The sequence below is a fragment of the Kogia breviceps genome, chromosome 19 (assembly GCF_026419965.1).
Source record: "Kogia breviceps isolate mKogBre1 chromosome 19, mKogBre1 haplotype 1, whole genome shotgun sequence".
In the NCBI taxonomy this organism is placed as follows: domain Eukaryota; kingdom Metazoa; phylum Chordata; class Mammalia; order Artiodactyla; family Physeteridae; genus Kogia; species Kogia breviceps.
Genome location: NC_081328.1, coordinates 33,109,260 through 33,340,153, shown reverse-complemented (window position 1 = coordinate 33,340,153; position 230,894 = coordinate 33,109,260). Strand labels below are relative to the sequence as shown.

At 41.2% G+C, this 230,894-nt stretch overlaps 5 protein-coding genes and 4 pseudogenes across 5 annotated transcripts; 4 read left to right on the top strand and 5 right to left on the bottom strand.

The window, feature by feature from the left end:
- Positions 1-865: 865 nt before the first annotated feature.
- Positions 866-37,894, bottom strand: LOC131746464 (RAD52 motif-containing protein 1-like; annotated as a pseudogene).
- Positions 37,895-44,444: 6,550 nt separating this feature from the next.
- Positions 44,445-106,285, bottom strand: LOC131746463 (leucine-rich repeat-containing protein 37A3-like). Its single transcript, XM_067020462.1, is given in 23 exon segments — positions 44,445-44,489; positions 44,491-44,548; positions 44,658-44,800; positions 44,882-44,936; positions 46,305-46,354; positions 50,832-50,936; positions 51,143-51,237; positions 51,505-51,658; positions 51,661-51,779; positions 53,797-53,915; positions 70,649-70,723; positions 71,270-71,341; positions 84,546-84,626; positions 85,267-85,338; positions 88,824-88,895; positions 96,198-96,269; positions 98,659-99,010; positions 99,013-99,139; positions 99,197-100,149; positions 100,252-100,342; positions 100,591-100,893; positions 101,034-101,725; positions 105,769-106,285. Coding segments are annotated over 23 exon segments (4,422 nt in total).
- Positions 106,286-106,692: 407 nt separating this feature from the next.
- LOC131746462 (RAD52 motif-containing protein 1-like) lies at positions 106,693-116,654 on the bottom strand (annotated as a pseudogene).
- Positions 116,655-117,083: 429 nt separating this feature from the next.
- LOC131746461 (leucine-rich repeat-containing protein 37A2-like) lies at positions 117,084-140,145 on the bottom strand. The gene is given in 12 exon segments (XM_067021543.1): positions 117,084-117,128; positions 117,130-117,187; positions 117,297-117,439; positions 117,521-117,575; positions 118,944-118,993; positions 131,838-131,942; positions 132,351-132,994; positions 132,997-133,153; positions 133,155-133,648; positions 133,651-134,160; positions 136,184-136,302; positions 140,105-140,145. Coding segments are annotated over 12 exon segments (2,421 nt in total).
- A 287-nt stretch (positions 140,146-140,432) lies between these two features.
- On the top strand, positions 140,433-140,651 carry LOC131746172 (SNRPN upstream reading frame protein-like). Its single transcript, XM_059047250.2, has one exon. It carries the CDS (start codon positions 140,433-140,435, stop codon positions 140,649-140,651), a length of 219 nt encoding a protein of 72 aa, XP_058903233.1.
- Positions 140,652-140,862: 211 nt separating this feature from the next.
- LOC131746173 (small nuclear ribonucleoprotein-associated protein N pseudogene) lies at positions 140,863-141,579 on the top strand (annotated as a pseudogene).
- A 4,879-nt stretch (positions 141,580-146,458) lies between these two features.
- LOC131746169 (programmed cell death protein 5 pseudogene) lies at positions 146,459-146,833 on the bottom strand (annotated as a pseudogene).
- A 4,679-nt stretch (positions 146,834-151,512) lies between these two features.
- LOC131746460 (leucine-rich repeat-containing protein 37A3-like) lies at positions 151,513-221,083 on the top strand. Its single transcript, XM_067021542.1, is given in 17 exon segments — positions 151,513-151,553; positions 186,874-186,945; positions 188,651-188,722; positions 189,353-189,430; positions 190,362-190,364; positions 195,577-195,648; positions 196,196-196,270; positions 207,398-207,516; positions 208,904-208,986; positions 208,988-209,329; positions 209,331-209,508; positions 209,511-210,715; positions 211,135-211,239; positions 215,622-215,687; positions 215,966-216,163; positions 219,818-219,986; positions 220,941-221,083. Coding segments are annotated over 17 exon segments (3,021 nt in total).
- A 5,780-nt stretch (positions 221,084-226,863) lies between these two features.
- On the top strand, positions 226,864-228,427 carry LOC131746165 (leucine-rich repeat-containing protein 37A-like). The gene is given in 5 exon segments (XM_067021541.1): positions 226,864-227,002; positions 227,061-227,388; positions 227,390-227,550; positions 227,583-228,216; positions 228,355-228,427. Coding segments are annotated over 5 exon segments (1,335 nt in total).
- Positions 228,428-230,894: the final 2,467 nt, after the last annotated feature.

Genomic DNA, 230,894 nt, shown 5'->3' with positions numbered 1-230,894 from the left:
ATCTCTCCAGCTCTCACCACTCCAGAAATCTTGAGATTTCCCTGAATAAACTTAGCTGTGTTTCTCCCACATGCCTTTGTTCTTGCTGATGCTTCCTCCTTGCCTTTACTTTTTCTGCCTTTCAAACTCTCTAACAAGACTGAGATGGACTTCTATGATAGTACCTATACCCTTTGTTGCATTTTTTAAAAAATAGTCTTTCAACAGAAGATTTGAAGTGGCTTTCCAAAAACACACAGTAAAGAGGGAAAATATAAGTGAATCAGAGCCTGGGAAAATGAATGAGACGGGGGAAATTAGAACCCAAATATGTAGGCCATATGTGGTTACTAAAGTTGAACTGTATTTGTTTTTTCAATTTTTGACCTAAGCAATACTCTCATATATTTTTTGGGAAAAATATATTTTCAAGAAAAAGTGAAAGTGCTCTTTCCTATCCAACGGAACCTCTATTAACAGTTCGATGTATATTTTGCTAGTAGTGTTTTTTTGGGGGGGTTATTGAGTCAATTATATGTTCAGATGCAAGAAAACCTGACAAATACTGGCTTAAATCATAAGGACATTTAATGTTTATGAAGTCTAGAGGTGGCAGGCTGGCTTCAGAATCCATTTGATGGCTCAGCAATGCCCTATCTTTGGTCAGTGTGTCTGTGGTTCTCTTTGCCCGTTTCTCATGGCTGCAAAATAGCTGCTGTACCTGAAGTCTCACATCCTCACACAACCTAAGAGCATTCCAAGCTGGAAGGAAGGGAACAGGGAGAAAATAGTCTCTTCCCTGGCTAGGACTTTTCTTTTTCTTTTTTCCAGTTTTATTGAGAAGTAATTGACATACGTCACTCTATATGTTTAAGGCATACAGCCATGATGGTTTAACTTACATATATTGTGAAATGATCACCACGATAGGTTCCGCTAACATTCATCTCATGTAGTACACTAAAAAGAAAAGAAAAGGAAGAAGAAAAGAATAAAGGAAAATTTTTGTGATGAGAACTCTTGGGATTTACTCTTTTTTTATAAACACAACATGATTATATTTTAATATACAACCAAAATACAAATAACCATAGTAAGTTGATGGCAATAAAATATGGTATTTCATTTGCATTGCATGACAAATTGTTACCATCCTCAGTCATAAATGAGTTCTTAGAAACCAGTAACAAACACATTGATATACCAAGGGAAATGAAAAAACAAAAAACAGAAGAAAATGAAATAACACAAGTGACTAGTAAGGATTAAGCATATATGAAGATGACTGAGCTGAACAATAAGAAAAGCAATTTCTTTGTAATATTACCAAAGATTAAAAATCTAACATTTGTACTGCTTTAGGAAAAAGACCCACATAAACATGGGACAAGATTGATGAGGTCCCATCTATATAGTAGGGGGGAATCTAGTTTGGACTCAAACAATAAATTTTGGATATCCTTAGTCCTTGCAGTTCCAATTCATTGGAATTATTTCAACAAATTAGTTGGATAAATTTACAATTTATATAAAAACCATGTTTACTGCATAGAAAATTTGTAGCTAGTATATAGATCCCCCCAAATGACTTGCATATTAATTTATCAATACACCCAAAGGGATTTGCACAAAATTCCATTAATAGTAGATAACATAGATGGAGGTGGCAGAGAGATTTACTCTCAACATCTTTCCTATATGCGCCACACAGCAGTGTTCTCTGTAGTCATTATGTTGTACATTATGTACAGTACACCCTAGTACTTCTGTATCTTGCAGCTGGAAGTTTGTATCTTTTGCCCACCTTCCTCCAATTCCCTCTCTCCCCCTACCCCCACTTTCTGGTAACCACAGTCTGATCTCTTTTACTGTGCGTTTGGTTATTATTATTTTTAGATTCCCTATATAAGTGAGATCATATAATATTTGTCTTCGTCTGACTTATTTGACTTAGGTCCATGCCTTCAAGGTCCATTTTATTGCAAGTGGTAGGATTTCCTCATTTTTTTATGGTGGAATAACATTCTCTTTTATGTGTATATGTGTGTGTGTGTGTGTGTGTGTGTGTGTGTTTGTGTGTGTGTGTGTATATATATATATATATATGTGTGTGTGTGTGTATAGCACAACTTCTTTATCCATTCACCCATTAGTGGACACGTAGGTTGTTTCCATGTCTTGGCTATTGTAAATAAAGCTGCCATAAACACACAGATATCTTTTTGAGTCAGTGTTTTTGTTACCTTTGGATATGTTCCCAGAAGTGATATTGCTGGATCATACATGATAGTTCTTTTTTTCATTTTTTGAGGCTCCTCCATACTGTTTTCCATAGAGGCAACACCAATTTACATTCCCAGCAACAGTGTACAAGGGTAGCCTTTTCTCCACATCCTCGCCAAGGGCTTTTCTTTTTGATCAAAGGAGAAAGTCTTCGATAGAAGTCTCCCTGCAGACTTTCCCTCATGTTTCCTTGGCAGAATAGGGTCACAGGCCCACCTCTAGACCAATCACTGTCTAAGAGGACCGATTTTTCCATAAAACCAATCATGCTTCATCCCAAGGGCTGGGAGTGGGACCTCTTGCCCCAGATAGCACATTGCTATCTGCCTGTTGCTTGAAAAAATTCTGGGCATTCTGTTTGCAAGGAGGGCGGGGGAGGAGGGAATGCTGTTGAGAGAAAACCAACAGTGCTTGCCGCAGATACATGCATGCATGTTTTAAAATTTTTTTGTTTTATTTTTTTTAACAACAGTGGGCCCAAGTTGCAGTATTCTCCAACTCGCTATTTGCACTTATTTTCACTTACCCAGCCGATATGGCAGTGCATATGGATTTACCTCCTTTGTAACTACTGCATAGTATCTCTGACTGAGGAACATTTGGGTAGTTTTCTGTCTTTTACTATTGTAACTAAACAATGCTGCAATTAACTGTCTTATACAGGCTCTTTGTACACATACGTATTCCTCCAGGGGAGATACCTGGAAATAGAATTGCTAGATAAAGACATTAAATTTTTTTTTTTTTTTTTTTTTTTTTTTTTTTTTGCGGTATGCGGGCCTCTCACTGTTGTGGCCTCTCCCGTTGCGGAGCACAGGCTCCGGACGCGCAGGCTCAGCGGCCATGGCTCACGGGCTCAGTTGCTCCGCGGCATGTGGGATCTTCCCGGACCGGGGCACGAACCCGTGTCTCCTGCATCGGCAGGCGGATTCTCAACCACTGCGCCACCAGGGAAGCCCAAGACATTAAAATTTTTGATTTAAAAGTTTGATAAAAATCGCTCTCCAAAAAGGCTATGCCAATGACATTTCCACTGACGGGCATGAACATTCCCCTTCCCTTCTTTCTCTTTGACAGCTAAACAGTGATAAAGTTTCACCACTGGATATTCTTGTTCATAACCTAATGAGGGAAAATGATACCTATTATTATCGTACTTTGCCTATGCTATCATTCTGATTCCATTAAGAAAAAAACAACAAAGTTCTATGATCCACGTTGTCCATAAGAGAAGTTAATAGTCTTCCTCCTCCCCTCAACCCATCCTTGACATGCATTTGTTAATATATTTCTGTCCTGCTAGTATTTTATTAATCTCTGTATCTCCAGCATCTAGTTCAGTGCTTGCTTCATATATTAGATACGTAATTTTATGAGTTCAAGAAAATCTGACTTGATTACAGAGAGAACAAGGGGTAAATATGGACTGATAATGACTAAAAGCACATTTTCTGCATCTCAAATCAAGATGCAAGAGTTTACTAAGGATTTTTGTGCCACTTTCTGATGTGAGACGCCATCTTGGAGGTATAACATGAATATAGAAATGAAACTTCTGAGGTATTTTGATGGTTTATACAGACAGCAGGTCAGTATACTTGAAATTGGGACTATTTTGGAGGTTAAGTTGTAAAAAAGAGCTTAAGAGAGAATGCTGAAGCATAAGGAGAGATGAACTGCCGATAGCCAGAGGCAAAACTCAAGTCAGTAGTTTTAAAAATAGGTAATGAGTTGAAAATAAACTCTGAAACTTTGAGGCAGCGCCAGCAGTGGGCAAATGCGTTATCTCACAGACAGCTGAGAGGTGACAGAATTCCCTCTTTGTAGGTCCTGGCTCCCTTCAGAAAGCATGCATGGACTTGTGAAAGGAAATCAAATTCTCAGAAGATGAAATACTGTTATTTTAATGGGCCTCTGTTCTCTGTTCTACCTCAGACTCTCACTCCCTATTCCTGTTGCCTTCACCTGAATCTTTAGATCATCCATTCATCTATCCATGCACTGAATATCAGGTGAGCTCCTGTGTACGTCAGGTACTGTGTCGTTCATGCTGGATTCCCAGCAGTCATGGACAGATACAGGCCTTCCTCTCACGAAGGGAAAATCACACATTAGACAGGTAATTGCAAGTTCAACAAGCGTAACTGGAAGGGAAGGGCAGAGTGCTTTGGGTCACGGAGCAGGGAAGCTCGACCTGGTCCGAAGGGTCCTGGAAGGCTCCCTGAGGAAGCCAGGTTTAAATTGAGTTTGGAAGAGTGAGTAGGAGTTAGCCCAGTGCCTCCATGTCACCGCACCCCATTCCTCTCTAAGGCCTTGGCCTCTACTATGCTCTATGGAATTTCTCATCCTATTGGGAAGACTCCCTGTGCACTCTCTGACTGCTTCTCTTTATTTGGAACCCTGGGTTGTCCCTGAAGACCCCGGGTCTCCGGTGGACCTCTCTCTCCTCTTCGATGGATCTGCCCATCCACCTCGTTCCCCCTCTCAGTTTGGGGAGAGAGAATGCTACAGCTTCTCTTTTTTCTTAGACAATGCCCTAATAAAGATATGGAGAGATCATTTTGTCTTATTTCCAACTTTTGGATAACTTTTCTTATCATAACATAAAGCAGTTTAGCACTGGGTCAAGCACAGAGTAAATTCTTGATATATGTCATATTAATGCTATTACTATTTTAAAAAGACTCTGACAATACATTGCCCATAATAAGGACTTCATAAGTAATGAGTCCCTTCTTCCATCCAAGGGCCCCATGGCCCAGGCAGAACAGAGAAGATAGGGCTGTGGGAATCAAGTTTGGTAGGGACCTTAGAGGTCATCTGGTCTTGACAGTGGAATGATTTATCCAAGGGCACACAACTTGTCCATGTTGGAGCTAGACTTAGGATCCAAGTTTTGATACTCCATCCCAAGTTTCCTGACTTGTACTTTAATGCCGTTTCTACTACAGTACCCCATGCTCTTCACTCTCTGTGGGGATGCTCACTGCGGCTAGCTGTCTCTTTTCACCAGAAGACCTTGAGTCTGTGCTCTCAGAAGGCTCCTCTTGTCTCCTCTACAAAAAGCAGACTGTCCTGTGCAACCTTGGAAACTCCCAGGACCTCTCTCTTGTGCAGGGAGCACCTCTGGCTGTCTCACAGGGAAGGGGGTGGGGTAGGAGAGGATACAACACCCCCTCCTGCTATCTCCAAGTCTCTCTTGTCTTGAGGGTTTGAAGGACATATTCCTGAATCTCCCTACATTCTTCAGTCTTCACTTGGAGGTGTCCTTGAAGCATCCCTTCTGCTTTGCTTGGGGAGACATTGCGTTATAGATGGCATTTGGTACCTACTGTGTGTCTTCCTGTTGTACAGTTTTAAGGACACAGGGTCCTTTTAGTTATGTTGTATGTACTCCAGGGGGCAGTACAGCATCACAGTTAAGAGCATAGAACCCAGAGTCAATCTACTTGCTTTAGAATGTCAGCCCTAACTTGGGCAAATTATTTACACTCTCCAAGTCTCAGTTTCTTCACCTGTAAAAGAGGGGCAATAATAGAGGCCACTCCAGAGGCTTGATGGAGAATTAAGAAGTACTGCAGCATATAAAACGTTTGGCCCATTGCCTGGCATATGGCAAGCATTCAGTAGATGCCAGCTGTTATTATTGTCTCATCAGCCCGAGGAGGTAAGCAGGGCAGTTTTCATTAACCCTTTTATGCCCCTGGGAAGACTGAGTTTCAGAAATGTTAAATGACTTGGTCTGAGGTCACAAATCCAGTAAATGACAGTCAGGACCCCAGGTGTCCTGACTCTGAGTCCAGTGCTCCTTCTTTTCTCAGAGTGGCCTCTGGAATGAGTGGTGTTTTCCTTGGAGACTTGCCTGACTTTCACGTCTGTGAATTCTCTCTCCTTCCTGCCGCTCCTCCTCTTACCAAAATTCTGCCTGGTGCTTTCTCCAGAAACCCAAGGGCCAAACTTCTGCCTGTCGCTCAGAGGCTCTGGGATGCAGGTCTCTCTCAGGAGGGACCAGGAAGGGCACTCAGCGGCTGTGAGGCTGGTGGGTTCATCCATGCAATGTGAGCACTGAGCCTTCAGCTGGGTGTTCACCTAGATGCCTACTGAGTAGAATTACTTCGAGTCCCTCCAACTTGAAATAAGACCTATCATATGTTTATGCATTTGAAAACTGCAGAATCATTTAATTCTTTCTTTTTAAAAACACTTGTTAGGGCTTCCCTGGTGGCGCAGTGGTTAAGAATCAGCCCACCAACGCGAGGGACACAGGTTCAAGCCCTGGTCCGGGAAGATCCCACATGCTGCGGAGTAACTAAGCCCGTGCACCACAACTACTGAGCCTGCGCTCTAGAGCCCGCGAGCCACAACTACCAAAGCCAGCATGCCTAGAGCCTGTGCTCCGCAACAAGAGAAGCCACCGCAATTAGAAGCCCATGCACCGCAACAAAGAGTAGCCCCCACTTGCTGCAACTAGAGGAAGCCCGCGCACAGCAACGAAGACCCAACGCAGCCAAAAATAAATAAATAAAATAAATTAAAACAAAAACAACAAAAAAACCCACTTGTTTTTAAAAATTATTTTATTTTATTTATTTTATTTTTATTTTTGGCTGCGTTGGATCTTCGTTGCTGCGTGCAGGCTTTCTCTAGTTGCAGCGTGCGGGCTTTCTCTAGTTGCAGCAAGCAGGGTCTACTCTTCGTTGCAGTGTGCAGGCTTCTCATTGTGGTGGCTTCTCTGTTGGGAGCACGGGCTCTAGGCACACGGGCTTCAGTAGTTGTGGCACACGGTCTCAGTAGTTGTGGCTCACAGCCTCTAGAGCGCAGGCTTAGTAGTTGTGGTGCACGGGCTTAGTTGCTCCGCGGCATGTGGGATCTTCCCTGACTGGGGCTCGAACCCGTGTCCCCTGCATTGGCAGGCAGACTCCCAACCACTGCGCCACCAGGGAAGCCCAGAATCATTTAATTCTCATAACAGGTATTGTAATATGATATTGCTGAAAAGATACTAATGTGTTTTTACACTGTTACTCTTTCTATAAAAGATTATTTCTCATCCAAGGCCTCTGGGCTTCTTGCTTTTATATATCAGCAAGAATATTCCATTTTGTTCAATGAAAGCACTGGGTTTCATTCTTCTTTGATGTCCAACGAATTGTCAGGGTAGATGCTAGTGCTTCCCTATTCTCTTACCTCTGCAATAGTAATTTCTGAAGTGAAAGCTCTTTCACTTGTTGGCTAGGTAACTCTGGGTAGGTTACTAAACCTCTCTGAGCCTTCGTTGCCACATCTGAAATGATAATTATCTGACAGAGATTATAAAGGTTTCAATGAGATGATATGTATAAAGGACTCTTTATATAGCACTCTCCCTGACATTTATGAGGTGCTCGATCAGCCTGAGTTTGTCTTTACCTTGTGTTTCTATAGTTCTTCACACTTATCCATCTGTAGTCACATTTATTATTTCGTTTTCTTCTGACCCTGTGAAGCACATGGGACCAGTATTAATTTGAAATATGGATAGATATGGCTAAATTGCTTTACAAAACCCTTATCAGTTTATACTCCCATCACCCCTGTGTGAAAATCCCAATTTACTATCTTTACTTAAGCATGTCACACATTTTTAATTGAAAAATAAAGCACAGATACCAAAACTCACACATAACAAATCTATGGCTTACCAAATTATTTATTATTAGGCAAACATCACCCAGGTCAAGAAATAGAACTTTGCCATCCACCCCGGGAACCCCTGCACATGGCTTGTCCCTATCCAGTGCCCTCTCTTCCTATAAATAACCACTCTCCTGACTTTTATAGTAATCACATCTTTGCTTTTTTAGTTTTATTATGCAAATGTATGTCCTAAAAGAGTATTGTTTAGTCTTGCCCATTAAAAAAATGTGATATTTCTTTTAAGTCTCTTTTAATCTGTAAATTCTTCCTCCATCCTTTTTTTTTTTTTTTTTTTTTTTTACAATTTCTCTGTTGAAGAATTCAAACCATTTGACTTGTAGAGTTACCCACAGTCTGGGCTTTGCTGATTGCTTTCTCATGGTGCAGTTAGGCATACTCCTCAGTCCTCTATTTCTTATAAATTGGCAGATAGATCAGAGGCTGGATCAGAGCTCAGGGTCAATCTCTTTGGCAAAACTACAGGTGGTTTTAGGCATGAGTATAGAAGGTGAATAATGTCTGGTGGTCTTTTTTTTTTTTTTTTTTTTTTTTTTTTTTTTTTTTTTTTTTTTTTTTTTTTTTTTTTTTTGCGGTATGCGGGCCTCTCACTGCTGTGGCCTCTCCGGTTGCGGAGCACAGGCTCCGGACGCGCAGGCCCGGCGGCCATGGCTCACGGGCTTAGTCGCTCCGCGGCACGTGGGATCCTCCCGGACCAGGGCACGAACCCGTGTCTCCCGCATCGGCAGGCGGATTCTCAACCACTGCGCCACCAGGGAAGCCCTGGTGGTCTTTTTTATGCTTAATTCCGTTAGGGGTTGTAGAATGGTGATATTCTATCATTTCCTTTTATTTATTAGTTGGAATACTTTAATAAAGAGATATCCTCACTTGTTATTTGGTTACTCAGTGGTGCGGTCATATAGGAAAGGTAGGATAAATGCTGGGTTATTTCCCTTTAACTCACTAGTGGTTTTCTTTTTTTTTTTTTAAGTACAGTTTATTTACAATATTGTGTTAGTTTCTGGTAGAGTTGATTTACAATATTGTGTTAGTTTCTGGTGTACAGCAAAGTAAATCGTTATTTTTGCATATTATATTCCATTATAGGTTGTTACAAGATAATGGATATAATTCCCTGTGCTATACAGTATATCCCTGTTGCTTATTTATTTTATATATAGTAGTTTGTATCTGTTAACCCCATTACTCACCAGTTTTCAAGATGATGAGTTGGTTTTCTATCATCCTCTGAGGGTGACCAACCTTTTTATTGTTAATATTAATATCATTACAAATCTATGAATTTAAATGTTTGATGGGTTTTAATCTGCTGCAGTTATTGTCACTGAAGCTCAAGTTCTCCCATCTTTGGCCAGCGGAAGCTTCTTCAGGTTTGTCCCTGAGTCCTTTGACATGACTCTAGTGGTTTTCATACAGCTTCCTCACTATTTAGTATGACAAAATGTTCCATGCTCATCTTGCATATTTCCTGCCCCAGGCCTGGAACAAGCCATTTCTTTGAGATCACTGGTTTCTTTGAATGAGAAATTATGTTTCGAGACTACACACTCTGGTTGCGATGATCAGTCACTATTGAAGTTGGTTATTATTTCCAGACCTGTTCAGTAGACAGAACTGGAGGTGGGGTGGGTAATTTATTGCATGTTGGTAGCACTTGTCTGTCTTTGTTGGATGAGGTCATCCAGAGGACATGACTGCTGGTTGACCCATGAGCTGGACCTGGGCAGTTGGAGGTTCCTCCCTGCCACCCCCTCGCCCCCTTGCCCCATGCTTGGAACGTGCGTTCCGCCTGCCTTCTCCGCACTAGAAGCTGCCTCACGGAAGCAGCCTTGACAGTACGGTGTTGCTGAGACCAGCTGGACTGAATACCGTGACTGAACCCAGCTAAGTCCTCTATATAAACTTTAAGATTCTGGTGGGCAGTGCAGAGATCTCTTTTTGTGGCACCCAAGACAAGTCTTGTAGGTAAGTTCCCTGCTCCTTAAACCTGCCACCTCCCAATCTGGAGGGTCTGCCTCTTTCTTCTATCTCTCCTTGCACTCTGTGGGGGGGCGTGGGGGGAGTTTCAGATTTCACCCAGGGGAACTCCTGAGGTTGCGAAACAACAGTCTTTTACACTTGAAGGTCAGTTTTACTAGATGTAAAGTTTCTGGCTCATACTTTCTTTCCTTGAGTATCTTGAATATGTTACTCTATTTCCTTTTGGCATATAGTGTTGCTGTTGAAAAGTCTGATAATAATTTGAATTTCTTTCATTTATTAAATCATATGCTCATATTTTCTAGATTGTTAAAGGAATTTTTCTTTTTCTTTAAAAACCCAGTAATTTTTCTAGAATGTTTTGCTGCTGGTCATTCTGGGTTAGTATTCTCAGGTTTGGGGTCTACCCTTTCAATATGAAGTTTCAAATCTTTTTTTATTTCAGGAAAGTTCTCTTGAATCATAGTTTTTGGTGCCTGTTCTAGTCCCTTGTTCTGGTTTTTTCTTTAAAGACTCTATTATAATGATCTTCTTTGGCTATCTTCAATATTTGTTGAAGTTTATTCAAGTTTCTCTTATTCAAGTTTCTCTTGAATCCTTTTTATCTCTTCTTCATTTCTCTTTATTTTAATTTTTTCCCTGATTTTCACTTTCTGTTTCTCTTAAGAAACAGGTTGTGCTTATATGATCTTGTGTTTCTTCTAGACCAGTCTTTTTTCAGAAATGATTTTTATCGTTTCTTTGCAGGTCTTTCCTGAATTCTGTCCTCTCACTTCTGACTTTTTCTGATTTATAATGTTCTTTTATGTCTTGTGGTTTAAAAAAATGTGTTTGAGCTTGATTTGAACAGTCACAGTTTTATTTTGTTTTATGGACCTGTCTTTTCAGTGTTTCGTTTCTCCTGCACGTGGGGCCCAGTCCTAGCAGTAAGCTCTGTCTTTACCACAGACCCTTACACTCACGCAGTATTGGAGACAGCTAAACCCTTCCCGTTTTGGGCTGCTGCTTTCCAAGTGGCCCTCCATGTTTCCTAGTGAATACGGGTGGGCTGCTTCAGGGTTCTCCTGTTCTCAGCTGCTGCCCTGTGGCTTCTCTTTACTTCTTCCTACTGGATGCTGATGGTGCTCAGGTCTTGTGGTTGTTGGTGGTTTGTCCTCACTCATTTGTATTTTGGGGTTTATGAGTATACCTTGTCACATTTTGACCATTTTTGTCCTTTTTTTTTTTTTTTTTTGTTTTTTGTTTTTTGTTTTTTGTTTTTTGCAGTACGTGGGCCTCTCACTGTTGTGGCCTCTCCCTTTGCAGAGCACAGGCTCCGGACGCGCAGGCTCAGTGGCCATGGCTCACGGGCCCAGCCGCTCCGTGGCATGTGGGATCTTCCCGGACCGGGGCACGAACCCGTGTTCCCTGCATCGGCAGGCGGACTCTCAACCACTGCGCCACCAGGGAAGCCCCCATTTTTGTCCTTTTTTGGTTTTGTTATCTAGTTGCTCTTTTTTTTTTTTTTTTTTAATTTGGAGGTATGAGAACTTATAATCCCACTGCTGTCATCTTCCCAGAATTTTTTTAATAATAAATTAAAAATTTTTGTGTTACATGCTGAAATTAGGCCTAATATATAAGTATACATAAATAGATATAAAATATATAATATTTAAAATAATTATATACTATATAATAATAAAATATAATATATAATTGTATAATACATGTATATTTGTTCATTTTACCACTATGACTAAATGTAATAGAAAACAATTACCCCAAACCCTCAATACATTAGCTGCTTTGTGTTCTTTCTCTTGTCCGTCGGATTTATTGTTTCATATCATATTTCACTCCGATTTTAAAATATTTGTCAAAGCAATACTGTGCATGGTTGAGAAATCAAGTGGTAGGGAAATGTTTACCAGAAAAAACAGTCTCTTCCTCATCCCTCCTACCCCTCAGCCCTACTTCTTAGAGGCTACAATTTTGAATCCCTTTAGCCCTTTCTTCTGGTTGCTTCTAGTTGCTTCTGTATCTCTAAGTAATATCATGCTACTATTTCATGGTCTATCATCTTTAGACATTTTCTGTTTACTTCCTGCTGTAACAAATAAGGATTTTTGTCTATTGCACCAGTCTCCCCTCCCCTATTCAACCCTCCCAATATGGTAATTTAGTTATTTTCAGTTACATGGTGTTTCCATTATTACGACTAAGTAAATATTATTAACAAGAAAAGGAAGTAATGTACTTTGATTACATTTAATTTATTGTATTGCCTGCCTTTATAGCCATCTCCTCCACCCCCACCGCAAACTGCCATTAGATCAAGGTGTTTGTTTTCTGCAACCCTTTGTTCTGTCCCATCTGGATTCTGAGATTCTGCTTGACTGCTCTCTTGGCTGTTATCCTTCATTTTCTGGTCCTTCATCTTCCATTTTCTTGGGTTAGTTCTTTGTTTTGCTCTGGCACATTCTCAAATAACGTCCTAAAATAAGGTGTATTGGAGACAAATTTCTTAAGAACTTGTGTGTATGAAAATATCAGCTTGAGTCTGAAAATTAACGCCCTTAGAATTCTGAGGCGGGACTTCCCTGGTGGCACAGCATCTGCCTGCCAATGCAGGGGACACGGGTTTGAGACCTGGTCCAGGAAGATCCCACATGCCGCAGAGCAGCTAAGCCTGTGCGCCACAACTACCGAGCCTGTGCTCTAGAGCCCGCGAGCAACAACTACTGAGCCCGCATGCCACAGCTACTGAAGCCCGTGCACCTAGAGCCTGTGCTCTGCAACAAGAGAGGCCACCGCAATGAGAAGCCCATGCACCGCAACAAAGAGTAGCCCATGCTCGCCACAACTAGAGAAAGCCTGTGCACAGCAACGAAGACCCAATGCAGCCAAATATAAAAAAAAAAAGAATTCTGAGGCATTGTCTTTCTGACATACATTGTTACTGTTGAGAAATCTGGTAATACTCTAATTCGATTTACTTTCAAGGTAACTTAAAAAAAACTTTTCCTTTGGAAGCTTTTAGAATCTTTTTTAAAAAAAACTGAAGTATAGTTGATTTCCAATGTTATGTCAGTTTCTGGTGTACAGCAAAGTATTCATATATATATGTGTATATATATACACATATATATACATATATTCTTTTTCAGATATAATCTATTTTTTATTCTCAGTAAAGCAGGACTTTATAGTGATGTGCCTAGATATGTGGCTTTTTACATCCCTTGTTCTGGGTGCTTGGAACTTTCTGTCTGGAAACATTAACTCTGGGAATTATCTTGAACTACTTCATTGATAACTTCATCCCCTCTAGTTTCTGTTCCCTCTTTGCAAAACTCCTAAGTCAATGGTTAGATTTTGGACTTCTTGAGCATTTGCTAGGTTCAGAAATCCTGCTGGTTGCTTGGGATAGTGAGAAATATGAGGTGCTTCCTGCCCTTAAGGGTCTCACTGAAGGCATAAACCTTTGGCGAGGAATTTATGATCAGGAGGACCTTCCTGGAAGAAATACTAATAGGAAGACCCGAACAGCTCAACAGATGCTGTCTCATCGGTTATTTCATTTGATCTTCATAAAAACACTAGGAGTTATTATCTGCATCTTCCTTTTGCTTAGTATCCTTCAGGTAGTAAGGATCAGAGAGGTAAGTTCAGGGTCACAAGCCAGTAAGTGGCAGAGATTTGGATATTGACTCCTAATTCTACAGCTGCATCACCCCTAGTACATTTCAGCTCTTTCTGATGACACCTGTTCAACTTTGGAGTCTGGGCCAGTGGAAATAGATGTCCTTGGCTATTCTTAAGATCTGATCAATCATTTGATATGGGAAGATTTCTGATCCCATTCCTCAAGAAGCAGTAGGTCAGAGCATGTCTCTTTAAAATAACTTCCAGATATTTTCACAGTGGGAAAGGATCAATTTTTAGTGATTCTGAAGTTCCCACTTGGATTCTATTCTCAAGCTCTCAGAAAGCTCACTTCTTCCTGGGCCTTATTGTTAACTTTTCCATCCTTGTTGAGGAGGGATACCTCCCCACCGCCATCCAGCCTGTGGGACACACTGAACTTGAGGGAGGATGCTCTGACCTGTGATTTTTGTGATTGGTAACCAATTACTGCAAACCCTGGGGAGCCTGAGGGAGGTGGGGAGTGGGTGACAGCTCTGCTAAGAAAGATGAGACTAATTTGCTAATTTCTTTGTCCCTTGGTTATTGCATGTGTATGTGATAATTGCAAAAAATATTTACTTTCCCCAGAGTTGCTCAGCTCAGGGTTTGGGGCTGTCTAATTTATTAGTGTTGGTGGTATATGTCACATTTGGCCATTTCAGGTAACGGGAAGAAAAGGAAGAAAAAAAAAAGAAGACAACCAACCTATTGTGGGCTCTTACCAGGTCACTAGTTTTATAGCAACACATGCTTTTTTTTTTTTTTTGTGGTACGCGGGCCTCTCACTGCTGTGGCCTCTCCCATTGCGGAGCACAGGTTCCGGACGCGCAGGCTCAGCGGCCGTGGCTCACGGGCCCAGCCGGTCTGCGGCATGTGGGATCCTCCCGGACCGGGGCACGAACCCGTGTCCCCTGCCTCAGCAGGCAGATTCGCAACCACTGCGCCACCAGGGCAGCCCACAACACATGCTTTGAAAAGAACTTGCATGAGCGAGTTGTCTCACTCTCTAATCCAAGAATGTTTAATTCCTGTGTGATGAAAAATTCTCTGGCCTGACAGGAAAATATCCAGACAGCAGCAGAAGGAGAGGGGGAAGTTCTTTTTCTCTATTTTCCGGCATGGCTCCTTTTGATTTAAGAAAGCCCTCCTGTCCTCAACAGCTCTTTCCTGCTCACAGCCCCATGTAGATCCCAGGTGGAGTGCATTTGCCCCATGCCCTCTTTAAACTTCACCTCTTCTGTGAACCTCCTGGACTCCTGGTTAAATTCTTCTTCACTGTTGCCATTCTATCTTAAACACCCACCTGCCTTATCTTAAGGTATATGTCCTATCATATCATAGGATACCTGTCTGTTTACCTAGCTATTTCTCCCCTGACCATGGGCTTCTTGAGAGATGCTATCTTTTTTTTTTTTAAACTTCTGTACCCCCCCAGCACCCAAACAGTGGTCCTGTGATAAAGAGCATGAGTGTGTCAGTTTTTTGTTTTGTTTTGTTTTGTTTTGGGGGAGAACAGTAATGTGAGAATGTGATAATTATCTACATGATTCAAGATTACCAGAAAGCAGGAATGGAAAGTGTTTAGATTTTTCTCTGAAGTCACCAGTATAAAGATATGTAGATTTTCTTGAGAAGGAATATCTTCCAGGTTTTAGAGAGAAGACTAAGTTTGAGACCTCACTTAGCTGTTTAAGTAACTGGTATCTGAGAGGTTAGATAATATTTCTGAGTTTGGAGTTTTTTTCCCTGTAAAATACCCAACAGGGTCATTATGAGGCCCAAATGGGGTTGTGGTGACCATAAGGCACTCGATCTTGTTACTTCCAGCAAGTCTGCGGGCTCATTTTAAAGCCTCTATCCTCACATTCACCTTCTTTAGATCTGTTTCCTCTGCCCTCTGTTCAAAAGAGCACTGTGGCCAACAGAAGATGTCTTCAGAGGCTGATACATACTGTCCCTTCTCTCTCATCCGGAGGAGAAAGAAATGATGCTTTCCAGTCTCAGAATTTCAGCCCAGTGGCACTCTCCCTGCCAAGCACCCACCCCAATCCGTTCACTCATCCAGTAAATATTTTCTGTTCTCCCCCCCAAAACAAAACCCCAAACTGACACACTCATGCTCTTTGTCACAAGGCTTTTAATTGTAAATTTAGTTTTATATGTAATTTTAATTGTAAGTTGTAAATTTAACAATTTACAATTGTTTTAATTATAGAAGCCTGCCCTGCAGGGATGGTAGAAAGAACTAGCGGGAGAACAGATGTGCGACCTCATGGGGCACGAAGATTCACACCAGGAGAGCCAAATTCAGTCATCAGGTACAGGTACTAGATGAGGGGCTGAGATGGGGCTCTGGGCAATGCATGAGAAGCCGATGGAAGTGGGGACGGAATGGACACTGAGAGCAAGGTCACAAGCCAGCCGAACCCTCCCGTGCCGACCTGCGGGACTGCGAGTGGGGCTGTGGGTCAGTGCCCGAGGAAAGGTCACCTCCACACCAGCTCAAGAGCCTTCGCCCGTTTCATTTACACTGAGTCTAGCGCTGGGCCTGGCATTTCCTAGGACAGAGAGGATGTGGTCAGAGGGTTCAGAGCACGGTCAAGGACGCAGTGATAGTATTCGTATTGGGCCTAATGACTCAGGTGGGGTTTGCGTGAGAGCTTATGGAACCTGGCCTTTGTCTGGCAGGGACACGGGGGAAGTCCGAGGCCAGTGCTCTCTTTGTATCTCTCGAGGCCTTGGGTACAGTGCTGGGCACACAGTGAGTGCTACGTTCACCAGCTATCCAGTTCCCCAGACCCCAGAATCAATCTTGGCACCTCCTTCTTTCACCCTCTGGTCGATGATGTCACTGTAATAGCTCATAACTCTGCCCGTTGTTCTCCCCCTGTAGTCACCACCCTAGTTCAAGGTAACGTCACCTTCCTCCTGGAGTCCTGTGATAGCCCTCCCATCTGCTCTCCTCTTATTCCCTGGAGCGTGCGTGTTCTCCTGCTGCCACTACTTCCAGCCTGTTCTCTACACTGTAGCCAGGGATCCTCTCAAAATGCACATCTGATCTTGTCCCAGAGGTACCCCCACCCCCTGCCCCCTGCCCCCCCATTCTTTTGATCTCATCTCTAACATCACTTTCTTCAACTAGGTCAGGTCCTTTTGTTATTTGCCCTTCAAGCATCATGTACTGTTCCTTCCAAGCCCTTATCATGGTTTTTAATTATACATTTTTTAAATGCATGTGATTAATTTCTTTCTCCTCCACTAGACTTTAAATTACGCAAGGAGAAGGACAGTGTCTATGTTTTGCTCATCTATGATCGTGTTTCCCAAGCAACCAACACAGTCTATGACTAGGTGATTGTTAAATAAATAAATAAATGTATGAATATATTTTAGTGAATGAGGGGATTAACAAATAAATGGGTGGATGATGTGACAGGGAGTCATGACTCAAGGCAGGCTGCTGTGCAGGGATCAAATGGAAAACAGAACAAGACTGAACAGTAGGCTGAGACCTCTTGCCTACTGCAGGAAGATGGAGACTCATTTTTGAAACACTTACTTACAAACATGTTTCATTATTTTCAATACATCCATTTATGCTCCCCTAAATGGATGTAGTGAACTAAAAGTGGGAATCATATAATGTAATCTGACACACAGAAATGAAGCAAATTGGTTTCTATCAAAGCAAAGATAAACTAGACTAGACTAGACTAGACTAGAAATTATAACATTCTTGGATCTTTTAGACCTGAGAGGAGGGGAGAGTGGAGTAGGAACGGCAAACATGTCAAGTGAGCTTGTACAGTCTGACGTGAACTTCCTTCAGCCACTTGGTGCTTGAATGATTTTGGCTTTGGACCAAAGGCACTTGCCTCACTGTGCCGCTCTCTTCAGAAACCACCTCTTCTTCTGCTCGTGCATCTGCAGAGTAAACTGCCTTCAGGGACAGTTCAGTTGACCACACTTGACAGATAAGACCACTGAAGCGAAGTGAGCTTAATCACTTAGCTTCAATCAGAGGCAACAAATACACGCTTTCTCCGTAACCCAAACCCCTCCTTCATCTGGCTCATACGCATCACTCCATGGTGAAAACCACTCTTAGATCTGGCCTGGATTCCATCATTTCTCACCATAGCTGGTGGAGACAAACACTAATCCCCCAACCCCCCTCTGTGTGTCGGTGCCCAAATGACCAGTCTAGCCCCCAGTCCCTGTTTCTCATCTCCTTTGAGCCAGTGCTTTAGGAGCAGGGTGGGGAGGGGTGGGAGAGTGGAGGTGGAGGGCTGCAGGGAGAAGGTCAGAATGTGTTAACGAGTACTGATGGTGTGGTGGAAAGATTCCAGGATTTGGAGTCAGACGGACCTAGGTCCAGATCACAGCTGATATTGTAGCAATTTACTAAACCTTTCTGAGCTTTCGCTTTCTCATCTGTGAAACGAGTTTAATAAGATCTGCCTTTCAGTATTGCTGTAAGCATTGAATATGTAAGCGGCCAGCACAGACTCTGTGCAAACAGTTGGGACCCATCAGGGTTTGCCCTTTTCCTTCTTTCCTTTAGGCAGTAGCATGGTGCAGAGGATGAGTGTGAGTTTTGTAGCTAGACACACCTGGGTGAGATCCTGGCTTGGCCATGGACTAGCTGAGTGGTCCTGCACAGGTAACTTAACCTCTCAGAGCCTCCCTTTCCTTTACTATAAACTGGGGATAGCAGGTGTGGGAGGACCCTCCTCGCAGGTTGATGTTTCCCTAAGGTAATGTATGCACAGTGTCTGATGCAGAGCTGGGAGGAATCCATCACATGCAAATTTCCTCTTCCAGTTTCCCTTGTGCATTGATGGAGTGATTCATGGTATTTGCCCATCTAGGGGTGATTGAGTCTTACAAGACTCTCTCTCTGAACCTCACAAAATGAAAAAGTGAAAAAGTAGTCAAGTGAGTTTGGAGAACCTATATTCTTTTTTTTTTTTTTTTTTTTTTTTTGCGGTATGCGGGCCTCTCTCATTGTTGTGGCCTCTCCCGTTGCGGAGCACACGCTCCGGACGCGCAGGCCCAGCGGCCATGGCTCACGGGCCCAGCCGCTCCGCGGCACGTGGGATCTTCCCGGACTGGGGCACGAACCCGTGTCCCCGGCATCGGCAGGCGGACTCTCAACCACTGCGCCACCAGGGAAGCCCGAGAACCTATATTCTTTTTTTTTTTTTTTTTTTTTTTTTTAAGAACCTATATTCTTTAAGGCAGGACTTCTCAAGGTCTTTAAATTGTTAACAAGCTGTGGGGATTGTTAAGAGGAGGATGTAGGGTGTTGTAGTCCCCAAATTTATTTGGTCTCAGAAATCTATTTTTATGGAGCATCTCTCATGATAAGTGACCAGCAGAATAGATTTTGGAATATTGGAAAGGGGAAGGGTTAGATCTCCTCTCCTTTTCTCCTCCCATCCCCTCCTCTTCTTCTCTCCGTCTCCCCCACCTTCTGAGCACTCAGTTGGAGTGGGGATACGCTTTCAGGAAATGTAATGAGTTTCTTCCTTGTCCTGAGCTCCCTTAGTTATGATCCAAGATCATTAGTTCTGGAGAAATCCTCCTTTCATTCATGTAAACGGGGTTTTGCAAGGCAAATGGAAACCCATAGGCTCTCTCACCTCAGGGACTTCAAATGTGCTGGGCCCTCTCCTTGTAGGGAATAATCACCATCCCCTTCCTCAAGCCAGCTCCTGCTCGCTCATCTTTCAGGGCTCAGCTTAAACATCACATCCTTGGAAAAGCTCTTCCTGACCCTCTGCCCAGGGGGTATCCACATCTTACAGGCTCAGCTACTTACTAGCTGCATGAACTCCTTGGTTCAGTTGTCAAGATAAGATACAGATGTGTTAATGATCTTTATCTTGGTAATCATTTCACAATGTATATGTATATCAAATGATCAAAACTTAAATATATATAATTATATTTGTCAATTATTTATTTATTCCTCAGTAAAGTTGGAAAATTTTTTCTAAATAAGAAAGATCAAGAGATAGCCTATACTAGAGGGAAGCTGCTGCATAACACAGGGAGATCAACTTGATGCTTTGTGACGACCTAGGGGGGTGGGAGGGAGACGCAAGAGGGAGGAGATATGGGATGTATGTATACATATAGCTGATTCACTTTGTTATACAGCTGAAATTAGCACAACAGTGTAAAACAATTATTCTCCAATAAAGATGCGAAAAAATTAAAGAGATAGCCTACACATATCATTTTTGTGTGTACTTGGCATTTGTATTTGAGATCCAAGAAGAGGATATTATTTGGTGTTTGTAGGCTGGGAGTGGTTGACAAACCCAGGTCATAAGAAGTGATCTTACTGTGGGCATAGCGGGGGTCCTCACAGCGTCCTGTGCTGGTGTAGCTCTGTCTCCACGGCAGCCTCTGCCTCTGGCCCACGGCGCAGGGAAAGAACACTGCAACGGCAGTCAGGAGCCCAGGGTTCCAGGATGAATTTTCAATACCCTTTCAAGGCCTGAGGTCTGTGATTATGCAAGCGACTGAACTGTAATACACTGATCTCCTGAGTGATTATTTTCCTACCATCTCCCCACAAACATTACTATAGAGACTGCTGCCAACTTGGCTGTTAATTATGTGATTGGGAGTCAAAACATATAGGTACAGTACAAGCTAACATCCCTGTAGCACCATAAGGCTCATGAATCAAGTGTCAAAGCAGCCTCGTGAGCCCCTGTCTCTGGATGTTGCTGAAACCACAGTCCTATTCATCCCCTTATTCCTTCAATGGATACTGATTGAGTTTGACCTTGAGCCAGGCTCTATCCATGCTGGGTACGGGAGATTCAAAAATGAGCAAGACAGGGTCCTCACCCCCAAGGGCATCATCCTCCATTTCTCTAAACCAGAAACTCCAACCTCTCCCCCACTGCATCTCCAATCCTTAGCCAGATACAACCACACCTCCTGAATCCATCACCTTCCATAACTGCTGCCATTATTCCAGTTCATCCTTGTTGCCTCTTGAGTCAGTGGTCCGGACGCTTCCTTTATAGGTGAAGAAATTTAGGGGGCTCTTTCTCCTTCTCTCCACAGGTCCTTATCTTAGGCTATAGAAGAGGGAACTTTGCTATCATGGCTCTCTTCTCAGGGAAGTGCTACAGGGTAAGCTTATTCCTCTCTCTGCCCCCCCCTTTTTTCTGTCATGCTGCATGGCTTATGGGATCCTAGTTCCCTGACCAGGTATCGAGCCTGGGTCCCGGCAGTGAAAGTGCTGAGTCCTAACCACTGGACTGCCAGGGAATTCCCTGTGCCCTCTTACTTGTTTGTCCTCCTTTAAATCAGAGGACTGTTTTAGTCATGTTTTACTGGTGGGCAGGGCTCCTGGTGTCTCCACTCTTTTTGACCTGTTGGCCCCAGGATTCAAAGAGCTCTGTTCTCACCCCATTCCTGACCATATGGGATGTCTTCATGGTCCTGTGGGTTCTAAGGTCTAAATTTTGGGAGAGCCTCAGTCTAATTTGTGTTTTTCCTTCCAGCTATGTCAGAGGGCTCCTCCGTGCATACCAAAGGACAACTGTACATACATCTAGAACACCACAGGCACTAATATCTATAAATAGTGAGGAAGCAAAAATGAGAGTTCATTAAGTTCTTACTGACTGCTGAAAAGTAAATTAAAAAAATAAACAGAGCTGAACATTTGTGTAAACCTCAATCTTTTTGATGTTTTTCAATTAGCAGAGCCATTTTTCGTGTGAAAAATTAATAGCTGTCATGTGCCACCTGGCTATAGAAACAAGTGACAAATTTGCTTTAATGACCGCTGTCACATCTCTGGATTTAGCTAGGCATGACTAGTAACAGGCCATCTGGGGTGGGAGGAGGCAAAAGAGAGGGCGCTGATCTTCTGGGAATACTGCCTATGTGCCAGACACTGCGCTAGGGTCAGGACTCACACCATCCCTTGAGTTTTCTCCATGGTCCGGTGAAGCTGTTATCCTCATTTTATAGATGAGGTTCAGAGAGGTGAAAGAACTTCCCCAAGGTCACACAATAGATGTGCAGGGAGGTCTGATTCTAGTCTGTGTCTTTTCCACTAAGCCACATTCTGCAGGAGGGGGACAATTTGGCAGGAAGGCAGAAGGTGCCTGGTAAGCTCTGGCAGGCAGCCTGAAGCTGGGGTGGGCCTGGAATGAAGTGATGGCAGTTGAAGTGGGCAAGTTCAGCTGCAGGATCCCTGACATAGGAGATATAGCAGACCTCAGAGATACTGCGGTTTGGTTCCAGACCACTGAAACAAAGGGAATATCACAGTAAAGTGAGTCATATGAATTTTTTATTCCCCAGTGCATAGAAAAGTTATGTTTACATTATACTGTCATCTATTAAGTGTGCAGTAGCGTTATGTCTAAAAAAAACCACTGTAGACATCTTAATTAAAAATACTTTATTGCTGGGAATTCCCTGGTGGTCCAGTGGTTAGGACTCGGTGCTTTCACTGCTGGGGGCCCGGGTTCAGTCCCTGGTCTGGGAACTAAGATACTGCAAGCCACGTGGTACAGGCCAAACAAAACGAAACAAAAACCAAAAAACAAAAACTCTGTTGCTTAAAATGTTAATCATCATATGACAACGCAGGGTTGCCACAAACCCTTCAGTTTATAAAAAACACAGTATGTGTGAAGCACAATAAAGCGAAGTGCAGTAAAACGAGGTATGCCTGTACTTAGGATTCTGTTGGTCTGGAGGTCTTTTTCTGAATAATAGAACCTCTGCCACCAAACAGGGGTTCCTGCCTCTGGGAGAGGGGCAGAAAGAGCAAGGCCGAAGGCAGGGAGGATGTCTTTTGGAGGAGGGACCTGACTTTAACAGGTGTTTGGTACACATTCGGTAAAGACTATCAAGCAGTTTACGAGAACAACACATTAGGGGCAGATGCCAGGGCCAAGGCCCGTCTCTAATGCTGGGGCAACCCTATGAGGGTGGGGTAGCGGCAAGGAAGCCTTGGTTTCCAATTTCCATCTGGAGCTGCATTCAGTCTGCGAGTGAGAGGGCCACAAAGCCTGCACATGGGGGCAGAAGCCCAGGACAACACCCATGACAACAGCTTTCACTGGTGGCAGGACAGGCCCTTTTATACAGAATCTTTAATCCTGAAACCACATCAGGAGAAAGACACTATCTCTTTGCATAGGTGAGGAAGCAGAAGTTCAGAGAAGTGAGGCAACTTGCTTAAGGGCACAGGTGCCAGCTGGCAGAGTAGAGAAGCAAACCCAAAGACCTGTGTGTGTTCCCCTCCCCCTCTCCACATTGCTTCCCTGCCATTCCTACTCAAAACAGATGATTACTTTCTCCATCCGCCATTCTTCCTGCCCCAATGTGCAGAAACAGCAGTGACCTTGGCTCTGGTTTCCTGGGCATTCTAGGCTCTTGTCTGGGCTCTGATTTCCTAGAGTGCCGAGAACATCTTGGCTGTAGGGACAAATCTGCTGCTTGCAGATTTCTTGCAGCCACAAGAAGAGGAGCCCATGGCTCCTCTCAAGAGTTTTGCTGATTGATTTGAACTTGACTTTGAACCTGGTTGTAGATAGAATTAAGTTTTTTCATAGGTCTCTCTTTCCATTTGGTTTCCTCTTCTGTTTCTAATTACTAAGTTCGTAATTATTCCATTTGTTCTTTTGTAGTTTGGGGACTGTTATTTTTTGTTGTTGCTGTTTTTTTTCAGCAACGTGAATATTGTTCTATGTACACCCCATCAGCTTCCTGGAAGCTGCACTCTTCTTCCTGATGTTTCTAGAGAGACAGTTTGTTTCAGTTCTGGTGTTGCTGGCTATTAAAAGTTTATTCTCTTTGTCTCTGTCTCTGCCCATCTCTTCTTACAGCATTCTCAATCTACGAATTAATTCATCCATTGATTAAGCCATTTATCTATCTAACTATCCCTTATTCCTCCATGCATGCCAGGGCTCTGAATTAGGAAAGATTAAGATGCTTGGCTAAGGGATGTAGACTGCTCATGCTTTCCCATAGTCATGGAAACCAAAGAGAGTTAAAACAAAAAGGGAAAATTCAGTTAATCTTAAACCTTGTATAAATTTATAGCTTCTCTTTCTTCCCCTAAAATGTTCTCTCTTCTTGTCTGTGTTGGAGACAGAGAAGAAGGAAAATCAGACTTATGAAAATCAGACTGGGGGTTTTGACCCCACAACTAGACTTCCAATCTAGAGGGCAGATTTATAAGGTCGAAGAAAGGAGGGTGGCAGCCCAAGGATCCTGAGAGGAGGTAGTCAGGGGCAGGAGTCGCTGTGATGGCTGCTGCTCACCACCACTCCTGGTTGCCCACAGGCGACGGCTTGGGAACCATTGCTAGTCCTTGATCAGCTTGTTCCTGGTCTTTCGCGTTGTTACTGGATATTCATTCCTGAGTCCAATAAGCGGTCTTGGAGTGGGAAGTCCCTGGAACCCTCTCCAGGAGCTGATCTGCCTCTCTTCATGGCCCAGCAAGAGAAGGCAGGACAAGATGCTGGTGCCTCAGGATCTGCAGTTTCTCTGCTTCCCGCTGTGCTCCCAGAATATTCTGGCTTGATTTCAAATCCTGACTTCACCACTAATTTACTGTGTTATGTTGAGCAAATTACTTAACCTCTCCACTTAAGCCTTAGTTTCCACATTTGTAAGATGTAGAAATAGTACTAGTGATTACCATGGGCTGGCTAGTGATGCCTGGATTGGCCTGCTCATTCTTCAGTCCTCCGTCCTTTTGGGCTGCCTTCTTGTACTACAGAGCCTGGAAAGGCAAAATCTACATTTTTTGGATGCCCTTGCAGCCAGGGTTAGGGATACAATGAAGGGTCTGCTAATTAAAGACCCTTGTGCGGGATTTGGTAGGCCACGTGAGCAGGAGGCACAGAACTTCTTCCTGGCCCTTCTGCTGATAAGCAAGGGTGCAGGAATGAGAGGCTTTGCAACAGCGCTCCAGTGTTGGTCCCTGCCTCCTGGGGTGAATGGTAGTTATAGGGACAGCAGTGGGGGTCAAGGATCCTTGACTCTGGTTTCTGAGGGCTGGCTCACAGCGATGGGGCTGTGCTGGGGACTCAGTAGTTCTAGTGTCAGCCTCAGGTGACCACCTCCCAGAGTTGGCCAGTCTTATTATTGTGGATAGCAGTCCTGGGCACCTAGATGAGAACCTGCTCTTCCAGCCCTTCCAATGACTTTGCAGCGCCTAATTTCCTTCATGACATCCCTTCCTGCTTAAAAGACCCAGAGTTGTTCCAGTTTATTGTACTGAATCCCGACTGATACAAATACCTCTTGGGTTTGCTCTAAGAACTCAGGGAGGTCACGAGAGGACAAAGCAGCAGGCCCTGACATGAGGTTAGTTTAGTCAGCATTTAATAAACATTATCATCATTGCTGTCACCATTATTCCATTCCAAATGTGTGTCCATCTTGGCCCTTGGGATGCAGCTGAAAATGATAGGCTTCATCCTCCAAAAGATCTTATGATCCAGAGGACTTAAAATGAGATTCATTTTTATGACTGATTTTTAATGATCAATGATAGTTCTTTTAAAATAGTACTCTATTGCTTTCTTCGGAAAAATTAAAAGCTGGTCAACCAACACCACCAGTTCCCTCATTTTAATTGTTTTATACCTATGAGTACCAAAGCCTGGGAATCTCTGTCCGAGATGTCATCCCCAGTCCCCTGACATGAGAGCCTAGTTCTCAGAGACCAGGCCTCATGGCTCTGGGAGCAGACCCTGAGCTTTGTGAGCCAGGAGAGCATAACTCCTTCTGTTACTCACCCTTGACCCAGTGACTGGCAAGACCAGGTCTCAGGGAAGCAGGATGAATGAATGAACAGCGAGGTGCCTTGCCTGACACTGCTTTCCCGGCCCTGCATCTAGGCCAGTATTTTTCAACCATGCCTGGCATTAGAATCATCTGGGAGCTTTAAAAAATTCTGATGCCCAGGATTCCACTCCAGAGGTCATGATTTAATTAGTCTGGGGTGTACTCCTGACCTTTGTATTTTTTAAAGTCTCTTTGATCACCTGTCATTGGCCTTAATAATCACTTCCTGCAGGACTCAATGCTGTAAGAATTAGCTACACGTATGTACAGCTATTAGAATGAATTGCTGAGGTCCCAGTCATTGGCCGAGAGGCAGCAACATCAACCAGTTTAAGTTTAGTCTTCCTTTATTGCCTTTCCCATCCTTGGAGGGGCAGGCATCACAAGGTGTTGGGTGAAGACCCAGTGACCCAATGAGTTCACAGAGGTTCCTCTTTTCCCCCTTTATTTCCAGGATCTGCCTCTTGGGCTTCACTGAAGCTGTCCCCCTGGCACTTGCCAAAGAACTTGGTTCATTTTGACTTGGGAGTGGCGGGAGTGAAATCCTTAGGAAAGACAGCCTCTGTGCAATCCCCCGCTCTTCAGGAACAGGTAGACATGTTGCTATTATTGTTTAAAAATGTTTATTGCTGGAGCCTTTCATGTGTTCCTCATGTAGAGAGAGGAGTTTTGCGCATTTCCATTTTGCTTCAGCAGCAGTCTCGGGTTATGGGAGCTGGCTCCTTCCTGTCCCGGGCAGCTTGGTGGCAGTAGCTGGAATCAACTCCAGTCACTGTAGTCAAGGTTTCACACCTGGGCTGGGGAATCAGAGATGGAAAAGAGCCAGGTCCTGCCTTCCAAGTGTTCACAGCGTAGTCCAACAGGGCAATAATTACAGGGCAGCAAGGGTAACTGCAAACCCAGAAGCATTAACAGGGCAAAGGCAGATGGTGGGGAGAACCGACTCACTCTTTCCAGGCTGAGTAACGCTGGAGTCTTCAACGGAGAATGGACATTTGCCAAGTGGAGAAGGAGGGGAAGGGCATGCCTGACAGAGGGTACAGTATTGGCAAAAGCACAGAGGCAGGTGTGGGGCACACAGAGGGAGGGACAGCAGCAGAAGTCGGAAGAGGCCAGGCTGTGAAGGTCCGCCCAGCCAGGCTCAGGAGCTGGAATTTGGTTCTGGGGGTATGAGAAGCCATGAAGTGTTTTTTAAAAGAATTTTTAAAAAAATTTTATTGAAATATAGTTGATTTACAATGTTGTGTTAGTTGCAGGTGTACAGCAAAGTGATTCAGTTTATATATATATATATTCTTTTGTAGATTCCTTTTAAAAAAATATTATTTGGTTGCACTGGATCTTCGTTGCGGCATGTGGGATCTTTAGTTGCTCATGCGAGCTCTTAGTTGCAGCATGGGGGATCTTCTAGTTCCCTGATCAGGGATTGAACCTGGGCCTCCTGCAATGGGGGTCTTAGCCACTGGACCACCAAGGAAGTCCCTAGATTTTTTTCCATTATAGGTTATTACAAGATATTGAGTATAGTTCCCTGTGCTATACAGTAGGTCCTTGTTGTTTATCTATTTTATATATAGTCGTGTGTTAGTCCCAAACTCCTAATTTATCCCCCCCCTTCCCCTATGGTACCATAAGTTTGTTTTTGAGTCTGTGAGTCTATTTCTGTTTTGCAAATAAGTTCATTTGTATCATTTTTTTAGATTCCAAATATAAGTGATATCATATAATATTTGTCTTTGTCTGACTTACTTCACTTAGTATGATCATCTCTAGGTCCATTCCTGCCAAATGGTATTTCATTCTTTTTTATGGCCCAGTAATATTCTATTGTGTACACATACCACATCTTCTTTATCCATTCATCTGATGATGGACACTTAGGTTGTTTCCATGTCTTGGCTATTGTAAATAGAGTTGCTATGAACATTGGGGTGCATGTATCTTTTTGAATTATGGTTTTCTCCAGATATGTGCCGAAGATTGGGATCACTGGGTCATGTGGTAGGTCTATTTTTAGTTGTCTGAGGACCCTCCATACTGTTCTCCACAGTGGCTGCACCAATTTACATCCCCACCAACAGTGCAGGAGGCTCCTTTTTTGCCATGGAGGGTTTTAAGCAAGGCAATAAATTACTAGGATTTGCCTTGTGGTGGGATTCCAGGCAGGACCAGCATGGCGGAGGGCACAGGTGTGGATTCAGATGGCCCAGAGTCTGGGACTTCCCTGATGGTCCAGTGGTTAAGACTCCTGGCTTCCATTGCAGGGGGAGTGGGTTCAATCCCTGTTTGGGGAAGATCCCAAATGCCTCACAGTGAGGCAAAAAAAAAAAAGTAGGTCAGATGGCCCAGATTTTTTTTTTTTAACATCTTTATTGGAGTATAATTGCTTTACAATGGTATGTTAGTTTCTGCTTTGGCCCAGATTCTTATCCCAGCTGTGCTGCGTGAATGACCAACTGTCCTTGGACTTGTCTCACTTCTTTGACCCTCATTGTCCTATAAAATGGGTATGATGATAAGTTATAATACTGTCCCAAGACTGTCCAGAGGCACAGATAGAGCAGGGGATATAAAGGAAACGTGAGAAATTGTGCTTGAGCAACTGTGCCTATTTTTGATGCTGGGGTACAGGGTTTAGAATCCTTCTAAGTGCCAGAAAGGAAGAGGGGAAATATGAAGGGAGCTGGCTGTACTCAGCATGGCAGCAGATGTGAGGCTTTCCAACCCCCTGTAAAATCTGTGCTTCCCCCCACCCCTCTCTTGCAAGGCTTCTGTCCCCACTGTAGGTGGCTTGTCTGGGATATTTTCCAGGCAGAATCCACTTCTAGGGGACACACTGACTCCTCAGACTAACTGGACATTTCTCCTTCCTTCCCAGAGAGGGATGGACGATAGGCAGTCTGCTCTTGGGAGCTTCCAATGACGTGACTGCTTGCCTGGTGTGAGGGATGTGTAAAAGTGACATGCTTGTGCCCCGAAGAACTTCAGGGCTCCAAGGACGCTCAGGCCAAAATCAAAGGAAGTTAAGAAATATAGCCAGGCTTCTTACTGAGGTCACTGGTTTAGATAGTCACAAATGGGTTAACATTTTGTTTATATATCAATAAAATAAACAAATTAATTTGGGGGAACAAAATTTTATTCCAAAATGCTGGAATAGATTTTCTTCTTAGTTCTTTCTTTCTTTTTTAGTTTTTTCTTAGTTCTTTAAAACAAATAAGGGGGAAAAAAACCCAAAAGAAACAGGAAGAAAAGAATATCTGGCTTTAGGTTAACTCTACTCAAGAATTATTAGCGTATTTTTGCAGAATATTATAATTATCAAAATAATATCTTTTGGGTTGCCAGACATCTGTGATGAACATTTAACATTTAATCCTCACAGTAACCTTATGTGATAGATATATTACCCCATTGTACAAATGAGGAAACTGAAGCACAGAGAAGTTATATAACTTGTCCTAAGTCATCAAGCTAGTAAGAAGCAGAGCTGGAATTTGAACTCAGTTCTGACTCTAAAGCCTGTGTTTAACCTGAATAAAAAAAAAAGGGGGGGCAGTTTAAAACATCTATTACTTTAACCTTAATTTTGAGAGCACTAATTATAAAAATACCTTTTCAAACTTCATTTACCCATCTGGGAAAGCCTCTATGAGAATTATATTTTCTCTTTTTATTTATTTATTTCTCTTTTTATTTATTTTTTCCTTAATCATCTCCCATGATAAATATTTGATTAGCCTATGGTCATGAGACTTTAGAGATTTTTTAAAATATTGCAGGAAAATCAGTAAAAATGATGGAGGAAGGACATCTGAAAATTCATCCCTCCATACAAGCAACAATAACAGTAACAACAACAACAAAACTGGCAAAAATGGTCAGAATCAACTTTTTCTGAACTCTGGAAATTTAACCAACAGGCCTGCAGCAAATTGGAGAGCAATTTATTCAAGGAAAACAAATTAATTACTGTAAGAACAATGAGATCTGTGTTGCTTTAACTTGTCCTTGACCTTTGCTCTCCATGCCAGTGGTAGCCTTGAAAAATAGCCCCCATCCCTGGTACCAGAAGGAGCAGCATGGACTGGGAAGGCAGTCAAAGCCTCATTCCCAAAGAACTGTCATTGTTTGACATGTCTGGTGGTCCCCTGGAAGACCTCACTTGAAAGCCTTGCCTTTGATCTGACTGAGAGCTGTCTAGTGAGAAAAGCCTCTCCTCAGGTGGCATTCCTGGAAAACATTTTCAAGCAAATATTTTAACATGGAGGTTGCATGAGGCAATAGATAACAGTTTGGGGCAAAAAACAGCCCAACCGAAAAGCTTAAAAAGAAAAGCCGAGGAATGAGATGTCCACAGAGACTTTGAAATGTTCCAAAGTATTGCTGGGAAACTGGAAGACCACAAGACATATTCCTGGGAATCTAGGAAAATAACTGCTGGCATTGATAAATGAGTTCAGCAAGGTGGTAGGATATAAGATCAATATTATTACTACACACCAGCAATGAGTAATCCAAAAATGAAATTAAGAAAACAATTCCATGTGTAACAGCATCAAAAGAAATAAAATACTTATGGAAAAATTTAACCAAGTAAGTGCAAGATTCACACTGAAAAGTACAAAACTGTTGAAAGAAATTGAAGAAGATCTAAATAAATATAAAGACATGCTGGATTCATGGACTGAAAGATAATCTTACTAAAATTTCACTACTTCCCAAATCGACCTATGGTTCCATTGCAATTCCTATCAAAATCCAAGCTGACTTCTTTCCAGAAACTGCCAAGCTAATTCTAAAATTCATATGGCAATTCAAGGAAACAGAATAACCAAAACAATGTTGGTAGAGAACAAAGTGGGAGGACTCACACATCCTGGTTTCAAAACTCACTTCAAAGCTACTGCAATCACAGTGTGGTACTGGAATAAAAACAGACATGTAAATCAATGGAACAGAACTGACAGTACGGAAATAAACCCTCATATTTATGGGCTATTGATTTTCAACAAGGGTGCCAAAACAATTCAATGTGGAAAGAACAGTCTTTTCAAATGATGCTGGGACAACTGTACATCCACACACAAAATAATGAAGCTGGACTCCTCCTACACGTCACACCATATATGAAAATTAACTCCAAATGGATCAAATATCCAAATGTAAGAGCTAAGGTTATAAAACTCTTAGAAGAAAACACAGGAGTAAATCTTTATGACCTTGCATTAGACAACAGTTTCTTAGATAGGATACCAGAAGCACAAACAACCAATGGAAAAATAAATGAATGGGATTTTATAAAAATTAAAAAGTGGGGCTTCCCTGGTGGTGCAGTGGTTGAGAGTCCGCCTGCCGATGCAGGGGACGCGGGTTCGTGCCCCGGTCCGGGAAGATCCCACATGCTGCGGAGCTGCTGGACCCGTGAGCCATGGCCACTGAGCCTGCGCTCCGCAATGGGAGAGGCCACAACAGTGAGAGGCCCGCGTACCGCAAAAAAAAAAAAAAAAAAAAATTAAAAAGTTTGTGCTTCAAAGGACACTATCAAGAAAGTGAAAAAACATATAAAATGGGAGAAAATACTACAGGTGGGAAGAATAAGATGCAGTTGGGAGAAGAAAAGTATAGTAGTTGCTGGATGTGACAATCTCAAAATTTTGAACTATTACAAATAAAACAGCCACCATAAATCACCCCAAAGGCAGACCCAAGTTATTTTTCTTTTTAGCGCTTAAGCCTTTCTAAATCTGAGAAGCTGCCAGGATGCTAGTACACAGCAAAAAGCGATGACAACACCCTGAAGTGTGCAAGCTTTTGTGTGTACCTAGCTATCTAAAGGAAACCAGTGCTAGTTGACCGGGGGAGCATTAGGGCGGCTCGGCGACCACAGCTCAATTTGCCTTCCTAGTGTGGCCACACCTCCCTCACTGATAGTCTCAACAATGGGGTAAGTAATTCAATAGGGAAAAGGATTTGATTTTCCTCTTATTCTCTCTTAGTGTTTATGTTCTTGGTATAATATTGATGTATTACCACAGACAAGCCAGCATGTGAATGTGCTCTGTCTGGTTAAGTTATATAGCCTTTCTACATTGTAGAGTCCTTCAGTTTCTGAAATCATGGAGCTTGTATTGTTAGAACCAATGAAGTGACTCAAAGAATTTTTAAAAATAAGCCATCAGTCTGGACCTGCATAGGTGAATGAAGGAGAAACACTTTCAAGTCAGAAAAAAAAGTATACTTAACATTTAGGATTATCAACCACTGCTGGTTTTCCATAATATAGTTCATGCCTGATTTTATCTGAAAGAGATATGATTACTACCACCATTCCAAAAGTGGTACTTTATTAATTAATAAGCTCTTGGCTCATCTTTGAGGTAGATTTCGGACTTAAAATAGACTACCACCTGCTAACTACTTCACCTGATGTTTATCAATAACAAGGAGGCTTCATTCAAGAAAGCTACTGACTTATAATTACCGGAAACCTGGTGATGAATCAAGGTTTTGTGGGGCCTGAACCTCATCTACTTTGGGAAATCCTATCTAATAAAAACTTGCAAAGTTATGAACACAAAAATCGCTAGGACCCCTCTCAAGACCTTGGAAGGGACCTATGCAAGTGAACAGCCCTGAAGCCAATGCTTCATTGAATTCATGATAAATCCACCTCAGCTGGGGCCCTTTTCCAAACTTATTTAATGCAGGCAACTTATAAACACCCCAGTAATACGTCATTATAGGTAGTAAAATGACTTAACTCGAGGGTGGCATCTTCACTTGGTGGCTTGCCCTTGGAAAGAGATGCAATACAGTTTATATCTCACCATGGCAAATGTTTCCTGAAGCAAATTAGCTTTGTCTGTTAGAAAGACTTAGCCCAAAACAAAGACTTACTATACTGTGACAATCTTCTGAAAGTAACTGTGAATGAGTTTTACGAGTACAGTACTAATTTATTTCCAACACCAGATAGTTCTGATTCGTTCACTACCTTTTTCTGTCATTTAAGAGGAACACAAATTCAAAAGGAACAAGTTGGTGCCTCTTCCATTACAAATCTTTTCTAACCTACCACCCATTTTCTAGTTCATCACTCCCCTTCCTCACCTTGTTACCCTGCTGCATAGATGCTAGAATGGCTCTCATATATGTTTTCTCATCAACATCCATCTTTCTCTATCCAGTATGAAAGCTTCTTGGGGACAAATTCCCTGCCCTATGCGTCTTTGTATCCCCAGCACTTAGTACAGTGCTGACACACAGTGGGCATGGCACTCAGTGAATGTTTTTGAATGAATTCATTAATTTTTAAACTGATTGACTGATTCATTTCCACAGTGTATTTTCCTGTGTTGCCCACATAACTGTACTGAAACTCTGATTCTATAAGGAACTCTTGGTGTTATAGGATGTTTAGGAAAGGGGGTGAGTTTAAGATGCTGTATTGATGCTACTAAAACCTCCCGGTGAAGGGACCTCATGAGCCTGCGCTCCGGTGTGCTGGCAAAAGAAAAACTGACCCTTGGTGCTCTCTCGCCAAGGTAGGCATCAGCAAACTAACAAGGGAAACGAAGGAATTCTAAAGCTTAAGGTGCTGTCAGGTATTGCCTAAGATAGAAACCTATATGGTCAGGCAAAAAGTTCTGCCCAGGGCTTTAGTTGCTTAGCAAAAATGATGATGTATCTGAAAAGCTGAGTTTCAGAAAGAAAGGAAAAAAGAGAAATCCCACTCCCTCACCTCACCCCCCACACATACTGGAAAACACACCTTCCTCCAACTTATCCAAAGGTTGCTCAGCCATGCCAACTCCAGGACTCCTGCACTCGTGGGAGGGCAACACCATCTGTAACGCAAAGAAGAACTTCAGGCTTTGCTTCTGTAGTGGTGTCACAATATCTTCATTTTCCCTTTCTTCAAGGTTAGAAAGATCCTGAAGCTGTTAGGATTTTGAATTAAAGGCTAGACTTCAAAATATTCTGTTGTTAGAAATAAAAACTAAACTCCAGCAATCCCAGGTAATAGTTTAGGTATGCTATAGCTTCAAAATCAAGTGAGACTTGCAAATGAATGACTAGATAATGGACTATTTTTAAAAATATATACCATACAAATACTGGAGAGAATTATGGACACCACCATCCAAACCATTGAGATTTTCACTAATTCTCAGTGGCAGGCCAATGCTCAGATACTTCCATGTGGAAGCCTCTCACATCTCCTCCCCATAGCCCTGTTCTATTCTTCTCTCTAAAGTCTACGAGTCCAATGTTGAAAGGAGTCTGGTTAGTCAAAGAAAATCTACAGGGTTTACCTTGATGATCCTTTTTGACCACCCATGGAAACCAAAGTAGTAATTTACCAATTCTTGCATCTGGAGCTGTTTAAGGCAAGTGTATTATGTTGAACAGCCTTATGTCTGGTGCCGAGACGAACCTAAAGATATAAAAGACCTACAAATATCACAACCCTACATAGACACTTATTTTGGATATACCTGAGATTTATCAATACCAATTTCATAGAGTGGTTGTGAATATTTAGTAGGACATTTTAAGCAATGAGTTCACAGTGAGCCCTAAATAAATGTTATTTATTATTTTTAAGTCAGTACTTTTCTGCATCATTTCCAGGGCCCCTGATTAACTGGAAGGTTCCCTGACCTTTGGTGGTGCAAGTGATGTTGAAAGCAACCAAGGAAGCCCAGCAGAAGCCTATCATGGGGCTGGGGGTAAGCAAAGGAAGTGAACGGTTTTAGTCGTCTCATCCTGTAGCTCCTGCTTGAGAATATGACCTGAAGAGGAGACAAGATGGACCTGCCACTGAATTAGAACCTTAATCTGTAGCACCCCTCCCGAAGTTACTAACCCCTGTTAGAAGAGGAAATACGTATACCAGCATAAATGTAAATAAAGCAACCAAAAGAATTAGAGGTTCATCTGCATTAACAAGCTTCTCTGAGAGTGCAAGTATTTCCAGTCTTAACTCTCTAAATAACTTACATATTACTGTGAACTTTTTACATCACTAGTTCTTTCTTAAATGTCTACTTCCACTTTGAACAGGGTGTAGTGTACAGTCATAAAAATTCAAATAATACAAATAAAGTCAAAGCATTGTTAATTCTTTATTGATTTGTTTGTGCATCTTCCTCTGTCACTAGTTTATGAGCTCCTTAAGTGCTTGAAGGAACCATATATTATTCTTTCCTTGTTACCAGAAACAAGCATAGATCTTGGCATATAACAGAGGAGTGATGGTCTGTTGACTGAGTGAATTAATGAGTACATAAGAAAATGAAATTACTTTCTCTAACTGAAGCTGCCTACTGGGAAGGAGAAATGAAGACTAATTTTTAAATGTTGAGTGTCACATGGGAGGCTAGGCCCTGTATGGGGAGTCATAATGGAGCTGTCCTAACAATTAGGAAGCTTCAGAAGGGCTCTGAGCCCCTGGGTAGTAGAGACAGTTGACATCTGGGATAACCTTGCCACAGTTCTTGCTGGCAAACATTTCCCTTCGTGCTGAGAAAAACTCAGATACATTAGGCCTTTCCTTCATTTTATGTTAAGATGTTATTCTCTTTTCTGTATTTATAAAAAATACAAGGGGGCTTCCCTGGTGGCACAGTGGTTGGGAGTCCGCCTGCCGATGCAACGGACGCGGGTTCGTGCCCCGGTCCGGGAGGATCCCACGTGCCGTGGAGCAGCTGGGCCTGTGAGCCATTGCCGATGGGCCTGCGCGTCCGGAGCCTGTGCTCCGCGGTGGGAGGGGCCTCAGCAGTGAGAGGCGCGCGTACTGAAAAAAAAAAAAAAAATACAGGGCAAAAAAGATAAGTATGTATACCTGCCAATGAATAAAAGAACACATAATTGGAACTTCCCTGCTGGTGCAGTGGTTAAGACTCCGTGCTCCCAATGCAGGGGGCCCGGGTTCGATCCCTGGTCATGGAACTAGGTCTCACATGCATGCTGCAACTAAGAGTTTGCACGCCACAGTTAAGGTGCCTGCGAGCCACAACTAAAGGAGCCTGCCTACTGCAACTGGGGAGCCCTTGAGCCGCAACTGGGGAGCTCTTGAGCCGCAAGTAAGGAGCCCGCCTGCTGCAACTAAGACCCGGTACAACCAAATAAATAAATAAATAAAATTGAAAAAGAACGCATAATTAAAGTAGGTAACAATTTCGGGTGGGTGTGGGTAGTAAACTAAGGCTCTGCATGAAATAAAGAAATCTAATACGAATGCCCTTTCCTCTCAACTCTATAGTGACTTGTAGAACATTTTCTTCATTACTCTATCAGTGACGGGCTTTATGCTATGAAAATCTAAGAACCTAAGCTTATGCAATGGTCTTAATGTCCAATATAAGAAAAGAACTCATTACTCACAACTGATACCAAGTAACTGTTTCATAATCTTTCCAGGACCATCTGTAATATCTGAGTGGTTATGTGAAATGGTCGCAGGGTCCGCAAATTAAAGAATGCCTGATACAAAATCATTTCAATCCCAGGGAGTACAGCCAGGATTGAAGAGGGTGTTAAACAGGGTACAGAAGTGGGAGGTAGTGTACATGGAGTCACATCTGAGGAGAGTTCTCAGATTCAATAAAGTTGAAATCAGTGAGTAAAGAAATATGGGTGAGAATAGGCAGCAAGGTCAGTAGGAAGTAGCCAGAGCAAGAAGCCAATCAGAGAAGACACACCAGTATAAAGTGAAAGGTCTGGGAAATGTAAGCCTCACTCACTTATTCAGAGGAATTGAAAAGGTCCTTGAAAAAGGAATGGTGGCTGAATGAAGGCACATCATGAACTGTTAATTCTGGGGAAGTAAAATTGGATGGCATGTTAATATGGAATCAGGTTTCTACAATGCATTAAACAATATTTTAACCATTTTCTGGAATCTGAAGGGAGTTCTGAATAGGCAGTTTCAGAGTGATGATGATGATGAAGCCTCCTTTATGTTACATCTGACAAGTTTGTCAAGCTCGGGACTCCCCTGCTGGCACAGTGGTTAAGAGTCCGCCTGCCAATGCAGGGGACACGGATTCGATTCCTGGTCCGGGAATATCCCACATGCCTCAGAGCAACCAAGCCCGTGTGCCACAACTAGTTCTGAACCTGTGCTCTAGAGCCCGTGAGCCACAACTACTGAAGCCCGCATTCCTAGAACCCGTGCTCCGCAACAATAGAGTTCATCGCGATGAGAAGCCCACGCACCGCAACGAAGAGCAACCCCCGCTCGCCGCAGCTAGAGAAAACCGGCGCGCAGCAACAAGAGCCAACAGAGCCAAAAATAAATAAATAAATAAATTAATTAAATAAATTATCAACCTCATACATTTAAAATCCACATAAAAGTAAATATAAGAAAGACTCTTGTGAAGATTTCTTAAATTAAGGGGCAGCATAAAATGACATGGGGTTTAACATCAGTTAAGTTTGGGTTTGGCCTCTAGTTTCCACATTTACTGTCATGAGCCTTAAGTAAGTCACTTAACCATCCTGAGTTCGAGTTGCTTCATCTAAAAAAAAGAAAGAAAGAACTGGGGAACTGGGGGATCAGTGGAGCAGTGCATCTGAAAGCATTCTGTACACCACAGTGCTGTACAAACGCTGGCTCCCCCCCCCCCCCCCGCCCCGGGATCTTAGTTCCCCGACTAGGGATTGAACTCGGGCCCTCAGCAGTGAAAGTGCAGAGTCCTAACCACTGGACCTCCAGGGAATTCCCGAAGGCCTATTAGTTTTAAATTCAGCACTTCATCCCTGTAGACCGAGGAATTCCACATTTGGACACACCTTCACTGGACGTGTCTGAAAAAGCTGCTTCTAGTCGCATGCCTTTTGGGATCTGTGGGCATCCCTTGCTGAATAAAACTTGATGGCATACAACCCAGGACCGGTCACTGCTGCGTTTGGGAAGGTTCGGACCGAATACAGAAGGCCAAACTGGGAGAAGACTGTGAACAGAGAATGCTGTAGGATGGTCCCATGCTAAGTAAGTGCAGGAAATTTCACGCCCAGGAAACCAAACCGCCCACTCCCTTATATTCCCCCAGCCCTTCGCCACAGGGCAACTGTGATGAGCCTGCAACTAACTCCAAAGACTTCTCATTTCATGAAGAAGGTTCCCTCTGAAATCCTAAGCTTCGAGAAACATTAGGAGGCAATGCCCTCTGTTGAGAACTATCTCTCAAAAATCTATGTGTGCGAGCTGACTGCTCAGGTCGTCTCTAGAACTAAGATTCCTCTCAGCGGAGACCACAGGCACATGAGGTGCTGAAGGGGCGCCCAGTTCCTCCATCCCTCCCTCCGCCCCGGCTCGGCTTACTTGCAAGGCCTCGGTCGTGGGTCCAGAGCTCAGCTCCCACACCAGCAATGTTTTGTCACCCCCGATGGGAACCGTAAAAGGTACAAACTCCACCATCCTACCAAGACCGCGCATGCGCGGCTCGGGGCGCAATGGGACTACGCCTGCGCACGCGCGCTCGCGCTTTTAAAAAACGGGAGCCTGAGGGGTGGAGCCAGCTTGGTGGGAGTGGGACGAGGGCGGTGCTCGGACCTCTCCCTCGCCCCTCCCACTCCGGGCTTGTCTCTGCCTCCAGTTCCTCTTCCGCAACCCCCGCGGCCAGAAGTCTTGGAGTTTAGCGCTTCTATTCAAGTGTATTTTTAGCGTAGAGTTCAAAGTATGTGTTTACAGGACCGAATGCTGCGGACATCTTTATAGCAGCTGGCTTCATCTTCCAACTCCCAGAGACTAGAGTACTAAATAGCGCTAGCTATCCACTGAACTTTAAAAATTTACATTTCCCGACTCTGTGTGAGAAATGCCCAACAAAGATGCAATCCTTCGACTTGAGTGTTTTCATGAGTCCTAAATATGCAAATCAAGGTATAACTCATTAAAGCCATCAATAGTATGAAATTCTTAATAGGCTGATTTCTAGCCCATTTTCCTAAAGTACCCCCAAATCACGGAGCACTTTTCTCCATCCCCACCACGACTTTCTCCACCTCAATATATCAGACCCTTAGCCCCACCCATTACCTACTTCTGAGCTCCTTTACTTCAAAAATTGTTGACTTTGGAGGAATTACTTGGATCTTGATACTGTTTCAAACCAATAACTGTAGATTTATTATCCATATCATTGTCCATTGCATTCACGGTATGCATCTATTTATTCATTGTATCCATTATCTGTGTATGGAAAAGATCCATAATCTTCTCCAGATAGATTATGAACACCTCATGAACAATATTTACAGATTTACCATCCTTTTTCTAGTACCTAGCACACTCATACTCTATTAGATACTCAAATGTACTATGGATTAATCCGTTGTGGAGCACGGGCTCTAAGCAAGCGGGCTTCAGTAGTTGCAGCACGAGGGCTCGGTAGCTGTGGCTTGCAGACTCTAGAGCACAGGCTCAGCAGTTGTGGCACACAGGCTTAGTTGCTCCGCGGCAGGTGGGATCTCCCCGGACCAGGGCTCAAACCCATGTCCCCTACACTGGAAGGTGGATTCTTAACTACTGCGCCACCAGGGAAGTCTGGAAGGCAGATTCTTTATTACTGGACCATCAGGGAAGTCCCAGGATCAGCCTTTTAAAGAAGCATCCCAGAGATGTTTTGAGTGTAGAGGTCCACAGACCATATTTTGAGAAATGATATTTCCCTATGGACACCTTTTCCTCTGTCAGGCCTTTTGAATGGCAGCTATGTTCTCTCCGACGCTGCACTGCCTGCAGTCTACCCAGCTTTCATCCCAGTGAGAACATTCCAGAGACCAACTAAGGATCAACTCCAGGTGTTTCTCCAGTCACCTCTGGGGCTGACTGCATGTCAGCAACAACAAGTACCTCACCTGCTGCCCAACTACAGTGACACCTTCCGGATTTGTGACTCAGCTAGCTCTTCACCATGTTATTCTATGTAGACACCATTTTACAACGCCTTGGACACCCATAAGCCTATAAAAAAATAAAGGAGTAGGGCTCCAGGACTTCTCCAAGTACAGGTGGTGCCTCCTCACCATACCTGTATATGGACGCATGTTGGATATTGTTGGTTGGCTCTTGACACCCATTTCTACCCCCTTCTCTGCAGGAGCTAGAAGCCTGGGAACCATATTTCACAGATCCCCTCGACAGCAGAGTTCTGCCAATAAAATGTACTTGTGTGAAATTTGGAAGGTGGAGAGCTGATGGAAATCATTCTTTCCTCCTCTGCAGCAGACTCCATATTCCCCATCTAGTGTCCACCCTTGGGGCTTTGGGGCTGCAATGACCTCATCAGTGGTTTCCCAAAGTTTCCTGACTTCTGAGTGGCAGCAGCAGTTTTGAGTCTATGGAAGGCAGCTGTGGTGAAGTAACCTGAAGGCTAGAGCTACAATGCCCCCAGCCCCAACTTTCACCACCATTAGTCCCCTCAATGATAAGCACCAACTGTTTGGATATAATCTTTCTTTCTGGTTTTTTTTTTTTTTTTTTTTTTTGCTTGAAATATCTAGAGTGCTTTCAACTTTCTTCTCTATGGTAGCTTTAAAATATGTCCGCAAATTCTTTGACTCTTCTTTTTTCAAAAGGTAGAGTCTAAATCCCCTCCTCTTGAATGTGAGCTGGAATGAGTGACTGACTTCTAACCATGCTATGTGGCAGAAGTGGTGCTATGTGCCTTCTGAGGTCAGGCCATAAGAGGAATAACCTCTGTCTCTCTCTTGGACAGCTCCCTCTGGAGGAAGCCAGCCATCATGTAGTGAGGACATTCAATCAAGTAGCAGGTGGACAGACAGGCCCATGCAGGGAGGAAATGAGGTCTCCCTCTAACAACCAGCACCACCCTGGCAGCCAGGTAAGGGAGTGAACCATCTTGGAAGTGGACCCCTCAGCCTCAGTCCAGCCGTCAGATGACTGCAGCCCTGGCCGATATCTTGAGGACCTCAGGAGAGACCCAGACACAGAACTGCCCAAGATATTCCTAAAGCCTTGACTCAAAAATTGTGAGGAATAAATGTTTATTGTTGTTTTGAGCCACTATTTAGCTGTGCTCTGTTACATACCACCAGATAATCAGTACATTATCTGATTCAGGGGTTGAACCAGACAGACTTGAGACCCTCAATATATTGAACTGGCATATTAATGAATGATGCCCTCTTAACCGTTGGGGACTTCGGTCCTGGGCTCCAAGTGTTTTCCTTTACCACAATACTTCCCATGCCAACAACCCACAGATTTTCCTGGGCACCAAATTCCTCAACGCCCTGCTGTGCAAATATACAGTAGGGTTTTACTGTTCGGGGGGCAACTTATAAGCAGAAGCATAACAGAGTGCACTCAATCCCCCACGCTTTCAGAGAAAGGGATTAGACCAGACTTAGCTGGATTGTGTGTCCCATGACCCGCACGGTTCCCGTAGAGAAGGAGCCAGGCTGGAGTGCCTCACAGTTACATGGATGGTGGGGCAGGAACGTCTATACTACTAACGGTGGCACCTGCTTGGTGACAGAAGTGATCGCAGTAGGAGGCGGAGCCTATTTTTTCCATTGAGCTCGCTGGTACCTGCTGAGCTAGCTGTTTGCTGAGCTACTGAAAGGGGAAAGGAATGAGTGTCCAGGACTATCCAAATTATTTCTCATCACCTGGATTCCCAACACCTCACTGATTTCCATTCCCAGGTTACATTTGGACCTTATCATCATCTGGAATTTGTCATAAAAAATCTTAAAAGTACAATCTTTCATTCTCTGAACATAAGCTCTTGTCCTTTCAGTTCTCACTCATGTGTATCCACTGTACATGCTCTTCAGTTGCATCAAAACCTCTGGTTTGGTGCCCCATTTTCTCCCAGTTCCTACTTGATCTAAACACCCAAGTTGGCCTCTCGGCCTCTCTACTTTTAGGCCACCATCAAAGTACTCTTTATAAAACTCAAGCTTGGTCATGTCTGTTCTCTGTTTAAAACATTTTAGTTTGTGCTGTTTGGTTAAGGCCATGTGCCTTCACCACGCCCTCTGGGATTGGTTCTCTGCTCGCCCGCACAGCCTCACCTACTGACCTTTCCTCCTTGTGCTTCATGCTTGGGAATACCAGACTGCATGCGCTTCAAGCCCACCCAAGGTTTCATGCCTCTTGCCTCTGTACTGTCCTCCGTCTAGAATGCCTTTCCTTCACCTCGTCCTCCCAAGAAACTTCTGTTTGGCTTTCTTCTTCTTCCCTTCCTCTAAGCCATCCCTCACCTTTACTCCTTTCCAGCCAACCAAGAGCTGAACCACTTCTTGGTACACTGCCATTGTCATGTCAACACACTGACTTCTATGTATAATGTCTTTAGGTGTCTGTGCGTCCTCTCAGTCTTAGGGCCCCACAAGAGCAGGGACTCTGTCCTAATCAACTCTTTCCCCAGCACCAGGCACAGTGTCTGGCATATAATCCAGGTCCAGATCAAGTTCTACCTGTTTCCTGGACCCTCCCTAGTTTCCTAACCTTCCCTCCTCTGAATCCTACAATTTTGTTCTCTGTATCATTTTTGCCCTAATCATATATTGTCTCATTTCATTATCTTTTAAAAAGTGGCTCATTTCTCTGACAGATTTCATCGGAATCAGAATTTTCATTCATTGAGTAGCTGTTGGCCTTCTATCTCCTCCCCTTCTACCTCTCAGGTCTCAGTAAGGAGTTGGGCTCTGAGCTAGTTTGTCCATCATAAGATGGTGACAGAAGCAGCCCCAGGAGGCCATGTTTTGTACCACCTGACCCTGGGCACCCCTCCTGCTTCTGGGCCACAGCCAGGGATGAGTCCCTGATCCAAGGAGAGACAGCTCACTCACAGGCTGGCCAGGTGTTCTTTGGCTCTGACTAAAAACTGCCCATTCTAGGTCAAGCTGTGCAAAGCAGAATCTTACTCTTGGGAATATTAATTTAGAAATATGGTAGGGTAGCCTTTGAGACTAATAAAAAATTGTGCAAATCTGAGGTCATATGATACAAAATATATTATCTAAGCCTCATTTATGTACCAACTTTGAACTAATGGAAATATCCCAAAATAGGAACCTGGAGCTACCTGGAATCCTGGTCTACACTTTGGGAAGCCCAGCAGTACAAGGATCTCTACCCCTGGTCTTTTGTCAGCTCCCTGTCTTTGTAACCAACACTCGTATTGAAATCAGACCCCCACTCAATCAGAGTTTGAGTGCGCAGGGGGACCTTCCGCTCTCGTGACCTAATAGTGTAACCAAAGTGCGTAGTACTGTACCTGGTCCATAGCAGGTGCTCAGTAAACAGCAGCTGCCTCCTTCTCCTCATTAGTATCATTATTATCAACTCTTTGGTGGCAAACACAGCTTATGCTTCTCTGCATCCCTGTTGGAGTCTAAGAGTTCTGGGCTCCAGCCTTAACTCACACTTTTGGACGTGGGGCCTTGGGCCCTTGAGCAGGTTACCTACATTCTTGAAACCCTGTTTCCTATCTGTCAAACGAGGATAACAAGATATGCTTCTACTGACTGTTGGGCTAAATAAGACCATAAGATGCCTAACCCAGGGCTTGCCACCAAGCAAGCAAGTGGTACATGTTAGCTGCTGCTGCTTCCTATCGTTAGTAGTATTAGTCATGCGCCTTAAACACAGTAAATACTTGTAGGCTCACTGAAGTCACCGACCAGAGAAAAACCCTTGTTTTTCATTCTCAGTAAGAAACTTTGGGAGGTGACTTGGGCAGGCACTGAGAGAACAGATATCTCTCATGCAGCATCAGCAAGCTAATAAATCAGAAGCACTGATAGACCGTTCACTTTGCTTGGAACCCCACCCAACTGGCAGAACCTGCTGGGCTATCTCCCAGGCCCCTGATCCTCTGGGGGACCGTGTGTTATCACCCCATGGCTTGCACCGTTCTTCACCTCATATTATGAAACCACCAGCACTATCTGTGGTCATTTTGGTAGATTATCAAATCTCGTTCATCCAGAATTTCTTTTACTCATTAATGTATTTAACTCTCACTGACTTAATAAATGTGATTAATGACTTTCTTTGCAGGAGTGGAAGAGCCTTTGCACTTTCCGCAGGAGGCACTGTCATTATATAATCACTTGGAATCATGCAGCCCTGGGCCGGTTCTGGGTGAGGCAGGAGGTGGGTAGGTTTGGTGCTGGGCTGAGCTGGAGGGAGCTGAGCAGCAAACAGCTGACCCACAGCGGGGCCAGGAGAGGCCAGGGCCTGAGGAGGGCCATCTTGGGCAATGGCTGCTCTCACACATTCTTCTTTACCCTGTCTTTCTGGCACCTCCCTGCTAGTTATCCAAGGGTTGGGATATTTTTTAAGGAAAAAAACAACCCCATGGGAATTTTGCACCAGCTTGAAATGGTGGAGAACCCCTACCAAGACAGGGTACACATTGTACATGAGTTTGAGAATTTGGGAGAAAAGTCAGGCCTTGGCTCCACAGTGGAAGAGGCCCAGTCATCCAAATCTTCTGGCAACCCCAATGGCCGTACGAGAGGAGCCAGTAGATGATCCTCTATGGGCAGGAGGTCGAGCATGTTGTAAATAACTGGTACTTGATGAACCAGGAGAGAGAGAGAGCACCAAAATAAATTGTTATTTGATTTAAAGTTCTAGGCCCCTTGAGCATGGTATGTTCTCCATCAGTCCCAGGGACTGATGATACTGGGGAAACAAGGGAGGGAAGCCCCTCTTCATCCTTCTACACACCCTCCTTTGCCCACATTTCCCCTTGTGGAAGTACTGGCTACCATGAGGGACTCTAGTTTCAGCTCTGCTTCTTCTTGCAGGCCCTTGTTATTGGTATATAAATATTCAACTATTTACATTTTAATTCCTTACCACATGGTTAGACTTGGTTATGAATTTATACATTGTAACATGAGAAAAATAAGTATTTAATAAGCAATGCTAAGAAGTCAATATTATAAACAAAATTTGCAGGTGGCCTGAGGCAGAACAGCGCTCACCCTGTGACAGTCTCGTGTGCTGTCTCACTGTCCTCACCCGCACTCTTTTTCAACCCAATATGCATCCCGAAGCTTGTCTGCTGGGGCTTTGATGACTTCCCTGGGGTAAGAAGAATAATGCCAAGGCTTTTACTTTTGAAAGGAACAACTATAACTTTCATTATGTCCTCATTTTAGAAGAGAATTTTAAATTGTCCCCTATCATTTACCCTGCATCCTTAGAGAATATCTCATCCTCATCAGCAGATTCGCTGTCGCGTAACTTTTGTGCCATGTTTTTCCTGCGTGTGGCGTTGAGAGGCCTATACATATCCCTAAGCCAAAGTGGCTGCGTTCTCCTGAAAAAGTCCTCCTAGAACACAGAAAGGGAAATATTAATTCTGCATCTCCCCTGCTTTCTCTGGCCACAGTACTTTATCCTCCTCAAATTTACCTGATTCTCATTTTCCCTTGAGCTTCTCTTATGCAGCAGAAATCGTAAAGAGCCCCTTGAAGGAAAACACACACAGTTAGTGTTACATGTCATTTTTCATCTCCCTCACAATGTGTTATCTCTGGTCTTATTAGGACTAAATGGGTACCTCAGTCCATAATCACAATGAGCAAAATCACCACAGACCAGGGATCTTGAAAATCATTCCATGCAAGCCTTCAAGAAGTTCTCTCTGTCCAAAATGGTCCCCCAGTGTCTCTGGGGAGACCTGTGCATGTGGCTTAGCATGGAGTATAGGCAGGATTTTCAGCCCCATTCACCTTTCTTGCCCCTTGGCCAAGTGCCCTCGTGCAGTGAAAACACTGCACAACGGCGCTGGGCAGAAACACGTTTCTCTCTAGAGGCGCTTCATGCCTGTCCGCTTCGGACTTGGTCACACATGCAGCATTTGCTGGGGGTGTGGGTGTGGGGAGAAGGTGCTTTTATTTTCCTGGCTGCTCTATCCTATAAGTTGAATCACACCAAGTAAACACCTGAACCCAACGAGCAAAGTCATCTGTAGCTCTCTGACTTACACACTGCAGGCTGTCACTGAGGTGTCAGTGAATTGCGAAATCTGTTTAAAGGCCATGACCAGCAGGGAAACACAAAATACTCTTTTTGAATACAAATAGAATAGAAAAAAATCACAGTGCACAATAAGTTTGTTTCAGAAGCTACTTATGTCCATCTAGTATGTGTCTACTGAATTGTGACATAAAACATAGGTCACAGCCCAAGCACAGTGTGATCAGTAGAGAAGTCCTCAGTGGAAAGGGACCATCTTCTTTTTCATAATCACTAGCAGTGTGAACATAGGGCAAGATATTTTCCCTTTCTCTTTCTGCATTTCCTTATTATAAAAGGAAGAGGCAAACTATTGTCTAAATTTTCTCCTGGTTAAAATTCTATAAGGTTTGCATAAAGGGAATAGATAATAGGGGCCTGAAATACACTAGGATGAAAAGGGAAGTTTTTTTGCCACTTTACAGAAAGGACTCATAGGTTCTACCTTTGGTCAGCTTTGAGTGAGGCCAGCCCCTAAATCCCCAACCATGTGACCCTCCCTACCCCAGAGCCTCCTACGAGGCCTCTGGCCTGACCTGATACCTAGGAACAGGCATCAGGCCAGCAGGAACTGGTACAACCAAAACCCTCTCCCCATCCACCCTCTTTCCTTAAAGGACTAGTGAAAGCAGATGAATCTGTGCCAGCCCTGCTCTAACTCAGCTTGGGCTGGGGAGCTAATTCTGCTGATAAATAAATTAGGGTAAACCATTAGGGTAATTATACATTCTTCCTGCCTTTGGTGAGGAAATTGAAATAGATGAGTTCTAAGTTCTCCTCTAGTTGTAAAATTCTGCTTTAAAAGACCAAAATGTACCTTCTGCTTCTTGATTTATCTTCCTCTTTTGCAATTCTATGAGAATAAATCTGTTTTGAAAGAAAACATGATCATGATTATCCATTACAACTATTTCCAAAAGGGAATTATTAATTCCTTTTTACTTTAAATCTTACCTACCCAGTGAGATGATAACTTTTTGAAGAAAAGGAATTCAACCCTGTTTAAGAATTCTTTGACTCTTCCACAGTACCTAACTTAGGGTCTTGCATGCAGCTGGCTATATATTTTATTGACTGTTTTAGATAACGTTCACAGATAATTCCTAATAAAATCTCATAGAAGTAGGAAAAGAAAAGAAAAGTATCTAGCAGAAAGCTAAGTATTGTTTTAAAGTCAAGAACAAGAGTAGGATGCCCATCATTACTGCTACTATTGATCATTGTGAAGGAGGTCTTAATCAGTACGATAAGGAAAACGAAGTATTGGAAAGGAAGAGACAAACATATCAGCACGTGAAATGAAGGACCTAAAAAGACCAAAACAATCAACTGAAACTTTTTTGGAAGTAACATGAGTAAGATGGCTCCATGCAAAATCAAGAGATCAACATATAAGTCTCAATAGCTTTCCCATATAACATAAATAACTGACTAAAAAACAGAAGAAACATCCCATTTACTATATCAATAAAAATGCATAAAGTCCCTCAGAATAAACTTCACCAAAAATTTGTAAGACCTATGTGATGAAAATATTAAAACTTTTCTGAAGGACATTAAGAAGAAGTACTTACATGGCATGAGATACCATCCTCCTAGAATGTTGTAAGAGGTCAATTCTCCTCAAATAAACCTACAAATTCAATGCAATCCATTTATATCCAAAATAATTTTTAAATAAAACCTGGACAGCTGACATTTGGTAGAGAATATATGTAAGAATAGTAATGAAATGTTTGAAAAAGGAGGTCAAAGAGTAGGACCTTGCCCTACTAGATATAAAATATGTTATAGAGCAACTGGAATTAAGCAGTGTGATATTGGTACTGGTACAGGACAAGATAACAGGATCACAGAATAGAGTCCTGATGAAGATAGTATATTAGACCACTGAAGAAAGCATAAAACATTCAGTGAAAGATTTGAAAACAATTAGATTTTCATGTAGGGGGAAAACGTTAGATCCCCTACCTCAACCACACTAAAAAACAAATACAACAAATTCTAGACAGATTATAAAAGTACTTGAAGAAAATATTAGAGATTATTTTCATGTCATGAGGTGACAAAGGCCTGGCTAACAAAACCCACTGCACATGAGCCACGAGGAGAGGACGGGCAGATATGGTGGCAGACTGTCAACACACCTCCTACTCTTCACAGCCCTTGCCCCCTTTTCCCCTGGACTGTTTGTCTCTTCTTGTTGACTTATAAAACTCTTGGGAGTTCCAGGGTGGTGCAGTGGTTAGGGCTTGACGCTTTCACTGCTGTGGCCTGAGGTTCAATCTCTGGTCAGAGAACTAAGATCCCCAAAGCTGCACGGCATAGTCAAACCCTGCCACCCCCAAACAAACAAACAAACAAATAAACAACTCTTTATAGTAAAGCAATACTGGCTTCATTGAATTTCAGTGTTCCGAGTCTTTCCAGTGTTTTTGTCTCTAAGGAGACAAGACAGAAGAGTGGAGGGGGGAGCACGAGCTCTGCCGTCGGGTGAGACTGGCTTCTGCTTTGGGTTTGGCCACTGGGCCTTACATTGACCTCCTTCATCTATGAAGGAGGGATAGTAATATCATCCTCACAGAACTGTGGGCATTAAATCAGACAATATATGGAAAACTCTTCATCGTACACTTGGCATGAATCAGTGCTACGCTGGGGTCACACACTAGATGGTGGAATATATCAAAGGCTCTGCTTGTGGCATCAGGCTCTGAAGGTTCTTTCCCACCATAAGATTATAAAAATATTTCTTTTATTTCCTTCTAATACCTTTATATGGTCTTTTTTCACATTTATGGAAATATGTTTAAGATGACAAATGGGGATATGCTGTGGTTTACCCCCCAAATACTTAGGCAGTTATTCTATCACCATATATTCATTTTATCCACTGATTGGAATATTAAAACATGACATTTCAAAAGTCTTAAGAACACATGGGTCTATTGCTGGACTCTGTGCTACTTCAAATAAATATTCGGTTGCATTATTCCTCACTGTGGAATTGACATAACACCTCATCTCTCTTCCATTGAACCCCATTATTATCTACTATAGGAAGAACACTGCATGGCCCCTGTCCTCAAAAAGCTTATCATATAAGTGGGGAGAGGAAATAATGGTTAGGACTCCTCGCATTCACTGCCGAGGGTACAAGTTCAATCCCTACTTGGGGAAATAATGGTTAGGACTCCTCGCATTCACTGCCGAGGGTACAAGTTCAATCCCTACTTGGGGAACCAAGATTCCACGGGCCAAACAAAACAAAACAAAACAAAACAAAACAAATGCAAGGTTAAACTACATAGAAGTTAAAAAAAATAAAAAGGGAACTTTACAGAAATTCTAGAAAAGCAAAAGGCCATATGCCACCTGGAGATGGAGAGGGTACAGTGTGGGCAACGGCCAATGACTAGCAAGCTGACCCCATGCTAGTCCCCAGCCTCCTCGTTTCAGAAATCATACTCTTCCTCACCAAGAGAGGATTCAGGTCTTCCTGTGGCGGCAGTCTCAGTCTATCAATATCACAGGATGGATCAAAAATCAGAATGCCAAATTATTACTTGACAATGAGAAATACATCTGTTCTACACAGATGGCATCCATGTCTACACACTCAGAGAATTACCTTCTGTGGAGACGGGCCTCCGTGGCATACTAAAGCACAATCACACAATCGAAGGCTACTTGGTGAGAACAGAATTAGAAAAGGAATCAGCTGAATCCAGAATTTAACGGGAAGGCCTGAGGTAGCTGGATGCATCCGTCTCCTCAACACGCACAGCCTGGCTAGTGGGCCTGACTCTTCAGTTAAGCTGCCTAAGGTGCCATCTCTACTCTCGGGCAATGTGAGGCTGGGCACTGCCCATGTTGGTCTCTCCTCACCTTTTCTACGCTTTCACCACTGACCAACCCTCCTGCAGATAGACACATTTCTCTTTAGAAGTTAGTACAGCATGTCAGGTTGTATTCAAGTCTGATAGGCCAGGAAGCCATTGGTCCTCACACATCTCTGCTCAGCTCCATGATGTGCTAACTTGGTGTCTCTCTCTAAGAGGCTGCCTTTGAAAAAACTGCTTACCACTTTTGTGAGTTCTGATGGGAGGGGACTGCTTTGCTATGGCCCCTAAGAAATGGTGACAAACCTCACTGGACTAGGATCAGGAGGGCTGGAGTAATCAGGGAAGGCTTTATGGAGAGATATCTGAACTTGAGTTGGCCTTTGAGAGATTCATAGGACTTCCACAGACAAAGCAAAATAAAGGAATTTTAGATGGGAAAAAGCACAAACAAAAGTAGGAATGGGTATGGTGTAACTAGCATATAGTGAGGAGCTGCTTTGGCTGGAATGGAGGGCTGCCATTACAAGAGAAAAGGTAAATAAAGTAGGTTGGATTGGTAGGGTAGAATCAACATTGTCAGCTCATTATAATCACTCTTTTAATGTTAGCAACTGCCTGTTGGGAAAAGTAATAAACCATTATGGAACTGAACAAAAGGTAAACAGGCTAGCTCCAGGAACAGGCTACTATAAATATGACATACTTTAGAGTAGCCTGCTGCAGGATTGTACTTTCAGTGTTTTAATGGAATCTATCTACACAATTCCTAATACACCGGAGAAGAAAGCTGCTAAGTAAACCTAAGGAATTGATGAGATCACACTTTTATCTTTTAAGCATGTCCTTTTAGCCCTCCCAGGGTGAGTGATAGCTCCATGAGTATGGAGATCCTATATCTCTCATCACTTCAGCCAACAAGTAAAGAAATCAACAGTAGAATGAGAGTGACTGGTGAGTACATCAAATCAGCATAGTGTTTTGAGTTGAAGAAATTTTACTATCATGTCAACTCTGGCCTGCTTATAAACTTAACTTGTCAAAATTGTCCAATGGCTTGTTATCATGGATCCAATTCCATAGAGATCTCCTGGGAGTGGAGTTCCATTAAAAATCCTGTGGGGACTTCCCTGGTGGACCAGTGGTTAAGAATCCGCCTGCCAGTACAGGGGACATGGGTTCAATCCCTAGTCTGGGAAGGTCCCACATGCTGCGGTGCAACTATGTCCGTGCGCCACAACTCCTGAGCCCGCGCGCCTACAGCCCGTACTCCACAACAAGAGAAGCCACTGCAATGAGAAGCCCACGCACCGCAATGAAGACCAAACTCAGCCCCCCCAAAAAAGAAAAAAAAAACAAAAAAATCCTGGGAATATACTTTTCAGTAAAAGAACAAAGTGTATCTCAGTCCTCATGACTAAAGAATCAGGAAGTAGTAGTTGGAAAGGTGGCTTTGATTCTCAGTTTGTGGGTTCTGAATCTGAATTAATTATTGTCCTTACCTCAAGGAGACAGAGAATTGTAACCAAAATCGTCGCCACTACAGTTATATATATTGCCAAGTTGAGTTTATTCTTATAGCCATATCCTGGAACTTCTTTTGTGAGCTAAAAAAATAAATAACAATTTTTTAAAAACAAGGAGATAGAAGGGATGAAAGCTATCTATTCATAAACCTATTCAAAACAATAGCTAACTATTCTTAAACTACTATAAAACCCAATCCTTTTAGGCGAGTAGCTTCCATAAGAACAAGCCAAATTTAAAGTTATGAATGTTATCATTAGCATTTTCTTCTACAACTTATTTATGCTCTGAGGTGCATTTTCTGTATGCCCCTTGGGCCCTTGAGAAACCTGTTCACTCTCAACAGCTTTTCCTCTGTACTCTTAATCTTTGCTAGGCTGTCCTTCTGTGGTTGGGTAGTTTCCAATTTCTTTTGAAAGATGTAGCATTTAAACATGGCACTTAAAAGGTTGGAACGCGTACGCGTGGCAGGTTTTTCTTCCTTTTTAACCTCATCAATTTTTTCTTGAGTTTCTGCATCTAACAAATTTTCAAGAAAATGGAGTTTCCTCAATTTATTTTTGTTAGTTGAATTCTTGCGTACAGGTTTAACAGAAGGGCTCCTTGTATTGTTTTTCAAAAGGCCCAGTGGCATATCTCCATCTCCTGTATTTGAAAAAAGAAGTTGAATGAATGGTAATAATGTTGATTCCACATCTCCTAGATTTCCCTCTGAGATAGAAGGCAGTATGTTATTTAGTGAACTAATGATATTACTGTTTTAATTAAACTCCAGCTGCTCATTAATGAAGACTGACAACTTACAACACTTTTATCTGAGGATGCCCTCTCTGACTCAATAGTCAGCTTGGTGCTCTTGTTCTTCCGGGCTTGTAACACCTTCATCAACGATCCTCCGGCATTCCTTATAGATGTTTCTTCATCTGTCAGAAAAGAAGGGACTGTTTTTGATCATTGAAGACTGACGGGACAGCGTTTTGTCAGTCCACAGCCAAATAAATTAGGAATCAGTCAACGTTTGAGTGCCACTTAGGAGAAAAAGAAACCCACACTTAAGCCTATGACTGGCAACAACAAAATGTGAAAAAGATCTCTCTGGAAAAAGTGACTATCTACTCAGAAACTTCTGTAGCATGAAATATAGTAACTATATTCAGGATTACTCCACTGGTTCCCAGGGGCCATTGCTCAAGAAAAGCCAAGGCTGGAAGACAAATATTCCCCTACTCAGCTGGACTCTCTGCAGATCTACTGTGACTCCTCACATTCATATACCCCATCCTGTCCTGTCTCAGAGGCAGAGGAGTGTGAGGCTTCCTGTCTCTACCTCTTCAGTGTGCTTATGTTCTTGCTGCTATCACAGATGACCACGACAACCACCGCCGCTAACAGATCGTCATCGGGACATGTCCTTCTCCACCCACCCACCAAGTCCCTTGCTCAGTCCCTGCTTCCATATATCCCAGCCCCCATAACAGATGGCTCTATACAGAATAAAACACTATGTCCACCCCGGCTCTTTGCTAAAATTTGGGCACGGATCTCGGGTATAAGTTAAGAGATTTGCAGGATTGTATGCCAATGTGGAATGTTCAGCAAATCAATGGAATAATACTTGAAATCCTAAAATGCAGAAGGGAAAAAAGTAACTTCTGTCAGATGGCTACTTTGCTTTCATTTCATTTTACTTCTAATATTTCCAGTTTTACTTGGGGAACGATCCAAACTTCTGATTGTGTGAAGGTAATGTGTACCATTGTGTTGCTGGGCTTCTCTTCCAAAAGGATTAAAAGTATTTTTGGTGAGGGTCAAAGGAGGAGGGAAGGGTCATGAGAAAGGAGGAGCATGGGCTTGCAGAGAGCCTCAAACTGGGGACAGGAGATCGGGGCACTAGGGTCATAGCACTTAACACCTCTGATCTTGTTTTTCCTCACCTGTAAAAGGAGATTAAAAATGCCTTTTCTGCCCACTTCTGGGGGAGAAGGGAGGAATATAATTAGTAAAAAAGTTGTTTGGGAGGAGTCCCTGGTAGTCTAATGGTTAGGACCCAGCAGTTTCCTTGCTATGACCCGGGTTCAATCCCTGGTTGGGGAACTGAGATCCCAAAAGTTGTGTGTCACGGAAAAAAAAAAAATTGTGTTGAAAAATCAGCAATATTTTCTTTATATAAGTAGCAAAGTGTTATTATTTATGATGTGCTCTATATCACTGAAAGAGACCTGTATTCAAGCTCCCTGAGCATGAAAGCACATTTTGGAAGTCATCAAGTTACTGCCAATAAATCTAATATATAGAAAAATAGTTGAAAGCTCCTGCATGTTTTGTGGATAGAAAAGCTTGAGATTCAGAGCAAGTTCAGAGCTGGAGAGTCTAAGAATAAACTAGCTCTCCCATCCATTAGAAGGGCTAGGTAGCAGCGTCTGGGTATGGAACCAGAAACTTGCAGGCTCCAAATAGGACATATATCAGCATCACTTGTACTCTTCATAAAATTGCAGAAACAAACAAAATAAACAAAAATATATTACACCTGTCATATAAGACAAAGGGTACTTGAGACCTAATGTATATAAAATCAGTTTACAAACTGTGATGCACTATATGAATAAGTTCTCATTTTCAGAGAGCACAGCATAGGACATGAGGTCCTTAATTTTAATTCCCTTGCCCCTTCCATTCCTTTCTCTTGTTCCTTTATGTATTCTGATCAGTTACATTATTAAGGTAACAATGTAGCTGAGTTATTATTAGCTTAATAATGTAACCAAAATTCTGATTTTTAGCAAGGGGGTAGTTCTTAGAAACTTAGGGAGCTGGAACTCTGAATGAATTAATTAAAATAATGCAATTACATCATTAATTTAAAAATCTATCATCATTGATTAAAAATTAAAATTAAAAAATTAAATTAAAATTTATTATCCCATAAGGGAGACTCACCACAATGTGTCGTATGTATCAGGCATTCACTGTCACAACGCAGCTTGACTGTCTTCCAGAAAACCTCAATAGTATTTTTAAATTGGCAGAGGCAGCAGAACATATGGTTAGGTAAAATCCTATAAATGGAAACACAGGAAATTAAATTCATGGTAAAAGAGTTACTTGAGTAGGTAGAAGAGGTAGGCCAAGGCCACCACAGAGCAGTGCAAAAAGGAGTTCTTGGGGCATATGGACTGGAATATTGGATAGGGGCCGGTTGGCCAATTGCTGCTCTTGACTGTTGTAAATAAATATACAGGAGGAGAGAGGTGCCCAACAGAAGGACTGGGATGGCAGTAGGTATGGTATGCCTAGAAAAAAGGGAATAGGGATTAGAATTGGGTGACATTGCTCTGTAGTTTAATTCAGAAGTATCTCCTTCCAACCCAAATGCCTCACTTTGTGTTGAGAGTACACAGGAAGAAGGAAGCCTTCTAAGAAGAGTCTGAATAAGACCGCACCTTCTCGAGTCCCTTTCTGAGTTCCTATTTGTTAGTAGTAATATATCAGAAATTATTCTAGTAACAAAAAAGCATCGTGTGGTTAAACAATAACAGAGATGGCGTTGGCCAAATCTGGACAAAAGGAACATTCCAAAGAATAACATTATCATTATAATAACGTATAACATAGTTATTTTTTAAAAAAGAACATGAGTTCATAATGATACTCAAAATGAAAAGTAACGGAGCTCTTTTTTATAGAATAATGTCAGCTAATAAATGCAAAAGGAATGATAGAATTAAGAAAGTGTCATTTTGCAACTATCAACATAGTAATCAATTCAGACAAGGATTATCATTGATGCACCTTTGGGTGAAGAGTTGTTTGAAAGTAGGATCTTCACTGATCCCAAATTATAACTCCACATATTATTTGTCAATTACCAAGGGGAAAAATAACTTTACAATGGAGAGATATGGAAGATACCACCTTAATCAAGTGATCAAACTTAGCACTGGGCCACATGAAGTGATGAAGTATGAAGAATACATTACCTATATAGTATTCTTCCCCCAAATGTTTACTTTGAATCTAATGAGGAAACAGACAAATCCAGAGTGCGGGGCAATTTATAAGACAAATGGCTTAGACTCTTCAAAAATACCAATGTCATAAAAGACTAAAAAAAAATAGTAGGAAAATATTTTAGATTAAAGGAAACAAAGACATGACGTGCAAGCGTAATCATTAATTGGAACCTGTATCAAAACAAACAGCTTAAAGAATGTTATTGGCTTCTGGCCAAGATAAAGTAACAAGGACCAATTTAACCTCCAACGTGAAACAATGAAAAAGTCAGACAGAACATATGAAACAACAGTTTTCAAGAAAATGGACCTCGGGCGATAAAGTTCAGTGATCCCCAGGAGATGGGAAATCAATGAATTGATCCCTATAATTGCCCTAACTTACTTCTCTGAGAGAGGTTCCAGGTCATGGTACAGGGAAGAGAAGTCCAGGTGGACTCCCTGACTGAGGAAACAGAGATGAGAGTCTGGGAAAACCAAGGTAACTGGAGTTCACAAAGCAGAGTATCAGAGAGAAAAGAAGTGCACAGGCAAAGAACTCTGGAGATATGCAGAGGGATCTCTTGAGAATTCAACAGAGTGTTGGTCAGTACATTTGTGTGAGGAGTTATTTGATGCCAGGAAGATAACCACATGAAAGGATTAATAGTAAGAATAACTGGATATCACACAGGGTTGTAGGAATAGTACCTGTTCCTACAAGTCAGACTGGAAAACCTCATGATACTCAGAAAGGACTTGTCTCAGTAGTTGCAAATAATGAGCTCCAGATGAAATAAAGGCTACTTGGACTCCTACCCAACAAATCTTAAAAGCTAGACCTAAAAGAATAAAATTGCTTTCAGTAACATAATTTCACCCAAAACAAAGCCCAAGCATTTTACAGGAATATAAATATATGTAGCACACAATAAACGAAAACTCACAATATCTGGGATCATATGCAAAATTGCCAAGGATGCAAAGAAGTAGGAAAATATGACCCATACTGAGGAGAAAAGGCAATCAATCAACACTAACCCATAATCTATACATATGTTAGAATTGGCAGAAAAGAACATTTTAAAAGTTATTATACATGAAGAAAAGTTATTATAACTGTATTTTATATGTTAAAAAACACAGACTAAACACTGAGAATGTTAAGTACAGGCACGGAAAATGTAAAACAGACACAAATGGAGCTCTAGAGATTAAAAACAATGTCTAAATGAACAAGACATTGAACGAGGTTAATGGCAGACTAGACACTGCAGAAGAAAGGGTCAGTGAACATTAAGGCATAGTAATAGAAACTATCCAAAATGAAACAAAAAGAGTAACAAAACAAAACAACAACAAAAATGAATAGAGCATCAGTGAGTTGTGCAACAACTTTAAGTGGCCTAATACATGTGTACTTAGAGTCCATGAAGGAGAGGAGAAATACAAAAATTTGATGAAATAATAGCCAAAATTTTTCCTAATTGGTAAATACTATAAGCCCAGAAATTCAAGAAGATCAATGAAATTTAAGCATAAGAAACATGGACAAAACTACACCAAGGCACAAAAAATAAACATATTGCTCAAAACCAGCAATAAAGAGAAAAAGTTAAAAGCAGCCAGAGGAAAAAACTACACACTACCTACAGAGGAACAAAGATAACAATGACAACAGAATTCTTGTTGGAAACAATGTAAACGAGAACTCAGTGGAATAATATCTTTAAAGTAATGATTTGAATTGTATCAAGCTAGAATTCTATACCCAGATCTGTCAGCACAAAAGCAAAATAAAGACTATCTCAGGTATACAAAAGCTGAAAGAATTCATTACTAGTAGCCTTTTACTATAAGAAATGTTAAAAGAAGTATTATTAAGCAGAAGGAAAATGACACCAAATTGAAATATGGATCTATGTAAAAGATTAAGAATATTGGAATTGGGACTTCCCTGGTGGTTCAGTGGTTAAGAATCTGCCTGCCAATGCAGGGGACACGGGTTCGATCCCTGGTACGGGAAGATCCCACATGCCACGGAGCAATTAAACCCGTACGCCACAACTACTGAGCCTGCACTCTAGAACCTGTGGGCCACAACTACTGAAGCCCACGCACCTAGAGCCTGTGCTCTGCAACAAGAGAAGCCATCCAATGAGAAGCCCATGCACCACAATGAAGAGTAGCCCCTGCTCACCCCAACTAGAGAAAGCCCATGTGAAGCAACAAAGACCCAATGTAGCAAAAAAATAAATTAAAAAAATACTTAAAAAATTTGTTGAAGGATTTTAGTCATTCAATATATGTCTCTGACCACAATGGAATTAAATGAGAAATTAACAAATCCAAAAAATCTCCAAATATTTGGAAACTAAACAACACACTTTGGAGTAACTTTGTGGTCAAAGGAGAAATCAAAGGAGAAATCAGAAACTATTTTGAACTCTCTGAAACAGAAAACATAAAATGTCAACATGTGGGATAATGCTAACGCTGTACTCAGCTTCCTCAACTTCCACCTTAAACTGGAAAAATGAGAGCAAATTAATCACAGAGTAAGAGAAGAAAGAACACAATAAAGATCAAAGTAGAAATAAATAAAATGGAAAACAGAAAAATACTATAGATATTAAAAGGATACTAAGAGAATATTATAGAATACTTTATACCAATAAAGTCAAGATGAAATGGATACATTCCTTGAAAGACATGCACTGCTAAAGTTTATTCAAGAATAAAGATATTAAAGACATTGGATGTTCAGTTTAAAACCTTCCAACAAAGAAAGCTGCAAGTCCAGGTGGCTTAACTGATAAATTCTACTAAACATTTAAGGAATAAAATAATGCCAATTCTACACAAACTCTACCAGAAAGTTGAAGAGTAGGGAATACTTCCCAACTTATTTATAAGGCCAACTTTCACCGTATCAAGATTAGACAATGTCATTACAAGAAAACTGTAGACCAATATCTCTCATGAACACAGAGGCAAAAATTCTTAACAAAGTTTTAGCATATCAAATCTAGTAATATGTAAAAAGACAATACATCATGACCAAGTGGGGTTTATCTCAAGAATGAAAGGTTGGTTTAATATTTGAAAATCAATTTACCCAACTTAGTACACTAAAAAAGAAAAATCAGGACATCTCTGGTGGGACAGTGGTTAAGAATCCACTTGCCAGTGCAGGGGACATGGGTTTGAGCCCTGGTCCGGGAAGATCCCACATGCCACGGAGCAACTATGTCCCTGCACCACAACTACTGACCCTGCACTATAGAGCCCGTGAGCCACAACTACTGAGCCCATGTGCCACAACTAGTGAAGCCCGTGCACCTGGAGCCCATGCTCTGCATCAAGAGAAGCCACCTCAATGAGAAGCCTGCATACTGCAATGAAGAGTAATCCCTGCTCTCCACAACTAGAGAAAGCCTGCATGCAGCAATGAAGATCCAATGCAGCCAAAAATAAATAAATTAAGAAAAGAAAAGAAGAGAAAAATCACATAATCATTGCAATAGATGCAGGAAAATAATGAAAAAAATCTAACATCCATTCTTGATTAAAAAAAACAGCTATCAGTAGACTAGGAATGGAAGGAGACTTTCTCAACTTGACAAATGACTTCTACAAAAATCCAAACATCATATTTAATGGTGAAGCACAAAGTACTTTTCTCCAGGATCAGGACAAAGGCAACGATGTCTACTCTCATTACTTCTATTTGACATTGCACTGAAGGTTCTGGTCAGTGCAATAGGGCAACAAAAACAAAAGAGATATTCAGAATGCAAAAGAAGCAAAAGTATCTTAATTTGCAGATAACATGATGATGTAGAAAACCTGATAGAATCTACAAAAATGCTACTGGAACTAATAAAGGAGTTTATCAAGTTTGTAGGGTACAAGATCAACATACAAAAAGATTAACTTATCTCAATGAACAATCAGAGATCAACGTTTTAAAATACTACTTATAATAGAATCAAACATATAAAATACTTAGAATAAATCTGACAAAAGTTGTAAAAGACTTGCACACTGAAAACTGTAAAATATTGCTGGGGGAAATTAAGGAAGACCTAAATAAATGGAGAGATATAATGTATTCATGGATCAGAAGATTCAATATTGTTAAGACATCAATTCTCCCCAAGTTGGTTTATAGATCAAAATCCCAGTAGGCTTTTCTATAGAAATTGACAAGCTAATTCTAAAATTCATACGGAAATACAATTTAGAATAACTAAAACAACTTTGAAAAAGAACAAAGTTGAAGAACTAACAGTAACTGATTTCAAGGCTTATGAAGCTACACTTTCAAGACATTGTGATAGTAGTGTAAAGATAGACAAAAAGATCATAGGAACAGAATAGAAAGTTCAGAAGTAGAGAGATGTGAACAACTGACTTTCAGGTTCAAAGGCATTTAAGTGGAGAAACGATAGTGTTTTCAACAAATGATGCTGGAACAATTGAATATCCAGGTGCATAAAACAAAACAAAACAAAAAGAACTTCCATTCAAACCATATACAGAAATGAACTCAACTTGGTTCAACGATCTAAATGCAAAACATAAAAGTATAAAATTTCTAGAACAAAACAGGTGAAAAATTTTATGACCTTGAGTTTGGCAAGATTTCTTAGATACAACACCAAAAGCATACTCCATAAAAGAAAACAATAGATAAATTAGACACCATCAAAATTAAGAATTTCTGCCCTGCAAAAGACATTCCTAAGAGAATGCAAAGATGAGTCACAGAATGGGAGAAAATATTTAGCAAGTTATCCATTGGATAAAGGACTAATCTCCAGAATATATAAAGAACTCTCAAAACTCCAGAAAAATATAGATAAAAGATTCAAAGATATACAGATGGAAAATAAACATATGAAAAGATGTTTCACATGATTAATCATTAGGGATGCTACAGTGACATACAACTACACACCTATTAAACTATCTAAAATTAAAAATACTGAGCATAGTGTTGGCTGCAATGTGAAGAAGATGCAACTCTTATACACTGCTGGTAGAGATATAAAATGATCGAACCACTATGGACAATAGGTATTTTTTAAAAACTTAGGGCTTCCCTGGTGGCGCAGTGATTGAGAGTCTGCCTGCCAATGCAGGGGATACGGGTTCATGCCCCGGTCCAGGAAGATCCCACATGCTGCAGAGTGGCTGGATCTGTGAGCCATGGCCGCTGAGCCTGAGCGTCCGGAGCCTGTGCTCCACAACAGGAGAGGTCACAACAGTGAGAGGCCCATGTAACCGCAAAAACAAACAAACAAACAAAAACCCTTAAACATCCACTTACCAATGATCCAGCCATTCTACTTGCAGGTATTGACCCTTGAGAAATGGAAGTATACATCCATACAAAGACTTGTACACAAATATTCATAGCAACTTTATCTGTAATAGACAAAGACTGAAACAACTCAAATGTCCATCAATGGTGAATAGATAAATTGTGGTACATCCATATAATGGAATACTATTCAGCAATAAAGAGAAATGAATTACTGATATCTACAACAATATGGATGAAGATTAAAATAATCATGCTGGGGGCTTCCCTGCTGGCGCAGTGGTTGAGAATCCGCCTGCCGATGCAGGAGACACGGGTTCGTGCCCTGGTCCGGGAAGATCCCACATGCCGCGGAGCACCTAAGCCCGTGAGCCATGGCCGCAAGGCCTGCGCGTCCGGAGCCTGTGCTCTGCAACGGGAGAGGCCACAACAGTGAGAGGCCCGCATACCGCAAAAAAAAAAAAAAAAAAAAAAAAAATCATGCGGGGAGAGAGAGAGAGAAGACGGCAGAAGAGTAAGGCACAGAGATCACCTTCCTCCCCACAGATACATCAGAAATACACCTACACGTGGAACTGCTCCTATAGAACACCCACTGAATGCTGGTAGAAGACCTCAGTCCTTCCAAAAGGCAAGAAACTCCCCACGTACCTGGGTAGGGCAAAAGGAAAAAGAATAAACAGAGACAAAAGAATAGGGATGGGACCTGCACTACTGGGAGGGAGCAGTGAAGAAGGAAAGGTTTCCACACACTAGAAGCCCCTTCACGGGCAGAGGCTGAGGGTGGCAAAAGGGGAAGATTCAGAGCCATGGAGGAGAGCGCAGTAACAGGGGTGCGAGGGCAAAGCAGAGAGATTCACGCAGAGGATCGGTGCCAACCAGCACTTACCAGCCCCAAAGACTTGTCTGCTCACCTGCCAGGATGGGCGGGGGCTAGGAGCTGAGACTCAGGCTTCAGTCGAAAGCCGGGAGAGGACTGGGGTTGGCTGCGTGAACACAGCCTGAAGGGGTTAGTGGGGTTAGTGCACCATGGCTAGCTGGGAGGGAGTCTGGGAGAAGTCTGGAGCTGCCGAAGAGGCAAGAGACTTTTACTTGCCTCTTTGTTTCCTGGTGCGAGAGGAGAGGGGATTAAGGGTGTCTCTTAAAGGAGCTCCAGAGATGGGCACAGAGCTGCCGAAGAGACAAGAGACTTTCTCTTGCCTCTTTGTTTCCTGGTGCGAGAGGAGAGGGGATTAAGGGTGCCTCTTAAAGGAGCTCCAGAAACGGCCACGAGCCACGGCTATCAGTGTGGATCCCAGAGACGGGCATGAGACACTAAGGCTGCTGCTGCTGCCACCAAGAAGCCTGTGTGCGAGCACAGGTCACTTTCCACACCTCCCCTCCTGGGAGCCTGTGCAGCCCGCAGCTGCTGGGGTCCCGGGATCAAGGGACGGCTTCCCCAGGAGAGCGCACGGCATGCCTGAGGCTGGTGCAACATCACGCTAGCCTCTGCTGCTGCAGGCTCACCCGGCATCTGTACCCCTCCCTCCCCGTAGCCTGAGTGAGCCAGAGACCCCAAATCAGCTGCTCCTTCAACCCCGTCCTGTCTGAGCGAAGAACCAACGCCCTTGCGCTACGTACACGCAGAGGTGGGGCCAAGTCCAAAGCTGAACCCCAGGAGCTGTGAGAACAAAGAGGAGAGGGGGAGGTCTCTCCCAGCAGCCTCAGAAGCAGTGGATTAAAGCTCCACAATCAACTTGAAGTGCCCTGCATCTGTGGAATACCTGAATAGACAGCGAATCATCCCAGGTTGAGAAGGCGGACTTTGGGAGCAGGATATATTATTTTTTCCCCTTTTTCTCTTTTTGAGAGTGTGTATGTCTGTGCTTCTCTGTGAGATTTTGTCTATCTAGCTTTGCTATCACCATTTGTCATAGGGTTCTTGTCGTCCCTTTTTTTTTTTTACTTTAAAAAATTTTTCTTATAAATAATAATTTTTATCTTAATAAGTTGATTTTATCCTAATTTATTTAATCTTATTTCTTCTTCCTTCCTTCCTTACATTCTTCCTTCCTTTCTCCCTTCCTTCCTTCCATGCTTCCTTCCATCCTTTCTCCTTCCTTCCCTCCTTCTGTTCTTCCTTCCTTCCTTTCCTTTGTATTTTTTCTCCCTTTTATTCTGAGCCATGTGGTTTAAAGGCTCTTGGTACTCCAGCCAGTAGTCACGGCGGTGTCTCTGAGGTGGGAGAACCAACTTCAGGACACTGGTCCACAAGAGACCTCCCAGCTCCATGTAATATCAAACGGTGAAAATCTCCCAGAGATCTCCATCTCAACACCAAGACCCAGCTTCACTCAATGACCAGCAAGCTAGAGTGCTGGACACCCTATGCCCAACAACTAGCAAGACAGGACCACAGCCCCATCCATTAGCAGAGAGGCTGCCTAAAATCATAATAAGGCTACAGACACCCCAAAACACTCCACCAGACGTGGACCTGCCCACCAGAAAGACAAGATCTAGCCTCATCCACCAGAACACAGGCACTAGTCCCCTCAACCAGGAAACCTACTCAACCCACTGAACCAACCTTAGCCACTGGTGACAGACACCAAATACAATGGGAACTACGAATCTGCCAACTGCAAAAAGGAGACCCCAAACACAGTAAGATAAGCAAAATGAAAAGACAGAAAAACACACAGCAGATGAAGGAGCAAGGTAAAAAATGACCAGACCTAAAAAATGAAGAGAAAATAAGCAATCTACCTTAAGAAAGAATTCAGAGTAATGATAGTAAAGATGATCCAAAATTTTGGAAATAAAATAGACAAAATGCAAGAAACATTTAACAAGGACCTAGAAGAAATAAAGAGGAAGCAAGCAATGATGAACAACACAATAAATGAAATTAAAAATACTCTAGATGGGATCAATAGAATAACTGAGGCAGAAGAATGGATAAGTGACCTGGAAGATAATATAGTGGAAATAACTACTGCAGAGCAGAATAAAGAAATAATAATGAAAAGTACTGAGGACAGTCTCAGAGATCTCTGGGACAACATTAAATGCACCAACATTCGAATTATAGGGGTCCCAGAAGAAGAAGAAAAAAAGAAATGTACTGAGAAAATATAGGAAGAAATTATAGTTGAAAACTTCCCTAATATGGGAAAGGAAATAGTTAATCAAGTCCAGGAAGCACAGAGAGTCTCATACAGGATGAATCCAAGGAGAAACACACCAAGACACATATTAATCAAACTATCAAAAATTAAATACAAAGAAAACATATTAAAAGCAGCAAGGGAAAAACAACAAATAACACACAAGGAAATCCCCATAAGGTTAACATCTGATCTTTCAGCAGAAACTCTGTAAGCCAGAAGGGAGTGGCAAGACATATTTAAAGTGATGAAGGAGAAAAACCTACAACCAAGATTACTCTACCCAGCAAGCTCTCACTCAGATTTTATGGAGAAATTAAAACTTTTACAGATAAGCAAAAGCTGAGAGAGTTCAGCACTACCAAATGAGCTTGACAACAAATGCTAAAGGAACTTCTCTAGGCAAGAAACACAAGAGAAGGAAAAGACCTACAAGAAGAAACTCGAAACAATTAAGTAAATGGTAATAGGAACATACATATCGATAATTACCTTAAATGTAGATGGATTAAGTGCTCCCACCAAAAGACCCAGACTGGCTGAATGGATACAAAAACAAGACCAATATATATGCTGTCTACAAGAGACGCACTTCAGACCTAGGGATACATACAGACTGAAAGTGAGGGGATGGAAAAAGGTATTCCATGCAAATGGAAATCAAAGGAAAGCTGGAGTAGCAATTCTCATATGAGACAAGATAGATTTTAAAATAAAGCCTATTACAAGAGACAAAGAAGGACACTACGTAATGATCAAGGTATCAATCCATGAGGAAGATATAAGAATTGTTAATATTTATGCACCCAACATAGGAACACCTCAATACATAAGGCAAATACTAACAGACATAAAATGGGAAATCGGCAGTAACACAATTATAGTAGAGGACTTTGACACCAGACTTTCACCAATGGACAGATGATCCAAAACGACAATAAATAAGGAAACACAAGTTTTAAATGATACATTAAACAGGATGGACTTAATTGATATTTATAGGACATTCCATCCAAAAACAATAGAATACACATTTTTCTCAAGTGATCATAGAATATTCTACAGGATAGATCATATCTTGGGTCACAAATCTAGCCTTGGTAAATTTAACAAAATTAAGATCATATCAAGTATCTGTTCTGACCACAACGCTATGAGGCTAGATATCAGTTACAGGAAAAGATCTGTAAAAAATACAAACACATGGAGGCTAAACAATACACTACTTAATAACGAAGTGATCACTGAGAAATCAGAGGAAATAAAAAAATACGTGGAAAGAAATGACAATGGAGACACGATGACCCCAAAGCTATTGGATGCAGCAAAAGCACTTCCAAGAGGGAAGTTTATAGCAAAATAATCCTACCTTAAGAACAGGAAACAACTCAAATAACCAACCTAACCTTGCACCTAAAACAATTAGAAAAAGAAGAACCAAAACTCCCCAAATTTAGCAAAAGGAAAGAAATCATAAAGATCAGATCAGAAATAAATGAAAAAGAAATGAAGGAAACAATAGCAAAGATCAATAAAACTAAAAGCTGGTTCTTTGAGAAGATAAATAAAATTGATAAACCATTAGCCAGACTCATCAAGAAAAAACGGGAGAAGACTCAAATCAATCGAATTATTAATGAATAAAGAGAAGTAACAACAGGCACTGCAGAAATACAAAAGATTATGAGAGATAACTACAAGAAACTGTATGCCAATAAAATGGACAACCTGGAAGAAATGGACAAGTTCTTAGAAATGCACAAGCTGCCAAGACTGAACCAGGAAGAAATAGAAAATATGAACAGACCAATCACAAGCACTGAAATTGAAACTGTGATTAAAAATCTTCCAAAAAACAAAAGCCCAGGACCAGATGGCTTCACAGGCAAATTCTCTCAAACATTTAGAGAAGAGCTAACACCTATCCTTCTCACAGTCTTCCAAAAGTGCTTCCCTGGTGGCGCAGTGGTTGAGAGCCCACCTGCCAATGCAGGGGACATGGGTTCATGCCCTGGTCTTGGAACATCCCACATGCCACAGAGCGGCTGGGCCCGGGAGACATGGTGGCTGAGCCTGCGTGTCTAGAGTCTGTACTCCACAACAGAAGAGGCCATAGCAGTGAGAGGCCCACATTCCACACACACAAAAAAAGAAAAGATAAACTCTTCCAAAAGATAGCTGAGGGAGGAACACTCCCAAACTCATTCTATGAGGCCACCATCACCCTGATACCAAAACCAGACAATGACATCACAAAGAAAGAAAACTACAAGCCAATATCACTGATGAACATAGATGCAAAAATCCTCAAAAAAAGACTAGCAAACAGAATCCAACAGCACATTAAAAGGATCGTACACCATGATCAAGTGGCCTTTATTCCAGAAATGCAAGTATTCTTCAATATATGCAAATCAATCAACGTGCTGCACCATATCAACAAACAGAAGAAGAAAAACCATATGATCATCTCAATACATGCAGAGAAAGCTTTTGACAAAATTCAACACTTATTTATGATAAAAACCCTGCAGAAAGTAGGCATAGAGTGAACTTTCCTCAACATAATAAAGGTCATATATGACAAACCGACAGCCAACATCATCCTCAATGGTGAAAAACTAAAAACATTTCGACTAAGATCAGGAACAAGACAAGGTTGCCCACTCTCACCACTCTAATTCAACATAGTTTTGGAAGTTCTAGCCACAGTAATCAGAGAAGAAAAAGAAAAGAAAGGAATCCAAATCGGAAAAGAAGAAGTAAAGCTGTCACTGTTTGCAGATGACATGATACTACACATAGAGAATCCTAAAGGTGCTACCAGAAAACTACTAGAGCTAATCAGTGAATTTGGTAAAGTAGCAGGATACAAAATCAACGCACAGAAATCTCTGGCAGTCTTATACACTAATGATGAAATATATGAGAGGGAAATTAAGAAAACACTCCTATTTACCATTGCAACAAAAAGAATAATATATCTAAGAATAAACCTACCTAAGGAATCAAAAGACCTGTATGCAGAAAATTATAAGACACTGATGAAAGAAATTAAAGAGGTTACAAATAGATGGAGAGATATACCATGTTCTTGGATTGGAATAATCAACATTGCGAAAATGACTCTACTACCCAAAACAATCTACAGATTCAATGCAATCCCTATCAAACTAACACTGGCATTTTTTACAGAATTAGAACAAAAAATTTCACAATTTGTATTGAAACACAAAAGACCCCGAATAGCCAAAGCAATCTTGAGAACGAAAAACGGAGCTGGAGGAATCAGGCTCCCTGACTTCAGACTATACTACAAAGCTACAGTAATCAAGACAGTATGGTACTGGCACAAAAACAGAAATATAGATCAATGGAACAGGATAGAAAGCCCACAGATAAACCCACAGACATATGGTCACCTTATCTTTGATAAAGGAGGCAAGAATATACAGTGGAGAAAAGACAGCCCCTTTCAATAAGTGGTGCTGGGAAAACTGGACAGGTACATGTAAAAGTATGAAATTAGAACAGTCCCTAACACCATATACAAAAATAAACTCAAAATGGGTTAAAGACCTACATGTAAGGCCAGACACTATCAAACTCTTAGAGGAAAACATAAGCAGAACACTCCATGACATAAATCTCAGCAAGATCCCTTTTGACCCACCTCCTAGAGAAATGGAAATAAAAACAAAAATAAATAAATGGAACCTAATGAAACTTAAAAGCTTTTGCACAGCAAAGGAAACCATAAACAAGACCAAAAGACAACCCTCAGAATGGGAGAAAATATTTGCAAATGGAGCAACTGACAAAGGATTAATCTCCAAAACTTATAAGCAACTCATGCAGCTCAATAACAAAAAAACAAACAACCCAATCCAAAAATGGGCAGAAGAACTAAGTAGACATTTCTCCAAAGAAGATATACAGATTGCCAACAAACACATGAAACAATGCTCAACATCATTAATCATTAGAGAAATGCAAATCAAAACTACAATGAGATATCATCTCACATTGGTCAGAATGGCCATCATCAAAACATCTAGAAACAATAAATGCTGGAGAGGGTATAGAGAAAAGGGAAAACTCTTGTACTGTTGGTGGGAATGTACATTGATATAGCCACTATGGAGAACAGTATGGAGGTTCCTTAAAAAACTACAAATAGAACTACCATACGACCCAGCAATCCCACTACTGGGCATATACCTTGAGAAAACCATAATTCAAAAAGAGTCATGTACCACAATGTTCATTGCAGCTCTATTTACAATAGCCAGGACATGGAAGCAACCTAAGTGTCCATCAACAGATGAATGGATAAAGAAGATGTGGCACATATATAGAATGGAATATTACTCAGCCATATTAAGAAATGAAACTGAGTTATTTGTAGTAAGGTGGATCAACCTGGCATCTGTCATACAGAGTGAAGTAAGTCAGAAGGAGAAAAATAAATACTGTATGCTAACACATATATATGGAATCTAAGAAAAAAAATGTCATGAATAGACTAGGTGTAGGACGGGAATAAAACACAGACCTACTAGAGCATGGACTTGAGGATATGGGAAGGGGGAAGGGTAAGCTGTGATGAAGTGAGAGTGTGGCATGGACATATATCCACTACCAAACATAGGGTGGATAGCTAGTGAGAAGCAGCCGCATGCAACAGGGAGATCAGCTAGGAGAAATGCACCACCTAGAGGGGTGGGATAGGGAGGGTGGGAGGGAGGGAGACGCAAGAGGGAAGAGATATGGGAACATATGTATATGTATAACTGATTCACTTTGTTGTAAAGCAGAAACTAACACACCATTGTAAAGCAATTATACTCCAATAAAGATGTTAAAAAAATAATAATCATGCTGAGTTAGAAGCCAGTTAGAAAAAACTATACACTGTATGGTTCCATTTACATAAAATTCTAGAAAATGCAAACAGAAAACAGATCAATGGTTGCATGGTGATTGGGAAGGGGAAGGAACGATGGGAAGGAAGAATTACATTAGACATTAAGAAACTTTCTGAGGTGATGGACATTTTGATTTTGGTGAAGTCTCCATGTTGTGTAAGTATGTGTGTGTGTGAACACAGATTATTGTTATGTCAATTATACCTCAAAAAGCTGATAAAAGAAATGATATTATATGAGAGAGACAGTTGGGGAAATTTGAATAGCAACTCTTTATTAGGTAATATTCTTGTGTAGGAATTTAATTTCTTCAATACTGTGTGTTAACATTATTGTAGTTACATAGGGAAATAATTTTTAATATCCAGAGAGGAGGTCATCTAGCTGACAGGAGAGGGATCACAGTTGTGGCAGATGCTGTGGGAGGCTGAGGAAGATGAGGCTAGAGAAGTGACCAATGTGTGACAGCGTGGTGAAGAGAGTCATTTGTCAGCTGACATGACAAAGATGGTTGGAACAGACTGCTAAATGCAGGGTCTTTTCCACATACTAATCTCACGCAATCCCCTCAACTAGCCTGGGCATAACAGAAAGTTTCTATTAGCTTGCCATATTGTAGGGGGGATGGCACAATTTAAGGTGCAGTAAGTTGTGTAATAAACTATCACAATAGGGTCCTACAGAAATAGTTTTTTTTTTTTTTTTTTTTGGTGGTATGCGGGCCTCACTGTTGTGGCCTCTCCCGTTGCGGAGCACAGGCTCTGGACGCACAGGCTCAGCGGCCATGGCTCACGGGCCCAGCCGCTCCGCGGCATGTGGGATCTTCCCGGACCGGGGCACGAACCCGCGTCCCCTGCATCGGCAGGCAGATTCTCAACCACTGCGCCACCAGGGAAGCCCAAATAGTTTTTTAAACTGCAAAAAAAATGAAACTTGACCCTTCCCTCACAAGATGTATGAAAATTTACTCAAAATGAATCATAGACCTAAATGTAACTATACAACTTCTGGAAGAAAACATAGGAGAAAATTTTTGTGATTTTGGGTTAGACAATGGGGTCTCAGATAAAGATTTCTTAGATAAGACCAAAAAAGCACAAACCATCTAAGAAAAATTGCTAAGGGACTTCCCTGGTGGTTAAGACTCCGAGTTCCCAATGCAGGAGGCCTAGGTTCCATCCCTGGTCAGGGAACTAGATCCCACATGCAGGCCGCACCTAAGAGTTCACATGCCACAACTAAGAAGGCCATGAGCCGCAACTAAGGAGCCCATCTGCCGCAACTAAGATGCAGCACAAATTAATTAATTAAAGAAATATGAAAAAAAAGATTGCTAAATTAGAGTTCATCAAAAATTTAAAACATCTAGTCTTCGGAGACACCTTAATAAAATGAAGATAAGTCACAATCTGGGAGAAGATATTTACACCCACACATATCTGAGAGAAAGGACGTTTTCCATTGCTTTTCGTAAAACTCAATATAAATATCCAATTTAAAAATGGATTTGAACAGACACTTCTTTTAAAAAGATATTTGCACATGAATAGACCCTCAACATCATCAGCTATTACAGAAATGCAAAATGTGGCAAAAACCACGAGATGCAACTACACACCTACTAGAAATTCTAAAATTTTTTTTAAAAACAAATATAAGGATCAGGTGAAGATGTGGAGCAACTGCAACTCTCATAGACTGCTAGTGGGAAAGCAAAATGGCACAGGCACTTTAGAAAACAGTTTAGCAGGTTCTTAAAAAGTTAAATATGCACTTAGCATATGATGAAGCAATCCCACCCTTAGGTATTTTAACCCAAAGACATGAAAACATGCTCGCACAAAACATATATTCACACACACATGTGAGTGTTTTCAGAAGTTTTGTTCATAATAGCCAAAAAACGAGAAACAACTCAAATGTTCATCAAATGATGAATGCGTAAACAAACTGTGTATCCACACAACTAGAACACTACTCAGCAATAAAAAGGAATGAACTACTGACAGGTGCCACAAAACAGATGAAACTGCAAAGAGACTGGCTAAGTGAAAGAAGCTAAAAGCAAAAGGCTACATACCATAAGTTATTCTGGAAAAGGCATTATATGGACAAAAATCAGATTGGTGCTTGCCAGGGGCTGGTAGTGGGAGGAGGATGGATTGACTACAAAGGGACATGAGGGGTCTTTTGGGAGCGCAGAAGTTTTCTTTACCTCAAATGTGGTGGTGGCTACAGAACTATACGTTTGTCTAAACACATCACACTGTATATTTAAAAATAGTTAATTTTGTTAAATGAAAATTATACATAAATAAACCTGACTTAAGAAAATAATAAAATAAACCTAAAGAAACAATTGAGTGAGAATAAATGTAAGAAAAATCAACTTACAGTTTTTCCAATTGAAGGGTCATCATGAGGATGCTTTCAATTGTTGTAAGTGACACTTGTGTGGTTCCCATGTCTCTGAAGGAGAAGCCCCAACATGCATGATATAAAACCCAAAGACAAAAATTCTAAACTTAAAAGATACTTAACATGTGATTACTTCACTTCTGGCTTCTTACTTGCCATAGATGATAATTCCAAAGAGCTCTTATTGAAGAAATTTAAATTTGCATCATCAAATTAATGACCTTGGTGCTGAACAGTACAATCATTTTCTATTATGCTAACTTCTCATTTTCAATTACATCTACCTCTTTTGATCACTCTTTTTTTAAAAAAAATAATGTACCCCTCATTCCTTTTTGCTTTCTGGGATAAATAATACTCCTACATGCATCAACATGTTCCATATCTATATGTGTTCCTCAACACTGTTCTCATTCTCTGCTGGCTGTCTTACCCATATGTATTCTTTCCTAATTCTTTTCTTTGCTACTAACTCTTATTTTCAATAACCCCATTAAAATCTAAATTATGACATTTTAGCCAAAGTACTCAATCTTTGACAAAAGTAAAAAGGAGCAGAAATTATCTCATGAGCCATGAAACTGTTGCAATACTTACAAATATTTTAAAGCTGGCAAGTTAAAAAGATAAGAATCTTCAACTGTTGTCAAAGGATTACGACTGAGAATTCTGAAATATGGAATGGAATTAAAATTATCTGCATTTTCAATTACTTCCATGAAAGCTTATATTCATTTTTTTGGTATGGAACTGAAAGGTTAAAAAAATCATTTTCTGTCTTTACCTATAAATCACCCTTAGAATCTGTAAAACACTCTTTCATTGGGAACTACCCAGGTCTCTAGATGATAATGTGGACAAGAGAAAAAAACAAACAAAGAAACAAATAGAAAAAAAGTGGCTAGCAAAGAAAAAATATGCCAAAGAACTTTTCAAGTTAAAAACCCTTGAAGTGACTATGCTGGTAGGAAGCCCTTGCTCTGTAAAAAAGTACTATTTCTAGCATCCTCCATAATTCAAGGTGTTTTTCTTACATCTCTACACATTTTTTAAAATTTCATGATTTAAACTACCCACTTAAAGACAAAAATAGGGCTAATTCCTTGGTTCTGGAGCCAAAGAAGAAGAGATACATCCAAGAGGAACTGGTGAAAGCCATACTCCCATCACATAGTCCCATGTGTATTCTTGTATCATAGCTTTTGTTACTGTGTATGTAATCACCTGTTTACTTGTCAGCCTTGTACATTGTCAGCAACTTGAGAGCAGGCACCACACTTTATTGTCATTATTATTCCTGTGTCTGACATAGTGCCTAATATTTACTATGTATTTAATAAATGTTTGCTGAATAAATAAATAACATTTTGTTTATATATCAATAAAATAAACAAATTAATTTTGGGGAACAAAATTTTATTCCAAAATGCTGGAATAGATTTTCTTTATTTTTTTCCCCTTAATTCTTTAAAACAAATAAGGGGGAGAAAAAACCCCAAAAGAAACAGGAAGAAAGTAAAGAATATCTGACTTTAGGTTAACTCTACTCAAGAATTATTCGCATATTTTTGCACAATACTTTAAAGATAATTATGAAAAGTAATATTTTTGGGGTTGCCATGCATCTGTGATGAAAATTTAACATTTAATCCTCACAGTAACCTTATGTGATAGATATATTACTCCACTGTACAAATGAGGAAACTGAGGCACAGAGAAGTTATATAACTTGTCCTAAGTCATCAAGCTAGTAAGAAGCAGAGCTGGAATTTGAACTCAGTTCTGACTCTAAAGCATGTGTTTAACTTGAATGAAAAAAAAGGTTTTTTTTTAAAAAACATCTGTTACTTTAACCTTAATTTTGAGAGCACTAAATATAGAAATACCTTTTCAAACTTCATCTAACCATCTGGGAAAGCCGCTATGAGAACTGTATTTTCTTCTTATTTATTTATTTGTTTCTCTTTTTATTTATTTTTTCATTAATCATCTCCCATGATAAATATTTAATTAGCCTATGGTCGTTGAGAATTTAGTGATTTTAAGAAATATTGCAGGAAAATCAGTAAAAATGATGGAGGAAGGACATCTGAAAATTCATCCCTCCATACAAGCAACGACAACAATAACAACAACAACAACAAAACTGGCAAAAATGGTCAGAATCAACTTTTTCTGAACTCTGGAAATTTAACCAACAGGCTTGAAGCAAATTGGGGAGCAATTCATTCAAGGAAAACAAATTAATTTCTGTAAAAACAATGAGAGCTGTGTTGCTTTAACTTGTCCTTAACCTTTGCTCTCCATGCCAGTGGTAGCCTTGAAAAATAGCCCACATCCCTGGTACGAGAAGGAGCAGCATGGACTGGGAGGTCCTTCAAAGCCTCATTCCCAAAGAACTGTCATTGTTTGACATGTCTGGTGGTCCCCTGGAAGACCTCACTTGAAAGCCTTACCTTTGACCTGACTGAGAGCTATCTAGTGAGAAAAGCCTCTCTTCAGGTGGCATTTCTGGAATACATTTTCAAGCAAATATTTTAACATGGTGGTTGCATGAGGCAATGGATAACAGTTTGGGGCAAAAAAACAGCCTAACTGAAAAGCTTAAAAAGAAAAGCTGAGGAATAAGATGTCCACAGAGACTTTGAAATGTTCCAAAGTATTCCTGGGAAACTGGAAGACCACAAGACATATTCCTGGGAATCCAGGAAAATAACTGTTAGAATTAATAAATGAGCTCAGCAAGGTTGTAGGATACAAGATCAATATTACTTCCACACACCAGCAATGAGTAATCCAAAAATGAAATTCAGAAAACAATTCCATGTTTAACAGCATCAAAAGAAATAAAATACTTAGGGAAAAATTTAACCAAGTAAGTGCAAGATTCACACTGAAAAGTACAAAACTGTTGAAAGAAATTGAAGAAGATCTAAATAAATATAAAGACATGCTGGATTCATGGACTGAAAGATAATCTTACTAAAATTTCACTACTTCCCAAATCGACCTATGGTTCCATTGCAATTCCTATCAAAATCCAAGCTGACTTCTTTCCAGAAACTGCCAAGCTAATTCTAAAATTCATATGGCAATTCAAGGAAACAGAATAACCAAAACAATGTTGGTAGAGAACAAAGTGGGAGGACTCACACATCCTGGTTTCAAAACTCACTTCAAAGCTACTGCAATCACAGTGTGGTACTGGAATAAAAACAGACATGTAAATCAATGGAACAGAACTGACAGTACGGAAATAAACCCTCATATTTATGGGCTATTGATTTTCAACAAGGGTGCCAAAACAATTCAATGTGGAAAGAACAGTCTTTTCAAATGATGCTGGGAAAACTGTACATCCACACACAAAATAATGAAGCTGGACTCCTACACGTCACACCATATATGAAAATTAACTCCAAATAGATCAAATATCCAAATGTAAGAGCTAAGGCTATACAACTCTTAGAAGAAAACACAGGAGTAAATCTTTATGACCTTGCATTAGACAACAGTTTCTTAGATAGGATACCAGAAACACAAACAACCAATGGAAAAATAAATGAATGGGATTTTATAAAAATTAGAAAGTTTGTGCTTCAAAGGACACTATCAAGAAAGTGAAAAAGCATATAGAATGCAAGAAAATACTACAGGTGGGAAGAATAAGATGGAGTTGGGAGAAGAAAAGTATAGTAGTTGCTAGGTGTGACAGTCTCAAAATTTTGAACTATTACAAATAAAACAGCCACCATAAATCACCCCAAAGGCAGACCCAAGTTTTTTTTTGTTTGTTTTTAATGTTTATACCTTTCAGAATCTGAGGAACTGCCAGGACTGTAGTACATAGCAAAAAGTGACAACAACGCCCTGAAGTGTGTAAGCTTTTGTGTGTACATAGCTATCTAAAGGAAACCAGTGCTAGTTGACTGGGGGAACATTAGGGCGGCTCTGTGACCGCAGCTCAATTTGCCTTCCTAGTGTGGACACACCTACCTCTTTGATATTCTGAACAAAGGGGTAAATAATTCAATAGGGATAAGGCTTTGACTTTCCTCTTATTCTCTCTTAGTGTTTATGTTCTTGGTATAATATTGGTGTATTATCACAGACAAGCCAGCATGTGAATGTGCTCTGTCTGGTTAAGTTATATAGCCTTTCTACATTGTAGAGTCCTTCAGTTTCTGAAATCATGGAGCTTGTATTGTTAGAACCAATGAAGTGACTCAAAGAATTTTTAAAAATAAGCCATCAGTCTGGACCTGCATAGGTGAATGAAGGAGAAACACTTTCAAGTCAGAAAAAAAAGTATACTTAACATTTAGGATTATCAACCACTGCTGGTTTTCCATAATATAGTTCATGCCTGATTTTATCTGAAAGAGATATGATTACTACCACCATTCCAAAAGTGGTACTTTATTAATTAATAAGCTCTTGGCTCATCTTTGAGGTAGATTTCGGACTTAAAATAGACTACCACACTGCTAACTACTTCACCTGATGTTTATCAATAACAAGGAGGCTTCATTCAAGAAAGCTACTGACTTATAATTACCGGAAACCTGGTGATGAATCAAGGTTTTGAATCAAGGGGCCTGAACCTCATCTACTTTGGGAAATCCTATCTAATAAAAACATGCAAAGTTGTGAAAAGAAAATCGCTAGGACCCCTCTCAAGACCTTGGAGGGGACCTATTCAAGGGAGGAGCCCTGAAGCCTAAGCTTCATTGAATTCACGATAAATCCACCTCAGCTGGGGCCCTTTTCCAAACTCATTTAATGGAGGCAACTTACAAACACCCCAGTAATATGTCATTGTAGGTAATAAAAAGACTTAACTCGAGGGTGGCATCTACCCTTGGTGGCTTGGCTTTGGAAAGAGATGCAATACAGTTTATATCTCACCATGGCAAATGTTTCCTGAAGCAAATTAGCTTTGTCTGTTAGAAAGACTTAGCCCAAAACAAAGACTTGCTATACTGTGACAATGTTTTGAAAGTAACTGTGAACGAGTTTTAGGAGTACACTACTAATTTATTTCCAACACCAGATAGTTGATTCTTTCACTACATTTTTCCATCATTTAAGAGGAACAAATTCCAAAGGAACAAGTTGGTGCCTCTTCCATTACAAATCTTTTCTAACCTACCACCCATTTTCTACTTCATCAGCCCCCTCCTTCACCTTGTTACTCTGCTGCATAGATGCTAGAATGGCTCTCATATATGTTTTCCCATCAACATCCATCTTTCTTTTTCCAGTATGAAAGCTTCTTGGGGACAAAGTCCATGCCCTATGCGTCTTTGTATCCCCAGCACTCAGAGTGCTGACACACAGTGGGCATGGCACACAGTGAATGTTTTTGAATGAATTAAATTTTTTTGGAGGTTAGTAGTGTGTCCTTTATTTTCTTTAATATCTTTATTGGAGTATAATTGGTTTACAATGGTGTGTTAGTTTCTGCTTTACAACAAAGTAAATCAGTTATACATAGACATATGTTCCCATATCTCTTCCCTCTTGCATCTGCCTCCCTCACACCCTCCCTATCCCACCCCTCTAGGTGGTCGCAAACCACCTAGCTGATCTCCCCGTGCCATGCAGCTTCTTCCCAATAGCTATCCACCCTAGGTTTAGTAGTGTATATATGTCCATGCCACTCTCTCACTTCGTCACAGCTTACCCTTACCCCTCCCCATATCATCAAGTCCATGCTCCAGTAGGTCTGTGTTTTATTCCCATCCTACCCCTAGTCTCTTCATGACATTTTTTTTCCTTAGATTCCATATATATGTGTTAGCATATGGTATTTATTTTTCTCTTTCTGACTTACTTCATCCTGTATGACAGACTCCAGTTCCATCCACCTCAATACAAATAACTCAATTTCATTTCTTTTTATGGCTGAGTAATATTCCAGTGTGTATATGTGCCACATCTTCTTTATCCATCCATCTGTTGATGGACACTTAGGTTGCTCCCATGTCCTGGCTATGGTAAATAGAGCTGCAATGAACATTTTGGTACATGACTCTTTTTGAATTATGGTTTTCTCAAGGTATATGCCCAGTAGTGGGATTGCAGGGTCGTATGGTAGTTCTATTTGTAGTTTTTAAAGGAAACTCCATACTGTTCTCCATAGTGGCTGTATCAATTTACATTCCCACCAACAGTGCAAGAGTGTTCCCTTTTCTCCACACCCTCTCCAGCATTTATTGTTTCTAGAGTTTTTGATGATGGCCAATCTGACCAGTGTGAGATATCTCATTGTAGTTTTGATTTGCATTTCTCTAATGATTAATGATGTTGAGCATTCTTTCATGTGTTTGTTGGCAATCTGTATATCTTCTTTGGAGAAATGTCTATTTAGGTCTTCTGCCCATTTCTGGATTGGGTTGTTTGTTTTTTTGTTATTGAGCTGCATGAGTTGCTGATAAATTTTGGAGATTGGTGCTTTTTCAGTTGCTTCATTTGCAAGTATTTTCTCCCATTCTGAGGGTTGTCTTTTGGTCTTGTTTATGGTTTCCTTTGCTGTGCAAAAGCTTTTAAGTTTCATTAGGTCCCATTTATTTATTTTTGTTTTTATTTTTATTTCCATTGCTTTAGGAGGTTGGTCAAAAAGCATCTTGCTGTGATTTATGTCATAGAGTGTTCTGCCTATGTTTTCCTCTAAGAGTTTGATAGTGTCTGGCCTTACATGTAGGTCTTTAACCCATTTTGAGTTTATTTTTGTGTATGGTGTTAGGGACTGTTCTAATTTCATACTTTTACATGTACCTGTCCAGTTTTCCCAGCACCACTTATTGAAGGGGCTGTCTTGTCTCCACTGTACATTCTTGCCTCCTTTATCAAAGGTAAGGTGACCATATGTGTGTGGGTTTATCTCTGGGCTTTCTATCCTGTTCCATTGATTTATATTTCTGTTTTTGTGCCAGTACCATACTGTCTTGATTACTGTAGCTATGTAGTATAGTCTGAGGTCAGGGAGCCTGATTCCTCCAGCTCTATTTTTCATTCTCAAGATTGCTTTGGCTATTCGGGGTCTTTTGTGTTTCCATACAAATTGTGAAATTTTTTATTCTAGTTCTTTCAAAAATGCCAGTGTTAGTTTGATAGGGATTGCATTGAATCTGTAGATTGTTTTGGGTAGTAGAGTCATTTTCACAATGTTGATTATTCCAATCCAAGAACATGGTATATCTTTCCATCTATTTGTATCATCTTCAATTTCTTTCATCGGTGTCTTCTAATTTTCTGCATATAGGTTTTTTGAATGCTTAGGTAGGTTTATTCCTAGATATTTTATTCTTTTTGTTGCAATGGTAAATGGGAGTGTTTTCTTAATTTCACTCTCAGATTTTTCATCATTAGTGTATAAGAATGCCAGAGATATCTGTGCATTAATTTTGTATCCTGCTACTTTACCAAATTCATTGATTAGCTCTAGTAGTTTTCTGGTAGCATCTTTAGGATTCTCTATGTATAGTATCATGTCATCTCCAAACAGTGAGAGTTTTACTTCTTCCATTCTGATTTGGATTCCTTTTATTTCTTTTTCTTCTCTGATTGCTGTGGCTAGAACTTCCAAAACTATGTTGAATAAGAGTGGTGAGAGTGCTCAACCTTGTCTTATTTCTGATCTGAGAGGAAATGGTTTCAGTTTTTCATCTTTGAGGACGATGTTTGCTTTGGCTTTCTCATACATATCCTTTATTATGTTGAGGGAAGTTCCCCCATGCCTACTTTCTGCAGGGTTTTTATCATAAATGGGTGTTGAATTTTGTCAAAAGCTTTCTCTGCATGTATTGAGATGATCATATGGTTTTTCTCCTTCTGTTTGTTGATATGGTGTATCACGTTGATTGATTTGCATATAATGAAGAATCCTTGCATTCCTGGAATAAACCCCACTTGATTGTGGTGTATGATCCTTTCAATGTGCTGTTGGATTCTGTTTGCTAGTATTTTGTTGAGGATTTTTTCATCTATATTCATTAGTGATATTAGCCTGCAGTTTTCTTTCTTTGTGACCTCTTTGTCTGGTTTTGGTATCAGGGTGATGGTGGCCTCATAGATTGCGTTTGGGAGTGTTCCTCCCTCTGCTATCTTTTGGAAGATTGTGAGAAGGATAGGTGTTAGCTCTTCTCTAAATGTTTGAGAGAATTTGCCTGTGAAGCCATCTGGTCCTGGGCTTTTGTTTGTTGGAAGATTTTAAATCACAGTTTCTATTTCAGTGCTTGTGATTGGTCTGTTCATATTTTCTATTTCTTCCTGGCTCAGTCTCTGCAGGTTGTGCATTTCTAAGAATTTGTCCATTTCTTCCAGGTTGTCCATTTTATTGGCATACAGTTTCTTGTAGTTATCTCTCATAATCTTTTGTATTTCTGCAGTGCCTGTTGTTACTTCTCTTTATTCATTAATAATTCGATTGATTTGAGTCTTCTCCCGTTTTTTCTTGATGAGTCTGGCTAATGGTTTATCAATTTTATTTATCTTCTCAAAGAACCAGCTTTTAGTTTTATTGATCTTTGCTATTGTTTCCTTCATTTCTTTTTCATTTATTTCTGATCTGATCTTTATGATTTCTTTCCTTTTGCTAAATTTGGGGAGTTTTGGTTCTTCTTTTTCTAATTGTTTTAGGTGCAAGGTTAGGTTGTTTATTTGAGATGTTTCCTGATTCTTAAGGTAGGATTGTATTGCTATAAACTTCCCTCTTAGAACTGCTTTTCCTGCATCCCATAGTTTTTGGGTTGTCGTTTCTCCATTGTCATTTGTTTCTAGGTATTTTTTGATTTCCTCTTTGATTTCTCAGTGATCACTTCGTTATTAAGTAGTGTATTGTTTAGCCTCCATGTGTTTGTATTTTTTACAGATCTTTTCCTGTAACTGATATCTAGCCTCATAGTGTTGTGGTCAGAACAGATACTTGATATGATCTTAATTTTGTTAAATTTACCAAGGCTAGATTTGTGACCCAAGATATGATCTATTCTGGAGAATGTTCCATGAGCACTTGAGAAAAATTTGTATTCTGTTGTTTTGGGGTGGAATGTCCTATCAATATCAATTAAGTCCATCTTGTTTAATGTATCATTTAAAACTTGTGTTTTCATATTTATTTTCATTTTGGATGATCTGTCCATTGGTGAAAGTCTGGTGTCAAAGTCCCCTACTATGATCGTGTTACTGTCGATTTCACCTTTTATGGCTGTTAGGTTTTGCCTTATGTATTGAGGTGTTCCTATGTTGGGTGCATAAATATTAACAATTCTTATATCTTCCTCATGGATTGATCCCTTGATCATTATGTAGTGTTGTTCTTTGTCTCTTGTAATAGTCTTTATTTTAAAATCTATCTTGTCCCATATGAGAATTGCTACTCCAGCTTTCCTTTGATTTCCATTTGCATGGAATATCTTTTTCCATCCCCTCACTTTCAGTCTGTATGTGTCCCTAGGTCTGAAGTGCGTCTCTTGTAGACAGAATATATATGGGTCTTGTTTTTGTATCCATTCAGCCAGTCTGTGTCTTTTGGTGGGAGTATTTAATCCATTTACATTTAAGGTAATTATCAATATGTATGTTCCTATTACCATTTACTTAATTGTTTTGAGTTTGTTCTTGTAGGTCTTTTCCTTCTCTTGTGTGTCTTGCCTAGAGAAGTTCCTTTAGCATTTCTTGTAAAGCTGGCTTGGTAGTGCTGAACTCTCTCAGCTTTTGCTTGTCTGTAAAGGTTTTAATTTCTCCATAAAATCTGAGATCCTTGCTGGGTAGAGTAATCTTGGTTGTAGGTTTTTCTCCTTCATCACTTTAAATATGTCTTGCCACTCCCTTCTGGCTTGCAGAGTTTCTCCTGAAAGATCAGCTGTTTACGTTATGGGGATTCCCTTGTGTGTTATTTGTTGTTTTTCCCTTGCTGCTTTTCATATGCTTTCTTTGTATTTAATTTTTGATAGTTTGATTAATATGTGTCTTGGTGTGTTTCTCCTTGGATTTATCTTGTATGGGACTCTTTGTGCATCTTGGATTTGATTAACTATTTCCTTTCCCATATTAGGGAAGTATTCAACTATAATCTCTTCCAATATTTTCTCAGTCCCTTCCTTTTTCTCTTCTTCTTCTGCGACCCCTATAATTCGAATGTTGGTGCATTTAATGTTGTCCCAGAGGTCTCTGAGACTGTCCTCAGTTCTTTTCATTATTTTTTCTTTATTCTGCTCTGCAGTAGTATTTCCACTATTTTATCTTCCAGGTCACTTATCCATTCTTCTGCCTCAGTTATTCTGCTCTTGATCCCATCTAGAGTATTTTTAATTTCATTTATTGTGTTCTTCATCATTGTTTGCTTCCTCTTTAGTTCTTCTAGGTCCTTTTTAATGTTTCTTGCATTTTGTCTATTGTATTTCCAAGATTTTGGATCATCTTTACTATCATCATTCTGAATTCTGTTTCAGGTAGACTGCCTATTTCCTCTTCATTTGTTAGGTCTGGTGGGTTTTTACCTTGCTCCTTCATCTGCTGTGTGTTTTTCTGTCTTTTCCTTTTCCTTGTCTTACTGTGTTTGGGGTCTCCTTTTTGCAGGCTGCAGGTTCGTAGTTCCCGTTTATTTTGGTGTCTGTCCCCAATGGCTAAGGATGCTTCAGTGGGTTGAGTAGGTTTCCTGGTTGAGGGGACTAGTGCCTGTATTCTGGTGGGTGAGGCTGGATCTTATCTTTCTTGTAGGCAGGTCCACGTCTGGTGGAGGGTTTTGGGGTGTCTGTAGCCTTATTATGATTTTAGGCAGCCTCTCTGCTAATGGATGGGGCCGTGGCCCAGTCTTGCTAGTTGTTGGGCATAGGGTGTCTAGCACTGTAGCTTGCTGGTCGTTGAGTGAAGATGGATCTTGGTGTTGAGATGGACATCTCTGCGAGATTTTCGTCATTTGATATTACATGGAGCTGGGAGGTCTCTTGTGGACCAGTGTCCTGAAGTTGGTTCTCCCACCTCAGAGACACAGCCCTGACACCTGGCTGGAGAAACAAGAGCCTTTAATACACACGGCTCAGAATAAAAGGGAGAAAGAAAGTAAGAAAAGAAGGAAGGAAGGAAGGAAGGAAGGAAGGAAGGAAGGAAGGAAGGAAGGAAGGAAGGAAGGAAGGAAGGAAGGAAGGGAGGGAGGGAGGAAGGAAGAAAGGAAGAAAGGAAGGAAGAAAATAAGAAAGGAGGAAAGAAGGAAGAAAGGAAGCAAGGAAGGAAGCAAGGAAGGAGGGAAGGAAGGAAGGAAGAAAGAAGATAAAATAAAGTAGGATAAAATAAAATTATTAAAATAAAATATAATTATTAAGAAGAAAAAATTTTAAACAGTAAAAAAAGAAAAAAAGAGACTATCAGAACCCTAGGTCAAATGGTGAAAGCAAAGCTATACAGAAAAAAACTCACACAGAAGCACAGACATATACACTCTCAAAAAGAGAAAAAGGGGAAAAAATAATATATCTTGCTCCTAAAGTCCGCCTCCTCAATTTGGGATGATTCGCTGTCTATTCAGGTGTTTCACAGATGCAGGGCACTTCAAGTTGATTGTGGAGCTTTAACCCACTGCTTCTGAGGCTGTTGGGAGAGAACTCCCCCTCTCCTCTTTGTTCACACAGCTCCTGGGGTTCAGCTTTGGACTTGGCTTCGCCTCTGTGCGTAGGTTGCCCGAGGGCGTCAGCTCTTCACTCAGACAGGACGGGGTTAAAGGAGGAGCTGATTCGGGGGCTCTGGTTAACTCAGGCCAGGGGGAGGGGTGGTACGGATGCGGGGTGAGCCTGAGGCGGCACAGGCTGGCGTGACATTGCACCAGCCTCAGGCGTGCCGTGCATTATCCCGTGGAAGTTGTCCCTGGATCCCGGGACCCTGGCAGTGGCGGGCTGCACAGGCTCCCAGGAGGGGAGGTGTGGAGAGTGACCTATGCTCGCACACAGGCTTCCTGGTGGCGGCAGCAGCAGCCTTAGCGTCTCATGCCATCTCTGGTGTCCGCAGTGATAGCCACGGCTTGTGCCCGTTTCTGGAGCTCCTTTAAGCCACACGCTTAATCCCCTCTCCTCGCGCCCCAGGAAGCAAAGAGGGAAGGAAAGGACTCTTGCCTCTTCGGCAGCTCCAGACTTCTCCTGGACTCCCTCCCAGCTAGCCGTGGTGCACTAACCCTACTAACCCCTTCAGGCTGTGTTCACACAGCCAACCCCAGTCCTCTCCCGGCTTCCGGTCCGAACCACAGCTCCCAGCCCCCGCCTGTCCTGGCAGGTGAGCAGACAAGCCTCTCAGGCTGGTGAGTGCTGGTCGGCACCGATCCTCTGCAGGAATCTCTCCGCTTTGCCCTCCGCACCCTGTTACTGCTGTTACCCGCAGTCTCTGCCCATGAAGGGGCTTCTAGTGTGTGGAAATCTTTCCTCTTTCACAGCTCCCTCCCACTGGTTCAGGTCCCGTCCCTATTCCTTTGTCCCTGTTTATTCTTTTTTCTTTTGCCCTACCCAGGTACGTGGGGCGTTTCTTGCCTTTTGGAAAGTCTGAGGTCTTCTGCCAGCGTTCAGTGGGTGTTCTATAGGAGAAGTTCCACGTGTAGATGTATTTCTAATGTATCTGTGGGGAGGAAGGTGATCTCCACGTCTTACTCTTCCGCCATCTTCTCTCTCCTCTCGATTTCATTAATTTTTAAACTGTGATTGATTGATTGATTTCCACAATGTATTTTCCTGTGTTGCCTACACAACTATAGTGAAACTCTTATTCTTATAAGGAACTCTTGGTGTTATCAGATGTTTAGGAAAGGTGGTGAGTTTATGACGTTTTATTGACGCTACTAAAACCTCCTAGTGAAGGGACCTCATGAGCCTACTCTCAGGTGTGCTGGCAAGAGAAAAATTGACCTGTGGTGCTCTCTCCCCAAGGTAGGCATCAGCAGGAATTGCTAATCCAGCTCCAGACACAGCCTCAACACCTTCATTAACCCAAAATGTGTGAACTGTGTGAAACTGGATTTCTGAACCACAAGACAGGAAAGAGAGTCTTTTCCAAAGCCAGGGGTAGAAGAGCTCTTTACCTTGAGTCTAAAATCACCTTCAAGCCTCTGAACTTACCAACTATCATTTCCTTGTGTCATGAGAAATCACAGAATTTTTGAGCTGAAGGGGTGTAAAACCCACACTTCTTATTGAAGAGTAGTCAGCAAAGAAAGTATATTGAATTAGGCTATAGCAATGTATTTTCTTTATATTTTTCACACTACAGCTGAACACAAACAACCTCTTTTTCCATACCTCAAAGATTCCTATTGGCCACAGGTAATTCACTTCAGAGATATCTGCTGTTTGAAAAATAATGTTCTGAGTGGCTGGGGAGAGCCCTGTGGTGGGTGTGCAGGAATTCTTTCTGCTTTACCATTTAAAAGAGCTAATAATGGTTGGGGAAACACCTACACCTTTTGCTCCCTGAAGAATTCCGTGCTAAACTTAGTTCTTTGCAGCTCTGTGTTGCATACATTTTAAGCAGTTAGGAACTTTGCACATGAGCAGGAATAAAAATTCAGAAGTGCAACTTCATGGACCATTGGCATATTGGAGAGGCATCAGTGGGATTCCACGACAATGCTAATTTGTGTGTTTTTGCTTCGTGACTTTTACTGCCCGTGCCAAAGATCAGTACTATGGAAAGCAGAGCGTTTCATATACATGAGTTAAACAAGTCTCTTGTCCTCTTTGTAACTTAGTTTCCTCATTTGAAAAAAAAAAAAATGGCTCTCAAGACATATTTTCCAGAATTCGTACTGGGCTTACTTACACCCACTAACCAATAACTGCATGATGTTTTGACACACAGCTTTTTACATGTGTTCATCTTCTATTTCACTTACAACTTGTGTAAAAACTGCATTCCATGCCAGGCCTGGAACGTTCCAAAGCTCAGTTCTGTGAGTAAATTGCAACCAAGATTTCTACAAAAAAAGACACAGCAAAAAAAGAAGAAAAATATATATTCTTTCAGAACATTTATCCTTTGGCAATAATTCTAACTTGTATATGATGAAACATAACATCATTATCCCCTCCATACACTAAACATACACTAAAGAAATCTCACTGTGGAAGATATTATGATTTATACTTTCATGATTATATATGTGGTACATTAGATACAAAACAGTAAATGCTCATTAAATACTTGTGTTAAGTGATCTTTATTTCTCTAGAAAGGCAGCACTATTGACATTTTGGGCTGGATAATTCTTTGCTGTGGGAGGCTCTCCTGTACACTGTTGGATGTTTAGTAGCATCTCTGGCCTCTGTCCACTAGATGCCAGTAGCATACATAGTTCTGACAAGCAAAAATGCTCCAGACACTACCAAATGTCACTTGTGTGCAAAAACACCCTGGTTGAGAACCATTGCTCTATAGTGATTCACTCTGATCTGTGTAATAATTCTCACACTAATCTTTGCTAGAGACAAAAAGGATTTGCTACAAAATTTTCGTAGTAATTTTAATCATATTTCAAAATGAGTAACAAATTAATTTTATAAAATATTAAGCTTTATAAAAATCCCGAATATAATGAAGTTATATTTGTAACTTACATAAACTGCAAAAAAGGTAGTGGTTCAAATGTACGTTTTTCGATAGACTGTATTTTATTGCAGGATAAATCTCTAGGAAAAGTAAAAGGAAAATATTGCCTCAATTAGCTATGAGATATCTAATTAGTAGGAATAACTAGTAGAAGTTAGAATGATAATAATAAATAAGAAGCTTTGGTCTAAACTCCAAACCTTAGGAATTACTATTTGAACCTTCCAGAGCTCCTAACCCTGCCTTCACCTCTCTTAAGAGTCTCACCTAAAGGATCTTCATCAATTAAATATACAACTATAGATCTTGATAGATTTTGGAGATAACCTTTCCTGAGAGCAGAAGCATTGATTAGATTCCACCTTTTGTGGTCTCATCAAATTCGAGATTATGAGCTCAAAGTTTTTATCTCTATATATCATTATAATTTCTAATATTAAAAGGAATATTCTTATATTTACACACTTCCCAGTATAGTTCTGTTTTTCTAGGCCAATTCATTACCAGAAGAAATAAATGATACCCTTTCACACAACTTGAAAGGAAGTTACTCCTCTCATTAATATGTAACTTTAATTCAGTATTACATTGTCTATCATATTGCCTTTTATTCGAAAATACCTACTCTTGACTACAACTGACTCTCTTATTTCCATTGATTCCAGCTTAGTCTCTCATTTCACCTGGATGGGTATAACTGTCTTCTGACTGCTGTTACCATCTCTACCCTCTCCCTTTCTAAGCCATCTTCCACGCGATCACCAGATTAACTCTCCGGAAGTGGTTCTCAAATACCAGCATCACTTGTGAACTTATTGAAGATACAAATACTCAGCCCTACTCTGGACCTCTTGAATCAGTAACTATGGGGGTGGAGCTTGTGTTTTCACAAGCCCTCCAAGTGGTTGGTTCTGTTGCAGGCTAATGCTTGTCCTAAAGCTCTGCTGTGGTAACATGGTAACTTGGCATGTTATCCTTGGCTTGGCCTCCAAACCCCTAGATGATCTGGCTCTCATCTCCTACTCTTCCCACTGGTACTCTACAGTTACTCAGAGTATTTTTCCTGTGTTTGCCTTTCTTCCAGAAAGGCAAGCTTATTCTTCCCAAGATGTCTGTCATTGATACCCAGTGGCCCTTTGAGGTCCCATTTAAACAGCATTGCTCTAGTAACATCTTCCCTGATCCAATTTGAAGTCTTTTCTCCCCTCTTTTGTGCTCCAATACCAACTGATAGCTCTCATTGCCCATATTCATTTCTTCCTTTAAATATAGCTATTTTTGTAACCCATTTCCTCTGAGCATAAACTCCTTCAAAGTATGGACTAGTTCCTGCTTATGTGCATCATCTATCATGTTTAAAGCCAACGCGTGGACATAAAGCAAATTCAAATATTTATAAAATCAACAAATAGCTGGGTAGTGGATACAAGGAGGAAATGGCTGTTTTAAAAGAAATGTGGTTTTATTACTTCATGGTGCCTTCACAGCACTTTGTCATTATGGTTTGAGATTATTATATGTTTATTTTGCCTGTGAGGTCATGAGTTGCTAAAAGGAATCTTGTCTTACCCATCTTCGTGTTTACAACACTAGGCATAGTGCTTATTAGCATATTCTTTACCGCTTTTTTATTGATTGGAATTTTTTTTAAAGAATGAGAATACTTCTGCTAACAGGAAATAATCAGATTATAAAGCATTTCATAGTAGAAGTAATGAAGGGCCTAGTCCACTGAGCAGTTATCTTATTTGTTTTTCTCCAAATTGTGTTTGTAAGGTTTGGAGCCCAGATGGTAGAGAACAGACTAATATAAAGGTGATTGCCCCTTAAGGCTTAGAAGGTTTGATAATTAAAAGAACTACTTTTAGGGTCATGTGAGGCTCTTTATACCCACTTCCTTTAAGCCTTTTATATTTGCAAGAAGAACCTATTTGCTAAAGAGGATCATTAATTGGCTGAATAAAGACTAATGACATACACAGCTTTGGATGCCATGGACAAAGGACAAAAACTGAGCTTTTATGGCAAAAAACACAGTTATCTCCTTATCCCTAAAGAAAAAGAAATACTAGGCAAGAATTTCCTCTTTCGGGCTTCCCTGGTGGCGCAGTGGTTGAGAGTCTGCCTGCCAATGCAGGGGACGCGGGTTCGTGCCCCGGTCCGGGAAGATCCCACATGCCGCGGAGCGGCTGGGCCCGTGAGCCATGGCCGCTGAGCCTGCGCGTCCGGAGCCTGTGCTCCGCAACGGGAGAGGCCACAAAAGTGAGAGGCCCGCGTACCGCAAAAAAAAAAAAAAAAAAAGAAAAAGAATTTCCTCTTTCATAAAGAAGCGGGAGAGGGAATTCCCTGGCATTCCAGGGGTTAGGACTCAGTGCTTCCACTGCTGGGGACCTGGGTTCAATCCCTGGTAAAGGAACTAAGATCCCGCAAGTCATGTGGCATGGCCCAAACAACAAAACCAACAAACAAAAAAACCAGAAAAAAAGAGGCTGGAGAGATTTTTGTTAGGGGCATTTCTGATATGCTTATTTAGTGTAAACATTTCTAAATATACCACTTAACCATCATCCTAAACATTCTTAATACTGGTATCACAATTCCTGCATTGAAATCCTTAACAACAGTTTGTTCTTTTGGTAACTTAATGTGTTATTGACAACACTGATTTTTTTCTTAAGATTTTTTTTTAATGTGGACCATTTTTAAAGTCTTTATTGAATGTGTTACAATATTGCTTCCTTTTTTTTATGTTTTGGTGTTTTGGTCATGAGGCATGTGGGATCTTAGCTTCCTGACCAGGGATCGAACCTGCACCCCCTGCATTGGAAGGCAAACTCTTAACCACTAGACCACCAGGGAAGTCCCTTGACAATACTATTTACATAATTCATGTGCTTAAATATTTAATATTTAAATGTTAATTTAGTTTAGATTAAATTATCAAAGTTAGGAGTTAATGGCATTCATATTAATGTAAGTGTTCTATATTTTCTTGTCCTATAGGTGACAATTTAAGGTGAACTTTAATTCCTCTTATTTCACTAAACCAACTTTTTCAAATCTTTTCTGTAAAGGCCAGATAAGTAAATATTTTAGTTTTTGCAGGCCACATACAGTCTCTGTCATGTATTTTTCTTCATTTCTTTCTTTTCTCCCTTACAGCCCTTTAAAAATCACTTTTAACTTCTGGGCTGTATAAAACGGACTGTGGGCCAGATTTGATCCATAGCTCATAAATGAAATATAAATACACATGGAGAGTATATAAACACTTATATAACAAGGTTCATATGGGAGTCTATAATTGCTCAGACCTCACTACCACTTTTCCTCTACAACTAAAGTGTATTTTTCTATCTATACCTTGTCTATATAGTTAAAAAATTAAAAATGAATATGAGATATTTAGTGCTAGTGATGGGCTGAGCCCCTACACAGACTTATAAAATTGTAGAATTTTATTGCTAGAAGAAATTGAAGAGATTATCTAACTTGAACCCCTTAATTACTTTATAGATAATCTACTTTATAGATAAGAACTCATAAATAAATATGATTAACTTACAAATATTGGAGAGATAGCAAGCCTTCAAATGAGTCCTTATGTAATTCAGTCAAATAATTTTCACTGAGAATTCTGAAAAATAAAAGGTTAGTACTGGATCAAAATACAAAGGGCTTCCCTGGTGGCACAGTGGTTGAGAGTCCACCTGCTGATGCAGGTGATACAGGTTCGTGACCCGGTCCTGGAAGTTCCCACATGCCGTGGAGCAGCTGGGCCCGTGAGCCATGGCTGCAGAGCCTGCGTGTCCGGAGCCTGTGCTCCGCAAAGTGATTCATATGGGAGGCCCGTGTACTGCAAAAAAATAAAAATAAAAATAACAACTACAACTATGTACTACATAGGACTAACTCCTATATGTGGAAGAAAGCTGGGTAATGGTGCCATCTAAACAAACTAATTCTTTTTTAATTTAATAATTTTGATTTCTGCTGTGTTTTCATTTAAACCTTATTTTCAAGTCCTCCTTTGTGTCTATCTCTCTCCATCACACATGTGTGCACACGCGTGTGCACGCACACACACACACACACACCCCACCCACTCTTCCCACCAAATCATACAGTTAATGCCGACTCTCTAGATCACAAAGTCACTGTTAGAACCCAGCTCTGGGTGGCACCAGCATTACAGAGCTGCCCTTCCCTCCTCTCTTTCCCCAAACCTTATTGGGAAGTCCCACACAGAACTGTATCAGAGCAAATGAAGCCATCTGATTTTTTTCCCCCATTAAAACTTTTTGAAAACTAAAATGTGCATAAAATATACATAACTGTTCAATAATCCAATTGATTATTACTGTTCAACTGTTTAATAATTACAAAACAGACCCCCATGTAACACCACTCACGTCAAGAAAGAATCCTGCCAGCATCCCAGAAGCCCCCCATGTGCCCTTTTCCAATCACAACCCTCTCTCTGACTTCCTAGAGGGAACTGCTATCCTGAGTTTAATAATAATTTCCTTGCTTTTTCAATGTCGTTTGCCTTTTCTCTATCAGCCATAAACAACACAGTTTAGTCTTGCTTCTTCTTGAACTTTATATATGTAGAATCATATTATATGTATTATTTTCCACACTGTTTCTTTCATTCAATATTATTTTGTAAAATTATTCATTTTTGCCTGTAGTATGTAGTGTTGCATGCCCAACTACATGAGGCTTCTGAGTATTTGAAAGTGGCTAATGTGACTAAGGAGTTGAATTTTTAATTTAATTAATTTCAATTTTTTTAAAATTAAAATTTATAAAACTGATACTCAATGTAATTACTGGAAAATGTTTATGTTAGCAATAATTTGCATATGTGATACTACTTTTTTGACTCTAAATTTTATGAAATCTAAATACCAATCAAATATTTGTAATAAAATTTAGCCACCAAATTGTGATTTCAAAGAGTTAGTATGGGAAAAAAATGTAGATTCTCTCATTAATTTTTATTTCGATTACATATAGATATGATAATACTTTGGATATTTTTAAATACTTATTATGAAAAAAACAGAATATCTTATTAATACTGTATATAATGATTATATGTTAAAATGATAATATTTTGGATATAAGCATTAAGTAAAAGATATTAACATTTATTTCATCTGTTTCATTTTACTTTTATTTTTAAGTGGCTACCAGAAAATTTAAGATTACTTATGTGCCTTGCATTATGTTTCTGATGAAGTGTATTATTTCTAAGTATGATTATACCACACTTTATTCATTTAACTGTTGCTCTATACTGAGATTTTTCTAGTTTTTATTTATTAAAAACAATACTACTTTGAACATTCTTGTATTTGTATCCTGATACATATTTGCTTCAGTTTGTCTAGGATGTAATAGGGATACAAAATTGTTTCCTAAGAAGTTGTGCTATTTCAAGTTGGCAGATTGAAACGTGTCAAGTCTCCACCCATTCAACTTCCACCAAAATCCTTAAGAATGATAGAAAAGATATAACTTAAAAGTCACAACCTTAGCTCAATGTGTGGGAGCAGCTCCACAAATGCTCCCCTACCAGAAACGTCCCGGAGCTACCTACAGGGTGATCCGTTGGAATAGTGCAGTAGGAGCAGCCTACAGCACACATCAACCCCACATCTTCCCTCCTTGATCCAGGCAGCAAAAGGTGTCTTCCTCTAGGCAGGAGCAACTGATGTTAGAAAAGGGGAAAGTTCCCAGAAACCTGGAAGAAAGGTATGCACTCCCTGACTAGCCACCAGAAGCCACCTTCCACCTCTGCCTTATTCTCAGGGGAACCCATTGGGAGTAATAAACCCCAATAGCTCATTTCACTTCTCCCCTAAAACTGGGAAACAAACGCAGTAGTATCTCAACGACACAGATGAATTACACTCAGGAATGACCAAACAATGTGAGAAAGCCAACTCCATTAAGGACATAAAACAAAAACAAACATAAAAGCTTATGGCCGGGCTTCCCTGGTGGCGCAGTGGTTGAGAGTCCGCCTGCCAATGCAGGGGACACGGGTTCGTGCCACGGTCTGGGAGGATCCCACATGCCGCGGAGCGGCTGGGCCCGTGAGCCATGGCCGCTGAGCCTGCGCGTCCGGAGCCTGTGCTCCGCAATGGGAGAGGCCACAACAGTGAGAGGTCCGCGTACCGCAAAAAAAAAAAAAAAAAAAAAAAAAAAAAGCTTATGGCCAATGAATCAGAGTTAACAAACCACAAGAAGACCTTAGGACAGCACAATTATTACCCTCAGACAGATGTAAGCAGATAGTGCATCCATCAATCAACTCAAGAAAATACAAAGGAAACATATTAGGAATAATAAAAAAACTCAGTGTATGAGCAGCAGAAATGACAGTTAAAGAATAAATTAGGAAACTGAGAGATCCACCCAATGATGTCTCCAGAATGCAGAATGAAGGGAGCAGGAACGATTCACAGTCAAGCCTGATGCCTGGGTCTGCCCGAGGAATGTTAAGCCCTTTGTTTCTGCTGGTCTCACAATAAAGACTAGAAACATGTTGCGGGGAGGAGGGGGTCGTGTTTTGCACCTGTTTCATATATCTGATAAGCAGGAAGGCACATAACCAGTATCCCAAGAGTGGAGTGTGGTAGAGAGAGCCAGTACAGAAGAAACTCTGTAAGATGTCAAAGGTAGGTTTCTCTTGCCTGGAAGAATCCCCTTGCTTGCAGGTGATATTAACAGTGGTACATCCTTCAGGAGCCTTGGGGATCTGAGCACAGGCTATGTTTCCTTGTGAAACTATTTCCACTGAGTTCTGCATTTTTTTTTTTTTTTTTTTTTTTTTTTTTTTACGGTACGTGGGCCTCTCACTGTTGTGGCTTCTCCCGTTGCGGAGCACAGGCTCCGGACACACAGGCTCAGCGGCCACGGCTCACGGGCCCAGCCGCTCCGCGGCATGTGGGATCTTCCCGGACCGGGGCACGAACCCGCGTCCCCCGCATCGGCAGGCGGGCCCTCAACCACTGCGCCACCAGGGAAACCCCTGAGTTCTGCATTTAACATGTTCTGCTTTTCACTCACAGTGTCTCTTGGTCACATATTTATATTAATTCCATCTGATAGCTTAATTCCAGCTCATAAATTAATTCTTTACTCATAACTTATGAGAATTAAAATATTACTACCTGGAAACTCTGCAACTCAGTTATTAAGGTGGTTCATATTATACAGAATATAGTCACACACATTTTTAAAAGATCACTAAAACAAAAACACAAAAGACTTCAATTCCCACAAAGAACTCTTGGAGCCCTGAGCATGCTTCAAAGACCCTGACCTCAAGTTAAAATTCACCATTTTAGAAGGAATCGCAGTGAGTGTCACAATACATGTTAGGGGGAATGGTCAACAGATGGTGCTAAGATTGATTGTTTACTCACCTCTAAGTAGTGCTTTCATATTTCCATGGAAATGATCCCCAAAGAAAAAAAACCAAATCAATATGTCCAACGACATGTATGGTAACCCTTTTCATACCTTCAAAGGGAGGAAAAAACTCTACCTCCCCATATCGCGTAACAAAACTGTACGTATATACCATATATGATATACAAAAGTCACAGGAAATGATGGTATGTGAAAGTAAGCCACACCAAAGTGGAATTCATATATACTAATTATAACTTTGAACGCTGGCAAGGATTCAGTAAGTACAGCAAAGAGATGGGGCTGATCTTCAACTCTTCATGGCACTGTTTTCTCTGATTGGCTGATGCCAATATCAGACTGGTTAGAGTTTGAATATCATAGTAGGACAGGGGTTAACCAAACAGTATGTATTTCAAATTAATGGGGTTTCTTTCTGTGAAGTTGTTTGGATGACAGGATAGTAGAAATTTTAAAAATACCAATGGTAATTTCAGCCTAGAAGTAAAGTTTAGACTGAGAATGAGTCAGTCTCCAAAAAATTACCCAAAAAGGAGCTTCAAATAAGCAATAACTGAATAACTGAAAAAAAATACATTAATCAGTAGAACTGCAAATATTCATTTTGACTGAAGAAAAAAATTTTTAACTATGGGGAATCAGAGTTAAAGCCAGATCTAAAACTTTCTCACACCATGAAAATATAAACACCAGGCATGAAGTAACATTTAAGACAGATCCATGTCTAACTTCTGACCAGGGTTCTGGTCTAAGGTAATCTTCTGAATTTCACATTCATTCTTGATTCTGTATTACTGACAATTATCCTTCTCTCCACCTGTGTAATGAGGGCTGAGGCTTTGTTTCTTGATTGATTTAACTATATAGATAATGCAAACAATAGCCCTTTCTGGGACTGATTTACTCTCCTTCCCCTGCTTTCTTTCTCTCCAAAGTACTTAGCAATGCTTGAAATTATATCTATCTATTATACTTACATACTTATTTCTATATATTTGTAAACCCCCTAAAAACTGGGATACTTGGGCTGATTCATTCTTGAGCCTGTAACCCTACCTTGTAAAACAGTTCCTGGCATATAGTAAATACTCAAAAAATATTTATGGAATGAATTCAGAAAGTGTCAAGTTATCAACTATCAGATACTTTTATGTAAAACTAATTATCCATTTATTGTCACTCATGAGGATAAGTACAGGAAAAGAAATGTCTTTCTTCTCCCCTACATTTGTGACTCAATCTTTTGAGACAAGAATCCTCTGAGAAGTTCATAAAAGCAATGGTTCTTTTCCCTAAAAAACTGCACTTTCTTGAACACATGCAAAAGTGTGCATGCAATTTCGACTTGTAGATCATCCTTTTAAGGCAGAGGTCTGTGAATAGAGAGGACTGAATCCAGAGTGCCAAACTTGGATGGGAAATAAAATTACATCTCAGTTTTCACAAATCTCTAACTAAAATCAGCACTTCCTTCCATTAGGAAAGTAGGCAACAAACCACAGTAGATCAGCAGTAAAGTTAATTTGGTCCCCAGTAGAAATCACAGGTCATTTGATATCACTCATATGATGCAGATACCTCGAAATATCATTTATTCTCATCACTACCCTGGAGTTATAATATTTATTAGAACTACCACGATATCGTGTTATTTAATGTGTTAAGAGAAGCATATTTATTACTTAATTTCACTACTTTTAAAAATATTCTGAAAACTATTTCAATAGAGTTGGTTTCCTTTGTTTTTCTCTTATTATACATTTTAAAACATTATCCCAAGAACATAAGCTTCTGCAGCTTGCCAAAGAGGTATACAAGGGGGAGCAGGAGGGAGGTTAAGAAATTCTGCTTTGGGGAACCACTGACCTCAAGTTAGGAACCTCTGCTTAATAAGGTATAAATCTCAAAATGAGTTAGAAATCTTCAAACTTAGCAGACTCATAGTGTATCGCCTCCCAAACACATGCTTTTTAACAATTAACTTTTTAATTTCAATTTATTTTTTAAAAATATGTAATATACGTTCACATCTCAAAATTCCAGAAATATGTCGCACACAACTCAAACTTTTTCTTTTACCTCTGTCCGTCAGTCTACCACACCCCTCCACTCCCAGAGGAAATTAAGTTATCTATTTCGTAGGCCAAATGACTTTCATTTTTCTTACAAGTTTGGGAAATAAAATCTCCAAGTTAGATACTATCACAGGAAATATAAACTACATAGAGTATTTAGGAAATCTGTAAATTTTAAAAAAATTGCCAGGTCCTAGCATTTTTTTCCTTACCAATAAGGTATCAGACTTAGGGGGCATCTCTTTAAGGGTGGTCATAATACCTCTTTTTAGATTGACTGTTATGTCTTTTATTATTAATTCAGAAGTCATTTATGACTTGTCTATTCAAGTTGAACTAAGGATATGACCACAGACTGTCATGAAAAATTACTTTGAATGTTTTTTTCCAAAATCACTTATGTATCTAAACTGACTTTTTCTACAAATCAATAAAAAAAAATAGTCACAGAAATATGGGCAAAGGACAGATGATTCTGAGATAAACTACAAATGTTCAGTAACATATAAAGATATTTAAGTTCACAAGAAATAAGAAAAATTCAAATTCAGATGGGACCACTTTTAATCACCCATCAGATTAGAAAAAAAAAAGGGGGGGAGAATATCCAGTGGTAGAAGCGTGTGGGGAAATAAATGTCATCACAGCATGATGACTGCAGTATAAGCTGGCACAACTTTTTGAGGGCAATTAAAATTTTATATCTAAATAGTCTTCACCCCAACAATCCCATCTCTAGATAACTATTCTATAGAAATAAATGACCAGGCTCACAAAAATGCATGTACAAGGATATTCATTGCAGCAATGCAAATAACAAGAAAACTGGACATAATCTAAACATCCTTCAATAGGGGCAGTATTAAACTGTGATACAGTCATACTATGGAATATTACACAGGAGTTTAAGTGAATGGGGTAACCCTCTATGTACTGGGAAGGAAAGAAATCTAAGACATATCATGAAATGAAGGAATGAAGTGGCAGGATGTTACTTATGTAAACAAAGATAAGAAAAACACACAAACCTATTTTGCTATCTGTAAATATGTATGTACTCAAACATATGGAAAAGAGTCTGGAAGGATTAATACTAAACTCAAAGTAGAGGGCAGGGGATTAGGCCACAAGGAGGGTTTTCACTATACCTGTTATTTCATTGCTATATATTGAGAATATAATCATGTATTACTTGTATAATGGAAAATAAGTTTAAATTGTCTCTTACTGATTTTAAAGAGGTCCTGCCAAATTTAATTTTTAACCTGAACACAGAATTTCAATCATTATGTTGCTTTGGGATATGGAAGGGGAAATACCTTTTCTCACAGGTATTGACCTCAAAATTCTGGACCAAGAAGGATCTTACAATGCAGTTAGCTTTTTGTATTCATATTTGGGGAGAGTATACTCACAGCTTCTCAGTCCAGCGGTAAGCCTTCCATATACTTTCATCAATGTAAGAAATAGAGTTTCCTTGGAAATTTCTGTGAAGAAACACAGTTCATATCCTTGAATAGGTAGGAAAAGAATGCAGAGAATAAGGAAAAGAATCATGGGCAGCGTGTGGGAAATATTCAAATGCAGAAAAGACCAGCTTTCTACTTCCCACAGCTTATCAGCTTCCCAGTGTGCACAATTAATAAAAACATACTGTGAGGCCACTGGCACAAACAATGAGGCATCTCCTCAGAACCTGAACTTCCTATCTGTCCAATTTCTTGGAGACATAATGCCAATTACTTTTTTTCCAGAATCACTTATGTGTCTAAAATGACTCCTACAAATCAATGAGAAAAATGGCAAACATTTATTAATATCAGCAAATAAATATAAAGAAATCCTATGCCAGGCAACAACAAAGCTTTGGCTCAGTGCCCTCAGAATCTCTCCAGGTGTTAGAAGGATACGGGCAATTAGAAATTAGAGGGACTAATACAAAAATATCTCTTAAACGTATTGCATAGGGAAAAAAGCACAAGTCACTGAGCAAGGAGTAAAGTTATTACATCATTAGGGGAATAAAATGCAAAGGAAAGCGATCGGAAGGAAGGACACACATTAAAACAGTAAGAGGAGTTACCTTCTTGGTGGTAGGGAAGGTGGGGTGGAATGTTCACATTTTATCCTATATACTTCTGTGACATTTCTTTTTTTAAACAGTGAGAATGTATCCATGAATTAGATGTGCTTAAGAGAAGCTGTTACATGCCTGAGGTTCAGTTTGAACCACTAACTCAGTGGATGACTTTGATTCTTTAGCTTTAGCTTTGTCCTCTTCCCTCAGCAACAATGTTAACTATTCAGTTTATATGCACATTTTTCATGGGAGTCAGAAATAACTCAAAACGGATACCTGTCTGCCCATCTGCCTGAGGGACATTTCCACTCAAACAGAGGCTTCTGGTTGCTTTATGCTCACCAATAAAAGACGCCTAAGGCTGAACTCATCGCCCTCAAACTGACTGCTTCCTAACTGCTGTATTTCCACCTTTTACACAACCATCATTTTGCCCATCAACACATGTGATTTTTCTCTTTCCTGTACTACAATCCCCCAACTCTAATCAATTACTACATCTTGTCAGTTTTTCCTCTGTAGTAATCTCAGGATTTTCTTTCTACTTCCATCAAAACCACGCTAGTTCGGCCCCTTCTCACTTTCCTCCTACATTTTGCTAAAGCATTCTATTTGGTCTCCCTGAATCAAGCTTTCCTCTCTAGATCGCTCTACATATGAAATCTAAAATCAGCCTCTTGTTTTAATCATTTGTCTCTCTTGCTTGAAAACTTGCAGTGGCTCCCCATATCTCACAGTGTAACTTCCAAACCCCCATTGACGATAGCCAAGGTTTTTCAAAATCCTATCTTTCATTGTTGCCTAACCCAGTTCTTTACAGCCAGACTCATCTATTAAATTCTGATCATTCCTGCAGTCACACCTTTGCCTAAGCTGTACTGCCTATTATTTTTCTAATAAATCACAGCCAATCTTTAAGCCCCAGCTAAAGATTTAGCTTATCCATGCAGCCTTCTGAGACCTCCACACCCCTGTGATTACACGTTCTGGTGAATTACAGCACCTACCTGTATTTCTCTTAACACTCAATTATATATTACCTCCCTTTTAAGGCATATCCCCTTTCTTCCCACTCGTCATTGTTATGTTCTGGAGACAAGGCCATGTACTGCTGTGGCTCCCACAGTACTTAGCACTGGGTTGGGCACAAAATGGGTTCTACATATAGAAAGCCAGGGGACAAAGATGAGTTCTAGATATAACTGAGGGATTGAGTAATAATACTAGTTACACTAAAATATATGCTAGGCACTGATAGAAGAGCTTTACCTCTAGTAACTCATCTAAATCTCCCAATGAGATTGGAGTCATTGGGAGATTTAGGTGTCATAGGAGTCATCCTATGCAATGATGACTACCATAATCCCCATTTTACAGATGAGGAAGTTAAGTCATAAGGCTAATAAATGACAGACCTGGGTTCAAACCCAGATAATCTGGCTCTGGAATCTCTACTCTTAACCACGTTGTTGTATTACCATCAATGAGATGGGGAGAGGGACATGTTGCTGTAAAGAGGATGGAGTAAAGATGGGAGAAGAGTAGATGTTAAGGAATTAAATAATGGGGTAAAACACGGAGAAGGAAAAAATAAGGGCAATTAAAAGTAAAAGTCTGGAGGAGAGGGAAAAATAGTAAGAAAGGGAATGAAGATAAGGAATCATTGACACACTAAAGGTGGAAACAGAAAGTCAGTCAATATGGATTGGGGAGATAAGGAGGACCCAGGAAGACATGAAGAAAGGCTGCCATGTCAGGCAGGATGCAGAGAACAAATGAGGAAAGGTGATTCTTACATGATGGTGAAGGTGCCGTTGTAGGCATTAGGCTCTGGCTCAGGCACTCTGTGGAGCTTCTGCTTTGGGCTGAGACCAACACATGACAGCATCTCATTTTTGCAAGTGCAGAGCTCACATATTCTGATATTTGTGGTGGCATTCTGTTCTGGCTGCTTCTTTTCTGGAGTATATTTTACACCAGGAAGACCTGTGGATACTGAGTGGAAGGAAAAAGAACTGTCTCAGATTGGCCTTGGTTGCTGAGATATGTTAACTCCCAGGTCCACAGGTGGAACTGTGACTTGAGTCAGGTTTGGTTGTGCAAGTGTCATCTCAGGGTGTTGTGGAGGGGGAGCTGTAGTCTGTTGCTGGCTGTAAAATGTTCAGACTCTGTAGTAGGTTCTGGAGTTGTGGTAAGCTCCAGGTCCAAAGGTTTAACTGTGATACTGGGTGATGTTGGATGCTCAGCATGATCCTGACCTGCTGCTGGAACTGTCACCTCGGGATACAATGGAGACTGAGCTACAACTTCCTTAATGAGCTCTGGAGGCTAAGCCTGGGTCTGCTGCATGATTGGAGAAGGTTCAACCTCCATACTGGATTCCAGAGTTAACGTAAGTTCCAGGTGCAGAGGTTGAACTGTGACCTCAGTCCAGGTTGGATGCTGAGCCTGAACTTGCTCTGGATTAGGAAGTGTCACCTCAGGGTGTGTTGGAGGAACTATAGCCTCCTGCAAGGGTGTGGAATGTTCAGCCTCCATAGTAGGTTCTGGAGTTGTGGTAAGCCCCTGGTCTAAAGGTTGAACTCTGACACTGGGTGATGTTGGAGGCTCGGTGTGATCCTGCACTGGTGTTGGAACTATTGGGTTCTGATATACTGGAGGCTGAGCTACAAAAACCTCCTTAAGTGGTTCTGGAGGCTGGGTTAAGGTCTCCTGCATGGGTGGAGAAGGTTCACCTTCCTTAATGGGTTCTGGCCTTATGGTCAGTTCAAGGTCCAAAGGTTGAATTGCGACCTCAGTCAAGGTTGGATGCTGAGCCTGAACTTGCTCTGGATTTGGAAATGTCACCTTGGAGTATGTTGGTTGAGAGGGGGCTCCCTGCTGAACTGGAGAAGGTTCAACATTTTCAGAGGGGGTTGGATGCTGATCTGAAACCTCTTGCTGGACTGACAAAGGTTCCAACTGCTCAGGGGACACTGGAAAAGGAGCCAAGGTTTCTTGTTGGGGTGGAGAAGTTTCAACCTCATTAGTGAATGCTGGAGTTACGATAAGTGCAAGTTCCACAGGTTTAACAGTGACATCGGGCCGCTGCAGAAGCTGAGCTTGATCCTGACCTAGAGGAGAAACTGTTGTCACATGATGCTGTGGAGAGAAAACTACAGACACATTAGAGAGCTCTGGAGACTGAGTTGGAGAGGATTCAACCTCACCAAGAGACTCTGGATGCTGAGCTGTGGCTTCCTGTTGAGGTGGAGAAAGTACAACCTCAGGAGTTGGTGGATGCTGATCTGGAGTCTAACACTGGCTTGTGGCAGGTATAACTTCTTCTCCAAGATGCTCTGGATACTGAGCTGGGGTCTCCTCTTGTACTGAAGGTTTATTATGTGTACCGGCTTCTGGAGATTGGGCTGGAGCCTCCTGTTCAACTGGCAAAGGTTCAACCTCCTCAGGTGGCTGTGAAGGCAGCGTGGGGGCCTCATGCTGGGTTGTAGAAAATTCTGCATTAATAAGGGGCACTTGGGCTTCCCTGCTGGCACAGTGGTTGAGAATCCGCCTGCCGATGCAGGGGACACGGGTTCGTGCCCCAGTCCGGGAAGATCCCACATGCCGCGGAGCAGCTGGGCCCGTGAGCCATGGCCGCTAGGCCTGTGCGTCCGGAGCCTGTGCTCCGCAACGGGAGAGGCAGCAACAGTGAGAGGCTCGTGTACCGCAAAAAAAAAAAGGGGCACTGAGGGCTGAGCTGAAGGCTTGTGCTGATTTGGAGAAGGTCCCACCTCCGGAGTGGGTTCTTTTGTTATGGTAAGCTCCACATCTGCAGGTTTGACAGCGACACTGGATAAGTTTGAATGCTGAGCATGACGGTGACTTGGAGGTGAAACTGTCATTTCGTGATGCTCTGAAGCTTGAGCTGGCCGTTCTTGTTGAGTTGGAGAAGGTTCCACCTGCCCTGAAGAAGGCTCTAGGGGCTGAGCTGGTTGCTCCTGCAGGGTTGCAGAAGGTTCTATCTCCGCTGGAGACAGAGCTGGGGTCTCCTGCGGGTTGGAGAAGATTCTGCCTCATGAGGGGGCTCTGGAGACTGAGCTGTGGCTTCCTCCTGGGTTGCAGAAATTTCAGCTTCTCCAAACGATTCTGAAAGCTGAGCTGGGATCTCCTGCTGGGTTGCTGGTTTCACCTCCTCAGGAGGCTCTGTAGGCTCAGAAGGCTGAGTCGGTTGTTCCCTTTCACTTGGAGAAGTCTCAGCTTCCACAAGAGGCTCTGGACGCTGACCTGTGGGCTCCTGCTGGGTTGAACAAGGTTCAACCTCCTCAGGGCTCTCTGGAGGCTGAGATAGAGCCTCCTGCTGGACTGCAGAAGGTTCAACCTCTTTAGTTACCTGTGGAGTTATGGTAAGTGCCAGATCCAGAGGTTTAACAGTGACATTGTACAAGTTTGACTGCTGAGCTTCATTTACCCCATGATGTGCTACTGGTCGAACTACAACCTCCTTAAGTGTCTCGAAAGGCTGGGCGAAGGCCTCCTGAGGACTTGAAGTTTCTAGTTCCTCAGGGCCCTCTGAAGGCTGAGATGGAGCCTCCTGCTGAAGTGGAGGTGTTTCTACCTCTTCAGTGGGCTCTGGATGCTGAGCCTGGGCCACTGCCTGGGGTGAAAAAGATTTAACCTCCTCAGGGGTCTGTGGATGCTGAGCAGGGGCCTCTTGCTGGGGTAAAGATTCAGCCTCCTCAGTCAGCACTGGATGACGAATTTGGGCCTCATGCTGGGCTGGAGAAATTTCAGCTTCCTCAGGGAGCTCTGGAGGTTCATCGGGGCTCCCCAGAAAATCCCTAGGTAGGCTCTCCTCAGGATAAAAGGCATCCATACTGGGATCTAAATAATCAACCTGCAACTGTTGTCCAAGACTCGGAGTTTTTTTTCAAATTGGCCTGTAGGTAACACAATCATATTAGGGGACTTTAACACCCCAATTTCACCAATGGACAGATCATCCAAAATGAAAATAAATAAAGAAATACAAGTTTTAAATGATACATTAAATAAGATGGACTTAATTGATATTTATAGGACATTCCATCCAAAAACAATAAAATACACATTTTTCTCAAGTGCTCATGGAACATTCTCCAGGATAGATCATATCTTGGGTCACAAATCTAGCCTTGGTAAATTTCAGAAAATTGAAATCGTATCAAGTATCTTTTCCGACCACAATGCTATGAGACTAGATCTCAATTACAGGAAAAGATCTGTAAAAACTACAAACACATGGAGGCTAAACAATACACTACTTAATAACGAAGTGATCACTGCAGAAATCAAAGAGGAAATCAAAAAATACTTAGAAACAACTGACAATGGAGACATGACAACCCAAAACCTACGGGATGCAGCAAAAGCACTTCTAAGAGGCAAGTTTATAGCAATACAATCCTACCTTAAGAAACAGGAAACATCTCAAATAAGCAACCTAACTTTGCACCTAAAGCAATTAGAAAAAGAAGAACAAAAAAACCCCAAAGTTAGCAGAAGGAAAGAAATCATAAACATCAGATCAGAAATAAATGAAGGAAATGATAGCAAAGATCAATAAAACTAAAAGCTGGTTCTTTGAGAAGATAAACAAAATTGATAAACCATTAAACAGACTCATCAAGAAAAAAAGGGAGAAGACTCAAATCAATAGGATTAGAAATGAAAAGGAGAAGTAACAACGGACACTGCCGAAACACAAAAGATTATTAGAGATTACTACAAGCAACTGTATGCCAATAAAATGGACAACCTGGAAGAAATGGACAAATTCTTAGAAATGCACAACCTGCAGAGACTGAGCCAGGAAGAAATAGAAAATATGAATGGACCAATCACAAGCACTGAAATAGAAACTGTGATTAAAAGTCTTCCAACAAACAAAAGCCCAGGACCAGATGGCTTCACAGGCGAATTCTATCAAACGTTTAGAGAAGAGCTAACACCTATCCTTCTCACAGTCTTCCAAAAGACAGCAGATGGAGGAACACTCCCAAACTCATTCTATGAGGCCACCATCACCCTGATACCAAAACCAGACACTGACAGCACAAAGAAAGAAAACTACAGGCCAATATCACTGATGAACATAGATGCAAAAATCCTCAAAAAAAGACTAGCAAACAGAATCCAACAGCACATTAAAAGGATCATACACCATGATCAAGTGGGGTTTATTCCAGGAATGCAAGGATTCTTCATTATATGCAAATCAATCAACGTGATACACCATATCAACAAAGAGAAGGAGAAAAACCATATGATCATCTCAATACATGCAGAGAAAGCTTTTGACAAGATTCAACACCCATTTATGATAAAAACCCTGCAGAAAGTAGGCATAGAGGGAGCTTTCCTCAACATAATAAAGGCCATATATGACAAACCCACTGCCATCATCATTCTCAATGGTGAAAAACTGAAACCATTTCCACGAAGATCAGGAACAAGACTAGATTGCCCACTCTCACCACTGTTACTCAACTTAATTTTGGAAGTTCTAGCCACAGCAATCATAGAAAATAAAGAAATAAAAGGAATCCAAATCAGAAAAGAAGAAGTAAAGCTGTCACCGTTTGCAGATGACATGATACGACACATAGAGAATCCTAAAGATGCTACCAGAAAACTACTAGAGCTAATCAGTGAATTTGGTAAAGTAGCAGGATACAAAATCAATGCACAGAAATCTCTGGCATTCTTATACACTAATGATGAAATATATGAGAGGGAAATTAAGAAAACACTCCCATTTACTATTGCAACAAAAAGAATAATATATCTGAGAATAAACCTACCTAAGGAGACAAAAGACCTGTATGCAGAAAATTATAAGACACTGATGACAGAAATTAAAGATGATACAAATAGATGGAGAGATAGACCATGTTCTTGGATTGGAATAATCAACATTGTGAAAAGGACTCTACTACCCAAAGCAATCTACAGATTCAATGCAATCCCTAGCAAACTACCACTGGCATTTTTTACAGAACTAGAACAAAAAACTTCACAATTTGTATTGAAACACAAAAGACCCCGAATAGCCAAAGTAATCTTGAGAACGAAAAATGGAGCTGGAGGAGTCAGTCTCCCTGACTTCAGACTATACTACAAAGCTACAGTAATCAGGACAGTATGGTACTAGCACAAAAACAATAATATAGCTCAATGGAACAGGATAGAAAGCCCAGAGATAAACCCACACACATATGGTCACCTTACTTTTGATAAAGGAGGCAAGAATATACAGTGGAGACAAGACAGCCTCTTCAATAAGTGGTGCTGGGAAAAGAAAGCCTCTTCAATAAGTGGTGCTGGGAAAACTGGACAGGTACATGTAAAAGTATGAAATTAAAACAGTCCCTAACACCATACACAAAAATAAACTCAAAATGGGTTAAAGACCTACATGTAAGGCCAGACACTATCAAACTCTTAGAGGAAAACATAGGCAGAACACTCTATGACATAAATCACAGCAAGATGCTTTTTGACCAACCTCCTAAAGCAATGGAAATAAAAACAAAAATAAATAAAAGCGACCTAATGAAACTTAAAAGCTTTTGCACAGCAATGGATACCATAAACAAGACCAAAAGACAACCCTCAGAATGGGAGAAAATACTTGCAAATGAAGCAACTGACAAAGCATTAATCTCCAAAATTTATTAGCAACTCATGCAGCTCAATAACAAAAAAACAAACAACCCAATCCAGAAATGGGCAGAAGACCTAAATAGACATTTCTCCAAAGAAGATATACAGATTGCCAACAAACACATGAAAGAATGCTCAACATCATTAATCATTAGAGAAATGCAAATCAAAACTACAATGAGATATCTCACACCGGTCAGATTGGCCATCATCAAAAACTCTAGAAACAATAAATGCTGGAGAGGGTGTGGAGAAAAGGGAACACTCTTGCACTGTTGGTGGGAATGTAAATTGATACAGCCACTATGGAGAACAGTATGGAGTTTCCTTAAAAAACTACAAATAGAACTACCGTACGACCCTGCAATCCCACTACTGGGCATATACCCTGAGAAAACCATAATTCAAAAAAGAGTCATGTACCAAAATGTTCATTGCACCTGTATTTACCATAGCCAGGATATGGAAGCACCCTAAGTATCCATCAACAGATGAATGGATAAAGAAGATGTGACACATATATACAATGGAATATTACTCAGCCATAAAAAGAAATGAAACTGAGTTATTTGTAGTGAGTTGGATAGACCTGGACTCTGTCATACAGAGTAATTTAAGTCAGAAGGAGAAAAACAAATACCTTATGCTAACATATATATAAGGAATCTAAGAAAAAAAATGTCATGAAGAGACTAGGGGTAGGATGCGAATAAAATACATACCTACTAGAGCATGGACTTGAGGATATGGGGAGGGGGAAGGGTAAGCTGTGACGAAGTAAGAGAGTGGCATGGACATATATACACTACCAAACGTAGGATGGATAGCTAGTGGGAAGCAGCCGCATGGCACAGGGAGATCAGCTAGGAGGTTTGTGACCACCTAGAGGGGTGGGGTAGGGAGGGTGGGAGGGAGGGTAACGCAAGAAGGATGAGATATGGGACCATGTATATGTATAACTGATTCACTTTGTTGTAAAGCAGAAACTAACACACCATTGTAAAGCAATTATACTCCACTAACGATGTTAAAAAATAAAAATTGGCCTGTAGTTCTAACAACAACTTTGGCAAGCTGTTGATGCTGAACTAGATGTTTCTTCGGGTTTGGGGGTGAAACAATAAACTTCATTGGTTTTGAGCTCTTACTACCTAGAGGTGGAACAAGTATTGCAAATGATCGGCGATCTTCAGCCTGATCTACACGTATGTGTTTAGTCTTACTTTTGTGTCGAGAAGGCAGAACCAACGGCTGATTCTGACGCCAGTCGAGCACTGGAACCGCCTCTGGGAGCTTTTGATGTTGGGTTTGCTTGTTATTCAGATCTTGATGTGGAACAGCAAACTGACCTGGCCCTGTCGGCAGCTCTCCAACCGAATCCGTGTCCGGGAATGGAAACTCAGTCTCAGGCAACTCCTGATGAGGCAGGGCCAACATCTGGACTGGAGACGAGGACGTCAAGTAATTAAAGCCCCCGGCCTCTGCCAGGGGTGTAAGGGCATGGGGCAATTTGGGAGGGGGGTCTGAGGCGTGTGAAGACCAAGCCTCGGTCAGCCATGCGGTGTTGGGGGTCACCTGGACGGGGTCCAGGGCCCACTCCGGAGGCTGAACTGCCTGGATTAGAAGCCACAGTCGTTGCCACGTGAGGAAGACCCGTGGCAACCAAAGGCGCAGCCGGGGCATAACATGCGGCGGCTCGCAGGCACAGTGACACAGGCCAGTGAGGAGCCGGAGCCACATCCTTCGTCCGAGCTGAACCGTTAGGCCAGCGCAGACGCGAGGGATCACGTTTCAACCGCGCGCCCCTCCCCCGCCTAACGTCACACCCGTTATTTATGGCATCTTTAGTTACGCCACCGTTATTAGGTTCGTGCAGAGATCCAATCCGCGCCACCAGAGTGGGCCTTTTTCCCAGAGTCCCCAGGGCCCAAGCCATCCTTCCTGTTGCAAAGGGGACAATTACCTCCTGCCGGGCCCTCTTCCCAACCCCTCCCTGCCCTCTCTGGCCCCAAACAATGAGGCGGGATTTGGGCTGCAGACCTGAGTGGCCCCAAACTCCAGCAGCCCAGGGGTGGAGGGGGGCTGGGAAGGATGCAGAACTTCCCGAGGAAACCACAGGACCTGGCATTCTGGGAAATTCAAAAGTGCTAGTCCAGTTCTGGCAATCTGAACTCTTCCTCCTCAAAGCTGAAGTCTGAGAGACATTCTTCCCCCTTTGGCCTCACGGCTGACAAGAAAAGTAGCTGACCTGCAAAATGAGCACCAGTTAGGGTGGCGGGAGGGGAACACACCTTACAATTAGGCTAAAATGTTGCGTATATATGTCCATGCCACTCTCTCACTTTGTCACAGCAGCTCGGTGGTTTGTGACCACCTAGAGGGGTGGCATAGGGAGGGTGGGAGGGAGGGAGACGCAGGAGGGAAGAGATACGGGAACATATGTATATGTAGAACGGATTCACTTTGTTGTAAAGCAGAAACTAACACACCATTGTAAAGCAATTATACTCCAATAAACATGTTAAAAAAATTAAAAAAACATAAAATAAAATGTTGCCTCCAAACTCTCAGTAGTCACGTCTCATTATTAAGTCACCACTCTATTATCAGGGGTTGCCACTGACTCAGTGATGACTCCAGAACTTCTGTAGGAGAGGTTTGGGGCAGGTGAGCAATTCATTCTGGGAAAGAGAGTCTAAAACCAAGTGAATGGCCCTTAACATTAGCATGGGAAAACTTCCCCCACCCCACCTGGTCTCAACAGAGCCATTAATCTTGAAAAAACTACAGTGTCACTTTTCAGAGGTCTACCCTGTGTGCACACATGGAGAAGACACTTAGAATGTTAAAGTCAGCATGTTAAGTAATTTTCTGGAAATACTGTAACTAGCACCCAGTTTACTTTCTTCACAGTCTTTTTCATAATCTGTTTAATTTTTAATTGTCTGGTACACCTTTAACACCTCAACTCCTAGAGAGAAGGAGCTTCATCTTACTTCCAGTGCCTAGCACATAATGGTTTCTAAATGAAACTGATTGCAAGATTGGCCTTATTTAGGAATGGATCTCTTGTTATAATCAGGTTTGTGAAATCTTTAGTATCAATACGGAATCCTTTCCTCTCACATTTCACAGGAAGCTAGACTTCTTAAAGCCCAAACATGGATACGTTTGAAGTTTCCTTGACTGATTTAAATTGAATTAAAATAATTATTTTGTACAGGAAAAACTTTCAAAATTTTTACATTTTTCAGAACATAACCACCATTTCTTTCTCTACTTTGTTCCCTTCATAACAAACTTTGCAACATTGGGGTGAGTTAAATAATCAGAAATCTAGCCCCAAATTAAGCTCTCAATGACATGAAACACATTTTTTGCTCCTTTGTAATAAGAATCCTATAGGCAGTACATTAATGTTTTCTTTTAGAAATTACATTGACAACTTAATCCCTAATTCGAGGCATCCATATAACTGATTTACAGAAAGGTTCTTTGGCAAAATATTTAACACAAGATATATATGTGAGGCTGAGATCTGGGTAATATACCTTACTTGAAAGGCATGAATAGTTTTTAAACACTGTAGCATAATCACACTTAAGGCCATAGTTACTTTGTTCCCAAATCCCTGCAATTCTATTTGAGGGGAGTTCTAAAAGGCCTGTATCTTCTCCTCTGTCCACAACTGTAGACGTACACTGATGGCCCTCAATCCTGCTCTCCAAACTTCAAATAAGGGGTCAGAGACAAGGCTCGGGACTTGGAAAAGTCCTAGAAATACCCTGCCTCAAAAGCAGTTTCACAGTTTCACATTTTCCTAAGGATGACAGAGCTGAGTAGACATGCCAAAGTCTTCCAAATCCTGCTGGTTGTTTTCAATTATGGCGATACTGGCTACGTACCCCTTGAGTTTTTATCTCCACATACTTGAATTAAATCCTGTAGTTCCTCTTCGGTTCTAGCATCTGTGACCTCTTCACAGGGTCTCTATGCCACAGCTATTTTACCACTTTCTGAAATCAAGTTAACAAGGATCAATTCAGAAGTTTTCTTGTTCTAAAACTTCCTGTTTACAATGATAGAAGCCAATAATTAGACATTCTTTCGATTTCTAAAAGCAGAAAATAAGAGCATTTTCCTAGAAGTTCCCTCATCTGACACTTCAGTTTGTATCATAATTATTTGTGAAAAAATATATAAGAAGTATCAACTTTGGTTCAAAAACCTTTATGATCTTAGAAATAAGAACTAAGGAATAATGACATAGGAATTAAAAGCTGTGGAAACAAAAATGTTCAATCAAATACAATTAAATAGAAAGGCATTAGGTGGGGGTCAAAGTGAGTTCAAACCTGGGATAGATACCACTGGACGATAATAGATACTTCATATTAGAAGCAAGGCAAGTGCCTACTCCTTGGGACCAAAATTCTACTCCTTGGGACGAGATACAATGAACAAAGCTTTGGAGACAGAGACAGAGAGCATTTGCACACTCTACTGGCAGGAACTGGCCATGTACCTTTTGGACAATACAGCTTTCCTCAAGGCAAGCTAGAGGCACCAGGCTTTTTGGTCTAAGGAGTTTTGAGTACATAAAAGGAATACCTTGGCATATTAGGGACAAACAACCCAGGCATTTCATTTGGTTCTTAAAGGTTGTTACCCAGAGTTGACAGCTGATGGAGATTCTGCCTGATGACCAGGGAAGTCAAACTTCACCGGAAGGCCTGCCCAGGGTGGAAGGCCAAGACCAATCCAGGGTCAACTCTTACAAGCAAATAAGGTCTCTGACAACTTAGCTAGGACTTCTCAGTCTCTAAGCCTGCAGGGCTGTGAAGCAGGGGAGCAATTCTGTTCCGGGAATCTACTAATCATAAAGTTTCCTTTGGGCACAGCCTGTGACGCTCTCACCGCTGTATAACTAGATAGGGAACACAATCAACGCTATTCAGTAGCATGACAACTTTCAAGGCTTACAAAAACATGGCCGATTATTATATAGAATCATATTCACCCAATATACTGGAAATGAAAACTAAAATTAAACTATTCAAAAACATAATATAATAAAGTCTTCAACAAGAAAACAACGATAGGGCTTCCCTGGTGGCGCCGGCCGATGTAGGGGACATGGGTTCATGCCCCGGTCTGGGAAGATCCCACATGCCGCGGAGCGGCTGGGCCCGTGAGCCATGGCCAGTGAGCCTGTGCGCCGGGACCCTGTGCTCCACAATGGGAGAGGCCACAAGAGTGAGCGGCCCGCATACCACACACACAAAAGAAAACAACGATAATAATAATGGTCAATATATTTTGTCTGCTTACTATGTTTCAGGCAAAGTTCTAAGCTTTCTACATTCATCATCTCATTTACTCTTGCACTAACCCCCATTAGGTGATAAGATGAATTACTAGCCCTATTTGCAGATAAAGAAATTGCAGCTGAGAGATATTAAATACCTTCAAATGTCTCTGGCTAGAAAAACCTAAAATTGCAACAACAACAACAACAAAAATATAAGAGACAAAGTTAGGACTCAAACACAGGTGTCCAAGGCTTATAATCACTACCCTATTCTGTATGATAAGCAAGCAATTGAGGAAGAACTGGATCAAACACTTTCTGTATGAACTGAGGCAAGTCATTCTACATCTAAACACTGGGGACAATAATATTTGCTGTCGTTTTTCTCATAAATGCCACAAAGAACAAATTTAAGACTGCTGCTGCTGTGAAAGCATCTGGGGAATGAAAGAATATGTAATGTTTCAGATAACCATTATTTTCATCCAGTTAACTTTTCAAATAAGTTTATTTGCTCACTGAAACTGAACCACTTCAAGGACAATCAAAAAGGTCTTACCTAAAACCACAACTGGCAGTTTCTGGAATGCATCTGTCATAGCCTTCTGAATAGCAAGCTTCTGGGTTACCTTCCTTTTCAGGAGGAATGATAATGACCCTAAATCCAACCAAAACAGATGAATTTTTTTTTTTTTTTTTTTTTTTTTTTTTTTTTTTTTTTTGTGGTACGCGGGCCTCTCACTGTTGTGGCCTCTCCCATTGCGGAGCGCAGGCTCCGGACGCGCAGGCTCAGCGGCCATGGCTCACGGGCCCAGCTGCTCCGCGGCATGTGGGATCTTCCCGGACCAGGGCACGAACCCGTGTCCCCTGCATCGGCAGGCAGATTCTCAACCACTGCGCCACCAGGGAAGCCCCAAAACAGATGAATTTAAAATGCCTATCTGAAGAACTACTTTCTAGGTTATATGTTTAAAGCTAAAAATGCATCTGTGATTCTTATATCATTATCTTAGTGATTAAGGGCAGGCACAACACAGGGGTACCGGTGAATGTCTCTGTTGTAGGTATACCCTGGCATGGCACATTTTTACTGCTCACATCTATTCTGGAAATTCCTAAAATACTCGATGGGAAATGCAAACCAAGAATGTGGCACAAATCTCATATTACTCACAGATTTCAAATGGAGAAGCTGAGGCTACACTGCTACAGGCCCTGCTCTCCTGTGCGTAAAGGGCTGGATTCATACAGGGAGATAGATTTGGTGCTAGTGCAGATGATCTGGTCTCTCCTCAGCCATCACCCACTCAGGTGGATGGTGGAGCCTCCTCCACTCCATTTGCTAACAGCCTTGCCTCTGACTTAAAACCCTAAGCCCAAGTGCCATGGATTCTAGGACAAAACCCAGTACCAATCGGAATCCCCTTTCTAGGGATCTACATTTACTCTTTCCACTCAGGCCCTTCTATAGGAGGCAGAGGACAGAACATTAACACAAGAGTTTATTTCAATCTTTAGACAATGATTTTGTTGGGATAACTGAAGGCCAGAAGACATCTGTATTTGAAGGACTATTTTAGCACAAGACAAAGTATTAACCAAAAAAAACCTAACTAATGTTCCCTCCTCCTAAGCTTCTTTGCAGGCAGTCAGTTCTAAAATTCTAAAGTTTAAGGTGCTGTCAGGTATTGCCTAAGATAAAAACCTATATTGTCAGGCAGAAAAATCCTGCCCAGGGCTTTAGTTGCTTAGCAAAGGTGATGGTGTATCTGAAAAGCTGAGGTTCAGAAAGAAAGGAAAAAAGAGAAATCCCACTCCCTCACCTCCCCACACACCCCCACATACTGGAAAACAGACCTTCCTCCAACTTATCCAAAGGTTCCTCAGCCATGCCAATTCCAGGACTCCTGCACTCGTGGGAGGGCAACACCATCTGTAAAGCAAAGAAGAACTTCAGGCTTTGCTTCTGAAGTGGTGTCACAATATCTTCATTTTCCCTTTCTTCAAGGTTAGAAAGATCCTGAAGCTGTTAGGATTTTGAATTAAAGGCTAGACTTCAAAATATTCTGTTGTTAGAAATAAAAACTAAACTCCAGCAATCCCAGGTAATAGTTTAGGTATGCTATAGCTTCAAAATCAAGTGAGACTTGCAAATGAATGACTAGATATGGACAACTATTTTTTATTATATACCATACAAATACTGGAGAGAATTATGGACACCAACATCCAAACCATTGAGATTATCACTAATTCTCGGTGGCAGGCCAATGCTCAGATACTTCCATGTGGAAGCCTTTCACATCTCCTCCCCATAGCTCTGTTCTATTCTTCTCTCTAAAGTCTAGGAGTTCAATGTTGAAAGGAGTCTGGTTAGTCAAAGAAAATCTACAGAGTTTACGTTGATGATCCTTTTTGACCACCCATGGAAACCAAAGTAGTAATTTACCAATTCTTGCATCTGGAGCTGTTTAAGGCAAGTGTATTATGTTAAACCACTTTATGTCTGGTCCCGAGACGAACCTAAAGATATAAAAGACCTACAAATATCACAACCCTACATAGAGACTTATTTTGGATATACCTGAGATTTATCAATACCAATTTCATAGAGTGGTTGTGAAGATTAAGTAGGACATTTTAAGCAATGAGTTCACAGTGAGCCCTAAATAAATGTTATTTATTACTTTTAAGTCAGTACTTTTCTGCAACATTTCCAGGGCCCCTGATTAACCGCAAGGTTCCCTAACCTCTGGTGGTGCAAGTGAGGATGAAAGCAACCAAGGAAGCCCAGCAGAAGCCTATTATGGGGCTGGGGGTAAGCAAAGGAAGTGAACGGTTTTAGTCATCTCATCCTGTAGCTCTTGCTTGAGAATATGACCTGAAGAGGAGACAAGATGGACCTGCCACTGAATTAGAACCTTAATCTGTAGCACCCCCTCCCGAAGTTACTAACCCCTGTTAGAAGAGGAAATACGTACACCTCTATCAATGTAAATAAAGCAACCCAAAGAATCAGAGGTGCATTTGCCTTAACAAGCTTCTTTGAGAGTGCAAATATTTCCAGTCTTAACTCTCTAAATAACTTACATATTACTGTGGATTTTTTACATCACTAGTTCTTTCTTAAATGACTATTTCCACTTTGAACAGGGTGTAGTATATAAATATAGTTATAAAAATTCAAATAATACAAATAAAGTCAAAGCATTGTTAATTCTTTACAGATTTGTTTGTGCATCTTCCTCTGTCACTAGTTTATGAGCTCCTTAAGTGCTTGAAGGAACCATATATTATTCTTTCCTTTTTACCAGAAACAAGCATAGATCTTGGCATATAATAGAGAAGTGATGGTCTGTTGAGTGAGTGAATGAATGAGTACATAAGAAAATGAAATTACTTTCTCCAGCTGAAGCTGCCTGCTGGGAAGGAGAAATGAAGACTAATTCTTAAATGTTGAGTGTTACATGGGAGGCTAGGCCCTGTATGGGGAGTCATAATGGAGCTTTCCTAACAATTAGGAAGCTTCAGAAGGGCTCTGAGCCCCTGGGTAGTAGAGAGAGTTGACATCTGGGATAACCTTGCCAAGTTCTTGCTGGCAAACATTTCCCTTCGTGCTACTGAGAAAAACTCAGATACATTAGACCTTTCCTTCATTTTATTTTAAGATGTTATTCTCTTGGGCTTCCCTGGTGGCGCAGTTGTTCAGAGTCTGTCTGCCTTTGCAGGGGACACGGGTTCGTGCCCCGGTCCGGGAGGATCCCACGTGCCGCGGAGCGGGTGGGCCCGTGGGCCATGGCCACTGGGCCTGTGCGTCCAGAGCCTGTGCTCCGCAACGGGAGAGGCCACAACAGTGAGAGGCCCACGAACCAAAAAAAAAAAAAAAAAAAAAAAGATGTTATTCCCTTTTCTGTATTTATAAAATATACAGGGGAAAAAATATAAGAAGTATGTATACCTGCCAATGAATAAAAGAACACATAATTGGAACTTCCCTGCTGGTGAAGTGCTTAAGACTCCGTGCTCCCAGTGCAGGGGTCCCGGGTTTGATACCTGGTCAGGGAAGTAGGTCTCACATGCATGCTGCAACTAAGAGTTCGCATGCCACAGTTATGGAGCCTGAAAGCCACAACTAAAGGAGCCTGCCTGCTGCAACTGGGGAGCCCACATGCCTCATCTGGGGAGCCCTTGAGCCACAAGTAAGGAGCCCGCCTGCTGCAACTAAGACCCGGTACAAACAAATAAATAAATAAATAAAATTGAAAAAGAACGCATAATTAAAGTAGGTAACAATTTCAGGGGTGTGGGTAGTAAACTAAGGCTCTGCATTAACTAAAGAAATCTACTACGAATGCCCTTTCCTCTCAACTCTATAGTGACTTATAGAACATTCTATCAGTGACGGGCTTTATGCTGAGAAAATCACAGAACCTAAGGTTAAGCAATGGTCTTAATGTCCGATATAAGAAGAGAACTCATTACTCACAACTGATACCAAGTAGCTGTTTCATAATCTTTCCAGGACCATCTGTAATATCTGAGTGGTTATGTGAAATGGTCGCAGGGTCCGCAAATTAAAGAATGCCTGACACAAAATCATTTCAATCCCAGGGAGTACAGCCAGAATTGAAGAGGGTGTTAAACAGGGTACAGAAGTGGGAGGTAGTGTACATGGAGTCACATCTGAGGAGAGTTCTCAGATTCAATGAAGGTGAAATCAGTGAGTAAAGAAATATGGGTGAGAAGAGGCAGCAAGGTCAGTAGGAAGTAGCCAGAGCAAGAAGCCAATCAGAGAAGACACACCAGTATAAAGTGAAAGGTCTGGGAAATGTAAGCCTCACTCACTTATTCAGAGGAATTGAAAAGGTCCTTGAAAAAGGAATGGTGGCTGAATGGAGGCACATCATGAAATGTTAATTCTGGGGAAGTAAAATTGGACGGCATGTTAATATGGAATCAGGTTTCTACAATGCATTAAAGAATATTTTAACTATTTTCTGGAATCTGAAGGGAGCTCTGAATAGGCATTTTCAGAGTGATGATGATGATGAAGTCTCCTTTGTGTTACATGTGACAAAAGTTTGTCAAGGTTGGGACTCCCCTGCTGGCACAGTGGTTAAGAGTCCGCCTGCCAATGCAGAGGACATGGGTTTGATCCCTGGTCCGGGAAGATCCCACATGCCTCAGAGCAACTAAGCCCCTGAGCCACAACTACTAAAGCCCGCATGCTTAGAACCTGTGCTCCGCAACGAGAGAATTCATCGCGATGAGAAGCCCATGCAGCGCAACGAAGAGCAACCACCGCTCGGTGCAAATAGAAAAACCCGGCACACAGCAACAAGACCCAACACAGCCAAAAAAAAAATAAATTATATAATCAGCTCCCTGTCTTTGTGACCAAAGCTCTTATTAAAATCAGACCCCCACTCATTCAGAGTTTGAGCGGGCATGGGGACCTTCCGCTCTCATGACCTAATAGTGTAACCATGGTGCCTAGTACTGTACCTGGTCCATAGCAGGTGCTCAGTAAACAGCAGCTGCCTCCTTCTCCTCATTAGTATCATTGTTATCAACTCTTTGGTGGCAAACACAGCTTATACTTCTCTGCATCCCTGTTGGAGTCTAAGAGTTCTGGGCTCCAACGTTAACTCACACTTTTGGACGTGGGGCCTTGGGCCCTTGAGCAGGTTACCTACATTCTTGAAACCCTGTTTCCTATCTGTCAAACGAGGATAACAAGATATGCTTCCACTGACTGTTGGGCTAAATAAGACCATAAGATGCCTAACCCAGGGCTTGCCACCAAGCAAGCAAGTGGTACATGTTAGCTGCTGCTGCTTCCTATCGTTAGTAGTATTAGTCATGCGCCTTAAACACAGTAAATACTTGTTGGCTCACTGAAGTCACTGCCCAGAGAAAAACCCTTGTTTTTCATTCTCAGTAAGAAACTTTGGGAGGTGACTTGGGCAGGCACTGAGAGAACAGATATCTCTCATGCAGCATCAGCAAACAAATAAATCTGAAGCACTGATGGGCCGTTCACTTTGCTTGGAACCCCACCCAACTGGCAGAACCTGCTGGGCTATCTCCCAGGCCCACTGATCCTCTGGGGGACTGTGTGCTATCACCCCATGGCTTGCACCGTTCTTCACCTCATATTACTAAACCACCAGCACTATCTGTGGTCATTTTGGTAGATTATCAAATCTCGTTCATCCAGAATTTCTTTTACTCATTAATGTTTTTAACGCTCACTGACTTAATAAATGTGATTAATGACTTTCTTTGCAGGAGTGGAAGAGCCTCTGCACCTTCCACAGGAGGCACTGTCGTTATATAATCACTTGGAATCATGCAGCCCTGGGCCTGTGCTGGGTGAGGCAGGAGGTGGGTAGGTTTGGTGCTGGGCTGAGCTGGAGGGAGCCAAGCAGCACACAGCTGACCCGCAGCAGGGTCAGGAGAGGCCAGGGCCTGAGGAGGGCCTTCCTGGGCAATGGCTGCTCTCACACATTCTTCTTTACCCTGTCTTTCTGGCATCTCCCTGCTAGTTATCCAAGGGTTGGGTTTCTTTTTTTTAAAGAAAAAAGCAAGCCCATGGGAATTTTCCACCAGCTTGAAATGGTGGAGAACCCCTACCAAGACAGGGTACACATTTGTACATGAGTTTGAGAACTTGGGAGAAAAGTCAGGCCTTGGCTCCACAGTGGAAGAGGCCCAGTCATCCAAATCTTCTGGCAACCCCAATGGCCGTACGAGAGGAGCCAGTAGATGATCCTCTATGGGCAGGAGGTCGAGCATGTTGTAAATAACTGGTACTTGATGAACCAGGAGAGAGAGTGAGCACCAAAATAAATTGTTATTTGATTTAAAGTTCTAGGCCCCTTGAGCATGGTATGTTCTCCATCAGTCCCAGGGACTGATGATACTGGGGAAACAAGGGAGGGAAGCCCCTCTTCATCCTTCTACACACCCTCCTTTGCCCACATTTCCCCTTGTGGAAGTACTGGCTACCATGAGGGACTCTAGTTTCAGCTCTGCTTCTTCTTGCAGGCCCTTGTTATTGGTATATAAATATTCAACTATTTACATTTTAATTCCTTACCACATGGTTAGACTTGGTTATGAATTTATACATTGTAACATGAGAAAAATAAGTATTTTACAAGCAATGCTGAGAAGCCAATATTAGAAAATAAAATTTGCAGGTGGCCTGAGGCAGAACAGGGCTCACCCTGTGACAGTCTCGTGTGCTGACTCACTGTCCTCACCCGCACTCTTTTTCAACCCAATATGCATCCCGAAGCTTCTCTGCTGGGGCTTTGATGACTTCCCTCGGGTAAGAAGAATAATGCCAAGGCTTTTACTTTTGAAAGGAACAATTATAGTTTTCATTATTTCCTCATTTTAGATGAGCATTTTAAATTGTCCCCTATCATTTACCCTGCATCCTTATAGAATATCTCATCCTCATCAGAAGACTCCCTCTCGTGTAGCTTTTGTGCCATGTTTTCCTTGTGTGTGGAGTTGAGAGGCCTATGCATATCCCTAAGCCAAAGTGGCAGCCTTCTCCTGAAAAAGCCCTCCTAGAACACAGAAAGGGAAATATTAATTCTGCATCTCCCCTGCTTTCTCTGGCCACAGTACTTTATCCTCCTCAAATCTACCTGACTCTAACTTTCCCTTGAGCGTCTCTTACACAGCAGAAATCGAAAAAAGCCCCTTGGAGGAGAACACACACAGTTAGTGTTACATGTCATTTTTCATCTCCCTCACAATGTGTTATCTCTGGTCTTATTAGGACTAAATGGGTACCTCAGTCCATAATCACAATGAGCAAAATCACCACAGACCAGGGATCTTGAAAATCATTCCATGCAAGCCTTCAAGAAGTTCTCTCTGTCCAAAATGGTCCCCCAGTGTCTCTGGGGAGACCTGTGCATGTGGCTTAGCATGGAGGATAGGCAGGATTTTCAGCCCCATTCACCTTTCTTGCCCCTTGGCCAAGTGCCCTCGTGCAGTGAAAACACTGCACAACGGCGCTGGGCAGAAACACGTTTCTCTCTAGAGGCGCTTCACGCCTGTCCGCTTCGGACTTAGTTGCACATGCAGTACTTGCTGGGGGTGTGGGTGTGGGGAGAAGGTGCTTTTATTTTCCTGGCTGCTCTATCCTATAAGTTGAATCACACCAAGTAAACACCTGAACCCAACGAGCAAAGTCATCTGTAGCTCTCTGACTTACACACTGCAGGCTGTCACTGAGGTGTCAGTGAATTGTGAAATCCGTTTAAAGGCCATGACCAGCAGGGAAACACAAAATACTCTTTTTGAATACAAATAGAATAGAAAAAAATCACAGTGCACAATAAGTTTGTTTCAGAAGCTACTTATGTCCATCTAGTATGTGTCTACTGAATTGTGACATAAAACATAGGTCACAGCCCAAGCACAGTGTGATGAGTAGAGAAGTCCTCAGTGGAAAGGGACCATCTTCTTTTTCATAATCACTAGCAGTGTGAACATGAGGCAAGATATTTTCCCTTTCTCTTTCTCCATTTCCTTATTATAAAAGGAAGAGGCAAACTACTGTCTAAAGTTTCTCCTGGTTAAAAATCTATGAGGTTTGCATAAAGGGAATAGAGAGTAGGGGCCTGAAAAACAGTAGGATGAGAAGGGAAGTTTTCTGGCCACTTTATAGAAGGGACTCATAGGTTCTACCTTTGGTCAGCTTTGAGTGAGGCCAGCCCCTAAATCCCCAACCATGTGACCCTCTCTACCCCAGAGCCTCCTACGAGGCCTCTGGCCTGACCTGATACCTAGGAACAGGCATCAGGCCAGCAGGAACTGGTACAACCAAAACCCTCTCCCCATCCACCCTCTTTCCTTAAAGGACTAGTGAAAGCAGATGAATCTGTGCCAGTCCTGCTCTAACTCAGCTTGGGCTGGGGAGCTAATTCTGCTGATAAATAAATTAGGGTAAATCATTAGGGTAATTAAACATTCTTCTTGCCTTTGGTGACGAAATTGAAATAGATGAGTTCTAAGTTCTCCTCTAGTTGTAAAATTCTGCTTTAAAAGACCAATATTTACCTCCTGCTTCTTGTTTTATCTTCCTCTTTTGCAATCCTATGAGATTAAATCTGTTTTGAAAGAAAACATGATCATGATTATCCATTAAAACTATTTCCAAATCCTTATTAATTCCTTTTTACTTTAAATCTTCCCTACCCAGTGTGATGATAAGTTTTTGAAGGAAAGGAATTCAGCCCTGTTTAATAATCCTTTGACTCTTCCACAGTACCTAACTTAGGGTCTTGCATGCAGCTGGCGATATATTTTATTGACTGTTTTAGATCACGTTCAACAGATAATTCCTAATAAAAACTCTTAGAAGTAGGAAAAGAAAATAAAAGTATCTAGCAGAAAGCTAAACATTGTTTTACAGTCAAGAACAAGAGTAGGATGCCCACCATTACTGCTACTATTGATCACTGTGGAGGAGGTCTTAATCAGTACGATAAGGAAAACGAAGTATTGGCAAGGAAGAGACAAACATATTTGTATGTGAACTGAGAGTCCTAAAAAGACCAAAAGAATCAACCGAAACTTTTTTGGAAGTAACATGAGTAAGATGGCTCCATACATAAGCCTCAATAGCTTTCCCATATAACACAAATAACTAACTAAAAAGCAGAAGAAACATCCCATTTACTATATCAATAAAAATGCATAAAGTCCCTAGGAATAAACTTCACCAAAAATTTGTAAGACCTATGTGATGAAAATGTTAAAACTTTTCTGAAGGACATTAAGAAGAAGTACTTACATGGCATGAGATACCATCCTCCTAGAATGTTGTAAGAGGTCAATTCTCCTCAAATAAACCTACAAATTCAATGCAATCCATTTATAGCCAAAATAATTTTTAAATAAAACCTGGCCAGCTGACATTTGGTAGAGAATATATGTAAGAATAGTAATGAAATGTTTGAAAAAGGAGGTCAAAGAGTAGGACCTTGCCCTACCAGATATAAAATATGCTATAGAGCAACTGGAATTAAGCAGTGTGATATTGGTACTGGTACAGGACAAGATAACTGGATCACAGAATAGAGTCCAGATGAAAATAGTATATTAGACCTAGGAGGAAAGAATAAACCATTCAGTGAAAGATTTGAAACAATTCGATCTTCATGTAGGGGGAAAACGTTAGATCCCCTACCTCAACCACACTAAAAAACAAATACAACAAATTCTAGACAGATTATAAAAGTACTTGAAGAAAATATTAGAGATTATTTTCACATCATGAGGTGACAAAGGCCTGGCTAACAAAACCCACTGCACATGAGCCATGAGGAGAGGACGGGCAGATATGGTGGCAGACTGTCAACACACCTCCTACTCTTCACAGCCCTTGCCCCCTTTTCCCCTGGACTGTTTGTCTTTTTCTTGTTGACTTACAAAACTCCGGAGTTCCAGGGTGGTGCAGTGGTTAGGGCTTGACGCTTTCACTGCTGTGGCCCGAGGTTCAATCCCTGGTCAGGGAACTAAGATCCCGCAAGCTGCACGGCATGGCCAAACCCCGCCACCCCCAAACAAACAAACCAACAACTCTTTTTTTTTTTTTTTTTTTGCAGTACGTGGGCCTCTCACTGTTGTGGCCTCTCCCATTGCAGAGCACAGGCTCCGGACGCGCAGGCTCAGAGGCCATGGCTCATGGGCCCAGCTGCTCTGCGGCATGTGGGATCTTCCCGGACCGGGGCACGAACCCGTATCCCCTGCATCAGCAGGCGGACTCTCAACCACTGCGCCACCAGGGAAGCCCGCAACTCTTTATAGTAAAGCAATACAGGCTTCATTGAATTTCAGTGTTCCGAGTCCTTCCAGTGTTTTTATCTCTAAGGAGACAAGACAGAAGAGTGGAGGGGGGAGCACGAGCTCTGCCTTCGGGTGAGACTGGCTTCTGCTTTGGGTTTGGCCACTGGGCCTTACATTGACCTCCTTCATCTATGAAGGAGGGATAGTAAATCATCCTCACACGACTGTGGGCATTAAATCAGACAATATATGGAAAACTCGAAAAAGATTCGGGGGAGCGAGAAGATGGCGGAAGAGTACGGCGCGGGGATCACCTTCCTCCTCACAGAGACATCAGAAATACATCTACACGTGGAACTTCTCCTATAGAACACCCACCGAACGCTGACAGAAGACCTCAGACCTCCCAAAAGGCAAGAAACTCCCCACATACCTGGGTAGGGCAAAAGAAAAAAGAATAAACAGAGACAAAAGAATAGGGACGGGACCTGCACCGGTGGGAGGGAGCCGTGAAGGAGGAAAGGTTCCCACACACTAGAAGCCCCTTCGCAGGCGGAGACTGCGCGTGGTGGAGGGGGAAGCTTCGGAGCCGCGGAGGAGAGCGCAGCCACAGGGTGCGGAGGGCAAAGCGGAGAGATTCCCGCAGAAGATCGGTGCTGATCAGCACTCACCAGCCCGAGAGGCTTGTCTGCTCACCCGCCGCGGTGGGCGGGGCTGGGAATTGAGCCTCCGGCGGATCCCAGGGAAAGGTCTGGAGTTGGCAGAGCGAAAACAGCCTGAAGGGGTTAGTGCACCACAGCTGGCCAGGAGGGAGTTCGGGAGAAGTCTGGAGCTGCCGAAGAGGCAAGAGACCTTTTCTTCCCTCTTTACCTCCTGCTGCGCGAGGAGAGGGGTTTAAGCGCGCCGCTTAAAGGAGCTCCAGAAACGGGCACGAGCTGCGGCTGTCGGCACGGACAACAGAGACGGGTGGGGGACGCTAAGGTTGCTACTGCCACCACCAAGAGGCCTGTGTGCGAGCACAGGTCACTCTCCACACCGGCCCTCCCGGGAGCCTGTGCAGCCCGCCACTGCCAGGGTCCTGGGATCCAGGGACTGCTTCCCTGGGAAAACGCGCAGTGCGCCTCGGGCCGGTGCAGCGTCACGCCGGCCTCTGCCGCCGCGCACTCGCCCCACATCCGTGTCCCCCCCCACCCCCCCGCCTGAGTGAGCCAGAGACCACGAATCAGCTGCTCCGTTAACGCTGCTCCTTTGACCCCGCCCTCTCTGAGTGAAGGGCAGACGCCCTCAGACGACCTGCGCGCAGAGGCCGGGCCAGGTCCAGGGCTCAGCCCCAGGAGCTGTGCGAACAAAGAGAGGGGGAGGTCCCTCCCAGCAGCCTCAGAAACAGCGGGTTAAAGCTCCACAATCAGCTTGAAGTGCCCTACATCTGTGGAAAACCTGAATAGACAGCGAAATATCCCAGGTTGAGGAGGTGGACTTTGGGAGCAAGATATACTATTATTTTCCCCTTTTTTCTTTTCTTTTTTTTTTTTTTTTTTTTTTTTTGCGGTATGCGGGCCTCTCACTGTTGTGGCCTCTCCCGTTGCGGAGCACAGGCTCCGGACGCGCAGGCCCAGTGGCCATGGCTCACGGGCTTAGTTGCTCCGCGGCATGTGGGATCTTCCCGGACCAGGGCACAAACCCGTGTCTCCTGCATCGGCAGGCGGATTCTCAACCACTGCGCCACCAGGGAAGCCCCCCTTTTTTCTTTTTGTGAGTGTGTATGTGGGTGCTGCTGTGTGAGATTTTGTCTGTGTAGCTTTGTTTTCACCATTTGTCCTGGGGTTAGACCGACCCCCCCTTTTTTTTTCTTTAATATAAATTTTTCTTCTTAATAATTATTTTTTTTTTAATAACTGTATTTTACCCTACTTCATTTTGTCTTCTCCCCCTTCTTTCTTCCTTTCTTCCCTCCTTTCTTTCCTATTTCCCTCCTTCCTTCCTCCCTTCCTTCCTTTATTCCCTCCTTCCTTCCTCCCTTCCTTTCTTCCTCCCTCCCTTCCTTTCTTTATTCCCTCCTTACTTCCTCCCTCCCTTCCTTTCTTCCTTCCTTCCCTCCCTTCCTCCTTCCTTCCTTCCTTTCTTGCCTTTCTATTTTTTTCTCCCTTTTGTTTTGAGCCGTGTGGATTAAAGGCTCTTGGCACTCCAGCCAGGTGTCAAGGCTGTGTCTCTGAGGTGGGAGAACTAACCTCAGGACACTGGTCCACAAGAGGCCTCTCAGCTCCACGTAATATCAAATGGCGAAAACCTCCCAGAGATCTCCATCTCAACACCAAGACCCAGCTTCACTCAAGGACCAGCAACGAACAGTGCTGGACACCCTATACCCAACAAAGAGTGAGACAGGTCTACAGCCCCGTCCATTAGCAGAAAGGCTGCCTAGAATTATAGTAAGGCTACCAACATCCCCATACACGCCACCAGACATGGACCTGCCCACCAGGGAGACGGGATCCAGCCTCATCCACCAGAACAGGGACACTGGTCCCCCTAACCAGGAAACCTGCTCAACCCACTGAACCAACCTCAGCCACTGGGGACAGCCACCCAAAATAGATAGAACTATGAACCTGCAGCCTGCAAAAGGGGGACCCCAAACACAGTAAGATAAGCAAAATGAGAAGACAGAAAAACAAACAGCAGATGAAGGAGCAAGATAAAAACACACCAGACCTAACAAATGAAGAGGAAATAGCCAGTCTACCTGAAAGAGAATTCAGAATAATGATGGTGAAGATGATTCAAAATCTTGGAAATAGAATAGACAAATTGCAAGAAACAGTTAACAAGGACCTAGAAGAAATAAAGAGGAAGCAAGTAACGATGAGCAACACAATAAATGAAATGGAAAATACTCTAGATGGGATCAGTAGCAGAATAACTGAGGCAGAAGGACGGATAAGTGACCTGGAAGATAAAATAGTGGAAATAACTACTGCAGAGCAGAAGAAAGAAAAAAGAATGAAAAGAACTGAGGACAGTCTCAGAGATCTCTGGGACAACATTAAATGCACCAACATTCGAATTATAGGGGTCCCAGAAGAAGAAGAGAAAAAGAAAGGGACTGAGAAAATATTTGAAGAGATTATAGTTGAAAACTTCCCTAATATAGGAAAGGAAATAGTCAATCAAGTCCAGGAAGCACATAGAGTCCCATACAGGATAAACCCAAGAATAAACATGCCGAGACACATAATAATCAAACTGTCAAAAATTAAATACAAAGAAAACATATTAAAAGCAGCAAGGGAAAAACAACAAGTAACACACAAGGGAATCCCCATAAGGCTAACATCTGATCTTTCAGCAGAAACTCTACAAGCCAGAAGGGAGTGGCAGGACATATTTAAAGTGATGAAGGAAAAAAACCTACAACCAAGATTACTCTACCCAGCAAGGATCTCATTCAGATTTGATGGAGAAATTAAAACCTTTACAGACAAGCAAAAGCTGAGAGAGTTCAGCACCACCAAACCAGCTTTACAGCAAATGCTAAAGGAACTTCTCTAAGCAAGAAACATAAGAGAAAGAAAAGACCTACAAGAACAACCCGAAACAATTAAGTAAATGGTAATAGGAATGCACATATCAATAATTACCTTAAATGTAAATGGATTAAATGCTCCCACCAAAAGACACAGACTGGCTGAATGGATACAAAAACAGGAACCATATATATGCTGTCTACAAGAGACCCACTTCAGACCTAGGGACACTTACAGACTGAAAGTGAGGGGATGGAAAAAGATATTCCATGCAAATGGAAATCAAAGGAAAGCTGGAGTAGCAATTCTCATATCAGACAAAATAGACTTTGAAATAAAAACTATTACAAGAGACAAAGAAGGACACTACATAATGATCAAGGGATCGATCCATGAAGAAGATATAACAATTGTAAATATTTATGCACCCAACATAGGCGCACCTCAATACATAAGGCAAATACTAACAGCCATAAAAGGGGATATCGACAGTAACACAATCATAGTAGGGGACTTTAACACCCCACTGTCACCAATGGACAGATCATCCAAAATGAAAATAAATAAGGAAATACAAGCTTTAAATGATACATTATACAAGATGGATTTACTTGATATTTATAGGACATTCCATCCAAAAACAACAGAATACACATTTTTCTCAAGTGCCCATGGAACATTCTCCAGGATCGATCATATATTGGGTCACAAATCTAGCATTGGCAAATTTAAGAAAATTGAAATCGTATCAAGTATCTTTTCTGACCACAATGCTATGAGACTAGATATCAACTACAGGAAAAGATCTGTAAAAAATACAAACACATGGAGGCTAAACAATACACTACTTAATAACGAAGTGATCACTGAAGAAATCAAAGAGGAAATCAAAAAATACTTAGAAACAACTGACAATGGAGACACGACGACCCAAAACCTATGGGATACAGCAAAAGCAGTTCTAAGAGGGAAGTTTATAGCAATACAATCATACCTTAAGAAACAGGAAGCATCTCAAATAAACAACCTAACTTTGCACCTAAAGCAATTAGAGAAGGAAGAACAAAAAAACCCCAAATTTAGCAGAAGGAAAGAAATCATAAAGACCAGATCAGAAATAATTGAAAAAGAAATGAAGGAAACAATAGCAAAGATCAATAAAAGTAAAAGCTGGTTCTTTGAGAAGATAAATAAAATTGATAAACCATTAGCCAGACTCATCAAGAAAAAAAGGGAGAAGACTCAAATCAATAGAATTAGAAATGAAAAAGGAGATGTAACAACTGACTCTGCAGAAATACAAAAGATTATTAGAGATTACTACAAGCAACTCTATGCCAATAAAATGGACAACCTGGAAGAAATGGACAAATTCTTAGAAATGCACAACCTGCCAAGACTGAACCAGGAAGAAATAGAAAATAAGAACAGACCAATCACAAGCACTGAAATTGAAACTGTGATTAAAAATCTTCCAACAAACAAAAGCCCAGGACCAGATGGCTTCACAGGCGAATTCTATCAAACGTTTAGAGAAGAGCTAACACCTATCCTTCTCAAACTCTTCCAAAAGATAGCAGAGGGAGGAACACTCCCAAACTCATTCTATGAGGCCACCATCACCCTAATACCAAAACCAGACAAAGACGTCACAAAGAAAGAAAACTATAGGCCAATATCACTGATGAACATAGATGCAAAAATCCTGAACAAAATACTAGCAAACAGAATCCAACAGCACATTAAAAGGATCATACACCATGATCAAGTGGGGTTTATTCCAGGAATGCAAGGATTCTTCAATATACGCAAATCAATCAACGTGATACACCATATCAACAAACTGAAGGAGAAAAACCGTATGATCATCTCAATAGATGCAAAGAAAGCTTTTGACAAAATTCAACACCCATTTATGATAAAAACCCTGCAGAAAGTAGGCATAGAGGGAACTTTCCTCAATATAATAAAGGCCATATATGACAAACCCACAGCCAGCATTGTTCTCAATGGTGAAAAACTGAAACCATTTCCACTAAGATGAGGAACAAGACAAGGTTGCCCACTCTCACCACTCTTATTCAACATAGTTTTGGAAGTTCTAGCCACAGCAATCATAGAAAATAAAGAAATAAAAGGAATCCAAATAGGAAAAGAAGAAGTAAAGCTGTCACTGTTTGCAGATGACATAATACTATACATAAAGAATACTAAGGATGCTACCAGAAAACTACTAGAACTAATCAATGAATTTGGTAAAGTAGCAGGATACAAAATTAATGCACAGAAATCTCTGGCATTCTTATACACAAATGATGAAAAATCTGAGAGGGAAATTAAGAAAACACTCCCATTTACCACTGCAACAAAAAGAATAATATATCTAAGAATAAACCTACCTAAGGAATCAAAAGACCTGTATGCAGAAAATTATAAGGCACCAATGAAAGAAATTAAAGAGGTTACAAACAGATGGAGAGATATACCATGTTCTTGGATTGGAAGAATCAACATTGTGAAAATGACTCTATTACCCAAAGCAATCTACAGATTCAATGCAATCCCTATCAAATTACCACTGGCATTTTTTACAGAACTAGAACAAAGAATTTCACAATTTGTATGGAAACACAAAAGACCCCAAATAGCCAAAGCAATCTTGAGAACGAAAAATGGAGCTGGAGGAATCAGGCTCCCTGACTTCAGACTATACTACAAAGCTACAGTAATCAAGACAGTATGGTACTGGCACCAAAAAAAGGAAATATAGATCAATGGAACAGGATAGAAAGCCCAGAGATAACCCCCCACACATATGGTCACCTTATCTTTGATAAAGGAGGGAAGCATATACAGTGGAGAAAAGACAGCCTCTTCAATAAGTGGTGCTGGGAAAAGTGGACAGCTACCTGTCGAAGTATGAAATTAGAACACTCCCTAACACCATACACAAAAATAAACTCAAAATGGGTTAAAGACCTAAATGTAAGGCCAGACACTATCAAACTCTTAGAGGAAAACATAGGCAGAACACTCTATGACATAAATCACAGCAAGATCCTTTTTGACCCACCTCCTAGAGAAATGGAAATAAAAACAAAAATAAACAAATGGGATCTAATGAAACTTAAAAGCTTTTGCACAGCAAAGGATACCATAAACAAGACCAAAAGACAACCCTCAGAATGGGAGAAAATATTTGCAAATGAAGCAAGTGACAAAGGATTAATATCCAAAATTTATAAGCAACTCATGCAGCTCAATAACATAAAAACAAACAACCCAATCCAAAAATGGGCAGAAGAACTAAATAGACATTTCTCCAAAGAAGATATACAGATTGCCAACAAACACATGAAACAATGCTCAACATCATTAATCATTAGAGAAATGCAAATCAAAACTACAATGAGGGCTTCCCTGGTGGCGCAGTGGTTGAGAGTCCGCCTGCCGATGCAGGGGACACGGGTTCGTGCCCCGGTCTGGGAAGATCCCATGTGCCGCGGAGCGGCTGGGCCCGTGAGCCATGGCTGCTGAGCCTGTGCGTCCGGAGCCTGTGCTCCGCAACGGGAGAGGCCACACAACAGTGAGAGGCCCGCGTACCGCAAAAAAAAAAAAAAACTACAATGAGATATCATCTCAGACCGGTCAGATTGGCCATCATCAAAAACTCTAGAAACAATAAATGCTGGAGAGGGTGTGGAGAAAAGGGAACACTCTTGCACTGTTGGTGGGAATGTAAAATGATACAGCCACTATGGAGAACAGTATGGAGGTTCCTTTAAAAACTACAAATAGAACTACCATATGACCCAGCAATCCCACTACTGGGCATATACCCTGAGAAAACCATAATTCAAAAAGAGTCATGTACCAAAATGTTTATTGCAGCTCTATTTACGATAGCCAGGACATGGAAGCAACCTAAGTGTCCATCAACAGATGAATGGATAAGGAAGATGTGGCACATATATACAATGGAATATTACTCAGCCATAAAAAGAAATGAAACTGAGTTATTTGTAATGAGGTGGATAGACCTGGAGTCTGTTATGCAGAGTGAAGTAAGTCAGAAGGATAAAAACAAATACCGTATGCTAACACATATATATGGAATCTAAAAAAAAAAATGTCATGAAGAGATTAGTGGTAGGATGGGAATAAAACACAGACCTACTAGAGCACGGACTTGAGGATATGGGGAGGGGGAAGGGTAAGCTGTGATGATGTGTGAGAGTGGCAGGGACATATACAGACTACCAAATGTAAATTAGATAGCTAGTGGGAAGCTGCAGCATAGCACAGGGAGTTAACCTTTGTGCTTTGTGACCACCTAGAGGGGTGGGATAGGGAGGGTGGGAGGGAGGGTTACACAAGAGGGAAGAGTTATGGGAACATATGTATATGTATAACTGATTCACTTTGTTGTAAAGGAGAAACTAACACACTATTGTAAAACAGTTATACTCAAATAAAGATGTTAAAAAAAAAAAATATATATATATATATATATATATATATGGAAAACTCTTCATCGTACGCTTGGCATGAATCAGTGCTACGCTGGGGTCACACACTAGATGGTGGAATATATCAAAGGCTCTGCTTCTGGCATCAGGCTCTGAAGGCTCCTTCCCACGATAAGATTATAAAAATATTGCTTTTATTCTCTTCTAATACATTTATGTGGTCTTTTTTCACATTTATGGAAATATTTATTTAAGATAAACATGGGGATCTGCTATTATTTATCCCCGAAATAGTTAGGCAGCCATTGTTTCACCATTTATTCATTTTCTTCCACTGATTGGAATATTAAAATGTGACATTTCAAAAGTCTTAAGAACAATTGGTTCTATTGCTGGACTCTATGCTACTTCAAATAAATATTCGGTTGTATTATTCCTCACTGTGGAATTGACATAACGCCTCATCTCTCTTCCATTGAACCCGATTATTGTCTACTATAGGAAGAACACTGCATGGCCCCTGTCCTCAAAAAGCTTATCATATAAGTGGGGAGAGGAAATAACGGTTAGGACTCCTCGCTTTCACTGCCGAGGGTACAGGTTCAATCCCTACTTGAGGAACTAAGATCCCACAGACCAAAACAAAACAAAACAAATGCAAGGTTAAACTACATAGAAGTTAAAAACAATAAAAAAAGGGGACTTTCTGAAATTCTAGAAAAGCAGAAGGCCATATGCCACCTGGAGATGGAGAGGGTAGAGTCTGGGCAATGGCCAATGACTAGCAAGCTGACCCCATGTTAGTCCCCAGCCTCCTAGGCTCAGAAATTATACTCTTCCTCACCAAGAGAGGATTCAGGTCTTCCTATGGTGGCAGTCTCAGTCTATCAATATCACAGGATGGATCAAAAATCAGAATGCCAAATTATTACTTGACAATGAGAAATACATCTGTTCTACACACACGGCATCCGTGTCTACACAATCAGAGAATTACCTTCTGTGGACACAGGCCTCCGTGGTACACTAAAGCACAATCACACAATCGAAGGCTACTTGGTGAGAACAGAATTAGAAAAGGAATCAGCTGAATCCAGAATTTAACGGGAAGGCCTGAGGTAGCTGGATGCATCCGTCTCCTCAACACGCACAGCCTGGCTAGTGGGCCTGACTCTTCAGTTAAGCTGCCTAAGGTGCCATCTCTACTCTCGGGCAATGTGAGGCCGGACACTGCCCATGTCGGTCTCTCCTCACCTTTTCTACGCTTTCACCACTGACCAACCCTCCTGCAGATAGACGCACTTCTCTTTAGAAGTTACTACATCATGTAAGGTTGTATTCAAGTCTGATAGGACAGGAAGCCATTGGTCCTCACACATCTCTGCTCAGCTCCATGATGTGCTAACCTTGGTGTTTCTCTCTTGAGGGGATGCCTTTTAAAAAACTGCTTACCACTTTTGTGAGTTCTGAGGGGAGGCGACTGCTTCACTATGGCCCCTAAGAAATGGTGACAAACCTCCCTGGACTAGGATCAGGAGGGCTGGAGTATTCAGGGAAGACTTTATGGAGAAAGATATCTGAACTTGAGTTGGCTTTTGAGAGATTCATAGGACTTCCACAGGCAAAGCAAAATAAAGGAATTTTAGTTGGGCAAAGGCACAGACAAAAGTAGGAATGGGTATGGTGTAACTAGCCCATAGTGAGGAGCTGCTTTGGCTGGAATGGAGGGCTGCCATTACAAGGGAAAAGGTAAATAAAGTAGGTTGGATTGGTAGGGTAGCATTCAGATTGTCAGCTTATTAAAATCAATCTTTTAATGTTAGCAACTGCCTGTTGGGAAAAGTAACAAACCATTATGGAACTGAACAAAAGGTAAACAGGCTAGCTCCAGGAATAGGCTACTATAAATATGACATACTTTAGGGTAGCCTGCTGCAGGATTGTACTTTCAGTGTTTTAATGGAACCTATCTACACTATTCTTTTTTTTTTTTTTTTTTTTTTTTTTTTTGCGGTACGCGGGCCTCTCACTGTTGTGGCCTCTCCCATTGCGGAGCACAGGCTCCGGACGCGCAGGCTCGGCGGCCATGGCTCACAGGCCCAGCCGCTCCGCGGCATGTGGGATCTTCCCGGACCGGGCAACGAACCCGTGTCCCCTGCATCGGCAGGCGGACTCTCAACCACTGTGCCACCAGGGAAGCCCTACACTATTCTTAATACACTGGAGAAGAAAGTTGCTAAGTAAACCTAAGGAATTGACGAGATCACACTTTTATCTTTTAAGCATGTCCTTTTAGCCCTCCCAGGGTGAGTGATAGCTCCATGAGTATGGAGATCCTATATCTCTCATCACTTCGGCCAACAAGGAAAGAAATCAACAGTAGAATGAGAGTGACTGGTGAGTACATCAAATCAGCATAGTGTTTTGAGTTGAAGAAATTTTACTATCATGTCAACTCTGGCCTGCTTATAAACTTAACTTGTCAAAATTGTCCAATGGCTTATTATCATGGATCCAATTCCATAGAGATCTCCTGGGAGTGGAGTTCTTTTAAAACTCCTGTGGGGACTTCCCTGGTGGCCCAGTGATTAAGAATCTGCCTGCCAGTGCAGGGGACATGGGTTTGATCCCTGGTCTGGGAAGGTCCCACATGCTGCGGAGCAACTAAGTCCGTGCGCCACAACTCCTGAGCCCGCGCGCCTACAGCCCGCACTCCACAACAATAGAAGCCACTGCAATGAGAAGCCCACGCACCTCAATGAAGACCAAACTCAGCCAAAAAGAAAAAAGAAAAAAAAACAAAAAAATCCTGGGAATATACTTTTCAGTAAAAGAACAAAGTGGGGCTTCCCTGGTGGCGCAGTGGTTGAGAGTCCGCCTGCCGATGCAGGGGACATGGGTTCGTGCCCCGGTCCGGGAAGATCCCACGTGCCACGGAGAGGCTGGGCCCGTGAGCCGTGGCCGCTGAGCCTGCGCGTCCGGAGCCTGTGCTCCGCAACGGGAGAGGCCACAACAGTGAGAGGCCCATGTACTGCAAAAAAAAAAAAAAAAAAGAACAAACTGTATCTCAGTCCTCATGACTAAAGAGAAGAATCAGGAAGTAGTAGTTGGAAAGGTGGCTTTGATTCTCAGTTTGTGGGCTCTGAATCTGAATTAATTATTGTCCTTACCTCAAGGAGACAGAGAATTGTAACCAAAATCGTCACTACTACAGTTATATATATTGCCAAGTTGAGTTTATTCTTATAGCCATATCCTGGAACTTCTTTTGTGAGCTAAAAAAATAAATAACAATTTTTTAAAAATAAGGAGATAGAGGGGATGAAAGCTAACTCTTCTTAAACCTATTCTAAACAATAGCTAACTATTCTTAAACTACTATAAAACCCAATACTTTCAGGCGAGTAGCTTCCATAAGAACAAGCCAAATTTAATGTTATTAATCTTATCATTAGCATTTTCTTCTACAATTTATTTATCTTGTGTTATGTCCTTTTCTTGTCTACCCTAGGAATAGTGGCAAACTCCCTAAATGAGCAAAGTGGGCGATCACTGTCTTAACCAGTTCATGGCTGAAGATAAGATACAGACTAGGAGCCCGTGGTATTCCTGCTTGGGCACGTCAATGGCATGTCCTAGACTGAGTAACAGTCCAGGTCCCATGTCTCAGGGCTCATCCTCACCTCACTTGACTCCTGCTCTTTCTGCTCACTCTGGGCTTCTGTGCTCTCACTGCTATAGTTGTCAGTTTTCCACTGGTCCATATCCCATTTTGCTTTGGACACCTTTACTCCTTGCTGCTTGCTGAGAAGCTTCATCAGGAGGCCTGTTCTAGAGAGGAGGTTGGCACAGCCCAGCCGCACGTGGGTCTCCAAGCAGTCCATTTTCGAAGTCTGGATCACATGAGAAATGAGCCATTGCACGTCATTGTTGGGGATGAGGGACCGTAGCTGCTGGTTTAGGTGAGTTTCAACTTGATCACTCGGGGATGTGAGCCCTGGGAAAGTGAAGCCTGTGGGCTTAGAGGACAATTCAGTGCCCGTGCTGTTGTGCTCCCATGGTGTTTCATTGGTGTGTTGAACAGTTGGCATACTGCTGTCTGCAGCAACAGTAGAATGTGCAGTGGACAAGTTCCTGTGGGTAGTGTTTCCAAGTCCTGTTCCTCCTGGCAGAGTGGAGTTTCGTGTAGAAATAATTTCTTCAGAAACATTTTGTTCAGGATTGTTTTCTGAAGTAGTGTTTTCTGTAGAAGGGTCTGAAAGAGAAAATAATTCTGGAAAAGGATGTTCCTGAGAAGTCACTTCTCCTGAAGATGAAACAGCCTTTGTGGAGGGGAATTTATGAGACTCCTCACTATAGAGAATGGAGGGCTTGCAAGCATCATTCTATTGAGTGAACTTTTCTTTTTGAACTTTCGACTCCTTTTGACTTTGGGTTTTCTGTGGACCCGATGAGACCTAATTTTATGGAAGATGTATTTTTTTCCCAGAATGTGAGATTAATTCAAAGGCCTTAATATTTCTAACTCTAGCCTTTGCATCTTCTAAAAAACGAATAGTGTTGGATAAGTCTTTTGATTTATTTTTAACCCCAGATAGGGATTTTGGAGGGATGGAGGCAGAAGGCCTACCCTTGAAGTACTGTTTCAGGGAAGAGGAACCTGCTGCCTTGGGTTCCTTTATGAATGAAGACTCTGCATTGGAGGACTTTCCCACCAGCTTCCTGGGCCTCGGCACCATGAGAAGCTGTTTCAGCTTTCTTGGGGATGGCCTCCTGAGCCTTCTTTCTTTGGCAGTGTTCGCCACAGATGGCTGGGCATTCTGTTTCCTCCTGATGCTCTCATCTCCCACTGCTTTGAGGTGCATTTTCTGTATGCCCCTTGGTCCCTTGAGGACCCTGTTCACTTTCAGCAGCTTTTCCTCTTTACTCTCAATCTTTGCTAGGCTGTCCTTCTGTGGTTGGGCAGTTTCCAATTTTTTTGAAAGATGTAGTGTTTAAACATGGCACTTAAAAGGTTGGAATGTGTACGTGTGGCAGGTTTTTCTTCCTTTTTAACCTCATCAATTTTTTCTTGAGTTTCTGCATCTAACAAATTTTCAATAAAATGGAGTTTCCTCAATTTATTTTTGTTAGTTGATTTGTTGCGTACAGGTTTAACAGAAGGGCTCCTTGTATTGTTTTTCAAAAGGCCCAGCGACATATCTCCATCTCCTGTATTTGAAAAAAGAAGTTGAATGAATGGTAATAATGTTGATTCCACACCTCCTAGTTTTCCCTCTGAGATATAAGGCAGTATGTAATTTAGTGCACTGATAATATCACTGTTATTATGAAAGTCCAGCTGCTCATTCATGAAGCCTGACAAGCTGACAGTACTTTTATCTGAGGATGCCCTCTCTGACTCAATAGTCAGCTTGGTGCTCTTGTTCTTCTTCCGGGCTTGTAACACCTTCATCAACGATCCTCCTGCATTCCTTATAGATGTTTCTTCATCTGTCAAAATAGAAGGGACTGCTTTTGATCATTGAAGACTGACGGGACAGCGTTTTGTCAGTCCACAGCCAAATAAATGAGGAATCAGTCAACGTTTGAGTGCCACTTAGGAGAAAAAGAAACCCACACTTAAGCCTATGACTGGCAACAACAAAATGTGAAAAAGATCTCTCTGGAAAAAGTGACGATCTACTCAGAAACTTCTGTAGCATGAAATATAGTAACTATATTCAGGATTACTCCACTGGTTCCCAGGGGTCATTGCTCAAGAAAAGCCAAGGCTGGAAGACAAATATTCCCCTACTCAGCTGGACTCTCTGCAGATCTACTGTGACTCCTCACATTCATATACCCCATCCTGTCCTGTCTCAGAGGCAGAGGAGTGTGAGGCTTCCTGTCTCTACCTCTTCAGTGTGCTTATGTTCTTGCTGCTATCACAGATGACCACGACAACAACCGCCGCTAACAGATCGTCATCGGGACATGTCCTTCTCCACCCACCCACCAAGTCCCTTGCTCAGTCCCTGCTTCCATATATCCCAGCCCCCATAACAGACGGCTCTATACAGAATAAAACACTATGTCCACCCCGGCTCTTTGCTAAAATTTGGGCAGGGATCTGCACTATAAGTTAAGAGATTTGCCAGATTGTATGCCAATGTAGAATGTTCAACAAATGATTGGAATAATCCTTGAGTTCCTAAAATGCAGAAGGGACAAAGCAACTTCTGTCCGATGATTACTTTGCTTTCATTTCATTTTACTTCGAATATTTCCAGCTTTACTTGGGGAACCATCCAAAGCTTCTGACTGTGTGAAGGTAATGTGTACCATTGTGTAGCTGGGCTTCTCTTCCAAAAGGATTAAAAGTATTTTTGGTGAGCGTCAAAGGAGGAGAGAAGGGTCATGAGAAAAGAGGAACATAGGCTTGCAGAGAGCCTCAAACTGGGGACAGGAGATCGGGGCACTAGGGTCATAGCACTTAACACCTCTGATCTTGTTTTTCCTCACCTGTAAAAGGAGATTAAAAATGCCTTTTCTGCCCACTTCTGGGGGAGAAGGGAGGAATATAATTAGTAAAAAAATTGTTTGGGTGAGTTCCCTGGTGGTCTAGTGGTTAGGACTCGGCACTTTCGCTGCTGTGCCCCGGGTTCAATCCCTGGTTGGGGAACTAAGATCCCACTAGCTGTGTGGCACGGACAAAAAAAAAAAAAAAAACTGTGTTGAAAAACCAGCAATATTGTCTTTATATAAGTAGCAAAGTGTTATTATTTATGATGTGCTGTAGATCACTGAAAGAGACCTGTATTCAAGCTCCCTGGGCATGAAAGAACATTTTGGAAGTCATCAAGTTACTGCCAGTAAATCCAATATATAGAAAAATAGTTGAAAGCCCCTGCGTGTTTTGTGGATAGAAAAGCTTGAGATTCAGAGCAAGTTCAGAGCTGGACAGTCTAAGACTTAACTAGCTCTCCCATCCATTAGAAGGGCTAGGTAGCAGCGTCTGGGTATGGAACCAGAAACTTGCAGGCTCCAAATAGGACATAAATCAGCATCACTTGTACTCTTCATAAACTTGCAGAAACAAACAAAATAAACAAAAATATGACACCTGTCCTATAAGACAAAGGGTACTTGAGACCTAATGTATATAAAATCAGTTTACAAACTGTGATGCACAATATGAATAAGTTCTCATCTGCAGAGAGCACAGCATAGGATATGTGGCCATTAATGTTAATTTCCTTCCCCCTTCCAGTCCTTTCTCTTGCTCCTTTATGTATGTGGATCAGTTACATTATTAAGGTAACAATGTAACTGAGCTACTATTACCTTAATAGTGTACCCAAGAATCTCATTTTTAGCAATGTGGTAGTTCTGAGAAACTTAGGGAGCTGGAACTCTCAATGAATGAATTAAAATAATGCAATTACATCATTAATTTAAAAATTTATCATCATTGATTAAAAATAAAAATTAAAAAATCAAATTAAAAATTAATTATCCCACAATTGAGCCTCACCACAATGTGAGACGTATGTCAGGCATTCACTGTCACAACGCAGCTTGACTGTCTTACAGACAATCTCAATAGTATTCTTAAATTGCCAGAAGCAGCAGACCATATGGCTAGGTAAGATCCTATAAATTGAAACACAGGTAATTAAATTCGTGGTAAAAGTGTTACTTGAGTAGGTAGAAGAGGTAGGCCAAGGCCACCACAGACCAGTGCAAAAAGGAGATCTTGGGGCATATGGACTGGAGAACTGAAGAGGGGCCAGTTGGCAAATTGCTGCTCTTTAGTGTTGTAAATAAATATAGATGAGGAAAGAGGTGCCCAGCAGAAGGACTAGCATGGCAGTAGGTATGGTATGCCTAGAAAAAAGGGAATAGGGATTAGAATTGGGTGACACTCATCTGTAGTTTAATTCAGAAGTATGTCCTTCCAACCCAAAAGCCTCACATTGGGTTGAGAGTACAAAGGAAGAAGGCAGACTTCTAAGAAGAGTCTGAATAACACTGCACCTTCTCGAGTCCCTTTCTGAGTTCCTATTTGTGAGTAGTAATATATTAGAAATTATTCTAGTAATAAAAAAGCATTGTGTGGTTAAACAATAACAGAGATCACATTGCCCAAATCCGACAAAAGGAACATTCCAAAGAATAACATTATCATTATAATAAGGCATAACATAGTTAATTTTTTAAAAAACACATGAGTTCATAATGATACTCAAAATGAAAAGTGGGAGAGCTCTTCTTTATAGAAAAATGTCAGCTAATAAATGCAATAGGAATGATAGAATTAAGAAAGTGTCATTTTGCAACTATTAATGTAATAATTAATTCAGACAAGGATTATCATTGATGAACACTTGGGTGAAGAGTTGTTTGAAAATAGGATATTCACTGATCCAGAATTTTCACCCCACATATTATTTATCAATTACCAAGGGGAAAAATAACTTTACAATGGAGAGACATGGAAGATTCCACCTTAATCAAGTGATCTTCTGCCCATTTTGGACTGGGTTTTTTGATATTGAGCTGCATGAGCTGCTTGTATATTTTGGAGATTAATCCTCTGTCAGTTGCTTCATCTGCAAATATTTTCTCCCATTTTTGAGGGTTGTCTTTCGTCTTGTTTATGGTTTCCTTAGCTGTGCAAAAGCGTTTAAGTTTCATTAGGTCCCATTTGTTTATTTTTGTTTTTATTTCCATTTCTCTAGGAGATGGGTCAGAAAGGATCTTGGTGTGATTTATGTCATAGAGTGTTCTCCCTATGTTTTCCTCTCAGAGTTTTATATGTCTGGCCTTACATTGAGGTCTTTAATCCATTATGAGTTTATTTTGGTGTATGGTGTTAGGGAGTTTTGTAATTTCATTCTTGTACATGTAGCTGTCCAGTTTTCCTAGCACCACTATTGAAGAGGCTGTCGTTTCTCCACTGTGTATTCTTGCCTCCTTTATCAAAAATAAGGTGACCATATGTGTGTGTGTTTATCTCTGAGCTTTCTATCCTGTTCCATTGATTTATAAGTCTGTTTTTGTGCCAGTATCATACTACTTTGATTACTGTAGCTCTGTAATATAATCTGAAGTTAGGGAGCCTGATTCCTCCGGCTCTGTATTTCTTTCTCAAGCTTGCTTTGGCTATTCAGGGTCTTTTGTGTTTCCATACAAATTGTGAATTATTTTTTTCTAATTCTGTGAAAAATGCCATTGGTAGTTTGATAGAGATTGCTTTGAATCTGTAGATTGCTTTGGGTAGTAGCGTTATTTTCACAATATTGATTCTTCCAATCCAAGAACATGGTATAACTCTCCATCTGTTTGTATCATCTTTAATTTCTTTCATCAGTATCTTATAGTTTTCTGCATGCAGATCTTTTGCTTCCTTAGGAGGTTTATTCTTAGGTATTTTATTCTTTTTTTTGCAATGGTAAATGGGAGTGTTTCCTTAATTTCTCTTTCCAATTTTCATCATTATTGTATAGGAATGCAAGAGATTTCTGTGCATTAATTTTGTATCCTGCTACTTTACTGAATTCATTGATTAGCTCTACTAGTTTTCTGGTAGCATCTTTAGGATTATCTATTGTATAGTATCATGTCATCTGTCAACTGTGACAGGTTTACTTCTTCTTTTCCAATTTGGATTCATTTTATTTCTTTCTCCTCTCTGATTGCAGTGGCTAGGACTTCCAAAACGCTTTTGAATAATAGTGGTGAGAGTGGGCAACCTTGTGTTGTTCCTGTTCGGAGAGGAAATGTTTTCAGTTTGTCACCATTGAGAACGATGTTGGCTGTGGGTTTGTCATATATAGTCTTTACTATGTTGACGTAAGTTCCCTCTATGCCTACTTTCTGGAGGATTTTTATCATAAATAGGTGTTGAATTTTGTTGAAAGATTTTTCTGCCTCTATTGAGATGAAAATATGGTTTTTCTCCTTCAATGTTTTAATATGGCTTATCACATTGATTGGTTTGCGTATATTGAAGAATCTTTGCATTCCTGGGATAAACCCCACTTGATCATGGTGTATGATCCTTTTAGTGTGCTGCTGGATTCTGTTTGCTAGTCTTTTGTTGAGGAGTTTTGCATCTATGGTCATCGGTGATATTGGCCTGTAGTTTTGGTTTTTTGTGACATCTTTGTCTGGTTTTGGTATCAGGGTGATGGTGGCTTCGTAGAATGAGTTTGGGAGTGTTCCTCCCTCTGCTATATTTTGGGAGTTTGATAAGGATAGGTATTAGCTCTTCTCTAAATGTTTGATAGAATATTTTTAATTTTTAAAGTATAGTTGATATACCATGTTGTGCTAATTTCTGCTGTACCGTGAAATGACCCAGTTATACACATATAAACATTCTTTTTTATATTCTTTTCCATTATCCTTTATCCCAGGAGATTAGATATAGTTTCCTGTGCTATACAGTAGGACCTTGTTGTTTATCCATTCTGAATGTAATAGTTTGCATCTACTAAACCCAAACTCCCAGTCCATCCGTCTCTCTCTCCCCCTACCCCCTTGGCAACCACAAGTGTGTTCTCTTTTACTGTGAGTCTGTTTATGTTTTGTAGACAGGTTCATTTTTGCCATATTTTACATTCCACATATAAGTGATATCACATGTTATTTGTCTTTCTTTCTGACTTGCTTCACTTAGCATGATAATTTCTAGTTGCATCCATGTTGCTGCAAATGGCATTATTTCCTTATTTTTTTATGGTTGAGTCTTATTCCATTGTATATATATATACATATATACCACATCTTCTTTGACCATTCATCTGTCGATGGACACATGGGTTGTTTCCATGTTTTGACTATTGGGAATAGTGCTGCCATAAACATAGGGGTGCATGTATCTTTTTGAATTATAGTTTTGTCTGGGTATATGCCCAGGAGTGGGATTGCTGGATCATATGGTAGTTCTACTTTTAGTTTTCTGAGGAACCTCCATACTGTTTTCCATAGTAGCTACACCAATATACATTCCCACCAACAGTGCAGGATGGTTCTTGGGGCAGCTAGCTGAAATAGAGATTATCTGGTTGTTGCAGAGATATCCACCTGCAAAAGAGAATTCACTGTTTTATCATTTTAATACCAATCCATTAAGATGTATTTATTGCATATTCACAGTGTTTCATAGCCTTTAATCATTGGGAGAAAGGATAAAAATGAATATCAAAAAGGTGACTACCTGATTGTATTCTAAGGGTTTTTATATAGCAAAGTCATAGCTCGTAACACATTAAGGGAATTGACACAGCTGCTTTGTAAAGTCAGACATTCTGGAATTGTTCTAGAATAAATCTTAGCTGAAAATGAACTCAAGAAATTCAGAGCACTGACACCAGTAAGAAAGGAGAATGAGCTTTCCAGCAACATACTTGGTCAGTTGGATCTACTATAATTGTTCTTAAATGCTCACCTAGCACTTGCTTTAGCAATATATTTCTCCAGGGGGAACATGGCCAAACAGGAAAACCTGAGTCTCCTCAGCTATTTCTCAGCAGTGATGTAAGTCTTTTAAATCAGATCTGTTGAGTTTCACATTCCTACCTCTGAAGCTGTTGGGGATGGCCTAGAGAAAGGCAAGTTGAAAGGCAGCTATCAAAAGTGGGTTCAGGGGGGTGGCCACACATGTGCAGCCTGAGCCGGAGTGATTGGATGGTGCTGCCGTGGCAGGAGCAGAGCAGAATGGGGCGGCCGCTGGAGACGCCTGACCTGTTCTGTTCTGTTCTGAGGCCAGCGGTGTGATGGAGCGGGCCAGGGACCATTTACACCTGAGGTGGACTGTGGAACAGCACGTACCAGAGGTAGAAATCCAAGTCAAACATAGAAGGATAGCCTCACTGAGCAACCAGGAGTGTCACCTGTACCCGAGGCGATCTCAGCAGCAACAACAAGTCCCTGTGGTGGATTTCCATGCATACCTGAGACAGACATTCTTAGCTGAGATACCAAGAGGTGGTTAAAGCAGTATTGGAACACCCAGGTAGCTGATTTCAAGAGAAAACAAACAAAATAAAAACAGGCTCTATCTACTGTTTGAAGCTTCTGCCCCAGCTTGTATTGTTTGGTGGAGAACCTTTGACATACCTTAATCTGTAGCCTTCCCTTAGGTCTTAAGGATCCCGAAACTTTCCTCTGGACATTGGATTTGATGGAGCAGCAATCACGACTGTGGGAAAGAGCAGCAAGATGCTGCAGCACATTGACTCCAGGATGACGTGTGTCCTGCAAGATGATTGGGTCTTCACTGGCACCTTTAAGGCTTTTGACAAGCATATGAACTTGATGCTCTGTGATTGTGATGAGGTCAGGAAGATCAAGCCAAAGAATTCAAAGCAACCAGAGCGTGAAGAAAAGCAGGCTTTGGATCTGGTGTTGCCGTGCCAGGAGAACTTGGCTTCCATGACTGTGGAGGGACCACCCCCCAAAGATACTGGCATCGCTTGGATATCACTTGCCGGAGCTGGAGGAGGCCCTGCGGTTGGCAGATCAGCTGGCAGAGGTGTTCCACCTGGTGTTGCAATTCCCCAGGCTTCTGCTGGATTAGCAGGCCCTGTCCGAGGGGTTGGCGGGGGAGGCATCCCAACAGGTAATGACCCTACAGGGAAGAGGCACTGTAGCAGCTGCTGCAGGTGCTGCTACTGCCAGCACTGCTGGAGCCCCAGCTCAGTATCCACCAGGACAGGGGACTGCCCCCACACCTGTTGGTTGAGCAACCCTACCTCCCGGAATTATGGCTCCTGTACCTGCTATGGGACTACCCATGGGCCCACCAGTTAGGCTTCCCCTACTTGAGGGACTCCAATAGGCATGCCCCCTCCAGGAATGAGACCCCCTCCACCAGGAATAAGAGGTCCACCTCCACCATGAATCTGGCCACCAAGACCCTAGGATACTATTGATCCTTCTTAGTCACTTTTTTCTAGCAGTGCATCTTGTGGAATCTGTGTAGTGTTTGAGAGCTTTTGTCCCCTCTGCTGTGTTAATATTAGCTAATTAAATGCATAGAGCAATAAAGAAAAGTGGGTTCAAAAGGAGGTAGATGAACTTCACCTAGAAATTTCAGAGATTGATTGGGGATTGAGACAACTATCAAGAGGAAAGGTGTGGACCCAAATAGAGAACCAATGCTGGCAAAATTAAGGGGAAGCAGGTCAGAGGAGACAAATAATACTAGATAACAACTCATAAATAACGTTTATGAACCATAGACTACATCCCAGGCACTCTTCTAATCACTTTACTTGTATTAACTCAGTGAACCCTTTCAACAACCTGATGTGATAGAAACTTATGTTATTCCCCAATGTCTTACCTCGTATTATCCCAAAAGGAGACCTGGGGACAAGGATTTGGATTCAATCCCAGGGCAATGATATCAGGTGCTCTGTCTTCTATGAGAGAATGGAGAAGTCAGTCAAGGAAGAGAGGAAAACCAAATAAGTTCTGTTAATTAGTGGTGTCTGCCATGGGCAACTAGGGCTCCAAGTGCCACTGGAAATGCTGTATAGAATATGCCTCAGCATTGTTCCACTGAAGGACCGGGAAGCGTTAGATTTTACCCGCCAGCTCCTACCCTTCATTAGTTGAGGATTGCTTCTGAGGCATTAATTCCTAGGCACTGTCATGTTTTCATATTCTGAAACATCATCAGGAAGAGAAGCAGTCTTTGGTATATAAGGAGCTGCAGATGGTGTCAGAGCAATGACAGCATCTGCTTCACTGAGTTTGCATATGAGGAACATGGGACACAAAACTAACATCGTTCAGTTTGGATTTATTCTAGAAATAATGACCATTGACTGAAGCTAGGTTTCTATATTCTGCCTGTTGTTTACATGGGTAACTCAGTACAGCTAAAGCTGATGCAACGGACAAGAATAGAAAGGACATCTTACACATGAAATCCACAGCTAACAGTGAGACACGGTTCATTGGTTCATTCATTTATTCAATCATTTGTACTTTCATCCAAAAATTTATTAAGTGCCAGGGTTGAGTTTAGTAGTGTTTTATGCACTGGGGATGGGGTGGGGAGAGGGGTATAAGGAGAACAATTATGACAAGATTTCTGTTGTCATACAGCTGACATGTTATTGGAGAGACAAAATAAATAATTTCAAATGATAATGAATACGTTGAATAAAATAGACATCTACGTGACTAATTACAATGCTAATAGTTACTCAGAGCACCAGCAACTTGGCCATAATTGCCAAAGAAAAAGGGAACATCCACTTCTTACCAGAATTAAACTCCTAAAAATGATACCGAGGACTGTGTAGTTAGCAAGTAGATGGCGGTACAGCAAAGGAGAGGTGGATTAAGAAATTGGAAACACATTGCCAGCAGGGATTGGTGCATACCTGCCCTGATTAGAATTATGAATTGTGATGTTTCAAAAGGAAGAAAATGGTTGTGTATATTATCCTATATTTAACTTTGCATGAAAGATTAAAAGCATATCATCACGTATTCTGTATCATTCATTTTAGTAGGCTGAGTGTGTGCTCAAATATGTGATAACTCTAGATCAGGGATTAAGAAATTCTTCAGGGCATGCTTTTTTTTTTTTTTGCCACTGCTCGACCTGCCGGGTCTTAGTTCCCTGACTGGCCCTTGGTAGTGAAAGTGTGGAGTCCTAATCACTGGACTGGCAGGGAATTCCCACGGCATGCTTCTTTCTGTGGAATGTAGTTCGAGTTACATGCTGTAGGTCACCCTTGGAGACTAGTCTCTCGTGGGATGTCTGTAATCAAAGTCTGCTCATGCATTCTCTCATTCCTTTAGTTTTATCTCACATTTACTGAGTGCCCGTATCGGGCAGGTGCGGTTTGGGGCACTGAATTGAGCAGGAGAGACGTGGTAACTGGAGGTCACATTCTCGTGGGGGAACCTGACAAGAAGTAAACAAGAAACTGATCAACAAAAAAGTTAACAACCCTTTCGATTCAGCCCGAGCAGGGTCCTCCAGCCCACTGTCATTGGAGCCAAATAGAATGATATACGGAGCTCGGTTCAGAAGCAAAGGAAAGTTTTATTCTTTGATCAAAAAATGGAGAGGTGCGAGGTCGCAATCTCCGCATAGGCAGTGGGCAGGGCTGCTAGGGTTCTACTAGCGGGGAGGGAGCCGAGTTCTCGCGGGACTGAGGCAGGTGTGTTGCCCACGCTCTAGGTCACGGGGTCCACAGCGTCTTCGCACAAGGGCCTGCCGTCGCCATCTTGAATCACAGTGTTGTGTGCCAGGCTTCTGCACGGGGACGTGGAGCTGAGGGGTCGGGCGCAGCTGTGTGGCTCTAGGAACTCTGGTCCAAAGGGCTGCGTACAGGGCCTCTGCGTATGGCAGCGTATGGGCAGGTGAAACTAGAATATGCACAGAGGAAAAGAAAAAAAAAAGGTAAGACATTATTACCCAGCTGTTGTTTTTATTTCCTGGGAATTGATAATGGGCTTTACTGGTGGCAGATCCCTCCTCTGTCTTTTGTCCTGCTCTTCATTCTCGAAGGGTGCTGAAGGGCGAATGTCCATTTTCTGTAACTACTACTTACTGATTTCGGGCGTTGTCATAACCCGGGGTAGAGGCACAGAACTCCCCAGCTACCTTTAGCTATGTATGTCACCAGGCTTTGGCCCAAACTGTTCGTATCCCTGAGTGAGACAATTTAACCTTTTGGAGACAGAGGATGTTACCGAATTAGACGTGAGGCCCCTCTCTTGGGGTCTTAGCTGAACCAAAGCCCCCAGGCTCGGTCAGGGTGTTCTTTCCCCCTCAGGTTCATGCTGCCAATAATGAAACTGAGTTTGGCGCAAGCAAGACCGGCTTTTATTCAATGGCCAGGGAGTGGAGAAGGGTAGCTCATATTCTAAAGGCACCTTTTTCCTGAAAGGAGGAAAGTGGGGAACTTTTTTTTTTTTTGCGGTATGCAGGCCTCTCACTGTTGTGGCCTCTCCCGTTGCGGAGCACAGGCTCCGGACGCGCAGGCTCAGCGGCCACGGCTCACGGGCCCAGCTGCTCTGCGGCATGTGGGATCTTCCCGGACCGGGGCACGAACCCGTGTCCCCTGCATCGGCAGGCGGACTCTCAACCACTGCGCCACCAGGGAAGCCCAGTGGGGGACTTTTAAGGGGTGAGAGGAAAGTGTGTCATCAGAAACTGGGGAAAAGGACGGAGATTTACCGGAACGGCCAGGGTATGCGCAGTCCCTCAGGCCCTCTTGCACATGCACAAACTGTGCCTAGCAGACTACAGATGCCCCTTTGGGTGGAGATCTTAGTGTGGAAATGAAGTAAAGGTAACTTACAGACACCTCCAGATTTCATCTGCGCAGGTGCGTTCCTGTGGTCAATTCAGAGCCGGTTTGGGGCTGTTGACTACTGTATATCTCTCAAAACATATACCTCTCGGGCTCCCCTGGTGGCGCAGTGGTTGAGAGTTCACCTGCTGATGCAGGGAACACGGGTTCGTGCCCCGGTCCGGGAAGATCCCATATGCGGCGGAGCAGCTGGGCCCGTGAGCCATGGCCGCTGAGCCTGCGCGTCCGGAGCCTGCGTGCGTATCTGGAGCCTGTGCTCCGCAACGGGAGAGGCCACAACAGTGAGAGGCCCGCGTACCGCAAAACAAAAACAAAAATATACACCTCTCAAAGTACAGCTGCAAAACATCTCTGCCAAATACCAGGTACTATTGAAACAAACACAGAAATGAATCTGGGCAAGTGTTGTTCAGCTCTCAGGAGTTGGTATGGAAACACAGAGCTAAATGAGGGGAAGAAAAGCGATGACCTTTAGTTTACTTTGCCTGCTATCTTGGATCTAGCCAGTTTGGTCTGGTTTTGTTGTGGGCCTTTGTGGCATCCTGTTGATAGAACACAACTAGCTTCTATGGTTAAAAGCAGTTTCTGCACCCAGGGCCTGGGCCGCATGGCATGGCTGACAAGGACACCAGTCAAGTCAAGGAACATGGCCGACATATTAGCAAGAGCAGCAAGTCTCAACTCTCTGCCTGATTATACTTTTCATGCCAGGAGTTACCATGACCTCAAGTAACCAATTATATAGGGCTTCCCTCCCATAGTGAGTTTCTTGATGAGCCTCCCTGATGGCTTGACAAGCTGCAGTTGGGGAGAGAAGTATGGCTCGTGTTCATTAACTAGCCACCCATGGCCTCCTAGATCTCTAATGAAGCCCCGTTTTTGCACTTTGTCATATTCTTCCTTTATGCAGATTGGTGAATAATTGGATGGATCTGGCCTTTGAGGTATGAGGGGTAGTTGCCAAGTTACTGGTTCTCTGGCCACCCTTTTGGCAGTCGCATCTGCCTTGTTGTTTCCCTCTGCATCCCCCTTTTGGCGACCCCTACGATGAGTTATTACCACCTTTTTTGGAAGCTGTACTACTTTTTTTTTAATCTTTTATTTTGCATTACAAGTTTATTTTTAAAAGGCATATAGACAATAAACAAAGTAAACATCCCATCAAGATCTTAACTTCTGCCAAGTATTATCTGTCCTAGAATTGCTCCATTAAGTCCCAGTCTCTGGACATCTTATTTTTTTTTTTTTTTGGTATGCGGGCCTCTCACTGTCGTGGCCTCTCCCGTTGCGGAGCACAGGCTCCGGACGCGCAGATCCAGCGGCCATGGCTCACGGGCTTAGTTGCTCCGCGGCATGTGGGATCTTCCCGGACCAGGGCACGAACCCGTGTCTCCTGCATCGGCAGGCGGACTCTCAACCACTGCGCCACCAGGGAAGCCCATCTGGACATCTTAAATTCAATAATCGTCTTCATCAGAGTCCATTACTTTTCTTCTGTTGAATTTAACTGTTGTTTTCTTTTCTGTTTGGTGGCTTACTTTTTCAATGATTTCTATTAAACCTTGTTCTGATACCTTCCCAGTTAGTCGTCCATACCGTGCCATCTGTATAAGGTAATTCTCTACTGCTTTAGATTTCTCAGGCTTTACAAGTGCTAAGTTACTTAATCGGGCCCGGGCTGACTGATCCAGAACTTGGGCTAAGATACTGTTTCTCATTTCTGCTTCCCTTTGCTTTGCTTCCTGTTGTGCCACATTGCCAGGGTCCCCATGCTTCGCCTGCAGCTCGGCCAGCCTGTGCTTCTTCAGCGCCTCAAGCTCCTCCTCCGCCATGGTGTGGCCGTCTGGAGCGAGCAGCCGCGGCCACGCTCCAGTCCACTCAGAGAGACCTCTGGGAAGCTGTACTACTTCTAAGAGCTTCAGTATGCTTAAGCCATGTTCCAGCTGTTTATTCTCTGCAGTAAGCATACCTCTTTCCTTCCAAATAGCCCCATGTTCATGAAGGATGGCATATGTGTCCTGGGAATCTGTGTAAACCTTTAAGATCCTCCCAGTCCTGAGCTCTAAGGCTTGTGTGAGAGTTATCAGCTCTGCCTTTTGGACAGAAGTCCCTGGAGGGTAGGCTTCTTGCTTCTGTGACTTGGGTCTAGGAGGTTACAGTGTATCCTGCCAGACTTTTCCGCCTCTCATAAAACTGCTCCTGTTTGTGAACCATTCCTTTTTGGCATTTGGAAGAGGCTCCCTTCCTAGCTCAGGGCAACTGGAAAAGATGGCGTCTGTGGTTTCTATACAGTCATGCTCCAGGGACCCCATTTCTGTGGGTATCAGGGTGGCAGGATTTAGTGCGTGACAGGTTATTATGATAGCCACTGGATTGTCTAAAAGCATAGTCTGAACTTGAATTGACCTTCCAGGGGATAGCCATTCTGTTCCCTTAGAACTTACTAAAAACGTGAATCTGGTGTGGAGTCCATATAGTGAGTGGCTGACCAAACATTAACTTTTCAGCCTCCTTTATCAGGGCTGCAGTAGCTTCCTAAGCACGAAGGCAAGGAGGCCATCCCTCTGTGGCTTGACCCAATTGTTTAGAGAAATAAACAACCACCCGAGTGAGGGTCCCAGGTTTTGACCTAATACCCTAAGGAGATCCTCCTTCTCTCATGAATGTAAAGGTCAAAGGGTTTAAGTAAATCTGGGTGGGTTGGGGGCTAGGGCAGGGGCCTGAAGTAATTGCTTTTTCAATTCTTGAAAGGCCCCTTTGCATTCTGAATTCCATTCAAAACGATCAACATCCTTTCCTTTGAACTTTTCATATAGAGGCCTAGCTAATAGACCATAGTTAGGGATCCAGATGTGGCAAAACCTGGCCATCCCTGGGAAACCCTTAAGTTGTCTTCTAGTTTTAAGAGGAGGTGAGGCTGCAAATGGCTTCTTTCCTTTCCTGGGGCAGGCTTCTCTGACCTTCTGTGAGAATGAAGCCTGAGTGGGTCACCCCAGTTTGTGCTATTTGAGCCTTTTTCTTGGACACCTCATATCCTTTATTGGCTAGGTGGTTCAGGAGGGTTCAGAGCCTTCCTTAATAAGCCTGGCGCTCAGAATGTTGTCTACATAGTGGAGGAAGGTTCCCTCCTCCAGATGTCGATCTTTCAGGTCTTTAGCTAAAGTTTCTCCAAAGATGGTTGGGGGAATTTTTGAACCTTTGGGGCAGGACTGTCCAGCAGTATTATTTTTTTTTACATGTTTGGGTCCTGCCCCTGAAACGCAAAACTTTCTTGTGAGTCTGGGGCTAATGGAATACAGAAGAAGTCATCTTTTAAATCAAATACAGAATACCAGGACTTGGGGAAAATAGAGTGGCCAGCAGGGTGTAAGGGTTAGGGAGGACTGGATGTATAGCTTCATTGACTGCCCTGAGGGCCTGCACCATCTGATACTCCCCATTGGGTTTCTTCACAGGGAGAACGGGTGGTATTACAGGCTTATTAGCATGGTCTAATTAGGTCCTGGTCAGTTAGGCCCTGTATAACAGGGCAATGCCCAGAAGGCCTCCTGATGGAGAGGGTACTGTTTTCTGTTGGGCCATGTGTATCCTGGTTTTTGATGAAGTATCATGGGACTGGCCCCTACAGCTTGTCCCACCCATCCCTAGGCTCATACCTTGGGATTTACTCCATGGAGGTCGACTTGCTGTGTGTGCGGAGGTTTGTCCTCAGCTGTTAACATTACCATCTTGTGCCCCTGTCTAGGGGACGCCAATCTCTAGTTTGTCTCCCATTAGGTGGATAGTATCTCCCAATTTATGTAAGATATCTCTTTCTAGCAGGGGGATAGGACATTCAAGAACATATAGGAAGGGATAGGTGAGTGTGTATTCATCCAATTTACATTCTAATGGCTCTTTGAATGCCTTTTCTTGGGCCTTCCCTGATACCCCCATAATTTTACAACTCTTATGACTGAGTTTGCCTGATCTGGTGTTCAGAACTGAGTAAGTGGCACCAGTGTTGATTAAGAATTCGACAGGCTTTTCCCCCTATGTCCACTGTCAGCTGGGACTCCTCGGGGGGCTCAATTGAAGTGCCAGCTTAGGAGCCCCCTGACCCCATCATTCTTCATTGGCTTGGACCGTCTGCCTTTGAGGGTGGTGGCTGGGATCTGCCATTTCCTCCCTCCTTCCGGGGCAGCGAGGGCATTCTTTCTTCCAGTGTCCCTCTCGTTTACATATGGCACACTGATTGGGTCCTTGTTTCCTCTGTTTGCTATCCCTCGGTGGGAGTTGGGGGTCACTCAACTGGAGTTAAGAGTCTCTGTGGGCAGTTAGTCCAAATTGCCGTGCCGCCCGGTTGACATTGGAGGGCAACGGCCAGTGGGTGGGCTTGCCTCCGTGCTTTTTTATCCTCTGACTTTTTTCCTCCATATCACTGTTATTAAACACCCAGTAGGCAGCCTTGACCAGGTGAGAGGTAGGACTATCTGGTTCTTTTTGTAGTTTCTGATGTTTAAGCCGACACTTTGGGAAATGAAATATGACCTCAGGATTGCATTCCCTTCCAGTGACTCAGAGTCAGTGGTCATATAGATTCAGAGACGTCCCGAGGCACTCTAGGAATGCTGAGGGTTTTTCCTTTGGCTCCTGGTTGATTTCCCTTATTCCAGTTTGTTTCTTTCCTGCTGCCTTGATTCCCTTTAGGATCATATTTTTATAACGGGTCAGTCTCTGTCTTCCATCCGCTTCTCCTTGGTCTCAGTGGTCCCAGTTGGGTTCATTATCTGGGACCACTTGCTTCTCTGGTCTGAAAATAGCATGACCTGCATGATTTCTGTTCTCTATGTCTGCTTCCTCTCAGGCTTTTGAAAAGACTGTGGCTTTTTCTTCCCCCATTAAGAGTACATTGAGGAGGCTCTGGATGTCAGCCTAGGTGGCGTCATGGGTCTGATACGTTCCCCTAATCAGATTCAGGAACCCCTCTGGATCTGCTTTCAACCCCTTACTATGACTTTTCCAGCTACACAAATCCAGAGTGGCAAATGGGATGTGTTCCTGGATGGGATGAGAGCCCTCCTTCTCCAGCAAGGACCTGCTTCAAAGGGAGTACTTGTCCTGGTGGGGTGTTGGCCCCTGGCTGGTAATTAGTCCCGCATTGTGTAGTTGCTGGGCTGGGTTCTGGAGGGAGGGGGCTGGCATGGAGGGGGCCCTTCAGGCCTGTGGCCCCAATCGGGACATATGAAGGAAGAGGGCAGGGAGGGAGCAGTAGGAGTAGGGTTAGGGAAGAGATCAAGGAGGTCCTCAGGGGCGGGTCAAGGACCTACCAGGGGAGGAGAGCCCACATGCCTTTTGAAGGCCTTTGTTGTGATATAATGCCATAAAAGAAAAACACTGGACATAGGGAGTTTCACCCCATTTCTTTTGTCTCTGGCATAGCAGGTCCAACTGTAAAATAGTGTAATTTAGAGACCCATGGACGGGACAACTTTCCCCATCTCCCAGCTGGTATTCGGCCCAGGCTGTATTATATAGGAAGCTTAAATATTTGGGGGTCAGGAGGTCATACCTGAAACACTGCCAGTTCTGCAGGAGGCACCCTACTGGGCTATCCTTCGGTATGGTAGATATTTGGTTCCCCATACCTTAGATGTCCTGACTTGAATTTGTTTCCAGCTACTGAGAGGGCAGTTAGAGTGATTTGTTGGCACAGAATTGTCACAAGATTTGACCCAAATAAGATTTCTGGTTGGGGAAATTTGGAACCAGCACCAAATGTTAATGGATTCCTAGAAAGGCCCCAATAGGGGTCATCCAAATGGCAGGGACTCTGATATAACTGGGGGTCCCCCTTGAATTTGTAACGGCCCATGCTTGAGATAGTCCTTCCTCAGTCAGGATATCCTACAGGAGGTTAGACAGGACAACCTCTGGGCCAGAGCAGCTTAGCCACATTAGTTCCTGACCAGCTTGGTCCCTTAGGGGGTGGCATAGCTCTCTGAGGTGGGGGTCTTCTGTTTCCTCCTTTTGGTTGAAAAGGAGGAGTTTTCTGACTTCCACTGGGTGAGAGTCAAAGGCCTGAGGGATCCCCGTAGGTTATTTACCAGATTGCTGGGGCAGCTGGGATTCTGTGCTGATACCGGGAGGAGAGCCTGTGGAACCCTGGTTGATAAAGAATCCCTCAAGTTTCGCCTTGCCAGCCGAGGGAGGAGAGGTCGAGTGGTGGGTGTTTCTTGTTCTTGCCAGCAGCTCAAGAGCTTCCCAGTAATGGGGTTCCTGGTCTTGCGAGTGGCTCGCAGTGCTCCCTAGCCCACTTCAGAGAAACTAGCACTGACTGGAAGAGAGATCAAGTCACCGGTTGCGTACCTACCTTGGGACCCTTTCTCACTTGGGCGTCTGCAGTGCCTTTTCCTGAACTCAGATTGTGCGACCCTGTTCCGTTTTGTCAGATGGTCCTCGATACCTGGACATCTTCCTGGCCTCGCCTCTTGGCCACTTTCCTTTACCAAACTGAAAGTGACTAGGGAGGATGATACTGTTGACCCCTGAGGTTGGCAAGGACGGCAAAAAGTAAGACAAGTAAGACAAGTAAGACAAATGTGGCCGCTCTTGTCTTGTACTGGGGTTAAGGGGACAGCACTACTGTTGAGGCCAAAGGCAAGACTGCCTGGGCTTCCTCTCATCCCCACCGTCCCCGGGCATCTGGGACCTCAGGAAGGCCAGCCAGAGGCAGCAGGCAGACATACGCGAATTTCAGTCTCTGATCACCAACGATGCCCCAGTGTGATCCCCTCACGGGGGCGCCGTCCAGATTACTCTAGGGGCTACCCTGTGTGTACACCACAACTGGGTATCAGGCTGCTGGGCAGAGTTGCTCTGAATTCGGCCTTAGGCTTCCTGCTGTTCTCTCCCGTCAGAGTGAACTCAAAGACCAGAGTCAGTCATCCTCACACGAACCTCCCAAAGCCTCAGCTGTCCTCCCACTGGAGCTAGGGTGAGCCCAGAGCCTAGTGGATAGGTGCAGGGGAAAAGACCACAGTGCATCCCACCTGGGTGGCCTAAATTTGTTACTTACCCTTTCTCCTGCCTGGTGTTATTGGAGCCAATATAAGACTAAGTTTGGTTCAGAAGCAAAGGGAAGCTTTATTTTTTGATCAAAGAAGGGAGAGGTGCAAGCTTGTGCTTTTGAGTGTACACTCTTCTGGGCAGGCTGTTGGTGGCAGGACTGCTTTACAGGGTTCTCTTCAGCGGGGAGGGGGTGGAGTTCTTATGGGTGGGGTGCAGCTGTGCTGCTCGTGGCTCCAGATTGCAGTGCATCTCTGCATATGGCCCACTGTTGCCATGTTGAATTGAGGTGTCGTCACAGTACTTCTGCTGAGCTGAGGTGATGGGCATAGCCGTTTTGCACAGGGAACTCTGGTCTGAAGTGCTGGATGCTAGGCCTCTGCATGGGGCACCCTATAAGCACACAGGAAAAAAAATGGTTTGACTTTATTTTATGACCCAGCTTCTATTTTTATCTCCCAGGAATTGTTAATGGACATTGCCAGTGACAAAATCATCACACTAGTTCTAAGAATTATGAAGGAATGAAGTAGGTTATGTTAAGGCTAAATAACCAAGTACTGGGGAGGGGTGACGTTTGATGTAAGGTGAACATTGTCTCTGAGAAGGGGACTTTGATGGTGGGGCCTTAAGGACCAGGGAGCAGTCACACTGAAAAGCCAGGAGTGGAGTGGATTGCTCAGAGCATGAACACAGAAGATAACCATTCCAAGGTCCTGAGACTGGAAAGGGCTTGGCTGATCTTAGTTTTATTAAGTCAGTGAGAGAAGGGTGAGGAGTGTCAAGAGCAAATGGAAAAGGTTGGCAGGAGTTAGACCAGGCCCTCCTGTTCACTTGGCCAGTTTAGTGTTTATGTGAGATAGTCAATTTCACTTTGGTCTTTTACCTGCCAACTGGATGCAAAACAGACAACAACAGCAAAACCGTCTCTCTCTAGAACTAGAGGGAGAAGTATCACATTCCTGGAACTGTGTGCTCTGGTGTCTCCTCCCATCCACATGAACCATGTCAGTATATCATCTCTAGCTCCTAATTCAATGCCTGGCCTATATTAGCATTCAACAGTATGGACACAAATGATTTGTAATTGCTGGGAGGTATTTTATGTTTCCTGTTCTATCAGGCATGCTTAGAACTGTGGGATTAGCACATAGGTTTAAAATGATTTGAAGGTAAGAGACTTTTACTTTTAAGACACTATACAGTTGATCCTTTTTTTTTTTTTTTTTTTTTTTTGGTTCTCAACCTGTTTAATATGTAAAAGGGAAGTAGGAACAGTAGGCAGAGTGTCGGTCTTAATACATTCTCGGAATGTTGGCCACCCAGACCCTTATTCTGAATAGCTGATTATCTTTTGTGACTCAGAGAGTTTAAATTCTGGAAATATGCAGTTGATCCTTGAACAGCCTGAGTGTGAACTGCGTGGCTCCACTTCTCCATGGATGTTTTTCAATAGCAAATACTACAGTACTAAACAATCCCTGGCTGATTGAATCTGCAGCTGCAGAACCTGAGATCCAGAGGTACCACGTATACTGAGGCCAACTCTAAATTATAAGGGATTTTTGACTGTGTGAAGAGGGTTGGTGCCCCAAGCCCCTGTTGTTCAAGGGTCAAATGTGCAGTCTTTAAGGGACCAATGAGCCACTAGAAATCAGAGAGAGCCTCCTGGGGCAGACGGTTGTTGATACATTTTGTCAACTTATTGATTATTTTAAATTAATTAATTATTATTCTTTGGCTATTACCTAATCCTTATCTCACTTATAATATCACAGAAGTTTTGGGTTGTTTTTGGAGTGTAGTTGATGTACAATGTTGTGTTAGTTTCAGGTATACAGCAAAGTGAATCAGTTATACATGTACATATATCCACTCTTTTTTAGATTCTTTTCCCATATAGGCCATTACAGAGGAGGATGTTTTTGTTGATTCATTCATCTAAGGTACCTATAGAGCATCTCCCTCATGGTAGGCATTTATGCTGGATGCTGAGGAGACAAAGGCAAACGCTACATGGTCACCATTCTCACCACTTAAGGAGTGAATTGAATATAAAAAAAGGAAATGTTATACAACATCAGTCATGCAGTTACAGAAATCTCTAGAATGTGCAGTGCTGTCATATACAGTGGTGCAATGAGGGTCTAGTCTGGTAGGGAACATATGCAAAATAGCTGTCATGCAAATCATGGCATGCTGACATTTATCACCAACACCTGTTAAATAATGTCAAATGATAGGCTTGGTTGTATGTATGCAAATGACAGAAAATACATAGCAGATTCTTGGGAGTGTACTAATTCTTAGAGATTCTTAATACTTCACTAAGTAATGAGATATAACATAGAGGGTTTTTAAAAGAACTATTTCAATAAAAAAATTTCATAAGATATTGAGAAAATTCTGATTAAAAAGTGAACATATTTTTGACCTTACAAATGTACTCCTGGGAATATTTTCTGAAGATCTATGTGTAAAGATTCTGACACAAAAGTTTTTTGGTTTTTTTTTTAATGCTTTTCTCCTTTTTATTATATCAACATGCCAAGCATACTCCCTCTTCTACTTCTTGTTTTACTGAATCTGGAAGGCTCGTCGCCCAGATTTCCACTAGGCCAATGCCATACCGTCATTCAGATCCCTGTTCGAAGGTCTTCCCTATCAGAGACCATCTACTACTTCTTTTCACTCTTTGTCTTCTTAACCTGCTTTATTATTATTATAGTTTTATTGTAGGACTCAATCACCAGCTGTTATATTTATTTGTGTGCATTGTTTTTCTTGTCTGTCTTTATCCCTCAGTCCCAGAAATGTAAGCTCTGTGAGAACGGAGGCTTTGTATTCCCACTCTGGGACATGGTAGATATGAGCAATGAACACATATTCCATAAATAATCCTTTAACAAATAAATAACATAAACAAAACAAGCTAAATGTCCATCAGTAGGTTATTCACCAGTGCATTAGGTAGCCATATAATGAAACTGTATGCAGCCTTTAAAATGGCATTTTTAGAAATAAATATATGTATATATATTTTTTAATGTGGTAAAATGTTCATAGTAGAGTATAAGAAAAGGTATAGTTTGCAAAGCGGACTTTTCACTGTCCAGTATTATTCTCTCTCTTCCTCTCTCTCTCTCTCTCTCAGCATATACGTAGCATCTTTGTGTGTTTTTATGTGCATATGAAAAAAGAAACAATGTTCATATTAATTATTTCTGAGTGGAGAGAAATCAGTTTAATTTGTTCTTCTTGGAATTTTCTATGCATTTTTAAACTTTGTTATTTCTGTTTCTATTTTTTAACAAGTTTTTGGGTGTGTGTGTGTGTGTGTGTACAAAAAAATCTAAAGTAATAAAGGCATTTTTAATCCTCAAATAGATTAAGCACTTGTGTTGAGCATTGCAGATTTGGGGGGTTTTGCTAGTTTGTCTCTCCAGAGTGCCCCATGTTGACTAAATTTCAAAGTTGTCATTGGATTGTTACCTGTTGCCTCTAATATCTTTATATAGGCAGCCAGTGACATAATGCTTAATTCAGGAATTTGGTAGAGTTTTTATGTGCAAAGGTATACAGTAATATTGCTGCAATGTATGATATTTTAGCATCCTAAATACACACTTTTGAAATCGATCTCTAGTATATGTTTTTAAACAAATGATAGTTTAATGTAAATAGCAAACTTTGTCTTCTGTTTTTAATGTGGCTTTTGAGTTTTTGGTTGCTTACTTTCCTCCTTTCTCTGGCAAATTTAATGTTACTACTGTTACAAAAAGAACCTATTTATCCCTTCAGTCTTTTGATAAGCCTGAGATCCTTAGATATAGTATTTACAAGAAAGCTAATGGTGCTACTGCTGTGAGAGTCTAAAAGGGTAATTTTATGATAATAATGCTCCATACAAATGACAATCCTTAGGCACTCTCTTAGTATTTCCCCCAATATGGATCAGCCCATGAATTTCTGAGAAAGATTAAAAATACATTTTAAACTTCTTTAAACTTTTTAAATGTTAAATGCTTAACTCTTTTAAAAGTGTGACACCGTCCATCCCAATTTTATATTTAGACATATACTAATGTATAATCTCAGCTCGCTGTCCACTTGTAAAAATGGGAATAGACTTGGAGAAATAAGCAATTTCCCAACAGAAAATTGGAAATTCTGCCAACCAGTTCCAGGTGACCTGCCAACAATCAGTGTTAAATTCTCTGGGGTTATTGTTGAAGGGAATTGCTATTAGTGAAGGGCTTCACTGGTGACTAATGATACATAACAAGTACATTGAGGAACTATAGAAACCCCGCAAATGTGTAATTGTCTGGCAACTTTCAGCGGAGACCTTTACTAGCAATTGAGAAAGTGAGATGTGTATAACCTCCATGTAGTTCTCTTACTAAAATATCTGTTTTTAGAGAAATAGGTGAAACGATTATGCCATGCAATTAAATTAAATTAACTGACAAAATATTTCTTTATGACTAAACCGTTTAATGTAGGCATTTGGAATGTGTGGTATCATTTAGAATATGTGCGAATGTGACAATTATTCTGATTCTGAAGTTACATAAGAAGTCTCAGTTTGCAATAAAATCTCCTTGTTTGATATTATTAAGCAATTATGATTAATGCCTGAAATGTAATGTTCCGTGGTTATCATTTCCTGGTTTGCTTGAGTGAGTACATTAGGAATTCATTAAAAATGCGAGCCTTTTAGATACCTGCAAACTACAAATTCAGTGAGGACTTTCTGGAGGTTAGGCAACATTTTTGAATAAGAAACCGTGACTGGGGTGAACCAGGAGCTGGCAGGTAATTATGATGGATTTCTAGTCCTGCAGTGCAGGGATAGACAAATGAATTTGTTCATTGATGTCAAAAATCAAATCCATTCTGATGTAAAAATCTAACTGCAAGACATACCTTCCATTCCTCCAACTCTTAACTATAAAGGCTGAAGCAGGTAAGGCCTCAAACTTAGAAAAGCGGCTAATGCTGATGGATCAGCTATAGATACATGAAGGCAGCTAAGAATCTGATGTTCTCAAAAAGCAGTTTGTCTTAAAGTAGTGAAAATAGTAAAATCAATTGATTACTTGATCAGTCAATCCAGCGTTCCTGGCGTACCTGCCTCACCAGATGGTTGTGAAAAGTAGATGAAATGAAGTATGGAAAAAAACCCAATCTTGTGTTTTTTCTGTCTGGAAAGTGTCATTTAAGGTGTTGACCCAGAGTTAGTTGTGTGGTGGTCAGTCAGTTGACCTTTGTCTGCTTTAGGATAAAAGGCATGCAGTGTAGAACCTCTCCATCCTCTGGGGAGATTGTTGCCAATCAAAGAAGGCTGAGCTCTGGTGTCACTTCCTCTTTTTATAAGGACCCAGATCCCATCATGAGGGCCCCATCATCATGACTTCATCTAAATCTAATTATCTCTCAAAGGCCCTACCTTTTCAAATCATCATAATGGGAGTTAGGTCTTCAACCTGTGAACAGTCTATAACAGGGGGGTATGAGGGCATATCCTTAAAGCCTATAAATCATGACAGGTATACAAAGAGGAGCCAAGATGTCTCTTACTACCATTTTATAGCTTGTGAGAGTTACATGGCAATAAAAAGAAGTCTCCGTACAAAAATTGAGGCAAATGGGACCTGTTACCACAGACAGCCGCTACACTGAAGAGAAAGGACAAGGAATCAGATTTGCCTTATAGCCTTAACTCCTCATTTGTTCTTGGACACATCTGTTCAGTGCTCTACAGCTCTGTTTCCTTATCTAAAAAATGGAAATCATAAAAGTAAGTTGTGTAATATGTATAAAAGTGGTGTCAACCAATGGGCAAATGGAAGGAAGTATTGTCTGTATTAGTTTCCTATTGCTGCCTCAACAAATTACTACAAACTTATTAGCTTAAAACAGTACAAATTTATTATCCTATATTCTGGAGGTCAGAAGTCCAAAGTGAGTCTTCAAGGCTAAAATTAAGATGTAGGCAGGGCTATGTTTCTTTTGGAGGCTCTAGGAGAGAATCCATTCCTTGCCCTTTGTAATTTAGAGAGTCTGCCCGTGTTCCCTGGCTTCTAACCCCACATCACTCCAACCTCTGCCTCTGTTGTCACATTGCCTTCTCTTAACACTCCTGTCTCCCCACTCCCTTTTTTTTATTATGAAGAAACACACAACCTAAAATTTACCATCCTAACTATTTTTAAGTGTACAGTAGTGTTAACTATATGTACATTTGTTTTGCAACAGAACTCTAGGACTTTTTCATCGTAGAACACTGAAACTCTATACCCATTGAATAACTCCTCTTTTCCCCCTCCCTCCTGCCTCAGTCTTATAATGATCCTGATGCTGAAAGTTTGACCTCTGTGCACTGGGGCCGACTCCAATCTTGGAGACATTGGGTGAAGTAGAAAAGAATAGCTTTATTGCTTTGCCAGGCAAACGTGGACACAGTGGGATCCAGCCCCAAAAAACTATGTGTCCCAACCCAGGAGGATTTGATGAGTGGTTTTATAGCAATGGTTCAAGGGTGGGGTTGCTGATAAGATTAGGGTGTGTGAAGGGCTTCCAATCCTCCAATTGTGGTCTCTGGTAATCTTCTTGATGAGCTTCTCTGGTTCCTTTAATGTAGCCTCAGGTGATCTTTCTTGGGTATGAAGAATGCTGATAACTATCTTAAAGAACTTAAAGACATTGTTACTGTATCCCTTGAGATGGAGCCAGGACCCTGCCCCAAGGTTACACTATTGTTTCCTGACTGGCCCATCCCTTGTCTTTGCATCCCTTCCCTTCCTGGATTAGCAACTGTTTGAATCTGCCCTTTGGAACTCAGGGAAGGTCATGGAGGCTGGAGTCAAGTAAGGGGGGGGGGGGCAGAAAGGCTTCCGTGCCCAGGAGCCCCACAGGGTCCTGCTTGGTTTAAGTTCTTGTGATTATATTGGGCCCACTTAGATAATCTAGGATGATATTCTCACCTCAAGATCCTTAATTATGTCTACAAAGTTCTTTTACGTTTGCAGGTTTCAGAGATTAGGATGAGGACATCTTTGAGGATCCATTATTCTCTCTACCACATTATCTGATGAGCTAGTTCAGGTAGTTAATATCAAGAACTTAGAAAAAGAATCAGAAATACTGTAATCAGAAATGCTCAGCAGAGTGAGACATCAACTAATTTTGTATAACTTTAATTTCTTTTCTACAATTAACCTGCATTCTGGGAAAATGCAGTTAGGTACATTAATGGATGACAGAGTCTTGTGGGTTAATTAAGAATATGATTTAGGGTTTCTTTTGAAAGAAACCCATTTGAAACAGATGGCTTGTCTTGTTTTTTTTTTTAAAGTTCTCTAAAGTACTGCCTGAAGGCGAACTATTGTATGTATGTTCTGTAGGCTAGGACACCATGTTGATGTGAGATGCGGGTATAAACCAAGAAGTAACAAGGCTAGTCTTCTTTCCAACGCTAGTTATAACTTTACTTTCCCCCTCTTTTTAATATTAACAAGCCATATGCTCAGGTTTATGACTAAGAGACCAGCTTTATACAAGTCTTCAGGAGAGAGGGCTTCTGTGGATTTGTTTGTAAAGATTAGGGAAATGAGGTCCATCTTGATTCCTTGAATTTTAAAGCTAGAGGGGGCAACAGTGCAATTTGAGGTGCTTCTTGTTTTGTTTTCCCGAATGCCTGAGGGACAAGACAGCCTACGGAGAGATACACAGTATCATCTGAGAATCTAAGAGAAATGTTGCAGGATCCCCCTCAATGAGAACAGAGACTCTGAAGCCAGTTGCCTCTTTCAGGGTGTAGTCATAACCACACGGAGTACATGTTCCTTGAGGGCATAGACCTCTTGGCTGAACTTGATACTCCTGAGTTTATCAGGAGGCACAGTTTCATGAGTTATATTTAAGAAGAGAGGATGAGTGATCTACACTGAGACTTCAGAATGTCCCTCAAAGGGAACCCAGCATGAAAAGGAGAAAGAAAACCAGAGAATGGGGCTTCCCAGTATTTTGGTTCTGCTTCATATTTGGACTGAGTTGAGAGGAGACAGCCTTGTATTCTGGACCCTCCAAAATAAAAAAGGAGAGAATTAAGCACGTGGGAGCTAGAATGATCCCGCATTGCTGGATTCTCCAGAAGTTTGCTGATTGATTGGTCTTCGTACGGGTAGCACGTGAAGCTCTTCAGTTGCTGGACCCACATCTAAGCCCAGCGGATGAGAAGACTGCCACCACCATGGGAAACCTTAGTTCTCTGTTCTGAACTGCCCCTCGCATGCCGCCTGTGAGTGCTATACTCATGCTAAGCCTTCTGAGTACAACCCTAAGAACCCCCTTGATTACCACTCATCCGCTAAATAGGTCTCCAACCAGGGCCACCTAGAATACACTTTCTCCTTTCATTATCTTATAAATTCATAATTACCCTTAAAAGGTTGGTGCATGTGTGATTTCCTTCAGGAAGGTTTTCCCAAAGCCTACTGTGTTGTAAGTCATGACCTCCATCTTCACTTTTAAAATGCTTCTTTTGGCATTTTCAGCTTTTTTGTATCATAACCAATTTAATAGAAGTGTTTCTTTACTGTTTTTTAAACCTGTAAGACTGAGAGGATAAGAAGTGGGACTTATACCTTTCCATATTATGCCCAGTACCTGACATAGGGTCCTGCACATGATAATGAATATGTAAATGAAGGATTGAGTAAATGAACACATGAGCTATTCCAGCCCAAGGCTGTTCTGCTCTAAGATAACTGCATGACTTTTTTTTTAACATCTTTATTGGAGTATAATTTCGTTACAATGGTGTGTTACTTTCTGCTATATAACAAAGTGAATCAGCTATACATATACATACATCCCCATATCTCCTCCCTCTTGCATGTCCCTCCCACCCTCCCTATCCCACCCCTCTAGGTGGACACAAAGCACAGAGCTGATCTCCCTGTGCTATGTGGCTGCTTCCCACTAGCTATCTGTTTTACATTTGGTAATGTATATATGTCCATGCCACTCTCTTACTTTGTCCAAGCTTCCCCTTCCCCCTCCCCGTGTCCTCAAGTCCATTCTCTATGTCTGTGTCTTTATTCCTGTCCTGCCCCTAGGTTTATCAGTACCATTTTTTTTTTTACATTCCATATATATGTGTTAGCATATGGTATTTGTTTTTCTCTATCTGACTTACTTCACTCTGTATGACAGACTCTAGGTCCATCCACTTCGCTACAAATAACTCAGTTTCGTTTCTTTTTATGGCTGAGTAATATTCCATTGTATATATGTGCCACATCTTTATCCATCCATCTGTCGATGGACACTTAGGTTGCTTCCATGTCCTGGCTATTGTAAATAGAGCTGCAGTGAACATTGTGGTACATGACTCTTTTTGAATTATGGTTTTCTCAGGGTATAGGCCCAGTAGTGGGATTGCTGGGTTGTATGGTAGTTCTATTTTTAGTTTTTTGAGGGACATCCATACTGTTCTCCATAGTGGCTATATCAATTTACATTCCTACCAACAGTGCAAGAGGGTTCCTTTTTCTGTACACCCTCTCCAGCATTTGTTGTTTGTAGATTTTCTGATGATGCCCATTCTAACTGGTATGAGGTGATTTCTCACTGTAGTTTTGATTTGCATTTCTCTAATAGTTAGTGATGTTGAGCAGGTTTTCATTTGCTTCTTGGCCATCTGTATGTCTTCTATGGAGAAATGTCTGTTTAGGTCTTCTGCCCATTTTTTGATTGGGTTGTTTGTTGTTAGCTCGTCTCTAAATGTTTGATAGAATTCTCCTGTGAATCCATCTGGTCCTGGGCTTTTGTTGGAAGATTTTTAATCACAGTTTCAGTTTCAGTGCTTGTGATTGGTCTGTTCATATTTTCTTGTTTTTTCCTTGTTCAGTCTTGGAAGGTTGTGCTTTTCTAAGGATTTGTCCATTTCTTCCAGGTTGTCCATTTCATTGGCATATAGTTGCTTGTAGTAATCTCTCATGATCCTTTGTATTTCTGCAGTGTCAGTTGTTACTTCTCCTTTTTCATTTCTAATTCTATTGATTTGAGTCTTCCTTTTTTTTTCTTGATGAGTCTGGCTAATCATTTATCAATTTTGTTTATCTTCTCAAAGAACCAGCTTTTAGTTTTATTGGTGTTTGCTATTGTTTCCTTCATTTCTTTTTCATTTATTTCTGATCTGATCTTTATGATTTCTTTCCTTCTGCTAACTTTGGGGTTTTTTTGTTCTTCTTTCTCTGAATGCTTTAGGTGTAAGGTTAGGTTGTTTATTTGAGATGTTTCTTATTTCTTGAGGTAGGATTGTATTGCTATAAACTTCCCTCTTAGAAGTGCTTTTGCTGCATCCCGTAGGTTTTGGGTCCTTGTGTTTTCATTGTCATGTGTTTCTAGGTGTTTTTTTGATATCTTCTTTGATTTTTTTCAGTGATCTCTTGGTTATTTAGTAGTGTATTGTTTAGCCTCCATGTGTTCGTATTTTTTATAGGTTTTTTCCTGTAATTGATACCTAGTCTCATAGCAACTCCAAAGCCAGAGCCTCAGCTCCCAGCCCCCATCCGCCCCAGTGGGTGAGCAGACAAGCCTCTCTGGCTGGTGAGTGCTGGTCGGCACCAATCCTCTGTGTGGGAATCTCTCTGCTTTGCCCTCTGTACCCCTGTTGCTGCGCTCTCCTCCGTGGCTCCACAGCTCCCCCCCGCCTACCCCCTGTCTCCACCAGTGAAGGGGCTTCTTAGTGTGTGGAAACTTTTCTTACCTCCCATCTCCCTCCCCGAGGTGCAGGTCACATCCCTATTCTTTTCTCTCTGTTTTTTCTTTTGCCCTACCTAGGTACGTGAGGAGTTTCTTTCCTTTTGGGAGGTCTGAGTTCTTCTACCAGTGTTCGGTAGGTGTTCTGTAGGACTTTTTCCATATGTAGATGTAGTTTTGATGTATTTTGTGGGAGGAAGGTGATCTCCACGTCTTACTCCTCCGCCGTCTTCTGCATGACTTTCTTTAGAATCATGCCTGTTACTGTAACATGAGTCTTTATGAAAACAAAGTCTTCATTCATTAAATTTAAGTCATTATTTTACCTAATTTAGAGAAGGCACAGGTTAACCTGTTGGCAGTTACAAACTAAACTTAATAAAACAGACTACTCTTTTGTTGTTGTTGTTGTTTTTGCGGTATGTGGGCTTCTCACTGTTGTGGCCTCTCCTGTTGTGGAGCACAGGCTCTGGATGCACAGGCTCAGCGGCCATGGCTCACGGGTCTAGCTGCTCCGCGGCATGTGGGATCTTCCCAGACCGGGGCACGAACCCATGTCCCCTGCATCGGCAGGTGGATTCTCAACCACTCCGCCACCAGGGAAACCCCAGACTATTCTTTACCTTCTGGTTTTGGAGACAAAGAGTCAAGTGATACGTTTATTATGAAATGGGATACTACATATTAATAATATCAGTGTCTTGTGCTAGGCCCTTATGTGTTAGGTGCTCTGCTAGGTGCACTGGAGCAGAATTTAATTCTTAGAGCCATCTGCTTCCATTATAGAAGGGGGGAGACAGGGTTTGAGAAGTGAAGGGCCTTGCTGTCTGCCCCAGAGCCAGTACATGCCTCAGCTGGGGATGTAAACTTGGCTGCTGCTATTCTGAAAGCTATGCTTTTAACCATTTTGCAACTCTTCCAGATTTGGTCATCTGAAAAGTCTAAAATACTTTAGTCATACATTTTGTTTATGATATGCACTCAAATCAGAATCTCTGTAGAAACAATAGAAAAAAAAAAAGCAAAAGACCTCTGTAACAAGTAGCCAATAGAGGCAGGATCATCTGGAAGTAAAGCAAGATTCATATCATGTAGTTCTGTAAAAAGTAAAGTCGTGTTAATTTAAGAAAATGACCAGTTGAGTGTGAGAGAAGGGACTGTATTAGATTTCCCATAGCCTAGGATTTGCCTGGTTTCAATGCCATTTCTTACCACTCCCCAGGTTCACCATACTGCAATTGTGTTAATTTGCTTCCTGATCTTTGAATTTATCAGCTATTTCTCTCTCTGGGCCCTCGTACCTATCTCTGTCCCCACTTTCTGGAACTCTTTTCTTTAAATGTTTGGATTACTTTGAATGTTTGGATTACTGTCATCCTTTGTGCCTGGAGTATAGTAGACAACCAATAAATACCTTCTGAATAAAGGAAAGAAACAGAGGCACATGAGTTACTGGCTTATTTAGCATAATTTTTATATTGATTTGCATCGAGGTCTCCCTCTCCTACTGTTGTTTGAGATATTATTGACGTTAAGCATGTGCCTTCTTTTTCATTACATCTCCAGAAGATGGAGAGGGAAAATGAACACATCATAATTATTTGGTTTATAACATTATATAAGCTTCATGTGTACAGCATTATATTTTGACTTCTGTATACCCTATAGCATGCTCACCACCAAAAGTTTAGCTTCCATTTCTGATGTACCAGGTTCTTACATATAATAGCCCCTTAAATCCTCAAAACATCTCTTCATAGCAGTTCACAGACATGAAATTTGAGGACAGAGATACTTAATGGTGTAGTCAAAAGTATTAAAACATAGAACCAGCATTGTAACCCAGGTCTATCTGATTCCAGATATTCTGTCTTCTTTCCATTGTACCAGAGTGACCTGTATTGATGAAATAATCAGAAACATTTCTTATGGAAGGGAAGAGGTAAAGGAATAGAGACTAACTTTAGGAGTGGTCAAGAAGGATGTTTGCATAAGGTCGAGGTCATGAATTTCTTTCCTTTAGTGCATCCCATTCCTACTCCTGGGATAATTGTATTAGCGCTGGCTATTGTGGACAAAATCTATTTTGATAGACTCTTGAGAGAACAAGAGGTTGAATGGTATTTTAGTAGAAAATACGTTACCCTAGACAAAGCAAAAGTATACTTTTCTCTTCCAGTCAAATAGGAGAAACAGGAATTAGGATATAGAAGTAGGAACATACTACTTCTAGTAAATCAGAAAGGAAAATAAGAAACTGTAGCCGACACTGAATGCAAAATTGTTCTGCTCTCAAATGCCATTTTGGGTTAGCACATGTAGAGAAGCAGCTCTGTCATTGTATTGAGCAGTGAACCCTATTGTATCAAGTGTGTTATCTTTGACCCTCATAGCTGGTGGTAGTGTGGGAGGGACCAGAATCATGGGCTTTGGAGACAGGCAGATGCAAATTGATTTCCTAGGCAGGTCTTCTAGTTACTAGCTGTTTGATGCTTAGGTCTTTAAACTCTCTTAGCCTCAGTTTTGATCCTGAAAACTCAGCCTCTGTGTACCAGTGCCAAATCAAATCTCAGAGTTTTGGGTGAAGTAGGAAATAATAGCTTTATTGTTTTGCCAGGCAAAGGGGGACACAGTGGGCTCGTGCCTCTCAAAACTGTGTGTCCCAACCCAAGGGGGATTTGATGAAGAGTTTTATAACGATAGTTCAAGGGTGGGGTTGTTGATAAGGATCAAGGTGTGTATAGAGCCTGCACCCCTTTAATCTGGCCTCAGGTGGCCTGATGAGTTTCTGTGGTTCCTTTAATTTGGCCTCAGGTGGTCTCTTGAAGAGCTTCTCTGGATCCTTTAATCTGGAATGAAGAATGCTAACATCCTCCATTTGGGGGGGGGTAGTTTTGTAAAGAGCTCAAAGGTATTGTTATGTGTATCCCTTGAGGTGGAACCAGGACCCTGCCCCAAAGCTGCACTATTGTTTCTTGACTGCTCCTCCCTTGTCTCTGCATCCCCTCCCTTCCCTGATTAGCAACTGTTGGGATCTGCCCTTTGGGACTCAGGGAAGGTTCATGGAGGCTGGAGTCTATTCCCTACAAACAAGAAATGGGGGACAGAAAGGCTTCCATGCCCAGGAGCCCCACAGGGTCCTGCTTGGTTTCAGTTTCTTCAATGAGAAATGAAGCATATCTAACTCTAGTGTTTTGTGGACTAACTTCAGTAATGCTGCAAAACACTTTGCACAGAAAAAGGTGCTTTGTAAAATGAGCTATAGTTACAGTTAATAATAATATTATTAATGTTAACAATAATAATTTGTAATGATTAAGGATATTTCTAATATCTTTGTAATGATAAAGATACTGGAAATAGTAATGGTACATTATTTTGTACATAACATGTAATCATTAAATAGAATTACTTGTAATTTGCTTTTTATGAAGTGGTAAAGTGCATAACAAAGATGCTTTACTTGGGGCTTCCCTGGTGGCGCAGTGGTTGAGAATCCGCCTGCCGATGCAGGGGACACGGGTTCGTGCCCCAGTCCGGGAAGATCCCACATGCCGCGGAGCGGCGGGGCCCGTGAGCCATGGCCGCTGAGCCTGCACGCAACGGGAGAGGCCACAACAGTGAGAGGCCCGCGTACCACAAAAAAAATAAAAAATAAAAATAAAACTTATATTGCAAAAAAAAAAAAAAAATGCTTTACTTGAATTGTATATCACTTATGTACTTTATCTTAAAATGAGACGTTATTCCTTTAATAGATATTTAGTACAGTTATGTATTATGCTGTCTTCCTTCATTTGTTTGAATAATTACTTTCTGACTGGGTCTTATAGAAACCTGATTAAAAATCACCAATAACACTGTTTCTTTACTGTTCTTCATGTTCTTTAGTAAGGTGTGAAAAATAATTATATCTATTAACAAAAACTGACTAGTTAAGCAGCTCAGCATCAGTATCTTTACCTTTACTTGGCCTGGATTTTCAAAATAATCCATGGCCATTTTTTAAAAGTGAATAATTGAGTTCCCCTCTTGGACCCTGAAAAGAGAAAAGTAGGAAAAAAAAAAAGACTTAAAAAATTCACGGAGTCCCGCATACAGGTTCTGCATACTAATCTAAAACTGCCTGAGGGCACAGCAATCCCCTCCCAATCTGAATTCAGTGCCCACCCCATGGCTCTCAGGAGAGCAGGAGTTCAGAATCAAACAAGCATCTATGCTAATAATACTTTTAAAGCCATTTATCAGAATCAGGATGTTTCTAAAGTGGTGTTGTCAGCTGAGACATTTAGATTTGTTCTAATGACAAAGAGGAATGAGGTTAAATTAATCAAGCAATTGCCAACTTTTGCTTTGGTAAAGAAATTAAATACTCAATCTGGAAATCAGATTAAGGGTCCATGTAGAGCTGGGTCTGTGTGGCCACTGAAGAAGCATTTCAGAAATGGATATCGATGTATGGTCCCATAGAATGCTGAATCTCCTTAGAGGTTTCCCTCTTTTGTGGTAAAAGCATAAAAATTAGAGGAGGGCAGTGATTTTTTCTGAAAATGATTTTTGCTTTATTTAAAAGGCACACATTCTGAGATTATATCATTCTATATGTATCTATCCATCTATCTATCATCTATCATCTACTGTCAGTGAAAAAAAATCAGTGTTTGATCTAAGAAAGATATGGAAAATTTTATTTGAGCCAACCTGAGGATTATAACCTGGGAGACAGTCAGTCTTTCAGAAAGCTCTTCGGACTGTTCCACCCATTAGAGGTCAAAGCACAGTTATATAAGTTTTTGAGACAAAGGGTTATATGTCAGATGACATATTGATACTTTACACAATCTAGATCTTCATGTACAAAGCAAGTAGTGGGTCAACCTGATTCCTTACAAGATTAAGAAAGAATGTTATCTTCTAAGGAGTTCTGGTTAATGCAGATTCACAATACACAGTAAAGGGGAGGGAGGAGGCCCAAACAGGCAGAGAAAAATTTTATGTTTAAATTTGTCTTGTCTTGCTATAAAATATGAATTTTATTTCATCACTACCTATCTATCTTCTTCATTGTCATCATCATCATCTACTTATTTATCTCAAAATGCAGAGGCAAGTCTAGATCATTCTCATTTAACTTTGCAAGTTAACTGGTCCTTGAAACTCTAATTCTATATACCAGTGATGTAGAGCCAAGACTTCAAAGATTACCTTGCAGCTCCAGGCCTACTGTTAATTGGCTAGATAACCTTCTTAGTCATTTTCTCTAACTAAATCTCAGTTTCTCACCAGAGATTTATTACAGTGATGTGGATAGTCTGGCCCAGTGCTACACAAAGGTCTGAGGACCAGCAACATCAACATCACTTGGGAGCTTATTAAAAAGGCAAGATCTCAGGCTCCACCCCAGACCTACTGAGTTAGATATTCTGATGGAGGGGCCCACATACATGTAGTTTAGCAAGTTCTCCAGGTGATTCACGCTAAAGTTTGAGTATTAGTACTAATCTGTCCCACAGAGATGATGGTCTTGATTTAGAACCAGAGTATTTCATTGTAAATTTTACTCTTGTTAGAGGAATTAGGTATCCCACTGAGCTATCAACACTCTCTCACTTGGTAACTGTAATATCTGGGGAGTGAATGGCTCTTTGTGGGTCAACTTCTTGTGGACCTTGGTGCCTTTCAGTTTGGAGGCTCTGGGAGATGAAACATTCCCACTTGGTGAGAAGGCACTCATTGTTTTGCCTCAAAGAATCAGTAGTTTTGTTTGTTTGTTTGTTTTTTTAATTAAAGTATAGTTGATTTCCAGTGTTATATTAGTTTCAGGAGTATAATACAGTGATTCAATATTTTTAGAAATTATACTGCATTTAAAGTTATTAATAAAATATTGGTTATATTCCCTGTTAATGTACATTACATCCTACTATCTTATTTATTTTATACCTAGTAGTTTGTACCTGTTAATCCCTTTTCACTATCTTGCCCCTTCCCCACCCTTCTCCCCATTGGTAACCACTGATGTGTTCTCTGCATCTATGAGTCTGTTTTTCTTTTGTTTTATTCATTTGTTTGTTTTATTTTTTAGATTCCACATAGAAGTGATAATATATAGTATCTGTATTTCTCTGACTGACTTACTCACTAAGCATAATATCCTCTAGGTCCATCTATGTTACTGCAAATGGCAAAATTTCATGTTTTTTATGGTTGAGTAATATTCCATTATATTCCAACATTCCATTATATATATACCACAACTTCTTTTTTTAAAAAAATTTATTGGAGAATAGTTGATTTACAATGTTGTGTTAGTTTCAGGTATACACCGTAGTGAGATTTAGTTATACATACACATATATTCATTCATTTTTCAGATTCATTTCCCATATAGGTTATTAGAGAATATTGAGTAGAGTTCCCTGTGCTATATAGTAGGTCCTTGTTGGTTATCTATTTTATATATGGTTGTGTGGGTATGTTAATCCCATGCTCCTAGTTTATCCTTCCCCGCCATGTTTCCCCTTTTATACCACATCTTCTTTATCCATTCATCTGTTGATGGACACTTAGATTGTTTCCATATCTGGGCTATTGTAAATAATGCTACTGTGAACATTGTGGTGCATATATCTTTTACAATTAGTATTTTTGTTTTCTTTGGGTATCTACCCAGGAGTGGAATTCTGGATAATATGTAGTTCTGTTTTTAATATTTTGAGGAACCTTCATACTGTTTTCCATAGTGGTTGTACCAATTTACATCCCACCAACAGTGAACTAGTGTCCCTGTGTAATCTGTGTGTACCTAGTGGCTTTGGTGGGAGAGCTGGATCTGAAGTGAGCATGGACTGTGTTTTCCCCTAGGGAGTGCTGCAGCCACCATCTTGGTGGGATATAGGGCTGGAGATGGAGGGGCCACAGCCAGAGCCAGGTGCAAGCTGGGGCTTCTCCTATGTTCAGTGGCTGCCACCACCCTGTTGGGGTGGGGTTGGGGGCCGAGGGGCTGGAGCAGGAGCCTTGAGGGAGTTGGGTTTCTTCTGGGTATGTGGCAGAGCCTGAGGGCTTGGGGCTGCACTTCTGTGCTGGTTTCACTTTTTCCCCAGTGTGTGCCTTGGTTAGAGGCTGGGTCAGGGCTGGAGGGGTTGGTGCCACATCACTGAGCTGGCCATACCCCTTCCCAAGTGTGTATAGGGACAGGTTCTCCAGCAAAGGTGGTCTCTGCCCTGGAGCTAGCTTCAGGTTGTGTGCAGGGCCATGTGAGCTGGCAATGCTTGTCTCTCTCCTGGTCAGAGTCAGGGCTGAGGTTTGGGCTGTCTTTGTTTCCTCCAATTTTGCGCACTCTTGTTGGCAGCGGAAATCTCCACCTTAGTGGGGAGCAGTGCTGGAGCAAGAGGGGCTGGGGCAGGAGCCTGGGATGTGTCCTGGGGTGGTTTCTGGCAAGCTGGCCAGAGCCCCAGACAGTTTTCAATCTGCTACCACCACACTGTGACTGTAAGTCAGTGCGTGTGCTCTTCAGGAGCCCAGTCTTGGTATCTTACAGCCCTTTGGAAGCCCCACTGGTTTTCAAACCAGATAAGGGGTCTCATCTTCCTGGTGTCAGACTCCAAGGCTGGGGTGCCTAATATGTGGCTCAAACCCCTCACTCACCAGGGAAGAACTCCTATCCTGTGATATCCTCCTGCACTTCTCTGTCTCCCAACCAGTTTCTTTCTCCTTGCTTCCTAGCAGAATCTGTGTGTATCTTTCTTGACAGCCTTGGGTATAGAAGAGCTGTTTTGCCAGTTCCCAGGTCTATTTCAGTGAGAATCTCTCTATGGGTAGTTTTAGTTTTGGTGTGTTCACGAGGGGAGGTGAGCCCAGTATCCTCCTACTCCACCATCTTGATCTCCAAAACCCTCCGTAGTTCTTGCTGAGAAGAAAATACTTTGTGAAAGAAAGGAGGTGGTAATATAGTAAAATGGGAGAGAATGCTGGTCCTGGATTTATTTTCTGTTGGCTCCCAACTCTTACATAAGATCAACAGCCTTATTAACAGCCTTATTAACCTCCTAGGGCCTTGTAAATGATGATCATTAAAGGATTTTGTTAAGATTAAATGAGGTAATGCATACAGAGAGCTTACCCCTGGTCCTAGCACATAGTGAGCACTAAATACGTATTACTTATTTTTGGAGATTAATATGAACTTTCTTGTAATGGGATAGAAGCCAGAAGAAGGAAACATGTTTTGTGAACTTCATTCTCAGGAATAAAAGAACAAAAGTGCGTTGGGACATAGGTCCACCCTATGACCCAGCAATTTTAGTTCTGGTCATTCACCAATGAGAAATACAAAATATGTCCAAAATGGGCAAGAATTTTCCTCACAGCTTTATTCATAAAAGCCTAAAACTTGAAACAACTCAAATGTCTACCAACAGGTGGACATACAAATTGTGATATTTTCATACAATAAGATATTAATCAGTAATAAAAAAGAATGAACTCCTGATGTGTACAACAACATGGATATATCTCAAAACATTATGCTGAGCAAAAGAAACCAGACACAAAAGTTGCATATTGTATAGTCTGTATAGGCTGTAAATGAATTTCTGGAACTGATAAACTAAGCTAATGTAATAGAAATTGGAGCAGTAGTTGCCTTAGGGGGAGGGTTGACTGGAGAGGTGCACTGGGAACTTTGGGGTGATGGGAAATATTCTATATCTTGATTGGAGTGGTAGTTACAAAAGTGTATACATAGTCAAAACACATCAAAATATATGCTTAAAAATGAGCATTTAATTTTACGTAAATTAAAATTCAATAAAAAATAACTCCCCAGAAAATGCACCAGGTCTCCTCCTTACTATCTCAGAAGTTCATGTGAGATCATAATCTATAAGAACTTTGTATAAGATTTCATAACCTTTAGGAATTCTTCATTGTTTCTTCCTATGCATAATTCTCTGTGGTGAATAGCAATTCATCTCTAAAGTGAGAAATGAACAATGACCTCATGGAGAGCAAAAAGAAGCTGGAGATACAGGGCTGTATCCAAACCCAGTTTCCGAGAAAACTGCACATTAGCTACATTTTATTATCTTCTAACTCCCACAGCGAAATTTTGTTTTGTTTTCAGATTCTCTTAGAAATATTTAATTAAATTTAAGAGTGATTTGCCTTGGATCTATTCCCATTACTACCCACTATCTATTGCCACTAAGCCTAACATATTGAGTACTTTAATTCGGCAACAGTCAGCAAGCATTAATTAAATGCCCACTGCCTGCTCAGGAGGGTCTTTAAAGAGGTAAAAAAATAGGTGTTAACATGCCATTTTAGAGCTGAGCAATCCATGTGGTTAAATAGCCTTTTATACCTGTGGAAACTGCAACACAGAGAGGGCAGTTGGCTTAATCAAGGTCGCTTCTGCACTCCTGGGCTTAAATCTCCTGAATGCCAATCAAAGAATCTGTTCATGGAATCCCATTGGTATAGTCTTGCTTTTAGAGGATTTATGATCTATTTGCAATACTCCTGCAAGCACAAGCCAGAGATTAATTAGAGCATAAACAAGGATACAGGAGAACAGGGAAGAGAGATTTAACATTTGAGCATCAACTAGGTACCAGATAATTTTCTGTGTTTTCATTCTCTGAACTATCCAAGAAATGCATGTTTTTATTCCCATATCATCGTTGAGAAATCTGAGATTCAAAAGGTTCCCATAACTTACATAAGGTCATAATGGTAAAAAGTGGCAGAACCCAAGTATGTCAGGCTCAAAGTCTACATTAATGAAGCTGGAGCATTATAAAGTAATCCTTTTTTTTGTTTTGTTTTGTTTTGTTTTTGTTGTTGTTGTTTTTGCGGTATGCGGGCCTCTCACTGTCGTGGCCTCTTCCATTGCGGAGCACAGGCTCTGGACGCGCAGGCTCAGCGGCCATGGCTCACGGACCCAGCAGCTCCGCGGCACGTGGGCACGAACCCGCGTCCCCTGCATGGTCAGGCGGACTCTCAACCACTGTGCCACCAGGGAAGCCCTAAAGCAATCTTTTAAGGAAGGGATTTCAGTGAGAAAAATACTCAACAGAACAATTGAATGAATTGCTTTGTTTTCAGTAAGGAAAACAAAATTTCAAAGCCAGTTTGGGGTATCCAGTGTAGAACGGGAATTTGCACGTTCCAGAGTGACAGAGAAGAGAAAGTCAGGTTGGGAAGATAGGATGTAAGAGAGGAGCATTCACCTGGCTTTTTTTTTTTTTTGCATTCACTATTAATGACACAGAGCTTCTAATCAAGCATTTAATACTTTTCTTTTTGCCACTCAGTAGAAGGCTTTTTATTTCAGTTCGCCTCCTAGGTGTTCTATGTCAGGCAATTACTCTACCTGAAGGTTTTCAAAGTCTAATAAATTAAATGGGCGGTTCTTAAAGCAACACTCTCTTGAAAGCATAATTGCAGTTAAGTAATAACAACCTGAGCGCACATATCGGGTTTTCTTCTCTCAGCACCTGGGTGGTGAGTTCCTGGTGTATCAGAAAGAAAAGCAGAACCCCAGGCCCTTGTGCTCCAGGAATGAGAGCATGCTGCCTAACTATATATATTATATTAGGTTTGCAGAAAATTACTCCCGCCCTTTTTTGTTTGGTTATTTTCTTAGTTTACTGCATTTTTATAGCTGATATTTAGATTATGTGAAGCTCCAGTGTGTCAGAGGACTGAGATAGGGCCCTGGAGTGTTTAAGAGGGATTTCTGGGGCTGACTGTGGTGTGATTGGCATTAATGCTACTGGAACCCAGGGTTCGAAAGGGCATTCAAATTCATCAACCTGACCAACCACAAGATAGACAGCACAGCTTTCATCATGCCAGAATCTGTTCATGCTGTCTGAGTTATTTTATAATATTGTGGTAGGCAGAATTCTAAAGGTGTCTCCCAAGATTCCTGTCCTCTGGTTATTAATCAAACATGAATCTAGGTACTGCTGTGAAGGATTTTTTGCAGGTGCAGTTAAGATTACTAATCAGCTGACTTTAAAATAGGGAGATTATCATGGGGGTGTCAGGGTGGGTCCAGTGTAATCACATGAGCCCATAAAAGCCAGCAGAAGAGGAAGGCAGAAGAGCCAGTCAGAGAGATGCTGAAGATGAATAGGAGACAGAAGAGACGGGCAGTGTGAGAAGGATTTGTCTTACCACTGCTGGTTCTAACATGTAGGGGGCTACGTGCAAGGACTAGAGAAAGACCTCTGGAAACTAAGGGTCGTCCCCTGCTGACCGCCACCAAGAAAACAAGAAAACTGTATGGAACTAAATTCAGCCAATAACTGAATGAACCTAGACCCAAGTGTCCCCTAGAGTCCCCAGAAAGGAACACAGCCCTGCTGACACCTTGATTCCAGTCTTCCAAGACTTTAAGCAGAGCTGAGCCCATCAGGTTTCTGATCTACAGAACCATTATATAATAAATAGGTGTCATTTTAAACTACTACATTTGTGGTAATTTGTTTTGCGGCAGTAGAAAATTAATACAAATTTCTTGCGATGGGGACTTTCTGTGACATTTTCAACCTCACTTTTTCGGGATTTAGGATGAGGCACTCTTTTTGGATCACTTTTCAGAGATTCCAATTAAGAGCCGCAATATTTTGTTTGAGTGTGGAGGGAGTAATAAAACGCATATTGAGCAAAAGTTTTATTTGGATGGACTTACCGTGACTGAGGTTCTTCTCCCCACCTTATTTTCCCCTCAACGGACTCTGAAAGGTTAGTTCTCAAAGTCGGGACAGTGGGTACTTCAGGAAGCCTCTAGAGACTTGTTATTTGATGGATCCAGTGCAATAGTCAAAAGACTTTGTGTTAGTTTCCTAGGGCTCCTGTAACAAATTACCACAAACTGGATGGTTAAAACAACAGAAATTTATTGTCTCAAAAATTTATGTCTTCTTCTAGTTTTGGAGGCTAGAAGTTTGAAGTCAAGGTGTTAATAGGGACATTGCTTTCTCTGAAGGGTTTAGGGGTGCTTCTTTCCTTGTCTCTTCCTAGCTCCCGGGGCATTCCTTGGTTTATAGACCTATCCTTCCATCATCTCTGTCCCCATTGTCACATGGTGTTCTGCACGTCTTCACATGGCATTCTCCTTTCTCTGTGTTTGTGTCCAAATTTCCTTCTTGAAAGGACATCATCATTGTATTAGGGGTTACCCTACTACAGTATGACCTCATTTAACTTGACAAAGTGAAGTCCCTATTTCCAAATAAGGTCACATTCTGAGGTTCTTGATGGGCATGAATTTTGGGGGGACCCTATTCAACCCAGTACAGATGTGATGTTTGGTTCTTTCTGTATGTTTGGAAAGATAAGGCACCTAAGGAAACTAAAATATTATCCAAATTCATGGTGGTTTCCTCAGTTAAACACCTAATGTACGGTTTTTGTCTATGTGGTACTAAGCCAAAATGGATGAGATTTAACTCTCAGACTTTACTGAAATATTTCATAATATTTTAAGGCAATAGAACAAAAATTTTGGTTTTATTATGCTAACAAAGGAGGTAGTGACTAGTTTAGTTATAGAATGTTGGATTTGGAAGTTACTACCTACCTCCCTGCAATCACAAGAACTGTTCCAAGGCGGATATTATATTCTCTGCTCTATAAAGAACAGGGTGCGTGCGCACGCAGACACTCACACAACATATGTTGGTGTGACCAGTCTGCGTGGGAGGGTGTGATTGGAGAGAATTCATAATACCAAAGGGTTAATAAATGAGCAAAGTTTTTTATGCCAATAAGTTGTATTTAATATTTGGGCAATAGCCCTAAATTCAGTTCACAGACAACTTCTATTGTGGAAAATCAGGCGCACCTTAACAAATCACATGTGTCCATCCACATGCTGAATTTGCTTGGATTTTAGTTTTTCCACTCTCCCATTAAGATGCAAGGTTCAGGGCTTCCCTGGTGGCTCAGTGGTTGAGAGTCCGCTTGCCGATGCAGGGTACACGGGTTCGTGCCCCGGTCCGGGAAGATCCCACATGCTGCGGAGCGGCTGGGCCCGTGAGCCATGGCCGCTGAGCCTGCGCGTCCGGAGCCTGTGCTCCGCAACGGGAGAGGCCACAACAGCGAGAGGCCCGTGTACTGCAAAAAAAAAAAAAAAAAAAAAAAAAAAAGATGCAAGGTTCAGATATTTGGATATTTGGAACTGAAACTTTCCTCAGCCTTGGCTATTCAATACTTTGTATTTGCCTATGTGTTCCATGACAGACTAATCCATAGTAGATGAACATATTTTCATCAGCTTTGGTATCACATCCAAAGTGCAGTGTGTTTGTGTGTATGTGTGTATAGTTTACTAAATGCTTCAAATTACCCTTTGGTGATGGTGACAGGTGGTATTTTTTTTTTTTTTTTTTTTTTTTTTGCGGTACGCGGGCCTCTCACTGTTGTGGCCTCTCGCGTTGCAGAGCACAGGCTCCGGATGCGCAGGCTCAGCGGCCACGGCTCACGGGCCCAGCCGCTCCGCGGCACGTGGGATCTTCCCGGACCGGGGCACGAACCCGCGTCCCCTGCATCGGCAGGCGGACTCTCAACCACTGCGCCACCGGGGAAGCCCTGACAGGTGGTATTTTAAAAACTTGAATAGTCTCCCTCTTCATCCCTCTTTGTCCTGTTTGAAGGTTTCTGTGGACTGGAGAAGTGCATATTGCCCTGAAAGGACAGCTCGTGCCTGTGGCCTTGTTTCACCAACTTCTCCCTTTTCTTCACCATCTTCATTGTTGGTTTTTCTCCCTTTCCATTCTGACTTTGCCTGATCTCTTCATGGAATGCACTCATCAGATCCCTCTGGGCTTCAGAATCTCTGCTTCATTTCCTTATTACTGATCTTATCTCTTGAGCCTTCTGTAGGGCTCTGCAGACAGATGTCAGGAGCCCCTCCTTACCTCTGAACCTGTGTATCTCTTATCTAGTCTCCCTACCTCTAGTCCTACCCTTCTCCAATCTATTCCCCAAACAGCAACCAAAGAAACCCAAGAAGTTAGTCTGAGGCTCCAACTCCCATTGCATTCAGTATCCAAACTCATTAATGTGGCTTGGGAGGTTCTTCATGATGTGTCTCCTGCTTACTCCTCTGATTTCATCCTTTGTGCCCCTTGTCTGTGACCCCTTCCTATACTGTAGACATAGTGGATTACTCCATTTAGCTTCCCAGTTGTTGTTATTATTATTATTATTTGGCTGTGCCACGTGGCTTGCAGGATCTTAGTTCCCTGACCAGGGTTTGAACCCGCGGCCTTGGCAGTGAAAGCATGAAATCTTAACCACTGGACCGCCAGGGATTACCCCCAGCTGTTTAATGTTCCCTCTTCCTTCTAGGCCTTTGTACATTCTGCCTCTCACCCCCCAATCTGGTACATTCTTTTCTTTCCTCTGTGTTCATCACATAGTTGCTATTTGTCCACATTGACCTAAATGTCTTCCTCTCTAGGTAACATGTTCTGATCTCTCAGGATTTTATTAGGGAATCTTTTTTTGTACTTACATTACCCTAAGTTTTCTCTAGTTAGTGCATATAATTGAGCATCATAATGTCTGTTAGTTTATCCTATACTCCCCGAGGTTAACTGTAAGCCTGGATGTGTTTTGCCACCAACGTGGCATATAAAAACCATTCAAGAAATATTTACCATTCAAAGTAAGCTGGAAAGAGAAAAAAAAGAGAGAGAGATAAACATTTACTATTCACGAAACGAATGTAGGGGAACTTCCCTAGTGGTACAGTGGGTAAGACTCTGTGCTCCCAATGCAGGGGGCCCGGGTTCGATTTCCAGTTGGGGAAATAGATCCTGCATGCATGCCGCAACTAAGAAACCCGCATGCTGCATCTAAGAGTCAGCATGCTGCAACTAAAGATCCCCATGCCTCAATGAAGATCCTGTGTGCTGCAACTGAGACCTAGTGAAACCAAAATAAATAAGTAAATATTGAAAAAAAGAAATGTAGGAATGTAACAGTAATACCTTTTCTATTCTATAAGCATTGGAATTTTTTCCAGAGTGCCTTTTCATAGATACCTACAACATATGCATGGTTGAAGCTTATGAGCAAATCCTAAACATGTCCTGTATCACATAAGGTATAAGTTTCAAGAAGTGAGGTACTAGTGTTAGTGAGTAAGAATGAAGGTTGCTGGCACAAGCTTGACTCTGGGAAAAATAGGCCTGCTATTGCAAGGTCAGTTCAGAATTCAGAATATGGATGTTAACGGACCATGAGACCATGATCATCATGAATGTACAGCCTCTCATTTGCAGCAAATGATTAATAGTTACGGTTTCCACAAGCCAGGTGTAAATTCACAAACTGTGCTCTTACTGATGAGCAGAGTCATTTTGGATGCATTGGAATCAGGATGCTTGCTGGGCTTGTCTAATGCCTGCACGATTAACACATAATCATTTTGCAGTTTGGGCTGCCAGTGCTCTGTTTGGACATAATAGACAAACAGGCAGAAGACTTTGCTGTGTTTCTCTGGATGATGGAAATATCTAGAATAGGGCCATTCAGTCTTTCTTTCATGTGCATGGGATCACCCAGGGATCTTGTTAAAATGCAGATTCTGAGTGGGGCCCAAGAATCTGTATTTCTAGCAAGCTGCCAATTAATTCCAAGAAACCCACCTTAATTAATTAATTAATTAATTAAAATTTGCCAAATTTATTTATTTATTTATTTAATTGAAGTATAGTTGATGTGTAATATTATGTTAGTTGCAGGTGTACAGCATAGTGATTTAGTATTTTTGCAGATTATACTCTGTTATGGGCTATTACAAGATAATGGGTATAATTGCCTGTGCTGTATAGTATATCCTTGTTGCTTATCTGTTTTATATATAGTAGCTTGTATCTGTTAATCCCATACCCCCAATTTGTCCTTCCCCCCTTCCCTCTCCCCTTTGGTGACCACAAGTTTGTTTTCTATATCTGTGAGTCTGTTTCTATTTTGCATATACATTCATTTGTATTATTTTTTACATTCCACATATAAGTGATGTCATACCGTATTTGTCTTTTTCTATCTGGCTTATTTCACTAAGCATAATATTCTTTAGGTCCATCCACATTGCTGCAAATGGCATAATTTCATTCTTTTTTATGACTGAGTAATATTCCGGTGTGTGTGTGTGTGTGTGTGTGTGTGTGTGTGTGTGTGTGTACGCGCACGTGCGTCCATGTCTTGGCTATTATAAATAGTGCTGCTTTGAATATTGGGGTGCATGTGTCTTTTTGAATTAGTGTTTTCATTTTTTCCAGATATATACCCAGGTGTGGAATTGCTGTATCATATGGTAGCTCTACTGTTAGTCTTTTGAGGAACCTCCATGCTGTTTTCCATAGTGGCTGCACCAATTTACATTCACAACCAACAATGTACAAGCAAGAACCCCACTTTATTTTTTACTTAAAAAATTTTTTAAGAACCCCACTTTAAATAAGAGGTGAGGTTTTTAAGTTTTTCTTTTTTTTTTTTCTGTCAGTCACCTTTAAAATGAATATTATGAGGGGTTAAGGTAGAGAGACACAGATGGGAGGTTCAGAGAATGGATCTTTGGCTTTGGTGGCTGGGACAGACAAAGAGGTAAGGGAATTCAGAAGACACTATGTAATGTCATCTAAAACAGAGCCATTGACAAATTTGTTGCCCCTGCCTCTGTTTCCATCTTGATTTCTGAAAATGTAGAATATTAAGAAAACAAAGATTGTATATACTTTTTCCTCCCTTTTACCTATCATATCCAAATAGTAAAACGAGAAAATCCCACATCTATCAAGAGTGATTCCTCTAAACCTCTCTTCGGTATACAGGCTTATTTTTTTAAGAAAAATAAATAAATTTATTTATTTATTTTTGGCTGCATTGGATCTTCATTGCTGCATGTGGGCTTCCTCTAGTTGTGGTGAGTGGGGGCTATTCTTTGTTGTGGCATGTGGGCTTCTCATTGTGGTGGCTTACCTTGTTGCAGAGCACGGGCTCTAGGTGTGCGGATTTCAGTAGTTGTGGCACGTGGGCTCAGTAGTTGTGGCTCACGGGCTCTAGAGCACAGGCTCAGTAGTTGTGGCGCACGGGCTTAGTTGCTCCGAGGCATGTGGGATCTTCCCAGACCAGGGCTCGAACCTGTGTCCCCTGCATTGGCAGGTGGATTCTTAACCACTGTGCCACTAGTGAAGTCCCCGTATACAGGCTTTTAAAATTTTGTTTTGCTCATGATAATTCCATGGCTTAGCTCTGGAGAACACATTGACATAGTTCCTTCAGGATCATTCTCCAAACGAGGAGCAGGAATGTAACTCAAAAAAAACAAAAGGAACATTTTTTTCCACTTCCTTTTGTTCTTCCAAGTTTGTACGGAAAGAAAATAACCGTCAACAATAATAACAAAAACCTATGCTTCCCTGGCAAACATTTGATTCAGATTTAGGGTCTAGATGGACAGAAATTGCAATGGTCAGACTTAATAACACTTCTTCCAAGAGTGTGTTAATTGACAGAGGCTCTTTTTCTTGAATATTTAACTCCTATTGTATTTATTTATGTGTCTATGTATTTATTTATTTTGGCTACACTGGGTCTCAGTTGTGGCCCATGAGATATTTGTTGCAATGTGCGGGATCTTTTAGTTGCAGCACGTGGGCTTCTTAGTTGTGGCATGCATGCGAGATCTAGTTCCCCAACCAGGGGTTGAACCCAGGCCCTCTGCCTTGGGAGCAGAGAGTGTTACCCACTGGACCACCAGGGAAGTCCCCCTCTTGTCTTATTTGACATTAAAAACAAGTAGTTTAGCTATGGATACCCAGAAGGAGGTCAAAAGATTCCTGGCCTTCAGTTTTCTCCATGGTCATCGGCAAGCATGACTAAGGTCTCTTCTAACAGGTAGACCTGGATGGATCATGTTCTGCTCCATCACTTTCCTGCATGTTTCCTTAGTTGGTCTCTCAAACCTTTGCTTTTATGTACTTTAAAAGAAATAAAACCAAGTCCTCACCTAACATTTGATTCAGTCAGGTTCAGCACCTCATCTGTATATGAAAATGAATATATTGTATTGATGTATGTGATGCCCTTTATAGTTAATTGATGAATCTAATCAGCTTTTACCTTCTTGTATTGTTAAAGTTTTCACTGTTTATCTCAGAGTAAAGTGGATCTGTTAGCTCTAACGGTCTGATTAGGGAGATGATATTCAAAACTCTGACCATCACAGTAAGACCTTCCTTTTACAAAATACCCCATATGTGCCAGGGATTATGCTAAGTACCTTACATTTGTTATATAATTTAACAGTATAACAACAAAAACTGGATGAGATGGGTGTATTTATATCTCATTACTGTTCAACCAACTAATACACAAATCTTTTAGAAATCACGAGAACAATTAAACCAAAGCAGCATTCAGAAAAAGTAAGCAAGGTACTCAAGACTGTACAACTAGCAGTGATAAAAAAAAAATCAGATCTAGGTTGGTTTGTTGCTGGTATTAATGTTTTAACCAGTAGACTCTACTTTCTATTACGTCTCTGTCTATGCTATATTTTTTTTCTGAAGGTGCATTTCTAAGGTATGGTCTTCATGATGTAATATCACTTTTAAAATGTAACATGGAAATAGCATAAAATTGAGGAAACTATAGTTCTGTCTCTGGTACTGCAAGAAGATATATACTTTGGAAAGCAGTGAGCCATTTGACTTCTTGGGATTTCCTTTTGCTTATCTGTCATATAGAAATTGAACTAGATATTTAACACCACTGTCATTCTCGTAATTTATAGATTATATGGTGGTTAAGGGTCACGGATTCTGGCTATGCACTTCTTTCTCTGGATGAAGTGCCTCTTTTACATCTCCTACTCTTTCATCCCACCCTTCTGTGGAAGGTTAAGAATTTTCTCTCAAATCCTACATTTTCCATCTTTCTCCCCTCCCACATTTCCTGTTTATGAGTCCATTGCAATCATTATATGCCAGGAAGTACAACATGGATTCACTGCAATTTGAAAACATGTTTTGAAAATTGACCCAGCACATGCACAATTTCCCTGGTTACCTGCCAAGCCTTGCTCTATCTTTGGTATGCTGTCAAGCTAACAGAGTTGTAAATTAGGTAAAGTGACTGTCTTAACCCCGGGAAGCTGAATTTAGAAGACATTTTATCAAAATAAATTATCTGAATTAAAAAATTTTGGCTGCTCTTTAACTCAATTGTAGGTAATAGGTTTAGAGGAAACTCAGCTGGTCCAGAGAAACCCAAATTCTCTTGGGCTCTTGGTTTATACCAATGAACCCTAGGACAACACCGTCACTCACTTCACCCTGCAATATTGCAACACACAGAGATCTGTTTGCAACAAAGACCATTTGGGTTTTACTCCTCAGAAGGCAGAATTAAAAGTTCATCACAGCTCCAAATTCTAACTTGGAATGTTGCTTCTTATTTGGATGCCATCATTGAGTTCACCTTTTGCTTGAATTTTGTGAAAATCTCTAGCCTCTGTAATGGTGATGGTTGAATAGATGAGGCCAAACTTTGAGAGCCAGTAGACTTTTAATTAATGAACAGATGCATGCATCAGACCTTTAAAGCACTCATAACTATAGCTACACTTATAATGTACACTTACAATTTTCCAAGAACTATGCTAGACACATCAAATATATTTTCTCATTTAACCCTCAGAGTTGTCAATTGAACAACTCTCAATTTACAAATGGGAAAGTTGAAACACAAGAGAAGTCATGCCATTTTCCACAAGGTAACGTAGTAAAAGCTAAGCTGGATTTTGACCTCGTGCCTGTATATTTGCAAAGCTCATGCTCTTTGCCTCCGTGTCATGAACCCATGACTGTTGTATGGGTTCAATTTGACTGAAAGAAGCATGAAATGTCTTCTAGCAAGAGATTCTTTTATTGAGAGCTCAAGAGTTAAATACTACAAAAGACAAATACTGCAGTGTGATTGTTTTCTCTCATCCAGGTTTTTATTTCTATAAGTTGGCACTTACATTGAAATTTTAAGAAATTCAGTTGTTTTTTTCCTGAGAATTTTGAACTTCTGTCACATATTCTGTCTCTATTAATGTATCAAATTTCTTAAAGTTTTATTTTATGTAAATGCTTGAGATGAAAATACAACCAATGTAAGGTCTCCATGAACACGTTTTCTCTTTCGAGACCGTCACTCTTCCATTAAGACCCATGCCTGGCTTAAAGCACCATGGAAGGTAACACTTGCTCATTGTTCACTATGCTCTTTCTGACCCACTTACTTTGTCCCATTCCCTTCACTGCTTTGTGACTTTTTCTCAGAGTTTCCTGATCGTGTTATTAGTTCTCACATTTCTTGCTTCTTCTCACCCTCAGACTTGACACTGTTTCCCTGGATACGGACTTCCTTCCCTCTAAAGTGTAATTTGTGTTCGCTCAGCGACACTTTTTCATACTTTCTTGGAAAAATAATCTTGGTGGCACATCAGTAGGTAACATTCCTACCAAGCTTTTGTCCTGGACCCTCAAAGAGAAGTCAGTCTGAAAAAAAGTAAAAAACAAAAAACAGTTTTAAGCCTTAAGAAGGTAACTTCTTGTTATAATAACCTATAGTATAATAAGGAAAGAAAACAAGCATCAAATTTGTATGTCAATTGAAATGTCAGTAATAGAGCAGTTTTTAAAAAATTACTTATTCATTAATTCATTTATTTATTTGGCTGTGCCAAGTCTTAGTTGCAGCACGCGAGATCTTTAGCTATGGCATGCAGGATCTTTTTAGTTGTGGCATGAGGAATCTTTAGTTGCAGCATGCGAACTCTTAGTTGTGGTATGTGAGATCTAGCTCCCTGACCAGGGATTGAACCCATACCCCCTGTATTTGGAGTGTGGAGTCTTAGCCCACTGGACCACCAGGGAAGTCCCTAGAGCAGTTTTTTAAAAATTTAATTAATTAATTTTATTTTTTGCTGCTTTGGGTCTTCATTGCTGCGCACGGGCTTTCTCTAGTTGTGGCGAGTGGGGGCTACTCTTCCTTGTGGTGCTCAGGCTTCTCATTGAAGTGGCTTTTCTTGTTGCAGAGCACAGGCTCTAGGTGCGTGGGTCTCAGTAGTTGTGGCACACGGGCTTAGTTGCTCCACGGCATGTGGGGTCTTCCCGGACCAGGGATCGAACCCATGTCCCCTGAATTGGCAGGTGGATTCTTAACCACTGCACCACCAGGGAAGTCCCTTAGTTATAGATTTGAATACATCTCTCTTAATACTTGATAGGACAATAGACAGAAATCTGGTAAAGAAGACTCAGAATTAAGATGTAAATTATCCCCAATTTATCTAATAGTTCCAGTGCAGTCCCAGCCAAAACCCCCAGCAGTCTCTGTCTGTCAAAATAGAGAAACTGATTCTAAAATTCACATGGAAATGCAAAAGACTTAACATAGCCAAAACTTTTTTGAGAAAGAATAAAGTTGCAGGACTTATCCTACCTGATTTCAAGACTTAATATAAAGTTTCATAATCAATACAGTGTGATGATGGCTCCCGCGAGGGGCGGCGTGGATAGTGACCTGTGCTCGCACACAGGCTTCTTGGTGGCGGCAGCAGCAGCCTTAGCTTCTCATGCCCGTCTCTGGGGTCCGCGCTGAGAGCCGCGGCTCGCGCCGGGTCTCTGGAGCTCTCTAAGCGGTGCTCTTAATCCCCTCTGCTTGCGCACCAGGAAACAAAGAGGCAAGAAAAAGTCTCTTGTCTTTTCGGCAGCTCCAGACTTCTCCCGGACTCCCTCGCGGCTAGCCCTGTCGCAATAACCCCTTCAGGCTGTGTTCTCGTGCCAGCCCCAGTCCTCTCCTGGCATCCGACTGAAGTCCGAGCCTCAGCTCCCAGACCCTGCCTGTCCCGGCGGATGAGCAGACAAGCCTCTGGAGCTGGAGAGTGCTGGTCGGCACGGGTCCTCTGTGCGGGAACCTCTCCGCTTTGCCCTCCGCACCCGTTACTGCGCTCTCCTCCGTGGCTCTGAAGCTCCCCCCTGTGCCACCTGCAGTCTCTGCCGGTGAAGGGGCTTCTAGTGTGTGGAAACCTTCCCTCCTTCAAAGCTCCCTCCCCGTGGTGCAGGTCCTGTCCCTATTCTTTTGTCTCTGTTTATTTTTTCTTTTGCCCTACCCAGGTACGTGGGGAGTTTTTTGCCTTTTGGGAGGTCTGAGGTCTTCTGCCAGAGTTCAGTGGGTGTTCTGTAGGAGTTGTTCCATATGTAGATGTATTTCTGATGTATCTGTGGGAGGAAGGTGAACTCCACGTCTTACTCTTCCGCCATCTTCCCAGCTTTCTAAGTTGTCATTTTTTAGTCATATCTTTTCTATCATTCTTAGGGATTTTGGTGGAAGTTGAAGGGGTGGAGACTTGACATGTTTCAATCTGCCAACTTGAAATAGCACAACTTCTTAGGAAACAATTTTGTATCCCTTTTACATCCTAGACAAACTCAGGCAAATATGTATCAGGATACAAATACAAGAATGTTCACAGCAGTATTGTTTTTAATAAATAAAAAGTGGAAAAATCTCAGTATACACCAACAGTTGAATGAATAAAGTGTGGTATAATCATACTTTGAAGTCATACATTTATTTCATCAGAAACATAATGCAAGCCACATAAGTAAACTTAAATTTTCTGGTAGCCACTTAAAAATAAAAGTAAAATGAAACAGATGAAATAAATGTTAATATCTTTTACTTAACCCTTATATCCAAAATATTATCATTTTAAAATGTTATCATTATATACATTATTAATAAGATATTCTACGTTTTTTTCATACTAAGTATTTCAAAATATCCAAAGTATTATCATATCTACATGTAATCAATATAAAAAGTAATGAGAGAATCTACACTTTTTTCCCATACTAACTCTTTGAAATCTCAGTTTGGTTGCTAAATTTTATTAAAAATAATTGATCGGTATTTAGATTTCATAAAAATTACTGTTGAAAAAGAAGTAACACATATGCAAATTGTTGCCAACATAAACATTTTCCAATTATTGCATTGAGTATCAGTTTTATATATTTTAATTTTTAAATAATTGAAATTAATTAAATTAAAAATTCAATTCCTTAGTCACATTAGCCACTTTCAAATACTCAGAAGCCTCATGTAGTTGGACATGCAACACTACATACTATAGGCAAAAATAAAATAATTTTACAAAATAATGTTGAATGAAAGAAGCAATGTGGAAAATAATACATATAATATGATTCCACTTATATAAAGTTCAGAAAGAAGCAAGACTAAACTGTGTTGTTTGTGGCTGATAGAGAAAAGGCAAACGACATTTAAAAAGCAAGGAAATTATTATTAAAGTTAGGATAGTGGTTCGCTCTAGGAAGTCAGAGAGAGGGTTGTGATTGGAAAAGGGCACACGGGGGGGCTTCTGGGATGCTGGCAGAATCCTTTCTTGACAAGAATGGTGTTACGTGGGGACCTGTTTTGTAATTATTAAACAGTTGAACAGTTCAATTGAATTATTGAACAGTTATGTATATTTTATGCACATTTTAGTTTTCAAAAAATTTTTAATGGGGGAAAAAATCCGATGGCTTCATTTGCCCTGATGGAGTTTTGTGTGGGACTTCCCAATAAGATTTGGGGAAAGAGAGGAGGGGAGGGCAGCTCTGCAGTGCTGGTGCCACCCAGAGCTGGGTTCTAACTGAGACTTCGTGATCTAGAGAGTAGGCATTAACTATATGATTTGGTGGAAAGAGTGGGTGGGGTGTGTGTTTGTGTGTGTGTGTGTGTGCGTGCGCGTGCACGTGGATACATGGGTGATGGAGAGAGATGTACACAAAGGAGGACGTGAAAACAAGGTTTAAATGAAAACAGAGCAGAAATCACTATCCTTAAATAAGAATTAGGTGGCACCATGACCCAGCTTTCCTCCACATATAGGAGTTAGCCCTATGTAGTATATAGTTGTAGTTATTTTGCCTTGTGATCCAGAAATAACCTTTTCATTTTTCAGAATTCTCAGTGAAAATTATTTGACTGAATTACGTAAGGACTCATTTGAAGGCTTGCTATCCCTCCGGTATTTGTAAGTTAATCATATTTATTTATGAGTTCTTATCTATAAAGTAGATTATCTATAAAGTACTTAAGGGGTTCAAGTTAGATAATCTCTTCAATTTCTTCTAGCAATAAAATTCTATAGTTCTGTAAGTCTGTGTAGGGCCCCAGCCCATCACTAGCACTAAATATCTCCTATTTATTTTTAATTTTAAAATTATATATATATAAACACGAAGATGGGTAAGACAGGGCTCCTTTTAGCAACTCATGATCTCACAGGGAAAATAAACAGATAATCTCAAGCTGTAATCAGAAAGTGCTGTAGAGGCACCACGAAGTAATAAGAGTACATCTCTTTTAAAACAGTCATTTCCTCCTTCTATCCACTCCCAGCTATTTCTTGATTTTATGAATATTTGAGTTTGCTTTATGTCCACACGTTGGCTTTAAACATGATAGACGATGGACATAAGCAAGATCTAGTCCATACTTTGAAGGAGTTTATGCTCAGAGGAAATGGGTTGCAAAAATAGCTATATTTAAAGGAAGAAATGAATATGGGCAATGAGAGCTGTAAGTTGGTATTGGAGCACAAAAGAGGGAAAAAAGACTTCAAATTGGATCAGGGAAGATGTTACTAGAGCAATGCTGTTTAAATGGGACCTCGAAGGGCCATTGTGTATCAATGACAGACAACTTGGGAAGAATAAGCTTGCAAAAGGAAAGTGGGAGAAAGGCAAAACACAGGAAAAATGCTCTGAGTACCTGTAGAGTACAAGTGGGAAGAGTAGGGGATGAGAGCCAGATCATCTAGGGCTTTGGAGGCCAAGCCAAGGATAACATGCCAAGTTACCATATTAGCACAGCAGTGCTTCAGGACAAGCTTTAGCCTGCAACAGAACCAGCCACTTGGAGGGCTTGTGAAAACACAAGCTCCACCCCCATAGTTACTGATTCACAAGGTCCAGAGTAGGGCTGAGTATTTGTATCTTCAATAAGTTCACAAGTGATGCTGGTATTTGAGAACCACTTCCGGAGAGTTAATCTGATGATCGCGTGGAGGATGGCTTAGAAAGGGAGAGGGTAGAGATGGAAACAGCAGTCAGAAGACAGTTATACCCATCCAGGTGAAATGAGAGACTAAGCTGGAATCAATGGAAATAAGAGAGTCAGCTGTAGTCAAGAGTAGGTGTTGTCGAATAAAAGTCAATATGATAGACAGTGTAATACTGAATTAAAGTTACATATTAATGAGAGGAGTAACTTCCTTTCAAGTTGTGTGAAAGGGTATCTTTTATTTCTTCTGGTAATGAATTGGCCTAGAACAACAGAACTATACTGGGAAGTGTGTAAATATAAGAATATTCCTTCTAATATTAGAAATTTTAATGATATGTAGAGATAAAAACTTTGAGCTCATAATCTCGAATTTGATGAGACCACAAAAGGTGGAATCTAATCAATGCTTCTGCTCTCAGGAAAGGTTATCTCCAAAATCTATCAAGATCTATAGTTGTATATTTAATTGATGAAGATCCTGAAGGTGAGCCTCTTAAGACAGGTGAAGGCAGGGTTAGGGTCTCTGGAAGGTTTAAATAATAATTCCTAAGGTTTGGAGTTTAGACCAAAGCTGCTTATTTATTATTATCATTCTAACTTCTACTACTTATTCCTACTAATTGGATATCTAATAGCTAATCGAGGCAATTTTTTCCTTTTCCTTTTCCTAGAGATTTATCCTGGAATAAAATACAGTCTATCAAAAGATGTACATTTGAACCACTACCTTTTTTGCAGTTTATGTAAGTTACAAATATAAGTTCATTATATTCGGGATTTTTATAAAGCTTAATTTTTTATAAAATTAATTTGTTACTCATTTTGAAATATGATTAAAATTACTACGAAAATTTTGTAGCAAATCCTTTTTGTCTCTAGCAAAGATTAGTGTGAGAATTATTACACAGATCAGAGTGAATCACTATGGAGCAGTGGTTCTCAACCAGGGTCATTTTGCATGCAGGTGACATTTGGTAATGTCTGGAGCATTTTTGCTTCTCAGAACTGTATATGCTACTGGCATCTAGTGGACAGAGGCCGGAGATGCTACTAAACATCCAACGGTGTACAGGAGAGCCTTCCACAGCAAAGAATTATCTAGCCCAAAATGTCAATAGTGCTGCCTTTCTAGAGAAATAAAGATCACTTAACACAAGTATTTAATGAGCATTTACTATTTTGTATCTAATGTACCACATATATAATCATGAAAGTATAAATCATAATATCTTCCACAGTGAGATTTCTTTAGTGTATGGAGGGAGTAGTGACGTTATGTTTCATCATATATAAATTAGAATTATTGCCAAAGGATAAATGTTCTGAAAGAATATATATTTATCTTCTTCTTTTGCTTGTGTCTTTTTTTGTAGAAATCTTGGTTGCAATTTACTCAAAGAACTGAGCTTTGGAACTTTTCAGGCCTAGTATGCAATGCAGTTTTTACACAAGTTTTAAGTGAAATAGAAGATGAATACATTTAAAAAACTGTGTGTAGAAACATCATGCAGTTATTGGTTAGCTGGGTGTAAGTGAGCCCAGTATGAATTCTGGAAAGTATGTCTTGAGAGCCATTTATTTATTTTTTTTAAATGAGGAAACTAAGTTACAAAGAGGCCAAGAGACTTGTTTAACTCACATATATGAAACGCTCTGCTTTCCATAGTACTGATCTTTGGCACGGGCAGTAAAAGGCACCAAGCAAAAACACACAAATTAGCATTGTCGTGGAATCCCACTGATGCCTCTCCAATATGTGAATGGTCCATGAAGTTCCAGTTTTGAATTTTACTTTGATTCCTGCTCAAGTGCAAAGTTCCTAACTGCTTAAAATGTATGCAACACAGAGCTGCAAAGAACTAAGTTTAGCACGGAATTCTTCAGGGAGCAAAAGGTGTAGGTGCTTCCCCAACCATTATTAGCTCTTTTAAATGGTAAAGCAGAAAGAATTCCTGCACACCCACCACAGGGCTCTCCCCAGCCACCCAGAACATTATTTTTCAAAAAGCATATGTCTCTGAAGTGAATTATCTGTGGCAAATAGGAAGCTTTGAGGTATGGGAAAACACGTTGTTTGTGTTCAGCTGTAGTGTGAAAAATATAAAGAAAATACATTGCTTTAGCCTAATTCAATATATTTTCTTTGCTGGCTACTCTTCAGTAAGAAGTGTGGGTTTTACACCCCTTCAGCTCAAAAATTCTGTGATTTCTCATGACACAAGGAAATGATAGTTGGTAAGTTCAGAGGCTTGAAGGTGATTTTAGACTCAAGGTAAAGAGCTCTTCTACCCCTGGCTTTGGAAAAGACTCTCTTTCCTGTCTTGTGGTTCAGAAATCCAGTTTCACACACTTCACACATTTTGGGTTAATGAAGGTGTTGAGACTGTGTCTGGAGCTGGATTAGCAATTCCTGCAGATGCCTATCTTTAGAGGCCTCCTTCCTTTCCCTTGTTAGTTTGCTGATGCCTGCCTTGGGGAGAGAACACTAAGGGTCAGTTTTTCTCTTGCCAGCACACCAGAGAGCAGGCTCATGAGGTCCGTTCACCAGAAGGTTTTTGTAGCGTCAATACAATGTCTTACTTAACCTCACCGCCTTTCCTAAACATCCGATAACACCAAGAGTTCCTTATAAGAATCAGAGTTTCACTATAGTTATGTAGGCAACACAGGAAAATACATTGTGGAAATCAATCAATCACAGTTTAAAAATTAATGAATTTATTCATAAACATTCGCTGAGTGCCATGCCCACTGTTTGTCAGCACTCAGCTAAGTGCTGGGGATACAAAGACGCATAGGGCAGGGACTTTGTCCCCAAGAAGCTTTCTTAGTGGAAGGAGAAAGATGGATGTTGATGGAAAAACATATATGAGAGCCATTCTAGCATCTATGCAGCAGAGTAGCAAGGTGAGGGAGGGGGTTGATGAAGTAGAAAATGGGTGGTAGGTTAGAAAAGATTTGTAACGGAAGAGGCACCAACTTGTTCCTTTTGAATTTGTGTTCCTCTTAAATGACAGAAAAAGGTAGTGAAAGAATCAGAACTCTCTGGTGTTTGAAATAAATTAGTACTATACTCGTAAAACTCATTCACAGTTACTTTCAGAAGATTGTCACAGTATAGTAAGTCTTTGTTTTGGGCTAAGTCTTTCTAACAGACAAAGCTAATTTGCTTCAGGAAACATTTGCCATGGTGAGATATAAACTGTATTGCATCTCTTTCCAAAGGCAAGCCACCAAGGGAAGATGCCACCCTCGAGTTAAGTCTTTTTACTACCTACAATGACATCTTCCTGGGGTGTTTGTAAGTTGCCTCCATTAAATGAGTTTGGAAAAGGGCCCCAGCTGAGGTGGATTTATCATGAATTCAATGAAGCTTAGGCTTCAGGGCTCCTCCCTTGAATAGGTCCCCTCCAAGGTCTTGAGAGGGGTCCTAGCGATTTTCTTTTCACAACTTTGCATGTTTTTATTAGATAGGATTTCCCAAAGTAGATGAGGTTCAGGCCCCACAAAACCTTGATTCATCACCAGGTTTCCGGTAATTATAAGTCAGTAGCTTTCTTGAATGAAGCCTCCTTGTTATTGATAAACATCAGGTGAAGTAGTTAGCAGTGTGGTAGTCTATTTTAAGTCCGAAATCTACCTCAAAGATGAGCCAAGAGCTTATTAATTAATAAAGTACCACTTTTGGAATGGTGGTAGTAATCATATCTCTTTCAGATAAAATCAGGCATGAACTATATTATGGAAAACCAGCAGTGGTTGATAATCCTAAATGTTAAGTATACTTTTTTTTCTGACTTGAAAGTGTTTCTCCTTCATTCACCTATGCAGGTCCAGACTGATGGCTTATTTTTAAAAATTCTTTTAGTCACTTCATTGGTTCTAACAATACAAGCTCCATGATTTCAGAAACTGAAGGACTCTACAATGTAGAAAGGCTATATAACTTAACCAGACACAGCACATTCACATGCTGGCTTGTCTGTGATAATACATCAATATTATACCAAGAACATAAACACTAAGAGAGAATAAGAGGAAAGTCAAAGCCTTATCCCTATTGAATTATTTACCCCTTTGTTCAGAATATCAAAGAGGTAGGTGTGTCCACACTAGGAAGGCAAATTGAGCTGTGGTCGCCGAGCCGCCCTAATGTTCCCCCAGTCAACTAGCACTGGTTTCCTTTAGATAGCTATGTACACACAAAAGCTTACACACTTCTGGGCGTTGTTACCACTTTTTGCTATGTACTACAATCCTGGCAGTTCCTCAGATTCTGAAAGGTATAAACATTAAAAACAAAAAAAACCTTGGGTCTGCCTTTGAGATGATTTATGGTGGCTGTTTTATTTGTAATAGTTCAAAATTTTGAGATTGTCACACCTAGCAACTACTATACTTTTCTTCTCCCAACTCCATCTTATTCTTCCCACCTGTAGTATTTTCTTGCATTCTATATGCCTTTTCACTTTCTTGATAGTGTCCTTTGAAGCACAAACTTTTTAATTTTTATAAAATCCCATTCATTTATTTTTCTGTTGGTTGTTTGTGCTTCTGGTATCCTATCTAAGAAACTGTTGTCTAATGCAAGTTCATAAAGATTTACTCCTGTGTTTTCTTCTAAGAGTTGTATAGCCTTAGCTCTTACATTTGGATATTTGATCTATTTGGAGTTAATTTTCATATATGGTGTGACGTGTAGGAGTCCAGCTTCATTATTTTGTGTGTGGATGTACAGTTGTCCCAGCATCATTTGAAAAGACTGTTCTTTCCACATTGAATTGTTTTGGCACCCTTGTTGAAAATCAATAGCCCATAAATATGAGGGTTTATTTCCGTACTGTCACTTCTGTTCCATTGATTTACATGTCTGTTTTTATTCCAGTACCACACTGTGATTGCAGTAGCTTTGAAGTGAGTTTTGAAACCAGGATGTGTGAGTCCTCCCGCTTTGTTCTCTACCAACATTGTTTTGGTTATTCTGTTTCCTTGACTTGCCATATGAATTTTAGAATTAGCTTGGCAATTTCTGGAAAGAAGTCAGCTTGGATTTTGATAGGAATTGCAATGGAACCATAGGTCGATTTGGGAAGTAGTGAAATTTTAGTAAGATTATCTTTCAGTCCATGAATCCATTTAGATCTTCTTCAATTTCTTTCAACAGTTTTGTACTTTTCAGTGTGAATCTTGCACTTACTTGGTTAAATTTTTCCCTAAGTATTTTATTTCTTTTGATGCTGTTACACATGGAATTGTTTTCTTAATTTCATTTTTGGATTACTCATCACTGGTGTGTAGTAATAATATTGATCTTGTATCCTACAACCTTGCCAAACTCATTTATTAATTCTAACAGTTATTTTCCTAGATTCCCAGGAATATGTCTTGTGGTCTTCCATTTTCCCAGGAATACACTGGAACATTTCAGAGTCTCTGTGGACATCTCATTCCTCAGCTTTTCTTTTTAAGCTTTTCGGTTGGGCTGTTTTGTGCCCCAGACTGTTATCCATTGCCTCATGCAACCGCCATGTTAAAATATTTGCTTGAAAATGTTTTCCAGGAATGCCACCTGAGGAGAGGCTTTTCTCACTAGACAGCTCTCAGTCAGGTCAAAGGCAAGGCTTTCAAGTGAGGTCTTCCAGGGGACCACCAGACATGTCAAACAATGACAGTTCTTCGGGAATGAGGCTTTGAAGGACCTCCCAGTCCATGCTGTTTTTCAAGGCTTCCACTGGCATGGAGAGCAAAGGTCATGGACAAGTTAAAGCAACAGAGATCTCATTGTTTTTACAGAAATTAATTTGTTTTCCTTGAATAAATTGCTCCCCAATTTGCTGCAGTCCTGTTGGTTAAATTTCCAGAGTTCAGAAAAAGTTGATTCTGACCATTTTTGCCAGTTTTGTTGTTGTTACTGTTATTGTTGCTTGTATGGAGGGATGAATTTTCAGATGTCCTTCCTCCATCATTTTTACTGATTTTCCTGAAATATTTTTTACAATCTCTAAAGTCTCAATGACCATAGGCTAATTAAATATTTATCATGTGAGACGATTAAGGAAAAAAAAATAAAAAGAGAAAAAATAAATTAAAAAAAAGAGAAAATATAATTCTCATAGAGGCTTTCCCAGATGGGTAGATGAAGTTTGAAAAGGTATTTCTATATTTAGTGCTCTCAAAATTAAGGTTAAAGTAACAGATGTTTTAAACCCCCGCCCCCTTTTTTTTTCATTCAGGTTAAACACAGGCTTTAGATTCAGAACTGAGTTCAAATTCCAACTCTGCTTCTTACTAGCTTGATGACTTAGGACAAGTTATATAACTTCTTTGTGCCTCAGTTTCCTCATTTGTACAATGGGGTAATATATCTATCACATAAGTGTACTGTGAGGATTAAATGTTAAATGTTCATCACAGATGACTGGCAACCCAAAAGATATTAGTTTTGATAATTATAATATTCTGCAAAAATATGCTAATAATTCTTGAGTAGAGTTAACCTAAAGTCAGATATTCTTTTCTTTCTTCCTGTTTCTTTTGGGTTTATTTTTTCCCCTTATTTGTTTTAAAGAACTAAGGAAAAAAAAACAAAGAAAGAACTAAGAAGAAAGTCTATTCCAGCATTTTGGAATAAAATTTTGTTCCCCCAAATTAATTTGTTTATTTTATTGATACATAAAAAAAATGTTTATTTATTCAGCAAAATTTATTAAATACTTAGTAAATATTAGGCACTATGTCAGGCACAGGAGTAATAATGACAATAAAGTGTGGTCCCTGCTCTCAAGTTGCTGGCCATGTACGAGACTGACAAGTAAACAGGTGATTACATACACAGTAACAAAGACTATGATATAAGAATACACATGGGACTATGTGATGAGAGTATGGTTTTTACCAGTTCCTCTTGGATTTATCTCTTCTACTTTGGCTCCAGAAACAAGGAATTAGCCCCACTTTTGTCTTTAACTGGGTAGTTTATTTTTTATTTTTTAATTTTTTATTTTCTTTTGCGGTACGCGGGCCTCTCACTGTTGTTGCCTCTCCTGTTGCAGAACACAGGCTCTGGACGCGCAGGATCAGCGGCCATGGCTCGTGGGCCCAGCCGCTCTGCGGCATGTGGGATCCTCCCGGACTGGGGCACGAACCCGTGTCCCCTGCATCGGCAGGCGTTCTTTCAACCACTGCACCACCAGGGAAGCCCTAACTGGGTAGTTTAAATCATGAAATTTTAAAAAATTTGTAGAGATGTAAGGAAAACTGAGTTATGGAGGACACTAGAAATAGTACTTTTTTACAGAGCAAAGGGTTCCTACCAGCTTAGTAACTTAGAGGGTTTTTAACCTGAAAAGTTGTTTGGCATACTTTTTCTTTGCTAGCCACTTTTGTTCTATTTGTTTGTTTCTCTTCTCCACTTTATCATCTAGAGACCTGGGTAGTTCCCAATGAAAGAGTGTTTTACAGATTCTAAGGGTGATTTATAGGTAAAGACAGAAAATGATTTTTTTTAACCTTCCAGTTCCATAGCAAAAAAATGAATATAAGCTTTCATGGAAGTAATTGAAAATGCAGGAAATTTTAATTCCATTCCATATTTCAGAATTCTCAGTCGTAATCCTTTGACAACAGTTTAAGATTCTTATCTTTTTAAATTGCCAGCATTAAAATATTTGTAAGTATTGCAACAGTTTCATGGCTCATGAGATAATTTCTGCTCTGTTTTACTTTTGTCAGTGATTGAGTACTTTGGCTAAAAAGTCATAGTTTAGATTTTAACTGGGTTATTGAAAATAGAGTTATTAGCACAGAAACGGATTAAGAAAAAATATATATGGGTAAGACAGCCAGCATAGAACGAGAACAGTGTTGAAGAACACATATATATATGGAACATGTAGATGCATGTAGGAATATTATTTATCCCAGAAAGCAAAAAGGAATAAAGGTTACATTATTTTTTTTAAAAAAAAGAATGATCAAAAGAGGTAGATGCAATCGAAAATGAGAAGTTAGGATAATAGAAAATGATTGTACTGTTCAGCACCAAGGTCATTAATTTGGTGATGCAAATTTAAATTTCTTCAATAAGACCTCTTTGGAATTATCATCTATGGCAAGTAAGAAGCCAGAATTGAAGTAATCACATGTTAAATATCTTTTTAAGTTTAGAATTTTTGTCTTTGGGATTTATATCATGCATGTTTGGGCTTCTCCTTCAGAGACATGGGAACAACACAAGTGTCACTTAGAACAATTGAAAGCATCCTCATGATGAACCTTGAATTGGAAAAACTGTAAATTGATTTTTCTTGTATTTATTTTCACTCAGTTGTTTTTTTTAGGTTTGTTTTGTTATTTTCTTAAGTCAGGTTTATTTATGTATAATTTTCATTTAACAGAATTCACTATTTTTAAATATACATTGTGATATGTTTTGACAAACGGATAGTTCTGTAGCAACCACCACATTTGAGGTAAAGAAAACTTCTGTACTCCCCAAAGACCCCTCATGTCCCTTTGTAGTCAATCCAACTGCCTCCCACTACCAGCCCCTGGCAACCACCAATCTGATTTTTGTCCATATAATGTTGCCTTTTCCAGAATAACTTATGGTATGTAGCCTTTTGTTTTTGGCTTCTTTCACTTAGCCAGTCTCTTTGGAGATTCATCTCTTCTGTTGCACCTGTCAGTAGTTCATTCCTTTTTATTGCTGAGTAGTATTCTAGTTGTGTCGATACAGAGTTTGTTTACACATTCATCATTTGATGAACATTTGAGTTGTTTCTCATTGTTTGGCTATTATGAACAAAAAGCCTCTGATAACACTCACATGTGTGTGTGAACATATGTTTTGTGCGAGCATGTTTTCATGTCTTTGGGTTAAAATACCTAAGGGTGGGATTGCTTCATCATATGCTAAGTGCATATTTAACTTTTTAAGAACCTGCTAAACTGTTTTCTAAAGTGCCTGTGCCATTTTGCTTTCCCACTAGCAGTCTATGAGAGTTGCAGTTGCTCCACATCTTCACCTGATCCTTATATTTGTTTTTAAAAAAAATTTTAGAATTTCTGGTAGGTGTGTAGTTGCATCTCATGGTTTTTGCCACATTTTGCATTTGTTTAATAGCTGATGATGTTGAGTGTCTATTCATGTGCAAATATCTTTTTAAAAGAAGTGTCTGTTCAAATCCTTTTTTTTTTTTTTTTTTTTTTTTGCGGTACGCGGGCCTCTCACTGCTGTGGCCTCTCCCACTGTGGAGCACAGGTTCTGGACACAGAGGCTCAGCGGCCATGGCTCACGGGTCCAACCGCTTCGCGGCATGTGGACTCTCCCAAACCAGGTCACGAACCCATGTCCCCTGCATCGGCAGGCGGACTACCAACCACTGTGCCTCCAGGGAAGCCCTTCAGATCCATTTTTTAATTGGATATTTATATTGAGTTTTAAGAGTGCTTTATATAAAAAGCAATGGAAATATTCCTTTCTCTCAGATATGGGTTTAGTAAATATCTTCTCCCAGGTTGTGACTTATCTTCATTGTATTAAGGTGTCTCTGAAGACTAGACGTTTTAAATTTTTGATGAACTCTAATTTAGCAATTTTTCTTTTTTTTCATATTTATTTAGTTTGTGCTGGGTCTTAGTTGCTGCAGATGGGCCCTTTAGTTGCGGCTCATGGGCTTCTTATTTGTGGCATGCGAACTCTTAGTTGTGGCATGCATGTGCGATCTAGTTCCCTGACCGGGGGATCAAACCGGGCCCCCTGCATTGGGAACTGGGAGTCTTAACCACCAGGGAAGTCCCTTAGCAATTTTTCTTAGATGGTTTGTGCTTTTTTGTGTCTTATCTAAGAAATCGTTGTCTGCGACTTCATTGTCTAACCCGAAATCGCAAAGATTTTCCTATGTTTTCTTCCAGAAGTTGTATAGTTATATTTAAGTCTATGATTCATTTTGAGTTAGTTTTCATATATGTTGTGAGGGAAGGGTCAACTTTCATGGACCCTATTGTGACAGTTTATTACACAACTTACTGCACCTTAAATTGTGCCATCCCCCTTGCAATATGGCAAGCTAATAGAAACTTTCTTTTATGCCCAGGCTAGTTGAGGGGATTGCATGAGATTAGTATGTGGAAAGGGCCCGGCATTTAGCAGTCTGTTCCAACCATCTTTGTCATGTCAGCTGACAAATGACTGTCTTCACCACGCCGTCACACATTGGTCACTTCTCTAGCCTCATCTTCCTCAGCCTCCCACAGCATCTGCCACAATTGTGATCCCTCTCTTGTCAGCTAGATGCCCTCCTCTCTCGATATTAAAAATTATTTCCCTATGTAACTACAATAATGTTAACACACAGTATTGAAGAAATTAAATTCCTACACAAGAATATTACCTAATAAAGAGTTGCTATTCAAATTTTCCCCAATTGTCTCTCTCATATAATATCGTTTCTTTTAACAGCTTTTTGAGGTATAATTGACATACAATAATCTGTGTTCACACACACACATACATACACACCATGAAGACATCACCAAAATCAAAATGTCCATCACCTCAGAAAGTTTCTTAATGTCTCTTTGTAATTCTTCCTTCCCATCGTTCCTTGCCCTTCCCAATCGCCATGCAACCATTGATCTGCTTTCTGTTGGCATTTTCTAGAATTTTATGTAAATGGAGTCATACAGTGTATACTTTTTTCTAACTGTTTTCTAACTCAGCATGATTATTTTAATTATTTTTAACAACTTTATTGCAGTATAATTGCTTTACAAAGGTGTATTAGTTTCTGCTTTACAACAAAGTGAATCAGTTATACATATACATATGTTCCCATATCTCTTCCCTCTTGCGTCTCCCTCCCTCCCACCCTCCCTATCCCACCCCTCTAGGTGGTCACAAACCACCTAGCTGATCTTCCTGTGCCATGCGGCTGCTTGCCACGAGCTATCCACCCTACTTTTGGTAGCGGATATATGTCCATGCCACTCTCTCACTTCGTCACAGCTTACCTTTCCCCCTCCCCATATCCTCAATTCCATGCTCTAGTAGGTCTGTGTTTTATTCCCTTCCTACCCCTAGTCTCTTCATGACATTTTTTTTTCTTAGATTCCATATATATGTGTTAGCACATGGTATTTGTTTTTCTCCTTCTGATTTACTTCACTGTGTTTGACAGACTCCAAGTCCATCCACCTCACTACAAATAACTCAGTTTCATGTCTTTTTATGGCTGAGTAATATTCCATTGTGTATATATATATGCCACATTTTCTTTATCCATTCATCTGCTGATGGACACTTAGGTTGTTTCCATGTCCTGGCTATTGTAAGTAGAGCTGCAATGAACATTTTGCTACATGACTCTTTTTGAATTATGGTTTTCTCAGGGTATATGCCCAGTAGTGGGATTGCTGGGTTGTATGGTAGTTCTCTTTGTAGTTTTTTAAGGAACCTCCATACTGTTCTCCATAGTGTCTGTATCAATTTACATTCCCACCAACAGTGCAAGAGTGTTCCCTTTTCTCTACACCCTCTCCAGCATTTATTTTTTTAATTTTTTTTTATTTTTATTTTTTGTGGTACGCGGGCCTCTCACTGCTGTGGCCTCTCCCGCTGCGGAGCACAGGCTCTAGACGCGCAGGCTCAATGGCCATGGCTCAAGGGCCCAGCCGCTCCGCGGCATGTGGGATCCTCCCGGACCGGGGCACGAACCCGTGTCCCCTGCATCGGCAGGCGGACTCTCAACCACTGCGCCACCAGGGAATCCCTCCAGCATTTATTGTTTCTAGATTTTTTGATTATGGCTATTCTGACCGGTGTGAGATGATATCTCATTGTAGTTTTAATTTGCATTTCTCTAATGATTAATGATATTGAGCATTCTTCATGTGTTTGTTGGCAATCTGTATATCTTTGGAGAAATGTCTATTTAGGTCTTCTGCCCATTTTTGGATTGGGTTATTTGTTTTTTTTGTTATTGAGCTGCATGAATTGCTTATAAATTTTGGATATTAATCCTTTGTCAGTTGCTTCATTTGCAAATATTTTCTCCCATTCTGAGAGTTGTCTTTTGGTCTTGCTTATGGTATCCTTTGCTGTGCAAAACCTTTTAAGTTTCATTAGGTCCATTTGTTTATTTTTGTTTTTATTTCCATTTCTCTAGGAGGTGGGTCAAAAAGGATCTTGCTATGATTTATGTCATAGAGTATCCTACTTATGTTTTCCTGTAAGAGTTTGGTAGTGTCTGGCCTTATATTTAGGTCTTTAATCCATTATGAGTTTATTTTTGTGTATGATGTTAGGGAGTGTTCTAATTTCATACTTTTACCTGTACCTGTCCAGTTTTCCCAGCACCACTTATTGAAGAGGCTGTCTTTTCTCCACTGTATATTCTTGCCTCCTTTATCAAAAATAAGGTGACCATATATGCGTGGATTTATATCTGGCTTTCTATCTTGTTCCATTGATCTATATTTCTGTTTTTGTGCCAGTACCATACTGTCTTGATTACTGTAGCTTTGTAGTATAGTATGAAGTCAGGGAGCCTGATTCCTCCAGCTTCATTTTTCGTTCTCAAGATTGCGTTTGCTATTCAGGGTCTTTTGTATTTCCATACAAATTGTGAAATTTTTTGTTCTAGTTCTGTGAAAAATGCCAGTGGTAGTTTGATAGGAATTGCATTCAATCTATAGACTGCTTTGGGTAGTAGAGTCATTTTAACATTGTTGATTCTTCCAATCCAAGAACATGGTCTATCTCTTCATCTATTTGTATCATCTTTAATTTCTTTTGTCAGTATCTTATAATTTTCTGCATACAGGTCTTTTGTCTCCTTAGGTAGGTTTATTCCTAGATATTTTATTCTTTTTGTTGCAGTGGTAAATGGGAGTGTTTTCTTAATTTCACTTTCAGACTTTTCATCATTAGTGCAAAACAATGCCAGAGATTTCTGTGCATTAATTTTGAATCCTGCTACTTTACCAAATTCATTGATTAGCTCTAGTAGTTTTCTGGTAGCATCTTTAGGATTCTGTATGTATAGTATCATGTCATCTGCCAACAGTGACAGCTTTACTTCTTTTTCGATTTGGATTCCTTTTATTTCTTTTTCTTCTCTGAATGCTGTGGCTAGATCTTCCAAAGCTATGTTGAATAAGAATGGTGAGCGTGGGCAACCTTGTCTTGTTCTTGATCTTAGTGGAAATGGTTTCAGTTTTTCACCATTGAGGACGATGTTGGCTGTGGGTTTGTCATATATGGCCTTTATTATGTTGAGAAAAGCTCCCTCTGTGCCTACTTTCTGCAGGGTTTTTATCATAAATGGGCGTTGAATTTTGTCAAAAGCTTTTTCTGCATCTATTGAGATGATCATATGGTTTTTCTCCTTCAGTTTGTTGATATGGTGTATCACGTTGATTGATTTGCGTATATTGAAGAATTCTTGCATTCCTGGGATAAAACCCACTTGATCATGGTGTATGATCCTTTTAATGAACTGTTGGATTCTGTTTGCTAGTATTTTGTTGAGGATTTTTGCATCTATGTTCATCACTGATATTGGCCTGTAGATTTTTTTATTTGTGATGTCTTTGTTTGGTTTTGGTATCAGGGTGATGGTGGCCTCATAGAATGAGTTTGGGAGTGTCCTCCCTCTGCTATCTTTTGGAAGAGTTTGAGAAGGATAGGTGTTAGCTGGTGAGCAGACAAGCCTCTCGGGCTGGTGAGTGCTGGATGGCACCGATCCTCTGCGGGAATCTCTCCACTTGCCCTCCACACCCCTGTTACTGCGCTCTCCTCCATGGCTCTGAAACTTCCCCCTCTGCCACCTGCAGTCTCCGCCCGTGAAGAGCCTTCTAGGGTGTGGAAACCTTTCCTCCTTCACTGCTCCCTCCCATTTGTGCAGGTCCTGTCCCTATTCTTTTGTCTCTGTTTATTCTTTTTTCTTTTGCTCTACCCAGGTACGTGGGGAGTTCCTTGCCTTTTGGAAGGATTGAGGTTTTCTGCCAGCATTCAGTGGGTGTTCTCTAGGAGGAGTTCCACGTGTAGATGTATTTCTGATGTATCTGTGGGGAGGAAGGTGATCTCTGTGTCTTAGTCTTCTGCCATCTTCTCTCTCTCTCTCCCAGCATGATTATTTTAATCTTCATCCATATTGTTGTTGATATCAGTAATTCATTTCTGTTTATTGCTGAATAGTATTCCATTATATGGAAGTACCACAATTTATCTATTCACCATAGATGGACATTTGAGTTGTTTCAGTCTTTGTCTATTTCAGATAAAGTTTCTATGAATATTTGTGTATAAGTCTTTGTATGGATGTATACTTCCATTTCTCTTGGGTAATATACCTGCAAGTAGAATGGCTAGATCATTGGTAAGTAGATGTTTAAGTGTTTAAAAAAAACCTATCTTCCATACTGGTTCGATCATTTTACATCTCTACCAGCAGTGTATGAGAGTTGCATTTTCTTCCCGTTGCGGCCAACACTAGCTATGCTCAGTATTTTTAATTTTAGATAGTTTAATAGGTGTGTAGTTGTATGTCACTGTAGCATCCCTGATAATTAATCATGTGAAACATCTTTTTCATATGCTTATTTTCCATCTGTATATCTTTGAATCATTTATATTTTTCTGGAGTTTTGAGAGTTCTTTATATATTCTGGAAATTAGTCCTTTATCCAATATGTAACTTGCTAAGTATTTTCTCCTATCCTGTGACTCATCTTTTCATTCTCTCAGGAGTGTCTTTTGCAGGGCAGAAATTCTTAATTTTGATGGTGTCTAATTTATATATTTTTTTCTTTTATGGATTATGCTTTTGGTCTTGTAGCTAAGAAATCTTGCTGAACTCAAGGTCATAAAATTCTCACCTGTTTTGTTCTAGAAGTTTTATAGTTTTACGTTTTACATTTAGATCTTTGAACCAGTTTGAGTTCATTTCTGTATATGGTTTGTCTGGCTCAGTAGTTGTGGTGCACGGGCTTAGTTGCTCCGTGGCATGTGGGTATTCCCAGACCAGGGCTCAAACCCATGTCCTCTGCATGGGCAGGTGGATTCTTAACCCGTGCCCCAACAGAGACATCCTGATTTTTCTTTTTTAGTGTACTAAGTTGGGTAAATTGATTTTCAAATATTAAACCAACCTTTCATTCTTGAGATAAACCCCACTTGGTCATGATGTATTGTCTTTTTACATATTACTAGATTTGATATGCTAAAACTTTGTTAAGAATTTTTGCCTTTGTGTTGATGAGAGATATTGGTCTATAGTTTTCTTGTAATGACATTGTCTAATCTTGATACGGTGAAAGTTGGCCTTATAAATAAGTTAGGAAGTATTCCCTTCTCTTCAACTTTCTGGTAGAGTTTCTGTAGAATTCGCATTATTTTATTCCTTAAATGTTTGGTAGAATTTATCAGTTAAGCCACGTGGACTTGAAGCTTTCTTTGTTGGAAGGTTTTAAACTGCACATCCAGTTTCTTTAATATCTTTATTCTTGAATAAATTTTAGTATTGCATGTCTTTCAAGGAATTTGTCCATTTCATCTTGACTTTATTGGTATAAAGTATTCTATAATATTCTCTTAGTATCCTTTTAATATCTATAGTATTTTTCTGTTTTCCATTTTATTTCTTTCTACTTTGATCTTTATTGTGTTCTTTCTTCTCTTATCTGTGATTAATTTGCTCTCATTTTTCCAGTTTAAGGTGGAAGTTGAGGAAGCTGAGTACAGCGTTAGCAGTATCACACATGTTGACATGTAATGTTTTTCAGTTTCACTGAGTTCAAAATAGTTTCTGATTTCCCTTTTTTTTTTTTTTTTTTTTTGCGGTACGCGGGCCTCTCACTGTCGTGGCCTCTCCCGTTGCGGAGCACAGGCTCCGGACGCGCAGGCTCAGCGGCCATGGCTCACGGGCCCAGTCACTCTGCGGCATGTGGGATCTTCCCGGACCGGGGCACGAACCCGCGTCCCCTGCATTGGCAGGCGGACTCTCAACCACTGCGCCACCAGGGAAGCCCCTGATTTCCCTTTTGATTTCTTCTTTGACCACAAAGTTACTCAGAAGTGTGTTGTTTAGTTTTCAACTATTAGGAGATTTTTCAGATTGGTTAATTTCTAGTTTAATTCCATTGTGTTCTGAGACATATATTGAATGACTAAAATTTTTAAAAAATCTTTTTAAGTATTTTTTAAAATTTACTTTTTTTGCTGCATTGGGTCTTTGTTGCTTCGCATGGGCTTTCTCAGGTTGGGGTGAGCAGGGGCTACTCTTCATTGTGGTACACCAGCTTCTCATTGGATGGCTTCTCTTGTTGCAGAGCACAGGCTCTAGAGTGCAGGCTCAGTAGTTGAGGCGTACGGGCTTAGTTGCTCCGCGGCATGTGGGATCTTCCCAGACCAGGGATCGAACCCGTGTCCCCTGCATTGGCAGGCAGATTCTTAACCACTGAACCACCAGGGAAGTCCCAGTTCCAGTATTCTTAATCTTTTGTGTAGATCCATATTCCAATTTGGTGTCATTTTCCTTCTGCTTAAAAATACTTATTTTAACATTTCTTATAGTGACAGTCTATTAGTAATGAATTCTTTTAGTGTTTGTATGTCTGAGATAGCCTTTATTTTGCTTTTGTTTTGACAGATCTTGGTATAGAATTCTAGCTTGATACAATTCAGTTCACTACTTTAAAGATGTTATTCCACTGAGTTCTTGTTTACATTGTTTCCAACAAGAATTCTGCTGTCATTGTTATGTTTGTTCTTCTTTATGTAGTGTATAGTTTTTTCCTCTGGCTGCTTTTAAATTTTTCTCTTTATTGTTGGTTTTGAGCAATTTGATTATTTTTTGTGCCTTGCTGTAGTTTTTTCCATGTTTCTTATGCTTAAAGTTCATTGATCTTCTTGAGTTTCTGGGTTTATAGTGTTTACCAATTTGGAAAAATTTTGGCTATTATTTCTTCAAAGTTTTGTCTTTCTCCTTTCCTTCATGGACTCCAAGTACATATGTATTAGGCCACTTGAAGTTGTTGCAAAACTCACTGATGATCTATTCATTTTTGTTGTTGTTTTGTTTTGTTACTCTTTTTGTTTCATTTTGGATAATTTCTATTACTATGCCTTAATGTTCACTGAACCTTTCTTCTGTAGTGTCTAATCTGCCATTAACCTCATTCAATGTCTTTTTCATTTAGAAATTGTTTTTAATCTCTAGAACCTCAGTTTGGGTCGGTTTTACATTTTCCATGCCTGTACTTAGCATTTTCAGTGTATAGTCTGGGTTTTTTAACATATGAAATACAGTTATAATAACTTTTCTTCATATATAATATACATATATTATAATATATAATATATATAAAATATATAATTATAATAATAATATAAAATGTTCTTTTCTGCCAATTCTAACATCTGTGTAGATTATGGGTTAATTTTGATTGTTTGCCTTTTCTCCTCAGTATGGGTCATATTTTCCTACTTCTTTGCATACTTGGCAGTTTTTCATATGATCCCTGATATTGTGAGTATTAGTTTATTGTGTGCTACATATATTCATATTCCTGTAAAATGCTTGGGCTTTGTTTTGGGTGAAATTAAGTTAGTCAAAACAATTTTATTCTTTTAGGTCTAGCTTTTAATATTCATTGGGTAGGAGTCCAAGTAGGCTTTATTTTGTCTGGAGCTCATTATTTGCAACTACTGAGACAAGTCCTTTCTGAGTATCATGAGGTTTTCCTGTCTGACTTGTAGGAACAGGTACTATTCCTACAACCTTGTGTGATATCCAGTTATTCTTACTGTTAATCCTTTCATGTGGTTCTTTTCCTTGCATCAAGTAATTGCTTACACAAATGTAGTGACCAATACTTTGTTGAATTCTCAAGTGATCCCTCTGCGTATCTCCAGAGTTCTTTGTGCACTTCCTTGCTCTCTGATATTCTGCTTTGTGAACTCTAGTTATCTTGGTTTTCCCAGACTCTCAGCTCCATTTCCTCAGTCAGGGAGTCCACCAGTCTCTACCTAGACTTCTCTTCCCTGTACCATGACCTGGAAACTCTCTCAGAGAAGTAAATTTGGGCAATTATAGGGATCACTTCTTTTATTTCCCATCTCCTGGGCATCACTGGACTTTATTGCCTGAGGTCCAGTTTCTTGAAAACTGTTGTTTCATATGTTCTGATTTTTTCATTGTTTTAGGTGGGAGGTTAAATTGGTCCTTGTTACTTCATCATGGCCAGAAACCAATAACATGCTTTAAGTCTGTTTTGTTTTGATACAGGGTCCAATTAAAGATTAGGCATTGCATGTCATGTCTTTGTTTCCTTTAATGTAGAACATTTCCCTGCTATATTTTTCTTTTGGTCTTTTATGAGATTGGCATTTTTGAAGGTTGTAAGCCAGTTGTCTTGTAAATTGCCCCACACTCTGGATTTGTCTGTTTCCTCATTAGATTCAAAGTAAACATTTTGGGGAAGAATACTATATAGGTAATGTATTCTTCATACCTCATCACTTCAGGTGGCCCAGTGCTAAGTTTGATCACTTGATTAAGGTGGTATCTTCCATATCTCTCCATTGTAAAGTTATTTTTCCCCTTGGTAATTGATAAACAATATGTGGGGTGAACCTTTGGGATCAGTGAAGATCCTGCTTTCAAACAACTCTTCACCCAACTGTGCATCAATGATAATCCTTGTCTGAATCGATTAGTATGTTGATAGTTGCAAAATGACACTTTCTTAATTCTATCATTCCTTTTGCATTTATTAGCTGACATTATTCTATAAAGAAGAGCTCCCCCAATTTTCATTTTGAGTATCATCATGAACTCATGTGTTTTTAAAAAAATTAACTATGTTATGCCTTATTATAATGATAATGTTATTCTTTGGAATGTTCCTTTTGTCCACGTTTGGTCAATGCGATCTCTGTTATTGTTTAACCACACGATGATTTTTATTAGTGGAATAATTTCTAATATATTACTACTCACAAATAGGAACTGAGAAAGGGACTCGAGAAGGTGCAGTCTTATTCAGACTCTTCTTAGAAGTCAGCCTTCTTCCTGTGTACTCTCAACCCAAAGTGAGGCTTTCGGGTTGGCAGGAGATATTTCTGAATTAAACTACAGATCAATGTCACTGAATTCTAATCCCTATTCCCTTTTTTCTAGGCATACCATACCTACTGCCATCCTAATCCTTCTGTTGGGCACCTCTCTCCTTCTGTATATTTATTTACAACTGTCAAGAGCAGCATTTGGCCAACCGGCCCCTATCCAGTACTCCAGTCCATATGCCCCAAGAACTCCTTTTTGCACTGGTCTCTGGTGACCTTGGCCTACCTCTTCTACCTACTCAAGTAACACTCTTACCACGAATTTAATTACCTGTTTTTGCATTTATAGGATCTTACCTAGCCGTTTGGCCTGCTGCCTCTGCCAATTTAAAAATACTATTGAGGTTGTCTGGAAGACAGTAAAGCTGCACTGTGACAGTGAATGCCTGACAGATATGACACATTGTGGTGAGTCTCAATTGTGGGATAATAAATTTTTAATTTGATTTTTTAATTTTTATTTTTAATCAATGATGATAAATTTTAAAATTAATGATGTAATTGCATTATTTTAATTCATTCATTGAGAGTTCCAGCTCCCTAAGTTTCTAAGAACTACCCCCTTGCTAAAAATCAGATTCTTGGTTACATTATTAAGCTAATAATAGCTCAGTTACATTGTTAGCTTAATATTGTAACTGATCTGCATGCATAAAGGAACAAGAGAAAGGAATGGAAGAGGCAAGGGAATTAACATTAACGGCCAAATATCCTATGCTGTGCTCTCTGCAAATGAGAACTTATTCATACAGTGCCTCACAGTTTGTAAACTGATTTTATATACATTAGGTCTCAAGTACCCTTTGTCTTATACAACAGGTGTAAATATATTTTGCTTTATTTTGTTTGTTTCTGCAGTTTTATAAAGAGTACAAGTGATGCTGATTTATGTCCTATTTGGAGCCTGCGAGTTTCTGGTTCCATAACCAGACACTGCTACTCAGCCTTTCTAATGGATGGGAGAGCTAGTTTATTCTTAGGCTGGCCAGCTCTGAACTTGCTCTGAATCTCAAGCTTTTCTATCTACAAAACACTCAGGGGCTTTCAAGTAGTTTTCTATATGTTAGATTTATTGGAACTAACTTGATGACTTCCAGAATGTTCATTCATGCCTAGGGAGCTTGAATACAGGTCTCTTTCAGTGATCTAGAGCACATCATAAATAATAACACTTTGCTACTTATATAAAGACAATATTGCTGATTTTTCAACACAATTTTTTTCTTTTTTGTCCATGCCACACAACTTGTGGGATCTTAGTTCCCCAAACAGGGATTGAATCAGGGGCACAGCAGTGAAAGTGCCAGGTCCTAACCACTAGACCACCAGGGAACTCCTCCAAACATTTTTTTTTTACTAATTACATTATTCCCTTCTCCCCCAGAAGTGGGCAGAAAAGGCATTTTTAATCTCCTTTTACAGTTGAGGAAAAACAGATCAGAGATGTTACGTGCTATGACCCTAGTGCCCCGATCGGCAGAGAGTCCAGATGAATAGGGGAATATTTGTCTTCCAGCCTTGGCTTTTCTTGAGTACTGGCCCCTGGAAACCAGTGGAGTAATCCTGAATATAGTTACTATATTTAACGCTACAGAATTTTCTGAGTAGATAGTCACTTTTTCGAGAGATCTTTTTCACATTTTGTTGTTGCCAGTCATAGGCTTAAGTGTGGGTTTCTTTTTCTCCTAAGTGGCACTCAAACGTTGACTGATTCCTCATTTATTTGGCTGTGGACTGACAAAACGCTGTCCCGTCAGTCTTCAATGATCAAAAGCAGTCCCTTCTATTTTGACAGATGAAGAAACATCTATAAGGAATGCTGGAGGATCGTTGATGAAGGTGTTAGAAGCCCGGAAGAAGCACAACAGCACCGAGCTGTTTTATTGAGTCAGAGAGGGCATCCTCAGATAAAAGTGCTGTCAGCTTGTCAGGCTTCATGAATGAGCAGCTGGACTTTAATAATAACAGCGATATTATCAGTGCACTAAATTATATACTACCATATATCTCAGAGGGAAATCTAGGAGATGTGGAATCAATATTATTACCATTTATTCAACTTCTTTTTTCAAACACAGAAGATGGAGATATGCTGCTGGGCCTTTTGAAAACCTATATAAGGAGCCCTTCTGTTAAACCTGTACGCAACAATTCAACTAATAAAAATAAATTGAGGAAACTCCATTTTCTGGAAAATTTGTTAGTTGCAGAAACTCAAGAAAAAAATTGATGAGGTTAAAAAGGAAGAAAAACCTGCCACGGGTACGCATTCCAACCTTTTAAGTGCCATGCTTAAACGCTACATCTTTCTAAAGAAATTGGAAACTGCCCAACCACAGAAGGACAGCCTAGCAGAGATTGAGAGTACAGAGGAGAAGCTGTTGAGAGTGAACAGGATCCTCAAGGCCCAAGGGGCATACAGAAAATGCACCTCAAAGCAGTGGGAGATGAGAGCGTCAGGAGGAAACAGAATGCCCAGCCATCTGTGGCGAACACTGCCGAAGAACGAGGGCTCAGGAGGCCATCCCCAAGAAAGCTGAAACAGTTTCTCATGGTGCCGAGGCCCAGGAAGCTGGTGGGAAAGTCCTCCAATGTAGAGTCTTCATTCATAAAGGAACCCGAGGCAGCAGGCTCTTCTTCCCTGAAACAGTACTTCAAGGGCAGGCCTTCTGCCTCCATCCCTCCAAAATCCCCATCTGATGGAAAAAGAAAATCAAAAGACTTATCCAACACTATATGTGTTTTAGCAGATGCAAAGGGTACAGTTAGAAATATTAAGGCTTTTGTACTAATCTCACATTCTGGAAAAAAATACATCTTCCATAAAACTTGGCCTCATCGGGTCCACAGAAAACCCAAAGTCAAAAGGAGTTGAAAGTTCAGAAAGAAAAGTTCACTCAACAGAATGATGCGTGCAAACTTTCCATTCTCTGTAGTGATGAGTCTCATAAATTCCCCTCCATGAGAGGCTGTTTCACCTTCAAGAGATGTGACTTCTTAGGAAAATCCTTCTCCAGAATTATTTTCTCTTTCAGACCCTTCTACAGAAAACACTACTTCAGAAAACAATACTGCACAGAATGTTTCTGAAGAAATTATTTCTACAGGAAACTCTACTCTGCCAGGAGGAACTAGCCTTGGAAACACTACCCATAGAAACGTCTCCACTGCACATTCTGCTGTTGCTACTGACAACAGTATGGCAACTGTTCAACACACCAACGAAACACATTGGGAGCACAATAGCACGGGCACTGAATTCTCCTCTAAGCCCTCAGGCTTCACTTTCCCAGGGCTCACATCCCCGGGTGATCAAGTGGAAACTCAGCTAAACCAGCATCTGTGTTCCCTCATCCCCAACAATGACGTGGGAAAGCTCATTCCTCTAGTTATCCAGACTTCGAAAATGGACTGCTCGGAGACCCACGTGCGGCTGGGCTGTGCCAACCTTATCTCTAGAACAGGCCTCCTGATGAAGCTTCTCAGCAAGCAGCAAGGAGTAAAGGTGTCCAAAGCAAAATGGGATCCGGACCAGTGGAAAGCTGACAACTGTATCAGTGAGAGCACAGAAGCCCAGAGTGAGCAGAAAGAGCAGGAGTCAAGTGAGGTGAGGATGAGCCCTGAGACATGGGACCTGGACTGTTACTCAGTCTAGGACATGCCATTGACGTGCCCAAGCAGGAATACCACGGGCTCCTAGTCTGTATCTTATCTTCAGCCATGAAACTGGCTAAGACAGTGATCTCCCACTTTGCTCATTTAGAGAATGTGCCACTATTCCTAGGGTAGACGAGAAAAGGACATAACACAAGAGAAATAAATTGTAAATAAATAAATTGTAGAAGAAAATGCTAATTATAAGATTAATAACATTAAATTTGTCTTGTTCTTATGGAAGCTACTCGCCTGAAAGGATTGGGTTTTATACTAGTTTAAGAATAGTTACCTATTGTTTAGAAAAGGTTTAAGAATAGTTAGCTTTCATCCCTTCTGTCTCCTTGTTTTTAAAAATTGTTATTTTCTTAGCTCACAAAAGAAGTTCCAGGTTATGGCTATAACAACAAACTCATCTTGGCAATATCTGTAACTGTAGTAGTGACGATTTTGGCTACAATTCTCTGTCTCATTGAGGTAAGGACAATAATTAATTCAGTTCAGAACCCACAACCTGAGAATCAAAGCCACCTTTACACCTACTACTTGATTATTCTCTTTAGCTATGAGGACTGAGATAGCCTTTGTTTCTTTACTGAAAAGTATATTCCCAGGATTTTTTTTTCTTTTTTTTTGGCTGTGTTTTGTCTTGACTGCGGTGCACGTGCTTCACATTGCGGTAGCTTTTCTTGTTGTGGAGTACGGGCTGTAGGTGCGCCGGCTCAGGAGTTGTGGCACACGTACTTATTTGCTCCGCAGCATGTCGGACCTTCCGAAACCAAGGATCGAACCCACGTCCCCTTCACTGGCAGGCGGATTCTTTACTACTGCACCACCAGGGAAGTCCCCGCGGGATTTTTAAAGGAACTCCACTCCCAGGAGATCTCTATGGAATTGGATCCATGATAACAAGCCATTGGACTATTTTGACAAGTTAAGTTTATAAGCAGGCCAGAGTTGACATGATAGTAAAAGTCTTTCAACTCCAAGAACTATGCTTATTTGATGTACTCACCAGTCACTCTCATTCTACTGTTGATTTCTTTCCTTGTTGGCTGAAGAGGTGAGAGATATCTGATCTCCATACTCATGGAGCTCTCAGTCACCCTGTGAGGGCTAAAAAGACATGCCTAAAAGATAAAAGTGTGATCTCGTCAATTCCTTAGGTTTACATAGTAGCTTTCTTCTCTGGTGTATTAGGAATTGTGTAGATAGGTGCCATTAAAACACTGTAAGTGAAATCCTGCAGCAGGCTACCCTAAAGTATGTCATATTTATAGTAGCCTCTTCCTGGAGCTAGCCTGTTTACCTTTTGTTCAGTTCCATAATGGTTTGTTACTTTTCCCAACAGGCAATTGCTAACATTAAAAGAGTGATTTTAATAAGCTGACAATCTGGATGCTACCCTACCAATCCAACCTATTTTATTTACCTTTTCTCTTGTAATGGCAGCCCTCCATTCCAGCCAAAGCAGCTCCTCACTATATGCTAGTTACACCATACCCATTCCTACTTTTGTCTGTGCCTTTGCCCAACTAAAATTCCTTTATTTTGCTTTGCCTGTGGAAGTCCTATGAATCTCTCAAAAGCCAACTCAAATTCAGATATCTTTCTCCATAAAGTCTTCCCTGAATACTCCAGCCCTCCTGATCCTAGTCCAGTGAGGTTTGTCACCATTTCTTAGGGGCCATAGTGAAGCAGTCGCCTCCCCTCAGAACTCACAAAAGTGGTAAGCAGTTTTTTAAAAGGCAGCCCCCTAAGAGAGAAACACCAAGGTTAGCACATCATGGAGCTGAGCAGAGATGTGTGAGGACCAATGGCTTCCTGGCCTATCAGACTTGAATACAACCTGACATGCTGTACTAACTTCTAAAGAGAAATGTGTCTATCTGCAGGAGGGTTGGTCAGTGGTGAAAGCGTAGAAAAGGTGTGGAGAGACTGACATGGGCAGTGCCCGGCCTCACATTGCCTGAGAGTAGAGATGGCACCTTAGGCAGCTTAACTGAAGAGTCAGGCCCACTAGCCAGGCTGTGCGTGTTGAGGAGATGGATGCATCCAGCTACCTCAGGCCTTCCCGTTAAATTCTGGATTCAGCTGATTCCTTTTCTAATTCTGTTCTCACCAAGTAGCCTTCGATTGTGTGATTGTGCTTTAGTATGCCACGGAGGCCTGTGTCCACAGAAGGTAATTCTCTGATTGTGTAGACACGGATGCCGTGTGTGTAGAACAGATGTATTTCTCATTGTCAAGTAATAATTTGGCATTCTGATTTTTGATCCATCCTGTGATATTGATAAAGTGAGACCACCACAACAGGAAGATGTGAATTCTCTCTTGGTGAAGAAGAGTATGATTTCTGAGCCTAGGAGGCTGGGGACTAGCATGGGGTCAGCTTGCTAGTCATTGGCCGTTGCTCAGACTCTACCCTCTACATCTCCAGGTGGCATATGGCCTTTTGCTTTTTTAGAATTTCTGTAAAGTCCCCTTTTTATTGTTTTTAACTTCTATGTAGTTTAACCTTTCATTTGTTTTGTTTTGTTTTGGCCTGTGAGATCTTAGTTCCCCAAGTAGGGATTGAACCTGTACCCTCGACAGTGAAAGCTAAGAGTCCTAACCGTTATTTCCTCTCCCCACTTATATGATAAGCTTTTTGAGGACAAGGGCCATGCTGTGTTCTTCCTATGGTAGACAGTAATGGTGTTCAGCGGAAGAGAGATAAGGCGTTATGTCAATTCCACAGTGAGGAATAATGCAACCGAATATTTATTTGAAGTAGCATAGAGTCTAGCAATAGACCCATGTGTTCTTAACACTTTTGAAATGTCATGTTTTAATATTCCAATAAGTGGAAGAAAATGAATAAATGGTGATAGAATAGCTGCCTAACTATTTGGGGGGTAAACAATAGCAGATCCCCGTTTTTCATCTTAAATAAACATATTTCCATTAATGTGAAAAAAAACCACATAAAGGTTTTAAAGACAATAAAAGCATTAATTTCATAATCTTATGGTGGGAAGGAGTCTTCAAAGCCTGGTGCCACAAGCAGAGCCTTTGACATATTCCACCATCTTGTCTGTGACACCAGCTTAGCACTGATTCATGACAAGCGTAAGATGAAGAGTTTTCCATATATTGTCTGATTTAATGCCCACAGTCCTGTGAGGATGATATTACTATCCCTCCTTCACAGATGAAGGAGTAGTAAGGCCCCAGTGGCCAAACCAAAAGCAGAAGTCAGTTTCACCCGACTGCAAAGCTTGTGCTCCCTCCCTATTCCACTGTTTTTTCTTGTTTCCTTAGGGACAAAAACACTGGAAAGATTCGAAACACTGAAATTCAATGAAAGCCGGTATTTCTTTACCATAAAGAGTTGTTTGTTTGTTTGGGGGTGGCGGGGTTTGGCCATGCTGTGCAGCTTGCGAAATCTTAGTTCTCTGACCAGGGATTGAACCTCGGGCCACAGCAGTGAAAGCGTCAAGCCCTAACCACTGCACCACCAGGGAACTCCGAAGAGTTTTATAAGTCAACAAGAAGAGACAAACAGTCCAGGGGAAAAGGGGGCAAAGGGCTGTGAAGAGTAGGAGGTGTGTTGACAGTCTGCCACCATATCTGCCTATCCTCTCCTCATGGCTCATGTGGGGTGGGTTTTGTTAGCCAGGCCTTTGTCACCTCATGATGTGAAAATAATCTCTAATATTTTCTTCAAGTACTTTTATAATCTGTCTAGAATTTGTTGTATTTGTTTTTTAGTGTGGTTGAGGTAGGGGATCTAACATTTTCCCCCTACATGAAGATCTAATTGTTTTCAGATCTTTCACTGAATGGTTTGTTCTTTCTTCCCTGATCTAATATACTATCTTCATCTGGACTCTATTCTGTGATCCAGTTATCTTGTCCTGTACCAGTACCAATATCACACTGCTTAATTCCAGTTGCTCTATAACATATTTTATATTTGGTAGGCCAAGGTCCTACTCTTTTTTTTCATACATTTCATAACTGTTCTTCCATATATTCTCTATGAAATGTCAGCTGGCCAGGTTTTATTTAAAAATTATTTTGGATATAAATGGATTGCATTGAATTTGTAGGTTAATTTGAGGAGAACTGACCTCTTTACAACATTCTAGGAGGATGATATCTCATGCCATGTAAATAATTCTTCCTGATGTCCTTCAGAAAAGTTTTAATATTTTCGTCACATAGGTCTTACACATTTTTGGTTAAGTTTATTGCTACGTACTGTATGCCTTATTATTGATATAGTAAATGGGATGTTTCTTCTGTGTTTTAGTTAGTTATTTGTGTTATATGGGAAAGCTATTGAGGCTTATATGTTGATCTCTTGATTTTGTATGGAGCCATCTTACTCACGTTACTTCCAAAAAAGTTTCAGTTGATTCTTTTTGTCTTTTTAGGTCCTTCATTTCACATGCAAATATGTTTGTCTCTTCCTTTCCAATACTTCGTTTTCCTTATTGTACTGATTAAGACCTCCTTCACAATGATCAATAGTAGCAGTAATGGTGGGCATCCTACTCTTGTTCTTGACTTTAAAACAATACTTAGCTTTCTGCTAGATACTTTTATTTTCTTTTCCTAATTCTAAGAGTTTTTATTAGGAATTATCTGTTGAACATTATCTGAAACGCTCAATAAAATATATCGCCAGCTGCATGCAAGACCCTAAGTTAGATACTGTGGAAGCGTCAAAGGATTATTAAACAGGGTAGAATTCCTTTCCTTAAACAAATTATCATCTCACTGGGTAGATAAGACTTAAAGTAGGAAGGAATGAATAAGGACTTCGAAATAGTTGTAATGGATAATCATGATCATGTTTTCTTTCAAAACAGATTTATTCTCATAGAATTGCAAAAGAGGAAGATAAAGAAGCAGAAGGTAAATATTGGTCTTTTAAGGCAGAATTTTACAACTAGAGGAGAACTTAGAGCTCATGTTTTTCAATTTCCTCACCAAAGGCAGGAAGAATGTGTAATTACCCTAATGCTTTACCCTAATTTATTTATCAGCAGAATTAGCTCCCCAGCCCAAGCTGAGTTAGAGCAGGACTGGCACAGATTCATCTGCTTTCACTAGTCCTTTAAGGAAAGAGGGTGGACGGGGAGAGGTTTTGGTTGTACCTGTTCCTGCTGGCCTGAAATTTCCTGCTGGCCTGAAATTTCCTGCACTAACTTAGCATGGCACCACCCTACAGCATTCTCTGTTCACAGTCTTCTCCCACTTTGGCCTTCTGTATTCGGTCCGAGTCTTCCCAAATGCAGCAGTGGCCAGTCCTGGGTTCTATTCCATCATCAAGTTTTATTGAGCAAGGGATGCCCACAGAGCCCAAAAGGCATGCGACCAGAAGCGTCTTTTTCAGACATCTCCAGTGAAGGTGGATCCAAATGTGGAATTCATCTCTCTACTGGGATGAAGTGCTGAATTTAAAACTAATTGGCCATCGGGAATTCCCTGGTGGTCCAGTGGTTAGGTCTCTGCACTTTCACTGCTGAGCGCCCGGGTTCAATCCCTGGTCGGGGAACTAAGATCCCACGGGAAAAAAACAAAACAAAACCAGCATTTGTACAGCACTGTGGTGTACAGAATGCTCTCAGATGCACTGCTCCTCTGATTCCCCAGTTCCCCAGTTCTTTTTTTTTTTTTTTGATGAAGAAACTCAAACTCAGGATGGTTAAGTGACTTACTTAAGGTTCATGACAGTAAATGTGGAAACTAGATGCCAAACCCAAACTTAACTGTTGTTAAAACCCATGTCATTTTATGCTGCCCCTTAATTTAAGAAATCTTCACAGGAGGCTTACTTATATTTACTTTTTTTTTTAACATCTTTATTGGAGTATAACTGTTTTACAATGGTGTGTTAGTTTCTAGTTTACAACAGAATGAATCAGTTATACATATACATATGTTCCCATATCTCTTCCCTCTTGCATCTCCCTCCCTCCCACCCTCCTTATATTTACTTATATGTGGATTTTAAATGTGTGAAGTTGAGAAATTTTTTAAAAATTAATTTATTAATTTATTTTTGGCCGCGTTGGGTCTTGTTGCTGCACGCGGACTTTCTCTAGTTGCGGTAGCGGGGGTTGCTCTTCGTTGCGGTGCGTGGGCTTCTCATCGCGATGTCTTCTCTTGTTGTGGAGCACGGGTTCTAGGCACGCGGGCTTCAGTAGTTATGGCTCACGGGCTCTAGAGCACAGGCTCAGTAGTTGTGGCACACGGGCTTAGTTGCTCTGCGGCATGTGGGATCTTCCCAGACCAGGGATTGAACCTGTGTCCCCTGCCTTGGCAGGCAGACTCTTAACCACTGTGCCACCAGGGAAGTCCCAAGCTTGACAAACTTTTGTCAAATGTAACATAAAGGAGGCTTCATCAGTCTGAAAATGCCTATTCAGAACTCCCTTCAGATTCCAGAAAATGGTTAAAATATTCTTTAATGTATTATAGAAACCTGATTCCATATTAACATGCCATCCAATTTTACTTCCCAAGAATTAACATTTCATGATGTGCCTCCATTTGGCCACCATTCCTTTTTCAAGGACCTTTTCAATTCCTCTGAATAAGTGAGTGAGGCTTACATTTCCCAGACCTTTCACTTTATACTTGTGTGTCTTCTCTGATTGGCTTCTTGCTCTGGCTACTTCCTACTGACCTTGCTGCCTATTCTCACCCATATTTCTTTACTCACTGATTTCAACTTTATTGAATCTGAGAACTCTCCTCAGATGTGACTACATGTACACTACCTCCTACTTCTGTACCCTGTTTAACACCCTCTTCAATTCCTCTTCTCCCTGGGATTGAAATGATTTTGTGTCAGGCATTCTTTAATTTGCGGACCCTGCGACCATTTCACATAACCATTCAGGTATTACAGATGGTCCTGGAAAGATTATGAAACAGTTACTTGGTATCAGTTGTGAGTAATGAGTTCTTTTCTTATATTGGACATTAAGACCATTGCATAAGCTTAGGTTCTGAGATTTTCACAGCATGAAGCCCGTCACTGATAGAGTAATGAAGAAAATGTTCTATAAGTCACTATAGAGTTGAGAGGAAAGGGCATTTGTATTAGATTTCTTTATTTAATTCAGAGCATTAGTTTACTACCCACACCGCTGAAATTGTTACCTGTTTTAATTATGAATTCTTTTTCAATTTTATTTATTTAGTTATTTGGTTACACTGGGTCTTAGTTGTAGCAGGCAGGCTCCTTGGCTGCAGCTCTAGGGCTCCCCAGTTGTGGCACGTGGGCTCCCCATTTGCAGCAGGCAGGCTCCTTTAGTTGTGGCTTGCAAGCTCCTTAACTGTGGAGTGTGAAGTTTTAGTTGCAGCATGCATGCGAGACCTAGTTCCCTGACCAGGGATCAAACCTGGGCCCCCTGCATTGGGAGCACGGAGTGTTAACCACTGCACCAGAAGGAAGTTCCAATTATGTGTTCTTTTATTCATTCGCAGGTATACATACTTCTTATGTTTTTTCCCCTGTATTTTTTATAAGTACAGAAAAGAGAATAACATCTTAAAATAAAATGAAGGAAAGGCCTAATGTATCTGAGTTTTTCTCAGTAGCATGAAGGGAAATGTTTGCCAGCAAGAACTGTGGCGAGGTTATTCCAGATGTCAACTGTCCCTACTACCCAGGGACTCAGAGCCCTTCTGAAGCTTCCTAATTTTCCAGGACAGCTCCATTATGACTCACCATAAGGGCCTAGCCTCCCATGCAACACTCAACATTTAAAAATTAGTCTTCATTTCTCCTTCCCAGCAGGCAGCTTCAGCTGGAGAAAGTAATTTCATTTTCTTATGTACTCATTCACTCAGTCAACAGACCATTACCCCTCTATTACATGCCAAGATCTATGCTTGTTTCTGGTAACAAGGATAGAATAGTATATGGTTCCTTCAAGCCCTTAAGGTGCTCATAATCTAGTGACAGAGGCAGATGCACAAACAAATCTATAAAGAATTAACAATGCTTTGACTTTAATTGTATTATTTGAATTTGTATGACTATATTTATATACTACACCCTGTTCAAAGTGGAAATAGTCATTTAAGAAAGAAGTAGTGATGTAAAAAATCCACAGTAATATGTAAGTTATTTAGAGAGTTAAGACTGGAAATATTTGCACTCTCAGAGAAGCTTGTTAATGCAGATGAACCTCTAATTCTTTGGGTTGCTTTATTTACGTTGATAGAGGTATACGTATTCCTCCTTCTAACAGGGGTTAGTAACTTGGGGAGGGGGTGCTACAGATTAAGGTCCTAACTCAGTGGCAGGTTCCTCTTATCTCCTCTTCAGGTCATATTCTCAATCAGGAGCTACAGGATGAGACGACTAAAACAGTTCACTTCCTTTGCTTACCCCCAGCCCCATAATAGGCTTCTACTGGGCTTCCTTGGTTGCTTTCATCATCACTTTCACCACCAGAGGTCATGGGACCTTCCGGTTAATCAGAGGTGCTGGAAATGATGAAAAGTACTGACTTAAAAATAATAAATAACATTTATTTAGGGCTCACTGTGAACTCATTGCTTAAAATGTCCTACTTAATCTTCACAACCACTCTATGGAATTGGTATTGATAAATCTCAGGTATATCCACAATAAGACTCTATGTAGGGTTGTGATATTTTTAGGTCTTTTGTGTCTTTAGGTTCATTTTCTTTGACCAACCAGACTCCTTTCAACATTGAAATCCTAGACTTTAGAGAGAAGAATAGAACAGGGCTATGGGGAGGAGATGTGAGAGGCTTCCACATGGAAGTATATGAGTATTGGACTGCCACCTAGAATTAGTGATAATCTCAATGCTTGGATGGTGGTGTCCCTACTTTTCTCCAGTATTTGTATGGTATATAATAAAAAATAGTTGTCCATATCTAGTCATTCATTTGAAAGTCTCACTTGATTTTGAAGGTATAGCATATCTAAACTATTACCTAGGATTGCTGGAGTTTACTTTTTATTTCTAACAACAGAATATTTTGAAGTGAAGCCCTTAATTCAAAATCCTAACAGCTTCAGGATCTTTCTAACCTTGAAGAAAGGGAAAACGAAGATATTGTGACACCACTTCAGAAGCACAGCCTGAAGTTCTTTAGTGCTTTAGAGGTGGTGTTGCCCTCCCACGAGTGCAGGAGTCCTGGAGTTGGCATGGCTGAGGAACCTTTGGATAAGTTGGAGGAAGGTGTGTTTTCAGTATGTGTGTTGGCGGGGGGGAGGTGAGGGAGTGGGATTTCTCCTTTTTCCTTTCTGAAACTCAACTTTTTAGATATATCATCACCTTTTCTAAGCAACTAAAGCCCCGGGCAGAACTTTTCTGCCTGACAATATAGGTTTTTATCTTAGGCAATACCTGCCAGCACCTTCAACTTTAGAATTTTAGAACTGACTGCCTGCAAAGAAGCTTAGGAGGAGGGAAATTAGGTGTTTTTTTTTTTTTTTTTTTAATAATTTGTTTTGTGCTGAAATAGTCCTTCAAATACAGATGTCTTTTGGCCTTCAGTTATCCCAACAAAATCACTGTCTAAAGATTGAAATAAACTGTTGTGTAAATGTTCAGTCCTCTGCCTCCTATAGAAGGGCCTGAGTGGAAAAGGTAAATGTAGATCCCTAGAAAGGTGATTTCGATTGGTGCTGAGTTTTTTTCTAGAATCCATGGCACTTTAGCTTAGGGTTTTAAGTCAGAGGCAGGGCTGTTAGCGAATGGAGTGGAGGAGGCTCCACCACCCACCTGAGTGGGTGATGGTTGAGAAGAGGCCAGATCATTTGCACTACCACCAAATCTATCTCCCTGTATGAATCCAGCCCTTTAAGCACAGGAGAGCAGGGCCTGTAGCAGTGTAGCCTCAGCTTGTCCATTTGAAATCTGTGAGTAGTATGAGATTTGTGCCACGTTCTTGGTTTGCATTTCCCATCGAGTATTTTAGGAACTTCCAGAATAGATGTGAGCAGTAAAAATGTTCCATGCCAGGGTATATCTACAGCAGAGACATTCACCCGTACCCTAGTGTTGTGCCTGCCCTTAATCACTAAGATAATGATGTAAGAATCACAGATGCATTTTTAGCTTTAAACATATAACCTAGAAATCAGTTCTTCAGATAGGCATTTTAAATTCATCTGTTTTGGTTGGATTTAGGGTCATTATCATTCCTCCTGAAAAGGAAGGTAACCCAGAAGCTTGCTATTCAGAAGGCTATGACAGATGCATTCCAGAAGCTGCCAATTGTGGTTTTAGGTAAGACCTTTTTGATTGTCCTTGAAGTGCTTCAGTTTCAGTGAGCAAATAAACTTATTTGAAAAGTTAATTGGATGAAAATAATGGTTATCTGAAACATTACATATTCTTTCATTCAACAGATGCTTTCACAGCAGCAGTCTTAAATTTGTTCTTTGTGGCATTTATGAGAAAAACTATTGTCCCCAGTGTTTAGATGTAGAATGACTTGCCTCAATTCATACAGAAAATGTTTGATCCAGTTCTTCCTCAATTGCTTGCTTATCATACAGAATAGGGTAGTGATTATAAGCCTTGGACACCTGTGTTTGAGTCCTAATTTTGTCTCTTAGATTTTTCTGTTGTTGTTGTTGCAATTTTAGGTTTTTCTATCCAGAGACATTTCAAGGTATTTAATATCTGTAAGCTGCAATTTCTTTATCTGCAAATAGGGTTAGTAATTCAGCTTACCACCTAATGGAGGTATGATATTGTAAGAGTAAATGAGATGATGAATGTAAAAAGCTTAGAACTATGCCTGAAACATAGTAAGCAGACAAAATATATTGATTATTATTATTATCATTGTTGTTTTCTTGAAGAGTTTATTAGATTATGTTTTTGGAATCAATTTAATTTCAGTTTTCATTTCTGATATATTGGGTGAATATGATTCTATATAATAATCGGCTACTTTTTTGTGAGCCTTGAAAGTGGTCATGCTGCTGAAAAGCCTTGATTGTGTTCCCTATCTAGATATACAGCGGTGAGAATGTCACAGGCTGTGCCCAAAGGAAACTTTATGATTAGTAGATTCCCGGAACAGAATTGCTCCCCTGCTTCACAGCCCTGCAGGCTTAGAGACTGAGAAGTCCTAGCTAAGTTGTCAGAGACCTTATTTGCTTGTAAGAGTTGACCCTGGATTGGTCTTGGCCTTCCACCCTGGGCAGTCCTTCTGGTGAAGTTTGACTTCCCTGGTCATCAGGCAGAATCTCCATCAGCTGTCAACTCTGGATAACAACCTTTAAGAACCAAACTAAATGTCTGGGTTGTTTGTCCCTACTATGCCAAGGTATTCCTTATATGTACTCAAAACTCCTTAGACCAAAAAGCCTGGTGGCCCTAGCTTGCCTTGAGGAAAGCTGTATTGTCCAAAAGGTACATGGGCCAATTTCTGCCAGTAGAGTGTTCAAATGCTCTCTGTCTCTGTCTCCAAAGCTTTGTTCATTGTATCTGGTAGAATTTTGGTCCCAAGGAGTAGGTACTTGCCATTCTTCTGATATGAAGTATCTATTGTAGTGTAGTGGTATCTATCCCAACTTTGAACTCACTTTGACCCCCACCTAATGCCTTCCTATTTAATTTTACTGTGATTGAACATTTTTGTTTCCACAGCTTTTAATTCCTATGTCATTATTCCTTAGTTCTTATTTCTAAGATCATAAACCTTTTTGAACCAAAGTTGATACTTCTTATATATTTTTTTCAGAAATAATTATGATAAAAACTGAGGTGTCAGATGAGGGAATTTCTAGGAAAATGCTCTTATTTTTTGCTTTTAAAAATCAAAAGAGTGTCTAATTATTGGCTGCTACCATTGTAAACAGGAAGTTTTAGAACAAGACAACCTCTGAATTGATCCTTGTTAACTTTATTTCAGAAAGTGGTAAAATAGCTGTGGCATAGAGACCCTTTGAAGAGGTCACAGATGCTAGAACCGAAGAGGAACTACAGGATTTAATTGAAGTATGTGGAGATAAAAACTCTAGGGGTACATAGCCAGTATCGCCATAATTAAAAACAACCGGCAGGATTTGGAAGACTTTGGCATGTCTACTCAGCTCTGTCATCCTTAGGAAAATGTGAAACTGTGAAACTGCTTTTGAGGCAGGGTATTTCTAGGACTTTTCCAAGTCCTGAGGCTTGTCTCTGGCCCCTTAATTTGAAGTTTGGAGAGCAGGATTGAGAGCCATCAGTGTACATCTACAGTTGTGGACAGAGGAGAAGACACAGGCCTTTAGAACTCCCCTCAAATAGAATTGCAGGGATGTGGGAACAAAGTAACTATGGCCTTAAGTGTGATTATGCTACAGTGTTTAAAAACTATTTATGCCTTTCAAGTAAGGTATATTACCCAGATCTCAGCCTCACATATATATCTTGTGTTAAATATTTTGCTGAAGAACCTTTCTGTAAATCAATTATATGGATACCTTGAATTAGGGTTTAATTTGTCAATGTAATTTTTAAAAGAAAACATTAATGTACTGCCTATAGGATTTTTATTAAAAAGGAGCAAAAAATGTGTTTCATGTCATTGAGAGCTTAATTTGCGGCTAGATTTCTGATTATTTAACTCACCTCAATGTTGCAAAGTTTGTTATGAAGGGAACAAAGTAGAGAAAGAAAAGGTGGTTATGTTCTGAAAAATGTAAAAATTTTGAAAGTTTTTCCTGTACAAAATAATTATTTTAATTCAATTTAAATCAGTCCAGGGAACTTCAAACATATCCATGTTTGGGCTTTAAGAAATCTAGCTTCCTGTGAAATGTGAGAGGAAAGGATTCCATATTGATACTAAAGATTTCAAAACCTGATTATAACAAGAGATCCATTCCTAAATGAGGCCAATCTTGGAATCAGTTCCATTTAGAAAGCATTCTGTGCTAGTCACTGGAAATAAAATGAAGCTCCTTCTCTCTTGGAGTTGAGGTGTTAAAGGTGTACCAGAGAATTAAAAAGGACTAAAATTAAATAGATTATGAAAAGGACTGTGAAGAAGTAAACTGGGTGCTAATTACAGTATTTTAAGAAATTTACTTAACATGCTGACTTTAACATTCTAAGTGTCTTTTCCATGTGTGCACACAGCGTAGACCTCTGAAAAGTGACATGTAGTTTTTTCTAGTTTAATGGCTCTGTTGAGACAAGGTGGGATGGGGAAGTTTTCCCATGCTAATGTAAAGTGTCATTCGCTTGGTTTTACCCTCTCTTTCCCAGAATGAATTGCTCACCTTCCCCAAACCCCTCTTACAGAAGTTCTGGAGTCATCACTGATTCAGTGGTAACCCCTAATAACAGAGTGGTGAATGTATAATGAGATGTGAATACTGAGAGGTTGGAGGAAATGGCAACATTTTAGAATAATTGTGAGGTGTGTTCCCATCTGGCCACCCTAACTGGTGGTCATTTTGCAGGTCAGCTACATTTCCTGTCAGCTGTGTGGCCAAAGGGAGGAAGAATGTCTCTCAGACTTCAGCTTTGAGGAGTAAGAGTTCAGATAGCCAGAACTGGACTAGTACTTTTGAATTTCCCAAAATGCCAGGTCCTGTGGTTTCCTTGGGAAGTTCTTCATCCTTCCCAACCCCATTCCACCCCTGGGCTGCTGGAGTTTGGGGCCACTTGGGTTTGCAGCCCAAATCCCACCTCATTGTTTGGGGCCAGAGAGGGCAGGGAGGGGTTGGGAAGAGGGGCCTGGCAGGAGGTAGTTGTAGCCTTTGCAAGGGGAAGTATGGATTGCGCCCTGGGGACTCTGGGAAAAAGTCCCACTCTGGTGGCGCAGATTGGATCTCCGCACGAGCCTAATAACAGTGGCGTAACTAAAGATGTCATAAATAACAGGTGGGACGTTAGGCGGGGAAGGGGCGCGTGGTTGCTAATGTGAGCCCTCTCGTTGGCGCAGCCATAGTGGTTCAGTTCGGACGCAGGATGTGGCTCTGGCTCCTCACTGTCCTGGGTCACTCCGCCTGGGAGCCACGGCATGTTATGTCCCGGCTGTGCCTTTGGCTGCCACGGCTCTTCCTCACATGGCAACAACTGTGGCTTCTAGTCCAGGCAGTTCAGCCTCCGGAGTGGGCCCTGGACCCCGTCCAGGTGACCCCCAACCCCACGTGGCTGACCGAGGCTTGGTCTTCACACACCTCAGACCCCTCTCCCAAATTGCCCCATGCCCTTACACCCCTGGCAGAGGCCGGGGGCTTTAATTACTTGACGTCCTCGTCTCCAATCCAGATGTTGGCCCCGCCTCATCAGGAGTTGATTGAGACTGAGGTTCCATACCCGGACACGGATTCGGTTGGAGAGCTGCCTACAGGGCTAGATCAGTTTGCTGTTCCACATCAGGATCTGAATAACAAGCAAACCCAACATCAAAAGCTCCCAGAGGTGGTTCCAGTGCTAGATTGGAATCAGAATTAACCCATGGTTCTTCCTTCTCGACACAAAAGTAAGAGTAAAATCATAGGTCTAGATCAGGCTGAAGATCACCAATCATTTGCAATACTTGTTCCACCTCTAGGTAGTAAGAGCTCAAAACCAATGAAGTTTATTGTTTCACCCCCAAACCTGAAGAAAGATCGAGTTCAGCATCAACGGCTTGCCAAAGTTCTTGTTGGCACTACAGGCCAAGTTGAAAAAAACACTCAGGGTCTAGAACAGCAGTTGCAGGGTGATTATTCAGATCCCAGTATGGATGCCTTTTATCCCGAGGAGAGCCTACCTAGGGATTCTCTGGGGAGCCCAGATGAACCTCCAGAGCCTCCTGAGGAAACTGAAATTTCTCCATTCCAGCAGCAGGCCCAAACTCATATGTACTTCAAATTCTACTGATTGATGAGGTAGCATCTCTACCTGGTGTTCAGCGTCACGCTCATTCAAACTTGCCCAGTGTTACACTTCAACCTCTGGATTTGGAACTTACCATCACTACAGAACCCACCAGGGAAGCGAATTTCCTACAGCTCAGCAGGGGGCCCTGGCTCCACCTATTGAGCATCCTGAGGAGACACAATCTTCTCCAACCCAACAAGAGACCCCAGCTAAGCCTCCAGAGCCTCCTGGAGAGGTTGAGCCTTCAAGGGAGCAGGAACAAGCAGCTCAGCCTTCTGAGCCTACAGAGCCTCCTGAGGAGGTGAAACCAGCAACCCTGTGGGAGACCCCAGCTCAGCTTTCAGAGTCTTTTGGAGAAGCTGAAACTTCTGCAACCCAGGAGGAGCCCTCAGCTCAGTTTCCAGAGCCTCCTAATGAGGCAGAATCTTCTCCAACCCAGCAGGAGACCCCAGCTCTGTCTCCAGCGGAGATAGAACCTTCTGCAACCCTGTAGGAGTAACCAGCTCAGCCTCCAGAGCCTTCTTCAAGGGAGGTGGAACCTTCTCCAACTCAACAAGAACAGCCAGCTCAACCTCCAGAGTATCATGAAATGACAGTTTCACCTCCAAGTCACCATCATGCTCAGCATTCAAACTTATCCAGTGTCACTGTCAAACCTGCAGATGTGGAGCTTACCATAACAAAAGAACCCGCTCCGGAGGTGGGACCTTCTCCAAATCAGCACAAGCCTTCAGCTCAGCCCTCAGTGCCCCTTACTAATGCAGAATTTTCTACAACCCAGCATGAGGCCCCCACACTGCCTTCACAGCCACCTGCGGAGATTGAACCTTTGCCAGTTGAACCGGAGGCTCCAACCCAATCTCCAGAAGCCGGTACACATAATAAACCTTCAGTACAAGAGGAGACCCCAGCTCAGTCTCCAGAGCATCCTGGAGAAGAAGTTATACCTGCCACAAGCAAGCAGGAGACTCAAGATCAGCATCCACAGGCTCCAGAGGTTGTACCTTCTCCACCTCAGCAGGAAGCCACAGCTCAGCATCCAGAGTCTCCTGGTCAGGTTGAATCCTCTCCAACTCATAGTCTTCAGAGCTCTCTAAAGTGACTGTAGTTTTCTCTCCAGAGCATCATGTGACAACAGTTTCTCCTCTAGGTCAGGATCAAGCTCAGCTTCTGCAGCGGCCCGATGTCACTGTTAAACCTGTGGATCTTGCACTTATCGTAACTCCAGCATTCACTAATGAGGTTGAAGCTTCTCCACCCCAACAAGAAACCTCGGCTCAGTCTGCAGGGTCCCCTGAGCAGTTGGAACCTTTCTCAGTCCAGCAAGCAGTTTCAGATCAGCATCCAACCCCCTCTGAAAATGTTGAACTTTTCACGTTAAGAAGGGAGCCCCAACTCAACCAACATACCCTGAGGTGACATTTCCAAATCCAGAGCAAGTTCAGGCTCAGCATCCAACCTTGACTGAGGTCACAATTCAACCTTTGGACCTTGAACTGACCATAAGGCCAGAACCCACTAAGGAGGATGAACCTTTTCCAACCATGCAGGAGATATTAACCCAGCTTCCAGAACCACCTAAGGAAGTTTTTGTAGCTCAGCCTCCAGTATATCAGAACCCAGTAGTTCCAACACCAGATCAGGATCACACTGAGCCTCCAACATCACCCAGTGTCAGAGTTCAACCTTTAGACCAGGGGCTTACCACAACTCCAGAACCTATTATGGAGGCTGAACATTCCACACCCTTGCAGGAGGCTATAGCTGACACTTCCAAATCCAGAGAAAGTTCAGGCTCAGCATCCAAACTTGACTGAGGTCACAGTTCCACCTTTGGACCTAGAACTTACGTTAACTCTGGAATCCAGTATGGATGTTGAACCTTCTCCAACCATGCAGCAGACCCAGGCTCAGCCTCCAGAGCTCATTAAGGAATCGTAGGTCAGTCTCCATTGTATCCCGAGGTGACAGTTCCAGCAGCAGATCAGGATCATGCTGAGCATCCACCATCATGCAGTATCACTGTTAAAACTTTGGACCAGGAGCTTACCACAACTCCAGAACCTACTACAGAGTCTGAACATTCTATAGCCTGGCAGCAGACTACAGCTTCCCCTCCAAAACACCATGAGATGACACTTACACAGCCAAACCTGACTCAAGTCACAATTCAACCTATGGATGTGGAACTTATCATTACTGCAGGATCCAATATGGAGACTGTACCTTCTCCACTCATGCAGGAGACCCCACCTCAGCCGCCAGAAGCACCTCAGGATGTTGTAGTTCAACCTCCATTCCAGCAGAAGGTGACAGTTCCAACTCCAAGGAAGGATCAAGGTCAGTATTCACCATCATCCAGCGTCATAGTTCATCATGTGGACCTAGAGCAAACCACAACTCCAGAACCCACTATGGAGGCTGGACATTCTACATCCCTATCGCAGACTACAGCTCCCTCTCCAAAACACCCTGAGGTGACACTTGCACAACCTAACCTGACTGAAGTCACAGTTCCACCTGTGGACCTGGCAGTTAACATATCTCAGCAACCAAGGCCATCTGAGACAGTTGTTTTTCCTTCTACTCAGTATTCTGTATCCGCAAGTCTTCCTGGTGTAAAATATATACCAGAGAAGAAGCAGCCAGAATAGAATGCCACCACAAACATCAGCATATGTGAGCTCTGTACCTGCGAAAATGAGACACTGTCATGTGTCCGTCTCAGCCCAAAGCAGAAGCTCCATGGAGTGCCTGAGCCAGAGCCTAACGCCTACAACGGCACCTTCACCATCATGTAAGAATCGCCTTTCCTCATTTGTTCTCTGCATGCTGCCTGACATGGCAGCCTTTCTTCAGGTCTTCCTGGGTCCTCCTTATCTCCCCAATCCACATTGACTGACTTTCTGTTTCCACCTTTTGTGTGTCAATGATTCCTTATCTTCATTCTCCTTCTTACTCTTTTTCCCTCTCCTCCAGACTTTTATTTTTAATTGCCCTTATTTATTCCTTCTCCATTTTTTACCCCATTATTTAATTCCTTAACATCTATTCTTCTCCCATGTTTATTCCATCTTCTTGACAGCAACATGTCCCTCTCCCCATCTCATTGGAGGTAATACAACAACGTGGTTAAGAGTAGAGATTCCGGAGCCAGACTACTGGGGTTTGAACCCAGGTATGTCATTTATTAGCTTTATGACTTAACTTCCTCATCTGTAAAATGGGGATTATGGTAGTCATCATCGCATAGGATGACTCCTATGACACCTAAATCTCCCAATGACTCCAATCTCATTGGGAGATTTAGATGAGTTACTAGAGGTAAAGCTCTTCTATCAGTGCCTAGCATATATTTTAGTGTAGCTAGTATTATTACTCAATCCCTCAGTTATATCTAGAACTCATCTTTGTCCCCTGGCTTTCTATATGTAGCACCCATTTTGTGCCCAACCCAGTGCTAAGTACTGTGGGAGCCACAGCAGTACATGGCCTTGTCTCCAGAACATAACAATGACAAGTGGGAAGAAAGGGGATATGCCTTAAAAGGGAGGTAATATATAATTAAGTGTTAAGAGAAATACAGGTAGGTGCTGTAATTCACCAGAACGTGTAATCACAGGGGTGTGGAGGTCTCAGAAGGCTGCATGGATAAGCTAAATCTTTAGCTGGGACTTAAAGATTGGCTGTGATTTGTTAGAAAAATAATAGGCAGTACAGTCCAGGAAAAGGTGTGACTGCAGGAATGATCAGAATTTAATAGATGAGTCTGGCAGTAAAGAACTGGGTTAGGCAACAATGAAAGATAGGATTGTGAAAACCTTGGCTGTCGGCAATGGGGGTTTGAAAGTTACACTGTGAGATATAGGGAGCCACTGCACGTTTTCAAGCAAGAGAGACAAATTATTAAAATAAGAGGCTGATTTTAGATTTCATATGTAGAGCGATCTAGAGAGGAAAGCTTGATTCAGGGAGACCAAATAGAATGCTTTAGTAAAATCTAGGAGTAAAGTGACAAATGGCTGAATTAGAATGGTTGTCATGGAAGTAGAAAGGAAATCCTGAGATTACTACAGAGGAAAAACTGTCAAGATGTAATAATTGACTAGAGTTGGGTGATTGTAGTACAGGAAAGAGAAAAATCATATATGTTGATGGGCAGAATGATGGTGGTATAACAGGTGGAAATACAGCAGTTAGGAAGCAGTCAGCTTGAGGGCGATGAGTTCAGCCTTAGGCGTCTTTTATTGGTGAGCATAAAGCAACCAGAAGGCTCTGTTTGAGTGGAAATGTCCCTCAGGCAGATGGGCAGACAGGTATCCGTTTTGAGTTATTTCTGACTCCCATGAAAAATGTGCATATAAACTGAATAGTTATATTGTTGCTGAGGGAGTAGGACAAAGCTAAAGCTAAAGATTCAATGTCATCCACTGAGTTAGTGGTTCAAACTGAACCTCGGGCATTTAACAGCTTCTCTTAAACATGTCTAATTCATGGATACATTCTCACTGTTTAAAAAAAGAAATGTCACAGAAGTATATGGGATAAAATGTGAAAATTCCACCCCACCTTCCCTACCACCAATAAGGTAACTCCTCTTACCGTTCTGATGTGTGTCCTTCCTTCTGATCTCTTTCCTTTGCATTTTGTTCCCGTAATGAGATAATAACTTTACTCCTTTCTCAGTGACTTGTGCTTTTTTCCTTATGCAATATGTTTAAGAGATATTTATGTATTAGTCCCTGTAATTTCTAATTGCCCGTATCCTTCTAACACCTGGAGAGATTCTGAGGGCACTGAGCCAAAGCTTTGGTGTTGCTTGGCATAGGATTTCTTTATATTTATTTGCTGATATTGATAAATGTTTACCATTTTTCTCATTGATTTGTAGGAGTCATTTTAGACACAAGTGATTTTGGAGAAAAGTAATTGGCATTATGTATCCAAGAAATTGGACAGATAGGAAGTTCAGGTTCTGAGGAGATGCCTCATTGTTTGTGCCAGTGGCCTCACAGTATGTTTTTATAATTGTGCACACTGGGAAGCTGATAAGCTGTGGGAATTAGAAAGCTGGTCTTTTCTGCATTTGAATATTTCCCACACGGTGCCCATGATTCTTTTCCTTATTCTCTACATTCTTTGCCTATCTATTCAAGGATATGAACTGTGTTTCTTCACAGAAATGTCTAAGGAAACTGTTTCTTACATTGATGAAAGTATATGGAAGGCATACCGCTGGCCTGAGAATCTGTGAGTATACTCTCCTCA

Coding starts and splice junctions, on each gene's coding strand:
- LOC131746172 (XM_059047250.2), top strand. CDS start 140,433: ATGGAGCGGGCCAGGGACCATTTACACCTGAGGTGGACTGTGGAACAG.